Source organism: Capricornis sumatraensis, chromosome 2 (assembly GCF_032405125.1).
Source record: "Capricornis sumatraensis isolate serow.1 chromosome 2, serow.2, whole genome shotgun sequence".
In the NCBI taxonomy this organism is placed as follows: Eukaryota; Metazoa; Chordata; class Mammalia; order Artiodactyla; family Bovidae; genus Capricornis; species Capricornis sumatraensis.
The window spans coordinates 71,590,408-71,878,765 of NC_091070.1; the positions used below are offsets into that span (position 1 = coordinate 71,590,408).

The 288,358-nt window shown below is 37.0% G+C and overlaps 1 protein-coding gene and 1 pseudogene across 1 annotated transcript; both read left to right on the forward strand.

Annotated features, from left to right (window-relative positions):
• The first annotated feature begins 43,579 nt into the window (after positions 1-43,579).
• DPH6 (diphthamine biosynthesis 6) lies at positions 43,580-237,552 on the forward strand. The gene is made up of 9 exons (XM_068965283.1): positions 43,580-43,625; positions 47,002-47,096; positions 52,110-52,303; positions 151,751-151,824; positions 156,053-156,171; positions 199,946-200,007; positions 225,561-225,655; positions 235,185-235,272; positions 236,455-237,552. Exons 1-9 carry the CDS (start codon positions 43,603-43,605, stop codon positions 236,506-236,508), a joined length of 804 nt encoding a protein of 267 aa, XP_068821384.1. The 5' UTR covers positions 43,580-43,602; the 3' UTR covers positions 236,509-237,552.
• On the forward strand, positions 100,050-100,791 carry LOC138074412 (ELMO domain-containing protein 3 pseudogene; annotated as a pseudogene).
• Positions 237,553-288,358: the final 50,806 nt, after the last annotated feature.

The window sequence follows — 288,358 nt, forward strand, 5'->3', positions numbered from 1 at the left end:
TATTAAATTCTTTGCAGCCAAAGATGGAGAAGCTCTACAGAGTGAGAAAAAAAAGACCAGGAGCTGACTGTGGCACAGACCATGAACTCTTTATTGCCAAATTCAGACTTAAACTGAAGAAAGTGGGGAAAACCACTAGACCATTCAGATATGACCTAAATCAAATCCCTTAGGATTATACAGTGGAAAGGAGGAATAGCTTCAAGGGATTAGAGCTGATAGATAGAGTGCCTGAAACTATGGATGGAGGTCCATGACATTGTACAAGAGACAGTGAATAAAACAATCACCAAGACAAAGAAATGCAAAAGGGCAAAATAGTTGTCCTAGAAGGCATTACAAATAGCTGACAAAAGAAAAGATGCAAAAGGCAAAGGAGAAAAGGAAAGATATACTCATTTGAATGCAGTGGTCCAAAGAATAACAAGGAGAGAAAAGGAAGCCTTCTTCAGTGATCCATACTAAGAAATAGAGGGAAACAATAGAAAGAGAAAGACTAGAGAGAAATCTCTTCAATAAAAGTAGAGATACCAAGGGAACATTTCATGCAAAGATGGGCACAATAAAGGACAGAAATGGTATGGACCTAACAGAAGAAGAAGACATTAAGAAGAGGTGGTAACAATACACAGAAGAACTATAGAAAAAAGATCTTCATGACCTAGATGACCATGATAGTGTGATCACTCACCTAGAGTCAGACGTCCTGATAAAGTAGGCCTTAGGAAGCATCACTATGAACAATGCTAGTGAAGGTGATGGAATTACAGTTGAGCTATTTCAAATCCTAAAAGATGATGCTGTGAAAGTGCTGCACTCAATATGCCAGCAAAAAACTCAGCAGTGGCCACAGGACTAGAAAAGGTCAGTTTTCATTCCAATCTCAAAGAAAGGCAATGCCAAAGACTGTTCAAACAAAAGCACAACTGCATTCATCTCACATGCTAGAAAAGTAATGCTCAAAAATCTTCAAGCCAGGCTTCAAGAGTACGTAAAAGCATGAATTTCCAGATGTTCAAGCTTGATTTAGAAAAGGCAGAAGAACCAGAGGTCAAACTGCCGATGTCTGTTGGATAGTCAAAAAAGCAAGAGAGTTCCAGAAAAACATCTACCCTTGCTTTATTGACTATGCCAAAGCCTTTGACTGTGTGGAATACAACAAACTCTGAAAATTCTTAAAGAGATGGCAATACCAGACCTCCTGACCTGCCTCCTAAGAAATGTGTATGTAGGTCAAGAAGCAAGAACATGTAACAAGAGACCAGTTTCAAATCAGGAAAGGAGTACGTCAAGGCTGTATACTTTCACCCTGCTTATTAACTTATATGCAGAGTAAATCATGCAAAATGCTGAGCTAGATGAAGCATAAGCTGAAATCAAGATTGCTGGGAGAAATGTCAATAACCTCAGTTATGCAGATGACACCACACTTATGGCAGAATGTGAAGAAGAACTAAAAAGCCTCTTGATGAACGTGAAAGATGAGAGTGAAAAAGCTGGCTTAAAACTCAACATTCAGAAAACTAAGATCATGGCATTCAGTCCCATCACTTCATGGAAATAGATGGGGAAACAATGGAAACAGTGACAGACTTTATTTGGGGGGAGGGCTCCAAAGTCACTGCAGATAGTAACTGCAGCCATGAAATTAAAAGCCGCTTGCTCCTTGGAAGAAAAGTTATGACCAACCTAGACAGCATATTAAAAAGCCAAGCCATTACTTTGCCAACAAAGATCTGTCTAGTCAAAGCTATGGTTTTTCCAGTAGTCATGTATGGATGTGAGAGTTGGACTATAAAGAAAGCTGAGCATTGAAGAAATGATGCTTTTGAATTGTGGTATTGGAGAATACTCGAAATTCCCTTGAACTACAAAGAGATCCAACCAGTCCATCCTAAAGGACATCAGTCCTAAATATTCACTGGAAGAACTGATGTTGAAGCTGAAACTCCAATACTCTGGCACCTGCTGCAAAGAACTGACTCATTTGAAAAGACCCTTATGCTGGGGAAGATGGAGGACAGGAGGAGAAGAGGACGACAGAGAATGAGATGGTTGGATAACATGACCGACTCTATGAACATGAGTTTGAGTAAGCTCCAGGAGTTTGAGATCGACAGGGAAGCCTGCCCTGCTGCAGTTCATGAGCTTGCATATAGTTGGACACTACTGAATGGCTGAACTGAACTAAACTCAACTTTGAATTAATTTTCGAGTACACATTACAGTTCTGGCCTATTTCACCATTGCAAAGCTTTAAATTCATTATACTCCACAATCCTTGTGTTTTGATATATATTGTTTAACAAACAGTTTAAATAATATTTGGTTTCCTATTTTCTTACACATACACATCTGTTAAGCAAAGATTCTGGTCATGATGAAGTAACAAGGATATAACTTTACTGAACTGATATAATCCTAGCCAACAGCTAAGAAACTCATCTTTTTAAATAGTCTGTGTAGTCTTATCATTGTAAAGGGATAATTTTCTTTGACATATTAGAATACTGACTATAAAACACATGATTCTCCAGTATTATCATCACATCCCTAATGGTCCAGCAATATCAGCTTTAAAATCACTGGTAGAACACTCACCGTACACAGACTTCGTGCGAAGTTCTCAAAATATGAAACTAAATAATCCAAAGTCTCTGCCTTGATATCCCCAGGGTCTATTTTCTAACATGGATACCCTTGACTTTTGCATCCACAACACTTGGCTGGGTTGCTCACTTCCCCCACTTTTACTCTGTTTATTTCTTAACCAGCTAGAGCTCCCCTCAGGACAGAGCACTTGACAATTTATAATTTTTTATCCTAAGCACTGTGCATTCAGGTATTTTTTGCATAGGAGATAGTATAGTAGCTGCTCCCAGGGAGAAACTAAACAAGAGGGTATCAGAAAGTGAGGTTAAAATCACTCACCTGAAGTGGATACTTCTCTAGATTTGAATCCCTGCTCTTCTACTTCTGCGTAAACTGACTTAGGGCAGTCTCTAACCTTTAAGCCTCCCTTTTCTTATCTGAAAACAAAAATAGAATAATTACCTCTTATTTTTTAATGAGGATTAAATGATGTAATGTATGTAAAGCATTTTTCACAATATTAGCACATAGGAAGTGCTTAAAGTTTTCATTTATTGTCATTATTACTACCATTACACTAAAGGGGAAGAGAAGAGAAATAGAAATATTAGGTTACTGAGACTTTTTTAAAAGAGATGTATTCTTATGGATCTTTAGCCAGAGAAGTATCAAGTGTGAGGAAATCATTGTTTTGAGAGTTAAACAAAGGACCGGTAAAGGAAGATGAAAAAGAGGAGGAAAGACACAAAGAGCAAGGAATGTGAAGTAACGGGGCAGAATAGCTTAAATCATGGACCATGGAATTTGATGTTTCTTTTTTCAAAGTAATTTTCCTATCTTTGGCCACCTCATACGAAGAGTTGACTCACTGGAAAAGATTCTGATATTGGGAGGGATTGGGGGCAGGAGGAGAAGGGGACGACAGAGGATGAGATGGCTGCATGGCATCACTGACTCGATGGACATGGGTCTGAGTGAACTCCAGGAGTTGGTGATAGACAGGGAAGCCTGGCGTGCTGTGATTCATGGGGTTGCAAAGAGTTGGACATGACTGAGCGATTGAACTGAACTGATGTCTATAAGTTTAACAATAATAATATGCTTAAATTTGAATAAAATAAAATAATATGCTTAAAATGGAATAAAAATAGATATTGCTTGTTTTAAGAGAAAAGAAAGTGCTCAGAATTTATAGATTATGTAGAGAGATTTTCCTTGTACTAGTTCAAATGAAAATAAGATTAATAATGAATCTAAATTCAGGCCAAGCCTTCCAATTTTTGACTCCTAGAACTTATATCAATAATCTCCTCCAGTATTAGATTTGCAAGAAATCAAAAATCATTCTGTAATCTTGGAATTTGAAAACTGTATTAGTTTCCTATTTCTGCTATAATAAATTATTGTAAACCTAATTACTTCAAAAAATATGATTTCATTATGTTTCAGCTTTGGTTGTTAGAGGTCTAAAAAGGGTCTCACTGTGTTAAAATCAAGGTATGGGCAGGGCCCAGAGACCTTTGGTTGTCTCAGCTTCTAGACTCTGTATGCATTCCTTAGATGATGGTCCCCTTTCATCTTCAAAACTAGTAATGGCAGTCAAGTCTTTCTCACAGTGATTCCTCTGACAATCTTCTGCCTCTCTCTTCAGTATCATCTCTGTATGTTCTTGGATTAGATTATATTGGATCCACTGGTTAATCAAGGATAACCTTTCCCTTCAGTTCAGTTCAGTCCTCAGTCTTGTCCAACTCTTTGCAACCCCATGAATCACAGCACGCCAGGCCTCCCTGTCCATCACCAACTCCCGGAGTTCACTCAGACTCATGTCCATCGAGTCAGTGATGTCATCCAGCCATCTGATCCTCGGTCGTCCCCTTCTCCTCCTGCCCCTAATCCCTCCCAGCATCAGAGTTTTTTCCAATGAGTCAACTCTTCTCATGAGGTGGACAAAGTACTGGAGTTTCAGCTTTAGCATCATTCCTTCCAAAGAAATCCCAGGGTTGATCTCCTTCAGAATGGACTGGTTGGATGTCCTTGCAGTCCAAGGGACTCTCAAGAGTCTTCTCCAACACCACAGTTCAAAAGCATCAATTCTTTGGCACTCAGCCTTCTTCACAGTCCAACTCTCACATCCATACATGACCACAGGAAAAACCATAGCCTTGCCTAGACAGACCTTAGTCGGCAAAGTAATGTCTCTGCTTTTAAATATGCTATCTAGGTTGGTCATAACTTTTCTTCCAAGGAGTAAGCATCTTTTAATGTCATGGCTGCAGTCACCATCTGCAGTGAATTGGGAGCCCCAAAAAATAAAGTCTGACACTGTTTCCACTGTTTCCCCATCTATTTCCCATGAAGTGATGGGACCAGATACCATGATCTTTGTTTTCTGAATGTTGAGCTTTAAGCCAACTTTTTCACTCTCCTCTTTCACCTTCATCAAGAGGCTCTTTAGTTCTTCTTCACTTTCTGCCATAAGGGTGGTGTCATCTGCATATCTGAGGTTATTGATATTTCTCCCGGCAATCTTGATTCCAGCTTGTGTTTCTTCCAGTCCAGCGTTTCTCATGATGTACTCTGCACAGAAGTTAAATAAGCAGGGTGACAATATACAGCCTTGACATACTCCTTTTCCTATTTGGAACCAGTCTGTTGTTCCATGCCCAGTTCTAACTGTTGCTTCCTGACCTGTATACAGATTTCTCAAGAGGCAGGTCAGGTGGTCTGGTATTCCCATCTTTTTCAGAATTTTCCACAGTTTCTTGTGATCCACACAGTCAAAGGCTTTGGCATAGTCAATAAAGCAGAAATAGACGTTTTTCTGGAACTCTCTTGCATTTTCCATGATCCAGCAGATGTTGGCAATTTGATCTCTGGTTCCTCTGCCTTTTCTAAAACCAGCTTGAACGTCAGGGAGTTCACGGTTCACGTATTGCTGAAGCTGGGCTTGGAGAATTTTGAGCATTACTTTACTAGCATGTGAGATGAGTGCAATTGTACGGTAGTTTGAGCATTCTTTGGCATTGCCTTTTTTTGGAATTGGAATGAAAACTGACCTTTTCCAGTCCTGTGGCCACTGCTGAGTTTTCCAAATTTGCTGGCATATTGAGTGCAGCACTTTCACAGCATCATCTTTTCTAATCACACTAGGACCACAGCCTTGTCTAACTCAATGAAACCAAGCCATGCCTGCCAGGCAACCCAAGATGGGTGGGTCATGGTGGATAGGTCTGACAGAACGTGGTTCACTGGAGAAGGGAATGGCAAGCCACTTCAGAATTCTTGCCTTGAGAACCCCATGAACAGTATGAAAAGGCAATATGATAGGATACCAAAAGAGGAACTCCCCAGGTCATCAGGTGCCCAATATGATACTGGAGATCAGAGGAGAAATAACTACAGAAAGAACGAAGGGATGGAGCCAAAGCAAAAACAATACCCAGTTGTGGATGTGACTGGTGATAGAAGCAAGGTCCGATGCTGTAAAGAGCAATATTGCATAGGAACCTGGAATGTTAGGTCCATGAATCAAGACAAATTGTAAGTGGTCAAACAAGAGATGGCAAGGGTGAATGTTGACATTCCAGGAATCAGCGAACTAAAATGGACTGGAATGGGTGAATTTTACTCAGATGACCATTATATCTACTACTGCGGGCAGGAATCCCTCAAAAGAAATGGAGTAGCCATCATGGTCAACAAAAGAGTCCGAAATGCAGTACTTGGATGCAATCTCAAAAATGACAGAATGATCTCTGTTCATCTCCAAGGCAAACTTTTCCCTAGATTAAGGTAATCTGATAAGCAACTATAATCCCATCTGCAACCTTAATTCCTTTTTGCCTTGTAAGGTAACATATTCAAAGGTTTCAGGGATTGGATATGGTAATTTTTGAAGTGTCCTATTCTGGAGAAGGAAATGGCAACCCACTCCAGTATTCTTGCCTGGAGAATCCCATGGACAGAGGAATCTTGTGGGCTACATGCATGGGGTCGCAAGTGTCAGACATGACTGAGTGACTTTCACTTCATTACTATTCCGTCAGTAAAAAAAGGCTGAGGGGTGAAGAATTGATGCTTTTGATCTCTGATGTTAGAGAAGACTCTTGAGAGTCCCTTGGAACTGCAGTCAATCCTAAAGGATCAGTCCTGAATGTTCATTTTAAGGACTAATGCTGAAGCTGAAGCTCCAGTACTTTGGCCACTTGATGTGAAGAACTGATTCATTGGAAAAGACTCTGATGCTGGGGAAGATTGAAGGCAGGAGGAGAAGAGGGAAACAGAGAATGAAATGATTCAATGGCATCATCGACTCAATGGCTAAGAGTTTGAGCAAGCTCTAGGAGATGGTGAAGAACAGGAAAGCCTGGTGTGCCATAGTCCATGAGGTTGCAAAGAGTCAGACATGACTGAGCGACTAAAAAACAGCAAATTCTGCTGACCATTAAGTGTGTACTGACTGCATTCTGCTTCAGCTTTTCATTCTTACAGAAATTAAATAGAATATATCTGAATTTTAATATATATGAGCAATTAATGCCATTAATGGAGGTTATTTCTAAAGTCCAGTTAGAAACAAATTCGTCTCATTTACTAACAATTTGGGAAAACTGATTAACCTTTTTGTGCAAACAACTCATTTTAAATGAGAATCATAATATCTACCTCATATTGTTGCTGTGAGAATTAAATGAGTTAATTAAAGAATTTAGGATAACAGAATCAGCAGTCCATAAATTTAGTTGTTGCTATTATTAGTACCCAGTTTTATGATCTATAGACTCTTAAACATATATGTAGTTTTATACATTCATCAGTCATTATCAATTGATCCATGAATTTAGTTTGACCATTGACCCACCAGAATTTATTAAACATCCTTTGCAAAATGAACTGCATACTACACATAAGAATAACAAAAATACCTCACAATTATATAGCATTTACATTTTCACCTTTTTATCTTATCTGATCCTACTTAGGTTCCTACCCTTAGGAAGTTCTAGTTGCCTTAAGAAAACAAGAGATTACATACAAATTTAGCCAAACATCCCAGACATAGCACTGAAGTTTTGCAACAGTATGAATAGGCATTTGCTCAGGCTGAGAGTCATTAAGAGTAAGTCTATGGATTAATCAGCACCACACTGGGGAGTGATAGTGAACACCATCTCAGTCGAGGTTGGGCTCTTCTCTCATATAGGGCTGTGAAGACTATACTCATTAGGTTAATGAGGTCCTAACATTTCAAAAGAAAAAAAAAATATCAAAAAAGTAGGCAAAAAGGAAAACAACCTATGATGTGATGGCTGTATACCCCCATGGATTCCTCCACTAAACAGTTAAACCTACGCCACACATTTCCAGGTTCATGCTTCTTCCAAACAAGGAGAGGTAGAAAACCCAACACAAAATAATTTACACAAGATTTCTTAGGTGGTTACCTGAGAAAATTGTACAGGGCAAGCATTGGGTTTCTTTCCCCAGAGTTGGTATTTTGATATACCCTTTTGCTGTTTTGTATATTGATCACTGATTCTGATAGTCACTTCATCCTTTAGAGGATAGAGTAGGGGGAGTTCGAGTAGCATTCCTCAAGATAAAGAGAAGACTAATAAAAAATAGGTGGAATGGGAAACCCCCCAAAGAAACACTAGATGAGGGCACAAGATAAGAATTTCAGCCTGACTGTTTCATTCCTTCCACTCATCTCTTGAGTCTGGCTGCCCAGCTGAGCTTTGCTCCTAGGTGGATTTCTGGGAAGAGAAAGCCACCATTTGCTCACTTTACCCTGGGGCCACCCAGCTGCCAAATGTCAGCTGAACAGAGGTGCATCAGAGGCCTGCAGTCAAAAGGCAGCAGGATGGCCAACTGCCGTGAATTTCTGCAGGAAGTCTGGCAACTTGGCATCCTGCTGCTCTCCCCCTCCCCCAGGTTAGTTGCCGAGAACCTCCAGCATGAAAGCTGCTTATCCTACCAACTTCAGCTGCTGCCCTCCTTTCCCTATGCCACTTCAATTCCTACCTCCTTACACTCTGAAAGTAAAATGAAGTCACTCATACACCTGGCTCTACTTGTGAACCCACCTAAGCTCTAACATAACTGTTTCTTTTCCCTCTTACACACCCCCATGGGTAAAGGCAGAATTGCCACATCCCCCTTGGACCTGATTGCTAGGCAACACTCAGCCATGTGAATTTGTCACTTCTGTTTGGCACAAATTTCAATTTCACCTCCAACTGTAACACTGCTCGATATATTTTAGATGCCACTGTGGTTGGACGGCATCCCAGGAAAGATGTGAAGTGCTACTGCCAGGAATGAATGATTGGCATTGGGTAAAGCAATTCTCTGAACTCAGCCTTGGCATACCATTAATTGTTAAGTCTGTTCAGCTACCACCAACCTCTTGTCAGAATCGTGTCTATTGTAAGCCTTTGCGACAAGAGTCCAAATGGTAGAGCTCTCTCCCTCTGTAAGATCTGAAGAATTATGTTGATAATGAAGCAGTGGATTTCTCAGCTCACAACATATTACTTCTTCCTACTTTCATCTATTGGCTGCACTTTCATGTGCAAAGAAAAAATAGTTCCACGTTTGAATATTACAGAGTTAAGAGCTGCCAATTCAGGTTCTAGCCCTGAATAAAAGATTTACCTTCCCTCCTCTCTTTATCACAGCCTGCTTACTTTCATTCATGGTAACAATTAAATGCTGCTACAAGGAAACAAGTTATTAATGGGAAAAGATAAAATTAATGCTAAACATACTCTGGTGACAATAAATATATAATATTTGACATGTAAATTTTCCATACTGACATTAAATCAGAAAACATGCAACATGAAAACAATTATAATTTTTGAATAAACACATACCATCACTGGCAAGATATAATGCTATAATTCCCAAAGACTCCATCCAATGCAGTGTGCCCAATGTGTTTATATATATATGTGTATATATATATACTGAATACGTATACGTATATGTACATATACTGAATATTATTTGTCCTAATGACACATTCAATTGCCTAGCCACCTACATCCTTAAACACTACGCAACTGCTGTATTGAGTCTTAGATGCTACAGTGTGGAAAGCTTTCATTTATGACCACTGTGCTAAATAAAGTTAAAAATAGTCAATCTGTTTTGATTCCCCTTCCACTGCCTCCAGCCACCAAATTTTCAATTGATTTTTTTTTCCCCTCAAATCAAAACATCCTCAGAAAGCTTGGAAATATTTCCCTAGAATGAATCTAATTAAATAGAAGGAGTCAGTCAGTTATGAGTAAGAATAGTGTTTCAGACTTTAAGTGCAGGCCCTGATTCATCAGAAACAAAAGAAGTTTTTGTAACAGTGTGAATGAACCTTGAGGTGTGCATGTTCTTTTAAGAAAGGCCAAGGGTGCAGTTCTATTTTCTTAGCTCTGCTTTCATATTTATGTGTCTCATTTCCAGCTCATTGCTGATGCCTCAGTTGCGCTATCCATCACCACTTTTATCCTCCTTGTTCCTCAAAAAGAACATAAAATCCTTTTTTATGTGGTGGTAATATTATTGCAAATAAAAGCAAATACCAAAATCTTTATTAGTCTGCCAAAATAATAAACTATTTAATAAAAGCATGCTGTAAAAATAAGGTCATTTGCATCACTCAAGTTACTTGCAGGAAATACAGAGAATTATTGGTCAAAAAAATACAAACTGACAGCAATTACTTCTGTTGTTCATCTAACCACACTATGCAATAGGGTTAAATTTTTGTTGATATTTTGCACATTTTCTGGGTTTAAATGCTTTTAATATTACTTAAAACTGGTTGCACACTGGAAAATTTTTAAAAAATCTAACTCACAAAATATTGATTTCTTCTTTGCAAAAAAGATTTTTGGTAAGGGAAAAGGACTAAGTAGACTGGTCTCTTTTTTACATCTTTTTCACAAATGTGGAAGTTGACCTACTGATAATCTTCATATTCTAAGATTTATTGCCTAAATATTTACCATTTTAATGTCCAATATTGATTTTATTTGCTTTGGATTTGCGTCCACTGTTCAGCTGTATAGCTGTTACCTCTTTGTATTCAGCTTTTGTCATTTCTGCATGCACACCAATATAAGATATTTTATTTGGGAAGGTTAGTTTAACAGTGAAAGTTAACAATAAATATACTATTTCTAAAGAAATTCTAATGTTTGATCTTTTAGCCTATTGTATATATAAACCTATCAATTCTTACTCCCTTGCAATTTCCAACCTCAGCTGGCAGATTTGCAAATATATTATTGATATTCTTCTAACATAGCAAATTCAGTAGCAAGGTAAGAATTAAAACATAATTTGTATAGCCCTTTCATTGCCAAGAATAACTTGTATACCAAATCTTCTAGATAAAAAGCAAATATGACAATTAAACAAATATTATAAATCTTTTCAAAACTACATATTGCTTATTTATATTACTTGTTCCATGACGACATTTAAGGTCAAGAAAAGCTCTACAAACTACAGTTATTACTACTTTATGAAGCCTTTTGTCTATAGTTGTTTTCTTTGGGTCACAAATTAACCATTGTTAGTTTTATTGACATCAGGTTAATGTAAGAAAATGAGGTACAATTTCTATACAATGTAATGTTTCTGAAGGATAGATAATTCAACTAAGAAAATTTGGAATTTGAAAGAACACTTTTAGAAGCAAAGAAAACCTATTAAATTCATGTACTGTGTATTATGGCCTGAATTGTGTCCCAATTAAATTCAAATGTTGATGCCCTACTCTCCCAACCCTCATGCCTGAGAATGTGACTATATAAGAAATAGGGCCTTTAAAGAAGTGGTAAAAATTAAATGAGGTCATATGGGTGGATCCTAATCCAATCTGTCTGGTGACCTAAGAAGAAAAAATTTGGATGTATGAAGAGATACTAAGAGTATGAACTCACAGAGGGAAAATTGTAAGAAAAGGCAGCAAGAAGGCACCATTTTCAAACTAAAGAGAGGCCTCAGAAGAAACCAACCCTACCAGTCCCTAGATCTTGGACTTCTAGTTTCCATAATAGTGAGAAAATAAATGTCTATTGTTCAAGCCATTCAGTCTGTGGAAGTTTCTTATAGCAGCCCTCGACAACTAATACACTATCCTATATAAATAGAAAGTTTTAATAAAAGTCTATTTGCAACACCAAATCAAATACAATATTAGTTTTTGCCAATTCTGCTTCGCCGATGGCTCCCATGGTAAAGCGTCTGCCTGCAATGTGGGAGACTTGGGTTCGATTCCTGGGTTGGGAAGGTCCCCTGGAGAAGGAAATGACAACCCACTCCCGCACTCTTGCCTGGAAAATCCCATGGACAGAGGAGCCTGACAGGCTACAGTCCGTGGGGTCACAAAGAGTCGGACACGACTGAGCAACTTCACTTTCACTTCACCACCCAAATGCATTAAAGATATATGATGCAACTAATTCTTTTCAATTCAGGACAAAAATCCAAACTGACACCCTAAGCTCTGTGTTGTCACAAAAACGCCTGAAAATCTTGCTTCATATTTGAAATTCTTTCTGTCTCGAGTTCTTAACCTAGGGTTCATAAACCACAAAGCCTCTTGATATTTCTTACACCAGCTCTTGTGGGCTTTGCAGACATTCATTGCCATAGGAAGAAATGTATCATCTCCAAAATAAGAACCACTTAAATCTTGGGGTATTGTTTCTATTTGACTAATCAGTAGGCAATAGAGATGTTCTCTGATGGGAAAAAACCTAAGATGTGTGTTGTGTGCTTAGTCATGTCCGACTCTTGAGACCCCATAGACCGTAGTCTGCCAGGCTCCTGTGTCCATGGGATTCTCCAGGCAAGAATACTTGAGTGAGTTGCTATTTCCTTCTCCAGGGGATCTTCCTGACCTAGGAATTGAACCCGGGTCTCCTGCACTGCAGGCAGACCCTTTACCAACTGAGCTACAAAAACCTAATACTGTGTATTTTAATTAACAAGTTTAGATGGATAATCATCTACCATCAAATGAATGGTCTGGCTGGTCCACAGTGAGATGTTTAATTTAGTGAATAAATCATGTACAAATTTTGTCGGAGGACCAGAAAAAGCATTTTTTTTCTTCTGGTAACCAAACATTTTCTAAGAGAGCTCCCTGGTTTGTAGCTTTCAGGCTCATAAGTATCACTTAAACTCAGATGGTAAAGAAGCCACCTGCAATGCAGGAGACCCGGTTTCAATTCCTGGGTTGGGAAGATCCCCTGGAGAAGGGAATAGCTACCCAATCCAGTATCTTTGCCTGGATAATTCTACAGACAGAGTAGCCTACAGGGCTACAATCCATGGGAATGCAAAGAGTCGTACATGACTAAGTGACAACACAAACAAAAAATAACAGAACATCTGCAAATTTTGTGGATTCTATTTTATGCCAAGAAGAGCACTGAGATTAAATTTCTGATCTGGGCCAAATGCTGTGTCTTAGCCAGCGACATTGTGACTTATATTTTAGCAAAAATCTGTTTTTAAAGGCATAGTAGTAATATTTATTGAGTGCTTACTTTGTGCCAGCCACAACTCTAAATATTTTAAATATATTGTATAGGTTAGCAGCAGAAAAAGCAAATTATGAGATGAGTTGGTGTTTCTATTTTAAGAATGGGAAAACTGAGATACATAGAGTAAGATTAACAAACTCGCCCAAGGTTATAACTACTTCCTTAAATTATCCAGATTAAGTATCTTCATATATAAGCAAATTCCTTAAAACATCATGCCATTATTGCCCATGAAGTTACTCTAGAACATTATGCAGTTTATAGACTTGCAACTTCAATGTGTTCTTTGTATCAAAGTTATTTTCAGACAAACTTTAATTTCCTTGCTTTAGTATTCCTACTTAGAATGGTTTCCAAACAATAAACCCACTGGTCTATCATTTTGCCACCAGCAATGATAATCCTGATTTTATTTTGTGAATACCTTTCTTTCTTGTAAAGGTCACAAAGTTCAGGATAGGGTTACACAGTGAAAGAAAAAAAAAAAAAAAGCTGTTTCTGTCACTGAAGAGACAGGAGATAGATGGCAGGCTTCAGCATAGGCTCAATTTCTGTTGTTACCCAGTTCACTAATTGTTTGCTTTCATTTTAAAGTCTTCTCTGAATGTGTTTTTTAAAACTTTTTTTTTCACATCCTTGTTTTCAGTGGCCCCTTATAGGCTTACAGATGGAAATCTGTTTCCCTTATCCTTATAGGTAACTCATGTTGTTTTTCTTTGAAGCAGAGGAGGGGGTAGTGAACAAAAACAGCTCTGTCCTTTAAGATCTTTTACACATATCCCTCAACTTTTGGAGCTTTCTCTAAACCTTAGCTATGTAATAGTGTGTGGGGGAAAAGATTCTTTTTAATTTTTTTCCTGGAGTTTTAAAGAATTCATCTTAAATGAATGATAGAAAAGTTGTAGAATTTGAAGACTCAGTGAAAAGTTAAGTTTGGTCCCAAACCCAATGGCAAAGATTGTTTTTTTAGATTGGTTTCAAGTTACCCCAATCATGTTACTGTTGTGATATTAGATTACTTCCTTGTAATAGTATCAGGTTATATAATTGTCCTGGACCATTCAACTTAATGAAATAAAGTGACACTGATGGTGAGAGTTTTACACACCATACCATGTATAGAAGAATGGTTTTCAGTAGATTCTGGACTTTTAGCATCTCTTAACCAATGATACTATTCAGTTCAGTTCAGTTCAGTCGCTCAGTCATGTCTGACTCTTTGCAACCCCATGGACTGCAACACACCAGACCTCCCTGTCCATCACCAGCTCTCAGAGTTTACTCAAACTCATGTCCATTGAGTAGGTGATGCCATCCAACCATCTCATCCTCTGTCTTCCCTTTCTTCCTCCTGCCTTCAATCTTTCCCAGCATCAGGGTCTTTTCAGATGAGTCAGTTCTTCACAGCAGGTGGCCAAAGTATTAGAGTTTCAGCTTCAGCATCAGTCTTTCCAATGAATATTCAGGACTGATCTCCTTTATTATTATCTTTTTAATTTTTATTTTTACTTTATTTTACTTTACAATACTGTATTGGTTTTGCCATACATTGACATGAATCCACCACGGGTGTACATGTGTTCTAGAATGGACTGGTTGGATCTCCTTGCAGTCCAAGGGACTCTCAAGAGTCTTCTCCAATACCACAGTTCAAAAACATCGATTCTTTGGCACTCAGCTTTCTTTGTAGTCCAACTCTTAAATCTATTTGTGACTATTGGATACTATGATACTATTAGTGGTTCCTTATATTTCTCTCTATTACAAACAAATAAATAAATATACCATGATAATATTATAAATAAGAAGCAGTATCTTAATGAAATGATAAACTAAATAGCTGTAGTGATTGAATTAAATGAAACCTATAGAAAATGATTGATTTGATTTTTAAAACTATGGACAATACTAAGAGCAGATACTGAGAAAAGTAACTGTACAGTTGACAAAGTCATTAACTTTAGAAGTTAATTAATACATTGGTAGATATCCATGAAGTAATTAAAGAACTGAGACAGATATTGTACTTGTAGCTTTATTTCAGTGCAGGACAGCACTTATTTTAATATTAATAAATCTGGAGAATTATAGACATATATACACACATGAGAGAGGGGAAAAATCTAAAAGCATTGTTCTTATGACTCTAAGTTTAGGGTTATCTGTAAAGCTTTTTAATTAAAAAGTTATTGAAGAAGAAACATCTGAAACAGAATGGGGGGAGGTTCTTCAAGTGACTTAGCAGTTTGCAGTAGCATCAACTGTTGCAGTGAAAACAAAGATTTCTAATCTTAGAACTTGGCAGGTAAGTGAGTAACAGATTTTTCAATATAATGTTTTGATTTTTAAGAAATAAATGAATTTGTCACTTCTTACTTTTGCCTGTTTCACATTCAGTCACATATTTTATTACCCCCTTGGGAGGTTGATTACAAATATTTCTAGTTAAAAGAATTCTTGGTTCTCTATTAACTGAACTATTTCCTAAACCTTGCACCTCTTTGGGAATCTGTAAGTTAGCTCAAGTCTGAAAAAGTGAGTGTATCTTTGAATATGCTGAAATTAAGATATATGTAGGTTTGTGCATGTCTGTGTTTGAAATGGAAGAGAAGATGTAATTAAGAAGTCGAAGCTCTTAGTTTTAGTTTCTTTTTGAACATTATTGGTTTCTGTCACTTTATTAATATCTCTCAACATTTTTATTTTATTCATTGCAAATGTTGGGAAGAAGGTGCAGAGTTGTTTGAGATATTTTTACACCCTGCAGCACACCATCTTAGGTTTCTTTAAGTGCAATGAATGTTGTATTAATGAGGACTGTTGTCAACACCATGCCAATAAAACTGCCAATTAAGAAAAGGTACTCCTAGAGACTTTGTTTTAAAAACAAATTAGCTAGGTAGTTGGGCTATATAAAAAAACATCAAAAATAAATTTCTCACTAATAAGATGCTTTTGAGCTGACTGGATTCTACCTTTAAATTCTGCTCATCCTCATAGTCTCTACATGAGCCTTGCAAATATTTCCTTAATCACATATCCACTGGAAGTAACCAAGTGTGCCTCGTAGCAAAGATTATGAATTTCCTGTTCAAATATATGTCCCCTAAGGCTAGGACAGGTAGGGAAAATAATGAGAAAGTCAATTTTTGAAAGTTATTTACAAGGCAGCTATAACATACTTTACAGAAAGAAAACACATGGTCTCCAGAATTTGCCTTGTATTGACAGGTAAATTCTAGCCCAGAACACTAAGGCTATTTCTTACTATGGTGGCGAAATGATAGAAGCCAAAATCTCAAAGAATATGGTACCTTACCTTGACAAACTAAATTATGAAAAATACATATTTCCACAATATTACATCTTGCAGAGTTAAGTTATACAACAGTAAATGCTTTTAATTGTCTTTCCTCTATGGGTTAGAGTTCTTTATTAATTGTATATTAATATTTAGAACATAGTACAGTATGTTTTATGTCTAAAACTCTTAAATACTTTCAAACATCAGCCTAGTTGTCCTTTATTACTAACAAAAATTTAAACATCTTTCATGACACATATAGCTAGAAAAATCTTAATTGTTTAGAAATGGTATAAAAATAACCACACTTCAGGTTATGCCTATCTAGTATTGGTATGCATTTTGCCTTCATAAACTTGGTAATCCTCTGAAAAATCTCTGTTTACATTACTGTAAATTTGTTGGCATGTTTAAGTTTCTTTTTTTCTTCTCTATCAAAAGAAAAAAAAATTATTTCTTTAAAATTTCCAGTTTGCATTCAGTCAGTCAGCCAGTTCAGTCGCTCCATCATGTGTGAAATCTTTACGATCCCTTGGACTACAGCATGCCAGGCCTCCCTGTCCATCACTAGCTCCTGGAGTTTACTCAAACTCATGACATTTGAGTCAGTGATGCCATCCAGCCATCTCATCCTCTGTCATCCCCTTCTCCTCCTGCCTTCAATCTTTCCCAGCATTAGGGTCTTTTCAAATGAGTCAGTTCTTTGCATGAAGTGGCAGGTATTGGGGTTTCAACTTCAGCATCAGTCCTTCCAATGAATATTCAGGACTGATTTCTTTTAGAATGGACTAATTGGATCTCCTGCAGTCCAAGGGACTCTCAAGAGTCTTCTCCAACACCACAGCTCAAAAGCATCAATTCTTCAGTGCTTAGCTTTCCTTATACTCCAACTCTCACATCCATACATGACTTGAAAAGCCATAGCTTTGACTAGATCGACTTTTGTTGGCAAAGTAATGTCTCTGCTTTTTAATATGCTGTCTGGGTTGGTCATACTTTCCTTACAAGGAGTAAGCATCTATTAATTCCATGGCTGTGGTCACCATCTGAAGTGATTCTGGAGCCCCAAAAAATAAAGTCTGCCACTTTTTCCACTGTTTCCCCATCTATTTCCCATGAAGTGGGACCAGATGCCATGATCTTAGTTTTCTGAATGTTGAGCTTTCAGTCAACTTTTTCACTCTCTTCTTTCACTTTCATCAAGAGGCTCTTTAGTTCTTCTTCACTTTCTGCCATAAGGGTGGTGTCATCTGCATATCTGAGGTTATTGATATTTCTCCCAGCAATCTTGATTCCAGCTTGTGCTTCATCCAGCCCAGCGTTTCTCATGAGGTATTCTGTATATAAGTTAAATAAGCAGGGTAACAGTATACAGCGTTGACGTACTCCTTTTCCTATTTGGAACCAGTCTGTTGTTCCATGTCCAGTTCTAACAGTTGCTTCCTGATCTGCATACAGATTTCTCAAGAGGCAGGTCAGGCGGTCTGGTATTCCCATCTCTTTCAGAATTTTCCACAGTTTGTTTTACACACACACAAAAAAAACTGGCATAGTCAATAAAGCAGAAATAGATGTTTTTCTGGATCTCTCTTGCTTTTTTGATGATCCAACGGATGTTGGCAATTTGATCTCTGGTTCCTCTGCCTTTTCTAAAACCAGCTTGAACATCTGGAAGTTCATGGTTCACATATTGTTGAAGCCTGGCTTGGAGAATTTTGAGCATTACTTTACTAGCATGTGAGATGAGTGCAATTGGCGGTAGTTTGAGCATTCTTTGGCATTGCCTTTCTTTGGGATTGGAATGAAAATTGACCTTTTCCAGTTCTGTGGCAACTGCTGAGTTTTCCAAATTTGCTGGCATATTGAGTGCAGTACTTTCACAGCATCATCTTTCAGGATTTGAAATAGCTCAACTGGAATTCCATCACCTCCACTAGCTTTGCTCATAGTGATGCTTTCTAAGGCCCACTTGACTTCACATTCCAGGATGTCTGGCTCTAGATGAGTGATCACACCATCATGATTATCTGGGTTGTGAAGATCTTTTTTGCACAGTACTTCTGTGTATTCTTGCCCCCTCTTCTTAATATCTTCTGCTCTGTTAGGTCCATACCATTTCTATCCTTTATTGTGCCCATCTTTGCATGAAACGTTCCCTTGGTATCTCTAATTTTCTTGAAGAGATCTCTAGTCTTTCACATTCTATTGTTTTCCTCTATTTCTTTGCATTGATCACTGAGGAAGGCTTTCTTGTCTCTCCTTGCTATTCTTTGGAACTTTGCATTCAAATGGATATTATTTTACTTTTATCCTTTGCTTTTCGCTTCTCTATTTTTCACAGCTATTTGTAAGGCCTCCTCAGATAGCCATTTTGCCTTTTTTGCATTTCATTTCCTTGGGGATAGTCTTGATCCATGACTCCTGTACAATTTTACAAACTTCCATCCATAGTTCTTCAGGAACTCTATCAGATCTAGTCCCTTAAACCAACTTCTCACTTCCACTGTAAGGGATTTGATTAAGGTCATACCTGAATGGTCTAGTGGTTTTCCCTACTTTCTTCAATTTAAGTCCAAATTTGGCAATAAGGAGTTCATGATCTGAGCCACAGTCAGATTTCATTAGAGATCATTTTATTCTTTTCTCTGTTATAGTTTCAAACAAAACATAAGAAGCTTAATGTCTCTGTGTCAGTAAAGAATTTTCATATAACAATATATTTTCTAAACTAGGCTCACTCATCTACCCATTCACTCATGCCCTTAATCACCCAACAATGGTTAAATGTTTACCATGTAAGGCACTATGACTAAAAAACTAATAATACATAATGTCTTCCTTTAAGAAATGTATACTATTCAAGATTCTATTAGAGAAATAAAAGAATTTAATGAAAGAAACATTTATATATGTGTGTGCAGAATTAAAGAATCAGCAATGGATGTTGAGGTATTTCAGGGACTAGAAATTGTGGGAAGCCTAAACCATTCCCAAGCCTGAAGAGGGAAGTGGAGGAATGGCATTATCACTACTGAGTGATGTCTGGAGCTCAGACTCACTCAGGTGAGACGAATTATGAGGCAGAATAATTTAGCCACTTCCAGAAACACAGAGTGAACGCAAAAAAAAAAAGGCAGGAAAAGAAATATTTCTACTGTATTTCTGCTTCTCTTTCCTTTTTTATTCTTCTGCCTGGATTTCCCATTGGCAAAACCCAATAGAAAGCCAAAGGGTAAGAGCCTGAGTGATGCTGTCCAACTGACATCCATACCAGGGCAGAATAGGGGACAGAATGAATTGAGGGTCTGAGAAGCAGCCTCCAAGGTGGCTCCCAACAATCACCGCCTCCTGGTATTCTTTCCCTTGTGTATCTTCCCCTTGAATCAAGGCTGGACATTGTCACACACTTCTAATGAATAGAATGTGACAAGTGTTGAAAAGTCACTTCCATGATATGATTCCATTCTGGCTTCCATCATGGGCTTCCATATTGGACGTTTTCCCTTGCCCTCTCACTTCCTCATTCTATGGGAAGCCAGCTGCCCTACTGAGAGGAAAAAAAACAAAAAAACAGTCTCCAGCCCAGCAACGAATTGAGGCCCTCAGTCCAACAACCCTAAGGAATTGAATGCTGCCAATAGCCATGTGAATGACCTTAGAAGCAGATCTTTACCAGACAAGTCTTTGGATAGGCTTCAGCCCTCTGAGAGAACCTGAGTCAGAGTATCTAAATAATCCATATCTGGATTTCTGATCCACAGAAATTGGGAGCTAGTAAAAGATTGTTGTTTTAAGATGCTAGGTTTGGGGAGTAATTTTTTATGTCACAGTAGATAATCAATAGATGGGAAGAGTGGGGAGAGAGCATAACTGCCTTAGTTCACCATTTTTGCCTTATAGCATAAATTTTTGCCCCTCAATCACATGGGGAAATTCTTACCCCACACACAAAACTGACATCAGCTGTGCTATAAATATGGAGTGATTTCAGTTCATTCATGCTCCTTCCTGAAATGTAAATGATAAATGACTTCCCATCAGAACATTTTTATATTCAATAGCAGCAAACAGGGGGAAATGAAAAGAAATAAACATAAAATATAGCTACTATAATATCTGCTTTGGTAGCTGGGCATGAGATCTAAAATTAAATATATATTACTGTTTTCATATATTAATACTTTTCTGATTGAGGTTATTTACCTGGTTGGGTGAACTAAACCTTTATTTTTACAATTTAAAAATTCTTAGTGGTGACGACTTTATTGAGAGTCCACAGTTTCCCATAGACTATTCTCATGGAAGAGTAAGAAGTTCCCCAGTGAAATCCTTGAGTTTCACACATGTTTTTCTTGCCTCTATTGTATCATTTTAACCCAATTTTCACATACAATTACTTTAGGCAGTAAAGTAAGGTCTTGCTGTTGGTTCTTCAGTGGGGGAAGCCCCCAAATTGTCAAAGGATTGTCTCAGCTCTTAATTTAATGGAACAATGACTATATTTCCTGTCAAAAATTGTTCTACCTTGGAATTTAGGATTTCTAAATCTTCTGAATACTTAGATGAAATATGATATATAATACTGACAGAGGTAACTCCCACCTCCATTCTTTGTTTTCTTAATCTCTGAATTCTGGCTATAAAGAAAATGGGACTGTATATTAAACATCTAATGTTAGTTTAAGTCACATACTACGTTCTACAGCATAGAAACCTAAACTTACCAGCTGTTTCTAAGTTGATGCTTCAGCAGACAAAAAAGAAAAAAATCTATTTTTCAAATATATTCAGAAACTATGGAAATGACCACAGGAAGACGTGTTATTGAAGCCACTGTCAGATTAAATGAGGTCAAGACTTCATTCATCACTTGATCTCTATAAGCCCATACTGGCCTATGATAGTGTTTTGTCTCCTACAGACTGGCATTACCTCAGATTCACTATTAGGACTGAGGCTTTCCCTAGCCCAGTAAAAATCATTTGGTAAATGACAAGTTCATCTGGAAAAGACATGGATGCCATTTGTGGCCTTATTTCAGGCTATATTCTTCCTCAAATGGACACGGCCTGTTGCCAAATTAAAGAACTTCAGATCTGTGAATTGGCTAAAGTCTGGGAATTGGGTATGAGGCTAATTTTCACTATGACAATTTATACTGGTTTTTATTTTGTATTCGTCAAGAAACATCTTAGAAGATTGCCCACATATTTAATTGTCAGTGACCTTGTGATCAATTAGTCACTGACACACATCCATGCTGGTCAAAACACTCTGGTTACCACTCTGTAAACTGTGTTTAATATATTATTACTAATAAATTATATTATTATTCATAATAGAATTATTACTACTACTAATAAGACATTATTATTAATAAAGATACTGGAATAATGTGCCCACCTTATTTCTGACAATTTTGAGCAACCACTTGGCCCTACTACTCAGGGAGTTTATTTTCATGGCAACATCTCTCATGTCCATCATCAGCTCTTAGGGATGCCAGCACAGAGGTTTTAAAGGTTGCCGCCCTTCCTTTAACCATTGCATTCTATTATGTTTTGAATGAAGTAAGTGACCTCCATGGAAGATAAGAGTTGGGGCTTCCCAAGTGGCTCAGTGGTAAAGAAGCTGCCTGACAATTCAGGAGCTGCAGGAGGCATGAGTTTGATCCCTGGGTCAGGACGATCCTCTAGAGGAGGAAATGACAACCCACTCCAGTATTCTTGCTGAGTGGGCTATATATAGTCCATGAGGTTGCAAAGAGTTGGACATGACTGAGAAGGTGTAGACAAATTGAACATTTTTAAATCTGTTCTAATATGCTCATTTCTTTAAGCCATTAAACTTCCTTTTCTACATTATGTCAGTGTAGTTCTGAAATCTTAAACTCATTGACCACAGGCAATTGCTGAGTCCAGACTTTCATTTACCAGCAAACTGTTAGACTTACTCTCAATTTTTTCTGGCTAAAATACCAAAATCTCAGATTTTAATAGAGGCCACATTAAGCGTACAGTTAGCACATTCCAATGATTCTCAAATTTTAACATGTACCAGAATCACCTGGATGATTTGTAAAAACAGATTTCCAGACCCCATGCTCTAGAGTTTCTGATTCATTAGGTCTAGGATGGGAGTCTAGGAAATATGCATTCCTATCAGGTTCTCATGTGACACTAATGCTGGTTGGTCCAATGACCACATTTTGAGAACCACTGCCAATCAATTCTTATCATTCATTCATCTTGACCTAATCTCTTTAGTATTCAATCTAATTCATGTTTGCCAGATTCTTGTTTATATAAATTGGCAAGATGATCTCTCAGAGCAGACCTTGCAATTTTATCTCAAGGTTATGCTGGGATTTAATCTTATTAAGGTTCTGGAGGCAATAAGGTAATACTATGGTTCTAGGGCAGGAGTGTCTTGAGTAGAAAAGAAACACTTTTGAGGGGCAACTGCCCCAGCTGAAGTTATTGAAGAGTTTTTCTACAGAGAATGACTGGTTTCATCAGACAGTGGGAAAAAGCAGTTCTATTCTCAAGGCAGCGTCAAAGGAATTTGAGTTTCTAAGTTCTCAGTCTCATCTATGCCTGTCCAAATGTCCTTATTTCAAACAATAGTTTTCACTTCTTCCCAATAAGTGTCCCTACCTTAGATAAGAAATGTGCATTCTTAACGTGTATCCTAGGTTTAGAAAATCTTGCTGAAAAAATCCATATAAACCTTCTGATATTCTCTTCATGCTTTGCTTTGAGAGTTCAAATGCTAAGCTTAATTTTTTTTCTTTTTCATAAGCTTTACAACACAGAGATAGTCTATCCCACAGTCTTTTAATCATCATTGTTGCTGTAGTAATCAGATGCCACAACCATGTGTCCTTCTAATGCCTTGCCCCAGCTGATCTCTACCCAGTATCAATAACAGTGATAATCTGAGTAATTGCATATACCTGCATGCCATGAATTACATTTTCTGACTCACCTTCTTCACTTAATTTATCTGCTAAATAAACTTGTTCAAAATGATCACCTCATTTTTGCATACCAATATGAGGAGCAGAGGCTGCACTTTGCTGCAGCAGCCGTGAAGAGATACCCCATGTCCAAGGTAAGAGAAACCCAGGTAAGATGGTAAGTGTTGCAAGAGGGCATCAGAGGGCAGACACACTGAAACCATAATCACAGAAAACTAGCCAATCTGATCACATGGACCACAGCATTGTTTAACTCAATGAAACTAAGCCATGCCCTAAGACCACCCAAGACAGACGGGTCATCGGGGAGAGGTCTGAAGAAAGTGTCCACTGGAGAAGGGAATGGCAAACCACTTCAGTATTCTTGCCTTGAGAACCCCATGAACAGTATGAAAAGGCAAAATGATAGGATACTGAAGGAGGAACTCCCCGCGTTGGTAGGTGCCCAATATGCTACTGGAGATCAGGGGAGAAATAACTCCAGAAAGAATGAAGGGATGGAGCCAAAGCTAAAACAATACCCAGTTGTGGATGTGACTGGTGATAGAAGCAAGGTCCGATGCTGTAAAGAGCAATATTGCATAGGAACCTGGAATGTTAGGTCCATGAATCAAGGCAAATTGGAAGTGGTCAAACAGGAGATGGCAAGAGTGAACGTCGACATTCTAGGAATCAGCGAACTAAAATGGACTGGAACGGGTGAATTTAACTCAGATGACCATTATATCTACTACTGTGGGCAGGAATCCCTTAGAAGAAATGGAGTAGCCATCATGGTCAACAAAAAGAGTCTGAAATGCAGTACTTGGACACAATCTCAAAAACAACAGAGAATGATCTCTGTTCGTCTCCAAGGCAAACCATTCAATATCACAGTAATCCAAGTCTGTGCCCAACCAGTAATGCTGAAGAAGCTGAAGTTGAATGGTTCTATAAAGACTTACAAGACCTTTTAGAATTAACACTCAAAAAAGATGTCCTTTTCATTATAGGGAACTGGAATGCAAAGTAGGAAGTCAAGAAACACCTGGAGTAACAGGCAAATTTGGCCTTGGAGTATGGAATGAAGCAGGGCAAAGGCTAATAGAGTTTTGCCAAGAGAACACACTGGTCATAACAAACATTCTCTTCCAACAACACAAAATAAGACTCTACACATGGACATCACCAGACGGTCAAAACTGAAATCAGATTGATTACATTCTTTGCAGCCAAAGATGGAGAAGCTCTATACAGTCAACAAAAACAAGACCAGGAGCTCACTGTGGCTCAGATCATGAACCCCTTATTGCCAAATTCAGACTTAAATTGAAGAAAGTAGGGAAAACCACTAGACCATTCAGGTATGATGTAAATCAAATCCCTTATGATTATACAGTGGAAGTGAGAAATAGATTTAAGGGCCTAATTCTGACAGATAGAGTGCCTGATGAACTATGGACGAAGGTTCATGACATTGTACAGGAGACAGGGATCAAGACCAACCCCATGGAAAAGAAATGCAAACAAGCAAAATGGCTGTCTGGGGAGGCCTTACAAATAGCTGTGAAAAGAAGAGAGGCAAAAAACAACGGAGGAAAGGAAAGATATAAGCATCTGAATGCAGAGTTCCAAAGAATAGCAAGGAGAGACAAGAAAGCCTTCCTCAGCAATCAATGCAAAGAAAAAGAGGAAAACAACAAAATGGTAGAGATGTCTTCAAGAAAATTAGAGACACCAAGGGAACATTTCATGCAAAGATGGGCTCGATAAAGGACAGAAATGGTATGGACCTAACAGAAGCAGATGATATTAAGAAGAGGTGGCAAGAGTACACAGAAGAACTGTACAAAAGAGATCATGACCCAGATAATCACGATGGTGTGATCACTCACCTAGAGCCAGACATCCTGGAATGTGAAGTCAAGTGGGCCTTAAAAGCATCACTATGAACAAAACTAGTGGAGGTGATGGAATTCCAGTTGAGCTATTTCAAATCCTGAAAGATGATGCTGTGAAAGTGCTGCACTCAATATGCCAGCAAATCTGGAAAACTCAGCAGTGGCCACAGGACTGGAAAAGGCCAGTTTTCATTCCAATCCCAAAGAAAGGCAATACTAAAGAATGTTCAAACTACTGCACAATTGCACACATCTCAGACACTAGTAAAGTAATGCTCAAAATTCTGCCAGCCAGGCCTCAGCGATATGTGAACCATGAACTTCCAGATGTTCAAGCTGGTTTTATAAAAGGCAGAGGAACCAGAGATCAAATTGCCAACATCCACTGTATCATGGAAAAAGCAAGAGAGTTCCAGAAAAACATCTATTTCTGCTTTGTTGACTATGCCAAGCCTTTGACTGTGTGGATCACAACAAACTGTGGAAAATTCTGAAGGAGATGGGAATACCAGACCACCTTACCTGCCTCTTGAGAAACCTATGTGCAGGTCAAGAAGCAACAGTTAGAACTAGATATGGAACAACAGACTGGTTCCAGATAGGAAAAGGAGTACGTCAAAGCTGTGGACAGAGGAGCCTGGTAGGCTACAGTCTATGAGGTCGCAAAGAGTCGGACACGACTGAGCGACTTCACTTTCACTTTCACTTTATTAAACTTATATGCAGAGTACATCATGAGAAACGCTGGGCTGGAAGAAGCACAAGCTGGAATCAAGATTGCCAGGAGAAATAATAACCTCAGATACACAGATGACACCACTCTTATGGCAGAAAGTGAAGAGGAGCTAAAAAGCCTCTTGATGAAAGTGAAAGAGGAGAGTGAAAAAGTTGGCTTAAAGCTCAACATTCAGAAAACGAAGATCATGGTATCTGGTCCCATCACTTCATGGGAAATAGATGTGGAAACAGTGGAAACAGTGTCAGACTATTTTGGGGGGCTCCAAAATCGCTGCAGATGGTGACTGCAGCCATGAAATTAAAAGAGGCTTACTCCTTGGAAGAAAAGTTATGACCAACCTAGAGAGCATATTCAAAAGCAGAGACATTACTTTGCCAGCAAAAGTCTGTCTAGTCAAGGCCATGGTTTTTCTAATGAGGAATTGGAGGCAGGAAGAGAAGGGGACGACAGAGGATGAGATGGCTGGATGGCATCACCGATTCGATGGATATGAGTTTGAGTGAACTCTGGGAGCTGGTGATGGACAGGGAGGCCTGGCATGCTGTGATTCATGGGGTCGCAAAGAGTTCTACACGACTGAGCTACCAAACTGAACGACTGAACTGTACTGATGATCTCTTTCACAATTGCTTCCCCAATTACTTTACTTTTTAGTATCAAGAAATGCAGGGTAATCTTAGTATCCAGATTACTTTGGTTTTAAAGTCTATGTTATTCTTTCATCCATTAAAAAACCTTAAGCATTTCCTATGCACCAGGCCAACAAACAAACAGGAATTAGAAATAGAGCAACAAGGAGGTTTAAGGTTCTGTTTGCCCTTCCAAAACCAACCCTTCATCCTTTTTTGTCTTCCCTGCCAACTCAGCCCCAAGGGGCTCTTCTCTGTGAATTGTATCCACATGCTTCCTTATATTCTTCCTGTGGAATTCAGTCAGTGAGAGGCACTGGTAGGAGATGGCAAACCAGATGGAGAAGAGATCTGTGATCTCTCTTTCTTGGTGTACTATTATGATAATGACTGTATCCCTCTATCACTACAGCTCATGTCTAGTGACTGATTCCTCTCCCATCACTCCAATATCTAAAAAGATCCAATGACATCATTTCTTCCCTTGCCTCTTTAGAGATTGCTACTCATACCAACTGGCAGGTTTATCTCCTCCCTTAGGTAATTCGGTGGACTTCACATTTCAATAATCTCTAAAGTCTCAGTGACTTGTGACAACAAAGGTTTATTTCTCAATCATTCTAAGTATCCATCTTAAAACAGGTAGGGATTTTGTTTCAGGATTTACACTAGTAGAGCAATGATCACTCTGATTACCAGTCTCTTGGTAGAAGAAAAAGAGAACCAGTGAACTATGTAGTGGATCTTAAAAGTTCTTGCCAGAAATGACTTCTGTCTCCTCTGTTCATTTATTTGGCCAAAACAAATCACATGATCTTTGGATAGAGATCAGTGCTCTCTGGGCAAAGGACTTCATAGGGAAGAAAAATAGAATATTTGGTGAACAGTAATAAATACTACATCTACCAGATGGGATCTTGCCAATGGATGGGAAATTATCAATTGATGACTGAGAAGTCTTGGTAGGGTCTTAGGAAGCAAAAGTCTTTTCATAAGAGACAACGTTAAAGTTGAGTTTTTCACTTGGTCTAACAGATATAAGCAAAATGTTCCCATCTGTCCACATATTAGTATTCTGTACTAATCACATTAGAATATTTCAACTGACTGGATAATAATTATCATGCATCTTAAAAGAGAGTAGAATTAAGGACATATAAATTTCCTTTTGCCTAAGAGAAAAAAAGAATCAATGATGATTAAAAAGAAAGAAAATCCTATATCAAATCAGGTAGGCTAATTATTTGTTCTTTATTAATTTATATCTTTACCTTTTATTTAAAAAAATAGGAAGAGAATTTAGAGAACAATTCTTCTTCATTTAAAAAATTTTTAAAATATTAAATGAATTAATATCTACTGTACTTTTTCAAATAATTTCTATCTATAAAAAGTATTCATTTTTCTAAATCAGAACACATTCTCTCAAAATAACAATTATGTTAAAATTATGTTTGTATATAGATACAAATAAAAATTAAATGTGGAAAAGTTCAAATTAATATCAGTAAAGAAATACAGAATGTCTTGTTTAATTTCTAGAATTATAATACCAATTGTGTGATTAACAATTTAAAGTGTTCATTGCCTATTATTTATCAATATCCCCCATTATTTTTATTATATTCATGCTTATATAGTAAATTTTGCTTGATCAGAACTCCTACCTATATCATTTCTGTCATGTATTTTACTGTAGATAAATTAAATCACATCAAGTATTTGTTCTCCTTCCTCAGAGCTGAGTAGTTCTCAAATATCATTTATTTCTTCATGTGTGTACACATGCTCAGATACAGATATGAGATATGAAAAACAATACTAGGATCGTGTACACATATAATCCAAAATACACATTGCTAAACACAATAAAAAATTAATCTATTGGGTTCTAGAAAAAGAGCAAAGCCAATGTATGTATATAGAAATTTATGAAATGAAAAGCTCAAAGAGAAAATGACCATAATTAAAATGCTGTTCAATCAAATTCTAACATATTACTATAGTTACAATGAAAATTTTCCAAGTTCAAATTCTCTTTTTATAAACTGTTTTCCTCTCAGTTCTTCTTGCAAATTGCTCTCCTTCAGAGAAATATAGGTTTTCCACTTAAACAAACTCATTTATTTAACTATTCCTGTTGCCACTGAGTCATCGTTCAGAATTTAGTTTGTTGGATTTTTTAATTTATCTAATTACTCAGAAATACACAGCTGGACACAAAAGGTTATTCATAAGCTTTTACCAGAGCCATGAGATATTGCTATGAATGATTACAGGCTATATATGTTCCATGATGAAAGAGAAGTGACAGATGGGCATGATGTTTATGATGCTTCCAATATTTTCAAAGCTGTGGTTGATCAGTTTCAAATGATTGATTTAGGGTCTAAGGCATTTATATGTTTGGATAATAATTTAGAGAAGTGAAAATAGTTGTAACAGTGAGCCTGATGTCATCACTTTTTAAGCTCATTTTACAGCAAAATTCTTGATGAAGAGAATCAGTGGTTGAATACATATTCTCGGCATTTCTTGAGAAGTGTTTTTTTCCAATGAGATTAGAAGGAAGATTTTTTTTTTATTTTTAATGGATTATTATTAAGTTCTAGAAATTCAGAAAGTGTGAAAGTATAGGCTATTACTTTTGCAAAATTGCAGAGGTGACAGTTTTATGATTCTGAAACTTATAATGGCTTGAAAGTCAGGAAACCTGGGTTCTAGTTCCAGCTCTGTCATTATCACACTCTGTAGGCAAGCACTAATTATCTGATATATCTTTGTTTCTGTCTTTTCTTTAATAAAGTGAAAAGAAAATATTTTCTTTCTATTTCAAAGGTATATTATTAGGATACATGAAATAGGACTTGTTGAAGTATTTGGCATTTGTCAAAAGAAAGATGATCCACAAATCCTCATTATACTTATACAACACTATATATGTATTCCAGAAACATTTTCATAAATAAGAATGATGTATAGAATTATAAAGAAGGAATCTGAAAAGAAACTTCTTGAATAGGGAATATTAAAAATATCAATTTGTCACTTTAAGCAACTCTAAATTTTTTCTATGATGCAATTTTATGGACAAAATGTCTGACACTGGAGACTGAAATTAGATGTAGATGTTAGTCTTATGAGGGAAACTCAGTTGGTAAAGAATCTACCTGCAATGTGGGAGTCCCAGTTTCAATCCCTGGGTTGGGAAGATCCCCTAGAGAAGGAAATGGCAACCCACTCCAGTATTCTTGCCTGGAGAATCCTATAGACAGAGGATCCTGGCAGGCCACAGTCCATGGGGTCTCAAGAGGTGGACACAACTCAGCAACTACACCACCACTACATTAGTCTTATTTACAATATATTGAATAAGTAGCAATGAATTTCAAAAAGAATTTCACTATCCATTTCTGACCTATTGAGATATCTTGAGAATAGAATCTATGAGACTTGATTGCAGTTTGTGGAAGGATAAGGGAAGGAAATGGCAACCCCCGCCAGTGTTCTTGCTTGGAGAATCCCAGGGACGGGGGAGCCTGGTGGGCTGCCGTCTATGGGGTCGCACAGAGTCGGACCCGACTGAAGTGACTTAGCAGCAGCAAGGGAGAAGAAGAAGTTAAGAATTACCATGGAGACCAAATTGTTGGAGGGTTATGTCCTCAACTAACAACAAATTGGTAGAAGTGTGAGTTGGTGTAATGGCATAGGAGTGTGACATGTTAAGATAGTGAACTCAGTTTTGAATGTGCTGTAGATGCAGGTGTCCAGCATCCTTAAACTAGTTATATCCACTCTTACTTTAGAGTAACTTCACCTAGCCACATTAGCTAGAATTTGTTCTGGTTCTCTTAAAAAAAACTTCATTCTTTACTATGCAGTTGTTATCTATATCTAATGGTACAAAATAATGCCCTAGAAATATTTAGTAAAACAAACTCACAACAGTGAATATAGTATGCTCCCCTTAGTGAAAAATAAAAGTGATATATGTTTATACTCTCATAAACTCATTCTGGAAAGATACAGAACAGTGGGTAAAGTGTTGCCTCACAGGAAGGCATCTGGAGGACTGGAGGTCTGAGGAGGGAGAAAGACTAATTTTATTCCTTACTCTGAAATCCACATTGTCTGATATGTATACAGCCACCCTAGCTTTTTTTGGAATAGTGTTTGCATAGCCCCTGAAGTTCAGAGAATCTGCCTACAATGCAGGAGACCTGGGTTTGATTCCTGGGTTGGGAAGACCCTCTGGAGAAGGGAATGGCAACCCACTCCAGTTCTTGCCTGGAGAATCCCATGGACAGTAGAGGCTGGTGAGCTACAGTTCATGGGGCCACAAAGAATCAGACACGACTGAGCAACTAACACTACTACAGATGCATAGTAAATATTTACATCTTACTTTTACTTTTAACCTGTGGCTTCACATTCGGAGTTTCTTATGAACATGACATAGTTGGGTCTTACTTCCTTGTCTAATCTTTCTACTTGCATTTTAGATGTTTAAACATCAACATTTAATGTGATTATTGATATTATTGGATTTAAATCTAATATCTCGATATTTGTTTTCTGTATCATTTTCCCCCTTTTCTCTTTTTTTCTGCCTTCTTTTAGACTAATACAGTATTTTTATATGATTCTACCTTACCTCCTTTTTGGCTTTTTAGCTATAAATCTGTGCTTTATAATCTCTAAGTGTTTCCTTTAGGTTTTACATGTGACAGCTACTGTGACTAGCGGGTGTGTGTGTGTGTGTGTGTGTGTGTGTGAAATTGCCTGGTGACCCAGATGGTAAAAAATTTGTCTGTAATGCAGGAAACCCAGTTCAATCCCTGGATCAGGAAGATCCCCTGGAGAAGAGAATGGCAACCCTCTCCAGTATTCTTGCCTAGAGAATTCCATGGACAGAGGAGCCTGGTGGACTATAGTCCATGGGGTTGCAAAGAGTCAGACATGACTGAGTGACTAACACTCACACACATGTATGCATATGTATATATATGTAATCCTAACCTCATAAGGTAAAAGTGAATATCCGTATTTTGCAGATGAAGGAAAAACATATTGTTGAAATTATAAATAAATGTCTCAGAACAAGAATTAAAACCCAGGTTTGCCTGACTTCAAACATACATTGTAATATTAGGAAAATAATGTAATAACTTTCAACCTTGATATAATCAGAATCCCATAAAGAGACATAAACTAAAAACTGAATTGTTATTAAATTTTAAATTATTGAATATATATCTGAATATTATAAAAAGAATAGAGTCTAAACATAATGGATTGGCAGAATAGCTAATGTCAAAATAAACAGAAATCTATTACATTAAAAAAATATGGTAATGTTATTGCTCTCTCTTTAAAGTTACTACAGTAAAATACAAGGAAGAAATTAGCTATCTGCAGAAGTAAGCCTTACCCTTAAGGCAAAGTTTTAAAATATATTCTGATATTTTTGATGTGTAATGGAAATTTCCTTTCATATATTTATAAATGACTAGTGCCTAACTGAAATCAATATAGTATTTGAAAATATAACTGCCACTAAAATGGTTTTAGAGGCAATGGCAACCCCCTCCAGTACTGTTGCCTGGCAAATCCCAAGGATGGTGGAGCCCTGTACGCTGCAGTCCACGGGGTCCCTAGGAGTCGGACATGACTGAGGGACTTCACTTTAACTTTTCACTTTCATGCATTGGAGAAGGAAATGGCAACCTACTCCAGTGTTCTTGCCTGGAGAATCCCAGGGACAGGGGAGCCTGGTGGGCTGCCGTCTCTGGGGTCACACAGAGTTGGACATGACTGAAGCAACTTAGCAGCAGCAACCCCCTTATAATCCCTTGCCTCCATTTTTAACCATATAGACATTCCTAAAATATTTTTGATATAGAAATCCTAGAACTCCCATTGTTTGGGAAAAAGAATAAGAGGAAAAGGAGGCCCCACCAATGGATGAAGATATTCTGGTCTCCTTCAAAGTTTAAATCTTATGGCACTTATATCCACGCGTGCTAAGTCACTTCAGTCATGTCCGACTTGCAACCCATGGACTGCAGCCTGCCAGGCTCATAGATCTATCTATCTAGCTATCTATCCATGTATTTTGAGAAAGGGACTTAATGGGATGATACCATTTATCAGATAATAAAAACTGACTCCATCCTTACCAATAACGGTTTTGTTAATTAAGATACCAATTGCATACAATGACTATTACCAATTTTAAGTATACATTAAAATTTGTATATTAAGTGTACATTAAAATTTGATGAATTCTGGTAATTGCATATAATTGTATAACCACTTCTACTATCAAGGTGTAGAACACTTCCTTCACCCTAAAAAGTCTCCTTAAGGCCTTTTGTCCTTGATGAGCTTGTCTCATGCCTGACTCCAGGCAATACTGATACTCTTTCTACTATTGGTAGCTTTGCCTTTTCTAGCATTTCATAAAAATGGAGCTGCACAAAATGTAGTCTTTTGTGCTTGGCTTCTTTCACTTTAGCATGATTTAAAATTCACCCATGTTGCTGTGTATATTGCTGAACAGTATTCTATGGTATGAACATACCATTATTTATTTACTCATTAGGTGATGAAAATTTCGATTGCTTTATGTTATTAGCTATTTAATACTGTTATAAATATTCAAATACACATTTTACATGGATATGTATGTTTATTTCCCTGGAGTACATACAAGGAATAGAATCCCTGGATCATAAGGTAAAATGTGTCCAATTTTATAAGGTTCTGCCAAACTGTTTTACAAAGAGGATATACCATTTTTGCATTCCTACTAACAATACACTAGAGTTTTAGTTGCTCCATATCCTTGTCAACACTTAGTATTGTCAGTCTTTATTATGTTAGCTATTTTAGTGGGTATGTATTGGTATCTCATTGTGGTTGTAATTTGTTAGGCAATGTTTCAATGAAAGAGATGTATTTCCAAATTGCATTTTCCTATTGGCAATAAATCAACTGACTTACATATATTCTGATTTGTTAATAAGAAATCCAAGAATATGCTTTTTTCTATCATTTCTATAGTCTAAAATAGCTGTGTAGCTTCTATTAATTCCCTAAAATCTGATCTATACTGCATGAATGATAAAGACTCTTTGAATCTATGAAACTAAAGACTAGATCCTATACTTTTCTGTAATTTCATCAGAGTATTACCTACCTGTGAGACCTAGCCTGAAGCAGTCAGGTATCCTGCCTCCTTTCCTTCCTTCCAGTCTCCCAGTCATCCATTTTTCCAAAGATCTACTCTATTTACAAAGATGTGTGTTAATTTTAGAAAATTAAAAGATAGTAAAAATAATCCATTCAGTTTTACCACCCAAAGACTACCACCATCAACATGTTAATGAATTTTTCCAGAATTTTCTTTATGTAAAATAAAAATAGACTATGTTATTATAATGAACTATTTAACTATTTAATTAAATTCTTAAAACAACTGTGTGGTAGATCATATTTTAACCCTATCTTACAAATAACAAAACTAAAGAAAAGAAGTTTTCAGGACTTTGTCTCAAATTACAAAGCTTAGTAATTGGTAGTATTGACATTCATATTGAGGGAGTTAGTTTGATTCCAGACTGCAAGTATTAGGTTGGTACAAATGTAATGGTGGTTTTACATTGTTGAACTTTTCCGTTTGATATAGAATACATTCTTAAACAAGTGTGGTTATGTTATAAATCATTTTAATTCACATTTCTGGATTTAAGTCTTTTGGCTAATGATTACTTGCTGTTTACATTTATTTTAGACTATAGAAATGATGTTAGAAAAAAGCAAATTCAAGCATTTTTTTAAAATTTGAGTTCAAAATGGTTCATAAAGCAGCAGAGATAACTTGCAACTACTAATGAATGTATAGTGCAGTGGTGGTTCAAGAAGTCTGGCAAAAGAGACGAGAGCCTTGAAAATGAGCATAGTGGCCAGCCATCAGAAGCTGACAACAACCAACTGAGAGTTATCATTGAAGCTGATCCTCTTATAACTACATGAGAAGTTGCCGTAGAACTCGACTTCAGTCAACCATCCTATGGTCATTCAACATTTGAATCAAATTGGAAAGGCAAAAAAGCTCAACCAGTGGATGTCTCATGTGCTGACCAAAAACCAAAAAAATTGTCGATTTGAAGCATTGTCTTCTCTTATTCTATGCAAGAACAATGAACCATTTCTTGATCTGATGAAAAAGTGGATTTTATAACTACCAGTGACAACCAGCTCAGTGGTTGGACCAAGAAAAAGCTCCAAAGCATTTCCCAAAGCCAAACTTGCACCAACAAAAGGTCATGATAATACTGTTTGGTGGTCTGCTGCTGGTCTGCTTCACTACAGCTTTCTGAATCCCAGTGAAACCATTATATCTGAGAAGTATGCTCAGCAAATTGATGAGATGCACTGAAAACAGCAACACCTGCAACTAGGATTGGTCAACAAAATGTGCCTAATTCTTCTCCATGATAATGTGTGACCACATGTAGCATGACCAATGCTTCAAAAGTTGAGCAAATTGGGCTATGAAGTTTTCCCTGATCCACCATATTCACCTCACCTCTTGTCAATCCCCTACCATTTCTTCAAGCATCCTGAACAACTTTTTGCAGGGAAAACACTTCCACAACCAGCAGGAGGCAGAAAATGCTTGCCAAGAGTTCATCAAATCCCTAGGCACAGATTTTTATGCTACAGGAATAAACAAGCTTATTTCTCATTGGCAAAATATGTGTTGATTGTAACAGTTCCTGTTTTGATTAATAAAGATGTATCTAGTTTTAATGATTTAAAGTTCACAGTCCAAAACCACAATTACGTTTGTATCAACCTCTTACTTAACCATAATTCTACATTGTCTACCATATTTTTGCCTCTGTGTGTGTGTGTGTGTGTGTGTGTGTGTGTGTGTATTCTTTGTATGTTAACTATCAATTCATGGTTATATTTACACAGTAATTTTATGTAACTAATACCTAAAATTTTATCATGTTTTCTGTTATTCAATACTACAAATAACATTGCAAAGAACATTATCTGTAGTATTACCCATTTATCCCCTTAAGATAATTCCTAGTGACGGGAATGCTTAGTCAGACTCTATGCACATTAAAGATTTATTATGTAGTCCCAAATTGCCTTCCAGAATAGTTGTACTTACTTCTTCAGCAACTGAGCTTGAGACTTTCCCTTTCCCTGTATTCCTGCCAGCATTGGTCTCTATCCTCACCAGTTATTGCTTTTTCATAGTCTCTGCTAACCTGAAAGTTAACAAATAATATCACATGTTATTTTATTTCATTTGCTTGTTATTGGAGCTACATTGTTAGTCTTTTAAGATATACAAGTAATGCATATGTATTCATCAAAAGTAGTGAAATAATAGACTGATATGAAATGAAAGTAGAAGTCCCACCTCCCATTTTTCTCATCAGAAGTATCATTTTAACAGTTTAATATATAACTTTATAGAGTTTTTAATATTCACTTATATATTTATGTATATATGTTTAATTTTCTTTTGATACAAATGAAAACATCTTCTGCAACTGGCTTTTTACACTTGAAAAGATATCTTAGAGAATTTTTCATTTTCCTTTAACTGTTACACATTATTTCACCATGTGGAGGCACAATAATTTATTAAACCAGATCTGTTGATGAAATTTAGGTTAATCACACATATATATATATATATATATATGTCAATACATATATAATAAGGACATACTATATACCAGGACTGTTCAATAAGTGAATAACAAATAATAATATAAATTAACGAACAGAACAATATAATACATAATATTATATGTAAGAATATAATAATTTAAAAGTCCCTGTCCTGATGAGATTTCCATTTTTCTTCAGTGGACATTCTCATACATTTTTGCACATGTATGAGCACAAAATATCTCTGTAGCTGTGTTAATATTTCAAATTTTTATACATAAACATATAATGGACCATCAATAAATACTAATTGAGCAAAAGAATAAAGATTTTTCTCTACAGTTAAATTATAAAATTAAAAATAAGGAGATATGTTTTATTTGCTGTGCATAGTAATTACAATTTTAAAAATTAGTTTTCAACATTGAAGAAAAGAATTAACTAAAATGAAGATTTCTGCCATCTCCTGGAAAATTGGAAGGTCTGGTAACACTGGGTTCACATTTGCCCAGATAGGTACCACAAAGTAATGAGTGCCACAGTCTTCACCATTCCAAATTGTCTTATTCCAGGTTACTTCCCTCATTTATGTTACCTGTCTGGCTCCTATGGCTTCCGAATTTGCCGTTCTACTTTAGATGGCTCAGATGGTAAAGAATCCACCTGCAATGCTGGAGAGCTGGTTTTGATCCCTGGGTCTGGAAGATACCCTGGAGAAGGGAATGGCAACCCATTCCAGTATTCTTGCCTGGAGAATCCCATGGACAGAGGAGCCTGGCGGGCTACAGTCCATGAGGTCACAAAGAGTCAGACACGACTAAGTGACTATGCATAGCACAGCACAGCACATTATGGAGTAAAGAAAAAAGATATCTAAAAGAGACAAAATGACTCTCAGGCATATAATATTTAACCATGACCTAATGCAATATATTAATTCATGTAATAAAATCTGTGTCATTCAGAAAAAGGATCGGTCAGTTTGGAAGCATAGAAAAAGGAAATTCAGGAAGTGAATGATGGCAATGTCCTTCCAGACATATTTTGGAGATATATTAGCCAAAATTTCAAGCTGACCACTTCAGTGACAGGTATAATACAGTGGTTAAGAACACAGACTTTAGAGCCAGACTGGCTGGGTTTGAATCTTGGTTTTGACACTTATTATCTCTAGAACTTAAGGCAGTGCTATGGACTGAATGTTTGCATCACCCCCAAAATTCATCTGTTGAAGCTGTAATCCCTTATATGATGGTGCTTGGGGGTGGGGCCTTTTGGAGCTGACATTGAACTCTCATGAATAGAAACGTCTCTCTCCACCATGTGAGGTTATATCCACTCACAGACCAGGAACAGATCTCTCATAAGAACCTGACCATGTTGGCACTCTGATATCAGACTTCCCAGCCTCCAGAACTGAAAGAAATAGCTGTTATTTAAGTTAACTACTACCATAGTATTTTGTTAAAGCTGCTCAAACTGACTAAAACAGCCAGGTAATTTAACTTCTTTGTGCTCAGTTTTCTCATCTGAAAATGGGAAAAAAAATGTATCCTACATTATGTTTGATGCTATGTTTAAATGTCTCTATACCTAAAACACTTAGAAAAGTGCCTGGTCCATAGAAGTTATCATTATTAATATAAATGTATCAGATACTTGTGTAGGATGCCCTTCAATTTACCTTCCAAATAATCACTCACTTACTTTTTTCCTAAATCTTCACCAAGGAACCTTCTGATGAGTCCCTTTATGAAGTGACTTCACAGAGATGTACTGACTTGAGATGTAAATCCGCACATACTCTCTGAGGAGTAACTACCTATAGAGTATTGAGGTTTTGATTTGAGCATCTGACTCTTTATCAATCAGTACATCATTTAGATGTGCTGCCAAGGAAGCAGAATTCAGTGACAGCTTGCAACTTCTTATTACCAGCAACAGTGTTTGGCTATGAGAGTTTCCCCTAAGTAAACTGGCAAGGATGTGAGATTTTTTTATGCCAATTTTCCATTCACCTATTTTGTTGGCTCTGCAAACTAATCCATAATCATTTATAATAGTTTGAGATTGTAGGAAGTGAGCTCACAATGGCTTTGAATGGTAAATCTTGGGCAAGTCATTTCAATATAGTATAAAGAGTATCAATTTAGACGATACTGATATAAAATCTATTAATTTGTTGACATTGACTGGGCTGCTCCTACCTTTACACTATCCATGTAGAACATTATGCATATAGGGTTCTGGCTAAGCCAACTTTTCTTGAAGTTTTGGCAAATTGTTGTTTTAGTCACTATGTCTTACTCTTTTGCAACCCCATGGCCTGTAGCCCACCAGCTCCCTGGATTTTCCAGGCAAGAATACTGGATTGGGTGGCCATATCCTTCTCCAGGGGATCTTCCCGACCCAGGGATCGAACCCGTGTCTCCTGCATGGGCAGGTGGATGCTTTACCACTGAGCCACCTGGGAAGCCCTTTGGCAACCTGGTTATTGACAAATGGATTGTTGTTGCAATGAGAATGTCTTTCCCCTCCCAAGTACAGAGAAAGCATTTTTATGTTGGGCTTTTATCTCCTGCTTTTGGAAATAAAAAGGAGGTCAGATTGCTCTTCTTGCATCTACTATTTCTCAAGTGCCCTTAATTTAAAATAATCAATATGTCAAAACGGCATATTTGGGATTGACATGCTCTGAACTCCTTTACCTTTGTAAGGTCCACCTATTCCTCTTGTTCATTTCTACCCATCATCCAAGTCTTTTTCTTTTTCTAGAATTTATCCTATGGATTCAACTCATGGGACTCTTGCCATATGCATTACATAACTTGTTGCTTTCAAAATATGCCCTCTTGTATTGTGAATATTTGTTTTATGCATTTGTTGCATCTCTCCAACTACATTGCTAGCTCCTTAAATATCTGGCTCATTTAATAAGTGTCCACAGTCACACAACTTTAAAACTGCATTTTAGATGCTGAAATTGGTATGCAGACTACCACTGCTCTAGTCACCCATACTAAGAGCAGTAGAGTTAATGAGAACATTATGGTGGTGGTGGTTTAGTCACTAAGTTGTGGCCAATCCTTTGTGACCCCATGGACTGACTATAGCCTCCGAGGCTCCTCTGTCCATGGGATTTTTCAGGCAAAAATACTGTCCTGACCCAGGGATTGAATCAGTCTTCTGCTTGGCAGGTGAATTCTTTCCCACTGGCCACCTGGGAAGCTGAGAACATTACAGTATAATAAAATTGAATGCTTACTATATACTGGGTACAAGTTCCATATATATTTATTTATTTAATTCATAACAATTGGCATCATCCTTCATGGTTTTTTTCCTCTAACATTCCATATTTAGCTCATGTGGCTCTATTAGCTCTACCTTTAAAACAGAGCCAGAACCTTCCCACTTCTCATCCAAGTTAGTACCGTCCAGATTCCAGGCCCCATAATTTCTCTCCAGGCTTACTGCAAAATCCTCCTAATAGCTGTATTCTCAATACAGCCCAGTGTCATCCTTTTAATGTTTTAAGTCATACCTCTATTCAAAATGCTACAAAGACCACTCACTTCCTTAGTGTGAAAGACAAAGTCCTCAGTGGCCTACAAGAGCTTATGTCACTGGCAAAGCACATGAGATTCTGTAAAAAAAAAATATGAAATCTAGGTGTCCAGGTCCAATTTCTTTTGTATTTAGTTTCACTTACTATAGGGCATCTGTGTAGAGGTTTTGCCCCTAAAACATGAATTGGAGTTCTAGTGCAGAACTGCTACATTTGACACCCCAGGACTTAAGTGCTGAACAATACAATACCCTGAACAACACAATTGTGCCCCTTCCTGTCAACAAAAACCCCATAAAGCAGCCCTGCCCATGGCCTGCTGAGGAGAGTTTGTTCTTCTAGAACTCACACCTCTCCATTCTTTGACCGAAGGGTAAGGCGACCCACTCCAGTATTCTTGCCTGGGAAATCCCATGGACAGAGGAACCTGGCAGGCTACAGAACCAGGGGTCACAAAGAGTAGGACATGACTGAGCGACTAAACAACAACAACAAAGATCTGCTTTGCTTCTGAACAGAACCAGGCAGGAGGACCCTTGCTAGAGCCTAACTTGAAAGTGTTCCAGGAAGGGGGACACCTTTCAGGGTCCGAAACTGGGCTCTTGTTTAACAGTTGGAAATGAATTGTCCAAGGAGACACATGTGCTGACAAAGCAAGAGATTATATTGGGGAAGGCTGCCCGGGCAGAGAGCAGTTAGGGTAAGGGAATCCAGGAGAACTGACTGTTCCGCAGTCTCGGGTTTTATGGTGATGTGGTTAGTTTCTGGGTCATCTGTAGTCAATCATTCTGACTCAGAGTCCTTCTTGGTGGTGCACACCTTGCTCAGCCAAGATGGATATCAGCAAAAAGGATCTGGAGGTGGTCGGACATGCGGTATCTCCTTTTAACCTTTCCTGAACTCTTCCGGTTAGATATTCACCAGGATCTCCTGTTGTAAAACAACTCATGCAAATGATTACTATGGTACCTGTTCAGAGTGGGTGGTTTCAGTCAGTGTGCTTCCCCTAACAAAACGATTGATAATACGAGACAGGCTGGGACCTGATACCCTTTGCTGCAGTGCTTACACCTGAACAAACATTTCTCCAGGAACAAAATACAAAGAAACTTTAAAGGACTAAAAATAAGTGCTTGCATGAGAAGTATACAAGATACAAAAAGACCAAAAAAATTCTAACTACCACTTCTTAAGAACTGGGAGCAAACACAAGGTGTTGGGAGAAAAAGAAAGAGGGTACTGCACATGCCCCCTGCACTTAACATCACCAATGTGCATGTATGGTGGCCAAGTCATTTGCCATTTCCTACTCCAGGCAATCTTCCCGACTCAGAGATCAAACTCACATCACTTGTGTCTCCTGAACTGGCAGGAGGATTCTTTACCACTGTGCCACATGGGAAGCCCCAACACTACTAAAGGAGTGGTGTATGCATGCTAAATCGCTTCAGTTGTGTGACGTGAGACTCTCTGCAATCCTATGGACTGTAGCTCACCTGGCTCCTCTGTCCATGGGATTCTCCAGGCAAGAAAACTAGAGTGGGTTGCCATTTCCTCCTCCAGGGTATCTTCTGGACCCAGGGATCGAACCTGTCTCTCTTTATTCTTCGGTATTGGCAGGCAAGTCCTTTACCACTAGTGCCACCTAGGAAGCCCCCTAAAGGAGTGGCAAACCACCTAAGCCACCCAAACCACCCCTCCAATATGACTTCTGGACACACTACTACCCTTACCTTGTGTAAGGAACCGACTCACTCCCTGCCTCCAGGAGTGAGCAAGGGGAACTGTTACTTGTTTTCACTGTCCTGTTTGCCTGAATTTCTTGACTGACCTCTTATCAATTTCTATTGATTGGGCAAGCCAAAAACACTGGCTGGTATCAGTAATATGATGCTCCTTCCTCCATCGCTAGAAACTCCTTTCCCACTTTTCTGGGCTGCTTCAGCAACACTGGCTAGCCTTGTTTTTCCACAGACACATAATGCATCTAAAGTCTTGGCTCTAGTTTTTTCTTCTGCACACGTGTGTGTGTGCACGTGTGCGTGCATGTGTGTGTGTTAGTCAGTCGTGTCCGACTGTTTGCAACTCCATGGACCGTAGCCAGCCAAGCTTCTCTGTCCATGGAATCCTCCAGGCAAGAATACTGGAGTGGTTGCCATTGCCTTCTCCAGGGGATCTTCTCGACCCAAGGATTAAATGCAGGAGACGTGAGTCTCCTGTATTGCAGCATAGTCTCTGTGCCATCAGGGAAGCCCTTCTTCTGCCTAGAGTATAACAAGTTACACAGTTGACTTTTCTTCAAGTTGGCAACTTGTCCCTCACCTTCTTCCTGATTCTTATCAAGTTCTATTCTTTTTCACACAGCATTCCTTTTTTTTTAATATACTATGTAACTTTTTAGCTGCACATTGCCTGCTCTCCCCACCTCCACATATACTCCACAGGAGTAAAGTGGGACTTAAGCAATTTTTATTTTATTCATGGATGTATCCCAAGTATTAGGGAAAACTGACCAAAACCATCCACGATGGTTTACAGGCATGATGCCATACAGGCACCACAGTAACTTAGGTTGCTTCCTGGTAAGGAACAAGGAACTAACAAGATGGAAGAACTAGGGAAAAGTTGAGACATCATATGTCCTACCAACTTCCCAGAATCCTCTTCACTGGAATCCATATTGGCTGAGCAATGTGCATGCCACCAGGAAGGATCCTGAGTCAAGAGTGATTGGCCAGAATCTAGGAAACTAACCCCATCAACATAAGGCCTGAGATTGCAACCATGGTGGCAGAGCAGTCCTCCTGGGCTCCCTTCCCCTTCTGCTCTGCGCTCGGGCACCCCTTTCCAATAAAGTCTCTTGCTTTGTCCATACCTGTGTCTCCTCAGACAGTTCACCTACAGCGTTAGAGAAGAGCTCATTCTGGGGCCCTGGACAGGAGCCCCCTTCCTGAAACTCAAGAGCCTGAAACAGAACCAGATACCCGAAAGGCATTCAATGAATACCTGGTGAAAAAGTTTAGAAGCTAGAATGTCCTTCTGCAAGACTGCTGGTCTTGGTAATCAAGCCTTAATGGGCTTCCTAGCTTCTTTATTACAGAGTGACCAAACCTCAGGGGGCCTAGCGGTCCTGGGAATAGCTCCAGAAGGAAGTTTGAGGTATTGAGGAGATCAAACCTAAAAAACTGAAGGGTTTGGTTCTTTTAGATGGGTGGTTGAGTTAGTAAAGACCAACGTACTCTCCCTTTGTACGTCCACAGGTGTTTCGATTGGTAGCGTAAGTGACTTTGAACATTTTTCTACCCAAACAAATCCAGTGCCCCCGAGCCCAGCTCTGCGATGCGGGCCTTGACCTTCCCAGGCAGCTTCAGTGCCCTTACTTAGGTGGTTAGGCCGTGCCTAAACAGCGTTCTTTCCGGGGACGCGACATCCGTGACTCACGGACTAAGCTCCAAGTGACGCGTGCTCCGCGCCCAGGTATCCCTCTGGCCGCCGCAGCGGCGGCAGCGCCGGTTGCCTGACAGGCGACGGAGCGAACAGCCGCTTGAGGCCCCGGGCACGTCACGGCGGGGGCGGGGGCGACGGCGGCGACTTCCCAGCTCCCACCCGCGCTCGCCGCACGCACGCGCACTGCGCCCAGCATGAGGGTCGCAGCTCTGATCAGGTAACGCGGCGTCCACGCTGCCTTCCTCTTCCCTGTCAGCCTCTAGTCCTTTCCGACTGACCGGGCGGGAGCTGTCGCCGCCGCCGCCGCCGATCGGGCGGTGTCCGTGCAGGAGCCGCTCGTCGCGGGCTCGGCTGCTCCTCCTGGCCGCAGGAAGAGGCGGAGCCTTCGGGTCCCGGGTAGCGGGCTGGCACTCCTGTCTGCCCGTCGCCGCCTCTCTGGTAGTCTGGGCTCCAGACTTAGGTTCAGATTGGATTTACGTTTTAAACTACTGATGCCTGGCACTCACCGCCAGAGCGTTTAGTTAGTCTGACTTGGACCTGGTTCGGATTCTCAAAAGCTGTAATAGGCTGTGGAGTTTGAGAGGCAGTACTTGACGCCACTTAGTGCCCCCCTACCCTTTTCTCTTCGTTTTCTTCTCAGGATCCTATCTTTCTGCGGGTCCTCCGGCCCAGCCTTATTCCCTAGGTTGCTACCAGCCCCGCCCCCTCTCACAAAAGACCACCTCTCCGTCTTCTGCAACCCAGTAGTGACAGAATTGCTTCTGACGAGGATGTTCTTTACCTTGGTGTCAAGGATAGAGATGGAATTATCCTGTTTTATCCTAGATCCAGCTGCCATTGCTTTGGAGACTCATTGCGTTTAGAAAAGTGACTTTATGGTAACATACTCTACATTCCAAAAAGAGTTTGAAGTCTGTAGTAACCCATCATGTTTAGGTGTCTATGACGACCAAAGGCTGGTCAGTTTAAATGGCTCCATACTCGTTCTATGGACTGAAACAAAAGGGAACAAAGTAACAACATGCAAAAGGGAATTTAAACTGTTTGAACGTTTGTTTGATGAGAATTGGATCGATGTAGAGTGAGTTGCACGCAACCATGCAACCTGGAAGATTTCATGAAAATCTTTGTTCAGTACCTTAGGAAATTAATACTGGCTGAAAACAGTGTGACCCATTAAGAACTCTGAATATAACATCTTTTACTTCAGTGCCATTGTTAAGATACTAAGACTATAGTGCCAAAATAATTATTTTTATACAGTGAATTTCTTCTGTAAACTGAATGATTAAGCTTTCACCATTATGAATGAACTTCAGTTGATATAGATCAGTAAGAATAAAAAGCAGTCCAGGAAATGAGTAATTCACATCCACATGCAGTTTACCAAAAGTTTAACCATTCAAGTAGGACACTTAGCTACAGCCTCAGAAATGTTGGAGGGAAAGAGAGAAGAAAATTGGTATAATTTATTACACTAAATACTCTATTGTGTGCATATTTTACTTTTATAATAAGCTAATTACTTTTTAAAAGAAGCAGTGTTGGAAAATTGTTGCTAAAATGTAAGATCTGTATAAGTGTTGGAAGATATGCTATAAGTTGGAGTACAGAACATAGTATGTACATACAAATGTGAGTGCGTGCGTGCTTAGTCACTTCAGTTGTGTCTGACTCTCTGCGACCCAATGGACCATGGCCCGCCAGGCTCCTCTGTCCATGGGATTCTCCAGGCAAGAATATTGGAGTGGGTTGCCATTTCCTTCTCCAGTGGTAAAGTATGAAGTGAGTGAAGTGAAGTCGCTCAGTCGTGTCTGACTCTTTGCCACCCCATGGACTGTAACCTACCAGGCTCCTTTGTCCATGGGATTTTCAGGCAAGAGTCCTGGAGTGGGTTGCCATTTCCTTCTCCAATATAAATGTGAATGCATACATAATACATATATATATTTGTATGCACATACACTTGAATGTATTTGGATTTGAATTTAATACTGTGACTCTACTTGTAATAAGTATGTTTAGTGTGTGTATGTGGGTGCACTAAGATGAGATATGTGTGTGCATTCTAGGGAATAAGTGAAACCAAGATTCTTACGTATCTTTAGACCGTGAAGAACATTATTTTCCTAATATACAAAAGATTGAGTCATTTAATTTTACAGTTGAATGGCACCTTGAAGATTAGTTAGGCCATTCTCTAATTTTATAACAAAGCATATAAACCCAAGCACAATGAGTAACTTAGCTTAGTATTCCAGAATTGGGAACTAAAATTCTGATCTTCTGTAGAATGTCTCCCCTAACATATGTTGTGTATTTTGTGATGTTCTAAGAAGTAAGTAAGGGACTCAGCCTTTTCTAAACTTAATTTGACCTTGAAAAGCTTATGTTCTTAGAGCATTTATTGGACACTGTTGTCCCACAGGGGGCTTCCCATGTAACTCAGCTGGTAAAGAATCCACCTGCAATGCAGGAGATCCCTGTTGGATTCCTAGTTTGGAAACATCTGCTGGAGAAAGGATCATCTACCCACTCCAGTATTCTTGGGCTTCCCTGGTGGCTCAGCTGGTAAAGAATCCACCTGCAATGTGGGAGACCTGGGTTTGATCCTTGGGTTGGGAAAATCCCCTGGAGAAGGGAATGGCTACCTACAGGGCACAATTTGGGAAATACTGTTTTAAAATCATATTTTAGGTCTTAGCATATTTTAAAATAAAAGGCCAAGTTCTGATTTTGGATATATACGAAAGGAAACAGGAATAAAACAAAGGAAGAGAGACAATGATTTTTTTTAAAAGAAGAAACATGCATAGAGAGGAACAGTAGAGTATTTAACCAAAATAGTATAATGGTTGCAATTCAACTTTGTTAAAGATGAACTAACACTGGTCTTGAGTAAGTGATTTGCCTTAGGTGGATTTGGTACCAGAATTTAGAAGTTCCTGTCAATTTGTTTATTAGATTTATGACTCAAGCCTTATCCTGCCATCGTATGTGGTGATGGTTGAAAGCTGAAGTTCTTACGGTACTGATGTTTAACTTTGTCAGTGTAATTCAGCATTTCGATTTCAACCTCTACAGAATTTGAACCCGCTAAGTATGTCAAACTTTGTCATTTGACTGCATCTCAGATCTTTAATTTGATCCTTTAATTGGTGCTGGTGACCATCATTAGCATTGTCAAAGTGGGAAAGAACAGGTACTTTTTGTACTTTTTCATAATAAATTTCATCTGAGAAGTATATATAATGTGTTTAACTGGAATGTAAAATTAAATCATTTTTTATTTGCAAAACACTTTATATTTTAAAGCAAAACAGCTATCAAAAACCGAAGAGTTACCATTTTAGCATAATCTTTGTTATGATGGCATATAATTTTATAAGCCCTTGTGAGTAGCGACTTTAGATATTCAGTTTCCTTTGATCAGTTGCATATGCTGTGGAAATTACACATTCTAATGCAAAATAAGTCTCTCATATTCTGAAAAGCTGAAAAAAATAATGTGTTCTGTTTTGATGTATAATGAATCTATGTTTTATAACAGTAACCTGATATTTATTTGTCTCCTTATCTATTTATTTTTTTAGTGGTGGGAAGGACAGCTGTTATAATATGATGCAGTGCGTTGCTGCTGGGCATCAGATTGTTGCTTTAGCAAATCTAAGACCTGCTGAAAACCAAGGTAAGTGTATACATATATTGGAAAGTTCTCTAAATGACTGAAACTCCAGCCTCATAATTGCATTCTCTTGTACGCAATATGCGAACAATTAATGGGAACTCTTATATCTTTAGCACTGTTTAGATGCTACATTCGCTTTCAATTTTCACTTTCATGCATTGGAGAAGGAAATGGCAACCCACTCCAGTGTTCTTGCCTGGAGAATTATCCGGGACAGGGGAGCCTGGTGGGCTGCCGTCTCTGGGGTCGCACAGAGTCAGACACGACTGAAGTGACTTAGCAGCAGCAGCAGATGCTACATTCTGCGCTAAGTGTTTTCAATTATGTAATATTTAATCCTCCTAAGAACTCCTAGAAAGTTACTCCTAGGCAAAGATACTGAAGCTTAGAGTTTTACAATTTTGTCCAAGGTAAAATAGCTAATACAAACTTGTAGAGCTGATACTTGAATCCTCTTACTTCAGAGTGCACTGTTGTTCCATTACAACAATTTTCCAAGTGTTGTTGGCAATGCACGGGTAAATAGCATACAACTCTTTGGAGCTTGGAAAGTAAGACATAAATGAATAAATGATAATATGTAAATTTTGTTATTAAAAGCATTCAGTTTAGCCATCTTAGATGTAAACTAAATGTGTGATACTTGAGAAAGCCATTGAACAATACATTTCCACTTTTTATTCATCTATGGTAATAAGGACACCTACAAATAATCCACAGACCTGATTTTAGCTACTTTTTTCAGTTTTTCTCCAGTGAAATTTCTCCATTTAGATATTTTTTTCCATCTGTGTCCATGGTATCCAAATTTCCTCTTTTAATATGGACACCAGTCATATTTGGTGAAGGGCTCACGCTAATGACTTCATTTTAACTAATTATATCTTCAATGACTCTATTCCCAAACAAGGTAACATTTTGAGGTATTAGATGTTAGGACTTTACTCCAAGTATTTGGGAGTGACACAGTTCAACCAACAAAATCTTTTTTTTTTTTTAATTGAGATATAGTTGATATATAATACTGTATTCATTTTATGTATATAACAGTGATTTTATATATATATATAATATATAATCATTTCACTTGATTAACACAATAAGTTTACTTTACATCCATCACTACACATAATCATAATTATATATATATTTTTCCCAATCAGACTTTTAAATAAAAGAAAAATATTCATTGATTTGCTTTTCATACTCTATTATACTCATGCAACCATAGATATTAACTGTTAAAATGTAATAGAGGAAGATTAAACTTGTCTAACTCTTATTGCTTTTCTACTAAGATCTTTTTATCATTCCCTTTACTCAGCTTCTTTTAAGATTCCATGCTTTTGCTCTACTGTTATTTTAGGTTTAATTAAATGAGTATTATATGCAAAAACACTAATAATCCTGGTGTGAAGTAGGTCCCCAACAAATTTAGTTTAATCTGAGTGAGTGAGTAAAAGTGAGTGTTAGTCGCTTAGTTATGTCTGACTCTTTGCAAAACTTTGGATTGTAGCCCACCAGGTTCCTCTGTCCATGGAATTCTCCAGGCAAAAATACTGGAGTGGGTAGCCATTCTCTTCTCCAGAGGATCTTCCTGATCCAGGGATTGAACCTGGGTTGCGAGCAGATTCTTTACCCTCTGAGCTACCAGGGAAGCCAGTAAAATCTGAATCTTGCACTAGATATTTTTCTTCCTTCCTTTGTTCCTTCTTCAGTGCTGCCAGCCTATTGAATTTTTATTTTTATATCATTTTAGAGTTGTTTTCTATTTTTTTAATGCCCAAATAGATTTTTTGTAAACTTCTTGAGAGGAGAAGTCATATCTTCTTTATTCCTTTAATTGTTCCTCAGCACTTGGGAAAACTCTGTGCCCCTGATAGGTATTCACTCAAGGTTTATTGATTTATGAATGAATAATGAACTAACTAGAGTTAACCCTGCAAGGCAAGCAGTTATCTGAGTTTTCTTTCTTTCTCTGATTAAGAGCCAAGTAATGCTTGAAGTGAAGTGGGAGTATAAAGATTAGAAATATTTTATACGAGGAAGTAGAACAGGCCCTGTGAAGGTCCTGTGAAGGTCCTGTGGAGGGTCAGGTGTAAACATACACGTTAGGATTTTGTATGGGTTTCTGATGATTAATAATAATAGCATTTTCAAAGTAGTATGTTTAGAAAGGGAAGGGAAAGTGAAGTCGCTCAGTCGTGTCCGACTCCTAGCGACCCCATGGACTGCAGCCTACCAGGCTCCTCCGTCCACGGGTTTTTCCAGGCAAGAGTACTGGAGTGGGGTGCCATTGCCTTCTCTGGATGTTTAGAAAGTGACCTCCTATTTCTGACCTTAAATAATGAAGAGAAAATTATTTAAGGGTGAGTGGGAACTATACTACAATGTCTGTATTATAAAAGAAGCAGCAGAATTTCCTTGCAGGTTGTATTCTGTTACTTCAGGAAAGAATTTTCTTATCCTTTGTGGCCAGTCAGGCAAGTAAGTTTTTTAAGCTTTCTATCTTTAGAGGTGTTGGTATTTAAAAAGAAGATTGTTTATATAATACACACATGATGTAATTTCACTCCATGGAATTTTTATCTTGTCTTCAACTTTTCTACATGAATAGTTATAGTTCCCTTGTACTGAATCACTGATGTACAGATTTTGACTTACATTAGTTGAAAATATTCTGTCAGAAATTCATTTAATACACCTAACCTACTGATCATGATAACTTAGCCTAGCCTACCTTAACTCTGCTTAGAACACTTATATTAGCCTACAGTAGGGCAAAATCATCTAACACAAAGCTTCTTTTATAATAAAGTGTTGAATATCTTATGTAGTTTATTGAATTCTGTAGTGTGTGGAAGTGAAAAATAGAATGGTTCTTAAGTATATTAGTTGTTTGCTGTCTTGATCATGTGGTTGCCTGGGAGTTTTGGCTATCTACTGCTGCTGCCCAGTATCACAGAGAGAATGGATCATGTATCACTAGTCTGGGAAAAGATGACAATTCAAAATTTGAAGTACAATTTTTATTTAATGTGTATTGCTTTTGAACCACTATAAAGTTGAAAAATCCTGCTTTGAATCATCTTTATAATCTTCCTTGTGCTTAAGGTTCACTAGCAAGGTGGGTAAGATGACAGGCAAAGTATATCTTTAAATTATGCCCCTTAGTGGAAGGCTCCTCTGTCCATGGGTTTCTCCAGGCAAGAATACTGGAGGTTGCCTTTCCCTTCTCCATAGTATCATCCCAATCCAAGGATCAAACCTGGTTCTCCTGCATTGCAGGTGGATTCTTTACCAGCTGAGCCACTAGGGAAACCCTAGAATATTGTTAGAAAGAATTTAGTAGTAAATGGAATTGGAATATTATAATCTAAAAGCTTGAGGAAATCAGCTGCACTCTTATTATAATGAAAGCAAATAGATGGCTATGGGTTGGTGGATAGAGTTTAGCTAATCTTGATTTAAAATCAACAGGATGTTGGTGATTATTGAATGATTCATTGACTGGCTTTTTTTTCTCCCCCTAAACATGTAAAAGGAATCTTAATGAGGAATGACTGGTAGAGATGACTCCAGTATAAAGTTGGTTAAACTAAATCATAGCACTGAGTTTTCAGTGGGTAGTCTGGAAAAGAGTTTATCCCAATAATGGGGATAAATGTGAACTTGTCATAAAATTCACAAAGCTCTCTCTTTAAATTTGTAGTAGGAACTTTTGTGGCATGTTAATTGAGGTGCTTCAGGCAACAGTGGAGCCTTTTGGTTTTATTTGATCTCATACTATTATTGTTATCTAGCTTCCATTAATAAAAGTTACGTTGTGGTTGGGACTAAATGGAGCCTTAAAGGAAAATTGTCTTCTAGGTTTTTGAATTCAGTAAAATGTTGTAATTATTTTGCTAACATCAGGAAGTTTCTGGCTGAGAAACTGAAAGTTATTTAAATATGTTAATTCGATTGTATTAATTGTCTTTAAAGCTAATACATTTAAAGATCTAGTTTAAATTTGAGATGAAGGTAATCTAAGAGGCTTTTAGGTTACTTTGGCTATAGCTCTCCTTCCTACTGAAACCAGGGCTAAACAGATTTACAATAATAATATGAGTACATGGATAGCAATCTGTTGTGTGAGCCAAAATCTGATGGCATACTGTGGCGACTTTGATTATTGAAGGCCCTTACAGTATAATTTTTCATGCCTTTTGATGAAATGCTTTCACATTCAGTGGAAAGCCTAGATCTGCTTGGCATATATGCATACATACACAGATACACACAGATACACACATATATGTCAAACATTGTTTTGTAACTTTTTAAAAGCTTAAAAATATTTTTTAACACCTTCCTTGTCATTATTATTTACCATAGCATTTCTAGATATTGTGTTTGCAACATAAATACCCTACGAAAATGTAAGTGTTATACAGATAGATAAATTTGAGAGATAATTCATACACTCTCGCCTTGTTAGAGCATCTTAAAGCTGCTTAGCCTAGGAAGAATTGCAGTTAAAACACCTATTTAATATGGTTTATCCTCATTTTTTATATAAATTCATTTGCCCACAGAATCCTTTATTTTTTCATCCAGTACCTAATAATATCTCATGGGATTTCTATTCTGCAGAACATACTTTAGAAAATACTCTTCTTCAAAATTATATTAATAGCTGCATAGTATTATGTGAATATACTATAATTTTAATCTATTGATATTATAAAAAATGCTGTGATGACTATCTTTACAAATAATCTTTATGTATTTTCATGATTCTTTTTTCTAAAAAATAGAGTAAAGAAATCAAAAAGCCTATTCCAGTATATTTCTAAGTTCATTTGTATCACTAAAAAGGTTCAGGTGATTCATCTGTTTTGAATATTTTTGTTCTTATTGATGTTTTTGGAATCAAGTTGTATTGACTGCTCTCTAGGCAGTGAAACTCAGGTGGACTTTCAAACCCACTGTCTTTCATTCTGTTTGATTATTTCCCTTTATCTGTTGCAGAGGGGTCAGATGAACTGGATAGCTACATGTATCAGACAGTGGGTCATCATGCCATTGATTTGTATGCAGAAGCGATGGCTCTTCCCCTCTATCGCCGTACCATAAGGGGAAAGAGCATGGATACGGGACCAGTGTACACCAAATGTGAAGGTGATGAAGTTGAAGATCTCTATGACCTTTTGAAACTTGTTAAGGTATGCAGAGCGACTAATTACATTTACTGAGTTTAGTTTGTAATTTAGTAAATTATATTTACTGAATTATTTAGTAATAAATATTTTATAACTCCAAGAAGCCCAACTATTCTTTGAAAAGCTATTTTGTCTTTTCAGTTAGAAAACTGTTACTATGCCTTTATATTAAATATTGTTTAAAAATAGAATTTTTGGTATAGTTTGGCACCGATAATTGATATTTACCCAAGTTTTCCTTAGGATTTTGGAGCTGATGAATTTTCAATCATGTTTTTAGCAAATATTTTTTTGAATGTCTTGTTATATGTAGTTCTAGGCACTGGGGATAGGACAATGAACAGATAGAAAAAGTCTTGTTTTGTTGGAGCTTACTTTTCTGTAGGAGACAGGTCAGTAAGCAAACAAATAAATTATATGCGTGGTGGTGAAAAGTACTGTGAAGAAAGATGAAGCGGAGTCAAGGTGATGAAGAGTGATGGCAGTGAGTGGTCCAGAAAGACCTTGCTGCTTTGGTGAAATTTCAGTAGACCTAACGAAAGAGAGACTGAGCCTTACTTTAAGTTCGTGAAAGAGGTTTATAAATTAAATACTTAAGTTTCTGAATATAAGAGTTTGCAGCAATTGTGCATTCATTCTTAATTTCTCTGCATGGAAAATTGAGGAGAGAAAGTATGGGACTTATCTATCTACCAGGTACTATACGTAGTAAATGTTAATTAATAGATATCCTTTTATATTAAGCAGTCATCTTTTTATTCTTAATATAGTCAACTATTTTAATACAGTTCAGTACTCTTAAATATGAATTTCATCCGGTCAACTACAGGCAATTCATATAAGGTGTAGCTAGTAAAATAGAGAATTTAAACCAAATATTTCCTTGATGTCTTATTTTTTTACAAAGGAAAGAAAATTTCTGTCCCTTCTTGTACCAAGGGACATTGCATTTTATTTTCTCATTCTTTAGAGAAGTTTAGCTTTTCAGATGTTATGAACCCCTGTCATGAAAAAATTTGCTAGTCTCAAATAGCTACTTTAGTGCTGTACTTCAGATTTGATGCTGATCAAAGCCTAATATTAGCTAAGAATTTTGATTTTAAAAATATATGAAACTTCAATTCTTTTAACTTTGAAAATATCTCTTATTTTCTATATCAGTTCAGTTCAGTCTAGTTGCTCAGTGGTGTCTGACTCTTTGTGACCCCAGGGACTGCAACACGCCAGGCTTCCCTGTCCATCACTAACTCCCAAAGCTTGCTCAAACTCATGTCCATTGAGTTGGTGATGCCATCCAACCATCTCATCCTCAGTCATCCCCTTCTCCTCCTGCCTTCAATCTTTCCCAGCATCAGAATCTTTGCCAGTGAGTCCATTCTTTGTATCAGGTGGCCAAAATATTGAAGCTTCAGCTTCAGCATGTCGTTCCAAGGAATATTCAAGACTGATTTCCTTTAGGGTTAACTGGTTTGATCTCCTTGCAGTCCAGGGGACTCTTGAGTCTTCTCCAACACAGAAAATTCTTATTTTTATTTAGCCTTTAAAAAACAAAACTGAAAGGGAAAGAATGGTTCTATAATTTACTATTTAGAAAAAAAAATTGCTGTTTGAATATGGGTAGCATAAAAGGTAAATACTTTTCAAAGGAAATCGCAGGGACCTGATTTCTTCCTTTTAGGAATATACATGCTAATAACAACTATTTTGATTATCATCATGTCTAATTCTTTGTGACCCTATGGACCGTAGCCCACCAGGCTCCTCTGTCTATGCAATTTTCCAGGCAAGAATACTGGAGTGGGTTGCCATTTCCTCTTCCAAGGGATCTTCCCAACTCAGGGAAAAAACCCACGTCTCCTGTGTCTCCTGTGTTGGCAGGTGGATTTCTTACCACTGAACCAACTGGAAAGTCCTGTCAAACAACAGAGAAGGCATAAAAGAAATTTCACCTCTATCCATGTGAACCACTAAGACTTTGACAACATTCACTTTGAGGTGTGAAATATTGAGTGCAAATTCTTCATTCTCAAAATTCTTCCTCAGGGTACAAAGAAACTAGGTATTAAGTTTGTAGCATAAGCCAACATTACAAAATGGTAGGACTCAATACTACAGGTAATTAGGTTGCTTAAAAACCACTGATAACTGATAACTTTGGAGAAACTGTGATAATAACACCCTTCCGAGAAAGGGAAAGATAATAAATTACTAATCAATTTAATTAAAAATGGGCTGATTAGTAGTAATTAAGAAGAAATTTCCCTTTTGATACGTTTTGTCTTTGGAGAAATGGATGCTTTGCCATTATCTTTATAGTAACCGTCAGTTATGACATAAATTAATGTTAATGTTAAATCTTGACAACTTCTGCTTTGGAAGTTCGTACATGATAATTATAACTATAGCTGAAAGAGATGTTATCAGGTTGTCTGGGACTAAATAGTTCCTTCTTTTCCTGTGCAAAAATATTAATTTTACTATAGGATATTTTAAGGACATAAATATCAGAAATATACTGCTTTTATGGAAGAGATTGTATAACCAGGCTTTTATAGTTAAATCCATTTATGAAACACTGGTGCAAAGATTCCAATAGCGGTCTTACATATTCTAATGAATAATTGAGTAATTATGGGAAAAAACGAGTTGAGAAGAGCTATAATTCTTCAAGTTCGTCTTCCCTTGTTCCAAGAAAAAGATGGAATTGCATTTTTTTAATCCTTTGAATATTAATGAAGAATTGAAAGCATTTAGATTCATTTTCATTTTAAACATTTATTTATAACAAGTTGTAGTTTTGTGACTTTAACATGTATGTCAGACTTTTGTTGTTGTTAACTCTTTTTACCCCCAGATATTAGAGCTAATATTTGAATAGGAGATGTTTGTTTTTTTTTACAAAGAATTTAATTGACTAATTGCTTAAAAGAAGTAGGAAAGACTTGGAAGAATTTGCAGAATTAAAGATTTCCTAACTATCAACATTTTATAGAAGTCATGAAAGCTAATAGAAGTGGAATAAGCCTTTATGTCTTATGGATTGTCAGGTGATTATGACAGGTGTGTGTATATATATATATATCTCAAGCTGTTTGCAAAATATCTGGCTTTCATATAGCTAGTCTTTTATTCTTTAAAATTTCTTTAATATTAAAATATCATTTGATTCTCATCTGGGTTAGTTTGGCATATAGATAACTTGTATTATTCTCTAAAAATATAGTAATTTTCAAATTCTGGGGTGTTTTTCTTTTAAGTCACATAAAGCAGTGCAATAGTTTCTGCATGATATGTCTAAATACCATAACTCTATAAAGAATATATTTGAGGATCACTTATTCTTTCTTTCTCAACTGGAGCTGCTTCTTACTGGATCTGATATTGTCCTCTTCCTTGGTTTATTCCCTGATTTCAATGGAATCCATCAATAAGAGATTTCCTTACAGAAGTTACTTTCAAGTCCTTGCAGTTTGCAAATGTTCTTATTCTACCCTCATATTTGATTAGTATGTTCATTAAATTTAATATTTTAGGATGAAGGTCACTTTTCCTCAAATCATTAAAGGCATTGTTCCATGGTCCTCTAGCATTTTGTGATGAGAAGTTTCATGCTAGTGTGATATTTGTTCCTTTTAGCTGACTCGTGTTTCTTCTCTGTTGTCTTTTATGATTGTGTCGTTATGTTTGATGTAATGAAATGTCACAGCAGCACACTGGACGTTGAAAGTGGCTTCCCTGTATCCTTCCTACAGTTTTCTATTGAGGAGCAGCATACCTCTTTCCTTTTATCCTAATCCAGGTGAAAGCCAGTCACAGCATGGCATCCTGGCCCTAGCCATTAGGTCAGGGTTGGTTTTATTAATCTGCATTGTACCACATAGGATGAAACGTATGATGATGGACAGTTGGCAAAAGATAAGGTCTTTCTCCTGCACGGAGCAATATGTGGATATGAGACCTAAAACTGCTACTGCTTTCTTTTTTTGATAGAGAAAGAGGAGAACCTGCTGTCTAATCTGACACACAAAAAGTGGCAGAGGCAATAGAATTGCAGTGTGAGGATGGCTCTGCAAAATGCCCTTCCATTATTTGATATCTGACTCCCTTTGATCTTCTTTATTCTCTTTTGTTGGTACTGTAATTGATCATACTTTAGACCTCCCACTTTGAATTTTCATGTCTCTTGTCTCTTCTCACATATCTTCCACCTCTATTTTTTGTTGTACATTCTGTGAGGTTTCTCTTTTAAACACCCTACTTTCTTGTTGAAATTTTCTTTTTATTTTAGCAATCAGGAACTTTACTTGTTTATTGATTGTTCCTTTTTAATAACAACCTCTTTTTCCTTCTATAGATGTATTAATAACATCCTTATATCCATCTTAAAATACAGATTAGAGTCTTTAAACATTTCATTCTCTGAAATATTCGTGTGTCCTTTGGGGTCTGTTTTCTCATGTTTTCTTCTCTTTCATGTTGAAGGCTTTTCTCAAATGTCTTGGTTACTTGTTCATATCTAAGAATAAGGCAATAGGAAAGCTGAACAGATGCTATTTTTTGAGATTACAGTTTTTCCAGCTTCACACTTCATCCTTGTTATACCTGGAGCTCAGGATAGTGTGGCCTTGTTTAGCTCCTTTCTTGGCTTTCTTCTCTCCTATACAAACTGTGGGTTACAACTTCCTCTGTTGATTTATCAGTCATTGTTCCTTCTTCTGCTGGTTTCTGACTCAAGAATCTAATTGAAATCCCTACTCCGTTGATGTCTCCCCACCGGTTTTCTTTGTTTTTTTAGAGCTTATAACTTTGTTTTCATTTTAATGGAATCTCTTGATCCAGAAATCTGTGTTAATTTCATTCTAATGAAATTCATTTAATATTCTTCCCTAAGTTTCAATCTTCCTCTTCTAATCTTTAATACTTTTCTTGTTTCATGTTCTTTTTTGCATTATGGATTTTATATTGGTATTAATTATGTTAAATATGATTTTAAATTACTTAGTGGATAGTTTTAATTTAAATGCAACAATAAATGCATAATTTTCTTTTTTCAATAGAATATTTACTGTTGATAGAAAGACGTGAATAACTGATTTTTTTAAATGAATTTTAATTTAATATTTTTAAAAAACATTGATTACTACTTTACTCTTTTTTTTTTTTTATTAAATTTTAAAATCTTTAATTCTTACATGTGTTCCCAAACATGAAACCCCCTTTATATTGGTTAAAATTCTTTTGATTACAAGAAGCAGAAAGTCTTGTTCAAGCTGATTTAAATAAAAAGAGAATTTACTGATAATGACCTGAAGATAAGTTAGCTTTAAGTAGATTAGAAACAAGATAGATACAAACTATGTAATCAGAACACAAACACACACAGACACACCCATTTTTAATCTCTTGCCTTTACTTTCTGTTGATTCTATTCTCGATTTGGACCCCTGTAGTCAGAAGATGGCTTGTAATTACATCCTTTCTAGCTCATATGTGTGTGTGTGTGTGTGTGTGTGTGTGTGTGCGTGCACGCATGTGCCCACACACTCAGTCATGTACAGCTCTGGGGATCTTCCCAACCCAGGGTTTGAACCTTCATCTCTTGTGTCTCCTGCATTGGCAGATGGGTTCTTTACCACTGTGCTACCTGGGAAGTCCATACTTAGTAGGAAAAGTGGTAATCTCAAATAGCTGGAAGAAAAATACAATTATGGTTCATTGTCATTCAGTGGCTTGACTTGTATCATCCATGAACCTGTTGTTGGGAGAAGATGATTTTGTTTGATGTGACAGGTCTAGGTCCTGTACCAGTCCTGGAGCAAGAGACTGAGTCATGATTACTGAAACCACATTTACTGTGGTTCTAGGGGAAGAAGTAAAATGGACTGGAATGGGTGAATTTAACTCAGATGACCATTACATCTACTACTGCTGGCAGGAATCCCTCAGAAGAAATGGAGTAGCCATCATGGTCAACAAAAGAGTTCTAAATGCAGTACTTAGATGCAATCTCAAAAACGACAGAATGATGTCTGTTCATCTCCAAGGCAAACCATTCAATATCACAGTTATCCAAGTCTATGCCCCAACCAGTAACGCTGAGGAAGCTGAAGTTGAACAGTCTTATGAAGACCTACAAGATCTTTCAGAACTAACACCCAAAAAAGATGTCCTTTTCATTATAGGGAACTGGAATGCAAAAGTAGGAAGTCAAGAAACACCTGGAGTAACAGGCAAATTTGGCCTTGGAATGCGGAATGAAGCAGGGCAAAGACTAAAGAGTTTTGCCAAGAAAATGCACTGGTCATAGCAAACACCCTCTTCCAACAACACAAGAGAAGACTCTACACACGGACATCACCAGATGGTCAACACTGAAATCAGATTGATTATATTCTTTGCAGCCAAAGATGGAGAAGCTCTATACAGTCAACAAAAACAAGACCAGGAGCTGACTGTGGCTCAGATCATGAACTCCTTATTGCCAAATTCAGACTTAAATTGAAGAAAGTAGGGAAAACCGCTAGACCATTCAGGTATGACCTAAATCAAATCCCTTATGATTATACAGTGGAAGTGAGAAATAGATTTAAGGGTCTAGATCTGATAGATACAGTGCCTGATGAACTATGGAATGAAGTTTGTGACATTGGACAGGAGACAGGGATCAAGACCATCCCCATGGAAAAGAAATGCAAAAAAGCAAAATGGCTTTCTGGGGAGGCCTTACAAATAGCTGTGAAAAGAAGACAGGCGAAAAGCAAAGGAGAAAAGCGAAGATATAAACATCTGAATGCAGAGTTCCAAAGAATAGCAAGAAGAGATAAGAAAGCCTTCTTCAGCAATCAATGCAAAGAAATGGAGGAAAACAACAGAAAGGGAAAGACTAGAGATCTCTTCAAGAAAATTAGAGATATCAAGGGAACATTTCATGCAAAGATGGGCTCGATAAAGTACAGAAATGGTATGGATCTAACAGAAGCAGAAGATATTAAGAAGAGGTGGCAAGAATACATGGAAGAACTATACAAAAAAGATCTTCATGACCCTATAATCATGATGATGTGATCACTAATCTAGAGCCAGACATCTTGGAATGTGAAGTCAAGTGGGCCTCAGAAAGCATCACTATGAACAAAGCTAGTGGAGGTGATGGAATTCCAGTTGAGCTATTTCAAATCCTGAAAGATGATGCTGTGAAAGTACTGCACTCAATATGCCAGCAAGTTTGGAAAACTCAGCAGTGGCCACAGGACTGGAAACGGTCAGTTTTCGTTCCAATTCCAAAGAAAGGCAATGCAAAAGAATGCTCAAACTACCACACAATTGCACTCATCTCACACGCTAGTAAAGTAATGCTCAAAATTCTCCAAGCCAGACTTCAGCAATACGTGAACCGTGAATTTCCTGATGTTCAAGCTGGTTTTAGAAAAGGCAGAGGAACCAGAGATCAAATTGCCAACATCCGCTGGATCATGGAAAAAGCAAGAGAGTTCCAGAAAAACATCTATTTCTGCTTTATTGACTATGCCAAAGCCTTTGACTATGTGGATCACAATAAACTGTGGAAAATTCTGAGAGAGATGAATACCAGACCACCTAACCTGCCTCTTGAGAAATCAGTATGCAGGTCAGGAGGCAACAGTTAGAACTGGACATTGTGCAGCAGACTGGTTCCAACTAGGAAAAGGAGTACATCCAGGCTGTATATTGTCACCCTGCTTATTTAACTTCTTTTTTTTTTTTTTTTAATTTTTATTTTAAAATCTTTAATTCTTTCATGTGTTCCCAAACATGAACCCCCCTCCCACCTCCCTCCCCATAACATCTCTCTGGGTCATCCCCATGCACCAACCCCAAGCATGCTGTATCCTGCATCAGACATAGACTGGTGATTCAATTCTTACATGATAGTATACATGATAGAATGCCATTCTCCAAAATCATCCCACCCTCTCCCTCTCCCTCTGAGTCCAAAAGTCCGTTATACACAGCTGTGTCTTTTTTCCTGTCTTGCATACAGGGTCATCATTGCCATCTTTCTAAATTCCATATATATGTGTTAGTATACTGTATTGGTGTTTTTCTTTCTGGCTTACTTCACTCTGTATAATCGGCTCCAGTTTCATCCATCTCATCAGAACTGATTCAAATGAATTCTTTTTAACGGCTGAGTAATACTCCATTGTGTATATGTACCACAGCTTTCTTATCCATTCATCTGCTGATGGACATCTAGGTTGTTTCCATGTCCTGGCTATTATAAACAGTGCTGCGATGAACATTCTATGCAGAGTACATCATGAGAAACGCTGGACTGGAAGAAACACAAGCTGGAATCAAGATTGCTGGGAGAAATATCAATAACCTCAGATATGCAGATGACACCACCCTTATGGCAGAAAGTGAAGAGGAGCTAAAAAGCCTGTTGATGAAAGTGAAAGAGGAGAGTGAAAAAGCTGGCTTAAAGCTCAACATTCAGAAAATGAAGATCATGGTATCCGGTCCCATCACTTCATTGGAAATAGATGGGGAAACAGTAGAAACAGCGTCAGACTTTATTTTTGGGGGCTCCAAAATCACTGCAGATGGTGACTGCAGCCATGAAATTAAAAGACGCTTACTCCTTGGAAGAAAAGTTATGACCAACCTAGATAGTATATTCAAAAGCAGAGACATTACTTTGCCGACTAAGGTCTGTCTAGTCAAGGCTATGGTTTTTCCAGTAGTCATGTATGGATGTGAGAGTTGGACTGTGAAGAAGGCTGAGCACCAAAGAACTGATGCGTTTGAACTGTGGTGTTGGAGAAGACTCTTGAGAGTCCCTTGAACTGCAAGGAGATCCAACCAGTCCATTCTGAAGGAGATCAACCCTGGGATTTCTTTAGAAGGAATGATGCTAAAGCTGAAGCTCCAGTACTTTGGCCACCTCATGGAAAAGACTCATTGGAAAACACTCTGATGCTGGGAGGGATTGGGGGCAGGAGAAGGGGATGACCGAGGATGAGATGGCTGGATGGCATCATGGACTCGATGGACGTGAGTCTGTGTGAACTCCGGGAGTTGGTGATGGACAGGGAGGCCTGGCGTTCTGTGATTCATGGGGTCGCAAATAGTCGGACACGACTGAGCGGCTGAACTGAACTAGGGGAAGAACAGGACCCAGTGTTGGAAGGATAGATATCCAAATATAAAGGAGGCTGTTGCTGATAGGAGGCTAAACTGTGGTAGGGGGTTCAAGAATAACAAAATTCCTGAAAGTAAATAGGTTCCAATTGCTCACAAGCTTGAGAGCCATTCTTGATGGTTCTTCTTTCAGTATTTTCTTCCCTTTCTCCCCACCCCTTCTTTTTTTTGGCTTCCTCCCTCCCTCTTTCTGTTCCTTCTTAGCTTGTTTAAAAAAAAAAAAGTTGATAATTAGAGCCACAACAGTGAGCTTATACTCTAGGACCTGTATATTTAGTTGCTCATGAAAGTGAAGTCGCTCAGTCATATCTGACTCTTTGCGACTCGTGGATTCTCCAGGCAAGAATACTGGAGTGGGTTGCCATTTCCTTCTCCATAGGCATGATAAACTCAACAAGTTCAATGTTTCCTCATTATCTTTTTATGCAAATTTGCTCCCTTTTCTATATTTCCCTCTTAGTTAGAAGCATTGTTATTTATCCCATTACTTGAGTGTAACCTGGGGCTTCACTACCAGACTTCCACTTTCTCAGTTCCCTCCCATCTCAACCACAATCCTTAGATCTTTAGGACCTTTTGATATTACTTCTGTTACCTCTGAAGTTGACCGTTTGACTTCATTTTGACCATAACTAGGTTTTTTGTCTAGACTGTACAAGTCTTCTAACTGGTCCACTTGCCTTCAGTATTGCCTTGTGTACCTGCCAACCTTTGTACCACATTATTATCAGCCGATCTGTAAAAATGGGCTTCCCAATTTGTGCAGAGGTAAAGAATCTGCCTGCCAATGCAGGAGATCTAAGAGTTGTGGGTTCAATCCCTGGGGTGGAAGGAACCCCTTGGAGGAGGAGCCTGATAAGCCCTAGTCTACAGGGTTTCAAAGAGTTGGACATGACTCAGTGACTGAGCATGCATGCATGATCTGCGTTAAGTCCTTAAATACTTATGTTTAAGATAAAGTCCAAACAAATTAGCCAGGCAAAAAATACTCTTTAGGAAAAGGCCTTTGCAGTCCCACCTGTTGTCTGATCCTGCTATTCTCACACAAGCTTCTGGGTCAAGTTATATTGAACAAATTAGGTTTCCAGGAGCTGCTTTTTTGTATCTGAGATTTTTGCCTGTGCTTTTCTTTGCCTTTATCTCTTTGTTCTCCTGAACTCCTTCTTGCTTCATATCCTTCTGTGAAATAGGCTCTGATTTACATTCCTATATCTTGGCAGCTTGTCTATAACTCCACTGTACTTCTCAGTACATTACTCGGATTGTTTATATGATTGTCTCTTGCTATACTGTGAGACCCTCAAAGACAATCTCAGTGCTGTACACTTTTATATCTCTGGTGTCCAGCTTTGTTCCTGGCATATTCAGTTCAGTTGCTCAGTCATGTCCTACTCTGTGCGACCCCATGAATTGCAGTACACAAGGCCTCCCTGTCCATCACCAACTCCCAGAGTCTACTCAAACTCATGTCCATCAAGTTGGTGATGCCATCCAGCCATCTCATCCTCTGTTGTCCCCTTCTCCTTCTGCCCCCAATCCCTCCCAGCATCAGGGTCTTTTCTAATGAATCAACTCTTCACATGAGGTGGCCAAAGTACTGGAGTTTCCACTTTAGCATCAGTCCTTCCAATGAACACCCAGGACCAACTTCCTTTAGAATGGACTGGTTGGATCTCCTTGTACTCCAAAGGACTCTCAAGAGTCTTCTCCAACACTACAGTTCAAAAGCATCAGTCCTTCAGCGCTCAGCTTTCTTCACAGTCCAACTCTCACATCCATACATGACCACTGGAAAAACCATAGCCTTGACTAGACGGACCTTAGTCGGCAAAGTAATGTCTCTGCTTTTGAATATGCTATCTAGGTTGCTCATAACTTTCCTTCCAAGGAGTGTCTTTTAATTTCATGGCTCCAGTCACCGTCTACAGTGATTTTAGAGTCCCTAAAAATAAAGTCTGACACTGTTTCCACTGTTTCCCCATCTATTTCCCATGAAGTGATGGGACCAGATGCCATGATCTTCGTTTTCTGAATGTTGAGCTTTAGGCCAACTTTTTCACTCTCCTATTTCACTTTCATCAAGAGGCTTTTTAGTTCCTCTTCACTTTCTGCCATAAGGGTGGTGTCATCTGCATATCTGAGGTTATTGATATTTCTCCCAGCAATCTTGAGTCCAGCTTGTGCTTCATCCAGCCCAGCGTTTCTCATGATGTACTCTGCATATAAGTTAAATAAGCAGGGTGACAATATACAGCCTTGACATACTCCTTTTCCTATTTGGAACCAGTCTGTTGTTCCATGTCCAGTTCTAACTGTTGCTTCCTGATCTGCATATAGGTTTCTCAAGAGGCAGGTCAGGTGGTCTGGTAATCCCATCTCTTTCAGAATTTTCCACGATTTATTGTGATCCACATAGTCAAAGGCTTTGGCATAGTCAATAAAGCAGAAATAGATGTTTTTCTGGAACTCTCTTGCTTTTTCCATGATCCAGCGGATGTTGGCAGTTTGATCTCTGGTTCCTCTGCCTCTTCTAAAACCAGCCTGAACATCTGGAATTCACAGTTCACGTATTGCTGAAGCCCGGCTTGGGGAATGTTGAGCATTACTTTAGATGTCTTTTAAAGGATTGTTGAACAAATTAGTCTGAAGTGTAACAGATTATTCTTTATATAATAATTTATCTAATGCAAGGGAAGTCACAACATTGTTTAAAAATATGATGTAAAACCATTGGCAATTTTATTTTTGTTTTTCATTTAGAAGCTTAAATAGAATGGACATGATAGTGAAACTTTTCAAAACATTATATCTTATTGATATGACAGTGTCACCAAGTTTACCAGGAATAATTTCCAGCTGCAGAATATTTCATGAAAATGCTAAGCAGATACTTTTCCAGATTGATACATGTATCTTAGAAAACCTCCTTATTATGGTGGAAAATTGCTTTGTGAATCTCTTTTCACTTTGGATCTCAGGGGAAAAAAACCCTAGATCATTGGATGGCTTAAGGCAAATCCAAAGAGTTTTGAGTGGGAAGAACATAGAAGAGGCCTTAAGATTGCAGGGAGGACCCATAGTGCTAATTAAACAGGCACATAGCACTGTACACATTGCTCCTGGATCTTAAGTATTGTACAGCTTGCCTCAAGCCCTGTCAGTTCCCAAGATATGGACATTAAGCCTAGTCCCTTGGCATAAGAAATGCTTTGCTAGTATTGATTCTGGACTCCAAACAGGAAGATTTCAAATAGCACAGACCAGTGTCATTTTGACTTCCAGGTGTGTCTGTATTGAGGCTGTGCCATCTCTGGCCCTTTTGATCTTAAAGTCAAGCATGCATGAAAAAGTACCTGATGGATGATCTGTCTGGAAATAAAATGTTAGATTATATTTGTCAGTTATTACAGTGTATAAACTTATCACAGATCTACAGTCTTCATCTATAGATTTCCCTTAAAGCCTGAAAAACGTGACCTCCTCATCCTAGCAAAGCTGTCATTCTGTCTCCTCACCCTTGAACTTAGTATCAGTGATTGTATGTGTACATTACACATGCACTTACATATTCTTTATCTTTTGGCTGATTCATTGCCTCTGTAAATTCACCAATTGACTTACTTTTATGTCCTTGTTTTCCTCTCTTCTACGAACCATAGATTTCTTTTCTATCTTATCATCTACTCTATATATTTTAAAGTGTATTGGGTATGTTTGACTTGTCTCTCAAATTTCTTTCTTTTATGCTTTTCAAACTCTGATGTTTGTGTCCTATTGACTTTTTTTTTTTTACTATTTTCCTGACTATGCTACTGTTTATTTTTTAAGAAATCCTTTGTTAATGTCTACTTCTGGAGTTGTCTAAGATGCTAGTTGTATGCTTCTGTTCCACAGCCCATTATTTCATTTCTATACCTGTAGTTTACCACATCTTTGTTAATTTCTCTATTAAATAACCAAGAACACATTACAAAGATTTATAAGTGTAGATTACTGTATTCCTTTATTGTTGTCTTTACATTTTTTTGTAACATAAGACTCTGTTGGTGGTCTCACAACAAAATGATAGGTTGTGAATTGAACTTTTTATGTTGGTTTTCCCTTTTAAATAGGGAACATCTTCATTCAGCAATTTGTAGTGCCTAAACTGTAAAGTGGGGCTTCCCAGGTGTGCTAGCGGTAAAGAATCTATCAACCAATGCAGGAGATGCAAGAGACGTGGGTTTGATCCCTGGGTAAGGAAGATTCCCTGGAGTAGAAAATGGCACCCCACTTCAGTGCTCTTGCCTGGAAAATCCCACAGGCAGAGGAGCCTGGCAGGCTATAGACCATGGGACTGCAGAGAGCCAGACGCAGCTGAACAAGTGAGCACACACACATGCTACTACAAACCTCAAATTAATCATAAAATCAATGATAATGTCAATAAATATTTAGAAGGTTTTTTAATTGATAGGAAATGATTTAATAGGGTCTTGTTTTATGACATGTGAGAATCAAAATATGTGTCAATTGACCTTGACTTTTCCTGTTAACTTTAACCTATACTGATACTATTAATATTTAGAGACGTTTCTAACGTCTTTCATTTTGTCATTGTTGTTCAGTTACTAAGTCATGGCCGACTCTGCAACGCCATGGGCTGCAGCACGCCAGGTTCCCCCCATCCTTCACTATCTCCCAGAGCTTAAATTCAAGTCCATTGAGCCAGTGAGACTATCTAACCATCTCATCCTTTGCCACCCCCTTCTCCTTTTACCTTCACTCTTCAAGTCTTTAATTTTGTAAACATTAATTGAGTGCTTATAATGTACCACTATTGTAAAGTAAAGAGATGTACAAGATCCTGATAATACACAGAAACAAAAAACTAGTATAATGTAGAGTTGCCATTAGAGTGTGCCTTTAATGAGCTGTGGGGATTCAGAAAAGAAAAAAGTCTCCTGTGTTGGGAAGTCACTAGAGGCTTTCCAGGGGAAGTTACGTTTGATATTCTTAAAGAAAATGAAATCGCACAGTCGTGTCCGACTCTTTGCGACTCCATCCAGGCAAGAGAACTGGAGTGGGTTGCCATTTCCTTCTCCAGGAGATCTTCCCAACCCAGGGATCGAACCCAGGTCTCCTGTACTGCAGGCAGACGCTTTACCCTCTGAGCCACTAGGAAGCCTGTGGCTAGGATATCCACTAGGATATCCTTAGAGGTTGTTTCAATTTTGACAAAGGCAAGCATGGAATATGCCTAAGAGAATGTTGCAAATTAAGAGCTTAGTTTAGCCACAGTCATGGAAGCAGGAAATCATAAGATATATTACGGAAATAGTAGTTCAGTTTGGCTAAAACTCAATTTTAAGGAGTAGTGGGAATAAGTCTGGAAAGGTAGATTAAAGCTACCAAGAAGAGTGACTTACATTTTAGACCAAGTTCAGGCAGTGAAGAGACCCAAGGCGATATTTTCCAAACTGAATTTAGCAGTCACATTTTTTCCTTTAAGTGAAAGAACCTACAATAAGATAGAAAATATAAAAATCCATTGTACATGGTAAGGTTATTTATTATTTTGTGAAACGTGTGTGTGTATACACATGTGTGATGTGCATGCTAAGCTGTTAACATTTTATATATATATATATATATATATATATATATATGTTTCTTCCTGTTAAAAAGTTGTTGCAATTAAACAAATTTGAAAGCCACCACCTTGAAGGATTTTGCAGAAGAAATGATGTAGAAATATATGGCTGAAGGAAGCTTCAAGGGCATTAGTTTGAACCACTAATAATGTTAAGAAGTGGGATGTTGTTGTTCAGTTGCTTAGCCATGTCTGACTGTTTGAGACCCTGTGGACTGGAGATAAGGGTTCAAACTGAAAACTCAGATACTTGGTTAGCTGAAAGGTTCTGAGCACATGAGCTGGGGGAATACAAGTGAGAGAGTTGAAGAGGGGACACTGAAGAGGTGGGTGGATAAGGCTTGATGGTAGTATTGAAATAAAAGGGAACAAGGAGTCTATGTAAGGTGCCTTAGTAACTGACAGTTACATGGCTAATCTACTCAGCTTTCCCTGGGCAGTGTTGATGATCAAAGTGAATTATGGTAGCTGTCTATTACAAATACTGTGATCCTCAATTTGCAGCACCCTAACTTTGTCATCTCTTTAATCTGTATAGGATGGTATAGAAGATACTTCATATCCATCTGGGTTAATTTAATCAAGATTACCTCTTAATAAATGTTAGTCTTGTTGGTCCTTTTACATTTTCTTCATAGAGTTGTATGTAGTACACAGCAACTGAAATATTCTATCCTATTTCATGACTTTAAATAAATAATACAGTACCTACAGAGGAGTGCAATGTACAGTACTAATGCTTTTGACATAATAGTAATGTATGTAGGTGGGATTCAAATTACCATGGTCTTTCTCCAGTCTTTCACACTCCATAATGTCTCCTGGAAACTCCTGCCAGGTTAGTTTTTCTAGAGCATAGATCCAGGCACATTTTTCTCTTCATCAGAAATCTTTTCCGCTGACCCCCAGGTTCTCTGCAGTATTACTTCATCTTCTCTTTCACATTTTCCCAGTATTCCCCCACACAGAACCTATGTTTCACCTGCACTAGACTTGTCAGGACTCTTTCTTCCCCACATAGTCCTTGTCTTTCCTGCCTAGTGCTATGTATTATTCAGAAATAATTTTTCTTCTCCAATTCATTCTTTCACACGGCAGCTCCTTGATTCCTTCCTTGAAATGCCCCGCTTGAGTATACTATCTTCTTCTCTGAGACTTTCATGCAACATTGTACTTCTCTTATAGTACTTAATCTATCTTAATATCCAGAACTACTGGCTTTGTTTTGTTGTGTGTTTTGTTTCTGTAGTGGGTTTTTGTTCAAAAGTTATAATTACTTCAAGGGGCAAGGATTGTATTTTGTTCTTTTTTATTTTTTATGAAACCCTACACACTCCTTGGACTGTACAGGCATTATGTTCATCTACTCTCTGGAGTTCACTTTTTCTATCTGTAAACTTGTATATAGCTTCATTCTATCCTTTTTATTTGTTTTGAGAATAAATGAGAAAATATATGAGAGCCTCTTTAGGTTTCTAGAATAAAAGATGTTGTATAATTTAGTTTTTTTAAAACCTGCCAATTTTATGTCAGTCTCAGATTTTCTTTCGTCTTTACTCCCTAGCTTCCCAAATACTCTAGTAAAACTAAATAAAATCAATTTTTTTTTTATTGCATACAAATTTCCATTAGTATATTAAGTAGTGGCTTCAAGTTGCCATTGAGATGAGTGTAATTCCTCTTGACTTTATTAGTATGTTAATGCAGAGAAGAAAAAGAGAGGTAATCATTCAAATTGTGAAAGAGGTTTTAATGGGGGCAAATTTATATTATATATTGGATTGAATTTATTCTTCTACATTTGTTGCCTATAATTTTTGGCCCTCCAGAGTTTTTTTTAAGACTCTTTTAGTCCAGTAGTACAATGTTCCAAAGGATGTGTAGAGTTAATGTTTCCTATCCAGTTTCTTATATAGGTAAACAGAGGCATGCATTGTTTCAAAAGAAGATAAAGAAGCAACCCAAAGATCTTATTGCTAGATGCTTTTTTTTTCCATTAAAATTTGTTTTGGCATGTTCTTTTAGGGTTTAACTCTATGCTTATTTTTAAAATTGAGTCAGTGTATTTTCTATTAACTCATTTGTAAAAAGCCTCAAGCAAAAACTTTAATTGAAAGTTACATTAATGAAATTTAGAGAATTTTCAACTTTTGAGACAGTATATAAAGAATTAAGGGATTTTAAAAATGGCTCTAAAACAAGGCAGAGGCATTAAAATAGAACTGTTACGCGTACTCCTGTTTATAAGAGCAGTTATCTTTTACTGCCAGCAGAATTATCCCACCGTTGCTCATAGAATCTACAGTGCTGAACCATGTGATCATTTTGTGTACTTGCACAGAGTAGGTGCTCAATGAGCAGTTGTTTAATTAGACTTACTTTAGCTAATATTGATCCTTATATTTCTATACAAATCAGAAGTTGTTCTGTGTGCAAAATTCTTTGCTACCTATTATAAGATTGGTTCCAGGGCAATTGAAATGGTCAGTGGTCTGTTATAAAACAAGTTCCCTTGTGAATTCCTTTCTGTGTAGTAATTTTGCAAGGTTACCAGAGAGGAGGAGGAGTCATTGTCACTTGGTACATACCCCATGGCCTTCCCTTTTGAGCCTTTCACAATTTCACTCCTTTAATAATGTTTATTTGTCTCACAGTCATTTTTGTGACTTCCTTAAACCTCACACAAGTTTTACTGATTTTTACTGATCGTATAGTTTGGACTTGATCACAGGAAGCTAATAAGAGTCAGTCTAGTGGAGTTCAGTGCAGGGTAATGTGATATTTTAAGACAGGCTTTCTTAACCTAGAGGGGAGAAGTGTTTTTGAACCCTGAAATTTTTGTGAAGTTCTTTTGTGAATATAAATTTTTATAATGAGAGGTCTAAATTTTTATTATACTCCCCAAATGATCTTTTTTTAAAGTTTGAGTATTACTGTTTAAACCGTCAATTTCAGAAAGCCTTGTAGCCTAGGCTACTTGGCTACTTGTAGCCATTATTATTCAAGTTAGGAATCTATTGTCCCCTAAGCCTATAATATGCTATGTGCTATGAAGTCAGAAGGGGCTTCTATGGCTTCCAAAAAGCAAAGAGGAAAGTAGCATGGAGTTAGTGCACCTGAAAGCAGATGTGAATGTCCAGCATCTCTCAAGAAAGATATTAAGATCTCAAAGATAATAAGATCTCAAAGATAATCTGAATTTAATTCAGATGACTATTATATCTACCACTGTGGGCAAGAATCCCTTAGAAGAAATGGAGTAGCCCTAGTAGTCAACAAAAGAGTCCGAAATGCAGTATTTGGGTGCAGTCTTAAAAATGACATAATGATCTCTGTTCATTTCCAAGGCAAACCATTCAGTATCATAGTAATCCAAGTCTATGCCCCAAACACTAATGCTGAAAAAGCTGAAGTTGAATGGTTCTATGAAAACCTAAAAGACCTTCTGGAACTAACATCAAAAAGATGTTCTTTTCATCATAGGGGACTGGATTGCAAGAGTAAGAAGTCAAGAGATACCTGGAGTGACAGACAAGTTTGGCCTTGGAGTACAAAACAAAGCAGGGCAAAAGCTAGCAGAGTTTTGCCAAGAGAATGCACTGATCATAGCAAACACCCTCTTCCAACGACACAAGAGAAGACTGTACACATGGACATCACCAGATGGTCCGAAATGAGATTGCTTATATTCTTTGCAGCCAAAGATGGAGAAGATCTATACAGTCAGCAAAAAATAAGACCGGGAGCGGACTGTGGCTCAGATCATGAACTCCTTATTACCAAATTCAGACTTAAATTGAAGAAAATAGGGAAAACAACTAGACCATTCAGGTATGACCTAAATCAAATCCCTTAGGATTATAATGTGCAAGTGAGAAATAGATTCAAGGGATTAGATCTCATAGACAGAGTGCCTGAAGAACTATGGACAGAGATATATGACATTGTACAGGAGGCAGTGATCAAGACCATTCTCAAGAAAAGCAAATGCAAAAAGGCAAAATGGTTGTCTGAGGAGGCCTTATAAATAGCTGAGAAAAGAAGAGACACAAAAGGCAAAGGAAAAAGGAAAGAGGTACCCATCTGAATGCAGAGTTCCAAAGAATAGCAAGGAGAGATAAGAAAGCCTTCCTCAGTGATTAGTGCAAAGAAATAGAGGAAAACAATAGAATGGGAAAGGCTAGAGACTTCTTCAAGAAAGTTAGAGATACCAAAGCACCATTTCATGCAAAGATGGATATAATAAAGGACAGAAACAGTATGGACCTAACAAAAGCAGAAGAGATTAAGAAAAGGTAGCAGAAGAACTATACCAAAAAGATCTTCATGACCCAGATAACCACGATGGTGTGATCACTCACCTAGAACCAGACATCCTGGAATGTGAAGTCCAGTGGGCCTTAGGAAGTATTACGAACAAAGCTAGTGGAGGTGATAGAATTCAACTGAGCTATTTCAGATGCTAAAAGATGATGCTGTGAAAATGCCACACTCAATAAGCCAGCAAATTTGGAAAACTCAACAGTGGCCACAGGACTGAAAAAGGTCAGTTTTCATTCCAATCCCAAAGAAAGGCAATGCCAAAGACTGTTCAAACTATCGCAAAATTGCACTCATCTTACACACTAGCAAAATATTGCTCAAAATTCTCCAAGTAAGGCTTCAACAGTACATGAATCAAGAACTTCCAGATATTGAAGCTGGATTTAGAAAAGCCAGAGGAACCAGAGATCAAATTGCCAACATCCGTTGGATCATCAAAAAAGCGAGAGAATTCCAGAAAAAACATCTACTTCTGCTTTATTGACTATACCAAAGCCTTTGACTGTGTAGATCACAGAAAACTGTGGAAAATTCTTTAAGAGATGGAAATACCAGACCACCTTACTTGCCGCCTGAGAAATCTGTGTGCAGGTCAAGAAGCAACAGTAAGAACTGGACATGGAACAACAGACAGGTTCCAAATTGGGAAAGGAGTATGTCAAGGCCATATATTTAACTTATATATCCACCCTGCTTATATTTCACCACCCTGCTTATATTTCACCACCTGCCTATTTAACTTCTATGCACAGTACATCCTGTGAAATGCCAGGCTGGATGAAACACAAGCTGGAATCAAGATTGCCGGGAAAAATATCAAATACCTCAGATATGCAGATGACACCACCCTTATGGCAGAAAGTGAAGAGGAACTGAAGAGCTCTTGATTATCCTGAAAGAGGAGAATGAAAAGCTTAAAACTCATTATTCAAAAAACTAAAATATTGGCATCCTGTCCCATCACTTCATGGCAAATAACTGGGGAAACAATGGAAACAGTGAGAGACTTTATTTTCTCAGGCTCCAAAAATCACTGCATATGGTGACTACAGCTATGAAATTTAAAGACACTTGCTCCTTGGAAGAAAAGCTATGATAAACTTAGACAGCATGTTAAAAAGCAGAGGCATTACTTCGCCAACAAAGGTCCGTCTAGTCAAGGCTGTGGTTTTTCCAGTAGTTACATATGGATGCGAGAGTTGGACAGTAAAGAAAGCTGAGTGCCGAAGATTTCATGCTTTTGAACTGTGGCGTTGGAGAAGACTCTTGAGAGTCCCTTGGACAGCAAGGTGATCCAACCAGTTAACTCTAAAGGAAATCAGTCCTGAATATTCATTGAATGGACTAATCTTAGTTGAAGCTCCAGTACTTTGGCCACCTGGTGGGAAGAACTGACTCATTTGAAAAGACCCTCATGCTGGGAAAGACTGAAGGCAGGAGAAGAGGGGGATGACTGATAATGAGATGGTTGGATGGCAACACTGACTTAATGGACATGAGTTTGAGGAAGCTCTGGGAGTTGGTGATGGACAGGGAAGTGTGGTGTGCTGCATTCTATAGGGTCAGAGAGTCATACATGAGTGAATGACTGAACTGAACTGAAAGATAATAGAGTGAAAAACGCCATCTTATTATTTCATGTAAGAAAGGAAGATGACCAGAGAAGGACCAATAGACTTGGGTCCTGTGTGTTTTCAGGATGGTTCTTAATAGGCCTTTGGATTTTCCGTTGAAGGAGAAAAGGACAAGGATACAAATGCAGTGTTCCTGATTTCCTCAAGTACAAGTTTCTTCTTCTGAATTTCTGTTTTGGGTTTTCATTACATTATGCTTTGTTTGCACCCTTATTTGCTAATATATTATATCTTCTTTGCTAGTATATAACCTCTTGAAGGCATGACTCTGTGTTTTTCCATTTTGGATACTCTGTAATGCTCATCATGGTGCCCTGTCCATAAGAAATACACAGAATTTTTCATTATATATTTTCCCTGGGGATGCCATTGAAGATTTTTCCCATATTACATATGCAACTTTATAACAATCCAAGGGTGAAATTTCTTTCCTGATTTAGTCTTTATATCAGTTTGCCTTACTCCAACTATTAGTTTTTATTGTATGAACACTAAATCATGCAACTCATTTTAGTTTCCTCTCTGTATTGATTATTAGTGCTGAACCATGTTTATTTTTTTCAGTTATTTTTGTAATTATAATTGCTATTGTTCATGGAGGACTACCTGCCAGGCCCTGCCCTAATCTCTACACATTATATTTTATTTTTACCTCAGCCCTGTTTATTATCCCTGCTTTGCAGATAAGTCATTGAAATACAGGACAAATAACTTATCCAAGGTTATATAGCTAGAAAGTAGAACATGCACTTTTAATCTCTGTGTTCTGTTGTCTCCCAGCAATACATATGTGTTAACTCATGCAGATATTACCATATAACAGTACATATATAATACATATATAGACCAATAAGGCATGTATGAATGAACAGTGAGACAGAGTGACAGATGTGATTTGACTAAGGAGAGGAAATTTTTAAATCATGGATTAAAATGCTATATCTGTGATCTCATCTCATTTCAAAGCTTTCAGAATAGCTTTAGATTATTGCTACTCAAGTTTGGTCTAGGGGCTGGTGCTAGTCCAAGAAGTGTTTTCCATTGGTTTAAGGTCAGCTATTTATAGAAATTGGAAATAAGTATTTAGAAACTTTTATAGTTATTTGAGAGTAATTTTACATTTCTTGACCCTAATAATGATAATTTGGCCTTGTAGCTTTTAAAATTTTTTTAGTAATTCATTTTAATTGTATTTTGCAAAAGTTGTGGTCTTTGGAGGTTTGCATTTTTTTTTTTTCTTACAGTTATCTTTAACACAGTTGGAGAAGCACTGATCTTGTTGTTCAGTTGCTCAGTCATTTCTGACTCTTTGCAACCCCATGGACTGCAGCATGCCAGGCTTCGCTTCCTTGTCCTTCACTATCTTCTGGAGCTTGCTCAGACTCATGTCCACTGAGTCGATGATGCCATCCAACAATCTCACCCCCTGTCGCCCCCTTCTCTTCCTGTCTTCAATCTTTCCCAGCATCAGGGTCTTTTCCAATGTGTTGTCTCTTCTCATCACGTGGCCAAAGTATTGGCCAAAGTATTCAGTTTTAGCATCAGTCCTTTCGTGAGTATTCAAGATTGATTTCCTTTAGGATGGAGTGGTTGGATCTCCTTGCAGTTCAAGGGACTCTCAAGACTCTCTAGCACAACAGTTCAAAAGCATCAAGTTTTTAGGCTATTTGTCTGAAGAAGACAAAACATGATCTAGAGCTTGAAATTACATTCTAATCTAAGCTTGACTGCAGGTGAATTAGGAATTGGTATATTTGGCTGCTTGGTCAGTTTCTTGATCCTGTGAGAAAAGGCCTTAAATGGAATGGATTTTTTAGGGAAGGAGGACTTTTTTTTCCCCTTATACTTAGTATTATTCTCAAGAATGACACATTTTAATTTAGTCCTTGATACAAGATAGTAGCATGAGGGACATGTCTATAATTTATAGTTATAGCTTCCTTCTTTGACTTATCAAAGTAGCTAATAATGTACTTTGAAATTTTTGTGTGTTCAAATGGTTTATTGGAATAACAGAAAAGAAAAAAGATAGCTCCAAGACATTGCAGATGATGCTGTTTTGGCATAATAGCATTTACATTTACAGAAAGCAAAGATAGTTTCACTAAATTAATATTTGCAAAACCAGTTCAGTTCCTAATTTTTCTTTTTAAGTGTATTAGGAAGCCTTCTATAATATAATGTAAAATAATTACATGCTCAGTTACTAATCCTAACAGTGTCTTTTAGTGTTCATACGGTTACCATCTCCTCTTTAAAATAATATCTTTTTGGTGATCCCCTAAAGCAGCATTTGATGAGTTCTTTTCATCACCATTTTTTTGGATGTTTAAAAGTTTGCCTCCAGATAGAGAAATGGGCTGAGGATATGAACAGGCATTTTTCATAGAGAAAGAAATTGAAGTTGCCAGTGTTCAATCTCAGTAATCCCAAACTGCAGCTGTCACTTGGGTATGTGAGCGTGCTAAGTTGCTTCAGTGGTGTCAGACTCATTGTGACCCTCTGGCTGTAGCCTGCCAGCCTTCTCTTCCATGGGATTATCCCAGGACAAATGCTGAAATGGGTTGCATGCCCTCCTCTAGGGGATCTTCCCAACCCAGGGATCGAACCCGTGTCTCTTATGTCTCTTGCATTGGCAGGTGGGTTCTTTACCACTATCTCCACCTGGGAAGCCCATCATTTGGGCAGGATTAAGAAATTATATTGATTTTGAAGAAGTGAGTACTGTTATGTGCTACAGGTAGCCCTATAAGTTGGTTCAGCCTTTTTGAAGGTAATTTGGGAGAACTCATCAGAAAACAAAAAATACAGCATGTCTTTATCCAGCCCTTCCACTTTTGAGGATATATTAAGTTGACTCAAAGATTTAGAAATGACTGGCAAACTAAATTATGATTTATCCACACAATGGAATAATGTATAGATCAAAAATTAAGTTACACAAATACATTTATATGTATTATGAAGAGAAAGTGAAAGTGAAGTCGCTCAATCGTGTCCAACTCTTTGCGACCCCATGGACACCAGGCTCCTCCATCCATGGGATTTTCTAGGCAAGAGTACTGGAGTGGGTTGCCTTTTCCTTCTCCAGGGAACTTCCTGACCCAGGGATCAAACCCAGCTCTCCTGCATTGTAGACAGACGCTTTACCGTCTGAGCCACCAGGGAAGTCTATTATGAAGAGAAGGAAGTGGATTACCAAATACTCTTTTTGGTATAATTACACTTTTTAGAAGTATTTGTACAAATACATGCATAGAAAAAGATCTGAAAGATAAATTTTAAGTCTGTGGAAAGTATTAAGAGCATTTATATAATTTTTGCTCATTTGAATTTTTGATCCTTTCCTCTAATGAGCATGTATTGCTTTTGAAGCTTTTTTGTTGAAGATGTAGCCTCCATCTTAAAATGCACAGAATAGTATAGGAGTGAAGGATACCTGATAATCAACACGATGTCCCCATTCCCCAGGCCCTATTCTGAAGCTTCACCAGGAGCCTGTTTTCTTTTCTTTTACAGCTGGTTCTTGAAAGCTATGTGTGAGGTTGTTTTTTTTTCCTTCTGTGACAAATGCCTATCCTTTTCTAAACAAGAAAGCCAATGTCCCAGTTAGGTGTGTGGAGTTATTTTCATTCATTTGCAGCGCTGTTGTGTTAATACTAAATAGGCAGAGACAGCCTGACTGGTGGTGCAGGATGGTGAGCCAGCCCCCGGGCTTTTTCTGGTCAGCCAGAATCCTCTGATTGCCACGTTTTCCTAATTTCCCATTTCCAGGGCATTACTTGAATGACCTTGCTTGCTGAATATGATGCTCTGAATCTCCAAGATTTTCACATGCATTTGGAAGTGGGCAGCCAGGCGATTGTTTACAGGACTCCCAATGAACTGTGTGCTCACAGCAAGTTTGATAAACACACATTTCCTCCTTTTATCAGTGAGATTGCAGAATGTGAAGTATGAGTTTCCAGTTTTACTCATTCCCCTCAGCCCTTTTCCTGTTTAAAAACTTAGACATACTAATTGGATACTGATCTGTCCCTGTTTTTTATTTTGCTTACTGGTAGTTGACGGCTTATTCCACTACTTACCTAGGCAAGGTTTGGCAGTCCTTCAAAAATAAACTTTCCATGTATACAAGTTAAAGGAGATTCATCCCAAGGAATGTAATGTGAGCACTAATTAACAGTAATGACTGCTAATCACTTTGCTTTTTATACTCCTTTAGAAGCACTGCTATTATCCAATGTAGTTAAGTAAAATGCTTGTATATGAATCAACAATGCTGCATCCTTTTAGCAGCTATTGCTCACAATCAAGCTTTGCATAAATTCAAGTTAAACAAAATTGATTTTAATATGCTACATTTCTTTTTATAATATGAAACTAAAATATCTACCTAAATATCCTTAATACTAAAGACATTACCTGTTTTCCTTTTTTGCAATCATCTTTGTGGTAGACGGAGAGCAATATCCCAATTTTGCTCACAGTTCACGACATTTCTTAGATTTCTTTGACATTGCATGTGGCATACTCTTCATAGTCACAGCTCCACTTTGATTGTACTGAATGCATTTTATCAGATCAGTGAGAAGCCCTGGGCTTGTATTTAATTTTTCTGGTTTTATACATTTACTTCCTAGAGATTGTACAGTTTCTTAAAATTACATGGCCCATTTGTATAAACTTACTTCATAGGATTGATTAAGTGTTCAGTGTTGATTAAAAAAGGTTGTTTTATTATGTTTAGTGTATCATTAGACTATTATAGAAGCTTTCTGTTTATTTACATACACTCAGCATACCTATAAACTGCCTTGCCTCAGGAGGAGACTAAGCAAAACTCATAAATTAATAATTTAAGGGAGCAATACTCAAGTAGCATTTTGGTTAAGTTAATAAAGTTAAAGCTTTAGAGTCAGTACTGGCCACTTTAATAATGCTTTACTTCTGACTTTTATTGGCAGAAAATAACTTGTTAAATTGGAGCTTTTGAAATAAAATTAAATCTAACATACCATCTGAAGCCCCTTCCCCTCTTTTTGATTTATGGGTAGGTTGACATATTATTAAAGAATTTGTAACACTTTCACAGTTCTGCACTTTGATTTCAGAGAAAGTGCTAATCTCTCTGGAATTTTGAGAGTGACAAAATGAGCTATATACTGTTTTTCTAGGGAATTTGGAATTCTTAATTTGAAGCCTTAGTTTTATTTTATTATTATTTTTTTTTTTTTGGTTGCACTGTGCGACTTGTGGGATCTTAGTACCCCAACCAGGGATTGAACCTGGGCTCTTGGCTTTGGCAGTGAAAGCAAGGAGTCCTAACCACTGGACTGCCAGAGAATTCCAAGACCTTGGTTTTATGATGATACTTTTATTAATGTTGATTCATCTAACTTCTGATGGGATGTTGTGACCTGATGTGCATTAATGCATTTCTCATTTTACATGTTATCTGTAGTTGCCTGGTCATGATGTTTTAATTCTTACAGCTAATGTTAGTATTTCTACAGAGGTTCAGCAATTCAGGACATTATTTTTAAATTACCAAAATAAAATTATTTGATTTCCCTTTCCCTTTTATACTATTCATATTGTCAAAAATTTTAATTTTTGGTGAATAAACAAGTGGAAAAGTTTAGGTGGTAGTATAATAAGAATCTTTGTATTTTATATACTAGTCTTATTGTAATACATTGCAAACATATGTATTTAAAGAGATCTTTGGCCCTGTACTTAATTGAATTTAGTTTCAAAGAATTATAACAGGAGTGATGTGACAGGGCAGAAAATACTTGGAAGTTTAAGTGAATGTTGTCCATATGTAATTATAAGATTAGTGAATATTGTTGTATATAACCTTTCTTTTATATGCCAGAACTGTTGCATAACAGCAACAAAATTCCTATCTCTGAGTAAAAACTTGTTTTTTCTATTTTTCTTGGAGTTTTTACATATAGTAGAATTTCATTTTAAAAAGGTGAGGATTTCAATTTTTATCCTTTTGTTTGTTTGTTTTGTTTTTGCAGTGTGTTTACTTTCATGTGAGAGTGATTGATCTGTACCTATCATTTTTCCCAAAGAGGCGACAAATGGAAGTGGCCTTTTAGACAAAAGTATGCAAACAGACTGCATTATTTCTGTTGATAGAATTATGGAAGGATTGCATGAGGTGCCACATTCATTTTCCTGTTGATTGTGAGGAGGACTTTGCAGTGGGGTGCTGTTTCCATTGGATAAGGAGGTGCCATGATTAGTTACCTTTCTCATGAAAGCACTACAAAGGGAAATGCAAAATGTGTGCAATGTGGTGTTCTCAATTTGACAGTTGTTTTTGTTAAGTTTTTTGCCCCATTGAAGTCTAGCCTATTTTAGAAAAACATACATTTTGGCCTTTTCCCTTTTTTAGGCTTAGTAGATTTCCATGCATTTGACCCTTTAAAGAAATTACATATTGTAGACGTTTTTTTCGGATTCCGTTGTAGAGCTTCAAAGTTGATGCAACAGTGCCCTCTGTAGTCTTCTAGTGAACAGTAGAGAAATGTAGATGATTTAGAATATGCAGGTAAGAAGCAGGATATTTAAATTTAATTTTTGTTCAGACAGGAGACTCCTTTTTCCTAAGCAGACATTCTTGTTTTTCACTAGCGGCTTTACTTTAAACAAAGGAAACAAAAAACCATTCTGAGTTTTCATTTAGAATTATTGGCTACCTCTTGTTGTTACCCACTGGTAAATATCAAGTTTTATCAGACATTCATCAGAGTAATCTGAGATAGAAGGAATCTTACAAGCTGTACTATCTCTTCATGAAATATCTTTTTGAAGTTGAGTTCCAATAAGAGTATTTTAGAAAATAATATAGTTTCTTTCTACTCATTTCTTCTATTTAATTAGAGCCTGAGTGGGCTGCCTAGAACTTAACTTTTACTTATTCCAGAACTGGGTTACCCAGGCTTTATACATGACATTATTTAAATTCAAGTTAAAGGAGTTATACAATGACTAAATTATTTTTCATTCATTAGCATTAATTTAAATTGTAGATTTTCCTTTCTCTTTTTTGGTTACCTATTTGATCATATAAGTTGATAGCTAAATTTTTTGTTGTAAAACAACTTTACTTAAAGCTGTTAAATGATAGTAAAAGAAGGTATCATATTTAGCTGTGATTAGAAGAGAAAAATTACATGTGCAAAGTTTAACTTTTGAAAGTGTTTTAATTAAAAAAGCATGGACCCAAATCATAGCTTCTCCTATATTTACTATGTAATATTGAACACATTTCTTAACCTCTGAGCCTGCTTTCTCATCTGCCAGATGGGAGTGAAAATAGTTTATCTTTTGAGGATTTTGTAAGGGGTGAGAGATAATGTATATTAATTGGATAAGGCATTGTACGTGCTCAGATGGTAGCCATAATCCAAATATCCCAGTGTGAAGGTAAGTGGTGTTGTCTTACCTGGAGAAATTTTAATATAAATCTAGAACACATTTAATGTACTATAGATTTCTTTAAAAGTTCTGATCTCATAACTTATGATTTATGTGAATCTGAAAGTTGGCATAGTATTCCTTGGTAATGTGGACTGACAAAGTGAGATGTGCATTAACTTTCAATTCCCTGCAGACCTCATCCCCAAATTTCTTAAACAGACCATGTTTATAAACTTTAGTAGATATTTACCCACAAATCGATATTGACAACATGAGAGAGCTGATGATAAATGAAACTCAAAAAAAGGAATCTTTTATATTTTCCATTCAGTGTATCTGGGAGCATTTAGGATACTTGTCATTTACCTGTGCTCTTAGTGGTAGTCTAGAGCCCTTATTCTATTTTGTAGTAAACGGCTTTTGCTCTCTTCACCCAACTACAAAAAAGATGTGTAAAAATAGATGAAAGTGGAGCTTTTCTGGTTAAAGTGGACTTGGGGGACTAAAAACCCTCCCCTTCGAAAGAACAAAGTTTAAAAATCACTTGGTACTGTACCATAAATGTATATGTGTGTGTACACACAGACACACACACACCCTACTTTTTTGTGCAAAAAGTTTGTTATACTTTGGTTTGAATATAAAGCGCTTAATTCTTTACCTGGCACATAAAAGGTGCTCAATTAATGTATGCTGAGTAAAAAAAAATTTAGCATCAAGCCTTTTTTTTAATTGATACGTAAGATTCAAGATTTATGTATTAAAATACACAATTTTATGTAGTGACATGATATTACAGTAACTATTTCTCTGTGAACCACTTAAAATAAGCACACCTCCAGAGTAATTTATTAAAGTCAAACTGTAGTTCTTTAAAGTCAAATTGTGATAACTACAAATAATAATCATAAATGAATTTTTAAAAATTTAAAACTTGTCTTCAAAATGATTAAAAGTGGTTATATTCCCCAGTGACAGATTTAGCTAAAGATCTGGGCATTTCAAATAACCTGATTATAAACATAGTCTTTCTCAAAGAGCTACTGGATTGAATTTTCTCAACATTTTGTAAAGTGCTGTTTTTCTTATAAAGTTCTTATTTGTGCTTCATATTGATTTTGAATAACCTTAAATTTAATATTATAATAAAGCATATATTGGTTTTAGTATATAATTTAGGCTAACATTGATAACTACAAAACCATTTTTTAAAATCATTCTAAAGAAGCAACGAATGTTTAAGCCTATAGATTGAAAATGAGCAAGCTCTTAATAAACCAAATATGGTAGTTCTTTTTTAAAATGGCCAGTTGCAGTAGGAAACATGTTTAAAATTAAATTCTGGTTTACAAGACTGACAAACTGCTGTCTACCAAGAAGGAATGAGTAAGGTATTTTTTCTTTGCAATGAAAGTACCAAATTAAGAATCTGCTTAATTAAAATAATGATAAATGTAGATTACATTACTGAAGACAGTGAAATACAGCTGCTCTGTCTAGTGAGAGCCCGCATAATTTACCCAGACTGTACAAAGAAGCAATGGCGCAGCCACTGCAGACTGTTAGGAGAAATGTCCTGTTTATTCTACATACATTTCTTTTTTTAATTAAAATGTCAATGATAATTTTATAGCAGTCCTCTTAAAAAAATCCTTCTTTAAATTTCTTCAAGGTGGTAGAATGTGAGACGAGATCATTGCCATTGCTGAATGAATATTAAACCTGAGACAAAATAGCATTTTTGTTATTTTTAAATTAATTCGGTTTTCTTTATTATAAGTTGTTATTGAAGTATATGATGGATTTTTTTTTAATATGAGTCTTGTGTGAGAGGAATGTGGCCAAAATCTTAGAATATACATTTTATTTAAAGATCTTTAAGAACCTCAGCAAGATCTGAATGGTACCATAAGTACTGTTGCTTACAAAAAAGATGTGTATGTATACTGTGGAATTCTCAAGGTGGGTATATCAGGATTAGCTGGTTACTATTTCCTCTTCAGCTTCTCACTGGATTGTGATGAAGGGTAATATGTTGTGACAGTGTTTGGAGATCAAAAAGAAGTTGACAGCCCCTGTTACACTGTATGGGCTTCCCAGGTGACGCTAGCGATAAAGAACCTGCTTGCCAAAGCAGGAAACATAAGAGACACGGTTTGATCCCTAGGTTGGGAAGAACCCCTGGAGGAGGGCATGGGAACCCACTCCAATATTCTTGCCTGGAGAATCCCATGGACAGAGGAGCCTGATGGGCTATAGTCCATGGGTTAGCAAAGAGTCGGGCATGACTGAAGCAACTTACCATGCATGTACGTTACACTGTGTATTTTCCCTTTTTGCTTTAATGATGACCGGTGATATCTTCATAATTACATATATTTCAGAAAGCCAAGGTTGTGTGTAACAAGAAATGATGGGGCATGTTTTGCTCCCAAAGGCTAAGTGAGGACCTGTAGTCAGACTTTTCTGTGTTCCAGGCTCTGCCACGTGCTAGCTGTATGACCTTGGTTTAGTTAATTTTTCTACACTTTGGCTTTCACATTTGTAAAGTGGGGCTAGCAATATTACCGTCATAGGATTGTCATGAACATTAATGGGACATTAAAATGGATCATAGAGGAAACCTCAATAAATGTTAACTATTACATTATTATCATTATTATTCATCAGTAAGTAAAGTATAATGTTTCTTTTTTTTTTTTTTTTTTTGCTTTGGAGCAATAGAGCATTGCTCTTAACTAACTTAAGATCATTGTTACCTGTTGACCTTGTTCTTAGAGAAGTTAACCTTGCTGTTCTGTGTCTTTAGGTATAGTGTGGTAGAAATTCTGCTACTCTTTATTTTGTCTTTAATTGTCTTTCCTCTTTATGCGTTAGGTATGAATTGCTTTGACCTTGGTGAATATGATGTCAAAATGTATGCATTTCACTGTGTCTGTTTTTCACTTTGCTTTAGCTCGATACCACTGGAATTGACTGAATGTTTTCCAGGGTTTAGTTTTTCTAAAGAGTCTTTCATGTGCCCAGCTACTAAAAACTAATTGCCTAGACAGATTTGTAAACAGAAAACGGTCACATCACTAGAATTTGAAAACTTTATATGAGAAAACAATATGAGGAGGATTTCTTCAGATGATTTTATTCTCTTTTTTCTTTGAGCTTCAATAAAATAACTAATGCAAGAGATACAAAGATAAGAAGTCACATACTATATAACCATTATTCATAATGTTTATACATGTGAATTGTAGAACATTAATACACATTTATTTTTTCTCTTGTTTTACCAGATTTATTTCTAGTTGCTAGACATGTAGATGATTAAGGAACAGTACCTGTCTCAGGACTTGGCACTTGGAGTTTTAAAGGAAAAAGTTACTGTTCTGTATTCATCAGAATTATTATTTGTGATGAATTCTTAGCTTTTTAAAAAATACTTCATATTCTTTGTAGTGTACCTTTGTTCCATGAGTTGGCGTTCATCTTTCCTTGTCTGCCACTGTCACTTAATTTCACCTAAGAGTCCTGTGGTCTTTAAGGCTCAGTATTGCTCTAACTGGGCCTGTTTGTGGATTATACTTATGAACCTTGATTTAACTTATACTTTTGATTATAATTTAGTCATTTCTTTTTAACCGATTTAGAGTCTCTAAGTTTCCTACCTGTCCCGGTGCTCCACAATGGACAGCAGATAATGACATGTTAACAGCTTCTTCTACCACAGTACTAGTTTTGCCAAAGTCAAGGGTGATTTTATACTAAAATTAGATCTGACTTCCAATTCAGTGTATCCTGGGGTCATTAATTCAACCCTATGTACTGTTTTAAATTAGTTACTGTGGAAAGCCAGAAACTACCTCGCCCCATCATTTATGGAAGCATCATCTCATTAATTTTAGGTACTCTTCAGGGCTCTCATAGGCTAGATTCTGTCAAAGACTAGGTCATTTAAACCTTAATTTTAGGTTAATATCAAGGGCCTTGTTTTTCAGGTGAAGGTCTTGAGCGTTTATACTTATGTAGAAATTTTTTTGATCAAGCTTTGAGTAGCTTGATCCTTCCTGCTGTTGAGCATATATAATTTCTTCTCAGATTGTTACTTGTGTATATTTTAGACAATACAATGATGTATACAGGTAAAACTCATGACCTAGATAGTATATTCAAAAGCAGAGACATTACTTTGCCGACTAAGGTCCGTCTAGTCAAGGCTATGGTTTTTCCTGTGGTCATGTATGGATATGAGAGTTGGACTGTGAAGAAGGCTGAGCGCCGAAGAATTGATGCTTTTGAACTGTGGTGTTGGAGAAGACTCATGAGAGTCCCTTGGACTGCAAGGAGATCCAACCAGTCCATTCTGAAGGAGATCAACCCTGGGATTTCTTTGGAAAGAATGATGCTAAAGCTGAAACTCCAGTACTTTGGCCACCTGATGCGAAGAGTTGACTCACTGGAAAAGACTCTGATGCTGAGAGGGATTGGGGGCAGGAGGAGAAGGGGACGATAGAGGATGAGATGGCTGGATGGCATCATGGACTTGATGGACATGAGTCTGAGTGAACTCTGGGAGATGGTAATAGACAGGGAGGCCTGGCGTGCTGTGATTCATGGGGTCGCAAAGAGTTGGACATGACTGAGCGACTGAACTGAACCAAACTGAACTGAACCTTGTAGTAACCTTATCCCACCCTTACTTCTCATATCTTGCTTTTTAATCTAAATTATTACTTAATTTTCTTTGATATTTAAAATAATTGATTATTAAATTTAAAAAAAATTTAAAATATCTCTGGAGAAGGGAATGGCAATCCACTCCAGTATTCTTGCCTGGAGAATTCCCATGGACAGAGGAGCCTGGCGGGCTGCAGTCCGTGGGGTCGCAGAGTCCGATACGACTGAACGACTAATACACACATACAAAAGGATAGAAAATATCTTACTCAAGATTTAGTCATTCAGAGTCATTAATATTTTGACATATTTTCCACATCCATACATATAACGTGCATATATAATTATGCACACGTCCACTTTTTGTGGATAACTTTACAACACTTTTTTTTTAACTTAAAATATCAGGAGGATTTTTCATGTCACTAAAACCTCTTTATGAATATAATTTAATGACTACTTAACATTCCATCATGTGACTGTATAATAATTTCCATAATGATTCCCTAATTTTGTAAATTAGATTGAATCTAATTTTTACTATAAATAATAGCACTTTGATGTGGGTGCATCAATTATTGTCTACATTAAAAAATTAATTCCTTAGGATAGATTTTCAGACATAGAATTAATGGATCAAAGTACGTGATTATTTCTAAAACCATTGATATAAATTGCCTAGTTGATTTTATAAATAGCATACCTGTTTGTACATGTATTATTTATATTTGGAAATTCTGATTCTTTGTTTAATAAGTATCTGAAACCTCAACTTGGAATCCAGTCTTTACAGTTCCTGGCATTTGGTGAATACAAGCTGGGAGTAGGATCCTGCCCATCTCTTATTGCATTTTTTTTCCTTGGAGTAAAACTAGAGAGATATGTGTTAGGGCAGCTCAGTCATGAAATGCAAGACATAGGGTGAATTTTTTCCCTCTGTTATTGTGAGAAGTCAGTCTCAGTGATTTAATGGGGGTATATTCGATAGATGATCAGCTACAAAGTGAGCTGAATTTTAGTACACCGTTTACTAATAATGTGCCATGTGGATGAATACAGACACAGATATAGACATATACATTATTATTAACAGGTACAATGTAACATTAATTATAATACATTTTTTTCCCAGTAAGTTCTGTTTTCTAACCATTATGTTTTCCTGGATATCGACTGGTTTATTTGCTATTGGTATCATCAAGTTTGTCAGTATTTTCTCTCATTAAATAAATGATAAAATATTGAATTAATCATAGTAGATTAGTTTTTTAGATGTATATATATATACATATATATACATTAAAATGAAATGTAATATTTTAGGTAAACCTCACACTGCAAATTATTACTGCAGGTTTAAGCCATTACTTTATGTCTGATAGAAAATATGTTTCTCTTTCTTTTAGAACTTGTGTTATTAATTGTTCACTATTTTTATTATGTGATTAAGAACAATAAAAATTATAGTGCTACTACTTTAAATTTACTGTTTTAGTATAGAAATAGTAACAGTAACAATAGTGCGTTCATTTGTAAGAATAAAACAAAATAATGTTTATTTTATAGTACTTATTTCTGAATGATTATTTAGACTTTGGAAAAAGAATATTAAATCATCTTTTTAGTATTATAGTTACCTTGTGGTGTTGGTCTCTTTACTTTCTCAGAACTAATTCTTTTCATGTTTACTTGCATTGTTTTTAATATAGTTAGGGAATCCTGGTTTTTGTGACATATTTTGCTCTTTAATGCTAATTTATTGATGGTTTCTTGGTAGTGAGATGAAAAACATTCCCACCACCCTGTCTTGGGCATGTGTAAGAGAGAGTGTGTGGGAAAGTGGTTAAGAAGAGGGCATTGCTGCTCTTCTCCAACCTGCTGGGTTCTCACTTTGTTTCGCCTACTTTTCAGCCCTGAATATATCTACATCTACACCCTATGTATGCTCTTTCGGTTCCATTCTTTCCCTATTCTTTTTTCTCTCATTCTCATTCTCCCTTTCCTTTCTCTCTTTCTCCTCTCACATGTGTCTGTGCATGCACATCCACACATATAAGTGAATTTTCAAGTGTTAAAAGCAAAGAGTGCAGTTTCTAGATCTAATTTAATTATTTGTTTTACTTGCTTTTTCCCTGTTTTCTCTTTTATTATTTAAATTGTGGTCATCTCTAATGTTAATGTGTTTTCATGGGTATAACCTGTTCTGTTCTTTTATGTCTCTCAGTGAATAATCAATGGTGGAATGAGAAAAACTTAAACCAGAGCTTCTCAAACTACAGATAAATCATCTGGATGAATTATTAAAGATTCATGTTTTGATTCAGTTGGCCTGGGAAGAGCTTAAGATTTTCTAACAAGTGCCTGGGTGATGCCATTGCTGCTGTTGCGAGGCCACACTTAGAATTGTGAGATTTTAGACTCTGCTTATCTAATAACTGAGAGTACCATTCGTTTAGGACAGGAGTATTGAGTTTAAACGTCTGTTTCTTCAAACATTAGCTCTAAAAGCCTAGTATCTGCAAGGCTGGAGAAGTAGTTTCTTTTAAATCATAATTTGCTATATTTCTCCAATTGTTCTCTAGGCATCTGTAAAGCAGATGATTTAAAATATCCATGAGTCTTAGATCTTCTGTGATGTCCCATATACAGCTTCCCAAATTTAGTTTGCTACTTAGATTAATGATGATATGTATCAAGGTTTACTTTTAATGATTAGATTTTGTTATATCATTTCCCACTGATAGTTAAAAATTTTTCTGTTGGAAGGTTTGGGAATGAGGGCTTTAGGTAGGGAATTGGGAGCAGGCATGGAAGCTCTATTGTAAATGAGAATTAGGTTGCTGCAGATAAATGCTCTTATTCTTTTCATCCCTATGGTTATCCCTTAGGAGAATCATGGACAACTGGATTGAAATGAATTACCTGCTGAAAGTGAGAAAAATGTTCAGTACATATGCACGAGCTTTTGTTCTTATTACACTTTTTAATAAGGTGCCTTCTATTTCTATATCTTTTAAGTAAAGAGATCCACACAGTTTCCTGTACAAAAGCCAGCAGCTTCTAGCAATAAATACATTTCAGAGCTGATGAGCTGATTTTGGAAAGGAGATGGTATGGCCAAGTTTTGCATGTTGACCTATTGTTTAGAGTCCAGTAGTCAAATGTGACTACCGTCACAATGCTTGCATATTTGAAGCTGATAATTGTAGAGTATCTTGGTTTACAACAGTGTTGAGGAAAATGCTCAAATTACCTAATGTAGTTGGTTTCTGAGGCGGCAGAGCCATGTAGTCTATTGTAACTCAAAGAAAGGAGAGAAGCCTTTCCCTTGCCAATAAGCACTACCCTTGAAATTAATTGTATTTTAATTTATGACAAAAAATTTCATCCAGTATGGATTTTTTTTCAACCTTTTGCAAATATTATTTTAGAACTAGATACAACATTTATGTTACATTTTCAACCTTATTTGTCTGTGTACTTTCAATGAATATAGATTGCCCTTTCTTTAGTCAGCCTTACATTTAAAAAGCTTATGTTTTGCCATAATACAGTAGAATTATTCGCGGTAATGTTACAAGTCTCTAAACTGCATGAACATTACCCTGCTGTTTTATTGTTTTATAATGTAAAAGTAAATGCAAGCTTTAAGAAATGTGCAGTGCTGTCAGGCTCCTTCAGGATTTAAGAAAATTGCCCCAACTATTGAAGAGCTGAAAATAATCTTTTAGGTTGCAAAGAGCAGTTGTTATAATATTGCGTAGCACTTTGCTTTCTTTTTACTCTAACCATGGTGGTGATTTGAGTCAATGCTGAAGAAACTCAGATTTTATTTGGTTTCAGCAAACTGCTATTGCCTTGTAAGAATTACATATAAAACAGCATGGTTAAAAATAGGAAGAAAATAGAGAACTCATTCTTAACTCTGCATAAACCTAAACCATAAATCTGTTTCTTGTAATAGTAAAAATTTTGTGGCCCTACTTCTTGCACCAATTTGTGAATTTGATATAATATGCACAAATAGTATGTGTTAATCACAGAACTGTGAAATTATGTTACTCTGCAAGCTCTTCATAAAAATGAAACAAACATACAAACAAAATCTTAAAGCTGTACCATACAGAAAAGTTCTCATGAAGCATTTTGGATTTTTGAAATGTAGGGATGGAGATATTCCTTACGGTTTTAGCCTTTTGTCCTATCTGTTTTAAAATATTTCCATTTAAATGCAGATTTTGATTTTCCATCTGAGACTAGGTAGAAGCTATTCTATTATACTACTAAGAGAATAATCCACTTTAACACAACATTTCTCCCTAAAGGGATAGTCTTTTCTAGTCATAAGGTATTATTTTTTCTCAGAATGATATTAACATTCATGATGCTGTGATTTTATCTTGATTTGAAAGATGTTTTGTTCTGGCAGTAAAAGGGATTAGAAGAATGTCCTTTGTATCCTGTTGCTAAAAAAACAGCTTCACCTTCCTCAAGACTAGGTATTAGTAATTTTCGAAGTATTTTGGGGTAGATATATGATTTATATTTTTATAACAAAATCTTAAAGTCTGGTAGAATGGAAATTACCAGACTCATTTAGTTGAATTTTTAAACATTAGGTTGTACAAATATTTATATATTTTATAGACCACGTAGCATGTCTAAATATTTCTAAACATGTTATAACATTTTTATTTTTATTTTTTGCTTTCATTTTCTTTATGCTCTGTGAAGAAGCATTTGGAGTACATAAGAAAAGTTTTAGGGCAACTAGTTGTAGCATTCAGTGCAATAGACGTGTTGATTTTGCCTCACCTAAATTTATTAAAACTTTAAGATAAAGAGGGATTACATTAATTAATGGAATGTTTCAGACAGAAGAAGAAAGGCTCTGAAGGCCTCTCTGCTATTTGTTGGGCAAAGTCCTGGCGTGCAGTATGTAGCTATCCAAGGCTTAAAGCACATTGGGACCTTGTGTGGGATGCCAGCACCATGCCCCTAGGCGCGCTGTCATTCAGCCGCAGATTAATTAACCAGAGTCTGCAGAGCCTCATGCTTTTAGTCAGCCCATTCTTGAGGCAGAAAATGCAAGGTTTTTAAAACCTTGAACATTCCAAAAAGTTTTTATTTTCTTAACAAAATCAGTGTATAGTGACAGTTTTTCTGGGAATACTTTTGCTTATACATATATAAATATATATGTGTATATATGAACATATATGTAATTTTTGTCTCTTTGCACCAATGAGTGATTTGAATGAATTATTTTTTTTAATCTATCCAAAGTATGACATTTATGGCCCCCAATGAGAAGATTTTTCTAGTGTCACTGTACATTTTTAAAACTTAACTGATTAATGATTTATTAAGTCACATTGGGTAATGAGCTCTTCATTATGATTAAGACTTAACAGGTTTCAATAGAGTCAACCTAAAAAATACATTTATGTATCTGACTGATCACAAACAATATACATTCACATTTTCATTAAGATCATTTTTTTTATCTTCATCAAGGACATTTTCCATTCATACATGCATAGAAAGTATTTTGAAATGAACGAAGTTTTTTACACTATAGATTTTGTTTAAACAACACAGTTTTAAAAAAACTAATATCTGTATATTCACCTTTAGAAATGAGCACATTAAATTTGAAATGAGCCTCTTTTCCCTTTTCAGTTTCGCTTGTTTTATAATTATATTAAGCATTTTCAATAGCTTATGGATAAAATATTAATAACATTATTTTCTAAATATAGAGCAAGGTCTATATTGATAAGATGTTATTTTATTTGTATTGAAGTTAGGAAAGGAAAAAGTCATGTTTTCAGTTTTATTTTTTAGCAGCATACAACTCCCTCTCCAGCCCTGCAACCTTTCTTCCCTGACACTGTCAATTTTTTAGCGTTCTCACTGGAATTTATTTTGTTGTAGTAAATAAAAGACAAGTAATTATTAAACAGATTTTGCTGTTAATTCAGCGTATGATTACCCTTTGCCATAGGTACTTTTAAGGGCTTTTATCCAAAATAAAATTCATTAAAAATGCAATTAAAAAAATCTATTGTTAATGACTGCGTGAGTGACTGGCTCATAATTGGCTCATTACAATAAAAAAGCAACTGTTTAAAAATCTTGACAATGAGATAGAGTTCAGAGTGAACACTTCTTTGTAAGGCCCTATGTGAAGGTGAAGCAGAGAAGCATGCAAATCTGAGAGTCCCGCAGAACTTTCTCTTTTACACCAGTACAGTGAGTTCAGGTCATGACCTAGCATGGGCTGTCAAAGTAGGAGCCCCTCTTATTTACAGTGTCCCACAATGAAGAGTATAAACTTAGGTAATACATTCCACTTAAATGCTAGCACTCAGACTCCTCTTTGTTTCCCTTCCCCAGAAATCTTTTCAGTTGACTTAGATTACCAAGTTGTAATCAGGAAATCTTTAGTTCTGTTGGGGCTAAACTAACAAAGACAATATTGTCATACAAGCCATCATTATTACCTGCCCTTTTGTTAATTCAGGAAAGCTTGCAAATAGCTCTTTTTTAAGCTCCAAAATTTTTGTTTAAGCATTCCTAGAGATTTGTTTTTGTTCTTGTATTTTGGTGATTTAATATTTGCATTTGGTTTTTTTAAATTAATTAATTTTAATTCATTTGAGTTTTAGTCCATAAATTGCAAGTAAGATAAACATACAGACTTGGTGATGCAGGAAGGAAAGTAAACTGTACATGATAAGGTTTTTACTTAACAAATCAGTTTTGTTTCTCTTTTTGTGTCTTGGGCTTTGATATAGTATGCTTTTAACAATGAAGTTGCAATGTCAAACCAGCTGTTCTTTGTAGAGTATAAAATTTTAAAATACTGACAAGTATAAATAAGAACGATCATTAAATCTCTGTGTAGAGTTCCCTCTATAAGGAAAAAATCTTGAGTTCCAACAGTAGTTTAAAGGGCTTCTTTAATGAGCCCTGTATTTCCAAAATGCTCTTCCTGTTGGAGGCTAGAAAAACAGTAAAAGTTTTAAAGACTGCCTACTCCTGCTTTTGTTTAGTCTACAACAGCAATATTAATGTTGCTTTTGTGTTCTGGTGAGTGACTTAGGTGTAATTTTTCATTGTATGTATTAAAAGTTGAATTATTTTGAACTCTGAACTCTAGACCAGCCTATGTGTGAACATTAGTGTATAAGGAAGTCACTTCAGGATCAGAATCACTCAAGACCACTCATATTATTAAATGCCATCAGAGACTGTTGATATTAGAATGTACTATAAATTAGGAAAAAACTCTCAGTGAGATGCTCAATAGTTTTTAAAGAAATAAGACACATTAAGTCGACTTCATTGTAGCATAAGTAACTAAACTGCTCTGAATATTTCATTATTGTTCTGTTTGTACTACTTTCCATTTCTCTCATCACCTTATTTTGTAACCTTTGCATTTTTTTTTCTCTCAGTAGAATTAAAAGGAACTGCCTGCAGAGGAAACTGCTATTTAAAACATAGTGGAAATCACATTGCTTTCTGGCTGAATTTTTCTTTAAAGATCTACTTGCAACAGTTTACTCATATAAGCAAAAACTGTGCCATGAGTTTCCTCCACTTAAGGCTGAGTGAAGCAGCTTCAATCCACCTCACAACTTGTAAGCATTTGGCATGTAAACTGATGCCTCTGTGATTTATAAATGTAATTTAGTAAACCATTTAATAAATGCCATGGTGTATCATACAAGTGCCAAAATATTTTATGTTATACACGCAGGAGTTAGAGCAGCAAGAAAAACTATTGAGACTAAAACTTCAGTGTTTGTTTGGTTCATGTGGGTAGCTTATTTATAATATGATGGTCATTTATGATCAAGTTTTGTGGCTTTTAGATAGGCCTAACATTTCCGACTTCTTTTGCCTTTATGTATTTTTTATCTCTTAAAGATTGCTTGTGTAAATGGTAGAGTTCTTTGTTCACTGGCACTTCAAGAAAGAGTCTATACTTATATCACTATTTGAACAAAGATATTCTCTGTATATTGTTAGGTTTTTAGGCATTTTATAGGTAAATAGTGATTAAGATTATGATGTCTCCTATGATGTATTCATTTATATTCCTATATCCAGAGCAGATTGATTTTGAATAATAAAAAAGAGCTACATGTATTCATTTATCAAATATGTTCTGAGTGACTGCTCTGTTCTGGGTACTGGTTACAAATATCAAAAAGAGAAAGTTCCAGTTCTCTAAGAGCTCATAGTCTTTACTACTAATGACAGTACAGTGTTATATTTTGATGACAGAGGTTTAAAAAAAACCCAACAAATATTTTGGTAATATAGAAGTAAGAGAGAGAGATTAGCTTTACCTGGGGAAAGTGAAGGAGAGGCAGTTCAGAAAATACAGTAATGATTCATTGAGGGAGAATGAAGAAATTACTTCCCAAATGGTTCATTGAACATAGAGAAGGTTCTCGATGTACAACAGAAGATGTGACCAAGCATGGAAAACACATCTCAGAGTGTGATGGTTAGAGGATATATATAAGTAATTGCAGGAGCAGAAGTGAGAAGGTAATTTTGGAGCAGGTCATGAAGAGTCTCCTGTGTCTTGCTAAAGAGTTTGAAGACCCTATTCTGTAGGTGATGGAGAGTCATTGAAGGTTTGTAAGGTGAAAAGCATATTGGATAGATTTTCTATTTTGTAGCACTGTAGACAAAGCATAGGGGGAAAAGAGATGGAGGCTAGGTCTTTTGATTATATTGAAATCAAAGTATCTCAACATAAAAGGTAATGAAACTAGGGAAAAATTAAAACCGGATAGATTGATGCTAGTGATAATTAGTGTGTAACTAATAAAGTCATGTGAGTAAATATGCTTACTCAAGGGATGAAGTGTTGCATAATTGGAAAGAACCTGGGCTCTGGTACCTGGTTTCCCAGCTATCACTTACTAGCTAGATGACTTTAGGCAGGTCACTTTACCTCTTTGTGCCTCAATTTACTTTCCCATAAAATGGAGATAAATACTGCCTAGCTTATAGAGTTGTGGTGAGGATTGAATGAGTTAATGTAGTGTTAAGTATTATTATTAATATTATCCTATTATATAGAATTGAGAGTTGTTTCCCTACACGCCCCATGAAATGTTTTGATAAGAAAGAAAAATATGGCTTATCAGTAGAAGGAATGAGTTTTGTGAGATGAGAGAGATTGGGATATGTCTATAAGTTAAGAAGAAGAAGTCTATTGAGATGTTATTGAAGGCCAAGCAACTGAAAGAGATACAGGAAGATATAGGAGGGTGATGGTGTGAAGAGCACATGTTTGTAGGTTAGCTCTGGACAGAAGGATATAGATATATTTAGAAAGGAGAAATGGAATGGTAATTGACTACCTGTTGTTTGTTATTTTCCTCTGTTGTCTTGGAGGTAAGACCATTTACCTCTAGTGGATGGAGATGATGGAAGTTATTAAGGGATTTGAGGAGAATTTTAAATATTTATAATGCTCCTTTTGGAGAATGGAAAAGAGGACTGAGGATTCCCAAGCCACCCAGAGCCATGTATGGTTAGAAATCAGAAATTTGATAAGGGGACAGTTTTTAAAATTCAACTTCACTTAAATTGAGAAGAATTAGGGATATTTAGTAGGTAAGATCACGTTTTAGGAAGCAAATATCTTATTTACTTAAATCTAAGTAATGCTGCTGCTAAGTCACATCAGTTGTGTCCGACTCTGTGCGACTCCGTAGATGGCAGCCCACCAGGCTCCTCTGTCCCTGGGATTCTCCAGGCAAGAATACTGGAGTGAGTTGCCATTTCCTTCTCCAGTGCATGAAAGTGAAAAGTGAAAGTGAAGTCTCTCAGTCATGTCCGACTCTTTATGACCCCATGGACTATAGCCTACCAGGCTCCCCCGTCCATGAGATTTCCCAGGCAAGAGTACTGGAGTGGGTTGCCATTGCCTTCTCCAAAGTCTAAGTAATAAATAAGTTTAATTACGGAATATATAAATAAAGCATTCCAGAAACCATGGCAGATAGCAATTGCTAAGTAAAAAGTGAGAATGACCTTTCATGCTTCAGAGGGAAGAATGCAATATTAGTATGAATTTAAATGAATGCAGCTGCTCAAAGATTATATCCTCTCGGCAACAAACAACAGATGATGCAGTCATTTTACGATGGTCACTTAGCTATGTCAGTGATGAAAAAATCACATATCAGAAAACAATTCATAGATTCAAACGAATAGTCCTCCCACTCTAGTATTAATGATCCTAAATAGAAATAGATGCCTGGAAGGCCTTATTAAATGAATTAAAAACAAAATGAGTTATCAACATAAATTAAATAAATGTCTGCATAATAACATAGTGTTGCAGTTTTTCTGTTTTATGTATAAGTTTCTTCAAGAGTTATTCCAAATAACTTTTATTTTTTCAAATATTCCTCTTTAAATGCTATCCTAAGTTTAATTTATAAAGCAATTTTCCTATTTTTAATAATAGAGCCTAATCTTTAAAATATTGTCACTTAGTTTATATTAATTTATATTACAAAGGATGAGTAAATATCCCAATGTCAACTACTTATTGTTCTTTAACCATTGAGAAATTGACAACTTATAGTTTGGGTTCACCAATAAAAAGCAAACTGAATGGGCAATTATTTGTTGATAGAACAGTGGTTGGAAATAGTAATGTAGAGACTCTAGTGGCATTTTGGTAGCTATTTAATGCTTAATTTTTCTTTTTCTTTTCTAACTTTGAAATGAGGAAAATTTTCAAACATATATAAAATTAGAGAGAATAATATTATGAATACCCATATAGCTATCTCCCAAACTCAATAATTTTCCACTCATGGACTGTTTCATTTAAGTATACAGATTCATATGATGTCTTGGTACCAATGTATCAATAATTAGCTGTATCTTAATTATAAATATAAAAAACCATAAAGTAACATTTTAAATTGTTCAGTTTCATAAGAAGAGTTTGAAGAAATAAGTTTTTTCTCTAAATGAGCATTTTAAAGCCATTGTTTTTATCATTTTCCAGTTAGGAAAATTAAAGCATAACTTCAAGTTATCAAATGAGAGATTGAAGTAAAGAATATTCGCTGCCTAGGTGTAAGGATTGAACTGACCTTGAAAATGTTACATGCTAAACTTAAATTGGATGAGTTAAGGTCTGGCTTAAGAATGTCTTTGACCCATTGAATAGTCCTTTTTACCTTGATTAAGAAATCACAAAGAACTATTTTAAAATATAGCCACCCCTGAAAGTATATGAACAGAATTAAAACCAGCATGGCTTCCTACTTTTTCTCCATAAGATAAAGGTAAAAACTTGAGTTTCAGAAGTTTCTTAATGAAGGAAGAAAAGTATGAACAGAGTTTTACTTTAGGGTTAATTTTTCAGTAATGTATTTATTCTATGTATTAAAAAAACAACGGAACAAACAACTAGACTGACTTTTCCAGTACTCAAATCAACTCTATGGTTCCTAAAAATTTTTCTTTGTGTATAACAGAGACTGAGCCTTTGTCTTTCACCAGGAAGCTGAAAAAAAGTTGTAATGTAAACCAACTTTTCTGTTTTTTATCTTTTATGTGAAACATGATGAAAATTTCTAGGAAGCATATCACTTGCTAGAAATTAACCCATCTTAGCAGTTTAGAGAACTAATTGAGTTTTTGACTAAACTAAATACTCATGCTAATAGGAAGGCTGCTCTGGCATTAATGAGACTCACTTTGTTCAAAACAAGATAGGAGGGCATGGTTTTCAACAGAAAGTGATGTAATTTGTGAGGTCTCAGCAGATGACTAAGCTTCTAATATTTTTCCATATTTTAAGTAATTATTATGGTTGTTGTTAATTGTGTATGTATGGTCAGTTGCTCAGTCATGTCCAACTGTTTGCCATTCCATGGACTGTAGCCTGCCAGGCTCCTCTGCCCATGGAATTTTCCAGGCAAGTATACTGGAGTGGGGTGTCATTTCCTACTCCAACAGATCTTCCCGACCCAGGGGTAGAACTCACATCTCTTACATCTCCTGCTTTGACAAGTGTATTCTTTACCACCAGCACCACCTGGGAAGCCCCTTGTTGTTGACTATCATTATGGAATTAGGGTAAATATCTTTTGGAAAGAGAATGGGCAATGAGACAGGGGAAAATAATGGAAGAAATAAGTAGACAGTCTTTTGAATGAAGAAATGCATATAATACATAATCAAACTAAGCTTGTTTTAGTTAATATTAAAAATTATCATGAAAAGAAAGTACATGTTAAAATATGGTGGCTTACAGTTTATTCCTAATACAAACAAAATGCTGGACAATTTGAGTAGGCATGGTGCCTTGTCTATATTTGGGTACCCCGGTTATTTGTTAAGTGAATAGTAAATGCCAGTAAGCAAAGCAGTGGGAGTTTAGCCTTCATGTGAACAAGTATGTAGTGAAATAACCAAGACTGCCTACAGAATGATAGGTTGAATTATTATTTAAATCACGACAAGGACCCCTAGATCAATATATACTTGTTCATAAAAATAACCCTTGCACTATCATTCTCCGTGATCACTGGATTGCATTGCCAGCAAATGCAGTTCTGAGAAAGGGTAGTGAATATCAAATTAAATTGACTTGGATCATATTGAGCTCTTTGTTAGTATGCTGAAAACATTTGCAAAGTGGAGAGCATAGCCATCAGTGATCTGTTCATTGACTGTAACAATATGATTTGACTCATGGAGAGTATAAGATTCAGGACTGAGAATAGGAAGTTTCTGATCAAGGGAGAGCCCATCACTGTCTTCCTAGTTTGAGATCCATCAGCATCTTATGGAGCAGTTAAGATATTGATTATGTTGTGGCGTATGCTGATGTATACGATACATTCATTATCCTGGAAAATAGAGACTTAAAGCATATGACCGAAATGTTCCTCATATTCATGATAGGGGTGAACCTAGAAAAATATGACAATTTTAAAACTAGCTTCACCTCTTATCAGCTTAAGAAACCACATTATAGTCTGTGACCTTGTTGACATTCAGAAGACCGAATGGTTGCTTTAGCAAGCTGGTTGTTATGGGTATGTTATTGTAGGAATCTTATTCCTGCTTATATTGACACTGCTGCAGCTCTTGGCAAGTTATTTCCTGAGTTAAATGGGAAGCTCCCCAGCATGACACCTCCTCCCAGGCACACCTGCCAAATACCCAGTGGCCAGAAAGTAATGGAGCAAGAATCTGCTAGACCCACAAACTTGTGATTTCCAATGCTTCTGTGACTAGTTATTTTCTTTGATACTTGTGTGCATGCCTGCTAAGTCACTTCAGTCATGTCTGACTCTGTGTGACCCCAGGGACTCCTGAGCCATGGCATTCTCCAGGCAAGAATACTAGAGTGGGTTGCCATGTGCTCCTCCAGGGGATCTTCCCCACCCAGGGATCAAACCCACATCTCTTACATCTCCTGCATTGGCAGGCAGATTCTTTACCACTAGTGCCACCTGGGAAGTGTCACCTTTAATACCTAAGTTCAGTTATTGATAAAATTATTTTGGCTATGAAAGCCAGGCTGTTGACATTAAGACCCTGGGGTCTCTATCCTTATAGCAGATTCTTCTCTCTTAACTCTTTCCTTTCCTACTTTCCTCCTAAAACACATAGTAGAAAAATTACTATTTCATATCTACACCTTTTCCCATATTTCCATGGTCATAGAATAGGGGACAGATATTCCTATATTCTGTGTCATTCATAAAATTTGCACTAGGTCCAAATTTGGTAGTTGGAACAGAGGAGATATGCATATCAGCATAAAATGTATTTGTAACCAAAAAGATAAGTTAAGTCTCATAATCATCAGAAAAATAACTTGGGTAGGGAAAGAAAGGGAAGGGAGAGAGGAAATGAAGGATGGGGTGAGAAGGAGGAAGGGAAGAAAGGAGAGAGCATCCTGCCTTTCTATTTAATGCAAGTTCTATAAGTCCTGCCCTTAGACTATTTCTTTAGATTCTGGTCATAGTATCTTTAGAGAAAATTTGTCAAGAGCAAAGGGAATTGGAAAGGAGTATGAGAATAACAAGCTCATTATTTAGGGTTTTAGAACTGGCAAGAGACAAATTTAGGAAAACAGAAAAGTATAGAGCTTTCTCAGGGAAGAGCAAACTACTAGAACTTGCTACTCTAATTAAGAGGTACAATAGGGCTCCTGCGCGGAGGAGGCCCGGCGGGGCTGCGAGACCCGAACAGCAAAAAACTGGGAACTCCGGGACTCAGCCCGATCCCCAGGCTGGGGTCAGAGGAGGAGGAATGTGGGGCGGAAATGGTCGCCCTGGGGCGAGACAAGGCTGAGAGCTGTAGGACCGAGAGAGACTCCCGATCCCGGCAGACGGGAGACCTGGGTTGTGGTCTGCACTCTGCCGCGGACTCGCTGGATGACCGGTGATCGTGAATGCCCCCTCTTGGAGTCCTGGCGGGGCTCCAGCCATAACTGATCACTAGCAGGCATGTAAAGCTGGTCATGATTCAACACTGCTGAATTCAGTTCAAGCCCAGTAATAAAACAGCCTCACTGAGCTTGTGGTCGCCATACCTGCCAATCATCTTCCCAAGGGCTGGGACTTCAGAGTGAGTCCTCAAGGACTTCTTTGAGGACTCACAGAAACCTCCACCCTGGTGAGGGCACACAGGGACTGTTTTCTTGTTCTAAGTCTGAACGACTGCCAAGAAGGAGGGCAATGGTAGAACAGTCAAATCCCAGGCTCTCCCCATAGCTTCTAATCTCAGACCTGTTAAACTCCTTTCTGAGCCCAAGGACAAAAATCACTTGAACAAATGAGTTTGAGTCATGAATGAAAACTCTCACTCTTTCCATGAGAAAGAATTAAGAGATGGACAGGTTGAAAGTGTCTGCTGGGTCCTCTCCACCATGTGACAAGGACAGCAGTGCTCTTCTGGCTTTCAGAGGAATTGCTATCTCAGAGTTGAAGAACCACAACATCCTCCAGGCCCTGACAGCAGAGGCGAATGGCTGGGAGCCCAGTGTTATGAGTACAGAAGTCCTCCAAGCGCAAGAAGAATGGGAAGCTGTGGACAGCATCCACCCAGAGACAGGGAGCCGGGCCAGCATGGACCAGCCTGGGCGGCTCATCTCCTTCAGTGAGGCCCTACAGCATTTCCAGACAGTGGACCTCTTCTCCTTTAAGAAAAGAATCCAGCCCACCATCCAAAGGACCGGGCTCGCTGCCCTCCAGCACTACCTCTTCGGGCCTCCAAAGCTCCACCGAGGCCTCCGTGAAGAAAAGGACTTGGTCTTGACCATCGCTCAATGTGACCTGGATAGTCAAGACCCCATGCATGGCTGAGTCCTGCAGACCATCTATAAGAAGCTGACTGGCTCCAAGTTTGACTGTACCCTCCACGGAGACCACTGGGAAGATCTGGGCTTTCAGGGAACAAATCCAGCCGCAGACCTCAGAGGAGCAGGCTTCCTTGCCCTCCTGCATCTCCTGTACCTGGTAATGGACTCAAAGACTTTGCTAATGGCCTGGGAGATTCTCCGCCTGTCTCGTCATCATATCCAGCCCTGAAACCAAACACTTCTCCATGGAGCTTTTGTTCTTTCATTGGAGAATGGGATCTGAAAACCAAGATCTGAATGCTGGTGTTCCCACTGCCGTTACGATCTCCGTGCTTCTAGGCCCTCTCAGCGGCCAGAGCTTAGGAGATATGTATGTGCCACTGATTCCCTCGACTCTAATAGAAATGGTCGCCTGGGGTAAGTGGACCCGCCCAGCCGCCAGTGCACTTCACAGAGAACAGGAAGTGGGGTGTAATGCCCCTTGAGAAAGAGAAGCTGAGAATGAGTAACTGACGGTGAGACTTGCAGCATTTTCATCAGATCGCTGTGTCCCAGAGCCTGGGCAGGCCAGCCTGTGCTGCAAGAACAGGCTGCTCCAATAACCATGTTGTTGGTCATTATTACTTAATTCTCAGAACCTCAGCTTCTTCCTTTGTAACCTGAAAAAATAATTCCAACCCTATAGATTTATGCTGAGTTGGAGAAAAGTTCTATAAAGTGCTAAGCACATTAGTAACTCAAGGAGTGTTAATGATCATAGTAACTTGATTTCCATGAGTAAAAATACATTTTATATACATCTTATGGATAATATATACATATGTAATACATAATTGTGTTTTCAAAATTGTATCTGTACTTGCATGAGCGTGTACAGACACACACACAACATCATACACATATATATACAGCCATTGTACAGTAAAGTAGATCCATTTGAATCTAAAAAAAAAAAGAGGTACAATATTATGGCAATGGTTAAACAAATTATCCCATTAAAGAGATATTCTGTGCCATAGTATATCCCAGTAAATATTCCAGTAGGATATTTCAGTGCTAAAGCCTTATATATTAACACATAAAGATGCATATATTATAACAAGATAGAAAATTACACTTACTTTGACAACATCTATATAAAAACAACTATACGAATTGAGACTAAAAGTGAATATAACAAAATGGAGTAATTTCCACTGCATTAATTGGACTGCTAGATTGTAATACTAGACTTGGCATAGTGAAGAAAAAAGTTACAATGTATTAAGAAGTGTCTGTTGTTTGGAATTACATAAGAATCATTAAGGATCAGATGTTATTTACTCCCTCAGTAGGATGGCCTATTCCCATTAACAGTGAAGCATGTACTTCCCACTGGCAGCCATTTCTTAATTGTATGTCCTGGGAAGTGGGAGAATGTGGGATGGATTAAGGGGAGTGAGTAGAAAAGTTCTAAATAACTTGAGCCATATGCTCTGATAACAACATGACAGCCTGTGCAAAAATCTGTTTCTTATGGCAAAGCAAAGCTAAGTTGCTCAGTCGTGTCCAACTCTTTGCGACCCTGTGGACTGTAGCCTACCAGCCTCCTCAATCCACGGAATTTTCCAGGCAAGAATATTGGAGTGGGTTGCCATTTCCTCAGACAAGGAATAAAAGGATTCTCTAATTTTCTCCCAAGAGGTGATTTTATTTTTAAAACTGAGAGTAGGGAGGAAGGGTTGAATGAGGGATAGGGTAGAGAGAAACTAGTATTCATGTAAGCTCATGACTTTGCTGTTAAAAATGAGGGAACTCAAACAGAAAGTTTGTTTTTTTTTAAACACTTTATCATTCTAGATATGTTTGTGACAGGCCTCTCTGTGACCTTACAAACATCCAAGAGCATGGTCAGAAAGACATATGATATGGTATTGAGGGCAGGGGCTTTTTAACTTGAGAACTGAAATGAAAGTCGCTGAGTCATGTTCGACTCTTTGCAACCCCATGGACTATACAGTCCATGGAATTCTCCCCAGGCCAGAACACTGGAGTGGGTAGCCTTTCCCTTCTCCAAGGGGTCTTCCCAACCCAGGGGTCAAACCTAGGTCTCCCGTATTGCAGGTGGATTCTTTACCAGCTGAGCCACCAGGGAAGCCCCATTAATTAATTAATTTATTTATTTTAAGCCCCTCTAAACTCAGGAGAGAGAAGGCACTAACTCTTAAACTGTGAGCTTCCATGTGTTGGGTTTAAAGAGTCTTGTATCTGCTCAACCTATAGCAAGTTAAAAAGATAGTTTGCAGAATGATGAACTCATGTTGCATAGGCTTCCTTCTAGTATTGAAAAAAGAATACAGCTCTGTACCAGTCAGCAATAGGCCATTTTAACAGATGGCAAGCTTTTGGTCTGTATTCTTCCACGTGTGTGGTATTTGGTGTTTCTAAATTTTTTATTATTTTTACACTATTGGGTAATGTTAGTAGAATAGTAATTTTTTTTTAAATACCTCGTGCTTTTGAATAAATAGCTTTGGAATGACATTGGTTAATGTTAACTGAAGTTTGAAGACAGTCAGTTTTGTGTCTTGGTTTTATTATTTCTAACTATGATTTTGAGTCATCTTTTTCTCTACATCATATTGAGAATTGATTAAACTTTTCATAGATTGATAAGGTTAGTATTCTTTTTTTCCCTCCCTTCCCACCTTCCCTGCAAGAATATAGCTGCTAGGGCTGCTGCTAAGTCGCTTCAGTTGTGTCCGACTCTGTGCGACCCCATAGACAGCAGCCCACCAGGCTCCCCCGTCCCTGGGATTCTCCAGGCAGGAACACTGGAGTGGGTTGCCATTTCCTTCTCCAAAGAATATAAAGAGTGATTTAAAAAGAGGTTTTGAGGTTTTGTTTGTTTTGGTTTTACTATCAATAGTTACCCATGTTATGGAGCTCTGTTTTCTCAACTTCTGACTATGGATATAGTTATGAAAAATTTAGAAGTACCTACCCTTCCCAGTACAAGAAAATTTGCTAAATGAAAAAGGAACACATTTTAGAGCATAGAGTTGATTATACCTCAATTGGAAAACTTTGTATCTTGGTGTCAGTGATGGTTTCCAAAACGTGTAAATATTTGTAAATTCACTCCTGAGCATCAGCAAAAATAAAAACTGCTGTATAAAGGAAAAGTCACTAATATATATTTCTTGACTCCATACTATTTTATTGTCTGATTGTATCAATTTCATTTCATTCATTTATTTAACAAATATTCATTGACTACTTGCTGTGTGACAGGCCCTATGCTTACTGTTAGGAGTATAATGGTGAGTATCTGCTTAGCATCTTATAATTGATGTCTATGTTAATTACTAATTAATTACATAAGTAGTTATTAGCATCTATAGATATTAATAAAATAAACCATCTAAAACATAGAATTGGAGCTATAACAAGTTCTACAAAGGAGAAGTATAAGAGGTGGTGATAAGGAATTTAAACTGGCCAAAGGTTATGAAAGGCTTCCTTGAAGTGAAGTTTGAGTGTAAGAAATACTGAACAGTATCTGATTAAGTGCTGACAAGGAAGAGCATTTGCATTCCACATATGGGCATGAGCAAAGGTCCCTAGCAGGTAGGAGAGAAACCTGGTGAATATTATGAGTCTGAGAGAAAGGTATTACAGCTGCAGTGCTGACAGTGAATGTTGAGAGTGATGTGTGAAGAGGCTGGAATGGGTAGATTTGGGTAGCAGTTATGTGGGTGGTTTGTAAGTACTCATCAAGCTGTCCACTTTGATACACTCTTCTATATATGCATTCTACTTCAATTAAAAAGTTTGATTAAAATTTAGATTTACTTCAGTGACTATTTAAGGCTCCAAAGAATATTTTAAGGCAAACAAAAGAGCACCCTAGTAGTTCTCTTCTATCCACTGCCATTTACTACTCTCTCTTCACTAAAGGTAGCCACTACCCTGGCTTCAGTCACTATGGGTTATTTTTGTCTACTGTTAAACATGAAATAATTAGAATCACAGTATTTATGAGTTTATATCTGCCTTCTATTGATCCCTTTTATGTCTATGAGATACTTCTGTGTTTGCACAAAGCAGTAACTTGTGTACTTTTATTACAGCGTAGTAACCCAATTTATAAAAATACTATATTTATTCATTCTGCTGTGGATGGTCACTTGAGCACTTTCTAGTTTGGGACTATTACAGGAAATGCTATGACTATTTTGTATATATCTTTTTGGTGTGCTTGTAGACTCATTTCTATTAGAAATGTATATTGGAGTCAGATTGCTAGGTTATAGGGTATGCATGTGTTCAACTTTAGTAAATATTACTATATAGTTTTCCAGAATGGTTGTGACAATTTATACTCCCACCAGTAATGTATAAGAGGTCCAGTTGCTCTATGTCTTGGTCAGCACATGGCATTACCACTTTAAAAAATATTATTCATTCTGGTGACATATAATATTATGCATTATTATTTTAATTTGCATTTCTCTGCTGAGATTGAAACATTTATATGTTTTTTCTGCCCATTTTGATATTCTTTTTTGGGTAGTGCCCAGCCAAGTCTGTTCACAACTTTTCTCTCTCATATTTGATTCTCTCTCTCTCATATTAATTTAGGAGTTCTTTATGTTTTTGATATAAGTCCTTTGTCAGACAGAGGTTTTATAATACAGATATCTTTTATTCTGTGGTAGAAACATGGCTTCTACTCTGCTGCTTAAAAAATTCAGATTATCAGTTTTTCTTTTCTAATTAGATAAGGCATTTCTGTGGGCTTCTGGGGGTAGTGCTAGTGGTAAAGAACCTGCCTGCCAGTGCAGGAGATGCAAGAGATGCAGGTTTGATCCCTGGGTAGGGAAGCCCTGCTGGAGGAGGAAATGGCAACCCACTCCAGTTTTCTTGCCTGGAGAATCCTATAGACAGCGGAGCCTATGGTCCATAGGGTCGCAAAGAGTTGGACACAGCTGAAACAACTGCACATGTGCAAGGCGTCTCTGTACCTTGTTAATGGAATCTTTACCTACCCAAAAGTCAGAAAAGTATTCTCCTATACAGTCTTTTAGAAGCTATTGTTTACTTACACATTTAGATGTACACTTCAACTTGATTTGAGTATGATGTGAACTAGAAGTAAAGATTCATTTTTGTTGTTGTTCCAAATGGATATCCGTTTATCCCAGTATTGTGTTTTGAAAAGACCTCACTATACCCCATTGTCATCTTTGACACAAAGTAAGTGACCTTATATATGTGGATCTATTTCTGAATTCTCTATTCTATTGGTTCATTTGTTTCTTTTTATGTCATTAGAACACTTTTTAAATTATTGCAAATTTATACTAATTCTTATATCTGGTAGTGAAATCTCTCCAACATGTTTCCTTTCTAAAAATTATTTTGACTGTTTTTCAGCTATTTGAGATATCAAGTTGCCAGTTTCTACAAAAATAATCTGGAATTTTTAAATTTATTTATTTATTTTTGACTGTGCTGTGTCTTCATTGCTACTTGGGCTTGTCTCTAGTTTTGGTAAGTGGGGCTACTCTGTTGCTGTGCATGGGCTTCTCATTGGCGTGGCTTCTCTTGTTGCGGAGCACAGGCTTTAGGCATGTGGGCTCAGTAGTTGCAGCTCGGGGACTCTAGAGCGCAGGCTCAGTGGTTGTGACCCATAGGCTTAGTTGCCCCATGGTATGTGGGATCCTTCTGGACCAGGGATTGAACCTGTGTCCACTGCATTGGCAGATGGTTTCTTAACCACTAGACCACCAAGGGAGTCCTCTGCTGGGATTTTAATTGGGATTATATTTAATCTCTGGAGGAGAAAAATCACAACCCACTCCAGTATTCTTACCTGGGGAATTCCATGTACAGAGGAGCCTGGCGGACTACAGTCCATGGGGTCACAAAAGAATCAGACACGACTTAGCAAGTAAACAATACTGAATCTATAAATTAATTTGAAGAGAGCTGGCATCAATACTGCATTAATACTATATCAATTAATGTGAATAGTATTAATATATAGTATTAATATATTCCTCCATATATTTGAGTCTTCTTTAATTCCTCTTAATATTTTAAAGTTTTCTGTGTAGAAGTCATTTGCAGATCCTTTTAGATTTGTGTTTGAGTATTTTTGATGCTAGTGCCAATGTTTTATTAGTTTGTTAGGGCAGCCACAACAAAGTACCACAGAGTCAATGGCTTACACAATAGAAGTTTGTAGAGGCTAGAAGTCCAAGATCAAGGTGTCAATATGATTGGTGTCATTCTGAGGCTCTTTCATTAACTTACAGATGACCTTATCCCTATGTCTTCCCTGTGTCTGTGTGTATATCTGTGAGCTAATATAAGGTATAAAACACCTACTCTTCTTATAAAGACATAGTCATAGTGGAGTAAGATCCCCCTGTGTAACCTGATTTTACCATATTCTTTAAAGGATGTCCAAATACTGTCACATTCTAAGGTACTGGGGTTTAGAATTTCAATATATGAATTTTGTGGAGACACAATTCAGCCCATAACACAGGGTGTCATATTATTTGTTGTTGATTTATAGACATACAATTTTAATTTTGAATATTGACCTTGTATGTATATAGTGATTGATCTTGTTAAACTCACTTATTAATCTAATAGTGTTCTGTTAACTGTTTTGGATTTTGTACATAATTATATCACCTGAGAATAATGGCAGTTTTATTCCTGATCTGACTGAAAGCCTTTAGTATTTCATTATTAAGAAGAAACTTGCCATGGGCTTTTTGTAAACACGTTTATCAGATTACAGTAGCTTTCTTTCTGTTGCTGCTGTGTTTGTTTTTTTGCTTTGTTTCTTTTAATCATGAACTGAGTTTGAAACTCTTAGACTATATGAAATTGTTATAATGGATACAAGTTGGTTGAATTTACTGGTGGATAATTTTTGATATGAAGAACGATGGAAAAAAGAAATTTCTTGTTCAAAATATGAAGTTTTATTGAAAAAGTTAAAAATTTAACCATCTAATATTTCTAAAGATTCAGATATTTATAATCATCAGCACTTGAAAATTCTAACATGATTTTTTTTAAAATTCTCGCCAGCTAATGTTGTTATCCAGTGTATTTTCAGTTAATAATGGAAATAACTGCTCTGGTTTCTTTGCTTTGGTATTTTGGAGTTTGGTGCTCCAAAACAGTGTGTGCAAAAGTTAAATTGTGCATTGCACAAATAGCTTTCATTTTGTAGATATCTGGAAATCATTAAAAAGTATGCTATTCAGAAATAGATGGATGACAAAAAATAGTCATGATGGTAATGTTAATAATAATAGTAATTATTAGTAATACTAGCTAAAGATAGTAATAGTAATAATAAGTAAAGGTAATATTTTTTGAGCAATTACAAATTTCTTACTTTTGATCAGACACTGTTCTAAGTTATTTAACTCTCATACAACAATTTCATCCTTCCTTTTTACTATTAAGGAGACTGAGGCACAGGAAGATAAGGAACTTTCTCCAGGCCACAAAGCTACTAAATGATGGAATCATAATTTGAACCCAGGCAATTGGCTCCAAAGCTTTCTTGTGAAGTCTGTGTTATGTTAGGCTGAGATAGAAATCTTTAATTTTTAAAATAGAATCTTAAAATAGATGGGTAGGAATACATTTTAATCTCAGACTCAAAAAATACAGCAGAAGCAACAAAAATGTAATGCAAACATCTCACCTGAAATACAAGTGTTCTCTACATTATGGCTTCATTAATTGTCCCTGTATGTGTACTAAGTACATAGTTCCTCTCCCACCTGTTACTATTAAACCATTTGTCTAATTCTCTGCCTAATACTCCTCTTCCTAAACCAAATGACTTCACACATTTTATTTTGACTGCAGGTGAGAGAATGTTGGAAAATCAGCATGACTATATTATTCTTGAATAAAGAACTTAAGTTAGTGGTCTTCCTGAGGTAGGAAGTAGACCCATGTTAAGGATGACACTCAGAATCACATAAAAGTAGTTTGTACATTAGGATCTGTTTGTAAAGTTCTGTCTTATATCTAGTAAACCAAAATAGTGGAATTCATTATTCATTTCTTTCTATACCTTTGCCTGATGTTTAAGCATAGTGGTTACAAGCCCAATCTCTGGAGCATAACTGCACTAGTAGTTATATGTTCTTCAACAAATTCCTTAATCCCTCTGTACTTCAGTTTTCGTATTAGTGAAGTAAAAAATAAAGGAACATACCTTATGAAGTCATAATGAAGATTGAATAAGATAATACATGTAAATCCTTAGCAGAGAGCATGCGCTTATTTAACACCTCACTGATTGTTAGCATTGCTCTCAGCCTTGAAAATCTCAGTTAGTGGAGGCCAGGAGAGATAATGCTTAATAAGAAAAATGTTTCTGAATCTTAGGAAATCTTATTCCTATAGATTGCTATTATTGATAAAGGGGGAGGGAAATTTGGTGGATTACTGTCTACCATCCACATGGCAAACAATTTTCATTTTTTAGTTGATAAATAATATTCTCATGTCTGAATGAAAAACTTGAATAACATAATGGGTAAATTTAATTATCTTCCTTCATTGGCCTTGTGTTTGATGTTGACCATGCAGTTCAAAGGATTAATTTAAAATGCTGCTGCGAAAGTGATTATAGGACCTTGAAAGAACATATTTTAGGACATTAATGTAAGTAACAGTTTACTTTGTAGAAAAATTTTCTTTATCTACAAATTCAGTAATTTTACTTTTGACCTCACAAGGTAGTCAGCTCACTTTTGACCTCACAAGTTCGTTAGCTCACTGACTATACAAGATCATCAGCTCTTATTTACTCTGTGCCAGGCACTGTATATAATATCCATTAATCTTTTCTTCCCTAAGAGAATAGCCTTTTATCTCTCTTCACTGTTCCATTCTTTTATATATATATATGAATATACTCACATACACATATATGTATCTTTAAATTCCCAAAACAAGCTGAGATGACACAGTGTATTTAAGTAATGTGGATTGCATCAGATATCACATTCTTCCAGATATATTTTCCAAATGGAAAGATGGTTCAACATTTTCTATTATTATTTTAGATGAAATGTTCTGCAATATGTTGTTGACATTGTTCTGAAGTAAATACTGTATGTTCCAGTCTCTCAGGGACCCTCATGGAAATGAGATGCATGTCCCAGGAGGCTATCTCAGAAATGAAAAATTCTAAATAAAATGGAATAAATGAAGAGACACACAAGAATTTGTTATAAGAAAATATTCTTTTGTATAATCCTGGACCTAAAGAAAATGAAATGTTGGCACAACAGATTGCTATCATTATATGACTCTATGTGGTCACATACTCATAATGATTTGTCTTTTTTTTCCTTTTCTAGTCAAATAGACTGAAGGTATTTTGTTTTACAGTGATGGAGCATAGTTCATTTATTAACAATATTCCACAGTCACTTGATCCACTACAAATCTGTCTTTATAACTGACAATTCAGGCTGCCTTTTTTTCTGGTTTTGGGGGATATGTTTTTCTTTAAGAGAGACTAAGTGGGAGCCAAAGAAATCTCAGACTTTACTTAGCGAAGTGCAAATTAACCCAGGAATTGAGGTGCAATTGAAAAAGGGCCAGTGACCCTAGAGTAGTTTTAGACAGATACAGAGATAAATGTTCAGTCTTCTTTTAGCCTTGGGTGTTCTTTAAGTTTAGGTACCCCTTCTGCATGAAGAACATTCGCTTCAGGTCTTACAAAACAATTTTTAAATTTTTTTTTCTTGTCTAAAAGTTTATTGATTACATATTTAAACTGTTCACAATTCAAACCTTTTTCCTGTTATCAGGGCATTTACTACTTCAGAAACACCTCATGATACCCACCCTAATTCCTCTCCTAAGGAGAATCTAGAGTCTCTTTTCTGTTATTCGTGGTTACTGAGTTAATTAGGATATATTTAAATTTCCATCTGGTATTTTCTTTAATCCACACTAGGGCTTATGTATTTTCAGTTGTTTTTGTTGTTGTTCAGTTGCTCAGTCATGTCCAACTCTTTGCGACCCCATGGACTGCAGCATGTCAGGCTTCCTTGTCCTTTGCTATCTCCTGGAGTTTGCTCAAACTAATGTCCATTGGGCAGATGATGCCATCCAACCATCACATCCTCTGTTGCCCCCTTCTCCTCCTTCCCTCAATCCTTCTCAGCATCAGTGTCTTTTCTAGTGAGTTGGCTTTTTGCATTATGTAGCCATAATATTGAAACTTCAGCTTCAGCATCAGTCCATCCAGTGAATATTCAGGGTTGATTTCCTTTAGGATTGACTGATTTGATCTCCATGCTGTCCAAGGGACCCTCAAGAATCTTCTCCAGCACCTCAGTTCTTTGGTACTCAACTCTCACACCCATACATGACTACTGGAAAAACCATAGTTTTGACTATGTGGACCTTTGTTGGCAAAGTGATGTCTCTACTTTTTAATATGCTGTCTAGGTTTGTCGTAGCTTTTCTTCAAAGGAGCAAATTGTCTTTTAATTTTATAGCTACATTTTCAATAGTTTTGTCTAATTGTTTACCAAAAATAGTTTATTGCTTTTTGTTGCTTTTTAAAACTAATCATTATTAGGTTTTTAATTCAGAAAAAATATTTAAAAACATCTTACAAACCTGTACCCAGATAACTTACGCTAATATTTGAAAAAATAGTGTGTTATTAGATGAATAAAATTGTACATGAAAGTATAGAACTTGTCTCCATCCCCACAAAGCAAAACATTTAATAGATTTTATATATTGTACCAAGAAAAATTATTTTTATATTTAATGTTTTATTGTGTAAACAGAAAGGATCTTATTCTATGTACTTTATGATATGAACATAAGAAAGATATAGACCCTTGTAAAAGTTTGGTGACCAAGTTTTGGTTGTAATTCTAGTTACTATTTATTAATATGTATCATATTCTTTTTATGATATATTAGTTGGATCTTTTTTAAGCTAGAAAAAATATTAGAAACATAAGGGAACCTCATGAAACTAGAGCAAAGGATTCAAGTACTTTTAAAACTTATCTATTACTTCTGCTTCTCTTTAAGCATCCACTCTGTTTTCCCTAAAAACACAAGTTTTCTCAGATCCCCAGACTATATAGTAGACAACATGGATGCTCATGGTTTTCAAGGTTATAACTATTTTTAAGAGTCTGTCTTAGCCTGATGTTAAAATCTGTTAGTTTCAATTTCAGATTTCTGAGGAGACTATTGCCCAGCTTGGAATATCCACTTTAGACCAATTAATGATTGCCTCAGGGACCAAATCATCTTGTCAATAATAGTTGTGGTTACCACATGAGTGAAGGGTGGACATTTTCCTCAAAAAAGATGCTAGACAGACAACAAAGTATGTATCTACTGTATTCATTGAAATAACAAGGTGCGGTGATTTTATAGCTGTCTATAGCTTTTGAACTGTGGTGTTGGAGAAGACTCTTGAGAGTCCCTTGGACTGCAAGGAGATCCATCCAGTCCATTCTGAAGATCAGCCCTGGGATTTCTTTGGAAGGAATGATGCTAAAGCTGAAACTCCAGTACTTTGGCCACCTGATGCGAAGAGTTGACTCATTGGAAAAGACTCTGATGCTGGGAAGGATTGGGGGCAGGAGGAGAAGGGGACGACAGAGGATGAGATGGCTGGATGGCATCACTGACTCGATGGACGTGAGTCTTTGTGAACTCCGGGAGTTGGTGATAGACAGGGAGGCCTGGCGTGCTGCGATTCATGGGGTCGCAAAGAGTCGGACACAACTGAGTGACTGAACTGAACTGAACTGATAGCTTTCTGTTGGAGAAGGCAATGGCACCCCACTCCAGTACTCTTGCCTGGAAAATCCCATGGATGGAGGAGCCTGGTAGACTGTAGTCCATGGGGTTGCTAAGAGTCGGACATGACTGAGTGACTTCACTTTCACTTTTCACTTTCATGCATTGGGAAAGGAAATGGCAACCCACTCCAGTGTTTTTGCCTGGAGAATCCCAGGGATGGGGGAGCCTGGTGGGCTGCCATCTATGGGGTCGCACAGAGTCGGACATGACTGAAACAACTTAGTAGCATAGCTTTCTGTCCACAAAGTTGCAGTATCAGTCTTGTATTTTTAGGAAATTTAGAAAAATTCAAAGTCTCATTATTTCTGAATTAAATGTCTATGGCCCTCAAGACCAGATTTTTTAATTCCATTTGCCTGATTATAATTTCCTTTCCTCATAATTTTTATTTCTTTCATAGCCCATAGAACTTTATTTTACATAATGTATAGTTTGTTCCTTTTTGTTCCTTTCTAACTAATATTTAACTACTTTAGTGATTAGTGTTCTGCTAAACTCCAGAACCATTTGGGGAGGAATAGTGGGTACTAGGAAGGGCTCGACCCACAAGCAGAGGTCTGGGTGTGAGTTGTGAATTTCTCTCCAACTCGTCATATTATTATAATCTAAAAACTGTCAATTTCATTACAGGATAGTTGTGAGAAGGGTCAGACAAGATAATATATATGAAATTGCTTCATAAATTCAGAAATATTCTACACAAACAGTTATTAGACGTTTGATTTTGACAGAGAGAAAGAAAAGGAAATCTTGCTCTACCAACTGATCGAGACTGATGAAGACATGTGATTTGTTCTTCTAACAAGAAGACAAAAAAGAGTTGAAAAGAACAGCTGGCTACATTTATGATTTGTATAAATGAGAAATTACATTAGCTATTAAAGATTGCTTACATCTAAAAATAATCCATGCTGATCTTTGGAGCAGAGGGTAAACCATAGAATAAACTTGTCTTTGTAATGACCTGATCATGTAATGGGGTTGACAAAGGAGAGCAAGACCATTTAGTTATTTTGACATAATAACGTATCCTGATACACAGATTGTATAGTAATGATTTAAACATTATTAAGACAACACATAGCAATATAAAAAATCTTAATCCCCTTATCCAAGAATTCCTAATGCTAAACTTTTGATGTGTTTCCCATGTGCTGTTCAATCCCCAGTCTCCTCCCTGCCACCCATGGAACTTTTTGGCTCTACTACTTACTAGCTATGTGAGCTTGGACAAGTTATCTAACTCCATGTGCCTTAGTTTTTTCATCTGAAGATACAGCAATACCTACTACAAAGGACTGTTGTGAAATCTAAATTACACTAATAGATGTTAAATGTTTAGAACAGTGTCTGGTTTGGTGAAGGGCATGACAAACCACTCCATTATTCTTGGCTGGAGAACCTCATGGACAGAGGAGCCTGGTGGGCCACAGTCTATAGCGTTGCAAAGTCGGACATGACTGAAGTGATTTAGCATATATGCTGGTTGGTATTTGGTAAGTAGTCAAAAAATGTTAAATTAATCATCTTATTGTTTTTTCACTTAATGACATTTTCATTATATTGCTACTTCATAGAAACTTCTGTGCCCAGTCGCTCCCAATGGACTTTGTAGCCCGCCAGGCTCCTCTGTCCTTGGGATTTCAGGCAGGAATACTGGAGTGGGTTGTTATTTCCTCCTCCAGGATATCCTCCTAATCTAGGGATCAAACCACATATCCTGTGTCTCCTGCACTGCAGGCAGATTCTTTACCTGCTGAGCCATCAGGGTAGCCACAGAAACTTCTGAAATTTTGTTAAACATAAGAAACATTTACTTAAATTTAGTTTCTGCAAATCATACTTTCTCTTCTTGAACTTCTTATTAGGAAAAATTTCAAACATACACAAAAGTAGGAGGAATATATAACTAACCCAGTTAACCATCTCCTATTGGGTTTGGCAGCCTCAAAAGCAAGAGAGTTCCAGAAAAACATCTACTTCTGCTTTATTGACTATGCCAAAGCCTTTGACTGCGGGGATCACAATAAACTGAGGAAAATTCTGAAAGAGATGGGAATACCAGACCACCTGACCTGCCTCTTGAGAAATCTGTATGCAGGCTAGAAAGCAACAGTTAGAACTGGACATGGAACAACAGGCTGGTTCCAAATAGGAAAAGGAGTACATCAAGGCTGTATATTGTCACCTTGCTTATTTAACTTATATGCAGAGTACATCATGAGAAACGCTGGACTGGATGAAGCACAAGCTGGACTCAAGATTGCTGGGAGAAATATCAATAACCTCAGATATGCAGATGACACCACCCTTATGGCAGAAAGTGAAGAAGAACTAAAGAGCCTCTTGATGAAAGTGAAAGAGTAGAGTGAAAAAATTGGCGTAAATCTAAACATTCAGAAAACAAAGATCATGGCATCCGGTCCCATCACTTCATGGGAAATAGATGGAGAAACAGTGGGAACAGTGTCAGACTTTATTTTGGGGGGCTCCAAAATCACTGCAGATGGTGATTGCAGCCATGAAATTAATAGACACTTACTCCTTGGAAGAAAAGTTATGGGCAACCTAGATAGCATATTCAAAAGCAGAGATATTACTTTGCCGACTAAGGTCCGTCTAGTCAAGGCTATGGTTTTTCCAGTAGTCATGTATGGATGTGAAAGTTGGACTGTGAAGAAGGCTGAGCGCCGAAGAATTGATGCTTTTGAACTGTGGTGTTGGAGAAGACTCTTGAGAGTCCATTGGACTGCAAGGAGATCCAGGCAGTCCATTCTGAAGATCAACCCTGGGATTTCTTTGGAAGGAATGATGCTAAAGCTGGAACTCCAGTACTTTGGCCACCTGATGCAAAGAGTTGACTCATTGGAAAAGACTCTGATGCTGGGAGGGATTGGGGGCAGGAGGAGAAGGGGACGACCGAGGATGAGATGGCTGGATGGCTTCAATGACTTGATGGACGTGAGTGTGAGTGAACTCCGGGAGTTGGTGATGGACAGGGAGGCCTGGCGTGCTGCAACTCATGGGGTCGCAAAGCGTTGGACACGACTGAGCGACTGAACTGAAGATCATCCTCAATAATCTTTGTTTCTTGGTGTTCCTGCCCTTTTGTAAACTTCTCCTTTTGCATGCAACCTGGACCTAAAGACTTACTTTTACCAACAGAATACAGCAAAAGTGATAGGATGTTACTCCAAGAGGTTACAAAGAGACTTTGTTATTTGGTGTCCTTCCTTTCCTGCTGTCTTACTCAGTCACTCTGAGAGAAAGTTGGCTGCCATGTCTGAGCTGCCCTGTGAAGGTTACGTAGTAACAAACTGGGGGAGGCCTCTTGTTAACAGCCAGTGAGAAACTAACACCCTGAGTCCAGCAGTTCACAAAGAACTGAATTTTGCCACAATGATATAAATAAGTTTGAAAGCAGATCTTTCCCCATTTGAGTCTTCAGTTCAGTTCAGTCACTCAGTCCTATCTGACTCTTTGAAACCCCATGGACTGCAGCACGCCAGGCTTCTCTGTCCATCGCCAACTGCTGAAGCTTACTCAAACTCATGTCCAGTCTTCAGATGACATCATATCCCTGGCTGACAGAATGACCATGTCAAAATTCAGTTGGCCATAAATGTGAAGGTTTACTTCTAGACTCTTAAATTCTGTTTCATTGACCTATATGCCTATTCTTACTTCAGTACCATTATATTGATTATTTGGTTTTATAGTAAATTTAGAATGTTTAATAATCAGGTGCTGCTCTCTCTTTTGTCCTATCCACATAGGCTTACTATTGTCAGGAATGTATAGCTAGCTTGGGTCCCCTCTGTGTGTCTTACATATATGTGTGTTCAGTTCAGTTCAGTCTCTGAGTCGTGTCCGACTCTTTGTGACCCCATGAACTGCAGCATGCCAGGCCTCCCTGTCCATCACCAACTCCCACAGTCAACACAAATCCATGTCCATTGAATTGGTGATGCCATCCAACCATCTCATCCTCTGTCATCCCCTTCTCCTCCTGCCCTCAATCTTTCCCAGCATCAGGGTCTTTTCCAACGAGTCAGCTCTTCACATCAGGTGGCCAAAGTATTAGAGTTTCATCTTCAACATCAGTCCTTCCAATGAAAACCGAGGACTGATCTCCTTTAGAATGGACTGGTTGGATCTCCTTGCAGTCCAAGAGACTCACAAGAGTTTTCTCTAACACTGCAGTTGAAAAGCATCAATTCTTCTGTGCTCAGCTTTCTTTATAGTCCAACTCCCACGTCCATACATGACCACTGGAAAAACCATAGCCTTGACTAGATGGACCTTTGTTGACAAAGTGATGTCTCTGCTTTCTAATATGCTGTCTAGGTTGGTCATGACTTTCCTTCCAAGGAGTAAGCGTCTTTTAATTTCATGGCTGCAATCACCATCAGCAGTGATCTTGGAGCCCAGGAAAATAAAGTCAGCCACTGTGACCACTGTTGCCCCATCTATTTGTCATGAAGTGATGGGACCGGATGCCATGATCTTCGTTTTCTGAATGTTGAGATTTAAGCCAACTTTTTCACTCTACTCTTTCACTTTCATCAAGAGGCTCTTTAGTTCTTCTTCACTTTCTGCCATAAGGATGGTGTCATCTGCATATCTGAGGTTATTGGTATTTCTCCCAGCAATCTTGAGTCCAGCTTGTGCTTCATCCAGCCCAGCGTTTCTCATGATGTACTCTGCATATAAGTTAAATAAGCAAGGTGACAATATACAGCCTTGATGTACTCCTTTTCCTATTTGGAACCAGTCTGTTGTTCCATGTCCAGTTCTAACTGTTGCTTCCTGATCTGCATACGGGTTTCTCAAGAGCATGTCAGGTGGTCTGGTATTCCCATCTCTTTCAGAATTTTCCTCAGTTTATTGTGATCCCCACAGTCAATGGCTTTGGCATAGTCGATAAAGCAGAAGTAGATGTTTTCCTGGAACTCTTTTGCTTTTTTGATGATCCAGTGGATGTTGGCAATTTGATATTTGATATTTGATATTTTCTAAAACCAGCTTGAACATCTGGAAGTTCATGGTTCACATATTGCTTAAGCCTGACTTGGAGAATTTTGAGCATTGCTTTACTAGTGTGTGAGATGAGTGCAATTGTGTAGTAGTTTGAACATTCTTTTTTTTTAATATAAATTTATTCATTTTAATTGGATGCTAATTACAATATTATATTGGTTTTTCCATACATAAACATGAATCTGCCACGGGTGTACACGTGTTCCCCATCCTGAACACCCCTCCCACCTCCCTCCTCATACCATCCCTCTGGGTCATCCCAGTGTACCAGCCGCAAGCATCCTGTGTCATGCATTGAACCTGGACTGGCGATTAGTTTCATGAACATTCTTTGTCATTGCCTTTCTTTGGGATTGGAATGAAACTGACCTTTTCGAGTCCTGTGGCCACTGCTGAGTTTTCCAGATTTGCTGGTATATTGAGTGTAGCACTTTCACAGCATCATCTTTCAGGATTTGAAATAGCTCAACTGGAATTCCATCACCTCCACTAGCTTTTTTCATAGTGATGCTTCCTAAGGCCCACTTGACTTCACATTCCAAGATGTCTGGCTCTAGATGAGTGATCACACCATCATGATTATCTGGGTCATGAAGATCTTTTTTGTAGAGTTCTTCTGTGTATTCTTGCCACCTCTTCTTAATATCTTCTGCTTCTGTTAGGTCCATACCGTTTCTGTCCTTTATCAAGCCCATCTTTGCATGAAATGTTCCCTTGGTATCTCTAATTTTCTTGAAGAGATCTCTAGTCTTTGCCTTTCTATATGTGTAAAATTTACTAATTTGTTCTATTTTGCTTTATTTTCTGGGTCTCACTGTTAAATATCTGGCTAATCTAAAGGTCCATTGCTTAATCCAACCAGGGTTATAACCTCAGGCCGTGAGTCACTGGTCTTCTCACTTCATTTGTCAAGGAGATCACAGTTACTGAGAATGCTACTGGGTGTGGCATTTTTAGTAACAACTGACATTGAGACATTTGACAATGAGACATTTTTCCATGTCTCATTCCAAATCAAGTCAGCCTCCTCTAGCAATAAAACTGCTGTTTTTCACAGCTTCCCTGGCCTTGATATGAGAGCTGCTCCAGGCAAGAATGCCACAGACTCCCAAAGTTCAGTAGTTTTTCATGTATAACCACTTCTTAATTTAGTATATACCTTTGATCAATTTCCAGAGCCCTGAGATACTTGTTTCTGACAGTTTGTCAAGAAACTGTTTATGGACAAAATTTGCTGGTAGTAAAATCTCCATGCCTTATTTTCTCTTTTTGAAACTTTTTGTTGTTGTTTTTTTTTTCTTTTCCAAAATTTTAAACATTTAACAATATGGTAAAGTAATATAAAGTAATAAATATGCTGGTACCTAGAAGAGACTTCAACAACAATTAAACCATAACCTATCTTATTTCATGTATACACCCACTTACCTCCCTCCATTATTATTTTAAAGCAAACACCTGATATCATGTATAATTTGCAAATATTTTAACGTCTATCTCTAAGAGATAAGATTTTCTTTTTAAGTATAATTATATCCCATAACCACAGATTAAAATAATTCATAAAAATTTCTTAGCTTATTGTACATCCCAGTCAGTGTTCAAATTTTCAGTTGTTTCATAATGTCTTACATTGTTTTTTGTGTTTTGTTTAAATCAGGATCCAAGTAAGTTTTACGGATTGTAATTGGCTGGTATATCTTTTAAATCCCTTGTACATAATCTATGTTTTGCCCCTCTTTAAACTTCTTCATTGAATAAACTAGGACACTTGTCCAGTAGGGTTTACTACAGACTGACAAAAACCCCACAGTGCAGTGCAGTATATTTCTTTGTTCTAATTTCCTACCAATTCATCACTGGATCTGAAGCTTTGCTGTCTAGTTTGATAGCCATGAGATACATGCCATTGAATAAATCAACATTTTAATCAATTATAACTAGGTAAAATTTAAAAATTACTACCTCAGTGTCAGAAGGCACATTTCAGATGCTCAGTAGCCACATGTGGGTCATAGTTTCCATATTGGATGGTACAGATAGAACATTTCCATCACTGCTGAAAGCTCAATGAAAATCACTAATCTAGAAGTTTCATTAAATTCAGATTTGCATTTTTTAAGACTACTTCACAAATGATTTTATGTTCTTTCAATAGGAGGCATAACATCTAATTCTCTTTTTTATGATGTTAGCAGCTGCCAATGATTGTTTCGTAGATTTATTATTTAAAAGGAGGTTGCAAAATGGTGATATTAATGATTCTACTGTTTGTGCTTCATTTATTAGTTGGAACAGTCTATTGAAAAAAGATTTCTCTTCACCTTTATTTGCTTACTTAGCAGCTACCTAAGGCTTCCCTGGTGGCTCAGCAGTAAAGTATCCACCTACAGTACAGGGCACACAAGAGACCCAGGCTTGATCCCTGGATCAGGAAGATCCCCTCAACTAAAAAATGGCAACCTGCTCCAGTGTTCTTGCCTGGAAAATTCCATGGACAAAGGAGCCTGGTGGGCTACAGTCCATGGGGTTATAAAGAGCTGGACATGACTGTGTGACTGAGCATATATAGAAGCTACCCAGTAATATATAAGAAAGACAGGACAAATTGTTAATTATTAACTTTCTTGAAAATAATATTTTCTTAAAGATAATACCCAACCTAAATATAAGGTGATTTAATTTCTCTTGTTAAATTATTTTAATGGAATTCTCAGGTTAAATATTAACATTCTATATATAAAATATTATAATGCTTCTTTTAAACATTTTATTTAAGAATAGAAACATAAAACTACTATAGGTTTTACAGGCATTGTATGCAAAGTCCCACAGTTGTATTTGATATTTTTGTAATTGGTATTGGATAGAAACTTACATAGCTTTTAGACTCAATTTGTTGTGGTTGTTCACTGTCACCTCATCACTGCAAAGTAATTTTAGTATATTAAATTTTGGGAAACTTGTTTATATCAAATTCAGTTTTGACATGACTTAAATATAAGTCATCCTCAGGTCTGTAATGGAGGTCATCCTTATATATAGGATTTCCTGAAGGAAATGTCTACAGGCAAATGCTGTGTAAATATTTGAGCTTTACAAGTAAAGAAACCACAAAATTCATACATATTTCACTGCAAAAAGCATCTACCTAATATTAGCATTTCTTTAGCTAATATTGTTATGAAGTTTTCTAATTGACTTGAACTCATCTCAGAAGCAAAATTGGATTGTTACTATAATTTTTTAATTCAAGATTAATTTTTATTTTGTTTTCATCAAAATCAATGTGTCATATTTATATCTTACATATTTACCTCAAGTTTATATCAGTAATCACACATCCAAATAAATTTTATTATTAAAGTAATTTTTTAAAGAGTGACATTTTCACTGTTCAGGAAAATGCATTTAAAAATATAGAAGATAGTATTAAGAACAGTAATAAAAACATTATTTTAATAAATGACATTATTAAAATTGTCCTGGCAGTTACTTTTTGAGGATGGACCTAGTGTTGTAATTATAGTTCAACTAAAACTTTAGATAATTTTCTTTTCAATTAGAAGTTTTAATACTTATGAATCATTATGCTTTTTATTTAAACAAGCTGTTAAGTAATACTCTTGTGTGGATTTGAATTTGTGGAGCGTTCAGAAGGACAGTGTTGTGACCGTTAAAGTGAGGCATACAGAGGTCAGGGAGCATGCATCAAAAAACTCTGTGATATGAGAGGAGACCAAAAAGCCCTGGGGATTGCTGGAAGCTGCTAAACTAAGTCACCTCCTGGTAATTGGTTTGAATTTCATCCTGTAACCCTAAGATAATTTTTCAACTGCTCTTTGGTGAACTCCAAAATGTGTAGACATCTTGGAGAAGCTTTAACTTGGTTATAAGCAATGTTAGTCCTTGATGGATGCCCATCATCCAAGTGTTTCCTGAAAGGTATACAATGCTGCTTGTAGCAGTTAGGAAAGCAGAACCATTTCCTCTGCACTTCAGGTAATTCTTGACAAAAACAGTGATTTCAGAGGGTCTGTATTAAGCTTTTTTAATGTATTGAGAAATACAACTTTATGTTACATTGATCCTCTATCCATATGTGGGTGGTATTGGGCCTCTGATACTCTGGAGAAGGAAATGGCAACCCACTCCAGTATTCTCGCCTGGAGAATCCCAGAGATGAGAGAGCCGGGTGGGCTGCCGTCTCTGGGGTCACTAAATATCTCTCTGATACTTAGTGGCTTATATTTGTGTAGAATCAGCTCAGTTCTCATCCTGTCAATGGTCTATTTAACTGAAAAGTTGCATTTGATAAAAAGAATATGAGAATTTTGTTGATGTTGAATATATTATCTGATCATAGTAGAAGAGAAGAATAAAGATGATGGAGTATTAATTTGAAATTTTCCTAGTCAGAGGGTTTAGGACTCATGCTCTGATTTATAAATGGATTTTTCATAACGATTGCCTATTATGTCTTTTGAAGATAATTTTCCATTCTTTACAGATTTAGTTTCTTCTTGCGCTTATTACTGATATATCCGTTTATAAGATAGCCCTCTTCTCTAGTTAAAACAATCTTAATTAGGAATCTGAGACTGCTCTGAAAATCATAATATGCTCTTTCACTTTAAAGGTTTGCCATAATTGTAGGAGCTTTTAAATTCTCTTATTAATAATCAGGCCCTGATGATATGTATTATTTTAATTGGTAATATTGCAAATGACTGTTGGTTCTCATTGTTACAGGTTAAAAATTGATTTTTTCTAATCACTAAGACACTGGAGAAACCCCCCTCCTTAATTAATTTAGGATCTTGCTGTGGTTTAATATACTTTAGATTTTTTTTAAAAAATTGGTGAAATGATATCATTTTAATGAATTATGTGAATGAATGATCTGGAATTCATATACACCTTCCCTTAACCATTAAATATTTGGTCTACTTGGTGTAATTCAAGTTTCCTAAAGGAAGTATTAATAATAATAAGTACTTTTTCAATAAAATCTCTCAGAATCTAGTTTTAAGAATTCCATTTCCTGAATCCACTGCATATTTTTACTACCTTTATGTGGTTTTGTTTATATTTAAGTTTGCACACGTGTGTGTGTGTGTGTGTGTGTGTGTGTGTGTGTGTATGTGTATAGATAAAATACCCCTGGTCTTTTCTTTAAATTTTTTTTTTCTTAAAAAATTTAGAGGTAATTCGAATGTTGACTATAACATTTCTTCCCAGACAGACATTGTTACAATGGTAAGCAGTTCTGTTTACTTATAGGCTTATCAGTAACCTTTACACATAATGTGATATTGTCTGAATGTCTTATTTTGTTCAGCTTTCCCTGGCACTGATGAAGCCTAAGGCTGCTATTTCTTTCAGTTACTGATAATTTTTTATCTGATTAACTGACACATTTAGTTGAAATCAGACGCAGCCCTTAGGCTGGGCATGGATTTAATTTAAAAAGTATCAAAGGTTTGCTCTGTGTGCTATTTAATCATCATGTTTATCAGGCAAAGAAAAATTACTGGAAGGACCATAGGGAGAGGGTTATCTTAAGGAGCAGTAGCTTGGGAAATTGATAATAGCTACAAGGTAATTTACTGCTAACTTTTACATTCATTAATATAACATTTCCCGCTAATAATTACAGTGCATGTAATATACTAATTAAATTGAACACATTATCACTAATTTTCTTTTTGCTGAACCCTAAGATGGCTAGATAAGAAGTGAGAATGTGAAATTGAAGAAAACCCATGTAGTCACACACTAATTTAAACAATTGGTTAGTTGGCCAGTTAAAACATTTTGGAGATAGACAATGAAACTACTGTGGATGTTCAGAAAACTCATTTTAGGCTGTGACAAGAAAATGAAATTTCTAAATGAATGAAATCATTATGTACTGTAAGTTTATAAAATATTGCACTGGTCTAACCTGTAAAAGTAATACATTACCGGGAACTAATGCATCACTACCGTCCATGTGTATGATGGCACTACTCTAATGAATGAATATGCTGGATTGATGGAATACACTGATGGTATGGAGCTTTTGCAGTGCCTTTGTTTGTTATATAGCTCTTAACACTTCATAAAATGATTCATTTTTTACTTGGAAAAGTATTACATAATGTATAGCAAAGTACAGTAACTCCATGTTAATATTTAAGAGAAAATCTACCCCCACCTAAATATCCCTTAAAACAAAACAAAAAAACTAAAATAAGATTTAAATTTTTATGTAATTTAGACAATAAATGTTATACTTTGATATATAGTTATTGTATAATTGTAAATTTTAATCTAGCAGTAAGCCTCCAGGGTTTTTTTCCCACTTTCATTAATTATAAGCATAGGGTATAATAAAAATGAAAATAGCCTAATAGTTTCAGCTTGTATGAAAAGTAAAACCTATAGGTAAGAAGTCTTATCTTTGTAGATATAATATTGTGCTACCTCTAAATATCTTTTGTCACAAATCTCAAATGTATTTGTTTTTATTTGGTTTGGTTTGGTGTTTGAGAGTCTCATGTTGTGATTGTTTTTATAACAGAAAAGTTTAGTAGTTTCCATAGAAGGAAGATGTTATAAAAAATGAAAAGCTTTGTTGACTCTAAATCTGCATAGTCTTTTGCTACCTATATTTCCTAGATTATTTTTCTTAACACTTGATGTTAACTATTCTATAGTGAATACTCTGAAGGATAAATAATGCATTAGGATTTCTCTATAATATACATTGTTACTAGTAAGTGGAACTCAGTCTAAAGTCAGTCTCTCTTGTATCTAGTCAATCACAGGACCTTGTTTTAAAGAGGTTTCACCTCTAAATAATACCATAGGAAAGAACTTGACGACTTTATAATTACAGAGTTTTGTTTATTTTTATTTTATGTTGGGATATGGTTAATTTACAGTGTTTTGTTGGTTTCAAGTTTACAGCAGAGTGATTGTTATGCATGTACATATATCCATTCTTTTTCAGATCTTTTCCCATATAAGTTATTATAGAATATAGAATAGAGTTCCCTGTGCTATACAGTACGCCCTTGTTCATTATCTATTTTATATATAGTATTGTGCATATATTAATTTCAAACTCCTAATTTATCCCTCCCTCCACATCTCACTTTTGATAACCATAAATTTGTTTTCAAAGTCTGTGAAGTCTGTCTCTGTTCTGTGAGTAAGTTTATTTGCATCATTTTAGATTCCACATATAAGTGATATCATATGATATTTGTCTTTCTCTGACTTACTTCACTTAGTATGATAATTTCTAGGTCTATCCATGTTGCTGCAGATGCCACTATTTCAATCTTTTTATGGCTGAGTAGTATACCATTATATATATTTGCCTCACCTTTTTTTTTCATTCATCTGTCAATGGACATTTAGTCTGCCTCCATGTCTTGGATATTGAAAATAGTGCTTCATTGAACAATGAGATGCATTTATCTTTTTGAATTATGGTTTTCTGTTTAATAAATGCTCAGGAGTAGGATTCTTGGGTCCTGTGGTATTGGGTTGGGCAAAAAGTTTGCTAGTGTTTTTCTGTAAGATGTTAGAGCTTGTTAAAGCTAAACAAGCCTTTTGGGCAACACAGTAGTTCTGGTTTTAGTTTTTTTAAGAAAAAACTTCATACTTCCTTCATATTGTTCTCTGCAGTGGTTGTGCTAATTTATATTCCTACCAACAGTGTAGGAGGGTTCCCTTTTCTCCACCTCCAGCATTTATTTTTGGTAGACTTCTTGATGATTTGCATTTCCCTAATAATTAGCCATGTTGAGCATCTTTTTATGTTCCTCTTAGCCATTTCTATGACTTCTTTGGAGAAATGTCTGTTTAGGTTTCCTGCCCAGTTTTTGATTTTTTTTTTTTTTAAATTGAGCTGCATGAGCTGTTTGTATATTTTGGAGATTAATTCCTTGTTGACGATTTCCTTTGCAAATATTTTCTCCCATCCTGTGAGTTGTCTTTTCATTTTGTTTATAATTTCCTTTCTTGTGCAAAAGCTTTTAAGTGTAGTTAGGTCTCATTTGTTTATTTTTATTGTCATTACTCTAGGAGGTAGATCCAAAAAGCTATTGGTGTGATTTATTTCAAAACATGTTCTGCCAGTTTCCCTCTAAGAGTTTTATAGTATCTGGTCTTACCTTTAGGTCGTTAACCCATTTTGAGCTTACTTTTGCGTATGGTATTAGAAAATATTCTAATTTCGCTCTTTACATGTTGCTGCCCAGTTTTCTCAACAACGCTTCTTGAATACAATCTTTGCTTCATTATATATTCTTGAGTCCTTTGTCGTAGATTAATTGACCAAAGGTATGTGGACTTATTTCTGGGCTTTCTAGCCTATTTCATTGATCTGTATTTGTTTTTGTTCCAGTGCAATGCTATTTTGATGACTGTAACTTTTAGTGTAGCTTGAAGTCAGGATACCTGGTTCTTTTAGGTCCATTTTTCTTTCTTAGGATTGCTTTGCCTATTTGGGATCTTTGGGGTTTTGTAAAAATCTTTACATTTTCCAAACTTCTTCATTTAATTCTGTAAAAAGTGCCATTGGTAATTTGATAGAGATTGAATGGAATCTGTATATTGCCTTGGGTAGTATAGTCTTTTTGACAGTATTGAGTGTTCCAATGCAAGAACATAGTATATCTTTCCATCTGTGTGTGTAATCTTTGATTTCTTTCCTGAGCATCTTGTGGTATTCAGAGTACAAGTTTTGTGCCTGTTTATGTAAGTTTATTCCTACATGTTTTATTCTTTTTAATGTGATAGTGAATGGATTTGTTTCCTTTAACTCAATTTTTCTTCTGTATCTTGAATATAGTGTTCAATTCAATTCAGTCACTCTGATGTGTCCAAATCCTTGTGACAACATAGACTGCAGCGTGCCAGGCATCCCTGTCCATCGCCAGTGCCCAAGTTCTGCTCACACTCATGTCCATCAAGTTGGTGATGCCATCCAACCATCTCATCCTCTGTGGTCCCCTTCTCCTCCTGCCTCCAATCTTTCCCAGCATCAGGGTTTTTTCCAGTGAATCAGTTCTTCGCATCAGGTGGCCAAAGTAGTGGAGGTTCAGCTTCAGCATCAGTCCTTCCAATGAATATTTAGGACTGATTTCCTTTAGGATTGACTGGTTTGATCTCTTTGCAGTCCAAGGGACTCTCAAGAGTTCTCCAATACCACAGTTCAAAAGCATCAGTTCTTCGATGCTCAGCTTTCTTTATAGTCCAACTTTCAATATCTAAACATAACTACTTGAAAAACCATAGGTTTGACTAGATGGACCTTTGTTGGCAAAATAATGTCTCTGCTTTTTGTTTTTATTTATTTATTTTATTTTTATTTTACTTTATTTTACTTAACAATTCTGTATTGGTTTTGCCATGCATCAACATGAATCTGCCATGGGTGTACATGAGTTCCCAATCCTGAAGCCCCCTCCCACCTCCCTCCCCATACCATCTCTCTGGGTCATCCCAGTGCACCAGCCCCAAGCATCCTGTATCCTGCATCGAACCTAAACTGGCAATTCATTTCTTACATGATATTATACGTGTTTCAGTGCCATTCTCCCAAATCATCCCACCTTCTCCCTCTCCCACAGAGTCCAAAAGTCTGTTATATAAATCTGTGTCTCTTTTGCTGTCTCACATACAGGGTTATTGTTACCATCTTTATAAATTCCATATATATATGTATTAGTATACTGTATTGGTGTTTTTCTTTCTGGCTTACTTCACTCTGTATAATCAGCTCCAGTTTCATCCACCTCATTAGAACTGATTCAAATGTATTCTCTTTAATGGCTGAGTAATACTCCATTGTGTATATGTACCACAGCTATTTGGTCATGCTTTTCTTCCAAGAAGCAAGCATCTTTTAATTTCATGGCTGCAGTCACCATCTGCAGTGATTTTGGAGCCCCCCAAAAAAAGTCTCTCACTGTTGCCATTGTTTCCCCATCTATTTGCCATGAAGAGATGGGACCAGATACCATGATCTTAGTTTTTTTAATGTTGAGTTTTAAGCTAGTTTTTCACTCTCCTCTTTCACCTTCATCAAGATGCTCTTCAGTTCCTCTTCACTTTCTGTCATAAGGGCGGTGTCATCTGCATATCTGAGGTTATTGATATTTCTCCCACAAATCTTGTTTCCAGCTTGTGCTTCATCCAGTCTGGCATTTCTCATGATGTACTCTGCATATAAGTTAAATAAATAAACAGGGTGACAATATATAGCCTTGATGTTCTCGTTTCCCAATTTGGAACCAGTTTGTTATTCTATGTCCATTTCTAACTGTTGCTTCTTGACAGGAAAACTGGTTTTGTAGGAGGCAGGTCAGGTGGTCTGGTATTCCCTTCTCTTTCAGAATTTTCCACAGTTTGTTGTGATCCACAACAAAGTCAAAGGCTTTGGCGCATTCAGTAAAGCAAAAGTAGGTGTTTTTCTGGAACTCTGTAGCTTTTTCTATGATCTAACACTTGTTGGAAGTTTGATCTCTGTTTCCTCTACCTTTTCTAAATCCAGCTTGAATATCTGGAAGTCCTCAATTCACATACTATTGAAGTCTGACTTGGAGAATTTTGAGCATTACTTTGCTAGCATGTGAAATGAGTGCAGTTGTGCAGAAGTTTGAACATTCTTTGGCATTACATTTCTTTGGGATTGGAATTCCAACTGACCTTTTCCATTCCTATGGCCACTGCTGAGTTTTCCAAATTTGCAGGCATATTGAATGGAGCACTTTCACAGTATCATCTTTTAGGGTTTAAAATAGCTCAGCTGGAATTCCAACACTTCCACTAGCTTTAATGCTATTACCTAATATCTTCTGCTTCTGTTAGGTCTGCACTTTTTCTGTCCTTTATTGTGCCTGTCTTTGCATGAAATATTCCCTTGGTACTGCTAATTCTCTTGAAGAGATCTCTAGTCTTTCTGTTGTTTTCCTCTATTTCTTTGCATCGTTCACTTAGGAAGGCTTTCTTATCTCTCCTTGCTATTCTTTGGAACTCTGCATTCAGATGGGTATATCTTTCCTATTCTCCTTTGCCTTTTATTTCTCTTTTCTCAGCTATTTTAAGGCCTTCTTAGACAACCATTTTTGCCTTTTTGCATTTCTTTTTCTTGAGGATGATTTTTATCACAGCCTCCTATACAATGCTACGAACCTTTGTCCATAGTTCTTCAGGCACTCTATCAGATCTAATCCCCTGAATCTATTTGTCACTTCTGCTATATAATCATAAGGGATTTTCTTTGGGTCATATGTGAATGGTCTAGTTGTTTTCCCCACTTTTCTTCAATTTAAGTCTGAATTTGGCAATAAGGAGCTCATGATCTGAGCCGCAGTCAGCTCCCGGTCTTGTTTTTGCTGGCTGTATAGAGCTTCTCCATCTTCAGCTGCAAAGAGTATAATCAATCTGATTTTGGTATTGACCATTTGGTTATGTCTGTGTGTAGTGTTGTCTCATGTTGTTGGAAGAGGGTGTTTGCTATGACCAGTGTGTTCTCATGGCAAAACTCTGTTAGCCTTTGTCCTGCTTCATTTTGTACTCCAACACCAAACTTGTCTGTTACTCCAGATATCTCTTAACTTCCTACTTTTGCATTCTGGTCCCCTATGGTGAAAAGGACATCTTTTTTGGTATTGGTTCTAGAAGGTCTTTTAGGTCTTCATAGAACCATTCAACTTCAGCTTCTTCAGCATTAGTGTTTGGGGTATAGATGGATTAATGTGATATTGAATGGTTTGCCTTGGATATGAACAGAGCTCATTCTGTCATTTTTGAATTTGGTCTCTTTTGTTGACTATGAGGGCTACTCCATCTCTCCTAAGGGATTCTTGCCCACAGTAGTAGATATACAGCATCTGAATTAAATTGCCCATACTGGTCCATTTTAGTTCACTGATTCCTAAAATATCAGTGTTCACTCTTACCATCTCCTGTTTGACCACTTGCAGTTTACCTTGATTCATGAACCTAACATTCCAGGTTTCTATGCAATATTGTTGTTTACAGCATTGGACTTTACTTTCACCACCAGACACATCCACAACTGAGTATGTTTCTGCTTTGGCTCAGCCTCTTCATTCGTTCTGGAGCTGTTGCTCTATTCTTCTCCAGTAGAATACTGGGCACCCACCAACTTAGGGAGTTCATCTTTCAGTGTCATATCTTTTTGCCTTTTCATGCTGTTGTAAGCCTTCAGTTGTCTTAAATCTCAATAACCTCTGTAGCCACTTGCAGTAATGTTTTACTGCTTTGTTTTATAAAAATTTTTATTTTGTTCTTTTCATTTATTGTTTTGTATTATTAATTCTCTATTCATATATCTTTTTCTCCAGCTACAATAAGCTTCTTGAGGGCAGATATTGTGGCTTACTTTGCTTTTTAATATTCTTTCCTTTCTATTTTTTGTTCTTGCTGTAATTTATTATTATTCTGCTCCACTACTCTTACCCCTCTTCTTGACTATCTTTTTTATCTGGTATGTATTAATTTCAGGTTACTCTGATGTTTTTACTCCAGAAATCAACATGATAAAAATGTTGACATGTGTACAACTGGCAAAATAATGAAATGCTTCAAAGCAACATTAAATGTGTTTTTCACCAAATGCATTAAAAAAGTTTGCTTTTCTGTAAATAATATCAGAATATCAAAGACTTGATGTAAGAAGTATATAATTCAACTTAATATGTTTTCAATAGCACTGCAGTCTCCTTAATTGTAATTGGATGTCATCTTTGTCAATACTTTGTCTGGAAAGACCTCGGTAAGTTTGGAATACTGGTTCTGATTAAGTTCCAGATTTATGATTTCTGAGGGCCTTCAAACAGAAGGTTCAGAGAAACCAAATAAATGATGTCTATAGCTTCTGAATCCACTGCTGATCTTTGGATTTATTTCCAAATCTGTCCTATAACTGGTACCCTGAAAATAGAAAATCACACCAGCAGTCTCTTGGATGTATGTATGGAAAGAACACTTATAAAAGACCATCTCTGTGTTTTAACTCTCACTCTCATCCTATCTTCATTCTATGCAATATTTAATGTTTGACAGCTGGTACCAGGATAATAAGAAGGGGGGAAAGTGGAAGCAGTGACAGATTTTACTCTCTTGTGCTTCAGAATCACTGCAGATGGTGACTGCAACCATGAAATTAAAAGAGGCCTGCTCCTTGGAAGGAAAGCTATGACAAACCTGAACAGCATATTCAAAAGCAGAGACGCCACTTTGCTGACAAAGGTCTGTATAGTGAAAGTTATGCTTTTTCCAGTAGTCATATATGGATATGAGAGTTGAACAATAAAGAAGCCTGAGCACTGAAGAACTGATGCTTTTGAATTGTGCTGGAGACGAGTCTTTGAGAGTCCCTTAGACTACAAGGAGATCAAACCAGTCAATCCTAAAGGAAGTCAATCCTGAATATTCATTGGAAGGTGTTGGAGATTACAAGTGAAATGACACAAAACAAGACACACACACACAAGAGACAGACGATACACACACAAGAGACAGACGATACACACACTCCGGCTGGAGGAACAGAACTGCGCAAACTATTTGCGCTTTATTATTATAAAGCCCCCCTAGGCAGAATTCCAGACTGCATGAATAAGCCTTTTCAGTACAGTGCAGGTGCATACGTTATCGTACTGCAAGAGGGAATGAAATTCCGGCCTACTGCAGAGTCTGTCCAGAGCCCTTATCACAAGAAGGAAATGTTCCCTCGTTTGCAAAGGACCATTAGTCTCAAGGTTGTGTCCGTCTCCTTGGCAGAACATCTTGTTTGTAAGCAGCACATCTCCACTTTCCCTATTGTGGCCGCATTAGCCCTTCAGGAAGGACTAATGCTGAAGTTGAAGTTTCTTTGGCCACCTCTTTTTCTGAAGAGCCAACTCATCAGAAAAGACCCTTATTCTGGGAAAAATTGATGGCAGCAGAAGAGAAGAGGGCAGCAGAGGATGAGATGGTTGGATGGCATCACTGACTCAATGGACATGAATCTGAGTAAACTCCAAGAGATGGTGAAGGACAGGGAAGCCTGGTGTGCTACAGTTCATGGGGTCACAAAGAGTCAGATACAACTTACTGACTGAACAACCACCACCACCACCTCCAGGATAATATACTTTACTTAGTCCTATGTTGCAGTAATTTATTATCCAGTTGCGGGGATGAAACTGAAAGGAGAGAGAATGGTGCTAGAAGTTTAATTTTCTTTTTTTCAGTTTTCCCAATTTGAGTAGGTAGTATGAGGGGCAGTATTCTAATTCCTCTCTTCATAGGACTGGGCCTTTTATGTCCCGACTCTTGATATCAAAGATCTTCTGAATGAACTTTTCATGCATGTGTTACTTCCCAGTGCAGTTATGGGGGTAATATTCTTTAATTAGAGAATGCTACCTTATTTGAATGCAAAGTAGGAAGTCAAGAAACACCTGGAGTAACAGGCAAATATGGCCTTGGAATACAGAAAGAAGCAGGGCAAGGCTAATAGAGTTTTGCCAAGAGAACGCACTGGTCATAGCAAACACCCTCTTCCAACAAGACAAGAAAAGACTCAACACATGAACATCACCAGATGGTCAACACTGAAATCATTGATTATATTCTTTGCAGCCAAAGATGGAGAAGCTCTGTACAGTCAGCAAAAACAAGACTGGGCACTGACTGTGGCTCAGATCATGAACTCCTTATTGCCAAATTCAGACTTAAATTGAAGAAAGTAGGGAAAACCACTAGACCATTCAGGTAAAACCTAAATCAAATTCCTTATGATTATAAACTCAAAATGGGAAATAGATTTAAGGGACTAGATCTGATAGACAGAGTGCCTGATGAACTATGAACGGAGGTTTGTGACATTGTACAGGAGACAGGGATCAAGACCATCCCCCCAGAAAAAGAAATACAAACAAGCAAAATGGCTTTCTGGGGAGGCCTTACAAATAGCTGTGAAAAGAAGAGAAGTGAAAAACAAAGGAGAAAAGGAAAGATATACCTATTTGAGTGCAGAGTTCCAAAGAATAGAAAGGAGAGATAAGAAAGCCTCCCTTAGTAATTAGTGAAAAGAAATAGAGGAGAACAATAGAATGGGAAAGACTAGAGATCTCTTCAAGAAAATGATATATACCAAGTGAACATTTCATGCAAAGATGGGCTCAATAAAGGATAGAAATGGTAGGGACCTAACAGGAGCAGAAGATTTTTCAGAAGAGGTGGCAAGAATATACAGAAAACTGTACAAAAAAGATCTTCATGACCCAGATGATCACGATGGTGTGAACCCTAACCTAGAGCCAGACATCCTGGAATGTGAAGTCAAGTGGGCCTTAGGGAGGATCACAACAAACAAAGCTAGTGGAGGTGATGGAATTCCGTTTGAGCTATTTCAAATCCTGAAGATAATGCTGTACAAGTGCTGCACTCCATATTCTAGCAAATCTGGAAAACTCAGCAGTGGTCACAGGACTGGAAAAGGTCAGTTTTCATTCCAGTCCCTAAGAAAGGCAATGCCAAACAATGCTCAAACTACCACACAATTGAACTCATCTTACATGCTAGTAAAGTAATGCTCAGAATTCTCCAAGACAGGTTTCAACAATACGTGAACCATGAACTTCCAGATGTTCAAGCTGGATTTAGAAAAGGCAAAGGAACAAGAGATCAAATTGCCAACATCCGCTGGATCATCAAAAAAGCAAAAGAGTTCCAGAAAAACATCTGCTTTATTGAACATGCCAAAGCCTTTGACTGTGTGGATCACAACAAATAGTGGAAAATTCTTGAAGAGATGGGAATGCCAGACCACCTGACCTGCCTCTTGAGAAACCTGTAGGCAGGCCAGGAACCAACAGTTAGAACTGGACATGGAGCAACATACTGATTCCAAATAAGAAAAGGAGTACGTCAAAGCTGTATATTGTCACTGTGCTTATTTAACTTATATGCAGAGTACATCATGAAAAACACTGGGCTGGATGAAGCACAAGCTGGAATCAATATCAATATCAATAACCTCAGATATGCAGATGACACCACCCTTATGGCAGAAAGCAAAGAAGAACTAAAGAGCCTCTTAATGAAAGTGAAAGAGGAGAGTGAAAAAGTTGGCTTAAAGCTCAACATTCAGAAAACTAAGATCATGATATCCAGTCCCATCAGTTCAGTTCAGTACAGTTCACTCAGTCATGTTCGACTCTTTGCTACTGCATGAACAGCAGCATGCCAGGCCTCCCTGTCACCACCAACTCCCAGAGTTTACCCAAACTCATGTCCACTGAGTCAGTGATGCCATCCAACCATCTCATCCTCTGTCATCCCTTCTCCTCCTGCCCTCAGTCTTTCCCAGCATCAGGGTCTTTTCCAATGAGTCAGCTCTTCACATCAGGTGGCCAGATTTTTGGAGTTTCAGCTTCAACATCAGTCCTTCCAATGAACACCCAGGACTGATCTCCTTTAGAATGGACTGGTTGGATCTTCTTGCTGTCCAAGGGACTCTCAAGTCTTCAACACCACAGTTGAAAAGCATTAATTCTTCAGTGCTCAGCTTTCTTTATAGTCTCTCACATCCATACATGACCACTGGAAAAACCATAGCCTTGACTAGATGGACATTTGCTGGCAAAGTAATGTCTCTGGTTTAATATGCTGTCTAGGTTAGTCATAACTTTCCTTCCAAGGAGTAAGCATCTTTTAATTTCATGGCTACAATCAGCATCTGCAGTGATTTTGGCACTTCATGGCAAATAGATAGGGAAACAGTGGCAGACTTTATTCTTTTGGGCTCCATAATCACTGCAGATGGTAACTGTAGCCATGTAATTAAAAGACACTTACTCCTTGGAAAGAAAGTTAGACAGCACGTTAGGCCTAGACAACCTAGACAGCATATTACAAAGCAGAGATGACTTTGCCAACAGATGTCCATCTAGTCAAGGCTATTGTTTTTCCAGTAGTCATGTATGGATGTGAGAGTTGTACTATAAGGAAAGCTGAGCGCTGAAGAATTGATGCTTTTGAACTGTGGTGTTGGAGAAGACTCTTGAGAGTCCCTGGACTGCAAGGTGATCCAACCAGTCCATCCTAAAGGAGATCAGTCCTGAGTGTTCATTGGAAGGACTGATGCTGAAGCTGAAACTCCAGTGCTTTGGTCACCTGATGCAAAGAGCTGACTCATTGGAAAAGATCCTGATGCTGGGAAAGATTGAGGGCAGGAGGAGAAGGGACGACAAAGGATGAGATGGTTGGATGGCATCACTGACTCAATGGACATGAGTTTGGGTAAACTCCAGGCATTGGTGATGGACAGGGAGGCCTGGCGGGCTGCAGTCCATGGTGTCACAAAGAGTCAGACACGACTGAGCGACTGAACTAAACTGAACCTTATTGATGATTAATACTAAACATTAGAAAGTCTTTATTTATTTGACATTTACATTTACATAGTATTCCAGTATGGTTTGAGAAAAACAGTTTGGCTGGTGGTCAGTATTCTTTTTCCTCAGGGATGCTAAATGAATGACTAAAATACTATCTACCAAGAAAAATTGGCAAATAAATCTGTGTTTTAACTTAATTATCCTAACCATGTGCATGCAGACTATTAGCAGGTTAACTTTTTAAAAAATCTGAAAACTGCTTTGAAACTTTAATGTTATGTCTGTTGGTGCTTTCTTTATTTTGAGTTTATCAGGGCCAAAGAAGAGTTAAGAATGTAACTGGTCCTTCTATTTGCTTTTCCTTTGTGTAATTCCATATGTTTATGTGGCAACAGTCTGCTAGAGTCTTAAACCTAGTGACTGTATAGTTGTAACAGCACTTCAGGCAATAATATGTAGATCAAGGCTAATTGGAATTTTTCCCTTGAATTTTTCTCTCTTAAAGAGAGGGGAAAAAATTAAATTGGTTTGGAAATCAGTTTCCTGCCAAATTTGCTAAGGGCAAAAAGATTCAGAGGATTTCGCTGTTGAAGTTGCCATTAATTTTATTTATTTATTGAATAGGCAGTGTATTCACCTGGTTCAAAATTCAAAATGTTCAAGGGTCCTCTAATTTGTAGACAATTGGAGAAAAAGTTGTAAGCACCTGGAGACCCACTGCTTTAGATTGGCATCTGAAGGAGTTGTGAGAATAGTCTTGTAAGACTGAGCGCTTAACCTGTAGGGTGCTGTTTACAGGCAGGCAGGGTCAGAGTTGAGTTAAGTTGTAGGACATTAGCAGATGTTGCAGAATTACTTGATGTGGGACAACCTTTTCCTGACATTTGTAGGCAAAAGTGTTGTGAGTGGCAGTAGTGTAGAGTAAAGGAGAAACCCAAACTACGGATAATAACTGCTTTCTGCAATTTCTGGTTCCTGAGTTCTCTCAGTGTTCTGTAGGCTTCTCCGTTCTGTAACCAATGTAATTAATTCCCAGCCCTATCACTTCATGGCAAATGGATGGGGGAAAAGTAGAAACAGGGACAGATTTTCTTTTCTTAGTCTCCAAAATCACTGTGGACAGTGACTGCAGCCACAAAATTAAAAGACACTCGCTCCTTGGAAGGTAATCTATGACAAAGCTAGACAGAGTATTAAAAAGAAGAGACATCACTTTGCTGTCAAAATTCTGTGTAGTCAAGCTGTGATTTTTTCAGTAGTCATGTATGGATATGAGAGTTGGACCATAAAAAAGGCTGAGCACTGAAAAATTCATGCTTTTGAATTGTTGTGCTGGAGAAGACTCTTTGAGAGTTCCTTGGATGGCAAGGAGATCCAAGCAGTCAATCCTAAAGGAAATCATTCCTACATATTCATTAGAAAGACTGATGCTGAAGCTGGAGCTCTAATACTTTGGCCACCTGATGTGAAGAGCTGACTCACTGGAAAAGACCCTGATGCTGGAAAAGATTGAGGGCAGGAGGAGAAGGGAAGCAATAGAGGATGAGATGGTTGCATAGCATCACTGACTCAATGGACATGAATTTAGCAAACTCTGGGAGATAGTGAAGGATAGGGAAGCCTGGTGTGCTGCAGTCCTTGGGGTCACAAAAGTTCAGACATGACTTTGCAACTAAATGACAACTTTTCTTTAAATTCTTAGAGTGGTTTCTTTCTTTTTTTCTCCCTCTAGTTGTACTTTGACTGGTACAGTCATCAAAGTGATAATATTATAAAGTGTAACTTTAATGTTGCTAAATAAATTGCTCATCCTTTCACTTTTATCATTGTAGTATCTATAGTAATGACTGAATTCTTCTTATGTGCTTTTTTGGTAAGTTAATGTAAAACACAGTACTGGGTACCTGTGAATGTCAACAGAACCAGATAGAGTTTTTTGTTATTTTATCTATATATTAGCATATATGTAAAATGTATTTTATAAATGTATAAATAGTATTTGTAATGTGACTCAAGAAGTGTATAAAGTAAGAGTTAGAAAGAGTTGAAAGGCAGTAGAAATCACCTCTGATCAGAGGGATCAGACAAAGTTTCATGGGTTGTGAAGAATGAGTAGGATTTCATTTAATGGAGATTGTGGTCAGAGGATTGGTAGACAATGACAAATGGAAAGAGTAAGATAGGAAACTAGTACGTTCAGTCTAAATAGAAGATAATTACATAAAGGATTTATGTAAATAAGTCTGGATTAGAGAGAGAAATGAATTTGGCCAGTAGGGAAATGTGAAGGGACTGCTTTTGGGAACATAAATCTGCTAGTTGATCAGCTAGAGGGAGAAGAAATTACAGGTGGAGAGAGCAAGGACCATTCCATTGATATTATTCTAAGGAGAGCTGAGAAGATCTGAACTAGCAGTACTGTAGTGAAATGCCTAAGTTAGAAATATTTTTAAAGTTTTTCTTCTGAGAGTACAATTTGAGATAAAAGTAAGAAATTTTCTCTCATTTTCTTTTACTTTTTGGAGGACAACTGTGCCTTTAGATTATGAAGCTACCTACATTTTCTTTTTTTGTAATTTAAATTTATTTATTTTAATTGGAGGCTAATTACTTTCTGCCACACATCAACATGAATCTGCCACGGGCATGCATGTGTTCCCCATCCTGAACCCACCTCCCTCCCCATACCATCCCTCCGGGTCATCCCAGTGCACCAGCCCCAAGCATCCTGTATCAAACCTGGACTGGCGGTCTGTTTCTTATATGATATTATACATGTTTCAATGCCATTCCCCCAAATCATCCCACCCTCTCCCTCTCCCACAGAGTCCAAAAGATACATGCATTTTCTTATGGTCATTCTTGACCTGGATAATGTTTCCGTATGTTAGTAGAAGTAAGACTGAACTCAGACATGTAATTTTTTTCATGGTGGTGCCACCACTATATTTTATGATCATGCAATACTAAACATTATGCATTCCTCCTTAATCCCACATTCTCTCCTAGCAATTGTACCATCTCTCTACAAGAGATCTTTTTGGAATATTTATTGATGTTTATTTTCTTCCGCATTGCACTTTCTCATATGCTGCTTCCGTTGTTTTCTCATCAACACCAGTATATTAAAACGTTCTTCTTTAGTTGTCAATGACAACTAAATCCTTGTTTTATTGATTTTCACTTCAGTCTTTCCTTTCTTTGACCTCTTTCAGTTCAGTTCAATTCAGTCTCTCAGTCATGTCTTACTCTTTTTTTTTTTTTCAAATCCAAAGGAAGTGAAATCATTATCTCTGAGATATATCTGTACTCTCATGTTCATTACAGTTTCATTCAGAATAACAAAGGTATGGAAACAACCTAAGTATTGTTGGTTGTTGTTCAGTCACTCAGTCGTGTCTGACTCTTTGCAACCCCATGGATTGCAGCACGCCAGGTTTCCCTGTCCTTCACCATCTCCCAGAGTTTGCTGAAACTCATGTCCATTGAGCCAGTGATACTATCCAACCATCTCCTCCTCTGTCATCTCCCTGTTCTCTTGACTTCAGTCTTTGCCAGCATCAGGGTCTTTTCCACTGAGTCAGTTTTTCGCATCAGGAGGCCAAAGGATTGGAGTTTTAGCTTCAACAAAAGTCCTTCCAGTGAATATTCAGGACTGATTTCCTTTAGGACTGACTGGTTTGATCTCCTTTTTGTCGAAGAGACTCTCAAGAGTCTTCTCCAACACCACAGTTCAAAAGTATCAATTCTTTGGCATTCAGCTTTATTTATGGTCCAGCTCTCACATCCATACATGATTACTGGAAAAACCATAGCTTTGAGTATATGGGCCTTTGTTCGCAAAGTAATGTCTCTGCTTGTTAATATGCTATCTAGGTTTGTCATAGCTTTTCTTCCAAGGAGCAAGTATCTTTTAATTTCATGGCCTTAGTCAACATCTGCAGTCATTTTGGAGCCCAATAAAATAAAACTCTGTCACTGTTTCCATTGTTTCCCCATCTATTTGCCATGAAGTGATGGGCCCAGATGTCATGATCTTCGTTTTTTGAATGTTGAGTTTTAAGCCAGCTCTTTCACTCTTCTCTTTCACTTTCATCATGAGGCTCTTTAGTTCTTCTTTGCTTTCTGTCATAAGGGTGGTGTCATCTGCATATCTGAGGTTATTGATATTTCTCCCAGCCATGTTGATTCCAGCTTGTGCTTCATCTAGTCCGTCATTTCACATGATGTACTCTACATAAAAGTTAAATAAGCAAGGTGACAATATACAGCCTTGGCATACTCCTTTCCCAATTTGATCTCTTTAGGAGCTAGTAAACTTTTCTTCTTTGACCATGGCTTCTGTGATTTCCTTCTGTCTTAGTTTTCCATCTGTTTTTCTGTCCTTAGTTGTCTTTTAAGATCTTTCTTTACCCACTTTATAAATGTTATGTTTCCTTATGGCTTCATTTTTCACCCTCTTTTAGTCTACACTACCATTTGACCTCATATCATCTCTTCTTCTGGCTTCAGTTACCACTGATGTACACATTTATATCACCCAATTATATATTCTTTGAGCTCCATACTCGAATGTCTGCTGAAAAGGTCTCATTCATTGACCAAAGACACATAAAGCTTGATGTCCAAAATAGTACACATTATCAGTTCAGTTCAGTCGCTCAGTCGTGTCCGACTCTTTGCAACCCCATGAATCGCAGTATGCCAGGCTTCCCTGTCCATCACCAACTCCTGGAGTTCACTCAGACTCATGTCCATCGAGTCAGTGATGCCATCCAGCCATCTCATCCTCCGTCGTCCCCTTCTCCTGCCCCCAATCCCTCCCAGCATCAGAGTCTTTTCCAATGAGTCAACTCTTTGCATCAGGTGGCCAAAGTACTGGAGTTTCAGCTTTAGCATCATTCCTTCCAAAGAAATCCCAGAGCTGATCTTCAGAATGGACTGGTTGGATCTCCTTGCAGTCCAAGGGACTCTCAAGAGTCTTCTCCAACACCACAGTTCAAAAGCATCAATTCTTCGGCACTCAGCTTTCTTCACAGTCCAACTGTCACATCTATACATGACCACTGGAAAAACCATAGCCTTGACTAGACGGACCTTTGTTGGCAATGTAATGTTCACATCATATTCCTCCTCAAATTTGCGTATTTCTTATAAAAGTAATGCCATTGCTCTCCATCAAGTGACCAAGCCAAAATATTGAGAGCTTTCTGGATTTTTTTCTCAGCCACATGCCACCAAACTGTTAATCTTTTCTTATATCACAAATAAGTCTTTTCATTATCATCATCATAAACACTGCCTTACTTTAGATTTCAATCATTTCTTATGTAGATTTCTTTAGGGTTCCCTCAGTAGTTATTTTGCTTCTGTACACTTTTCCAATCAATATTCCTACCTAGTCATTTAAAAATGTAAAGCCAGTTGTGCAAAGGTGCTAAGTACTTAGCATTTGGCACTCAATTGGCAAGATTAATATTGTTAAAATGACCATACTTCTCAAAGCAATTTATAGATTCAGTGCAGCCCTATCAAAATTCCAGTGGTGTTTTTTGTAGAAGTAGGAAAAAAAATCCTAAAATTTGTATGGAACCACAAAAATTTCCCAAATAGCCAAAGCAATCTTGAGAAAGAACAAAGATGGAATCAAACTATATTGCAAAATACTAGTAATCAAAACAATATGGTGTTGGCATAAAACAGACACACAGATTAATAGAACAGAATAGAAAACTCAGAAATAAATTTGTGCATATATCGACAATTAATTTTTGGCAAAAGAGTCAAGAATGTACAATGGGCAAAGAATAGTGTCTTCAATAAATGGCAGTGAGAACTAGTTAGCCACATGCAACAGGATGAAACTGGACCCCTGTGTTACACCATACATTAAAATCAACTCAAAACGTATTGAAGACTTGAATGTAAGATTTGAAACTGGTTAAATTCCTAGACAAAAACATAGGTGATAAACTCCTAGACACTCATCTTAGCAATGATTTTTTTGAACTTGACACAAAAAGCAAAGACCACAAAAGCAAAAGTATACACATGGGTCTCCATAAACTAAAAAGGTCTGTTCAACCTCAGAAATCATTAACAAAGTAAAAAGACATTCTATGAAATGGGAAAAAATATATGCAAACTAAAGGGGTTAATATCTGAAGTATACAAGGAACTCAAACAACTTAATACTGGCCCCTCCTCAAAAAAAAATTAAAACTAAAAGAAAAGAAAAAAGAAAAAAAAAAAAACCAGTAACCCAATTTAAAAAATAGGCAAAAGACCTGAAGAGACATTTTCCAAGAAGACATGAATGGCCAGCCATATGTGAAAAGTTGCTCAAAATCACTAATTATCAGGGAAATACAAACCAAAATCACTATGAAATATCAATTCACACCTGTTAGGATTATTCATTATCAAAAAGATAAGAAATGCGAGAAAGGATACGGAGAATATGGAAACTTGTACAGTGTTGATGGTCTTGTACGTTGAACAGCCACTATGAAAAGCAATATGGAAGTATCTCAAAAAATTAAATATAGAACTGTCATAAGATCCAGCAGTTCTGCTTCCAGGTATAAATCCAAAGGAAGTGAAATCATTATCTCTGAAAGATATCTGTATTCTCAAGTTCATTGCAGTTTTATTCAGAATAACTAAGGTATGGAAACAACCTAAGTATTGTTGATTGTTGTTCAGTCAATTCAGTCGTGTCCTACTCTGCAACCCCATGGACTGCAGCACGCCAGGCTTCCCTCTCCTTCACCAACTTCTCCTCTGTCATCCCCTTCTCCTCCTGCTTTCAGTCTTTCCCAGCATCAGGGTCTTTTCCACTGAGTCAGTTTTTCGCATCAGGTGGCCAAAGTAGTGGAGCTTAAGCTTCAGCATCAGTCCTTCCAGTGAATTCAGGGTTGATTTCCTTTAGGATTGACTGGTTTTATTTCCTTGCAGTCCAAGGGACTCTCAAGAGTCTTCTCCAACAACACAATTCAAAAGCATCTGTTCTTCGGTGCTCAGCCTTCTTTATGGTCCAACTCTCACATACATCTGTAGGTGACTGCTGGAGAAACCATAGCTTTGACTATATGGACCTTGTCAGCAAAGTAATGTCTCTGCTTTTTAATATGCTGTCTAGGTCATATGGATCTTTATGTTGAACATTTTAAACATCTTAAAATTTTGCCTGTTAATTATTCTTCAATGAAGCTGGAGTAATTTAAAACATAAAATACAATAATCCCCATTTATATAAGTTGCATTTTAAACATTATCTCTAATCAAAGAAAGTTTTCTTAGGAGCTTAGAAAATGAGTTTAGAAAGCAGCTTTTAAACAGGGTAAACACTTGCTACCAAACTGATTTGTTTAGAAATGAATAATTCTTGATTGTTTCTTTATTCTTCCCACAAAGAGTAACAGCTTAATCCTTTATTCATGTTGTTGTTATTAAAGAGTTTCACAGAAGTCCTCAAAATGTCACCTTCTTAGCAGGATGAATATTCTTGGAAACCCAAGGAGGGAAGAATTGTTCCAGAGTTCAGTTTTATTTCAGGTTGAATTTGGCCTAGGTTGACTAGCAATGTATGAATTTGTACATTGAGGTTGGAAGACACTCCAGGTAGTAAATGACAGATGTATTCCAAACTAGGAGTGTCATACTGTTACAACTAAGATGCAAACTCATAAGTAAAAGAAATCACTTTGGTTTTAAAATGGAAGTAAATGACAAATGATTATGATAATCTACAGTTTCTTTGTCAAATGATTTGCTTGACAACTTTTTCCCTGTTTAATTGAGAAAGCTCACAAAGGGAGCTAATAATGTTACAAATTAGTGACCTAGTACTCCGTCATGAGCTTACTGTTTAATGGCAGAACTCCAGATGGTGATCATTTTCCATTTTGGAAATGGTTTATATTGATGATACTAAGAAAAACAATAATAAGTCGAACAAAAATTTTAGTCAGATGCCTGAATATATCTCTTGGCAATTCTCAGTGTCACTTTCAGAATTATTTCATGTAAAAGAGTATTCATTTCTGTGGCTATTTTTCTTAACCTGGACTTGTGTAATTCTCTGAAGTGAAGAATTAAAAGTTTAAGGAAAAATCATCTAGTGCTTTACTGGCCACATAAATTTCTTGTTTCATTATCCAGTCCCCAGAATATCATTGGCATTCACAAATGTTTCTTATTTAATAATGTCACGTTGCCAGAAGTCCAAATATCACCACTCAGAGCTATAATGCAAGTGTTCTTCTTTAATGAATGGTTCATATTAAAAATGTTAGAATGCCTTTCAGATGAAAAACATTTTAAATTCAACAGATCATTTTTTTCTCAACAGGCAGGAACTCATTAACAGAATAGTACTGGTAACTGAAGCATTTTTCAAAGAAAATAATATCCCCAGTAAATGCAAGCTGCATATCTTCTCGTCTTTGGAATAAATAGGCCTAGTTTTCATTTGTAAAACGGGACAGCTTGTTTTCATCACATTGCACATTTTAAACATCTTACAATTTTATTTGTCAATTATATCTCAATAAAGCTAGAGCTGTTTAAAAAACATAAAAAATAATAATCCTCATTTATAGAAGTTGCATTTTAAAAGTTGGTTGAAAAATTTATGTTGTTGGCTTTGTGAATCAACTTCTCAGTATGAAGATAAATGAATATTGAGTGAATAAATCTAATTTGGGTCTAAATTTCTACCTTTAAACCCCCCTTCTAAACTTGTAATTTTCACTGCTACCATATGACTGAGGGTATGCTGTCTTCATCCCAGTCTCTGAATTGGTACCTTTTAACTGTTGCCTGGTAGAGCTTTGCATGTAAATGAGGACACACTCGGTACATTTCATAGTAAAAGTCGATTTCTGTCCTTGTGTGTCTGTGTTCCTGATGCCTTAGGGTCTTGATTTTAAAAGACACAGATAAGGCTTAGTAGTTAATAAGACTTTGGGACTAGGTTATACATGGACAAGTCTAATAATTTTATACAGCCCCAGCCTGATACAAAACCTTGGACCAGGCCTGAACTGGGCCCATATAAGCTACATGGAGCCCTCAGGGCAGCTTTTCACCCAGCAGAGGACTCTTACTTTCCGGAGAACCAGGCCCAAGACAAAAGCAGTAAGCATCCCAGGAGTTACAGAACAAAGGTGCCAGGTTGGCACAAGACCCACTTCTGTGGCCCTAACAGATTGACATGTTCTTTTTTTTTTTTTATGATTATTGATTACTGTTTGCTATAGAAGATTTGACCACACAATCAAATACCAAATGGAGATAAATAGTTATATGTCGATTTGTTAGCTGATAAATTATACACATTCCTTTTTATAACCAGGTTTGTTTCTTTGAAGAAAAAAATTTGGTGGATTTTGTACACAAATCCTATTTGAAGGAGGAAGACAGTAGAAGCTGTTATCTGTTTTCTTATGATCAGAAAGGGCAAAGAATCAACATTTCTGACTGTTGCATGTTTGGAATATAATTTTTTTTAGAGGATAATTGCTTTACAATATTATGTTGGTTTCTGCCATACGTCAACTTGAATCAGCCACAGGTATACATATGTCCCCTCCCTTTTGAATCCCCCTCCAATCTCCCACCCCTCTAAGGTTGTCACAAAGCACTAGATTGAGCTTCCTGTGTCACACAGAAAATTCCCACTTGCTATCTATTTAAAATATAGTTTTGTATATGTTTCCATACTTTCCATCAATTTGTCCCACCCTCTCCTTCCCTCATTGTGTCTACAAGTCTGTTCTCTATATCTGCATCTCAATTGTTCTCCTGAAAATAGGTTCATCAGTACTTCTTTCTAGATTCCATATGCATGCATTAATATACAATATTTGTCTTTCTCTTTCTAACTTACTTCACTCTGTATAATAGGCTCTAGATTCATCCACCTCATAAGGACTGATTCAAATGCATTCTTTTTTATAGCTAAATAATATTCCACTCTATATATATACCACAATTTCTGTATCCATTCATCTGTTGATGGGCATCTAGGTTGCTTCCATGTCCTAGCTATTGTAAAAAGTACTGCAACGAACATTGAGATGCATGCATCTATTTCAATTACATTTTTTTAAAGTATTTTCTAATCTCATCTGCCAAGAAAGATTCTTTCCTTTGTGTTCCATTATACTCTGTATGAATTTATGTCACTTATTTTACTTAATTTCTCAGTGTGTCCATTCTCCTGCATCCCTCACCACTAGATTTTAATTGCTTAAGGTTAACCTCTGTGCTTTTTTCAAATGTGTTTCAGCCTTCCTGGTGTAGGACCTGTCACACAATAAGCCTTTATAAATTGCTGCATAATAAACACATGAATAATTTTGTCTGCCAGCTTACCAGCTCATAGGATGAGTACATATATGCATATATGGGTTTTAATAAATTTTCCCCTAATTGAAAAGGTAAATACATTGTAAAAATGTTTGAGGAAATAAAGTTAGAAATAAAATAGCAAAAATGAATTACTGTTCAGAATTAAGCATTATCACAATTTGTTCTATTTCTGGTCTCCAGAATTTAAAAATATATTCTGAGAAGCACATCTGACCCTCTGTAATCAGACATTGGATTCTTAAACAAGAGTATTGATATATTGATATATTTATCCTTTCTGAACATACAAGTTAGGTGTACAAATAATAATAATGAAGCTATGTTTTGTACCAGTTTATGTGTATGTGTCTGTTTTTGCAGATGACCTCTCTATTGTACCCTTCCCTGTTGGCTCAGAGAGTAAAGAATCTGCCTTTAATGTGGGAGACTTGGGTTCAATCCCTGGGTCAGGAAGATCCCCTGGAGAAGCAAATGGCAACCTGCTCCAGTATTCTTGCCTGGAGAATCACATGGACAGAGGAGCTTGGTGGGCTATAGTCCATGGGGTCACAAAGAATCTGGACATGACTGAGCAACTAATATTTTTACTCTCTCTGTTGTTACAATTGGTGAGGTAGGTCAGATAGCTGCCTGGACTGGCTCCCCAGCAGTCTTGCAGTTGTGCTTCATATTGACAAAATTGTGGAAAACAGTGATCTAAGCAACAAATAAGCTTGTGATGTCTGCTTGGCTAATCTAGTCATTGTATTTATAACTATTACATGACATGTACATTGTTTTATTAAGGTATTCTCTCTTTAGAGAGAATGTGTGTATGTTATATCTAAATGCTCCACCATTTTATGTAAGAGACTTGAATGTCCTAGGATTTTGGTATCCACAGTGGGGTCCTGGAATCAATCCTCCTCACATACCAAGGAACAGCTGTACTCTGGTACTCAAGAGAGTTTAAAGAAAGATGGAGGTGCTATCAGCATGTAGGAGAACTTGAGGCCACAGAAACAAACAAGAACCTCAAGAAGCAGAGCACAGAGTGAGAAGAGGACTCAGTATATGACCCTGAGGGTGCAATGACTTGTAGGAAGAACACACACATTGTTAATTTACCAACTTTTTCCCCAAATTATATGAGTCACAGATTAGGACCTGAGCTTAGCTCTGTATTTTCTACAGAGTAGATTGACTATCTGCTAGATTTTTACCTTTTAAAGATCTATTTTGCCTTTCTTCAAAATTAGTAGTATGTTCTGAATGATAAGGATTCAGCAAAAGTCTTATTTAATCTTTGGATTATTCAAGGCTCACTAGGTTTGAAAAGTTTCTAACTGGACTGTAGAGTTGGTTGTCAAGGGTTGTGTATTAGTCAGGATTCTCCAGAGAAACAGGACCAATAGAATATATAAAGATATTTGGAAAGAGATTTGTTTTGAAGGATTAGTTCATCTGATTATGGAAGCTGAGAAGTCCCATGCTCTGCCACTGGCAGGCTGGGAGCCTAAAAAACTAGTGATATAGTTCCAATCCAAACCCAAAAGCCTGAGAACAAGGGGACCAGTGTTGGAAATCTCAGTCTGAGTCCAAAAGCCCTAGAAGCAGGAACACTGATGTCTGAGGACAGGTGGATGTCCCAGCTCAAGCAAATAAATATGCCGTTCCTCTACTTTTTTGTTCTGTTCAGGCCCTCAAGAGATTGGACGATGCTCACCTGCATAGGTTAGGGCTATCTTCCTTACCCAGTCTACCATTTCAAAATCTTTTCCAGAAACATCCTCACAGAAATGATGTTTTATCAGCAATCTAGGTACTCCTTAGCCTAGTCATATTGACACATAAAACTATTACAAGTTGGGGAAACTTTGTTAAAAAGTAATAATGAGCAAGAGATTAAAGCCCAGAAATGAAGGGCTTTGTTTGTCAAGTTAGGCCTTTATCTAGTTGTAGTAGTAAACAGTTGGAGAAGGCGATGGCACCCCACTCCAGTACTCCTGCCTAGAAAATCCCATGGACGGAGGAGCCTGGTAGGCAGTCCATGGGGTCGCGGAGGGTTGGACATGACTGAGCGACTTCACTTTCACATTTCACTGTCCTGCATTGGAGAAGGAAATGGCAACCCACTCCAGTGTTCTTGCCTGGAGAATCCCAGGGATGAGGGAGCCTGATAGGCTGCCGTCTATGGGGTCACACAGAGTCGGACACGACTGAAGTGACTTAACAGCAACAACAGCAACAGTAGTAAACAGTAGTGGTGGTAGTTAGTAGTAGTAATAGTAGATGTAGTAACTGAAATAGTTATAGAATAATATTAGTAATAATAAAGAAGATTTATAGTAACAGAAGACATTATTTACTAAGTGCTTACTAGATGCTTGTCACTGTTATTTTTCTGTATTATTTTACTCAGTGTTCATAATAATCCTAGAAAACAGAGCTATAATTAACTTCACTATATAGATAAGGAAACTAAGACACAGGGAAATTATATAACTTGTTCAAAATCACAGAGCTAAATAGGTAATAGGATTGAATTTCTAATAGGTAGTAGTAATGATTGTTGAAAAAAATATGTAACATAATTTCTATCTAGGTAGGCTTAGTATTGAAGAATAGCCAAATTTAGCTGGGTATATAATTTTAGAACTGATTAGTTTAATATTACGAAATAGAAAATGAGAGATAGAAACAGAAGAGAATCCCAGAGACTTCATGTAGACTAAAAGGAATTAAATAATTATTTGGGGGTTATGGTGAATAATAAATGAGAATTATAGAACATTAACCCATTTTAAATAGATAACAAATGTCAATTATTAGTTTAAAGTAGCTTGACTTAGTGTGCAAAGAAAAACTTCAGTGACTGGTATTTGTTTTCATGATCTACTGAGAAATACACACAGACACATACATATATATAATATTTAAGACCTTATACTTTCTTTTGACAGAACTTCAGATAAACAATATAGGGTATAAAAATATAACTGAAATTTTGATCTCGTTGATAACATCACTCACTACTCTATGATCTGTGCCATATTTGCATGTAACGAGAAACACTTCATTTTGCCTTTTTTCTACTAATACAATGACTTTTATAAAAATAAAGTGGCTAGGAAGGTTGGAGAAAGGTTACAAGCAAATGTTCTCACAAAGTTGCTGAAATAAGAAAACAAAGGGAATAGCTCTTTTCCTGGAGAATCTATTTATTTCGAAGAAATTTGGGAAGATATTTCTCTATCATTTGAGAGTAGAAATTTTAAATTTGCTTTAATCTTCAAAGACATGAGAGATTCCTGTTGTTCATTTTTGTTTTTTATTATGGTATCGTTATAGGACTTTCAAGGTTATTTTAGAATATCTCAAAGTATTACATTTATTTTTATGTGAAACGCTATTGTACTTTGTAGATTTACAAGTTTGGAAAGACCAGAGTGTTAATAAAGAAGTCATCTCTCTGAAGTAGTTTCTTTTGTACTCCATATGTCTAGGATGACTTTTCTTTTATGCCTATTCAGAGAATTTCTATTCAGTTTATTATTAGTAACTAGTCACTTTCTTCATATCTGTTTTCTAGATAACTGTTCCCTAATTTATACCTGTGTTGTGTATAATTCTTCCCTTAGTGTATTATTTTATACTTCTTTTCATTAAATCTCATCCTGGGCCTGTCCTTCCAAATCCCTGTGTTGTCCCTGTCCATCTAGGTACTTGATTGATTTTCTTTTCTTTTTAATCCATTCTAGCTTTCATCTGCAAACTAGATCATATTTGAAATTACATTTTTAATGGGTATGCTAGATAGGTTAGCACTCATCCCTGGGGGTTACTGCTGAATATAGTGTTGGGTTTTCTGACGTGTAACTCTGTTAACAAGAATTCATTGTGTCCTTCTCATCAGAGATGTCTTTATCCTCTATCATCAATACTTCCTGGATATTCCTCTGCCAGTCATTTTTTTTTTAAGATACAGATTAAAATCATTGTATTCCTTCATCTACTTATACTATTGCCTATGATTATACAGTGGAATCCCTTACAGTTATACAGTGGAAGTGATATATAGATTCAAGGGATTAAATCTGATACACAGAGTGCCTGATGAATTATGGACGGAGGTTCATGACATTGTACAGGAGGCATTGATAAAGACCATCCCTGAGAAAAAGAAATGCAAAAAGGCAAACTGTTTGCTGAGTAGGTCTTACAAATAGCTGTAAAAAGAAGAGAAGTGAAACGCAAAGGAGAAAAGGAAAGATATACCCATTTGAATGCAGATTTCCAAATAATAGCAAGGAGAGATAAGAACACCTTCCTCAATGATCCATGCAAAGAAATACAGGAAAACAATAGAAAGGGAAAGACTAGAGTTCTCTTCAAGAAAACTAGAGATACCAAGGGAACATTTCATGTAAAGATGGGTACAATAAAGGACAGAAGTGGCATGGAACTAACAGAAGCAGAAGATATTAAGAAGAGGTGGCAAGAATAGACAGAAGAGCTATGCAAAATAGATCTTCATGACCCAGATAATCATGATGGTGTGATCACTCACCTAGAACAAGTCAAGTGAGCCTTAGGAAGCATCACTATGAACAAAGCTAGTGGAGGTGATGGAATTCCAGCTGAACTATTTCAAATCCTGAAAGATGATGCTGTGAAAGCACTGCATTCAATATGCCAGCAGATTGGGAAAACTCAGCAGTGGCCACAAGACTGGAAAAGGTCAGTTTTCATTCCAATCCCAAAGAAAGGCAATGCCAAAGAATGCTCAAACTACCTCACAGTTGCACTCTTCTCACATCCTAGCAAAGTAATGCTCAAAATTCTCCAAGGCAGGCTTCAACAGTATGTGAACTGTGAACTTCCAGATGTTGAAGCTGGATTTAGAAAAGGCAGAGGAACCAGAGATCAAATTGCCAACATCCATTGGATCATCAAAAAAGCAAGAGAGTTCCAGAAAAACATGTACTTCTGCTTTATTGACCATGCCAAAGCCTTTGACTGCGTGGATGACAACAAACTGTGGAAAATTCTTCAAGAGACAAGAATACCAGACCACCTGACCTGCCTCCTGAGAAACTTGTATGTAGGTCAAGAAGCAATAGTTAAAACTGGACATGGAACAATGGACTGGTTCCAAATCAGGAAAGGAGTACGTCAAGGCTGTATATTGTCACCCTGCTTATTTAACTTATATGCAGAGTATGTCATGAGAAATGCTGGGCTGGATGAAACACAAGCTGGAAACCAGATTTTGGGGAGAAATATCAAAAACCTCAGATATGCAGATGACACCACCCTTATGGCAGAAAGCAAAGAAGAACTAAAGAGCCTCTTGATGAAAGTGAAAGAAGAGAGTGAAAAAGCTGGCTTAAAACTCAACTTTCAGAAAACTAAGATCAAGGTATTCGGTCCCATCACTTCATGGCAAATAGATGGGGAAACAATGGTAACAGTGAGGGACTTTATTTTGGGAATTCCAAAATCACTGCAGATGGTGACTGCAGCCATGAAATTAAGACACTTGCTCATTGGAAGGAAAGTTATGACCAACCTAGACAGCATATTAAAAAGCAGGGACATTACTCAGCCAACAAAGATCTGTCTAGTCAAAGCTGTGGTTTTTCCACTGGTCATGTATGGATGTGAGAATTGGACTGTGAAGAAAGCTGAACCCCAAAGAATTGATGCTTTTGAACTGTGGTGTTGGAGAAGACTCTTGAGAGTTGCATGGACAACAAGGAGATCCAACCAGTCCATTCTAAAGGAGATCAGTCCTGAATATTCATTGGAAGGACTGATGCTGAAGCTGAAACTCCAATAGTTTGGCTACCTGCTGTGAAAAACTGACTCATTTGAAAAGACCCTGATGCTGGGAAAGATTGAAGGCAGGAGGAGAAAGGGACGACAGAGGATGAGACGGTTGGATGGTATCACTGACTTGATGCACATGAGTTTGAGTAAACTCTGGAAGTTGGTGATAGACAGGAAGGCCTGGCATGCTGCAGTCCATGGGGTCGCAAAGAGTCAAACGCTACTGAACGACTGAACTGAACCACTGGTTCAATTTTTAAAGTTACTTAATCTGGGAAAACTTCCTTAAATAGAAAAAATTTCCTTAAATAGAAATTTCTTAGAAACTTCTGTCAAACATCAGTGAATCTTTAAAGGGATATCAAGTCAGAAAACATTTTGGAAGTGCTGCCTTTATCTTCTCCTCTGAAAATGGCCTCTAGTAATTGGGGTTATTGGTAAAAAGAATAATTATTTCTCCCCAGAACTGAGAGGGTGAGTTAAACATATATATTTTTAATATACTTTTTTCCCCTGAACATAGATTGTATTTTCAGTAAATTATCCTATTTCAAGGTGGTTTTCTAAATGAAACAACTCATTTATAATTTTCAGAACATGATACAGAGCCACATGCTTATTTATTTTTTTAAACATGTTTTGCTTTATTTTCAGGAGAAAGAAGAAGTAGAGGGAATATCAGTAGGTGCTATACTCTCTGACTATCAGCGTGTTCGAGTAGAAAACGTGTAAGAGAACATTAATTTGTTTTATATTTTTTAAATGTAAATTAAGAATGTGAATTAATGAAAAATAAATAATTGTACCCAAATAATAAATAAATATAGCATTCTACATGTCCCATGGACAGAGGAGCCTGGTGGGCTATAGACCATGGGATCGCAGAGTCAGACACGACTTAGTGACTGAACCACCACCACTGCCACGTGTCCCATAAAACTAAATGTATTGCCCTAAGTAACAAAAGTTGTAGTTTTACTTTTTTTTCTATCCTTATATCTATGCATGAGAAAACTTATCTACTTACCATAAGGAAAAATTATAATAAAAATTGAAGCAAAAGTTTTTTTGAAGTATTAGTCTCAAATTTCCCTTATTTGAAATAGTATAACTTTTTAATATTTTTAACTCATTATCATTTGTAATAAAAATCAGGAGCAAATAGAAATAGTATAGTAATATTTTAAAGGAAAAATATATTAAGAAATATCTTCTTTGGTCCTTCAAACTCAGTTCTTAGAAAAGAATATTCATGAGGTTGAAATACTTCTATAAAAACCCATTCAACTTTAAAGGAATCATTAGATTGTTACTCCTCCCATCTCCCCCACCTCCCATGTGAGATAGTAATGTGTATTTTGAAAATATTTTCCTTGTGTTCTGTCTGCCTGCATTTGAGAACAGCTGACTTATAGATGGATTGCGTATTCCTTAGCCAAATGTTAAAAATATTATTCTCATCTAGTTTTAAGTGATATTCTCTGAGAATATTTTGTGTAAAAATCTTTGCTTTTGAATAAATTCAAACATACGTGATTTAATGGGTAGCCAAACTGTAGGTAGGACTGACATCTATTTATGAAAGCTTTAAGGAGACAATAAAAATGTGTTCCTGTTGGGAAGCCGCTTTATATCTACATGAGAGAGGGGCCCATTGGCTACTCAAAAGTGGAGGCAAACTGTTTCTCAAAATGCAGTCTCAGGTACACTTCAACAAATAGTTTAACCATATTATATACCATAAAGCACATCTGTTCATTCCCGGGTTTCAGCACCAAAAAAAAAAAAGCACATCTGCAGTATTTTTTTTAATCTTCCCTGGTGGCTCAAATGGTAAAGCATCTGCCTACAATTTGGGAGACCCAGGTTTGATCCCAGGGTTGGGAAGGTCCTCTGGAAAAGGAAATGGCAACCCACTCTAGTACTCTTCCCTGGAAAATCCCATGGACAGAGGAGCGTGGTAGGCTACAGTCCATGGGGTCGCAAAGAGTCGGACACAACTGAGTGACTTAACTTTCTTTATTGGGAGCCATGGGTCTACAAACTCAGTTTTGAATTAGCCACTCTCCAATTTGCAATTTCTTCATATTTTTGAGATATAATTAATTGAATAGATGTCACAAGCTTAAATACAGTAGTGATTTACAGAGGAAACTTATTTCAACCATGATATTTTACACTGGTAAAGAATTTAAATAGGTAAAGAAATACGTTGTTGTTTAGTCGCTAGTGAAGTGAAGTTGCGCAGTCGTGTCTGACTTTGTGTGACCCCACGGACTGTAGCCTACTAGGCTCCTCATGACCAACTGTTTTGCATCCCCATGAGCTGTAGCTCACCAGTCTCCTCTGTCCATGGGATTCTCCAGGGAAGAATACTGGAGTGGGTTGCCAATACCTTCTCCAGGGCATCTTCCCCACCCAGGGATCGAACCTGAATCTCCTGCATTGTCAGGCAGATTCTTTACCACTGCACCACCAGGGAAGACCCCAAAGAAATATGACTTACTTAAGTCTAAAAATACTCAAAAGATCAGGGATGCCAAAGAAACAACCAAGAATTTTCCAGTAAGTCCAGGAAAGAATAAAATTTTCTTCAAAAAAAACAACCAAAAAATGTTTACCTCAAAAATGTGGAGAGAAAAATTTGGTTAGTAGACATTAAATATTGGTGATAGGACAGCAAAAACTCTAATGCTTGTGTTACGTGTGTAGTTACAGTTTTGTTATTTTATGTTTATTAACTGCCTCAGCATTGTCTCAACATTGATTTAGATGCTCAGGACATTTTACAAAAGAAAATTATATAAAACTGTCTCAACATTAAGGAACATCTTGATTTCTTTGAAAGTCAAGGTATATGTGCAAGAAAAAAAATGGTATTAATATTTCTTAAGACCATGTATGAGTAAATGGCCACATGTATGGTACATTTAATAAGTATTGGAATTTTCTGCAAGACAGAGCGTTCCATGTATGCTGGAGTAGTCATCCCGGAAGCCTTACTGACATTAGGGATAGTGGAGCTAAGAGCTATATTTTTTACCTGAAATTTGAGCTCAGCCACTTACAGTGTGACTTGAGTGAATCACTTGTCTCTACTGTTTATTGAATACCTATTTTATCCAAGCATTTTACAACATTTTTATCTGTATTACTTTTAATTAAGTTAATCTATATTAATTTTAATTAACTAATCCTCCCTGATATCTAACTAAAGGCATGAAGCAAGTGAGGAAGGTCGGGAACATGGCAAGTATGTTAGACAAGAGTGAGCAGGCAGGGTAGGGGACAGCTTTGAGTGTAGTGGGAGGTGAGGTATGAGAGCCAACTGGGGTGGGGTCCCTGCAGAGCTTATTTACTAGGAGCGACAAGGGAGGGTTTAGAGCAGAGGAATCCCACGATCCATTTATGTTTTAAAAGGATCACACCGACTATTATATTGAAAATTATTTTAAAAGGGCGAGAATGGAAACTTCTCTGGCAGTCCAGTGGTTAAGACTCTGCTATAAAGTAATTAGCCTCCAATTAAAATAAATAAATTTATATTAAAAAATAAAAATAAAAATTCTCTGCCAAATAGAGTAAAAAAAAAAAAAAACACAGACTCTGCTTCCACTGCAGGTGTGTGGGTTCAGTCCCTGGTCGGGGAACTAGGATCCTGTATGCTGAAAGATAGTGGCTCCAACCAGCATGTTACCAGTGGTACTGGTGAGGAGTGATTGTATTCTGCATTGTGGTAGATTAGATGCAGAATGTGAAGAAAAGAGGAATAAAAGCTGACTTCACTTTCTAATATTGTAATCTTCTCAAGAACTTTGGAAAGAAATATTTTTGTCCCTATATATGAACTAGAAAACTAAAGCTTAGCTCTGACTTGTTAAAGTCATACAGCTAGTGAGTTTAGGAGGAGGTTTCAAACTCAGATTTGTCTGGACTCCAAAATCCGAATTCTTCTAGCACCATAATGTAAAATTTGTAGTACAATACTTGCAGCATATTAAGTGCTCAGTGTATGCACATTTTGTTATTACTGTTTTCTTTCTTTTCACTCAGATGTGAATTTTTTTTTTCTGTCATTATAGTTATGCTTATTCTTGATTCTTTCTGCTTGTTTTTATTAAAGTATCTTTTCACCTTTTTTATTTTGAAGTATACTTGATTTACAACATTATGTTATTTTCAAATATATAGCAAAGTATATATAGCAAAGTATAACAAAGTGTATAGCAAAGTATGTATAGCAAAGTTTCAGTATATAGCAAAGTCATATATTTTTTCCAGATTATTTTCCATTATAGGTTATTATAAAATATTGAATATAGTTCCAGTTCCCTGTACTACACAGTAAACCCTTGTTGTTTGTCTATTTTATATATATAATAGATAATTTTTATCTGTTAACTCTCATACTTCTAATTTATCTCTACCCACTCAGAGTCAAATTCTTTAAAAAAAAGTTTCAAAGTCAGATAAGCGTAGTTCATATAACCATAGATATTATAAATTTAATCAGTATATGATTATTTATTAAGATATGATTATCTCTTATTAGGATATAAATTTATCCTAATTAATATGATTATTTCATTAGGATAAATTTATTTGCCTATTTTGCATAGCTTTGTAATTTTGACTCCTAAGGAAGTTCTAAAAACAAGAATAATCATCTGTTAGCATTTGGAAGCTTTTTTGCATAGATTTCTAAACTTAGAGTCTTACTAAAATTAATATTTCTAATATGCCTGGAGATTTCATTTTTATCTGTTTAGGCATAGCTTGTGGATATGAAACATGTTTATGTTATATACATAAACTTCATTATGCAAAACATGCTTTTTAAAGTATTTTATATGCTAAAATCCTTGAGAGAAGCAGTATGTTTAAAATCAAAGTAATTGCTATGGATCTAAATATAGAACATTAAGATGTTATGTGTTTTTTTTAATTATTTTATAGGTGTAAAAGGCTTAATCTCCAGCCTTTAGCTTACCTTTGGCAGAGAAACCAGGAAGATTTGCTCCAAGAGATGATATCATCTAACATTCAAGCAATCATCATCAAAGTAGCAGCTCTAGGTATGTAGCCAGACTTTCAAGGGAGCTGTCTGTTACCACTCAGATAATCTGAGTTCACTAATAAACAGTTACAACTGACAAGGAAGATTGATTTAGAATATAAAAACGTGGAGTTATAAGCTAAAGGAATTGAGTAAGGGTAAGTTTTAGAATGGGCTTTTGATTACTTACCAAAGTGATTAATAGTGAGTCTTTTTTCTTTTTTGGCTTTCTTTTTTGTCCCTAAATATATAACTGCCTCTAAACTGGCATTAAATTGTAGTCCTTCAATTTAAGTTCCTTTTATAAGATACGGAATTCAGATTCATAGGGAACAAAAAGTATAGATTGGTTATTTTTTTAAGCTTTTTAAAATCTATATTTGGCACAACACATGATATTTTTATCTTTTTTTTTAACACACCTTGAATAATGCTAAGTATCAATAGAATGATTGACTCTCTGGTATCAGAAATATGCTGGGTAGTGGATTTTTGTTGAGGACAATGAGAAATTCACTTTTGAGACAGTGTCATTTGATCGGTTAGCATAGACACAACAGGCAGGTGGTAATCTGATTCAAATATGGATATTACATGTGAACACATTTAATTTGTTGTTTTGAGTTTTTATAATTATATTCATTTTCAAGAAACCATGGGGTTTGAGCCCAATTCATTTATTTCATGAGCCTATTACAGTAAATGCCCTGGAGCCTCAGGGTTCTCAAAGCCTAAATCATGTACCTCATTTGATAGTGTATACCTTGCTGATCTCTGAAATAACAAGGTCTCAAGCTGTGGAAGATGTTGCAAATAAATTCACATTTTAAACAGCGTTAAAAGGAAGATTCCATAGTATTTCTTCTTGGTAAACACCAAGCTACTCTCTTCTTGTAGAAATCAAGGTGTTATCTTTAGAGGAAAGCCTTATTTAGAGAACATGCAGTTGATCTCCTTAGCTGTTAAAAAGAAAAAATGAGATGGTTTTGTGTTCTTATTTTTGAGAAAATGCTGCTAAGCAACTCTTATGATCGAAATTCTCACTACAGATATATTTGCCTTGAGTTTCCCTATGAATGTACACAGAGTATGCTCTCACTTTCTTTGTTGCTCACTTGCAGATTTTCTAAGATTGCATAGTTCCATATTGAAGTTCATGTGACACTTCGCTGGACAGTACATATTCTGCCCCTAATAGTGCTAGAAAATGGAATAGATTATAACCCTGAGAGAACCTGACCTGTTAGAAAAACAGAGCTATAGACTATGACCTTACTGTGACTGATATTACTTTTCATTTGTGTGTGTGTATGTGTGTGTGCCTCATTGTAAAGGTTGGAGATGGTGATTAACGGTATTAAACTTCTGGGTAAAGTATAAAACCAAGTTGATTTGTCCCTGACATTCCAATGACAAAAGTATAGATCTGATTTTAACATTTATAGCACATAGTTTCTATTGATTGCCTATAGGTGTACATAGACAAAAATTATTCTCGAGAACACTATTAAAGAAAGATTTGCTGAGTGGCACAGTCCTTCTAAAGATACAGATATAAATGACGCGATGTAGGTGTTCAGGCTTCCCCCCACCCCCACAACACACACACACTTTAATTTTAAGAAAAAATTTTAAGCAAAAGAATGGGACAATAGGACCTTTCCAGGTGGAGAAGGTGTCAGCAAAGTTTTGTGGCCCTAAAATTATGGACTAGTCTTATATGAGGGTTGGCTCTATGTGGATGTATAGAAACATATTTCCAATAATTGTGTTACATAACTTCAGTGTCTTACAGGTGTGAGTGAACTCATGAAATTTTCATATTAATGAATTAGTATTTATTGACGTTTCTGGTTTTTAGACTTATTTAAACACTATTTCCATATTGGATTTCAGAACAGTCCTGCCATTTAGAAATATTTATTTTTAATTGTATAAGTATTACATGAAAACATTCTTGCAATATATGGTAAATTTTCACAATACAGAAAAATTTGTTGTATTTTCTATCAACTCTTCTCTTGCCAGTCATTCCCTTTCCCAGAGATAACACGGGAGTGATGCTGATCATCTTTTTTCGGTGTGTGTATATATAATATTGGGACTTCCCTGGTAGCTCAAATGGTAAGGAATGTGCCTACAATGTGGGAGACCCAGTTCGATCGCTGGGACAGGGAGATCCCCTGGAGAAAGGAACGGCAACCCACTCCAGTACTCTTGCTTGGAGAGTTCTATGGACAGAGGAGCCTGGCAGGCTATAGTCTATAGGGTTGCAAAGAGTCAGACACAACTGAGCGACTAACATACACACACATATATGGAGCATATTCTGTATGATTCAACCATATAAAATTCAAGAATAGAAAAAAATGCATCTGCAGTGTTAAGAATCTGGAAAACTGTTATCTCCAGGAGGGCAAGTATTGACTAGGGAGATACTGGCAATGATCTAAATCCGGATTTGAGTTTTGATTACATAAATATGTCTAATTTTTAAAAATTCACTAAGTTGAACACAGATCCATTGGCGTAAATGATGATATGTGAGTAGGTCATGAAAACCTTACTCTTGAGAAGTGAAGAAACTATTCAGGGGGAAGTAACAGATCTTCCAACTTAGTTACCTTGCATAGGGCCTCATAGTTAAAAAAAAAACAAAAAACTTCCAAGCCATCCAAAAGAAAGGAGACATAAAGGAGGGAAATGAAAAGATAGGAGAAAAGATACGTATCTCCGAATATACAAAATTAACAGAGATGTATCTGGAGAACCCCCACCCCACATTTTGAAATTAACCAACATACTTCTATTAACCTACTAACCAAAGAAGAAAGTATTTGAGAGTTGTGAGATACAAGTAAGCTCCTATTATATTATTCCATTTATGTGACATTTTAAAAATAGAAAATTATAGACACATGGTAAGTAACTGGATGCCAGATGCTGGGAGTTAGAGAAAGGACTGACTGCAGAGTGGGAAAATGACAGCGTCCAACTTTTCTCATTAACTTTTTTAGAGTGGTGGAAATATTCTGTGTAATTATGTTGATGCTTGCATGCCTGTATATATCTCCTGAAATTTAAAATTGGCGTATTTTATTTAAAGCCAATTTTAAAAATGAAAACAAACATGGCAGTGAATAAAATTTCCCAAAGCCAAGAACTGGAATATTAACTGGCAAGTAGACTATATTGGACCTTTACCAAAAGCCCCAAGAGGCTGCAAATGAGTGTTAACTGGGGTGATACCTGTTTAACCCTGAGCCGGATTTAACTTAGGCAATATTGGGAAGTATGGTTAAAGTTTGGAGCAGCCAATTCCCCATCCTTTGGCCCACTTCAGTATAATCTGACCATTGTATACATTTTACTGCTATAAATACACAGAAATGGACAAGAAATGTCTCACAGGTATGCTACATTTGTTAACATCCGTAGAGCAGCGATATAATTGAAGACTGAAACGGGAAATTGATGCACTAGTTAATTAAAATGGCCAGAAAGGAAAAAGGGATTTAATGATTAGCTTAATTAAATTATTTTATGCTAACATTGACTATGGTAGCAAGCAATGCCAAGATTCTACTGGGAATGCGTCTGGGATTGGAAGGTAAGAATGAGGTGATGGGGAATGATTTAAGTATACAACTATCTATTTTTCCCATTTTACAAGGTTTTTGTTTTGTTTTGTTTTGTTTTGCCTGATCTCTTGGTCCCAGGCCTGAGCTTAAAGTTACACGCACCAAAAGAAAGTTATCAGTGCAGAAAACGCAATATTAATACTACTAAATTTGACATTGCCTATCCTTAAAGACTCTTGGGAATATGTCACAGCTTCACCCACGGAGGTAAATTAAGGCCTATGTCTAAACACAGGGCCATGTGTCCTGTGATTCTTTATCTGTCAAAATCTGTAATATCAGCCTTGGAGTGAGTCCAAGGAGAAGTGTTAACAAGGCTGCTGTTCTTACGGCCCTCGTGGTTTTATAATACATATACTGAGCCAGAAAGGCCAATCACAGGGGAAAGGGTATGGGTCAAAACAGGTTGTAAATGGAAATGAAGGGTATCAGAGGAGATGGGAAAGCACTTATAAGTAGATTACAATTCTAGCAGAGTGCAGTCATGTGACCTGCCAGCCCCTCTGAGCTAGAGAATAACGCACTTAAGGCATCCCTCTCAGATCTAATACTGACTACTTATGTTGAGAGGAAACTCTGGACCTCTTTCCTACAGAGAATGGAAGTTGCTGATATATGAGCTCTATCTGAAGATTTTACCTGGGCAATCTGAAGCAACAGAATGACAGAGTTCCAGTTGATGGTTCAGTATAGCAGTAGTTTATTTACTATAGTTACACTCAGTTATTGATTTATTGTCTATTGTTACCATTCCAATCATTTTTCTGATGATAATTACTAATGAATTATGTAGGTGAAAAACAGTAGAGCTTTTTCATTCTTTGTGGGCATAAAACAGAACAGTATGTTGCTAAGACACCTACCTAGGTGTAATGGAAAACAGATTTTTACCGCCTGTCATAGCTTGATCTTAAGAGAAGGAAGCATCAACCCACTCCAACATTCTTGCCTGGAGAACTCCATAGACAGAGATGCCTGGCGGGCCACAGTCCACGGGAGTCACAAAGAGTCAGACATGATTGAAACCCTAATACTATAGCCTGATCTAGTCCTTCAAATACAGAATATGTGAATGTAATGGACTTCATTTAAATCACTGCAGAATCACCACAGTGTCAACCCCAAAATCACTGCATATGATGACTGCAGCCATGAAATAAAAAGACGCTTGCTCCTTGGAAGAAAAGCTATGACAAATCTAGACAGCATATTGAAAAGCAGAGACACTACTTTGCCAACAAAGGTCCATCTAGTCAAAGCTGTGGTTTTTCCAGGATTCATATATGGATGCGAGAGTTGGACCATAAAGAAAGCTGAGACCGGAAGAATTGATGCTTTTGAACTATGGCATTGAAAAAGACTCTTGAGAGTCCTAGGACTGCAAGGAGATCCAACCAGTCCATCCTAAAGGAAATCAGTCCTGAATATTCAATGGAGAGACTGATGCTGAAGCTAAAGCTCCAGTACTTTGGCCACCTGATGGGAAGAACTGACTCATTGGAAAAGACCCTGAAGCTGGGAAAGATTGAAGGCAGGAGGAAAAGGGGACAATAGAGGATGTGATGGTTGGATGGCATCACTGACTCAATGGACATGAGTCTGAGCAATCTCCAGGAGTTGGTGATGGACAGGAATGCCTGGCGTGCTACAGTCCATGGGGGTCACAAAGATTGGACACGAATGAGCGACTGAACTGGACTAAATGGACTTCATTTAAGGAAATTGGAATATTGCTCTTGAGGGAGATGAACTTACTAGAGATACAATGAATTGATATTACTGATAACACTTCTCTGGAGTTATATGAAGTACATTTATGGAAAACCTGTGATGGCCAGGCAGAGCTGTGTTTGGCATAATATGCTAATTGATAATCTCATGAGATTCACATTTTGTGTACAAGCCATTTTTCTAAACTATACAAATGTCACTGAAGTACCATGGTAATAACACACATTGTGGCTTGATTACTATTTCCTCTACTGTGCTAGATGTTCTGTGTGGATTTTTGATCCGGACTTTTCGGTTCTATATCAGACCAAAATACATAATATTCCTGAAAGCTTATCATGATGAAAAGAACTTGCTAGTCCAATTATAGACACTAGAGGGAGCTCTTTTCCAGGAGACTGACTACATCTAGAAATGGCCCTGGAGGGACAACAGAGCTCTAAATAACTGAACTAATAGAGTATTTACTTTCATGGAACATTGTGTCAGTCAACAGTATTGGAAGAAGGCCTAAATACTTACCCAGAGGAGACTATGGAATATTCTAATCATTATGGAAGTTGCTATGTTTAAAGATCAACAATCAGGAGTATCAGAAACCAAGCTAAAGATGCCAGTTAGCATACTACCATTAGCAGAGATTATGGTAGGACATTACTGAACATGTGACCTTTATGCTTGTTTTCTAATGGACCAAGTACCACAGATATAAGTGAGATCTGTCTTTTCATGGTGCATTGGTGGAGTTTGGACAGATGAAGGAATAACAACACTATGTTGACTGAAGAGAGCATGTTGCACGATGACATTGGGGAACCAATGGCTGTTAAAACCTATACTGTGATATCTGCGATACAGGTAAATCCTCAAACCAGATGGAATCCACAGTTTAATTGGACAGTAATATCTCTGGTCACAGCACCCTGGTCACAGTAAAAGTGAATGTATGCAAAAGAAAGTTGATTTTGATGGGCAAGATATGAAGAATGGTGCTGTAATTCTAATTGACTCTGTATGCCCTCCTGTGCCAGAGCATAATCAGTATGACAGTGAAGGACATGGAGAGTTGTTCTGATGGTCCTTGACCTCTGCTTGATTTGCTGTGTTGTTTGTTTACTTCTGTTCTTTAACTTATCAGTAAAGATAGGTGCTGGATAAGGTCTCAGGTTTGTTTGAATCTGACTTAACAATCCAGTCTTTTGGTTTAATTCAATTTCTCATTCATTTTGTACCATATTATATAAGTAGGGTTGTAGAGAAAATGCATTTATGCTTCTGCACAATTAGGGCTTTCTGAGCAAATTTTGCAGCAACTTGGGACCTCAGTTAAAAGCAAGCATTAGAATTTAATGTATGATGGAATAGACAGAGAGGACTCCAGAGAGACTTACTTCTCTGGAGGTCTGTGTTTACATTTCAAGGGTGGAGGGACGAGACCTGGACCTTGGAGACATCTGGGTTTTAAAACTGGAGACACTAGTTTTATTCCTCCCCAGAGAGATTTTTTTTTTACATTACAAAATGAAGACACAAGTCTTTGCTTTTACTTTTCCAAAGAATCTCTCAGAAGGAGAGGGGAAACAACTGTCCCCTTTTTCCTAAGTAAATATGCAGTTTTATACCTTACCTACAGAGGATGCAACTACTTAAAATATTGAATCTCATTCTCATCTTGCTTCTGGGTAAAGAGCTGGCACCAAGAAGAACCAGAATGATATTATCTACTTATTGTGTGTATGAGTATCATCTGTTCTGCTTCCAAGAAACTCATGTTGACTTTCAGCATGTTAATAAATACAGATATTAAAATTTTAGCAATGTGTGAAACAGTTTCAGAATCACGATGCTAATACCCCCACCATCACTGTAATTGTTGAAAACAGTTAAAAATAATTTTTTTATGTGCTGTCCTGAATTTCGCTTCTTATCTCTTAAAAGTTCTATATCTGCTTTGTCTGAGCATGTAACTATTATATATTGTACACTATTTATAACAGTTTTACAGAAATATAATTAATATTCCATGCAGTTCACCCATTTAAAGTGTACAGTTATTAGTATATTCACAGTATATTCCCATCTTTATGTCTTTATATATTTGCTATTCTGCACATTTCCTATGAATGGAGTCCTACAGTATGTTGTCTTTCATGACTGGCTTCTTTCATCTGAAATAGTGTTTTCAAGGTTTATGTATATTATAGCCTGGATCAGTATTTGATGTCTTTTTATTGCCATGTAACACTCCATAATGAATTGTCCCTTTCTTTATTGCTTGATTCAGTTTGCTTATACTCTGTTTAGGAATTTTGCATGCATGTTGAAAAGAAAGATATAATCTTCTTTCCTAGTAATGACATATACGGGTAATAAGGTTACCCTGGCCTCATAAAACTTAGAAGTGTTTCCTCTTTTTCTGTTGTCTGAGAGATTCTCAGTAAGATTGGTGAGTCAATAAGTAATGTCTTAATTTTTCTTCTTATCCATTTTCATTTTATCCATTTGATGTTAACTATTTCTCATGATATTTTTTTAAAAATTTCTATCTTTTGCTCTGTGGGATGTTTAATGTTTCATGTTGTTCTAAGAGGGATTCATTAGCTTTAATTATAATTAGCTTTAATCTTTTCATAATCATTTTTCAGCTTATAATTTTTAAAGTATTAATACAAAAAATGCAATAAAAACTTTTCAGTCCTTCCTAATAAATATAAGGAATTTAAGGGACTGGCCCATAGGCAGGCCAGAAACAGTCCTATTTGGGATTCTTATATCCCAATGATACAAAGGATTGACCTTGATTCAAAATGGCTTGCTGTATTTTCTTCAGTAATATGTTTAACATGATGGGCCTTATATGTTCTATTTTATAAGCTGAAAATAAAGATGAATAGAGAAAAAGTATTATTAGAATATAGCATGCTCATTTGTTTACATATTGTCTGTGGATACTTTCTTGTTACAATGTAAGAGTTGAGTAATTGCAAAAGAGACTGTATGGCCTACAAAACCCAAAATGTTTACTGTTTGGCTTGTAGAATATGTTCACCAATTCCAGTCTAGAGAGACCTGATAGGATTTCACTCTATTTAGACAATTTTATTGGTAACTAGGTATCTTTGAGGGGATTTGAGACTCAGAATCCTGCCTAGAAAGCATTCTCCTGGGAGAATGCTACTGATTCTTTGTGTTGAAAAGTTATCTTCATTCAATTCTTATTTCTTCTAATTTAAAGGAACTTGAATCCTTTGCCTGTATGTGTTTGATATACATCCTTTACTTTTTCCAGCAACATTTCTCCCCCAGTTTCTACTCCTTGAAGTTTGAACACACATATTATTGTTACTATATATATATAGTTATTATACACACACACACATCGGGGCTTTCCTGGTGGCTCAGACAGTAAAGAATCTGCCTGCAATGTATATATATGTTGTTGTTGTCCAGTCACAAAGCTGTGTCTGACTCTTTGTGACCCCATCAACTACAACACGCCAGGCTTCCCTGTCCTTTACTATCTCCCAGAGGAGTTTGCTCAAACTCATGTCCATTGAGTCAGTGATGCCCTCTAACTATCTCATCCTCTGTCACCTCCCTTCTCTTGCCCCCAGTGTTTTCTAGAATCAACATTTGCTTTTCATGATCTGATTGATAGAACTTCTTTGACACAATTACATATCTGACTGGGTTTTGGTTCTTGGCACCAGTTATTTTGTGTTACAACTTCCCTTCTCTTAACTGTTTTTTTTTTTTTCCTTCTTAATTTGTTCTGGTGAAATACGTCTTCAATATCTATTCAGGAATTGTATGTATTTCAAAAAATTTTTTGCTTGAGCTCAGGTTGTCTTTCTTTTGCTTTAACATATGAAAGTCAACACATGTTTATGGATAATTTGAATTTTCTCCTTTTGTAAGTAACTTGCTTGCTTGCTTGTTTGTTTTTTATATATTTCCTCTACTGTTTTATTTTCCTCTTATGCAAAAAGAGAGACTTAGATGTTGTATAATTGTGCTGCAACATAAATCCAATCCACCTCTCTATCTCCACCTCTAAAAAATCACTGGAAGTTTTCCATGCAGCAGATGGAATATAGGCAAGACAATTAAGCCTGTGGTTTTCAGTGGAGCTAGGAGATGTGTTTTTCTTTTTTGACAGGTTCAGAAAAGTCAGTGTCTAAATTGTGGTTGAATCTTGGGACTTTTTGACTGCCTGTATTATACTTTTAACCTCACATTTTTACCTGCTTTGTTAAAGATATTTCAGGTATTTCAGATGAGATATAGTTATGATTTGGGATACTAGAGTAGCATCAATTAGAATAGTGTCAACTAGAATAACAATTTCAAAATAACAATGTTTTTAAGTGACTCAAATGGTTTAATTTGAAAGGTAATAGATGATTTCATAATTGACTTACACCAGTTTTTCTGGAAGAAAATGTTTGTATTAAGCAATTAAAAACATAATTATACTGATTATTGCACAAAGCCCATCTTTATAAGGTCTTAAGGAGCAAATGCTATACTACAAATAGTTTTAGATAGTGATTAGATTGAAAATGACTGATTTTATTTCATTTTATTTTTGGGGGTACTGGATACAGAAAGATTTTATAAGAATAAATTTGTCACCTGCCTTAGGCAGGAGTAATTAGATGTAAGCAAATTTAATGGAGTCTGTGTGCTCTGGGGCCATTCAGCTGTGCTTCAATAATTGCAACTTTTTTTTTTTCAACATTTTGTTTAGCATATCGGTGGCAAAAATGTTAAAGTATAGGTTGTCCATTTATCTTTTAGGTAAATAACTTTATGTACTTTATAAGCAAAGAAGCAATGAATGCATTAACAAGTAGTAGACTGCAGTCAGAAATGAATGTTGCTGATGGTATGCAGTTATTCTATTTCCCTAATTCAGTAGCATTAACATGACTTAAGACTACTTCCATCCTTTGTTGTCCTTCATTCTGTTTACTGTCACTAAAAACATTCAAGGTTTACTTAAACAATATATATTTGAACAAGTAAATATTATATTTTGATACTTCCCTTTTTAATTCAGTCTTTACAAATTGAAAAGGTTTAATGTTTTTCCAAGACACAGATCCACAATAACAAGTTATTTTTTCCTCTTTTTTCCCCACAAAATGTAAGTTTATCTCTTCTGTACAAAATCTCCTGGAATCTAGCTCCTGCTAATCACTGTTCTGATTTTGCCACTCCTCACTCATAAAAACTACACACCAATGCTCAGTTAAAATAGCACTACTAAAATGTTATTCATATCAGGGATAGGTTTTTTTTCATTACAGAAATCCTTACAATATTGAATTCCATTGATATTTAAAACGTGATTTAACTTACAGTTTTTCAAAGACATCTTTTGTATAAAGAACCAGAGTATGAGTATGTAAGAATGTATGTCTGTAAGTAAAGATAAAACAAATGACTTAATAATTAATTCATGTTTATTAAACAAACCTCATAGGAAGTTGATAATACGTTAGTATCAACAAGTAGGAAGGCCCATGTTGATATATCACATCATTCTTTCTCTATCCTGGTCTTTCATTCTTTTAAACAATTATTTGAATGAGCACTTGCGTGGTATGCTATTAAATTTGCGACACTGAGGTTCTTGGGATCACTAATACTTTGAATGATAGAATCAGAATACTGACTCGCAGAATTGGCTGGAACTAGAGACTAACTCTGACCAGGTGAAATGTAATGGAGGTAAATATACAGAGTTCTGATTTTTAATCCCTAAAACCAACTTCAAAACATAGAATGGGTGCGATATTGCTTAACACTAGGACTTGAGAGAAAAATCTTTGAGGTTTTGATTTTACACTTACATGTGTACATTGCAAGTACAAAGTAGGTGCTGAAGCAACTGAGGAAATATGAGGGGTTGCATTAACAAACAGGATAAATGTTTGTATCTTCAGACTAGGCAAAATGTATTCCTTTGATGGGATAAATAAAACTGAAAATAAAACCAGTGATGGATTAGCAGCAGATATCTCTAGAAAGTGTTAAAAATGAAAAAATTAAAAATTTTGTTTTGTGTTTCTTATATTTCCTTTAAGCAATGGAAATTGCTTTTTTAAACCGGAGGAAAGATTGGAGTCAGATGGGACACAGAAACACCTATAATTCAGTGAGTGGCGAGTGACCAGAACATTGAAGGGACAAGAAATGGTGCTGTAGGAGGACCATTTAGTTCAGTTCAGTCACTCAGTCGTTTCCAACTCTTTGCGACCCCATGGTCTGCAGCATGCCAGCCTTCCCCATCCATCACCAACTCCTGGAGCTTTCTCAAACTCACGTCCATTGAGTCAGTGATGCCATCCAACCATCTCGTCCTCTGTCATTCCCTTCTCCTCCAGCCTTCAATCTTTTCCAGCATCAGGGTCTTTTCAAATGAGTCAGTTATAGTCCAACTCTTGCATCCATATACGACTACTGGAAAGACCATAGCTTTGACTTCATGGACCTTTGTTGGCTGAGTAATGTCCCTGCTTTTTAATATGCTGTCTAGGTTGGTCATAGCTTTTCTTCCAAGGAGCAAGTGTCATTTAATTTCATGGCTGCAGTCACCATCTGCAGTGATTTTGGACCCCCCCAAAATAAACTCTCACTGTTTCCATTGTTTCCCCATCTATTTGCCATGAAGTGATGGGACCGGATACCATGATCTTAGTTTTCTGAATGTTGGATTTTAAGCCGGCTTCTTCATTCTCCTCTTTCACTTTCATCAAGAGGCTCTTTAGTTCCTCTTTGGTTTCTGCCATAAGGGTGGTATCATCTGCATATCTGAGGTTATTGTTATTTCTCCCAGCAATCTTGATTCCAGCTTGTACTTCATGCAGCCTGGCATTTCACATGATGTACTCTGCATATAAGTTAAATAAGCAGGGTGTCAATATACAGCCTTAATGTACTCCTTTCCCAATTTGGAATCATTCTGTTCCATCTACAGTTCTAACTGTTGCTTCTTGACCTGCATACAGATTCCTCAGGAGACAGCTAAGATGGTCTGTTATTCTCATCTCTTGAAGAATTTTCCACAGCTTGTTGTGATCCACACAGTCAAAGGCTTTGGCGTCGTCAATAAAGCAGAAATAGATGTTTTTCTGGGACTCTTTTGCTTTTGTGAGGACTATTTAAAGGAGCCATATATTTAGGCTGAAGTGAAGGCAGCAGGTTACTGGGCCAAGGAGAATGGCATTTTTTATAGCAGTCCATAGTATTTGAGGGCTTCCCTGGTGGCTCAGATGGTAAAGCATCTGTCTGCAATGCTGGAGACCCAGGTTTGATCCCTGGGTTGGGAAGATCCCCTGGAGAAGGAAATGGCAACCCACTCCAGTACTCTTGCCTGGAAAATCCCATGAACAGAGGAGCCTGGTAGGCTACAGTCCATGAGGTCACAAAGAGTTGGACACAACTGAACGACTTTACTTATAGTATTTGCAAGTCTGCTGATACTTTCTGTGGCTTCAGAGAACAATTCTAAGAGAAAGTGGAAGCTGTATAGTGAAGCAAATCTTGGTTTGGTATCAGAACTTTTTGACATTTGGAGCTCTCAAATAGTGGCATTAGGAGGTTGCCATAGGCCCTTGTGTGACTTTCTTCAAGCTTCTACTGCATGCCCTTGCTCTTTCTTATGTAAACCTGTCCCCTCATGCAGAAACAGCAGTAATCTGAGGTTGTAGAACTGAGCTGACTAAGGTTGCTTCAGGGAGGAAATTCCATCCTTCCCCAAAGACTTATGGCTCAATTCATGAAGGGTAGAGGTTTGCCCCCATTAGGTAACTTTAGAACAACATGCCACTTGCTCTGAGGGCAGTTCTATAGTGAGAATTTTGGAAATGGATTGATTAAAGGCGAATATGTATTCTACTGGAATAAGCATATATAGTGTGCAAAGATGGCCACTGTGAAGGTGACAGCCCTCCTTTAAATACATAAAAATCAGTCTCATTATGACTTCTTAGTTTTCATTACAATCTGAAGCTTACATGGAACATGATGAGAAATTTAAACTAGTTATGGCTTTCAGATTCCACTCGTTAGGTAAAAATTTTGTAACCTGCTTATTTTACCCTTGCCTGTTGTTCTCTTACTATATGTTTGTTTGTTTTTCTTGATTTGGAAGGACATTTCCCTATGGGCTTCCCTGGTAGCTCAAGGTAAAGAATCTGCCTGCAGTGCAGGAGACCCTAGTTTGATTCCTGAGTCTAGAAGATCCCCTGGAGAAGGGATAGTCTATCCACTCCAGTATTCTTGGGCTTCCCTGGTGGCTCAGATGGTAAAGAATCCAACTGCTATGCAGAAGACCTGGGTTTGATCCCTAGGTCAGGAAGATCCCCTGGAGGAGGGCATGGCAAGGCACTCGAGTAGTCCTGCCTAGAAAATCCCATGGACAGAGAAGCCTGGTGGGCTACAGTCCATAGGATCGCAGAGTCGGACACGACTAAGCATCTAGGCATGTACACATGTCCTTCCCTACTGTTACTCCACATCTTGTCTATAGTGAAATTATTACTTGTTTTTCAAACCAAACGTGATCTATATGTGTCTGGAAGAGGTAACACAGTGTTAGGGAAGAAAAGAGAAATTGTCCCTGAAACTTTGTTTTCATTACTTAGCAAGTTTTACAATTAATGACTGAAGTTTCTCTTGTGGCCTCTCTTCCCAAAGACTGTGCTTATTTATTTTTCCCAGTAGTCTCATGTGACCTTGTTAAAAGCTTCATGTAATTCCCAAATAAATTACATTTACTGGTTTACTTCTATCTAGTATTTTATTGACATTTCCAGATAAGTTTAATAGGATGGAGAGAAACAGTGTTCTCTTTATAGACTCAGTGGGTGATTTGACCTTAGCAGGTTAACCTTATCCTGGTTGAAGGAAGCTATTCTTAATTAGACTCTATCAGTTTCTCCATTATCACCAAGAGAGACACTGGTCTGTACTTCTATAAATTGTAATTTGATTGTTTTTATTTCTTACAGAAAAACAACCATATTAGAAAAATAGCAGTATTTGAAAACAGTTGTGATTTTCTGAATACATTGCATATTCTCATCTGTAGTGGGGCCATTTCACACTTTATTTCCTTCAGAAACTCTCAGTTGAATACCATCTGGCTGTGGTGATTTATTACTGTGGAATTTCTCAAGTTGCTCTATTATTTCTTCCTAGGAGATTGCTCTCTGCTACTACCCCTCTGATTTTCTCAGAAAGTGCCCTTGGAATAGTCGTTTCCCCACTATGCTGTGCAGCAAAGGTCAATGTCAAATAAAACTGAATTTCTCTGCTGCTTCTTATCCTCTTACTTGCCCTTATTGCAAGTCCTCACTGATGGGGAGAAACTCAGCAGTTAGTCCAGCCACTCATGTTGGCTACTTCATCTTCATGTTGTCATTTTTTTGTCCTTTTAATTTTCAAATTCTTTTTTTCCCCAACAATATATTTTTGGTATTTAGCTCAGAACAAAAAACACAAATGTGAAAAAAATATTCTAAATACTTTCAATGTATTCATAAGTGACTCTATGAAATTATTTCCAGGTTTTTAAAAACTATCCATAGATTTCCCTTTGACCTTTCAAATAATGGGCACACTATATATCTCTTATTGTTACTGTCCTTTTATGTCTTCCAAGCAGCCTGGATAATTTTTAACTCCGTTACTTTCCTCTCAGAAAGCTGCTAACCATTTCTTCTCTTCAAGTTTTGAACATATTCATTTTAAAATTTCACTCATTAGGTTAACATTAAGAGATTCACATACTAATTAGAAAATAAGTTGTAATTGTGCAAATGTCCCAGTTGCTGAATTTTTCTTCTACACATACTCACCTACAGTAATTTCCTCTATGATGCATTAATCTGCTTTTTCTAACTGCCCAAATAAGCCAAGATAAGGTGTATTAATTATTGCTTCTACACATTGCACTCTTCTGTCATTTATCTGGATAATAATGGACATAATTAAAATCATTCACAAGCAATAGTCTTCCTAGAAAATAATGCTAAACGGTGAAGGTTAAAAGCAGATTCCACTATTCTTTCATATTCTGTGGTTAGCCTAACATTTTTTACACCTGAACTTTGTTCAAATAATTATTTTGTTTAAAAAAGGTTACTTAATGTGCATTCAAGCTTAGTTAATTGCTAATGGAAATATATTTTTACCTTTACACAAAGTACTTTAGCATAGAATTTCTAGCTCAAGTATTGAAACATCAGAAGTTGAAACTTTTAATATCTCCCAAATGTGTTATCAGTCACGTAAACTCCGGGAATTGGTGATGGACAGGGAAGCCTGGCGTGCTGCGGTCCATGGGGTTGCAAAGAGTAGGACGCGACTGAGCCACTGAACTGAACTGAACTGAACTGAACTGAACTGCATGATGTAGTGGTTTTCCCTGCTTTCAACTTAAGTCTGAATTTGGCAATAAGGATTTCATGACCTGAGCCACAGTCAGCTCCCGGTCTTGTTTTTGCTGACTGTATATAGCTTCTCCATCTTTGGCTGTAAAGAATATAATCAGTCTGAAATTGGTGTGGACAATATGCTGATGTCCATGTGTAGAGTCTTCTCTTGTGTTGTTGGAAGAGAGTATTTGCTATGACCAGTGCATTCTCTTGGCAAAATTCTGTTAGTCTTTGCCCTGCTTCATTTTGTACTCCAAGACAAACTTGCTTGTTACTCCAGATATCTCTTGAATTCCTACTTTTGCATTCCAGTCCCCTATGGTGAAAAGGACGTCTTTTTTGAGTGTTAGTTCTAGCAGGTCTTGTACATCATCATAAAACCATTCAACTTCAGCTTCTTCTGCATTAGTGTTGGGGCATAGACTTGGATTACTGTGATATTGAATGGTTTGCCTTGGAAACGAACAGAGATCATTCTGTCATTTCAGAGATTGTACCCAAGTACTACATTTTGGACTCTTTTGTTGACTGTGAGGGCTACTCCATTTTTTCTAAGGGATTCTTGCCCACAGTAGTAGATATAATGGTCATCTGAATTAAATTTGGCCATTCCAGTCCATTTTAGTTCACTAATTCCTGTAACATTGATGTTCACTCTTTTCATCTCCTGTTTGACCACTTCTAATTTACCTTGGCTCATGGACATAACATTCCAGGTTCCTATGCAATATGGTTCTTTACAGCCTCAGACTTTACTTTCATCACTAGTCACATCCACAACTGGGAGCTGTTTTCGCTTTGACTTCGTCTTTTCATTCTTTCTGGAGTTATTTTTCCACTCTTCTCGAGTAGCATATTGGGCACCCACCGACCTGAGGAGTTCATCTTTCAGTGTCATATCTTTTTGCCTTTATACAATTCTTGGGTTCTGAAGGCAAAACTACTGAAGTGGTTTGCCATTCCCTTCTCCAGTGGATCACGTTTTGTTAGAACTCTCCACCATGACCTATCTGTCGGGTGGCGCTGTGCAGCATGGCTCATAATTTCATCAAGTTAGACAAGACTGATCCTTGTGATCTGTTTGATTAGTTTTTTGTGATTGTGGTTTTCATTCTGTCTGCCCTCTTATGGATAAGGATAAGAGGCTTGTGGAAGCTTCCTGAAGGGAGAGGTTGACTGTGGGGGAATCTGGGTCTTATTTTGATAGGCGGGGCCAGCAAATCTTTAATCCAGTTTTCAATTGATGGGCGGGGCAGTGTTCCCTCCCTGTTGTTTGTCCTAACTATGGTAGGGGTAATGGTGGCAATGGTAATGGTGACCTCTTTCAAAAGAACTTATGCCTGCACTGTTGTATTCAGTGCTCCTGACCCCATCTCAGGCCAGTGTTGACCCATGCCTCTGCCTGAGGCTCCTGGACACTCACAGGCAAGTCTGGCTCAGTCTCTTGTGGGGACACTGTTCCTTTTTCCTGTATCCTGGTGCGCACAAGGTTTTTCATTGTGCCCTCCAAGAATATGTTTCCCCAGTTCTGTGGAAGTTCTGTAATCAAATTCCACTGGCTTCCAAAGTCAAATTTCCTGAGGGTTCTCAGTCCCTTTGCCGGATCCCCAGCTTGGGAAATCTGTTGTGGGTCCTAGAACTTTCTTAACAGTGTGAGAATTTCTTTGGTGTAATTGTTCTGCAGTTTGTGGGTCATCTGCTTGGCGGCTCTATGGTGGGGCTAATGGCAACCTCCTCCAAGAAAGAGGGCTTAGGCCACATACCACAAGTCCCACGTCTGCTGCACCCAGAGCCCCTGTCCCTGTGGCAGGCCACTGCTGACCCGTGCCTCTGCAGGAGTCACTCAGACACTCAAAGTCAGGTCTGGCTCAGTCTCTGTGGAATATCTGGGTCCTGGCACACACAAGGTTTTGTTTGAACCACCTGAGCATCTCTGGCGGGTTGTGCTGGGGCCTCTCCTTTGTCTGTGGATGTGAGTTTGTTTTGGTTTTTTTTTTTTGGTGGGATCCAACATTTTCCTGTCGATGGTTGTTCAGTAGCAGGTTGCAGTTTTGGGGTTCTCTCAGGAGAAGATGAGTGCACGTCCTTCTGCTCCGCCATGTTGTGTGTATCCTGCAAATGTGTTGTAAATACCATTTGAAATTGAAAGAAAAGAAAATCAAGGCTTAAATATCAGATTTTGAGTATATGCAATAGAATGTTTCCTTAAGGTTCAAATACAAATACTACTAGTCCTCATCTCTGAATAGAGTGCTTTTTGCTCAGTCTGTAAAGGGAAGTAGCAGATTACAACAGCAGAGGAGTGCTGGCTAAGGCAGCACATATATAACAGCAGGGGAAATAAATGCTGATTTTGTTCATTTTATGGCTGAAAAGCCAATCTTTTCTTCACCAGGTAGGGCATGCTGGTCTAAAAATGTTACTCATATGCCTGTTTGGTTCTAGTATGGATATAGTCTTTGGATTTTTGAAAACATTAAGATTCTGTTTATCCCAAGCTTCTCTGTATGTATACGTATATGTGTGTCTGTATAGCCTTCCAAGAAGTATGTACTGTATTATAATTCTAGAACCTGTCTTTCTGTCTTCAACTCTACAATTCCCTTTATTCTTTAAAATATACAAAACATAATATTCACAAATAAATCTTATTTTAATGTGTATTATTATAAAACTTGTCCCTCTGTAGTAACCTTTATGACTATGTCAGTCAGTTTACACTAGAACAACTTTCGTGTTAATATGTAACAATTAACTGAAAATTCCTCCTGGAAAGATAAGTCTTTGAGTCTGCTTCTGTTTTTCTATTTAGTAGTAAGACTATTTAATAACTGTATTGTCTAAGCAGATATTTGTGTATAGGAATATTTTAATATCATTCTATATCTGCAGTGGTTGGAAAGTGAAACTTTTCCATCTCAGATATGGGCCCAATGTTTATGTATTAAAACTGCTTGGAACAAGAATATGTTATAATGTTTGTTGGGCTTTGGCCTCTGACAAATTTTCTTTCAGAAGGATACTATTGTATTGGTTGGTATCTCAAACGTATGTAGGTAAATATTTAGAAATGTTTATGAATCAGAGACTGTAAATTTACATAAAAACCAGGTGAGATTTGCATCTCACAGTGTAAGATCCAAGGTATGAACAATAATCAGGGTTCTCTGGAGTCACCTGTACTCTCTTTATAGCAAGTTATTCTTTCACTGGAAATGTCTTAGGACAGATTTTCTTCTGAATTTGATTCCAACTTCATTCAAGCAAACAAATTTAGTTTAAATTTTGGGCAATTTTAGGGCTGATATTTTCCTCTTCCTTTATTCTGTGATCTTTTAAGTGGAGTTTGGAATGGAGAGGACATGTATTAGTCAGGATTCTCCAGAGAAACAAAACCACCATGATATAAAAATAGGTGTATTATGAGGTGCTGGCTCACATAATTATGGAGGCTGTGAAGTCCCACAGCCTACTGTCTGTAAATTGGAGATCCAGGAAAGCCAGTAGTATAACTCAGTTCAGGTTCAAAGGCTTCAGAACTGGAGGAGCCAATAATGTTCATTCCAGTCTGAAAGCAGGAGAAGAGGAGATGAATGTCCCAGTTCAAGCAGTGAGGCAATAAAAAAGGGGTCAATTCCTCTTTCCTCTGCCCCTTACTCTATTTAGGCCTTCAACAGATTGAGTATTGCTCACCCATGTTAGAGAGGGCAATTTACTGAGACCACTGATTCAAATGCCAGTGTCATCCACAGACACACTGAGAGAAAATGTTTCATCTGGGCACCCTATGGTCAACTCAGGTTAACATGTAAAATTAACCATCACAGGAAGAAAAAGAATTGAATGCCAGTGCTCATATAACCATCTTGCCCAGAAGTACAAATAAAGGATTTTAAAATGAAAATGATCAGATAAAATCTGTATTTTGAACAGTTCTCTGACTGCTGTGGCCATCAAAGTTTGATATTCCTCCAAGCTCTTAACTATATTTTATCTTCTCACTTTACAAATTCTCCTTGAGTGATTTCATCTCATGGCATCTGTTTCTGTATTAGTATCCTCAGCCCAGACTTCTGTCTAGGCTCTCACCCCATTTTCCTAATTGATAATTGAATACCTCATCTTGGTTGATTCCCTGAAACCTCAAACTCATGTCTAAAATTGAATTTCCCCTTTATCTTACTTCCCAAATGGTCTTGTGTTCTGTTTGGCGACACCATGTTTTACTTTGACAAGTAAGAAACCTGTGAATTATCTTTGCCTTTTCTTTTGCGTGTGTGTGTGTGTTATTGAGTAAAATGCAATTGTTTAAAATTTTAATTGGAAGCTAATTACTTTACAATATTGTAGTGGTTTTTGCCATACATTGACATGAATCAACCATGGGTGTACATGTGTTCCCCATGCTGAACCCCCCTCCTTACCTCCCTCTCCATCCCATCCTCAGGGTCATCCCAGTGCACCAGATCTGAGCACCCTGTCTCATGCATCGAACCTGGACTAGTGATCTGTTTCACATATGATAAAATACATGTTTCAGTGCTATTCTCTCAAATCATCCCACCCTCACCTTCTCCCACAGAATCCAAAAGACTGTTCTATACATTTGTGTCTCTTTTGCTGTCTCAGATATACGATCATTGTTACCATCTTTTTAAATTCCATGTATATGCGTTAGTATACTGTATTGGTGTTTTTCTGTCTGACTTACTTCATTCTGTATAATAGGCTGCAGTTTAATCCACCTCATTAGAACTGATTCAAATGCATTCTTTTTAATAGCTGAGTAATATTCCATTGTGTATATATACCACAGTTTTCTTATCCATTCGTCTGCCGATGGATGTCTAGGTTGTTTCCGTGTCCTGGCTATTGTAAACAGTGCTGCAATGAACATTGGGGTACACGTGTCTCTTTCAATTCTGGTTTCCTCAGTGTGTATGCCCAGCAGTGGGATTGCTGGGTCATATGGCAGTTCTATTTCCAGTTTTTTAAGGAATCTCCACACTCTTCTCCATAGTGGCTGTACTAGTTTGCATTCCTACCAAGTGTAAGAGGGTTCCCTTTTCTCCACACCCTCTCCAGCATTTATTGTTTGTAGACTTTTTGATAGCAGCCATTGTGACCTGCGTGAGATGGTACCTCATTGTGGTTTTGATTTGCATTTCTCTGATAATGAGTGATGTTGAGCGTCTTTTCATGTGTTTGTTAGCCATGTGTTTGTATGTCTTCTCTGGAGAAATGTCTGTTTAGTTCTTTGGCCCATTTTTTTATTGGGTCACTTATTTTTCTGGAAATGAGCTTCAGGAGTTGCTTGTATATTTTTGAGATTAATTCTTTGTCAGTTGCTTCATTTGCTGTTATTTTCTCCCATTCTGAAGGCTGTCTTTTCACCTTGCTTATAGTCTCCTTCATTGTGCAAAAGCTTTTAAGTTTAATTAGGTCCCATTTGTTTATTTTTGCTTTTGTTTCCATTACTCTGGGAAGTGGGTCATAGAGGATCCTGCTGTGATTCAAGTCAGAGAGTGTTTTGCCTATGTTTTCCTCTAGAAGTTTTATAGTTTCTGGCCTGACATCTATATCTTTAATCCACTTTGAGTTTATTTCTCTGTATGATGTTAGAAAGTGTTCTAGTTTCATTCTTTTACAAGGGGTTGACCAGTCTTCCCAGCACCACTTGTTAAAGAGATTCTCTTTTCCCCATTGGATATTCTTGCCTCCTTTGTCAAAGATAAGATGTCCATAGGTGCATAGATTTATCCCTGGGCTTTCTACTTTGTTCCATTGATCTATGTTTCTGTCTTTGTGCCAGTACCATACTGTCTTGATGACTGTAGCTTTGTAGTAGAGCCTGAAGTCAGGCAGGTTAATTCCTCCAGTTCCCTACTTCTTTCTCAAGATTGCTTTGGCTATTCGAGGTTTTTTCTTTTTCCATACAAATTGTGAAATTATTTATTCTAGTTGTGTGAAAAATACTATTGGTAGCTTGATAGAGATTGCATTGAAAATATAGATTGCTTTGAGTAGTATACTCATTTTCACTATATTGATTCTTCCAATCCATGTACATGGCATATTTCTCCACCTATTTGTGTCATCTTTGATTTCTTTCATCGGTATTTTATAGTTTTCTATATGTAGGTTTTTTGTTTCTTTAGGTAGATTTATTCCTAAATATTTTATTCTTTTTGTTGCAGTGGTGAATGGAATTGTTTCCTTAATTTCTGTTTCTGTTTTCTCATTGTTAGTGTGTAGGAATGCAAGGGATTTCTCTGTGTTAATTTTATATCCTGCAACTTTACTATATTCATTGATTAGCTCTAGTAATTTTCTGGTGGAGTCTTTAGGGTTTTCTATGTAGAGGATCATGTCATCTGCAAACAGTGAGAGTTTTACTTCTTTTCCAATCTGGATTCCTTTTATTTCTTTTTCTGCTGTGATTGCTGTGGCCAAAACTTCCAAAACTATAGTAGTGGTGAGTAGTGGTGAGAGTGGGCGTCCTTGTCTTGTTCCTGACTTTAGGGGAAATGCTTTCAATTTTTCACCATTGAGGATAATGTTTGCTGTGGATTTGTCATATATAGCTTTTATTATGTTGAGATATGTTCCTTCTATGCCTGCTTTCTGGAGAGTTTTTATCATAAATGGATGTTGAATTTTGTCAAAGGCTTTCTCTGCATCTATTGAGATAATCATTTGGCTTTTATCCTTCAGTTTGTTAATGTGCTGTCTAACTTTGTTGATTTACAAATATTAAAGAATCCTTGCATCCCTGGGATAAAGTCCACTTGGTCATGATGTATGATTTTTTTTAATATGTTACTAGATTCTGTTTGCTAGAATTTTGTGAAGGATTTTTGCATCTAAGTTCATCAGTGATGTTGGCCCGTAGTTTTCTTCTTTTGTGGCATCTTTGTCTGGTTTTGGTATTAGGGTGATGGTGGCCTCATAGAATGAGTTTGGAAGTTTACCTTCCTCTGCAATTTTCTGGAAGAGTTTGAGGAGGATAGGTGTTAGCTCTTCTCGAAATTTTTGGTAGAATTTAGCTGTGAAGCCATCTGGTCCTTGGATTTTGTTTGCTGGAATATTTCTGGTTACAGTTTCGATTTCCATGCTTGTGATGGGTCTGTTAAGATTTTCCATTTCTTCCTGGTTCAGTTTTGGAAAGTTATACTTCTCTAGGAATTTGTCCATTTCTTCCAAGTTGTCCATTTTATTGGCATATAGTTGCTGATAGTAGTCTCTTATGAGCCTTTGTATTTCTGTGTTGTCTGTTGTGATTTCTCCATTTTCATTTCTAATTTTGTTGATTTGATTCTTCTCCCTTTGTTTCTTGATGAGTCTGGCTAGTGGTTTGACTATTTTATTTATCTTCTCAAAGAACCAGCTTTTAGCTTTGTTGATTTTTGCTATGGTCTCTTTTTTCTCTTTTGCATTTATTTCTGCCCTAATTTTTATGATTTCTCTCCTTCTACTAACCATGAGGTTCTTCATTTCTTCCTTTTCTACTTGCTTTAGGTGTAGATTTAGGTTGTTTGACTTTTTTCTTGTTTCTTGAGGTAAGCCTGTATTACTATCAACCTTCCTCTTAGCACTGCCCTTACTGTGTCCCATAGGATTTGGGTTGTTGTATTTTCACTTTCATTCCTTTATGCATACTTTGATTTCTTTTTTGATTTCTTTTGTGATTTGTTGGTTATTCAGAAGTGTGTTGTTTAGCCTCCATATGTTTGTATTTTTAATATTTTTTTTCCTGTAGTTGACATCTAATCTTACTGCATTTTGATCAGAAAAGATGCTTGCAATGATTTCATTTTTTTTTTAATTTACCAAGGCTAGATTTATGGCCCAGAATGTGATCTATCCTGGAGAAGCTCTTGTGTACATTTGAGAATAAGGTGAAATTAATTGTTTTAGGGTGAAATGTCCTGTAGATATCAATTAGGTTTAACTGATCCATTGTATCATTTAAAGTTTGTGTTTCCTTGCTAATTTTCTGTTTAGTTGATGTATCCAAAGGTATGAGTGGGATAGTAAAGTCTCCCACTATTATTGTGTTACTGTTAATTTCCCTAGGAGAAGGCAACGGCAACCCACTCCAGTACTCTTGCCTGGAAAATCCCATGGATGGAGAAGCCTGGTAGGCTGCACTCCATGGGGTCACGAAGTCGGACATGACTGAGCTACTTCACTTTCACTTTTCACTTTCATGCATTGGAGAAGGAAATGGCAACCCATTCCAGTGTTCTTGCCTGGAGAATCCCAGGGACAGGGGAGCCTGGTGGGCTGCCGTCTGTGGGGTCACACAGAGTCGGACACGACTGAAGTGACTTAGCAGTAGCAGCAGCAGCAGTTAATTTCCTTTTTCATACTTGTTAGCATTTGCTTTACATATTGCAGTGCTCCTATGTTGGGTGCATATATATTTATAATTGTTATATCTTCTTCTTGGATTGATCCTTTGATCGTTATAGAGTGTCCTTCTCTGTCTCTTTTCATGGCCTTTATTTCAAAGTCTATTTTATCTGATATGACTATTGCTACTCCTGCTTTCATTTGGTCTCAATTTGCATGAAATATCTTTTTCCAGCCCTTCACTTTCAGTCTGTATGTGTCCCTAGGTTTGATGTGGGTCTCTTGTAGAGAGCATATATAGTGGTCTTGTTTTTGTATTCATTCAGCCAGTCTTTGTCTTTTGGTTGGAGCATTCAACCCATTTACATTTAATGTAATTACTGATAAGTATGATCCCATTGCCATTTTCTTTGTTGTTTTGGGTTCAAGTTTATGCACATTTTCTGTGTTTCATGTCTAGAGAAGATCATTTAGCATTTCTTGAAGAGCTGGTTTGGTGGTACTGAATTCTCTAAGCTTTTGCTTGTCTGTAAAGCATTTGATTTCTCCTTCATATTTGAAGGAGATTCTTGTTGGGTACAGTAATCTGGGTTGTAGGTTTTTCTCTTTTATCACTTTAAGTATGTCCTGCCATTCCCATCTAGTCTGAAGGGTTTCTATTGAAGGATCAGCTGTTAGTCTGATGGGAATCCCCTGTGTGTTATTTGTTGTTTTTCCCTTGATGCTTTTAATATATGTTCTTTGTGTTTGATCTTTGTTAATTTGATTAATATGTCTCTTTGGGTGTTTCATCTTGGATTTATCCTGTTTGGTACTCTCTGGATTTCTTTGACTTGGGTGACTATTTCCTTCCCCATTTTAGGGAAGTTTTCAACTATTATCTCCTCAAGTATTTTCTCATGGCCTTTCTTTTTGTCTTCTGCTTCTGGGACTCCTATGATTCAAATATTGGGGCATTTGACATAGTCCCAGAGGTCTCTGAGGTTATCCTCATTTCTTTCAATTATTTTTTTCTTTGTTTCTCTCTGCTTCATTTATTTCTACCATTCTATCTTCTACATCACTAATCCCATCTTCTGCCTCAGTTGGTTGGTTCCCTCCAGAGTGCTTTTGATCTCAGTTATTGCATTATTCATTATTGATTGACTCTTTTTTATTTCTTTTAGGTTCTTGTTAAACTTTTCTTGCATCTTCTCAATCCTTGTCTCCAGACTATTTATCTGTAACTCCATTTTGTTTTCAAGATTTTGGATTATTTTCACTATCATTATTCTGAATTCTTTTTCAGGTAGACTCTCTGTCTCCTCCTCTTTTGTTTGGTTTGATGGGCATTTATCATGTTCCTTTACCTGCTGCATATTTCTCTGCCTTTTCATCTTGTTTAGGTTGCTGTGTTTGGGTGGCCTTTCTGTATGCTGGCAGTTTGTGGTTCCTTTTTATTGTGGAGGTTCTTCCCTGTGGGTGGGGTTGGACAAGTGGCTTGTAAAGGTTTCCTGGTTAGGGAAGCTTGCATTGGTGTTCTGGTGGGTGGAACTGGATCTCTTCTCTCTGAAGTGCAATGAAGTGTCCAGTAGTGAGTTTTGAGGTGTCTCTGGGTTTAGTGTAACTTTTGGCCACCTATATTTTTGTGCTCAGGGTTATGTCCCCACTTTGTTGAAGAATTAGCTTAGTATGTCTTGCTCTGAAACTTGCTGGCTCTTGGATGGAGCTTGGTTTCAGTGTAGGTATGGAGGCTTTTGGATGAGCTCTTATCGATATATGTTTCCTGAAGTAAAGAATTCTTTGGTGTGCTCAGGTTTTGGACTTAAGCCTCCTGCCTCTTGTTTTCAATCTTATTCTTACAGTAGTCTCAAGACTTCGCCATCCATACAGGCCCAATGATAAAACATTTAGGTTAATGGAGAAAAGATCCTCCATAATGAGGATACTCAGAAAGGTTCACTGAGTTACATGAAGAAGAGAAGAGGGAGGGGGGAGATAGAGGTGACCAGGAGAAGAAGAGGGGGGATCAAAAGGGGAAAGAGCAATCTAGCCAGTAATCAAATCCCTGTATGCTATCCACAGCCTGGAACACCCAGAGAGGTTCACAGAGTTACATAGAGAAGAGAAGAGAAGAGAAGAGGGAGGAAGGAGATCGAGGTGACAAGAAGGAGAAGGGGGGGAGTCAAAAGAAGAGCGACAGATCTAGCCAGTAATCAGTCCCCTAAGTGTTCTCCACAGCCTGAAATACCCAGAGAGATTCACAGAGTTGGGTAGACAAGAGAAGGGGGAGGTAGGAGACAGAGGTGACCTAGGGGAGAAAAGGAGAGTCATAAGAGGGAAAGGGCAATCAAGCAGTAGTCACACTCCTAAGTAAAAATGGGTACTGAGGATTGGATTCTTAAAGGTACAAAATTGATAACAAATACCAAAAAGCAAAGATTAAAAATCTAGAGTAGAGGTTAGACTCTCAAAAATACAATATTTTTTTTAAAAATCACAAAATTTATAAAAAATATATATGAAGTTTGCTTTAAAAATAGGGTTCTTTTTTTGGCAAGGTAATAGTAGCTTATGAAAATGAAAGGAGTAATATAGGACTTAAATTTTTTTAATTAAAAATTTAAAAAATTTCTTTAATAATAGTAAAATATGTCTAGGAATTTCTCTGGAGCTGTTGTGGGCAGCGTGGGTTCAGCTCAGTTTCAGATAGTTCCTTGTTCCAGCTTATACTTCTCAAGATCTATAGGCCCCTTCCCATGTCAGTCAGTTCAGTTCAGTCGCTCAGTCGTGTCTGACTCTTTGTGACCTCATGAATCGCAGCACACCAGGCCTCCCTGTTCATCACCAACTCCTGGAGTTTACTCAAACTCATGTCCATCGAGTCGGTGATGCCATCCAGCCATCTCATCCTCTGTCATCCCCTTCTCCTCCTGCCTCCAATCCTTCCCAGCATCAGAGTGTTTTCCAGTGAGTCAACTCTTCACATGAGGTGGCCAAAGTATTGGAGTTTCAGCTTCAGCATCAGTCCTTCCAGTGAACACCCAGGACTGATCTCCTTTAGAATGGACTGGTTGGATCTCCTTGCAGTCCAAATGTAGTCGGTGCTAATTACAGGTTTTAACCTGTTGCACCTGTCACTTCCAAAGCGGTTCCCTCTATTTATTTTGGCTTTTTATGTTCGCAAGTCTCTTCAGTGTCTAATTCCTGCCCTGACACAAGGGGGTGAAGGTGGTCATTTCTTTCAGCTCACTTGTTCAGTCATGCTGTGAGGAGGGAGGAACAATGCCAACAAATATCACTGGCATGTGTGGGGAGTGCTGCAGTATCTCGGCCACACTGGGTTTGCCCCCACTCACAGCATGTGTGCTTTCCCAGTCTACACTGCTCAAGCTCCAGGTTGCTCTGCAGGGAACTGTCTAAAGTGGGCCTTGGATTGTCTGCGCTTCCCAGGTCTAAGCCACTCAGGTTCAGGTTCTCGGGTACTCGACAAAGGCACAGACTCGTTTGGGCTTGAGTTTTGTGCCCTTCCCAGGTCCGAGCAGCTCAGGCGACCAGGTGCTTAGTGGGCACACACTCCCCAGGTGCAGTGCGTCTCATCACCTCTCCCGTCCCAGCGCTCAGTTTCCTCGGTGCACAGTGGGAGCGCCATCTCAGGTGTGCCATGTGTCTCTTCTCGGGAGCTGATCTCTGGCTGCAACCCTCCCAGTGGATGTCAACCGTCCAGGATCCCAGGAAGACTTGGTTAACAACTGGGAGCCTGCAGACAGTTTGGTAGAGGATGCCATCTCTGGGGCCAAGATTGCCCTTTTCCGGCTCTGGCTGCCACCCGCCTGCCTCCCAGTCCTCAACCTGTCTCCTCAGGTATTGGCTCAGTCCTTTGTTCTGTGAGCGAGCCCTGCGGTGCCTTAGGTTAGGGTTTTCCATGGGAAATTTCTTTCTTTTTTTCCTCTCTCTCTGAGTTTGGGTTGCTATCTCACATTAGCACCCTCAGATTGCCCTCAGGGCATTCAGGCCCAGTCCTTACCCTAAGCAACGCAGCCCATGCCTCCCTATTCAGCCCCTGCTTGCTGGTGTCAGACGCAAGCATCTGGGCTACTTCTCTGCTGGGAGTTGCCATTAGGCACATAATCCGTGGGTTTTATTTATTTATTTTTCTTCCTGGTTATGTTGCCCTCTGAGATTCCAAAACTCCCCACAGATCCGCCAGTGAGAGGGTTTCCTGGTGTTTGGAAACTTACCCTCTTTTACGACTCCCAACTGGGATGGGTCCATCCCTAACTCTTTTGTCTCTCTTTTTATCTTTTATATTTGTCCTACCTCCTTTTGAAAACAATGGGCTGCCTTTCTGGGTGCCTGGTGTCCTCTGCCAGCATTTAGAAGTTGTTTGTGGTATTTGCTCAACATTCAAGTGTTCTTTAGATGAATTTGTGGGGGAGAAATTGATCTCCCCGTCCTATTCCTCCGCCATCTTAGGACCACCCCTATCGTTGCCTTTTCTTTTTCCTGTATTGTTCACCAGACCCAATTCATCAGCAAGTAATATGTATCCTGCCTAGTATATGTTGCTCTCAAATCTGTTCTCTTCCTTCCATACCTTTTGCTTTTGTCTGTTAGATCCTGCCTCACTAATTATTGCAGCAGTTCCTTTATTTGCCTTCTTACTGTCAGTCTTGTTTCCTGTCAATGAATTTGACTGAAGCTAGAGTGATCTTTCTAAAGGTTAAATTGGATCATGCCACCATCCTCGGCTTAGAATTCTTCTGTCTTCTCTCTGACTTTACATTCAAGTATAAACTCTTTAAAGTTAAACACAAAGATCCATAGGATTTGACTTTTGTCTGCTTTTTCAACTTCAACTTTCACGCCTTTAAACAATCTCTACTCATTGTCAGGCTTCTTTCACTTTCTACTCTTTATTATTTCAAAAACTAATATGAAAAATTAGGAAGATATGTATGTTGAATATCTTAAATATTTTTAATAAGTATCTCAAATCCTCACTTTAAAAATTTCTTTAATTTGTACTTCTTTCACTTTTTATTCATTTTTTACATATTAAAACTTTATAGTATTTTAAAAATAGACAAAGAACCATTTAGGCTATCATCAGCAAATATTGATTATCATTAACTACATAATTATATTTAACATGATTTTTTGATCATTCATTTCATGGGTTCTATGGATCTCAAAAGTGAATCCATAAAGTATCTTAGTCTCCTTTATGTTATGTTATATAAGTAACTTTATGTTATATAACTTTATATAAGTAACTTTATGTTATATAACTTATATAACATAAGTCTCCTTATATTGAAGTAAGCTACCAGTTCATAGATTTCAGAAAGAAGTTACATGTTGAGATGAATCCTGACATACCCTCTAAGACAGCTAAGCTTTTAGTAATCTAATTGTAGAAATGGAAAATCTGGAAATTGAAATGAGATCCTTCTCCAAATAGTCAACTTTCAAAACATGTGAGCTAATTTTTCTTTAGAGATAATAGTCTTATTTGTTCTTTTTGACATGAATATAGTGATTTCATTAAATTCTCAATTGTAGGATAATGGTATGCTCAATTGAAGTCTGGGAACAAAAAAATTGGTGGTGATTGTGGTTTAGTCACTAAGTTGTGTCTGACTTTTGAGATCTCGTGAGCTGTAGCCCACCAGGCTCCTCTGTCCGTGAGATTTTCCAGGCAAGAATACTGGAGTAGTCTGCCATTTCCTCCTCCAGGGGGTCTTCCCGACCTTGGGACCAGACCTGTCCTCTCCTGCATTGCAGGCAGATTCTTTACCCCTGAGACACTAGAGAAGCCCTAACAAAAACATTAGAGCTTTTTATATGAAATCCACTTATTCTGATACCCAGAGAGCCTGGTAAAAATAGGAAGAGATTAATAGGGATGTGTGTGTGTGTGTGTTTAACTTTTGAAGATACATGGGATGTTCCATTTCTGCCTGCAATGAAATTTATCAAGAATTATAGTCAGACTAAAAATTGCTCTCAGAGTGATTATACCTTTTCTAATATCACCTACTGATTTTACAGTAAATGTCTAGGCTACAAAAGTTGAGATGAGAACACAATTCATTTTACTTGACTCTGTTAAAAATAGCATTATCAAACATTTTGTAATGTTTCTCTCATATATTGGGCTGTCTCAAAGAAATAAACCTCCACTTGCTCTCATGACAGTAGACAATAAATTGACTGATATAATTCAGTTGAGAAGTTGAAAAATGCATTGAAAATAATGGGGCATAACATTGTAGGGTTAACATTTATTCATAGATGATGCAATTAAATAAAACAGGCATTAACTTCAAGGTCAGTCAGTAAAGTAATAAAATTGAATATTTTAATTGAATTGTAATTGCTTCCCATTGATACATGCAAGTAAAGTAAAATAGATGTCAGCTCTGCAAATTATGGCTCTTCCTCCTAATTAATTTCTTAATTCTGCATGGAGTTATCTAGTGCCTAGGTCTTGTTGTGGGTTTATTCATCCACCCAGCTTCCATCAAGGAATGTCTATAATACATGATTAAATGCTTAGGTGTCAGGATTTATGGTAATTTTTTTTATACTTTGGAAAAAATTTTGTTAATAACTTTAACTTATTAATGTATTTATTAATTTATTAATATTGGGCTTCCCTGATAGCTCTGTTGGTAAAGAATCCGCCTGCAATGCAGGAGACCCCAGTTTGATTCCTGGGTTGGGAAGATCCCCTGGAGAAGGGAAAGGCTACTCACTCCAGTATTCTGGCCTAGAGAATTCCATGGACTGTATAGTCCTTGGGATTACAAAGAATTGGACATGACTGAATGAATTTCATTTTCACTTTTGTTATTAATATTTTTTGATGTTTGCATTTATATAAATGTTATTAGTATCTCGATTATAAAGGTTTTCATAAGGGAACTAGAAACACTGAAACACATTCCACAACTGACTGATTCAGGAGATAAATTGAACAGACTGTTAGGGTTTTGGTGAAGCACAGTTTATGTCCTTTCATGACCCAGCCTTCACTAGAGAAGAGACACCTAAATTGAATGAATCTGAAAAAGAAACATTTTTTTCAAAAACTAGGATAAATTGAAGCTTTTAGATAAAGTTGAATTGCATTGAAAAAGCCCATGAACCACTGTGGCTTTTTCATAGGCTTTTCACAGTCCCTCAAAGGTTTCTAACATTGTATAAAATAAAATGGGAATGATGACATTACAAAGATTAGGATAGAGATTTCAAATTATACTGAAATTGTATTGGGTCTAGATACTAGCATTTATTCAAAGTAAGAGAAGATTATGACTTTGGACTGGCTACACTTACCAGTTAAATGCCTACTGCTTAAAAATTGAAAATAGAATGAATGTATAAGATGGATCTTAAAATTACTGAGGTATTGTTATATATTCATATATTCTAAAATGGTTCTATATAGTGAGTCATTTGAGAGCAAATATAATGGTGTATTAGCATCTTTCTTTAGCTGAGCTTAGAAATATAAATGAATTCTTGTTGATAAAACAAATAAATTAAACTAAGAAGTTATTTATTTTTTAAGCTTTGTGTTAAATGTTAACTCAAACATTGACTTTATTATTTAAAATATTTCTCGCTAAAGTACTTAAATCATAAATCCAGTGATAAATGTATTTTATTGATACTAATATGACCCTGCCCTTCCATTCTCACTTATGAAGGATCTTAAATGTCAGAATTCTCTGTGCATATCATCTAGTTAGAAAATACCAAAACCAAAATACATGAGATAAAAATTAACATCTTTGAGCTTCATAATTATAGATAAGCTAACAGGTTTGTTTTTTATGTTGAAGTGATCTGTCTCTCCAGATCCTTGTTTTAAAATTATCTTAATAACTGTCTTCTTCCATTTAGAGAAATTAAATATCATAAAGATTGTACATACAATGCTAAGATGTTTCTAAATGAAGAAACTTGTGAAAAAATGTGTAAGAAAATTAAATATTCATTTATTATATTTATAAAAATAAGTTACAAAGAGTTTTCATTTGCATATAGTTTAGTATTTATGGAAACATCAGTGTTTTAGGCAGTAAAAAATTTCTTGAGAAAAGTTCCATATCTAAGTATATTCCAGGGTAGTATGAATAATCTTCCTACCACATCCCTGACTAGCATCATCCCACGTGTGATGGTATACCAGTTTAGAAGAGATCTCAGAGATGAGGGTGTCTTTAGGCCATTGATTTCTCAAGGTCAGGAGCTTGAATTGCTAGGGATCTCTGGATCTAATCCAAGAAAATATTTTATAAAAACAATTTGAAGTATATGTCTTATGATAAGGATCATGAGATCCCCAGTAATTTGTCACTTTATAATGAACAGAAAAATGAAAGGAAAGACAGATTGCACTTGGGCTGAGTAACCAGCATCAGAAGAAAAGGACTTGAGTAGACATTACCAACCACAGTAACAAATGTGTATTATATATAGTGTTAATTTAAAGTAGAAAGATTAATTGAGATAAATATGTACACTGTTGTGTGAAATCTAGACAAGCTATTTCATTATTAAAACTTAGATCTTTTTGGAAATGAAATTTAGCCTATTTAAATAGTATCATCTCATGAGATATAATAAAAATTGCTAAATTATTTGGTAGGCCAAGGATGCCTACCAAAGTCACCAGACATAATCTCTGATATATTTACGATGTGTCAAAATTGCTTGTTTCTCAGGTCCCATGTTTCCTTGGGATTACATGTCCATTGGAATAATCTACTGATGTGTGTATGTGAAGTGTCAATACTAATTGGTCTGCCCTGTGTGAAATATCTAAATCATCAGACTGTGGCTGAAAATAACACCTACCATCCTCACCAAACATGATGTAGACCCTATTGCCAAAATATAAAGACTTACACATGCAGCGTATTTCATTATTAGCTCTGGAAAAAATGTACTGCTTTTATTTTAGCTATTTTTCCTAGTGAAATGATATGTAATGTGTTTCAGAAAAATATTTGAAAATCTTCCTTAAAGCTTTAAAGTTTTTTTTTTTTAATTAGAAGCTAATTACTTTACAATATTGTGGTGATTTTTGCCCTATATTCACATGAATCAGCCATGGGTGTACATTAGTTCCCCATCCTGAACCTCCCTCCCACCTCTCTCCCCATCCCATCCCTCAGGGTCATCCCAGTGCACCAGCCCTGAGCACACTGCCTCATGCATTGAACCTGGACTGGCGATCTGTTTCACATATGATAATATACATGTTTCAATGCTATTCTCTCAAATCAGCGCACCCTCGCCTTCTCCCAGAGTCCAACAGTCTGTTGTTTACATCTGTGTCTCTTTTGCTGTCTCGCATATAGGGTCATCGTTACCATCTTTCTAAATTCCATATATATGCATTAATATACTGTATTGATGTTTTTCTTTGTGATTTATTTCGCTCTGTGTAATAGGCTCCGGTTTTATCCACCTCATTAAAACTGATTCAAATGCATTCTTTTTAATAGCTGAGTAGTATTCCACTGTGTATATGTACCACAGCTTTCTTATTCATTCATCTGCCAATGGACATCTAGGTTGCTTCCATGTCCTGGCTATTGTAAACAGTGCTGTGATGAACATTGGGGTACACGTGTCTCTTTCAATTCTGGTTTCCTCAGTGTGTATGCCCAGCAGTGGGATTGCTGGGTCATATGGCAGTTCTATTTCCAGTTTTTTAAGGAATCTCCACACTCTTCTCCATAGTGGCTGTACTAGTTTGCATTCCCACCAACAGTATAAGAGGGTTCCCTTTTCTCCACACCCTCTCCAGCATTTATTGTTTGTAGACTTTTTGATAGCAGCCATTGTGACCTGCGTGAGATGGTACCTCATTGTGGTTTTGATTTGCATTTCTCTGATAATGAGTGATGTTGAGCATCTTTTCATGTGTTTGTTAGCCACCCTGTGGGTGGTATTGAACAAGTGGCTTGTCAAGTTTTCCTGGTTAGGGAAGCTCACGTCGGTGTTCTGGTAGGTGGAGCTGGATTTCTTCTCTCTGGAGTAGAATGAAGTGTCCAGTAGTGAGTTTTAAGGTGTCTCTGGGTTTGATGTGACTTTTGGCCACCTGTATTTTTGTGCTCAGGATTATGTTCCTGCTTTGTTGGAGAATTAGCTTAGTATGTCTTGCTCTGAAACTTGTTGACTCTTGGGTGGAACTTGGTTTCAGTGTAGGTATGGAGGCTTTTGGTTGAGCTTTTGTCAATTGATGGTCCCTGAATTCAGGAGTTTTCTGGTGTTCTCAAGTTTTAGATTTAGGCCTCCTGCCTCCAGCTTTCAGTCTTATTCTTATAGTAGCCTCAAGACTTCTCCATCGATACAGCTCCAATGATAAAACATCTAGGTTAATGGTGAAGAGATTCTCCACACTGAGGGACACCCAGAGAGGTTCACAGAGTTACGTGAAGAAGAGAAGAGGGAGGGGGGAGATAGAGGTGACCAGGAGGAGAAGCGGGGGAATCAAAAGGGGAGAGACCAGTCTAGCCAGTAATCAATTCCCTATTTGTGTACACAGTCTGGAACACTCAGAGAGGTTCACGGAGTTCCACAGAGAAGAGGAAGGAAGGAGATAGAGGTGACCAGGAGGAGAGGAGGGGCAGTCAAAAGGAGAGAGACTAATCTAGCCTGTGATCAGTCCCCTCAGTTTTCTCCACAGCCCAGAAAACCCAGAGAGATTCTCAGAGTTAAGTAGAGAAGAGAAGGGGGAGGGAGGAGATAGAGGGGGGCTGGAGGAGGAAAAAGGAGTGTCAAAAGGGGAGAGAGCAATCAAGCCAGTAATCACACTCCTAAGTTAAAATAAGTACTGATTTTGGTTTCGTCAAGTACAGAATTGATAACAAATACCAAAAAGCAAAGGTTAAAAATCTAGAATAGATGTTAGACTCTCAAAAATACAGTATTAAAAAAGCAAAACAAAATCGTGAAAGTCATATAAAAAAATATGAAATTTGCCTTAAAAATAGGGCCTTTTTTTAAGGTAATAGGTTTAAAAATGAAAATTAAGGGAGTAATAACATAAAATAAAATTTTTTTAATTTTAAAATGATAATAAAATATGTCTAGGAATTTCTCTGGTGCTGTTGTGGGCAGTGTGTGGCAGTTCAGTTTCACATAGTTCCTTGTTCCACCTTATACTTCTTCTCAAGGTCTATAGGTCCCTTCCAGTGTAGCCAGTGCTAACTACAGGGTTTTAATCTGTTGCACCTGTCACTTCCAAAGCTGTTCCCTCTTCTTTGTTTATTTTGGCTTCCTCTGTTTGCAAATCTCTTCAGTATCTAACTTCCACCCTGACACAAGGGGGCGAAGGTGCTCATTCGTTTAGGCTCACTTGTTCAGTTGTGCTGCGGGAAGGGAGGAACACTGGAAACAAATATCACTGGCATGTGTGGGAAGTGCTCACAGTGCCTGGGCCACACTGGGTTTGCCTCCCACTCACGGCCTGTGTGCTTTTCCGGTCTACACTGTTCAGGCTCCAGGTTGCTCTGCCGGGGAAGTGGGCCCTGAGTTGCATGCACTTACCAGATCTACGCCACTCAGATTCAGGTTCTCGGGTACTGCACAAGGGCACAGACTCAGTTGGGCCTGCATTTTGTGCCCTTCCCAGGCCCGAGCAGCTCAGGCGATCAGAAGCTTGGCGAGTGGTACTCTTCCCAGCTGGGCGGTAAGTCTTATCACCTTGTCCAGGTCCCAGCTGCTCAGTGTCCTGGGTGCACAGTGGGAACACTGTCTCAGGTGTGCCGTTGTCTCTTCTGAGGCACTCATCTCTGGCTGCGACCTTCCTGACAGATGTCAACCGTCCGGGTTCCCAGGAAGACTTGGTTAGCAACTGGGAACCTGCTCACAGTTTGCTAGGGGATGCTGTCTCTGGGGCTGAGTTTGCCCCTTTCCTTCAGGCTCTGACTGTCACCAGCCTGCCTCCCTGTCTCCAGCAGGGGATCAGCTGGTCCACAGCTGGCTAACTCTCCTCTGGTATTCGCTCAGTCCTTTGTTCTGTGAGTGGCCTGGCAGTGCTTTAGGTTAGAGCTTTTTGCAGGAAAGTTCTCTCTCTCTTCTTTTTTTTTTTTTTTTCCCCTCTCTGGCTATCCCACAGTTTGGGTTACTATTTCATGTTAGCTCCCTCAGATTGCCCTCATGGCATTCAGGCCCGGTCCTTACCCTAAGCAGTACAGCCAGTGCCTCCCTGTTCAGCCCCAGCTTTCTGGTGGCTGATGCGAGTGTCTAGGCTACTTCTCTGCTGGGAGTTGCAGTTAGGCACTTAATCTGTGGGTTTTATTCATTTATTTTTTCCTCCTGGTTATGTTGCCCTCTGAGATTCCAAAACTCCCCACAGACCCGCCGATGAGAGGGTTTCCTTGTGTTTGGAAACTTCTTTTTTAAGACTCCCTCCCCAGGATGGATCTCTGTCCCTAACTCTTTTGTCTCTCTTTTTATCTGTCGTTTTTTGTCCTACCTCCTTTTGAAGACAATGGCTGCCTTTCTGGGTGCCTGGTATCCTCCGCGAGTGTTCAGAAGTTGTTTTGTGGTATTTGCTCAGCGTCCAAATGATCTTTCGATGAATTTGTGGGGGGGAAAGTGGTCTCCCCATCCTATTCCTCCACCATATTAGGACTGCCCCCCAAAGCTTTAAAGTTTTATTTATTCTAATTGTTTCAGCTCCATGGAATTTTCAGTGCTTATCCTAGGAATAAATAAATTGAAAATATTTCTCTGAATATATAAAAATCTTGAAATAATCAACTAATTTTTACCATGGTATGCTTCTATGATGAATATGGGTTCATCTGGAAAAAATGTTCTCAGTGTGACTTATGTTTACATATTTTACTGACTCTCTTATCTAAAGGCAAGCCAAATCACTTTACCGGTATGTCATGGAATACAGCCATCTTTGAAATGAGATATAACAGATATTTCTCTAATAGTCCAGACCTGGGGCCTGATGATTTTGCAGTGAATTTAAAGATTGCAAGGAAAATGGGAAGACTCTGGATTTGATCTTTCAATGCCCACCTATATAAAGCCATGTGCTCTTAAAATACTTTTCATGTGTCTTAGATAGGCGTTTATTTACTCCCAGATCCTTATTAAGAACACAAAACATAAATTCATAGATTCAGTCATGAGAGACTGAAAGCATTATAAACATCACTGTGAATTAGGAATGAATAGAATACAAAATAGTTCAGAACTGAAGTTGTGGGGCTGTACTACCAAGGGTCGGGAAATAGGCAAAAGTAATTGGACAATTATAGCCCTCTATGAGGGAGAACCTGAAAAAGATAAAAATAAAGCATCCACTAAAAAAAAACAATCAGAAAACTAAATACTCAAAACTGCATGATGTGAAAAGAGACGATTAGAAATTTCGGCAATGAAATATGGTCATTTAAAAAACAAAATATTCAGTGGGCAGAATAAACTGTAGATGAACCAAGTCAAAGAGAGAATGGGTGAAGCAGAAAAAAATAATTCACCCAGAAGGCAATTCCTAGGTCAGAAAGATCCCCTGGAAAAGGGAATGGATAGCCACTCCAGTATTCTGCCTAGAAAGTTCCATGGACAGAGGACCCTGGAGGGCTGCAGTCTATGGAGATCGCAAAGAGCTGGACCTGACTGAGTGACTAACACTTTCCTGTGGTTTTGAATGTGTGTTAAAAATTACCAGTGATTACTGAAAGAGTAGGAATCTAGTATACAGCTTTCTAATCAGCCAAGAAAACAAACAAAACACTGTTTTGATCTTTTTTGTTTGTTTATTTTTTGGTATCAGGCAGAAAGTGGCAAAGGAAAAATGATATATAAAGTTTAATATAACAAGAAGTCCACAATAAGGTGACAGAAACAGGTCCAGAAAAAAAAATGTAGAATATAAAAAATATAAAATATTTAAGCTCAATTCTGTGAACTTGTATTTATAAGATAGAATAAAATTTTTCAAACCCTGGTTATGTATAAATCAGAAAAATATTAACAAAAGAAAGCTGATATTATAATGTTGATAAATAGAATGTATGATAAAAGTCATATGTGGAGATGAAAAGCTCACCACTTCTTGATAAAGGAATAATACTCTCAAAAGTTTTAGATATTATGAATTTGTATGTGACAGCTTATTTCTCAAGCATATAAAACAAAACTGACAGAATTATAACAAACTATTAAAACCAAAATCGTACTGAGAGGTTATACCACCCCTTTATTTGAAATAATAGTTCATGTAAATAAAATATTAGTAAGGTCATAGAAGATTTGAACAGCAGAATTAACAAGGTCACAATTTTGTGTGTTTAAGTATAAAATCTTATTTTGCAAAACGAAGATCATGGCATCCAGTCCCATCACTTCATGGCAAATAGATGGGAAAACAATGGAAACAGTGAGAGACTTTATTTGGGGGGGCTCCAAATCACTGCAGATGGTGACTGCAGCCATGAAATTAGGAGACACTTGCTCCTTGGGAAAAAAGCTATGACCAACCTAGAGAGCATATTAAAAAATAGAGACTTTGCCAACAAAGGTCCGTCTAGTCAAAGCTATGGTTTTTCCAGTAGTCATGTATGGATGTGAGAGTTGGACTATAAACAAAGCTGAGTGCAGAAGAATGGATGCTTTTGAACTGTGGTGTTGGAGAAGACCCTTGAGAGTCCCTTGGACAACAAGGAGATCCAACCAGTCCATCCTAAAGGAAATCAGTCCTGAATATTCATTGGAAGGACTGATGCTGAAGCTGAAGAACTGACTCATTGGAAAAGACTCTGATTCTGGGAAAGACAGAAGGCAGGAGAAGAGGATGACAGAGGATGAGATGGTTGGATGGTATCACCGACTCGATGAACATAAGTTTCAGCAAGCTCCCGAGAGTTAGTGATGGACAGGGAAGCCTGGCATGCTGCAGTCCACAGGGTCACAAAGAGTTGGACACGACTGAATGACTGAACTAAACTTGCTCTCTACAGATCCACTTTCCAAGCACAGATGGGGCATGTATAATATTTAATAATCTAAAAGTCATGAAGGAACTTTACCAAATTTTGAAGAATTATAGTATAAAGATATAGTCTTGACCATATGCAGTCAAATTAGAAAGAAAAAAGTAGTAGAAGTAAACAAACATGTTTGATACAAGAATAATCTTAAATAACAATAAAAATGACAAAATATTGACACTGAATGACAACAAATGTGCCACTTTCAAATCTTTTGGGATGCAGCTAAATTGTTATTTAAAATCTTTCTATGTAAAAAATAAGAAATATGTAAATATAAATGAATCAAGTGTTCAAATCAAGAATCTAGAATAAACTACAGAACAAATATAAATAGAAGCAAGGAAGTAATAAAAGTATGAGTAAAGTTTATGAAATTAAAATTGGAGAAAATATTAAAAACAGCAAAAAACTTGCACCTTCATGAAACTCCCCAAATTGCCAAATATGTGACAAAATCTATCTAAAGTAAAAGACCAATCACCAATAAAGTCTTCTACCCTATGTGAATTCATGAAATAAATAGCTTTTGTTTAGAGATGTTTCAGTATTATTAAGAAAAGATGATGAGTAGTCTATTAGAAAAATGGTCAAATATGAAGAGTCATTTCACAGTAAAAAATAAAAATTATAAATCTGGCTGCAAATTTCTGAAACACATGTTCCACTGTAATCATACAAGAGTTGCTGTTCAGTCGCCAGTTAGTATCCAACTCTTTGCAACCGCATGGACTGTAGCATGCCAGGCTTCCCTGTCCCTCATCATCTCCTGGAGTTTGCCCAAATCATGTCCATTGCATCAATGATGCCATCCAACGAACTCATCCTGTTACCCTTTTTTCCTCCTGCCTTCAGTTTTCCCCAGCATCAGGGTCTTTTCCAATAAGTCCCCTGTTCACATCAGGTGGCCAAAGTATTGGAGCTTCAGCTTCAGCATCAGTACTTCCTATAAGTATTCAGGGTTGATCTCCTTTAGGATTGACTGGTTTCATCTCCTTGCTGTTCAGGGGACTCTCTGGAGTCTTCTCCAGCACTACAGTTTGAAAGCATCAATTCTTCGGCACTCTGCCTTTTTTATGGGCTTCCCTTGTGGCTCAGACGGTAAAGCGTCTGCCCGCAATGCGGGAGACCCAGGTTCATTTCCTGGGTCGGGAAGATCCCCTGGAGAAGGAAATGGCAATCCACTCCAGCACTCTTGCCTGAAAAATGCCATGGACGGAGGAGCCTGATATGCTACAGTCCATGGGGTCGCAAAGAGTCAGACACGACTGAGTGACTTCACTTCACTTCACTTCACTTCACTCACATCTGTACATGACTACTGGAAAGACCATAGCCTTGACTATATGGACCTTTGTCAGCAAAGTGATATCTTTGCTTTTTAACACACTGTCTAGGTTTGTCATAGCTTTCCTGCCAAGAACCAATCGTCTTCTGTTTTCATGGCTGTGGTCACCAGCCACAGTGATTTTAGAGCCCAAGAAGAAATCTATCACTGCTTCCAGCTTTTCTCCTTCTATTTGCTGTGAACTATGGGTATCCAAAATCACTGCAGATGGTGATTGCAGCCATGAAATTAAAATACCTTTACTCCTTGGAAGGAAAGTTATGACCAACCTAGACAGCATATTAAAAAGCAGAGAGATTACTTTGCCAACGAAGGTCCGTCTAGTCAAGGCTATGGTTTTTCCACTAGTCATGTATGGATGTGAGAGTTGGACTCTAAAGAAAGCTGAGCGCTGAAGAATTGATGCTTTTGAACTGTGATGTTGGAGAAGACTCTTGAGAGTCCCTTGGACAGCAAGGAGATCCAACCAGTCCATTCTAAAGGAGATCAGTCCTGTATGTTCATTGGAAGGACTGATGTTGAGGCTGAAACTCCGATACTTTGGCCACCTTATGCGAAGAGCTGACTCATTTGATAAAACCCTGATGCTGGGAAAAATTGAGGGCAGGAGGAGAAGGGGACAACAGAGGATGAGATGGTTGAATGATATCACTGACTCAGTGGACATGGGTTTGGGTAGACTCCGGCAGTTGGTGATGGACAGGGAGACCTGGCGTGCTATGGTTCATGGGGTTGGCAAGAGTCAGACACGACTAAGCGACTGAACTGAACTGATAGAGATGCTGTGTTTGGCAGAGGTAGGAAAAGGATTCCATAAACAATACTTTACCCATAAATAAGAGATAAAATTATAACACTCTAGCTATGATAACTGAAAGTAAATTCTACATAAGTTGAATATCTCAATGTGAATACAAAGTTTTAAAACATCAAAAGGAAAATATAAAAGACTCACATTATTTCCTTGGGGAAGGAAAGAATTTATTACAAAGAAAGGAAAAACATTTTTAAGTAACAATTCTTTTGACTACTATAAGGTTAAAGTTTTTATGTTTATCAAAAGACCTTCCCCCAATAAAAAAGTGTAATAACAAGCCACTGGTTAGAAAAATGTTTACTGTGCCCATATGATGAAGGATTAGCATTCAGAATATATCAAGAACAATGAATCATCAAATAAAAGGGAAAACAACATTTAAAAAACCAAATGATTTTAATAAGCAGTTCACGGAAGTGAAAACCTGAATGAATGGGCAATGAAATATGGAAAAGTCCTTATTTTTAATAGTAATCATAAGTTAAAAATTAATACAAGTATGCAAAACATTTTTTATGTCTGTGTATATCAGATTGGCAAAGATGAAAAATCTGATATTAAACTGTTTTCATATTATGGGAACTAGGGATATATTTCCTTGATGGTAAAAGTACAAAGTAACAATACTTCTTTGGAGAGCAATTTGGCAATATATAGTAGACTTGAAGATTACATATATAGGTATAAATATATATATATAAAATAGCAATTATAGTTTTTCTACACTATCATGGTAATTTTACATATATGCATATTTAATGCAGCATAGAAAGTTCTTCCTAGTAGAAAAACAAACATTAGAAATAAGGCATTGCCCAGCTGTCCACCTACTGGAAAATGGGTATGTAAATTCCATAATGAAATAGAACAGTAAAGATGGATGGACCAGAGCCACAGTAATCAATATAAATAAATCTTTCATTAACAAAGGGAACTGGAAAAAAACAAAAGTTATCATTCATGTTAAAATTTGATATACATGAACAATATCAAATATTGTTTTGGATATGTACACTTGTAATAAAATTATAAAAGCATAGTTGGGAAATACTCGATAAGAGTGGTTATTCATGTTGAAAGACTAAGGAAAATAGATTAATTAGGGGTAGAAATACTATGAAATTCTATTATGGTGTTTATTTCTTGAAGTTGTGGAGGAAATATGGCAAGATATTAATGTTTATTAAATCTGAGTGATGATTACATATGTGTTTGTCTCAAATTATTTCATTTACTTATTCATTTTAAACTTTGAAAAGTGTTCTACATGAATAGAGACTAGAATAAGTCAGTGATTACTTCATCAATGTGTTTAGCCAGCCAACTGAAATTTTGCTTTTAGTGAATACACCGCAATAAGGGTGCCATGAAGGGAGTTGACTTAATTTACCTAGTGCTACTAATTTGAGTTGTTTGCTTTGGCTTTACCTTGTAAGAATCCTCAATCTTTATCTGACTTCCCTTTTATTATCCTGTATGTGATTATAACAAATATCATGTTACCAAAACAGGTATCCAACTAGAAGCAGAAAATTGTTACTCAGTTTGTATACTCAATAAGCTAAATGGTTTAAACCAATAAAAATGTAAAAATAGCATATTTAAATAAGCTTAAGTTACTACAAATACTGTGGATGTAAATATCTAAAATAAGTTCTTTCATTTCATAGCTGAATTGTGGCATATGATTTTTTTCCCCTGAAAGATGAATTTTGGAATGTGGGAAGAGTTCATGTTGTCCACAGTAGTCAACCTATACCCCATCACTCACATAAATTCTGCTATTATCAGTTGGAACACTTTCATCAGAGATTATACATATGCTACTGGTACTGTAATGATTTTTCAGAGTTTCTTTTTTTCTTAGAAAACAGTGTCACACAAGTGGTCATTAAAATAAGCTATCATTTAATTTGGTGATATTTCTGTTCATATGTTATTAAGTGAATTAATTATATAGGCTTACAGTCTACCACTCTCTTGTTTTCTACTTTTATTCTCCAAGTAAGTTTGAAATTTATACAAAATAGGTGTGTCAGAAAAATTCTCACTGTTGTCTCCATGAGTAAAAACAAATTATAATAATTAAAATGCCTTGGATTTAAATTTCATATCTTTGAAATGATAGTTTTTTCCTATCCTAATTATAGTTCCTCAAAAATGAAAAATGAATTGAAACAATACATCTAGTAGTTGATGAAGTGCAATTAAAATGAATTGGAATGAAGCTTATTTTTCAGGAGCAAGAAAAGCAGTTACCCAAGGGGAATAGAAAAATAAATACTAGCAAAGTAAATTTTACTTTAGGATCAGCGCAATTTAAAATATATATACACTAGTTTCCTAGGCAAAGAGGAACCAAGGGAATGGAAATGTGTTTTTATACCTCTGGTTTAATAGTTATGTAAAAAAATATTTGACTTTTCTTGGCAGGTTTAGATCCAGAGAAGCATCTTGGAAAAACCTTGGATCAAATGGAGCCCTATCTCTTAGAGGTAAGAATTTAGAGTATTTCTCAAAATACAGGCATCTAAAGGAGGAAAATAAACAATGCCATGATATGCTGGTTATACAATCAATTTTTAGAAATTCTCAGATACATTGATGATACTACTTTGTGAAAAAATTAAACTTCTGATGGGTATAAAAGCGTTTAAAATTAATTACAAAAGTTATGACTACTTTGTTGAGCTCACTAAAAGAATAAAGTAAGCTATATTAAAAAGGAAATTGTTTGTCAAAAAGTTTACTTTTATTTTCCCTGGTAACTCAGACAGTGAAGAATCTGCCTGCAATGCAAGAGACCTGGGTTTAACCCCTGGGCCAGGAAGATCTCCTGGAGAAGGGAATGGCAGCCCACTCCATTAGTCTTGCCTAGAAAATTCCATGGACAGAAGAGCCTGGCAGGCTGCAGTCCATTGCAGCCTGAAAAGAGTTGGACACGACTGAGCAACTGACACTTTCACTTTCAAAGTACAGTCCCTGATGGTCTCCATGATCAGGTGCATTTCCATCAGAAATGGAAGGGAAAATTTCCTTTAGAGATTATCTAATCTAGCCTCTTTTCTTTTACCAATTAGGAAGTTAACTTGCTGAGAAGGAAACAAATTATCCGAAGGCTTCAGGTTACAACTGTTTATCATTGTCAAAGTCTAAATGTATTTTAAATATTAAAGAAAGATCTTGTTATTTTTACTCTATTAACTGTATTATATTTTATTAGGATTAGGGGTCAAATGTTAGGATTAGTATGGCAATTCTGAATTAATGAGAATAGTGTAACTTGGATTTTTGAAATTTTACAGTTACAAAAAATGAAAAAGAAAATCACCCTACTTCTGTGAAAGAAGTAAACTCCTCTATTAAGTTACCATTTTTCCCTCCCATGTTCTTCATCAAATTGTCTCTGAACACTGTTAATGCCAGTACTGTAATATGAACTGTTAGCAGTTATACCCGTCAGTAACTATATGTGTTTCACATTTTTCTTTCAGATATTTGATGATTTTATGGCTTATCAATATGTACCAAATGCTTAGAAATCCCTTAAATGCTCATTTCTTGTTTTATTAAGCATTATGCTTGTACTTAGTCACTGAATTGTGTCTGACTCTTTACAACCCCATGGACTGTAGCCCACCAGGCTCCTCTGTCCATTGGATTTTCCAGGCAAGAATACTGGAGTGGGTTTCCATGTCCTCCTCCAGGGAATCTTCCCACCCAGGGATCAAACCCAGGTCTCTCGCATTGCAGGCAAATTCTTGACTGTCTGAGCCACCAGGAAAGCCCAAGAATACTAGGGTGGGTAGCCTATCCCTTCTCCAGGGGATCTTCCTGACCCAGGAATTAGCCACGCTCTCCTGCATTACAGGTAGATTCTTTACCCAGCTGAGCTACCATGGAAGCCCACCAGGGAAGCCCCTGATTAAGCATTATTAAGCATTATTAAGCATCTAACATGTGCTAGGAAACTCAGTTCAGTTCAGTCACTCAGTCGTGTCTGACTCTTTGTGACAGAGCACGCCAGGCCTCCCTGTCCATCACCAACTCCTGGAGTTTACCCAAACTCATGTCCATTGAGTTGGTGATGCCATCCAACCATCTCATCCTTTGTCATCCCCTTCTCCTCCTGCCTTCAACCTTTCCCAGCATCAGGGTCTTTTACAATGAGTGACGTAAATAGTAAAAGATTTGGAAATGAGCTAGGAAAAGATTTGAAGATGAGCTAGGAAAATAGTAAAAGATTAAAATTGAAATGATTGTATAATTGTGACAAACTATTTTGATTTCTAGATAGTTTGATATCATTTATGATGGACATGGTTACTTTCCATGCCCCTCTGATAGGACTGTTTTCACAGTAATTTGTTCTATGCCCAGCATATCTATGTTCATATCCATTCACTACCATCGGACAATTTTGCTTCTACAAAAGCAGTGTAAATAAATAATGTGATTAAGCTTATGAGGGTGAAAGAAAGGGAACTTCAGAGATAGGAGACTGGAATTTTGTCAAAAGATACTTCTAAAACTTGAAGTTGTGAGGTCAGCTCTCAAGCATGTGTAGATTATTTTTAGAAAAGGCAGGTAAAGCTTTAGAATTACCATGATGTTGATTGTGAATTAACCTGTGTGTTACCATAAGATGTTTAAACACAGAAATTATTTTATTCTACTTCAGCAAGTTCCTCACAAGACCTGACAGTCTTACATTTCACTATAAAAATTCTCTACCCATTCTCCATAATGACCATTTTATTCCCTCTCTGCTCCTCAAGTTTCAAATCCCTTCATATTTTACTGTCAATGTACAAATGGTAGCAAAGTGCTGAATGAATAAAAGCACCATTGAAATAAATAAAAAATACAGGAACATGAAATAATAATACATTTGCAAGGACATAGACAAAAGATACACATGGAATACTTTTAAATATTTTCCTGTGATAAATAAAAGGGGATAAGGAATAGAGATAAATGGGAATTTTTGTTTTTTTATTTATTGAAGTAAAGTTGATGTGCAGTATTATGTTACAGATGTACAATATAGTGATTCAGTTTTTAAAAGTTATACTCCATTTACAGTTATTCTAAATAATATTGACTATATTTCTTGTACTTTATCCCATAGCTTATTTTATATGATAGTTTGTAGCTCTTAATTCTCCACCACTATGTTGCCCATCCCCCATTCCTTTTCTCATTGATAAATAAATGGAAAATTTTAAAATAACAACATAAGGGACTTCTCTGGGGTCCAGTGGCTAAGACTGCACACCCAGTGCAGGGGCCCAGGTTCAGTCCCTGGTCAGGTAATTAAGTTCCTGCATGCCATACCGAAGATCAAAATTCTGTGTGCCGCAACCAAGACCTGGCACAGCCAAACAAATAAGTAAATAAATATTTTTAATAAGACATAAGAATACCTGACTGTTATTGTAGATTTGCAATATGATAAAGTACAAGGTAGCAAAAAAAAGCATAGTTCTTCTGCCCCATGATGCATGTTGCTAATGTGTTGGTGTATTCCCTTATTTTTATTTCCTGAGCTTTTGTTGTACGCTCAAGTTCATATCATTAAATATTTGTACATATTGTATTTGCACGATTTGGTTCAACTATATATATAGTTTATCTCCTTTTTTTCTCATAATATTATGATGTGTTTCAGTTCAGTTCAGTTCAGTCACTCAGTCGTGTCTGACTCTTTGCCAGCCCCATGAATCGCAGCACGCCAGGCCTCCCTGTCCATCACCAACTCCCGGAGTTCACTCAGACTCAGGTCCATCGAGTCAGTGATGCCATCCAGCCATCTCATCCTCTGTCATCCCCTTCTCCTCCTGCCCCCAGTCCCTCCCAGCATCAGAGCCTTTTCCAATGAGTCAACTCTTCTCATGAGGTGGCCAAAGTACTGGAGTTTCAGCTTTAGCATCATTCCTTCCAAAAAAATCCCAGGGCTGATCTCCTTCAGAATGGACTGGTTGGATCTCCTTGCAGTCCAGGGAACTCTCAAGAGTCTTCTATGATGTGTTTACTTTCCCACAAAACTAAATCTATTTGAAAATACAATGGCTATGTAGATTCTATCATATTCATATTCTACATATGAATATATTCTTGTTGGGAATATTGTTGTCTCTATTTGATTAGTACAAAAGTAATTACAGTTATGCATTGTTGAACTTTTCCATTTGATTGGAATACTCCTTAACTGTGATTATATTATACATCATTTTTGTGCATGTCTTACTTTATGTTTTTTTGCTAATGACTTATTACTTGATGTTTATTTTATATTTACTTTAGACTATAACTTTGATGTTAGACAAAAAGCAAATATAAGCAATTTTTTAAATTCAAGTTCAAAATGGGTCATAAAGCAGGGAGGCAACTCTCAATATCAATGCATTTGGCCCAGGAACTGCTAATGACCATACACAGTAATGGTGGTTCAAAAAGTTTTGCAAAGGAGATGAGAGCCTTGAGGATGAGGAGCATAGTGGCTGGCCATCAGAAATTGACAACTACCAATTGAAAGGAGTCATCAAAGCTAATCCTCTTACAACGACAGGATAAATTGCCGAAGAACTCAGCGTCAACCATTCTAAGGTCATTTGGTATTTGAAGCAAACTGGAAAAGTGAAAAAGCTCATTAAGTGGGTTCCTCATGAGCTGGACACAAATCAAAAAATTGTTGTTTTGAAGAGTCATCTTCTCTTATACCACGCAATAGCAATGAACCGTTTCTCAATTGGATCGTGACATGCGACAAAGAGCAGATTTTATACAACAAATGACAATGACCACCTCAGTGCTTGGACCAAGAAAAAGCTCCAAAGCACTTCCCAAAGCCAAACTTGCACCAAAACAAGGTCATGGTCACTGTTTGGTGATCTGCTGCCCATCTGATCCACTACAGCTTTCTGAATCCTGGCAAAACCATTACATCTCAGAAGTATGCTCAACAGATCCAATGAGATGCACTGAAAAAAACAGCAATGCCTGCAGCTAGCATTGGTCAACAGAATGGGCCTAATTCATCTCCACAACAATGCCTGACCACATGTCACACAACCAATGCTTCAAAAGTTGGAACAAATTGGGCTAAGAAGTTTTGCCTCATCCGCCATATTCATTTGACTGCTCACCAACCAGCTACCACTTCTTCAAGCATCTCCACCACTTTTTGTAGGGAAAATGCTTCCATAACCAGCAGGAGGCAGAAAATGCTTTCCAAGAGTTTATCAAACCCCAAAGCATGGCTTTTTATGCTACAGGAATAAACAAACTTATACCTCATTACCAAAAATGTGTTGATTGTACTCGTTTCTATTTTAATTAATAAAGATGTGTTTGAGTCTAGTTATAATGATTTAAAATTCATAGTCTGAAACCACAGTTACTTTTTCAATAACCTAAGTTATTAAAAAGTTATTTCTTTTTAAATTATTATAAATACTATTCTGATTATTATCTTTCCTAGTAAATTTTTGTGTATATTTTTCATTATTACTTTCTTTAGACAAATTCCTAGAAATTATAATTTCTGTATCAAAAAATAAAACATCAAAGCTTATACATTTATTACTCTAAATTAACTATGAAATCATTTTAGCCGTTGCTCCTTAAATTTCTGCAAGTTCCTAAAATTATTATCTGATACATGAACAATGGATTAAAAAATTATTTTATCTTTTGTGCTTCTTTCCCCCAGGATTATTTTCTCATTGTTCAAAAAAGAAGTTGAATTTTAATATAAAATTACATCAAATTTTAAAAGCTTTGGACTGCTCTTTAAATGTTTTTGAAGAATATTCCTATTTTTGTGATATTTTACAATGTTTGTTGAACTCAATCTTTCAAATGATTCTTCATACTTTGCTATGTAAACAACCCTCTGAGTCTTTCTTGCCTCTTACTTATTTCATCATCTCACTTTCATGTCTTATGGTTGATTTTTACCTCTATGTCTTTGTATTACTTAATGATTTCCCTCAAATTTAGTACTATTTATTGATTTCTCACTCTAGATTATGCAGATTTAGCTATCTTTCTCCCTTTGTCTCCATCAAATATGTGTACCCTTTTCCTCATTCCATCTTCCCACATAATACTGCAGTTCTGGTTGTACGAACAGTCAGTGTTTAAATTACAATAACTATAAAAACTCAAAACACAGCCTCGTTAGGTAGTAAACTCTGGTAGTAAACCTTTCCTGTGTTGTTATTCAGTCTCCCAGTCATGTCCGATTCTTTGTGACCCCCTGGACTGCAACACGTCAGGCTTCCCTGTCCCTTACCATCTCCTGGAGTTTGCCCGTGTTCATGTCCATTGCATGGGTGATGCCATCCAGCCATCTCATCCTCTGATACCCTGTTCTCCTTCTGCCCTCAGTTTTTCCCAGCATCAGAGACTTTTCCAGTGAGTCGACTGTTTGCATCAGGTGACCAAACTACTTACTGGAACTTCAGCTTCAGCATCAGTACTTCCAAAGAGTATTCAGGGTTGATTTCCTTTAAGATTGACTGCTTTGATCTCCTTCCTGTCCAAGGGACTCTCAGAAGTCTTCTGCAGCACCACAGTTTGAAGGCATCAGTTCTTTGGAGTTCTGTCTTCTTTACAGTCCAGTTCTTACAACCATACATGACCACTGGAGGGACCAAAGCCTTGACTATATGGACCATTGTCAGCAGAGTAATGTCTCTGCTCTTCAACACACTGTCTGTGTTTGTCATAGCTTTCCTGCCAAGAACCAATTGTCTTCTGTTTTCATGGCTGCAGTCATCCACAGTGATTTTAGAGCCCAAGAAGAGGAAATCACTGCTTCCACCTTTACCCTTCTATTTGCCATGAAGTGCTGGGGCTGGATGCCGTGATCTAATTTTTTTAATGTTTAGTTTTAAGCCAGCTTTTTTACTCTCTTCCTTCACCTTCATCAAGAGGTTCTTTAGTTCCTCTTCACTCTCTGCCATTAGAGTGGTATCATCTGCATATCGAGGTTGTTAATATTTCTCCTACCTATCTTGATTCCAGTTTGTAACTTATCTAGTCCAGCATTTCTCATGATGTTCTCAGTGTATAGATTAAACAAACAGGGTGACAGCAGACAGCCCTGCCGTACTCCTTTCTCAATCCTGAACCAATCAGCTGGTCGATACAAGGTTCTTAACTGTTGCCTCTTGATCCTGTGTTTTCATGTGAATTATAGTTGTCTTGCTTTATTCATTTATTCAGTATTCTATGTACTAATCACTAATTCAGTGCTTTACTCATTGACAGTTTCTTAGTCTCTTAGCCAGATGTTCAGACATACTAAATAGTTTTTCACTTTCCTCTCCCTGAAGTCTTTTCCAGGGCCTTATCACCTGATGTATATAATCTGGGTCAGTTTCATTCTATGCCTGTTACAAGGCTATCATCCATCATCTTCTCATAATCCAAGAGACCCTTTCACCTTTCTTCTTTGTTAGATCCCTTGTTTCCTGGATCCAGTGTCTTTCTTTATCTTTGTTTCCATCTCATTTGTGTGAAGCTTGTTCTTTTTAAGGAAGAGTCCACAGGACTCTTTGAGACAGTATGCATATCTGTAAATGTCTTCATTCTTTTCTTTCATTTGATTGGTTCTTTAGCAAGTCATAAATTCTGTTTTAGGAATATTTTCCCTTCCAGATCTTGATAGTATTGCTTCATTCCCTTGCAGCTTGGTATGCTGTTGAGAAGCCCAAAGTCATTCTGATTCCTGACTATTTCTATGCAACCTTATTTATTTCTCTCTCCATCTCCTCTGTGTAAGAGTATGTAAGATACTTCTTTTGCGCGAAGAATTATAAAGTCATATGTGCTGTGTCTTAGGCATGAATGTTTTTATACATTGTGCTGAGACAGGTGGAGTTTTCAGCTTGAAAATTTCAGTTCTGGGCAATTTTCTTGAATTATTTCACTGGTGTTTACTACTCTTTATTTCTTTTTGTGGTTCAGTCACTCAGTCATGCCCAACTTTTTATGACCGCATGGACTGCAGCATGCCTAGGCTTCTCTGTCCTTCACCATCTCCTGGAGTTTGCTCAAATTCATGTCCATTGAACCCATGATGCCATCCAACCATCTAGTCCTCAGTCTTCTCTGTCTCCTCCTGTCTTCTATTTTTCCCAGCATCAGGGTCTTTTCCAATGAGTCAGCTCTTCACATCAGGTGGCCAAAGTATTATAGCTTCAGCATCAGTCCTTCCAATGAATATTCAGGGTTGATTTCCTTTAGGATTGACTGGTTTGATCTCCTTGCAGTTCAAGGGACTCTCAAGAGTCTTCTCCAACACCACAGTTCAAAAGCATCAATTCTTTGGCACTCAGCCTTCTTCATGGTCCAACTCTCACATCTGTACATGACTACTGGAAAAACCATAGCTTTGACTATATAGACCTCTGTGGACAAAGTAATGTCTCTGCTTTTTAATACTGTCTAGCTTTGTCATCACTTTTCTTCCAAGGAGCAAACATCTTTTAATTTCATGCCTGTGGTCACCATCTGCAGTGATTTTGGAACTCAAGAAAATAAAGTCTGCCACTGCTTCCATTGTTTCCCTACCTAGTTGCCATGAAGTGATGGGACCGGATGTCATGATCTTAGTTTTCTGAATGTTGAATTTTAAGCCAGTTTTTTCACTCTCCTCTTTCACCTTCATCAAGAAGTTCTTTAGTTATTCTTCATAGTCTGCAAAGAGGGTAGTATCATCTGTATATCTGAGGTTGTTGATATAACCTGTTGACTCCCTGCAGTCTTAACTCCAGCTTGTGCTTCATCTAGCCCAGCATTTCGCATGATGTACTCTGCATATAAGTTAAATAAGCAGGGTGACAATATACACCCTCAACGTACTCCTTTCCCAATTTTGAACCAGTCCCAATTTTGCATCTTTGGATTCTTATTATTTAGATGTTCCTTGAACTACTAACTTTTCTCTTAATTTTCACCTACATCACTTTACTCTTTCTGGGAGAATTTCACAATTTTACACTTAAACTTCTAGTTAAATTTTTTCATATCCTATTTTTAATTTCTAAAAGCACATTTTGTTTTTTTTAATCTGTAATGCTTTATCCTTAAATAATTTTTCTTCTCTCCTTCATAGTCAGTCTTTTCCTTTGTTTATTTTGATCTCTATCTTTCATCTTATAGATGTTTCTGCTAATCTTTGGTGTTCTACTCGTGTTTAAAAGTGGAGACCTAAAAGTTTTATTGCAAGCACTAAGTGTGTGGATGGAGCTGTGTGACCTTGAGTTTCACTGGAAGGGAGTATATATGGGTCATTTAATCTGAACTGGTTATATTCCAAAGAAAATGATTCTCCAGCCTCCTCTTAACGTGAAGACATGCTGCAGGTTTTTGCTGTTGTTGTTGTTGGAGTTGACAAGGAAAATGGCTAGAGGTCTTAGAATCTTGTGTGCATACATTAACTGAATCCCTCTATTTTGTTATAGTACCTCTGTCCTCAGCTGTGTCTTGTTTCTCCCAGGTTAGTTCATTTGTTTTCCCTTTGCAGAGAATAAACCTTCAATGTTCTGACAGGGTCAAGTAGAAGTGGTTGTCAGCCTATAGGGAAAGGATCTAGGGAATCTGACTGCTTGTTAAACAGACTGCCAATCTATCCCTCTTATTTTGGTGTCCTTTTCACATTTTCCCTTTACTTCCAGAAGTAACTGGTGCCATCAATCCCTTACTTTATTGCTTTAGAGTAAAGAGTTAATTTCCTGTATAAATTGGATCAGTCCTTTGCATGCTCCCCTGTTGGCTTAGGTTCCAGTGTTCTTGATTCTGTTGCTTTGTGCTCTGATTTTCTCCATCTTTTTTTGAATTTACGCCTTTTTATGAAATACCCTCCATGGAAGTTTTAGAAGGGGGTGGGAGTAGGTGCATGGATTCAAATCACTATCTTTACCAGCAATGGTTACTCTTTAATCAAGATATTTATTAAGATCTTCCAAGTAAAGGTTGTTTTGCTAAATGGAAGATGAAATCATATTATATAAAAATGGTAAATATGTGGATCTGGTTGCTTTTTCCAGAACTATTCACATAGAATTGGGAAATCTGACTTATAGTCTTGAGTCAAAGGTAAGCAGATATGTATTGACTAAGGAGTATACTGCTTAGCTGGCTGCTATAAGAGCTAAAGCAGGATACTTGTAATGCTAACTTCAAGCTTAAAGCTCTATTTCAAGTTCTCTTTTATATGAGTTAACTTGTCTTCCTTATGAGTTTGACAAAAGAACAATTTACAGTCCCAGCTACCTATCACTTAACAACGCAAAAGACAAAGAATTTCACTAAAGTTGATTTGATGTTGTGAGTGACAGATGGAACTTTAAGCCTTATTCCCTACACTGCTAAACTTATGGAAAAGAAAACCTATAACTGACCTTGAAAGTTAAGAGGAAGGTAGAATATCCTTGAGAGGAAATTTTAGATTTTGAATATAACAGAGTTGGAAGGATATGTGGAGCTTTATAGCTGAGATGTTCAGTGACTCTTACAACTTACAAGAAGTATTAAAATGTTCAGACACTAAGTTATGTCCGACTCTGTGACCCCATGAACTGCAGCATACTAGGCTTCCCTGTCCTTCACTGTCTCCTAGAGTTTGCTCTAACTCATGTTCATTGTGTCAGTGAGGCCATAGTCTAGGTTTAAGAGGGAGAGGACATATGTATACCTATGACTGATTCATGTTGATGTATGGCAGAAACTAACAGAATATTTTAAAGCAATTATCCTCCAATTAAAAATATAATGAACATTGTTAAATTAAAAAACATACTCTAAGATAGTATAAAATATGTACCAATGAATTTCAAAGAAAACATTGTATGTTGTTGAGAGAATTCTGAATAAATTGAGAGGTAAATTGATAGCCATACTGGACTTTAAGAATGGGGATAGAACTTTTGACTGGCTGGCTTGTTTGGCGTATATCTTAAGTACTTGGAGAGGAAACTGAGAAAGAATTTAGAAGCCATATTGTGAGAAATTTTGAATACTGAATTGAGGATTTAATTATCTAAGCAGTGAGCAACCGAAGGTTTTAGAGGAAGGGAGGAAAATTCTGAAAGGTGTACTTTAAGGAATTTGACTCAGCAGTAGAGCCCATTAATATTTGCAGTTAAAGAGAAGAAATGAAGGTCCTCCATAGTTAGTGGCTGTTCCAATATATTATCATGAACATGTTCCTCACATCTCATTGAGTGTGTATTGTAAAATAAGTAAAAAAGTTATTTTTTGCATTAAACTTAGAGTCTTATGGGGAGAGATCCTAATAATTTGGATCAGATAAGGCCCAGTTGGTATTTACTATAAGTATAATTGGAAGCTAAAAATGGAAGATGACCATCTGACCTGGAATAGTTGAAAGCAATGTCATGAGAGTCTTAGAACTTAAATTGGTCTAAAGGATGGATGAAACTTATACTTTGTTGTTCAGTCTCCCAGTCATCTCGAACTCTTTGTACCCCATGGACTGCAGCACACCAGGTCTCCCTGTCCTTCAGTATCTCATGGAGCTTTCTCAAACTCATGTTCATTGAGTCGATGATGCCATCCAAATATTTCATCCTCTGTTGCCCCCTTCTCCTGCCCTCAATCTTTCCCAGCATCAGGGTCTTTACCACTGAGTCGGCTTTTTGCATCGGGTGGTGCCAAAGTGGAGCTTCAGCTTCAGCATCAGTCCTTCCAATGAATATTGGAAGGGTTGATTTCCTTGAGGATTGACTGGTTTCATCTCCTTGCTGTCCATGGGACTTTCAAGAGTCTTCTCCAACACAATTCAAAAGCATCAATTCTTTGGCACTCAGCCTTCTTTATCATCCAACTCTCACATCCATTAATGATGACTTGAAAAACCATAACTTTGACTATATGGACTTTTGTGGGCAAAGTGATGTCTCTTTTTACTACACTGTCTAGGTTTGACATCGCTTTTCTTTCAAGAAGCAAATGTCTTTTAATTTCATGGCTGCAGTCACCATCTGCAGTGATTTTGGAGCCCAAGAAAATAGTCTGCCACAATAGTTTCCATTGTTTCCTGGCTCAGAGAATTTTGAGCATTAACTTGTTACGATGTGAAATGAGGGCAATTGTGCTGTAGTTGGAACATTCTTTGGCATCGCCCTTCTTTGTAATTGGAATGATCACTGACCTTTTCCAGTCTGTGGCCACTGCTGAGTTTTCCAGATTTTCTGGCATATTGAGTGCAGCACTTTCACAGCATTATCTTTCAGGATTTGAAATAGCTCCACTGGAATTCCATCACTTCCACTAGCTTTGTTCGTAGTGATGCTTCCTAAGGCCCACTTGACTTCACACTCCAGGATGTCTGACTCTAGGTGAGTGATCACACTATCATGGTTTTCTGGATCATTAAGACCTTTTATGTATTGGTGGTGGCAACAAAGTGAATCAATCTGTAGATTCCTAGGCAAGACATGCAAGGACAATAAGGAATTTTATTTAAATGAAACTAACAGCTTATGTTGATAGATTAATAAGAAACAGGTGAGGTAGGAATTTAGGCCCCAGTCATTAAGGGCCTTGAGAGATGGACCAAGTGATTTGGGGTGAGAAATAAGATATGGAAGGCTCATCAACAGGGATGTTTATTATTAAAACATATCTCAGGAAATTTAGTGTGGTGGCAGTATTCCTGGATTGGGAGAGAAGAAATTGGAAATCAAAAAGTGTCTAAGATGCTCTTATTGAAACAGGTCTGAGGGCTTAAAGCATGAAACCTATGACAGTAGGGATAGAGACACAGAACAAAACAAAGATTCCGATGGAAGAATGAAAAAGAAGTTAGCACCAAATGGCCAGAAGCTGGAAAAGGAAGAATCAAAGATTAATCCACACACAAATAATTGGGGAATTAAGAAGCATACATGTTTGCAGAGAACAGGATTGATAAGATTGGTCTTAAATATACTGAGTTTTAAATTATAAACCAGAAGCATGTGTTTTTAAAACTATGAGGTTGGCACACAATTGAGGTGTTCAGGCTAAAGACTAAGGTTTATTACTATGAGTGAGGACACAACTTTATGAGTTTGTTTAGTTCTAAGCTACATATCCTTTGCAAATCAGTTTAGTTTTTGTCTCTGGAAAAGGAAAAAATAATTAGTAACCATTTCATCGAGTATCCATTGTGTGCTGTGTAATATATTAGACCTTTTCTTCACATGGCTTTGTTACTGAAAACAGCACTCCTGTGAGGTAGGTACTGTTGTCGTCTCCATTGTACAGATCAGTAATTTGAGGCTCTGAGAGTTTGCATGACCTTAGACTGCATAGCTACAAAGTGACAGAGCTATGGATTGAATGAAGGATGATGTGAACCGAGAACAATTTGCCTCCAGAGTTACTGCTTTTAACCAATATATTACACAATCCTGCTTTCACTGCGCCTCACTACAATATGTGCTTTACCTACTCTTATAGTTAAGCTGTGTATTATAGCTCTGACCTAAATACTTTTTATGCATTATGTTATTTAATTATCTAACAAGCCTGTGAGGTTGCTGCTATTAATTTTTACATTTTAAAAATGAGGGATCACTTAGGTGAGTTACTTTTCCAAAGTCACAGAACTAGGAAGTTTCAGAACTGGAATTTATGCTTTAAATCTATCTGATTTCAGAGCCTGTGCTCTTTTTTATTCTTAAAAGTCATTTTGAAGATTAAATAAGATAATTTTATCATTTTCTTAACTTCAACGCATAAAGCAAATTTTCTTTAGTTAGTAGTGACAGTATTCATCAGTACTGACTAATCATCAGTTCGTCAGTTGAACAGTTTGCAGTAACAGAATAACATAAAGGTGATTAGCTGAACCCATGGACTGCATAAGCTATCAGGAGGAATAAATGGATAAAGAAGAATATAGCATAGAGAGAATCATGAAGGATATTTATAATTTGGGAGCAGCAGGAAGGAAAGGAGTTGGAAAAGCCTAGCAGTAGCTTAGAAAACACAGTAACATAGAAGCCTCAGGAAAATAATCACAAAGATTTGAGACATCAGTCGTATGACATGATACATAAAATTTGAAAAAAAAAGTCATTAGACAGTGTCCCAGCCCATTGCTGTTTGTACTGAAATACCAGTAAACAGAACCACCATCCATCCAGTTTCCCAATGCAGAAAGCTGCAAATTTGTCTTAATTTAAAAAAAAAAAAAAAACTTTCCTCACTTCTCCATTCACTTATTTCAGCCTACTAAATCTCTCTCAACCTATCTGTCCTCTCCACTCCATCCTCAGTGCTCCTTCCCCGTTTCAGGAAATCTTTACCTCCTGCCAGGATTCCTCCAGTGACCTCTCAGTTCTTTCTGCTGCTTGACTCACTGCCCTCCAGCCTTTTCTCCATATGCAGCCAGAATGATGTTTCTAAAAGACAAATGAGATCAGGTCAATTCTCTGTTTAAAACATCCCCATGGGTTTTCATTGACCTGAGGATAATAACTCAGTATGGCTTATAAAGCTCTATAACATCTGTCCTCTTTCTAGGTTTTTAGCCTCATCTCTCCACTATTACTCATCTAGTTATGCTTCAGCTATGGAAGAAACACAAGCTGGAATCAAGATTTCTGGGAGAAATATCAATAACCTCAAACACCACCCTTATGGCAGAAAGTGAAGAGGAACTAAAAAGCCTCTTGATGAAAGTGAAAGAGGAGAGTGAAAAAGTTGACTTAAAGCTCAACATTCAGAAAACGAAGATCATGGCATCTGGTCCCATCACTTCATGGCAAATAGATGGGGAAACAGAGTCAGACTTTATTTTTTGGGCTCCAAAATCACTGCAGATGGTGACTGCAGCCATGAAATAAACTAGTACAGCCACTACGGAGAACAGTGTAGAGATTCCTTTAAAAAACTGGAAATAGAACTGCCTTATGACCCACCAATCCCACTGCTGGGCAAACACACCGAGGAAACCTGAACTGAAAGACACGTGTACCCCAGTGTTCATCGCAGCCCTGTTTATAATAGCCAGGACATGGAAGCAACCTAGATACCCATAAGCAGACAAATGGATAAGAAAGCTGTGGTACATATACACAATGGAGTATTACTCAGCCATTAAAAAGAATACATTTGAATCAGTTCTAATGAGGTGGATGAAACTGGTGCCAATTATACAGAGTGAAGTAAGCCAGAAAGAAAAACACCAATATAGTATACTAACACATATATATGGAATTTAGAAAGATGTTAACAATAACCCTGTATGTGAGACAGCAAAAGAGACACAGATGTATTGGACAGTCTTTTGGACTCTGTGGGAGAGGGAGAGGGTGGGATGATTTGGGAGAATGGCATTGAAACATGTATAATATCATATAAAAAATGAATCACCAGTCTAGGTTCGATGCAGGATACAGGATGCTTGGGGCTGGTGCACTGGGATGACCCAGAGAGATGGTATGGGGAGGGAGGTGGGAGGGGGGTTCAGGATTGGGAACATGTGTACACCCATGGTGGATTCATGTTGATGTATGGCAAAGCCAATACAGTATTGTAAAGTAAAAAAAATAATAATAAAATAAAATTTAAAAAAATAAATAAAAGACGCTTACTCCTTGGAAGGAAAGTTATGACCAACCTAGATAGCATATTGAAAAGCAGAGATTACTTTGCCAATGAAGGTCCATCTAGTCAAGGCTATGGTGTTTCCAGTGGTCATGTATGGATGCAAGAGTTGGACTGTGAAGAAACCTGAGCACCGAAGAAGATGCTTTTGAACTGTGGTGTTGGAGAAGACTCTTGAGAGTCCCTTGGACTGCAAGGAGATCCAACCAGTCCATTCTAAAGGAGATCAGCCCTGGGTGTTCTTTGGAAGGAATGATGCTAAAGCTGAAACTCCAGTACTTTGGCCACCTCATTCAAAGAGTTGACTCATTGGAAAAGACTGATGCTGGGAGGGATTGAGAGCAGGAGGAAAAGGGGATGACAGAGAATGAGATGGCTGGATGACATCACCAACTCAATGGATGTGAGTTTGAGTGAACTCCGGGAGTTGGTGATGGACAGGAAGGCCTGGCATGCTGCGATTCATGGGCTCACAGAGTCGGACACGACTGAGCAACTGAACTGAACTGAGCTGATGCCAAAATTAAAAAGATTCTTGGAAGGAAACCTGTGACAAACCTAAACAGCATGTTAAACAGTAGAGATAGCACTTTGCCAACAAAGGTCCATATAGTCAAAGCTATGATTTTTCCAGTAGTCGTGTACCGATGTGAGAATTGAACCATAAAGAAGGCTGAGTACTGAAGCTTTTGAATGGTGGTTCTCAAGAAGACTCTTGAGAATCCCTTGGACTGAAAGGAGATCAAACCAGTCAATCCTAAAGGAAATTCACCCTGAATATGCATTGGAAGGTCACTCACTGGAAAAGACTCTGATGCTGGGAAAGATTGAAGGCAAAGGGAGAAGCAGGTTGCAGAGAATGGGATGGTTAGACAGCATGACTGACTCAGTGGACATAAGTTTGAGTAAACTCCAAGAGACTGTGGAGGACAGAGGAGCCAGGTGTGCTACAGTCCACTGGGTCACGGAAAATCAGACACAACTTAGCAACTGAACTACAAATGCCAAACTTATTTCTGTTTCTAGTACCCGTCATGTACTCTGGGACTTAACACATGCTCTTCCTTTTGGAACAGTTTTTATCTCTCCTGCCTTTTCCCTCTCTCCCTTCCCATCCCCTTCCCCCTCTCCCTCCCTCTTTCTCTTTTCATCTCTCCCTCCAGACTTTCCTGGTTAATTTATCCTTTAGATTCTTTGAGAAGCCTTTTGAGGTCCTTCCGGTTAGATCCCATGCTTTGTAGTCCCACTGCATTTCATGCATTCACCAAACCCACCCCTACCCTTTATTGTAACTGCTTGTTTGACTTTCCTCCTGTACCTGCAGACAGTAAGCTGTTTTATGCAAAATTAAAGTCTGTTCCTATTGTTATTCCCAGCACTTAAGACAATGCCAAACCTACAGTAGACATTCAATAAATACTTCTTCAATAACTGCTATGAATGAATATATGCAGGGTGAAATTATTTTATATGTTAAATACATCATTTATATAAGAAATTATGGTGACTCCTATAAACATCATGGTTTTATCTAGGTGGTAGGAGGGATGAAGGAAGTGCAGTTTCATTTGGCCCTTCTTTTATTTTTTCCAGTTTTAAGTTTACTAACAGCAAATGAGACAGGTTTAAAAGAAGAAATATTTTGATTTAGTAAGAAATTCTCACAACTATGATCATTACAATCTTTTACAGGGATAGAAAATTAAACAGGGAAATCATGATGCCCCATTACCTTTTCAGTTCAGTAATCAGTAGAGTTCAAATGGCGTTATTATGAATATGAATGTTTATGTGAATAAATGTACCAGAAAAAAATAGAATCATATAAGTAATTTCCTTTACATTTACGCTAGGAATTCACTTTTTAAATGCTCAGTCTCCAAGGCATTCTTATAAGTCATGAAATGACCCAAGTCAGCCACATCTGTTCAAAATGTGTTTTAGAAAGTTTATCTTAACAATAGTCAGTTGAAAAATTTATGTTCACCTTCCCCAAAAATTTTATCCAAAAGAGAGCATAGCATAATTTAGATGTATATGAAGCAAAGAGCATGCTTTTATACAATGAAAATTATATTGTGACACAAGTAAAAACTGATCTTATTGCTTCTGGTCTTTTCAGCTGGTCAAAATCCTTTTGAAATTTTATTTTATTGATTTTATTAGCTTTATTTATTTGCATTTATATGAAGGATGAGACCACTTGACTAATGTCAGACAAAGTAGCAGGTATATTAAGTTTATAAAATAGTCATCTGATTTGAATCTTTTTCTGTATAGCATTCCCCAAATGGGCAAAAATAGTAATATTCTTGATTCAGTGGGTTAGATGAGAAAAGTATTGACTACCTTGTATAAATTTTATTTAGTTTTAGAGTTCCAAAAACAGAAAATGTTGATCTGATTTTGTCCTATTTCCAAGGGCATAACAAAAGCAATCAGTAACTCTCTCCTCCCTTTTACTTGATAATTCTGTTTGGTGGTGGCTTCCTTTCTGTGAGTACAAGGCCAATTAGACTCTTTTCTGGAAGTATGCAGGATGTCTGGACCATGGAGAAGAGTCCAGAAGAGTCCAGAAGAGTCTGGTCTTTGAGTACCATGTGCTACACACACTACTGGGAGAGAACTATGGGTTTCAGAGGGTTTAAGAAATTTAGAAACTTATAGTCTCATGACAAACACTGAAATTCATAGTGATGCAATACAGAAATATGTCACAAGGCAGCACAGGACAACTCCACAGGCAATAATAGTGATTTCTGTAAGTAGACCGGAAGGAAGCTGCATGTTACGGTTTATGTTTATTACTTTTATTTCAGTTTTTAAGATTTAGTCTTCAGGTTTTTTTTCAGCCAGTCAGGATTCTTTTGAATCTTCATTTCATTTTCCTATTGTATTAGCTTTATGTCTTAGTATTCTTGTGAAGGGTGGGATCAAATGGCTGAAGTCTTTTGACTCTCAGTTTATAGAGCTTGATTTTTATTGAGTAGGCAATGGTCAACACCATAAGTTTTTGAGTGGATGAATGCCATCTCTTATATTGTTAAGGAAAGTTAGTGTATTGATAACATGTAGGTAGATGAGAGGGATGAAAATAAAGCAGGGAGACAAGAGATTACTGTAATAGTTCAAGCCCAAAATGATTAGGAAGGGTGTTAGAAAGGAAGAGAGTGTTTACTTTGTCTCATTCACTGCCACATGCCTTATGTATAGAATAGGATTTAGCACGTAATAAGTCCTGAGTGAATATTTGTTGATTCAATAAATGAATTCAAGAAAAATTTTAAATGTAGGCTGTGTGGCAGAAGGAAAAGGAGTTAAACTCAAATCCAGTATTTCAAGCTTGATTAAACTATTATAGAAATTGAGCAGGTAAAGAAGATTTTGAGGAAAAATCAAGAACTATGTTTTATTTAAAACAAGAATTCAGATTAGTCACTTAGTTGTGTGCAACTCTTTGTGACCACATGGACTGCAGCACGCCAGGCCTCCCTGTCCATCACCAACTCCCGGAGTTTACCCAAACGATTGTCCATTGAGTCGGTGATGCCATCCAACCATCTCATCCTCTGTTATCCCCTTCTCCTCATGCCTTCAATCTTTCCCAGCATCAGGGTCTTTTCAAATGACTCAGTTCGTCGCATCAGGTGGCCAAAGTATTGGAGTCTCAGCTTCAAAATCAGTCTTTCCAATGGACATTCAGGACTGATCTCCTTTAGGATGGACTGGTTAGATCTCCTTCCAGTCCAAGGGACTTTCAAGAGTCTTCAACACCATAGTTCAAAAGCGTCAATTCTTCAGCACTCAGCTTTCTTTATAATCCAACTCTCACATCCATACATGACTACTAGAAAAACCATAGCCTTGACTAGATGGACCTTTGTTGGCAAAGTAATGTCTCTACTTTTTAATATGCTCTCAGGGTTGGTCATAACTTTCCTTCCAAGAAGTGAGCATCTTTTAATTCATAGCTGAAGTCACCATCTACAGTGATTTTGGAGCCCAAAAAAATAAAGTCTGCCATTGTTACCACTGTTTCACCATCTGTTTGCCATGAACTGATGGGACCGGATGCCATGATCTCAGTTTTCTGAATGTTGAGCTCTAAGCCAGCTTTTTCACTCTCCTCTTTCACTTTTATCAAGAGGCTCATTAATTCTTCTTCACTTTCTGCCATAATGGTGGTGTCATCTGCATATCTAAGGTTATTGATATTTCTCCCAGCTATCTTGATTCCAGCTTATGCTTCCACCAGCCCAGCATTTCTCATGACGTACTCTGCATATAAGTTAAATAAGTAGGGTGACAATATACAGCCGTGATGTACTCCTTTTCCTGTTTGGAACCAGTTCCATGTCCAGTTCTAACTGTTGCTTCCTGACCTGCATACAGATTTCTCAAGAGGCAGGCCAGGTGGTCTGGTATTCCCATCTCTTTCAGAATGTGCCACAGTTTATTGTGATCCACACAGTCAAAGGCTTTGGCATAGTCAATAAAGCAGGAATAGATGTTTTTTCTGGAACTCTCTTGGTTTTTTGATGATCTAATGGATGTTGGCAATTTGATCTTTGTTCCTCTGCTTTTTCTAAAACCAGCTTCAACATCTGGAAGTTCACGGTTCACATACTCTTGAAGCCTGGCTTGGAGAATTTTGAGCATTACTTTACTAGTGTGTGACATGAGTGTAATTGTGTGGTAGTTTGAACATTCTTTGGCATTGCCTTTCCTAAGGATTGGAATGAAAACTGACCTTTTCTAGTCCTGTGGCCACTGCTGAGTTTTCCAAATTTGTTGGCATATTGAATGCAGCACTTTCACAGCATCATCTTCCAGGATTTGAAATAGCTCAGCTGGAATTCCATCACCTCCACTAGCTTTTTTTGTTGTGATGCTTTCTAAGGCCCACTTGACTTCACATTTCAGGATGTTTGGCTCTAGGTGAGTGATCACACCATCATGATCATCTGGGTCGTGAAGATCTTTTTTGTACAGTTCTTCTGTGTATTCTTGCCACCCCTTCTTAATATCTTTTGCTCCTTAGATCCATACCATTTCTGTCCTTTATTGAGCCCATCTTTACATGAAATGTTCTCTTCATGTCTCTAATTTTCTTGCAGAGATCTCTAGTCTTTCCCATCAATGCTCCCAAGTAAAACACTCAATAAGTATTTGGAGTTGTGGGGGAAGGAGATACATGGGAGAGAGTTTAATGACTAAGCTTTTCACTTGGAGAGCTGTTTTGCAATAGAGATGATAGATATAATAGGAGTCATGATCCTCAAAGAAGGTATATATACATAAAGAGCAGAAGGTCCAAGGGAAGAGCAGATTAATAGAGAAAGGATAACATATGTCAGCTACTTTCTGTGCACTAGGCATTGGATTAAAAGCTTTATATGTATTATATCTTTTAATAGAGCATCCACCTGAGGGCAGGCTTTCCCTAAACAAATGGAAATTCAGAAAACAAGTAATTCATCCCAGGTCCCCTGCCCAATAATTGTTGGAATTAGAATATGAACCTAAAGATATTTCCCCCTAGTTTTCTAATTCTGCTCAAATTAATCTCTGTTCATAAATTTTGTCTATCTTTTCCAGTAAATCTCTAATATATAATTATCAGTTCAGTTCAGTCGCTCAGTCGTGTCCGACTCTTTGCAATCCCATGAATCGCAGCACGCCAGGCCTCCCTGTCCATCACCATCTCCCAGAGTTCACTCAAACTCAAGTCCATCGAGTCAGTGATGCCATCCAGCCATCTCATCCTCTGTCGTCCCCTTTTCCTCCTGCCCCCAATCCCTCCCAGCATCAAAGTCTTTTCCAATGAGTCAACTCTTCGCATGAGGTGGCCAAAGTACTGGAGTTTCAGCTTTAGCATCATTCCTTCCAAAGAACACCCAGGGCTGATCTTTAGAATGGACTGGTTGGATCTCCTTGCAGTCCAAGGGACTCTCAAGAGTCTTCTCCAACACCGCAGTTCAAAAGCATCAATTCTTCGGCACTCAGGTTTCTTCACAGTCCAACTCTTGCATCCATACATGACCACTGGAAAAACCATAGCCTTGACTAGACAGACCTTTGTTGGCAAAGTAATGTCTCTGCTTTTGAATATGCTATCTAGGTTGGTCATAACTTTTCTTCCAAGCAGTAAGCGTCTTTTAATTTCATGGCTGCAATCACCATCTGCATTTATGATTTTGGAGCCCCAAAACATAAAGTCTGACACTGTTTCCCCATCTATTTCCCATGAAGTGATGGGATCAGATGTCATGATCTTCGTTTTCTGAATGTTGAGCTTTAAGCCAACTTTTTCACTCTCTTTTTTATGTTAAAGTCCTTGTCTGTTGGGTTAAGTATTTGATTAATGTGTGGGTCTGTTTCTATTTTGTTTGTTTTTCTCCTGATTATAGTCACATTTTTCACTTTTTATCTCTTAATTTGTTTTATATATTTTATGGTAGATAATGAATAAATAAGAACAACAGAGACTGAAGTAAATGTTTACTCCAGAAAAGTCACACCACTTCCTCTCTGTGACAGCTAGTCTGAGGTGTTTATTCTTTTTAGTCTATTTTCCAGTTGAGGTGAGTCTGGTTTGATTTTTGTTTCATTTCAGTTTGCTACTTGTTTGAAATGTTTTGAAAGCAGGATAAAGATTCTCCGTTTATCAGGGCATGTGATCTATTCTCCAATGAGTCTAGAGATCTCTTCCTCTTCCTCCTACCCTGTCCCCATGTTTTAAAGTCCTACACCACTGTTTTGTGCCTTTTCAGGGCCTTACTACTCTCAGCCTTTCTCTGCCCTCTCTCTGGCTTTCCAAGTCTTGGCTGAAATCTCTCTATCTTCCTGCCCTGTAACCACCCCTTGTTACCTTGAAAGTTCAATAGCAAAGACTTACTGGGCAGGTGTTCTCAAAGGGATCTCTGTCTCTCCCCTCTCCTACCCTGGAGAGGGGCAGTTTTCTGAAGGTAGCCACTCTGTGCACTTAGTTAAGACTCTGAAAAAGAATTGGCAGGCTATACATACTCCCTGGGCTCTTCAGGACTCTTAATAATCCAGCACAGAGGTCCACAAGAGTTTGGCTTTCCACATACACTGATAGACACCCCACATCCATGAAGCTTTGCTTCTACTCTGTCTGTTCCCCCATTAGGAAAGTGGCCATGAATCTTCACTCATCTCAGAAAAGCTTACCCTGATCTGCTATTAGTTCATCCAGATGCCTTTGAATTCTCAGATCTCTGTATGTAAAACACAATTCTCAGATCTCTGTAGCTGATCTGGCATATTTTTGGTGTTATGGTGACAACAATTGTCTGCTTCCACTTTTTATATACTAACTGATACTATTTAATAAATGTCTTAATCCTTTATATCATACTTTAGGGGGAAAAAAGCAACTTGAAAAACACTTTTTTTATTTTTCAATATAGTTTGCTATCTTATTCATTTAAATTATGGAAAGAATCATGATAATTCAGTAAGGAACTAAACCTTAGGAAAACCTATCCAGTATTTTCAATTACAATGATATTGACAGAGAAACTATCAAAGTGAACTGCAGAAACTGTATTTAGAATGAGGAGGTGGTGGCCTACACTAATACTAATTCTGATTTGGAACCCAGACACAGACCTGAGATACATTAGAATAAAGTTGCTACTTTCTATGAGTAATGTAGATATGAGCAACACTTGCTTACATGTTTTAGAAAAGCAGATTGAACGTCTCATACCACAAATATGTCTCTGGATTCTCCACTTACCTTAACTGACCCCTGTTTTAAAAAATCAAATCACACATGCATGCTAGGTTGCTTCAGTCATGTACATTTCTTTACAGCCCCTTGGACTGTAACCCTCCAGACTCCTCCATACATGGGATTCTTCAAGTAAGAATACTGGAGTGGGCTGCCATGCCCTCCTCCAAGGGATTTTCCCAATCTAGGGATCGAATGTATTGGCAGGCAGGTGCTTTATCACTAGCACCACCTGGGAAGCCCAATCAAATGTACACATCATGCTTTTGTGCTACCAGATTGTTGATTTCTAACATAGTGCTATGCCTTAGCTAAAGATTACTTAAAGAAAGTGGCTAGCTTAGGCTTTGCTTCTTGAGGAGGTTCTCTCAGGACATCAAAGGGCCTTGGAACTGGCCAAACGTAAGGCAAAAAAGATGGAATTTTTCTGAATACTTATGTCTACTAGAGCTTTAAGCTAATAGAGTTTAGAGGGTCTGCAAAAGACATCATAAGGATTCATAGGCTACTTTGTGGTTCATCAGCCATAAAATGCACTGCACTCTTAGAATCTGGAACCCATGGATTCTGGAATTCTGAAATCTGTCTTGTGTAAAATCTTTCTTGACTTGGAATCTGTGTCCCTGCTGGCCAATGAGTGGTAGAGGGGGAAGAAATTGCACATATTATTTACAGAATCAACATCACTGTTTCATCATACTGTGGTATTGAAATATAGGGTGTAATATATTTAGTAAGCTTCCAGAGACAAGGACATTGTTTGTTTACTCCTGGAACTTTTTCATCTAACAAAGCCTGCCCAATAATCACTATTCAGTAAATGTTTGTGGAAGAACTGACTGGATGAATATTATGGAAATATTTTATGTGAATTGAAAATATCACTGGATACATCCAAATTTTAGATTTCCTAGTGCTGGTTGGCTTAATATAGCAGCTTACATTATTTTTACTTAGGGACTAACAGAATTACTTCAGTAGGATAACAGCTATGCCAACATTAATTTTAAAAAATCCAATTATGCTTTTGTGGTAGATTATAGAAATTTTGCAAAGCTTCAATTATACATTTTCTAAAAAAAGAAGTCTGTGGTTATTAAGATATATTCCCACATAAACAAGTCTGACCATAAAGGTGAGAGTAGAAGCTTCCCTTGGCAGAAAGTCACTGGAATGAGAAGACCAATGAAGGGAGATGAGAAGGGGTCAGGCACTAGCTGACAGAACAAGGAAACGCCCTTGAAATCCATACCCCATGATTATTCCTACATTTTTACTGCAAAGCAGATATTAATTTAATTTGGTTTACTACTGTAATCTATTCCTGTTATCTGCTCTCATAATGGCCATCTGCCATAATTCTGCCTTGCCAGTTCTCTACTTCATGACCCACCACGGTGAAAATTTATCTACTACGTTTTTGCAAGTTCATATACTAAATGCCATCTCATTTTCTTTCCCTCACTTTTCTTGCTGTTTTGCTTTATAGGTCATTCACATTACCACTGATCCTTAGAGGGAATAGAATTTTCATAGATCCATCCTTTCAATCCCTAAGGGCACATAGTCAATAGATGAAATGTAATGGAGTTGGAATGGTAGTACAACTATAAAAATAACCAAATAAATAAATGTATAATATTTATGCAGGTAAAACTGAAAACTCAGGCCACAGTCCCAGCACTGGCAGTATCAGAGAACATCAGTGGAGTCACTCTTCCTTTGGGCTATGAGGATTTGGGGCTAGGAGAGGTTGTAAGCAGGAAAAGCTATAAAATTCAGAATGAAGGAGCTAGAATCATAGTGATAAAGCCTCCATGAAAGACCAGAAAGATTCTGTTGCACAGCCAGTGAGAGTGCTCCCCAGCTCTGATTCCATTCTTGTACCAGCCCAATAAGAGAGGATTTTACTCTCAGTATCAGGATCATTTAAATAACAACTTGTATTTGATGCAAAGCATGGGGTTGGGGTGGGGAGTGGTTATTTCTTTGCATTTTTTTTTTTTTAATTTCAGGTTTAATCAGACAAACATTATAAGCTATTCCAACCTTTCTTGGAGTTAGACCCTCCCAGGGCTTGTTTGAAGCATTAGAACTTTATTAGATCTTGATATTCTTAGAACTTTACTACTAATAATAGCCTTAACCATAATAACCATGTTTATGACTTCCTTTCGTTCATAAGCCCAAGGAAAGGCCTTAGATTACATTCTCTGTGTTGTCTGAGAAATTTTCTAAGCGCATTTTTTTCCCTTCCACATATAGGTCAAAGGGCAGGGAAAGCACAATTTGCCTGCATATATTCTCATTTAGTACAAAATGACTTAGTATCCTTCCTCCGTTTGAAGCTAAAGCTAGTGTCAAACTTTATAGTAATCTTTAAGCTTTTTCATTATACATAAAAATGTTGGTCTAATATATCTTTTATAAGGATTGGGGGATTATTTAAAATGCTATGCTTTATGATAACATTCTTCAAATGGTTTTTAACAGTTTTTAAACAGAAATATACAATTATTTTCCTATAGCTCACGATCTATTTTGGAATTAAAATTTCCAACATGGACATTTTTTTAGGACAAAATAAGTTAAGGGAACATTTTTGTTGTCTAAGTTTTAAGTTTCCTGTTTCTTTCTCTTTTTTTCTATTTTCAGCTTTCTAAGAAATATGGAGTCCATGTTTGTGGAGAAGGTGGAGAATATGAAACATTCACTTTGGATTGCCCTCTATTTAAGAAGAAAATAATTGTGTAAGATATGATTTCAGCATTTTCTTCCCCTTCCTCAAATTTAAGTGATGGAAGCAACTTAACTTTAAGCTGGAGGCAACTTTTGTTGGGAGAAATAGAACATGTCCTCCAAGTTCACAAACACTCAATTTGTGTAATACCAGTGAAGTCGTCTGAATACCTAAATCAATACCTGACAAGACGAGGCCTTCATAGAAGCCTATAAACTTTTTAGACATTGCACTTTCGTTTACTTGCTGATTATGGCCTGCAGTAAAACTGGTACCTACACACTGACACTTTTATCCTTTCATGAAGTGTGAATTGCCTGTATTATTTATCTTTCATTACAGCTACATTTGATAAACTGCCACATCAGTAGCCTGTGGGTTCCATTAACTCTGTCCTCTTTTTCCTTTTTCTTGGCTTTAATAACTTAGAATGGTTATACTAAACAGTTCTCTTCAATTATTTGGGGTTATTTTTACATATAAACTTCTTAAAAATGAATTCTGTTTATGGTGAGTAGTGTGATTTCTTTGCCATAAATTGTTAAAAATTTGTGTAGTAAAAGACAGGGACTTTCTTCAGTTCATTACATCATTACCCTTACTCTTAATTTATGTCACTCTTTTCATATGCTAAGAGAGCATTTTATTTGCTTTTCCTAAGCCCTTTAGCTTCTTGAAAAGGTTGTCAGAATTATGCTTGATTTCAGAAACCTCATCTGCTAAAAGATTAGAATCTTGGATCGAATGAACAGGTTCAATGTTTTCAACACTGAAAGGTATTTCTTTGTACATACTAATAATGAAGGAAGGAGTGTTCTAAGAAGTAAAGACAACTCGAGGTGAATTTTCTAAAAAAAATACCTTTATCTTCAGAAACACGGCCAAGACCTCAACCTTTGCAATATTTGCCCATTCTTTCTTTTCTTGTTTCTTCTAACTTCTTTCCATTAATAATCATCAGAATAACAATTCATTTGGCAAATATGTAACTATTACCTATTATGCCTGAAACATTCTACTGGGCACCATGGATGTTGGACATAGTTCCTGTCTCCAAAATGATGGGAGGAAGACACATCTGCATAGAATTTGACACAAAATGGTAGAGAATAAGAGTCACAAGAAAAATTTCATACATAGGAGGTATTTCTCCTGACTTCAGTGATTACAAAACAATTCATAATTGAATTGTGCATTAGGTATTGCTTCTATGAAAAAATACTGTTTTGTTATTCAAGAAGAGCATTTCCATGCTAGGGTGAAATTACAGTATAATGGGAAACTTGCAGTATACTTACTTATTAATATGGGACTAACAAAATTAGGAGAAAAATAAAAAGCACAGAGAAAAAAAGGCCAAAGAAGAATATTCTTCCTATTTATTTGACAACTTGAGGTCCTAGGGCAACTAGAAGTCTTTATGGACAACCTAGAATTATAAGAAATGTACTGCTTTATATTACATAACCAGAGGGTTTGTTTATCATAGTAAACTTTAGACCTGCAAAATGAATCTTTCTTCTTATCGTTTTGTAGATAAGGAAACTTCAACCTAACTGAGACAATGGCACGATGGGAGTTAGTCATGATGTTGAAGAGAGGGAAGTCGGGGGAGGTGTCTTAGAACCCTCTAGTGCCAAAATGAGCTGTTCAGTTGAACTGGGTAATCATTTGTTGAGGAAAATTATGTGGGTGGAACTCTGCAGGCTGCTGCCCTGCTCTGTAAGAGTTTTTTGAGAATGGAGGGGCTAATCAGCAATACTGTAATGTGTACCCCTTAAGAATAGAGGAAGATGTGCTGAGGATATTTCTTTCTTATCAACTAATCACTAATCTAAATCTGATGCTTAAGCAAATTCTTTGCTTTGTTTTCTTCATATGTTCTGCCTCACCTCAGCTTCACAGCTTTCTTATTTAAATTCTTTTCTCTAGATTGCTTTCCCATTTATCCCTACTTTGCTAAATCCTTCCATTTTTAAAAACTTTGGTAGTTATTGCCCCCAGTGCCTATTTTCATAACTGAACTCTCAGAACATACAGTGAAAGTGAAGTCGCTCAGTCGTGTCCAACTCTTTGTGACCCCATGGACTGTAACCTATCAGCCTCCTCTGTCCATGGGATTTTCCAGGCAATAGCACTGGAGTGGATTGCCATTTCCTTCTCCAGTGGATCTTCCCAACCCAGGGATCAAACCCAGGTCTCCCACATTGTAGACAGATGCTTTACCGTCTGAGCCACCAGGGAAGTCCCCAGAACATACAGTAGACACTACTATAACCTGTTATATACTGTAACTTAAGTATAACTTAAGAAAGAAATGCATAAAAGTGAAATAGTATATATAAAAATAAACAAGTGAATTAATTCAATGATATTCAACATTTATTAGTGTCTACTGTATGTTCTAATAAATGTTGAATATCATTGAATTAATTTCACTTGTTTATTTTTATATATACTATTTCACTTTTATGCATTTCTTTCTTAAGTTATACTTAAGTTATAGTATATAACAGGTTATAGTAGTTGAATGGAAAAAGAATATCACCCACTATATACAAAATCTTTCCTTTACTTTAAAATAGAAAATTTCCTTACCATACCTATCTGATAAGCACTGAATGTGATGATATGGGTGAACAAGCATTGAACATTCTAAAACCATTATGTAAATTATTTCACTTAGAGATAGTTGTCCTTGTGATAAAATTAAAAGGTAAGTTTAGACCAGGTAACTACTTGTTAACAACTGACTATTAATCATCATGGATTCTGTAAATTGAACTTTATTTGGGAGACAAATTTATGCTATTTCCTATTCTATTTGATATAGTAGTGATCTTCCACAATTAGCATACAACTAGTTGATTATTAGGAGTCCCCTTTTAAATTTCTGATTCAAAATTTTATTTTTAAAAAGGAGATTACATCTAACAGGAGAAAAATATAAAGTTTTTCATGTAAAATTGTTTGATTATAATTGGTGATTTAAAAAAAAAACACAGATTAACTCTCTTGTATAATGAAGTAATTTAGACAAATGGGGTGGTTCTAGAAGTTTAGACTTCCCTTGTGGCTCAGCTGGTTAAGAATCCACTTGCAATTTGGGAGAGCTGGGTTCGATCCCTGGGTTGGGAAGATCCCCTGGAGAAGGGAGAGGCTACCCACTCCAGTGTCCCTGATCTGGAGAATTCCATGGTCTGTATAGTCCATGGGGTCGCAAACAGTTGGACATGACTGAGTGGCTTTCACTTTCACTTGCTAGAAGTTTATTATGAGATATATTAACATTTAAAAATCTTGTAGGAAAGACTAGTATACCAGTCTTGGCCTGGAAGTAATTTAGAAAAAATTTTACTAGACCATTTTACAATATATGTTTCACATCAATTACGATGTGCCTACCCACCTCTAGATACAAATTTTTAGATCAGAAAATAGTTTTTTCCTGAAGAGCCTTGATACAAAGAATTATGGCTTGAAGATAGAAGATAATTGTGGGTCATAAAATAATAAACCTATTTTCCTATTGTTTCTTACTTTGAAAAATGTATGTATGTATATTGAAAGTAAGAATTGAAACGCAAGAAATATAGCCAATATTTTGGGGAAAAAAAGTAAAAACTAAAGTCTCAGTACTGCATTAATGAAAGTGATAATTTTCTTCTTGCTATTGATGAACACATCTTTAATGTCAGTATTTGATCCAACCCCACATTTCCATTTGAACTAACAATATTAATATACTACTACTAGACAGTTGCTACGTATGGGATGGGTGGATGGATAGAAGAAACAGTGGGAAGGAAGGAGGGATGAAAAGAACTAAATTCGATGGTTAAAACACTATGCACTCATTTTCCCCACTCACTCCTGGTTTCTACCTATTCAAGTCAAGACATAACTCAGCCCAGAGCATCCTAATATCACATTTAGCAATGGGGATGAATCAAGAACTTTCCTTATCTACTTTCTCATGTCTCTTCTATATCACTTGGGAAATTAAAATATATGAACTAATTTTCCTTGTATTTAAATTTATATAATTATTTTTATTATGCTAGAGGTGCTATATGATGTCATTGGTATATATATGTGACTATGTTCATCTATACATATATAAGTAATATGCATGTATGAAAATGTATATATTCAGGTAAAGATAGGTATTTGAAAAATCTGTGTGGATTTTTGATAGTAAATATGTTTAACGAAGTTAAACTATAGAGTAATTTTTTTATTCAACAAATGAGTGAATACCTGGCAATATATTCTTCTCTGAGCCAGAGGTGAAGGAAGTATGGAGGAACAGACAGACAAAGATGAACAAAACGTGGTCCCTCATTGAGAATGAAGACAAGCACGGAAACACATAATTCTAATATAGCAGATGTATTATGAAGGGGCTGTTGGGTTGCAAAGATCCCTTGGAGGAGGAAATGGCAACCTATTCCAGTATTCTTGCCTGGAAAATCCCATGGACAGAAGAGCCTGGTGGGCTACAGTCCATGGGATCACAAAGAGTCGGACACGACAGAGCAACTGAATGTGTGTGTGCGCACACACACACACAAATGCATGACCAAAGCACAGAAAGCAGAGAACTAGCACTGTGTGAGGATGTCAGGCAAGGCTTCACAGAAATGTGAGGATAAGTGTGAGTTCATGGGGGATAGCTATGTGTGGTTGTGTTTTCGAGGGGAAGTAGGAACCAAGATCATGGCTGAATCTCAAGAGAAAGTATCAGTTTTTTGAAGTGAGAGGGTAGGGCCTGATCTCATTCCTTGAGAGGGAGTCTGCTTCAGATGAGAGAGACTCAGACCTGACTCAGGTAGCTGCCCTTTTGAAGTGGTAACTGGGGATAAGCCTAATGCAGCAGATTGAAAGGGAATGTCAGATCCAGCTGTTTGCTACAGAGAAATCTCCATTCTGTAAGAGGTCGAGGCTGCACTGATTACTTGTATCAGTAGGGACAGAGGAGGAGGGTAGCCAACTGAAAAGCATTTTTGCTGTACTTCAGTTGTTCTTAATTTGGGGGGTTTCTCTGAGGGTACTCCAGCAGATCCTGTTCTGGGTTTCAGAAGCTGACAGAAACCAGAGACCCTTGAAAGTTGAGTTTCAACTGACAGTTTATGAAAGAAAAGAAGAGCAGTAGTGGCATTATGCTCTTTGAAGCTACAGGTTATTTATTTGATATCTATTATCTATTTTCCAGTTGATTCTGGCTTTGTATAAGAGAATGAAATTATATTAGTCAATTGTGGATTTAAGAGAATCCATAGAAATCATATTCCTCTTCATTTAGTTCTGTTATATAGTATAGTTAGAATGCTATGTATTTTCTCTGGAAAATGGTCTTGATTCAAATGTGATAATTGTATCAATTAAGTGAGTCATATGCTGCCAACCTTCTGTTTCTAGTGGGGATAACTGGCATGAGAAGGGAGGGCCCGAAACCCTTTCTACTGACACAACATTGGTTTGAGTTAGTCATAGTTTTGGTGTATCCATTGTCAAGTATATCAAAACCAAGCTCCTACATCAGGCATAATCCAGGCTCAGGGTCAGTTTCCAAAGCTGGAAATGGTAACCCCGAGAGATTGAAATTTAACGTAAAAATGAGATCATACACAGGAGTAAGAATTTGAATCTATTGATGAGCCAAGACACGACAGAATGATATCTGTTCATTTCCAAGGCACACCATTCAGTATCACAATAATCCAAGTCTGAAGCTGAAGTTGAATGGACCTACAAGAACTTCTAGATCTAATACCAAAAAAGATGTCATTTTCATTATAAGAAAATGGAATGCAAAAGTAGGAAGTCAAGAAATACCTGGAGTACAGGCAAATTTGGCCTTGCAGTACAAAATGAAGCAGGGAAAAGGCTAATAGTGTTTCGCCAAGAGAACACACTGGTCATAGCAAACACCCTCTACCAACAACACAAGAGACGACTCTACACATGGGCATCACCAGATGGTCAATACCAAAATCAAATTGATTATGTTCTTTGCAGTCAAAGATGGAGAAGTTCTATACAGTCAGCAAAACCAAGACTGGGAGCTGACTGTGTCACAGACCATGAACTACTTATTGCCAAATTTAGACTTAAATTGAAGAAAGTAGGGAAAACCACTAGACCATTCAGGTATGACCTAAATCAAATCCCTTACAATTATACAGTGGAAGTGACAAATAGATTCAAGGGATTAGATCTTATAGACAGAGTGCCTGAAGAATTATGGATGGAAGTTACTGACATTGTACAGGAGGCAGGGATCAAGACCATCCCCAAGGAAAAGAAATGCAAAAAGGCAAAATGGTTGTTGAGGAGGCCTTACAAATAGCTGTGAATAGAAGAGAGGTGAAAGGCAAAGGAGAAAAGATAAAACCATTTGAATGCAGAGTTCCAAAGAATACCAAAGAGAGCTAAGGAAGCTTTCCTCAAGGATCAATGCAAAGAAATAGAGGGGAAAAAAAACAAATGGAAAGGCCTAGAGATCTCTTCAAGAAATTAGAGATATCAGGGAAACATTTCATGCAAAGATGGGCTTAATAAAGGACAGAAATGGTATGCACCCAACCAAACCAGAAGATATTAAGAAGAGATGGCAAGAATACACAGAAGAACTATACAAAAAAGATCTTCATGACCCAAGAAGCACAATTGTGTGATCACCAGCATAGCGCAGACATTCTGGAATGTGAAGTCAAGTGGGCCTTAGAAAGCATCACAACAAACAAAGCTAGTGGAGGTGATGGAGTTCCAGTTGAGCTATTTCAAATCCTAAAAGATGATGCTGTGAAAGTGTTGAACTCAACATGTCAGCAAATTTGAAAACTCAGCAGTAGCCATAGGACTGGAAAAGTCAGTTTTCATTCCAATCCCAAAGAAAGACAATGCCAAAGAATGCTCAAACTACCACATACTTGAACTCATCTCACACGCTAGTAAAGTAATGCTCAAAATTCTCCAAGCCAGGCTTCAACAGTACGTGATTCGTGAACTTCCAGATGTAGAAGCTGGTTTTAGAAACGGCAGAGGAACCAGAGATCCAATTGCCGACATCTGCTGGATCATGGAAAAAGCAAGAGAGTTCCAGAAAAACATCTATTACTGCTTTATTGACTATGCCAAAGCTTTTGATTGTGTGGATGACAACAAACTCTGGAAAATTCTTTAAGAGATGGGAAGACCAGACCACTTGATCCGCCTCTTGAGAAATCTGTATGCAGGTCAGGAAGCAACAGTTAGAACTGAACGTGGACCAACTGACTGGTTCCAATAGGTTAAGGCATATGTCAAGGCTGTATATTGTCTCCGTGCTTATTTAGCTTATATGCAAGATACATCATGAGAAACGTTGGGCTGGAAGAAGCACAAGCTGGAATCAAGATTGCCGGGAGAAATATCAGTAACCTCAGATATGCAAATGTCACCACATTCATGTCAGAAAGAGAAGAAGAACTAAAGAGCCTCATGATGAAAGTGAAAGAGGAGAGTGAAAAAGCTGGCTTAAAGCTCAACATTCAGAAAACTAAGATCATGACATCTGGTCCTATCACTTCATGGCAAATAGATGAGGAAACAGTAGAAAGAGTGAGACTTTATTTTGGGGACTCCAAAATCACTGCAGATGGTGACTGCAGCCATGAAATTAAAAGACACTTGCTCCTTGAAAGAAAAGTTATGACCAACCTAGACAGCATATTAAAAAGCAGGGACATTACTTCGCCAACAAAGGTCCATCTAGTCAAAGCTATGGTTTTTCCAGTGGTCATGTATTGATGTGAGAGTTGTACTATAAAGAAAGCTGAGCACTGAAGAATTGATGCTTTTGAACTGTGATGATGGAGAAGACTCTTGAGGGTCCCTTGGACAACAAGGAGATCCAACCAGTCCATCCTAAAGGAAATCAATCCTAAATATTCATTGGAAGGAATGATGCTGAAGCTGAAACTCCAATACTTTGGCTACCTGATGCGAAGAACTGACTTACTGGGAAAAACCCTGATGTTAAGAAAGATTGAAGGCAGGAGAAGAATGGGACGATAGAGGATGAGGTGAATAGATGGCATCACCACCTCAATGAACATGAGTTTGAGTAAACTCTGGGAGTTGGTGATGGATAAGGAGGCCTGGCGTGCTGCAGTCCATGGGGTCTATAAGAGTCGGACACGACTGAGCAACTGAACTGATGAGGCAAGACAGACAAGTATGAAGTAAATAAGAAGGACAACTTAACTAAGGTTAACAAGGCAGAGAGGCAAGTGGTAAAAAGCAAGAGGTCTCCTCTTTACTTTCTTTTTCTCCTCCTCTTGTTCATTATACAGGGAGGCATCTTTTGGTTTAGGTAGTCTGTGAAGACAGGTTATTTCTTTCCTGATCACAACTCTTTAATGATTTTATTTCTATTGTAACGTGTTACTTTTCTTTTAATGTCATAGAAACCCATTTTATGTAATTGTTAAAGCGCTAACAAGATTCATATTTGATACAAAAGGTTCATGAATGGTATGATCAGACTGCTTTTCCTCTCTCTCTGATTTTCATGTGAAAAGTAAACAGATTTTGCCCATGAAAACTTAATATACTGGATCCTAGTATTTTGAGATTTCTTCTATTGTCACTAAATAACTTTTGTTTACAAACACTGATTCAAAATTATTTTATATAAATGGAAAAGATGAAAAGTAAGAATCTATTTTGCTGAACCACAATGGTTAAAATGCTGACAATGTACTAGTATGAACACTGCAACTAGTTCCTGAGGCTTTAAAAAGAGATGAGCAATTTCTGCTTTTAGAATTTCAATTAAAATGCAAAAACAATTTCTTAATAAACAACAATAAAAATAATTAGCTATTAGAACTTCACACATAATCTTATTTATTTACATGTGCTTTACAGGGTATCTTTGATAAAAGTTGATTTAATTTACGTGTATCCAAATGGTGCCAGCAAGCAGTTCATCCTATCTTACCTGAATGTGGTAATTGCTATGTCAGACAGTCAATTTTAATAGCAATGATATTACAGTGTGAAGAGTTCATCTAGCGCTTAAAACCATCACCAGTACAGCTTTTGTGAAGGATAATTGAGATTTTGTGTGAAACACTGAATGAATTACCTCTTGAAAATGAAAAGAATAATGAAGATAAAGCCCTATTGTTTAATGGTTAGCCCATACCAACCAAGTTTGTGGAAATGAAATTGAATAGAGCCTTCAAGTTGTAAAACTGTTCAGAGAGCTTTGAGTGAACCTGAAAGTTGAACTGTGTGTCCTCATAAAGATGAAAACCTTCTTTACTTACTCTTGAAAGTTTAGTTTCCTCCATCTTTTCCCCAATTAAATGTTTAATTATTAAAAGTAGATGTTAATCACTAAGTGTGAAGTAAATATGTATACAGTAGTATTCCAGTAGAAATAAATGAGGATTTTTGGTCTTTTCTAGTCACTAGTAGGAGTTAGTTTGCCACAAGACAGATTTTGCATAGTATATAAACTAATTAGAATTTTTATTTTATTTCAGAGATTCATCAGAAGTAGTCACACATTCAGCTGATGCATTTGCACCTGTGGCTTACCTACGCTTTTTAGAATTGCACTTGGAGGACAAGGCAAGTAATCTAAAATTTGCAGTGATTTAAAGTGAAAATTGGGATATGTGCATTGTCTCTATATATGTAATTCTATAACAACAAATGAAAGGTAAAAAATGATTTTTTTCAGATCCTCAGTCAATAACTAAGAATTTTTCAAATGTTTATGATTCTGAGAGCTCTATATGATATAAAAGACATTACATTTCTAAAGAGTTTGTAGTTCATCTGAAAAGGGAATCATATATACATTAATCAAGGAGAAGACAGGACAATGTATAACCAAATATTAAATCATCTAGTAAATTAAGAGTTAGGTTGTTGAGCATTTGCTATAGGGGAAGGGTTCGAGGATAAATTAAATACTCATACAAAATTTAAGAGGAGAATGAGAAATTAAAGCTGTTCCAAAAATAAACAAGAGAACAGAAGTACAAATAAAAGATGGAAAAAAAGGAAAAAATATGATAGTTTTATTTTAAATATATTGTCAAGATACAGCAGAAAGTTTATTTTTAAATGTTTTATAAAGTAGTTACAGTCTAGATTAGACCCTTTGATTAAAAGTTCTGCTCCTTAAGACATAAAGGATTGGGAAAAGGCTTCTGTATCTTTCGTGTTCTATCACCAACTCTTGATGCAAACCCAGAGTTTTAAATATATAATAGATAATCTGAGGAATCAAGAGATTCAATGATTGACAAAAGAAGGAGAAAAATGGGAACCCCAGAAATCTCTTAGTCAGCAGGAGTTTCCAAAAGTAGAGAATGATATTTACTGTCATTTCTCCAGAAAAATTAGGATAGACAGGGTTGAAAATAGATCATTGAATTGGGCTGGAGGGAGGCTATTTCAGTGATCTTTTACCCAAAAGCTGGTATCCCTGGAGACAATGAAGCTAAACTATCCAGACTTCTTTCAGATCCGCTGAAAGAAGCTTCTTATTTCTAGGTCTCTGCTATTTTTGCTGCCATGTACATACACACAAAAATCAAAACCACCAAATTCTGGTTTAGATACACTGGCCAATGTACATATATACGTTCAGCTCTACCTAAATAGCTCATTATTCACTGTTTGGCTATTTCCTTAGTCTTCACTGACCATTTGCCCTCTTTGGGAAAACAATGTTACTTCTTTGAGGTACAGTACTCATTGACACTGAATAAATATGGTGTGTTTCTTTTGTTTTTTTTTCAGGTGTCCCCAGTACCTGACAACTGCAGAACATCTAATTATATACATAACTCTTGAAAAACATTTTTGTTACTAACCTGCTATTTCTATTTAATTTTTAAAATTAAATAGCATTGTCCTAATTATTTTGTGCCACTTTTTCTCATTACCCTTTTTTTTAATTCTTAGAAATATTTACTTGATCAGAAATTAATAGAACCATTGATTGGCTAACACATCCTGTGCATCATCTCTGGTAGATTTTTCTTTTCCCTTTTACTTCATCTGCAGTCCTCATTTCTTAACATTTCTTTGCCTTTATCACCCTGATTTATTATCTTTTTCTTGTTCCTGCTATCATCTCAGACAATGATATCATGATGCAAAGGCATTTGAAAATGAAGATGAAAAGGCAATCACTATATTTAGTTAATCACATTTACTGGGTGTTATCATTTTTGTTTTGAATATATTCATTGCTTCAACATTACTGGACAATCAGGAAGAATACCATTAGCTCTTATTGATTATTTTATAACTGATTAAAAACATGCAGTTTTTCAGCATTACCTATGTTGACTTCAGGCTATTTTTTGAATTCACAGAAAAATTGAGCAGAAGGCACAGAGAATCCCCACACATGCACAGTGCCCCCCAATTATCAACATCCCCCACCACAACAGTGCATTTGTTACAATCAAGGGATTTGCACTGACACATCATTATCACCCAAAGTCCATAGACAATTCACTCAGTATTGCACGTTCTATGGATGACATGTATCCAACATTATACATGTCATACTGAGTATGTCCACTGCCCTAAAATATCCTCTGTGCCCCACCTTTCATCACGTACTTCCTCCATCCCCTGGCAACCACTGATCTTTTCAATTATCTCCATAGTTTTGCTTTTTCCAGAAGGTCATAGAGTTAGAATAATACAGTATGTTGCCATTTTTAGATTGGCTTCTATCCCTTAGTAATATACATTTAAGGTTTCTGTGTGTCTTTTCATAAGTTTTTAAATGCTTAATAGTATTCTATTGTCTGGACATACCATGATTTATTTATACATTCACCTACTTAAGAACATCTTGGTTGCTTCCAAGTTTTCGCAATTGTGAATAAAGCTGCTATAAAACAGTCATGTGCAAGTTTTTGTATGGACATAACTTTTCAACTCTTCGGGGTAAATGCCAAGGAATATGATTGCTGGATTATATGCTAAAAGTATATTTAATTTCACAAGAAGCCATCCAACTGTCTTCCAAAGTGTCTGTACCATTTTGCATTCTCACCAGCAGTGAATGAGATTCACTATTCTCTATTCCTAGTCCCTCTGTTCACTATTTGCATTCCTCTGCATCCTTGTCAGCTTTTGATATTGTCACTGTTTGGGGCTTTTGTCATTTTAATAGGTATGTAATAGTATCTCATTGCTGTTTTAATTTGGATTTCCCTGATAACATGTGATGTGGAACATCTTTTCATATATTTTATTTGCTGTCTCTATATTATATTTGGTGAGATGTCTGCTTGGATCTTCTGCCCATTTTTTATTTGAACTCTGTTTTCTTATTATTGAGATTTAAGAATTTTCTGTATGTTTTGGAAAGCTGATAGTTCTTTATCAGCTATATCTTTTTCAAATATTTTCTTGCAATCTATGGCTTGTCTTCTCATTCTTTGCCAGTAACTTTGCCAAAGCAGAAGTTTTAAATTTTAATGAAGCCCGGGTTATTAATTATTTCTTTCATAAATTATGTCTTTGGTATTATATCTAAAAGTCACCACCAAACCCCAGATCATCTAGATTTTCTCCTATTTTATCTTCTGTGATTTTTATACTTTTGCATTTTACATTTGGGTCTGTTATTCATTTTGACTTAGTTTTTGTAAAGGGATATAAGGTTTGGGTCTGGATTCATTTTTTATGTGTGGATATCTGGTGGTTCTGGCATCATCTGTTGAAAAGACTGTATTTTCCCCATTATATTTCCTTGCTCCTTTGTCAAAGATCAGTTGACTATATTTGTGTAGACCTATTTCTCAGCTCTCTATCTGTTCCATTGATTTGTCTATTCTTTTGCCAATACCACAATGTCTTAATTACTATAACTTTGTAGTGTATCTTAAAGTCAGATAATGTCAGACTGTGACTTTGTTCTTCTCCTTCAATATTGTATTGACTATTCTAGGCCTTTTAAGTTTCCCTTTAAGCATTAGAGTCCATTTTTTATATCTACAAAATAACTTGGTAAGATTTTGAATGGAATAACATTGAATCTATAGATCAAGTTGGAAAGAACTGACATGTTAATAGGATTGAATCTTACTACCCATGACCTTGGGGTATCTGTTTATTTTATTCTTCTTTGATTTCTTTCATCAGAGTTTTATGTATATATGTATATATGCTTGAATATCCTTTTTATTTTCATCATTCTAACTTAATATGTTAAATATTGCCTCCTTAACTTTTTTTTTTTGCAAATGACAGATATCGAGGTAGCATTCTTAGTGTGAATCAGGAAAGAAAGAAGTAAGAGTTCCTTTTCCAGAAATTGTATTGTATATCAATGGCTTGAGTAAAGCACTGGCCAAGTCACCAGCTCTACCCCTGAGCTCACTCAAGTAGTAGAGAAAGGGATTATATAGAACAAAAATAAAGTGTCATTAACAAAGGAAAGATGATTAAATGCTGGAGGGCAAAAATGACAGCTATGGGACTTCCCTGGCAATCCAATGTTTAAGACTCTGTGCTTCAAATGCAGGGAATGCAGGTTTGATCCCTAGTCATTAGACGATCCCACATGTCACACAGCATGGCCAAAAAAAAAATGACAGATACACTTCCACATGTTTTATCAAAATCACATTGTCATTTCAAACTCATATTAACAAATTAATTAACACTCTACCCCAATAATAGTGAGACTGTGAATGTATACCTTGAATACCACTCTGAAAATCTGTATCTGTTCCCAAAATGTCTTTAGTTTCTATACACTTTGTAACATATTTGCAGTCTAGCTTTGTCAGTTGCTTTGATGAATTGCTGTTAGTCTTTTTCTGAGATTTTTTTTCTTTCTTTTCTTTTTTTTAAATTTTTATTTTAACTTTATTTTACTTTGCAATACTGTATTGGTTTTGCCATACATTGACATGAATCTGCCATGGGTGTACATGAGTTCCCAAACATGAACCCCCCTCCCACCTCCCACCCCATATCATCTCTCTGGATCATCCCCGTGCACCAGCCCCAAGCATCCTGTATCCTGCATGGAACATTTTTATCTTGTCCTACTAGTTTACTTTTGACCTCTATATAGATAATTCTCAAGGCACTCTCTTTCTGGTCTTTATACTAATATCTGTTTTTCCTCCTTAACTCTACCTCTGAATTTCTGACTGGCTGCTGGACATGACTGCCAAAAAGGATCAAGCTCATTATGTACCAACTTTCAACTCATTTTCCCCTGCAAGTGCACTGTTCCTTTTTGTTATTTAGCACTACTGTTTTCCACCTAGTAACTCAGGCACACAAAAAAGTGAATCATCTATCAGAGCTATCTCTCCTTTACCATAAACTTTCAGTTGATTATCTAATTCCTTGTAAACTAGTTTTAATGTCACAAACACTATTCCATCTCCATGCCCTTCTCACCAGTTAAAGTTGTATCTTGCTCAAACTCTTGGACAAGATAAAACTTAAGTGAATTCATTGCTTTTATTCTCCCCGCATTCTACTCCACTGCCACGTTAGGTTTTTCTTTCTAGTTTTCGTTTCTCTACACAAACATCCATAATGGTGCTCCATTGTTTTCTTAATAAATAAGATGCTTAGCCATGAACTGAGGGCCTCCTCACATGTTGCCATAACATTTTTTTTCAGTCTTGTTCCAAGGACTCTCCCACATGTACCTTTGCTCTAGTAATACAGAACCATTGAATAAATGTCCTACCAGGCCTTCTGGTTCCTCCTCCCTTGCCGTTGATTATTCTACTTTACCTATCTTACTTGCTTCTTCCCTTTCTTTAAATGTGTACACCTTGTCCATCATATAAGCCTGACATAGACTAAACCATACCAGATAAACTGCCCTAACACTTTGTTTTGTCCTTTCTTGTGATAATTAACTTAAGCAGCTTATGAGAAACAGGCTTACTGTTTCTCAGTTCAGTTCAGTTCAGTCACGGAGTCCTGTCCCACTCTTTGTGACCCCATGAGGAGCAGCATGCCAGGCCTCCCTGTCCATCACCAACTCCCAGAGTTCACTCAAACTCACGTCCATCAAGTCAGTGATGCCATCCAGCCATCTCATCCTCGATCGTCCCCTTTTCCTCCTGCCCCAATCCTTCCCAGCATCAGAGTCTTTTCCAATGAGTCAACTCTTCGCATGAGGTGGCCAAAGTACTGGAGTTTCAGCTTTAGCATCATTCCTTCCAAAGAAATCTCAGGGCTGATCTTCTTCAGAATGGACTGGTTGGATCTCCTTGCAGTCCAAGGGACTCTCAAGAGTCTTCTCCAACACCACAGTTCAAAAACATCATTTCTTCGACGCTCAGCTTTCTTCACAGTCCAACACTCACATCCATACATGACTTCTAGAAAAACCATAGCCTTGACTAGACAGACCTTTGTTGGCAAAGTAATGTCTCTGCTTTTGAATATGCTATCTAGGTTGGTCATAACTTTTCTTCCAAGGAGTAAGCATCTTTTAATTTCATGGCTGCAATCACCATCTGCAGTGATTTTGGAGCCCCCAAAAATAAAGTCTGACACTGTTTCCACTGTTTCCCCAACTATTTCCCATGAAGTGATGGGACTGGATGCCATGATCTTTGTTTTCTGAATGTTGAGCTTTAAGCCAACTTTTTCACTCTCCACTTTCACTTTCATCAAGAGGCTTTTTAGTTCCTCTTCAGTTTCTGCCATAACAGTGGTGTCATCTGCATATCTGAGGTTATTGATATTTCTCCCACAATCTTGATTCCAGCTTGTGCTTCATCCAGCCCAGCATTTCTTATGATGTACTCTGCATGTAAGTTAAATAAGCAGGGTGACAATATACAGCCTTGACGTACTCCTTTTCCTATTTGGAGCCAGTCTGTTGGTCCATGTCCAGTTCTAACTGCTGCTTCCTGACCTGCATATAGGTTTCTCAACAGGCAGGTCAGGTGGCCTGGTATTCCCATCTCTTCCAGAATTTTCCACAGTTTATTGTGATCCACACAGTCAAAGATTTGGCATAGTCAATATAGCAGAAACAGATGTTTTTCTGGAACTCTCTTGCTTTTTCCATGATCCAGCAGATGTTGGCAATTTGATCTCTGGTTCCTCTGCCTTTTCTAAAACTAGCTTGAACATCAGGGAGTTTGCGGTTCACGTATTGCTGAAGCCTGGCTTGGAGAATTTTGAGCATTACTTTACTAGCGTGTGAAATGAGTGCAATTGTGCAGTAGTTTGAGCATTCTTTGGCATTGCCTTTCTTTGGGATTGGAATGAAAACTGACCTTTTCCAGTCCTGTGGCCACTGCTGAGTTTTCAAAATTTGCTGGCATATTGAGTGCAGCACTTTCACAGCATCATCTTTCAGGATTTGAAATAGCTCAACTGGAATTCCATCACCTCCACTAGCTTTGTTCGTAGTGATGCTTCCTAAGGCCCACTTGACTTCACATTCCAGGATGTCTGGCTCTGGGTAAGTGATCACACCATCGTGATTATCTGGTTCGTGAAGAGCTTTATTATACTTCTGTGTATTCTTGCCACCTCTTCTTAATATCATCTGCTTCTGTTAGGTCCATACCATTTCTGTCCTTTATCGAGCCCATCTTTGCATGAAATGTTCCCTTGGTATCTCTTCATTTTCTTGAAGAGATCTCGACCATTCTGTTGTTTTCCTCTGTTTCTTTGCATTGATCACTGAGGAAGGCTTTCTTACCTCTCCTTGCTATTCTTTGGAACTCTGCATTCGGATGCTCATATCTTTCCTTTTCTCCTTTGCTTTTCATTTCACTTCTTTTCACAGCTATTTGTAAGGCCTCCCCAGACAGCCATTTTGCATTTTTGCATTTCTTTTCCATGGGGATAGTCTTGATCCCTGTCTCCTGTCAATGTCACTAACCTCATTCCATAGTATTTCACGCACTCTATCAGATCTAGTCCCTTAAATCTATTTCTCACTTCCACTATATAATCCTAAGGGATTTGATTTAGGTCATACCTGTATGGTCTAGTGGTTTTCCCTACTTTCTTCAATTTAAGTCTGAATTTGGCAATAAGGAGTTCATGATCCGAGCCACAGTCAGGTCCCAATCTTGTTTTTGCTGACTGTATAGAGCTTCTCTATCTTTGGCTGCAAAGAATATAATCAATCTGATTTCGGTGTTGACCATCTGGTTATGTCCATGTATTGAGTAATCTCTTGTGTTGATGGAAGAGGGTGTTTGCTATGACCAGTGCATTCTCTTGGCAAAATTCTATTAGCCTTTGCCTTGCTTCATCCGTACTCCAAGGCCAAATTTGCCTGTTACTCCAGGTGTTTCTTAACTTACTACTTTTGCATTCCAGTCCCCTATAATGAAAAGGACATCTTTTTTAGGTGTTAGTTCTAAAAGGTCTTGGAGGTCTTCATAGAACCGTTCAACTTCAGCTTCTTCAGCATTACTATTTGGGGCATAGACTTGGATTACCGTGATATTGAATGGTTTGCCTTGGAAACGAACAGAGATCATTCTGTCATTTTTGAGATTGCATCCAAGTACTGCATTTCAGACTCTTTTGTTGACTGTGATGGCTACTCCATTTCTTCTAAGGGATACCTGCCTGCAGTAGTCATCTGAGTTAGTTCTCTGATTCCTAGAATGTTGACGTTCACTCTTGCTATCTCCTGTTTGACCACTTCCAATTTGCCTTGATTCATGGACCTGAAATTCCAGGTTCCTATGCAATATTGCTCTTTACAACATCGGACCTTGCTTCTATCACCAGTCACATCCACAACTGGGTTGTTTTGTTTTGTTTTTTTTTTGTTTTTTTTTTTGCTTTAGCTCCATCCCTTCATTCTTTCTGGAGTTATTTCTCCACTGATCTCCAGTAGCATATTGGGCACCTACTGACCTGGGGAGTTCCTCTTTCAGTATCCTATCATTTTGCCTTTTCATACTGTTCACGGGGTTCTCAAGGCAAGAATACTGAAGTGGTTTGCCATTCCGTTCTCCAGTGGACCACATTCTGTCAGACCTCTCTACCTTGCCCGCTCATCTTGGGTGGCCCCACAGGGCATGGCTTAGTTTCATTGAGTTAGACAAGGCTGTGGTCCTAGTTTTCTGTGATTGACTAATTTTCTGTGATTATGGTTTCAGTGTGTCTGCCCTCTGATGCCCTCTCTCAGCACCTACCGTCTTACTTGGGTTTCTCTTACCTTGGACGTGAGGTATCTCTTACTGTTTATACTAGGATGAAAATTTCCTAAGGACTCTTCTTTTTTCATCTCATAGCTCCTACAACAGCAGTTAGTTCTGCAGTAAGAATTTTTAACTGTTATTTTCATACTTCATTTTTTTTCTTCTTGTAGGGTTTTATAAATATGCTTCCATTTCAGGCTTCATACTGTTTAATGAAAGTCACTTTCTTGTTTATTTTTCTTCTATCTTGTTGTTAGATAAAATACTCCAAGCAAACTGGAACATAGAATACAACCTTTAGAGAGGTTGTTAGTATGAAATTTAAGTTATTGCTAAGATTTTCACCTTATATATAATGATCCTTTAACTTTTTTATTGAATAATCTATTTAAATGTTACCTTTGAATTAAATATTAAATTATTTATGTGAGTATAAAAATTATATCAACTAAACATGGGATCCTAAACAAAATAAGTGAATAATGGAAAGCTCCAGGTTAAAAGTGAAGAAATATATTAAAATTTCTTTTAGGGCTCTGACTTTATTGCTTATGGCAAACTTGATGCTAAAATACACCATACATCACTACCGTGACAGGCTTGAGAAAATGAAAAATACAAAGCTTTACATAAATCAACCAAAAGATCATATTAAAATGCATAACCTTTAACAGAAGAATCAAGACTTTTAACTATTCAGAAGCTCTTTCTTCCTTACATAGTTGTTTTAGATTTTTCAAACAGTTTTATGAGAAATATTTCAAATTAATGGTTGGCAAAGCCATTGCATTTATAAAGAGGGCAAGGTTCACAGAAATTTAGCCCCAATTTTACTAAGGTACCCTACTATCACTTAGCACTTAATTTTGGTTTTTTGTTGAAATAATTCATGGGACAATTATATATTTTATATAATTGTAATAGCCCTCCTTACGGAGGGACAAAAGAAGGAGAAAGATAAAAATATGACTTCTATTCATCAACATTTGGTTCAGCACAGCTTTCCTGTCCAACCCCACCCTTTCCCCATCTTTGCCCTGAAGCTAATGAGCAGAAAACTGATCTGGTGAGAGACAGCAAGGCAGTTAACAGGTTTTAAAACCTTATTCTATAAACCTTACTGATACAGCTTGGGATTCAGATAAATTTTGGCTTTAGGTACTCCTGTGCTAATGCTGCCATAAATGATCCTTGGAAGAGATTAATAAATCAAGCATTATATTCACCCAAATTTAGAGAGCTACTTAATGCATTTCTGCCCCTAATGCATATATTTCAGTACTACCAACAATTTATCACTGTATCGGGAAGTCATGAATCAAACTGGACAGTAGAAGAGTTTTTGAATCCACATCTTGATAGACTTAATCAGTTTGGGGGAGGATCATAAAAATAACCAATCAAATGATTTCCTTCCCTCTTTCAAATTCTAAGTGACTTTTTTCCCTTAATATTTACTTAGTTGTTATGCTCTTCTATGTAGCTTTTTGTTCTTGGTGTTGTTTTGAAAAATAAAGTTTTTAATTAGTATTGTCATTAAATTTCACTCTGGTAGTTTCTCATTAAAAAGATGGCATACTACTTATTCATTTAACATTTATTTAGTGCTTACATTTAAATGCTCGCACTGTTCATTCAATGAGGAAACAATAGTGAATTGGACAACCAAAAATTATTTCTTTCATGGAGCCCTTATTCTATGGAATGAGACAGATTAATCAAATATGTAAAAAAGAGGGGATGGGGAAATGTTGCCTCACTGCCCATAGAGATGAAGACTGGAGTTTATGGAATAAACATGATCTGAGAATCTGAGGCTGCTCTTGTGACATTTTTAAACCCAGATTTAGGGTAACAAGACTAATTCTTTTGGTCATATAGCAGATGGTAGTGATAAACTATGAGTGGTTGGATTTGGGTAGGCAAAGGCTAAGAGTCTTGCCAGAAGGCTATAGATGCAGCCAAAGAGTGTTTCAGTGAATTGGAAGTCAAAAGAAAATATTCAGAATGAAGCATGAAGAGAAACAAAGATAAAAAATACACATTAGAGGTTGAGTGGGTTTCCCTGGTGGCTCAGACAGTAAAGAATCAGCCAGCAATGAGAGAGACCTGGGTTGGGAAGATCCCCGGGTTGGGAAGAACCCCTGGAGGAGGGCATGGTGACTCACTCCAGTATTCTTGCCTGGAGAATCCCCATAGACAGAGGATCCTGGCGGGCTACAGTCCATGGGGTCTCAAAGAGTCAGACATGACTGAGCAACTAAGCACACACAGAAGTTGAGAAATAAAAACAGTGAAAAGGTCTAAAATATATATAATTAAGGTGTCAGGAGATGTATAATGAGAAAAAATGCAATAATTGAGAAGGTAATAGTTGTGAACTTTACAAAATTAATTAGACACACTAAGGTAGAGATTCAACAAATCTCATGAGCCACAAATGAAATAAAAGGAGATCCACATTTAAGTTTTTGTTCTTATCTAGTCACTAAACGCTGGACTGGAAGAAACACAAGCTAGAATCAAGATTGCCGGGAGAAATATCCATAACCTCAGATATGCAGATGACACCACCCTTATGGAAGAAAGTGAAGAGGAACTAAAAAGCCTCTTGATGAAAGTGAAAGAGGAGAGTGAAAAAGTTGGCCTAAAGTTCAACATTCAGAAAACGAAGATCATGGCATCCGGTCCCATCACTTCATGGGAAATAGATGGGGAAACAGTAGAAACAGTGTCAGACTTTATTTTGGGGGGCTCCAAAATCACTGCAGATGGTGATTGCAGCCATGAAATTAAAAGACACTTATTCCTTGGAAGGAAAGCTATGACCAACCTAGATAGCATATTCAAAAGCAGAGACATTACTTTGCCGACTAAGGTCTGTCTAGTCAAGGCTATGGTTTTTCCTGTGGTCATGTATGGATGTGAGAGTTGGACTGTGAAGAAGCCTGAGTGCCGAAGAATTGATGCTTTTGAACTGTGGTGCTGGAGAAGACTCTTGAGAGTCCCTTGGACTGCAAGGAGATCCAACCAGTCCATTCTGAAGGAGATCAGCCCTGGGATTTCTTTGGAAGGAATGATGCTAAAGCTGAAACTCTAGTACTTTGGCCACCTCATGTGAAGAGTTAACTCATTGGAAAAGAGTTTGATGCTGGGAGGGATTGGAGGCAGGAGGAGAAGGGGATGACAGAGGATGAGATGGCTGGATGGCATCACTGAGTCAATGGATGTGAGTCTGAGTGAACTCTGGGAGTTGGTGATGGACAGGGAGGCCTGATGTGCTAAGATTCATGGGGTTGCAAAGAGTCGGACACGACTGAGCAACTGAACTGAACTGAAGTAATGTCTGACTGTTGGTGACCCCATGGACTGCAGCATGTCAGCCTTCCCTGTCCTTCACTATGTCCCAGAGTTTGCTCAAATGCATTGAGTTGGTGATGCTGTCTAACCATCTCATCCTCTGCTGCCCTCTTCTCCTTTTGCCCTCAGTCTTTCCCAGCATTGGGGTCTTTTCCAATGACTCCACTCTTCACATTAGGTGGCCAAAGTATTGGAGCTTCAGCTTCAGCATCAGTCTTTCCGTAAATATTCAGAGTTGATTTCCTTAGGTATGTGATGATAAAACTGCTGAAAAAAAGTCAAAGAAAAAAATTAGAAATAGTCAAAATACATTTTTTTAAAAGGCCACATTCAAAGTAACAACTGTTAGAATGAAACCTAACTTTCAAACAAACAAACAAAAAATGGAATCCGAAACAATGGAGCTCTACCCTTTGCATCGCTAAATGAAAATAACTCTCATTGTAAAATATGTAGCCAGCAAAAATATCCTTCAAAAATTAAAGTGGAGTTACTTTCAGAATGTTAGTAATGCATTTGTCAAAACTCGTTGATAGTACACTTATAGTTTGTCAATTTCACTGTGATTTTTCTCCACAAGAAATATTTAACAAGTATTTAACTCTATTTAATAACATTTATGTTAAAACTTTAACATACTTTATTATGCTTTGGTATGTCTGCTAGTAATAATTTTTCTGAATTTTGTAAAATTTCTTCACTTTATGTTTATTTTACTACAGTATTTTATTAAGGAAAATTTTAAACATACAGAAACGTCAAAAAGGAGAAATAAAACACCTTCCCAGTTAAAGAAAAACAGAGAATTCTAGACTTGTCTTCCCTACGTATATTCCTGAAAGGAGTTCTTCGAGTTGAAAAATAAGATATTAGACAGCAACACTAAAGCACTTGAAAATGTAAAACTCCCTGATACAAGTAAATATATAGACATACACAGAGTTTTGTAATACTGTGATGGTGGTATGTAAATTACTTATAATTCTGTCATAGAATGTTACAAATAATATCATGAAAGTATAACTATAAAGCTATGTAAGAGGATACAGAATATACAAAATATAATTTGTGACATCAATAATATAAAGTAGGACAGAGAAGCATAAAGGTGTACAATTATATATGTGATTAATGTTAAGTTTTTATTAGTTTAAAATAGATTATTATAGATGTTTGATGCAATGTAATACCACAAAGAAAATGCCTATAGAGGATACGCAGAAGAAAATGAGAAAGGAATCAAAGTGTGTCACCAAAAAAAAACAATACAGAGGACAACTGCAAAAGAGAAAGGAGTATCAAAATAACTAGAAGACTAGAAGATATAAACAAGATGATAACACTAAATTCTTCTCTACCAGTAAGTGCTTTAAATTTAAATAGACTAAACTCCCAATCAAAAGACAGGGGAGGGATGCACACTGGGAGATCAAGATGGTGGAGTCAGAGAATCTGGAGCTCAACTCTTCTTATAAACACACCAAAATTATATCTACATGGGGAACAACTCAGAAAATCAAAAGACATAGTGTGGTCGAATGTATTAAAACATTAACAACAGTATGCCCTTTACAAGAGACACACTTTAGATTATAAGGTTATTCATAGGCTGAATGTAGAAGTTTCAATAAAGCCATTCCATGAAAATGATAACCAAAAGAGAGCAAGAGTGTCCATACTTTGATTAGATGAATATATTTTAAGTCAAAAACTGTCACAAGAAACAAAGAAAGACATTATATAATGATAAAAGAGTCAGTTCACCATGAAGGTATGAAACTATAAATCTGTATCCACCTAAGAACAGAGCATCCAAATATATGAAACAAACATTGACAGAATTGAATCGAGAAATAGATCATAACACAATAATGGTAGGGATTTCAGTATCTCACTTTCAGTAGTGTGAAAATCAGTCAGATCAAAGATCAGTAAGGAAACAGAGGACTTGACCAACACTGTAGAATAATTGGATCTAATAGACATTAAAGTAACACTTCACCCAACGACAACAAAATACACATTCTTCTCAAATGTACTAAGAACATTCTCCAAGATAGATCACTTGTTGGGCCACAAAACACTTCCTAACAAATTTAGGATGGAAATCATACAAATTATCTTTTCAAACCAGAATGGAATGAAACTTGAGATCAAAAACAGAGAAAACTGAAAAATTCACAAATATGTTGAAATTAAACAGTACACTGTTAAACAATAAATGGGCCAAAATAAATCACAAGAGAAATTAGAAAATATCTTGAGACAAAAGAGAGTGAAAGCAGAATGTACCAAAATTTATAGACTGCAACGAAAGCAGTACCAAGAGGGAAGTTTATAGTGGTAAACATACACAATAAAAACAGAGTGATGTCAGCATCATGGTGGAGTGAGACACCCTCTTTTGTCACTCCCCTCTAATCTGCAACCAGTAAAGTATCCAACTCGGCAAAGATGGCTCTGCCAAACAGACCAGAACATGAGAATTTCACACATCTGTACATTTAAAGGTGGGTGGGCTCAAGCACATAGGGAAGGCAAAATCAAGGAAAAGCAAGAACGGTGCCTGTGATCCTAATCCCTGCTGCAACAGCTGAACCTACAGCCCTAGGGAACCCAAAAGCAAGAGAGTTTGCTTTTTCATGGGGTTGCAAAGAGTCGGACACGACTGAGGGACTGAACTGATTAACTAACTCACTGTTTAAGAGGCTGTTTGAGAAGCTCTTTAGTTCTTCTCTTTCTGCCATTAGGGTGGTGTCATATGCATATCTGAGGTTATTGATATTTCACGTGGCAATCTTGATTCCAGCTTGTGCTTCATCCAGCCCAGTGTTTCTCATGATGTACTCTGCATATAAGTTAAATATGCAGGGTGACAATATGCAGCTTTGACGTATGCCTTAACCTATTTGGAACCAGTCTGTTGTTCTTCCATGTTCAGTTCTAACTGTTGCTTCCTGGCCTACATACAGATTTCTCAAGAGATGGGTCAAGAGGTCGGGTATTCCCATCTCTTGAAGAATTTTCCACAGTTTAGTGTGATCCACACAGTCAAAGGCTTTGGCATAGTCAATAAAGCAGAAATAGATGTTTTTCTGGAACTCTCTTGCTTTTTCCATGATCCAGTGGCTGTTGGCAATTTGATCTCTGGTTCCTCTGCCTTTTCTAAAACCAACTTGAACATCAGGGAGTTCATGGTTCACGTATTGCTGAAGTCTGGCTTGGAGAATTTTGAGCATTACTTTACTAGCATGTGAGATGAGTACAATTGTGCGGTAATGTGAGCATTCTTTGGCATTGCCTTTCTTAGGGATTGGAATGAAAACTGACCTTTTCCAGTCCTGTAGCCACTGCTGAGTTTTCCAAATTTGCTGGCATTTTGAGTGCAGCACTTTCACAGCATTATCTTTCAGGATTTGAAATAGCTCAACTGGAATTCCATCACTTCCACTAGCTTTGTTCGTAGTGATGCTTCCTAAGGCCCACTTGACTTCACATTCCAAGATATCTGGCTCTAGGTGAGTGATCACACCATCATGATTATCTGGGTTTTAAAGACCTTTATTGTACAGTTCTTTTGTGTATTCTTGCCACCTCTTCTACCTCTTCTTAATATCTTCTGCTTCTGTTATATCCATATCATTTCTGTCCTTTATTGAGCCCATCTTTGCATGAAATATTCCCTTGGTATCTCTCATTTTCTTGAAGAGATCTCTAGTCTTTCCCATTCTATTGTTTCCCTCTATTTCTTTACACTGATCACTGAGGAAAGTTTTCTTATCTCTCCTTCCTATTCTTTGGAAATCTGCATTCAAATGGGTATATTTTTCCTTTTCTCCTTTGCTTTTCACTTCACTTCTTTTCACAGCTATTTGTAAGGCCTCCTTATTGCCAAATTCACTTAAATTGAAGAAAGTAGGGAAAACCATTAGATCATTCAGGTATGACCTAAATCAAATCCCTCGTGATTATACAGTGGAAGTGAAAAATAGATTTAAGGGACTAGATCTAATAGCGTGCCTAATGAACTACGGTTGGAGGTTCATTACATTGTGCAGGAGACAGGAATCAAGACGCTCCCCTAGAAAAAGAAATGCAAAAAAACAAAATGGCTGTCTGAAGAGGCCAGTACGTGTGGTCACAGGTAACTGGGCAAGAGTGGTCCAGGGCCTGTGACCCTATCTCTCTAGCTGTAGAAGCTCCCACGACTTTGGCCCTCCTGCCCCACTGCCACCACACCTTCAGCAATGGCATCCAAAAATTCAACAACTCCAGGCATAGCAGACGCACCCAAAACCCTAGTCCTCCTCATCTGCTATAGCAGTGGAGCTCCCCAGCACGGGAGTAGCACCTGTCATCCTGGTGCCCCAGAGGTTGACAGCACCACCAGCAGCAGCAAAGCACCAACAAGTAGTGACAAAGGGCACTGGGTGACACCTCTGAATGATGGAGGCAATAGAGGGTGGAAAGTGCCATCTCTACAATATTATATATAGGCATATATATGTCTATAATATATAACCAGAGGCTGTTCAAGGAAGAATAACCAACAACGTGTGCTATAGCGCCACCTACTGAAAAATAAAAGAAAGGCCTTTAATGGCTAATCTTGAATTATTTATTGTAAAAAGAAAAAAAAGTTTTACCTAAAGAAAATTATTCACTGCTTCAAATGAGGAACAAATCATCAAGCATCATAAAGAATCACAATAACACTGTATCACAAAAATAAAGTAATACTTCTCCAGAAACCAAATGTAAAGAAAGTCATGGAATATTACTCAAAGACAGAAATCTAGAAAAGATACAAGTAGAAGAAGAAAGACAATTAAGATCTAAGAAAAATGAAGAAATTCTACATGGCCTATCTGACTCTTTTAGGAAGGGAACATAAAGCAATAAGTGAGTATTCCAGAAGAAGAAAAGGAGAAGGGAGAAGAGAGTGTTTGTTTTTGTTTTTTAATAACTGAGAAATTCCCAAACCTGGAGAAGGAACTGGATATACACTCCCATGAAGCCAAGAGAACACCCAATTACCTCAACACAAAAAGATCTCCAAGATACATTAAATTAAATTGTCAAAGTCAATAAGAAAGAATTTTAAAGGCAGCCTGGTAAAAAAAAATGGTTGGTAAGTTCCAAAGGAACCCCCATAAAGTTAGCAGATATGTCATCAGAAACTATACACTGGGAGGGAATGGAACAGCTCTCTAAAAAGACTGAAAAATAAAAACTGGTCAACCAGGAATGCTCTATCCTGCAGTTATAATTAAAATATGAAGGAGAAATACAGTCTTTCCCAAATAAAAGCCAAGAGAGTTCATCAACACTAGATCTGCCTTACAGAAAAAATAAATACTGAAAAATAAAAACTGGTCAACCAGGAATGCTCTATCCTGCAGTTATAATTCAAATATGAAGGAGAAATACAGTCTTTCCCAAATAAAAGCCAAGAGAGTTCATCAACACTAGATCTGCCTTACAGGAAATGTTGAAAGAACAACATTTGTATCAGAAACAAACAACTCTTGTATCAGAAACAAAATGACAAATATACACAAAACTTTGAGTAAAGAATCAGAAAATTGTAACTCTTAATTAAGAATAGATTTGTAAACACTTAGTATAACATAAAAGTTAAAGGAGAAACAAGCAGTAAAAATAATTATAACTACTTCAATTTAGTAACAAATCCACAACATAAAAAGAATAATTTGAGGCAATAAGAACATAAAAGAGATAGAAAAAAAGGACTTTTATAGGCAAATAAAGATGAGATACTATCAGGAAAATGACTTTTATTTATGATTATAATGTTTTATACAAACCACATGATAACCATAAAACATAGATCTAGAGCAGAGTTGGTTCTTCACATCAGGTGGCCAAAGTAAAGAGTGAAGTGAAGTGAAGTGAAGTTGCTCAGTCGTGTCCGACTCTTTGCGACCCCATGGACTGTTGCCTACCAGGCTCCATCCATGAGATTTTCCAGGCAAGAATACTGTAGTGGTTATCAAAGGGGAAGATATTGAGAGAGAAGGTGAAATGGGTCAAAGAGTTCGACTGTATGGTGAGGGATGGAAACTAAATTTTTGGTGGTATTTACAGAAGTAAAAATACAATGTACACATGAAACTTACATAATGTTATAAACTAGTGATGACTCAAAAAAATTATTTTAGATGACTGGGGAAAAAAACAGAAGGATCTCAAATCAACAACCTAACTTTACACCTCAAAGAACTAGAAAAAAAAAAACACACTAAACCCAACGTTAACCTTAGGAAGGAAATAATAAATAAATGTTAAATAAAAAATGTTAAAACAGAAAAAAAAAAAAAACAGGAAAATGTTAGAAAAGAACAGCAAAACTAAGAGTTGGTTATTTGAAAAAGATCAATAAAATTGACAACTCTTTAGCTGGACTAAGAAAAATAGAAGACTCAAAAATAAAAAGTAATAGAGATTATGTTGCAACTAGTATCCTAGAAATAAAGAATAATAAAGACTATTATAAAAAAAATTATATGCCCCAAGTTGTATAACCACAAGTTATGGATAAATTTCTAGAAATCATACAACCTGTCAGGATTGAATCATGAAGAAATTTAAAGTCTAAGCATACCTGTAACAATAAAGAGATTGAATCAGTAATCAAAAACTTCCCAACAAAGAAAAGCATAGGACCAGATGGCATCACTGAAGATTTATACCAAACATTTAAAAAATTAACAATTTTTCTCAAACTCTTACCACAAAAGTGAAAATGAGGGAACATTTCCAAGCTCATTTTATGAAGCCAGCAATACCCTGGCAAAGATACTCCAAGAAAAAAAAAAAAAATCAGGCAAAGATATTTCAAGAAAAGGAAACTGTCATCCAATACACCTGATGAATGTTGATGCAAAAATCCTCAACAAGCTACAACCAAACTGAACTCAATAATACATTTTAACAATTCTACACCATGACCAAATGGGGTTCATGGGATGCAGAGTTGGCTCAGCATATGAAACTCCATCCATATAACATACCACATTAAGAGAATGAAAGACAAAAACCACGTGATTGTCTCAATTGATGCAGAAAAAACATTTAACAAAATTCAACAGCTTTTCATGACGAAGGCACTCAACAAACTAGGAAGAGAAGGAAATTACCTCAATATGATGAAGCCCATAGGTGAAAACCTACAGCTATCTTTATACTCAGTGATAAAAAACTTAAAGCTTTCCCCCCAAAGATTAGGAAAAAGGCAAGAGTGCCTTCTCACTGCTTCTATTCAACATGGTTCTAGAAGTCCTGATCAGAGCAGTTAGTCAAGAAGAAGAAGTAAAGGCATCCAGATCAGAAAGGAGGAAGTAAAATTTTCTCAGTTGCTAGGTAACATGGTCTTATATGCAGAAAACCCTAAGGATTCTACAAAAATATTGTTAGAATTAATGCACAAGTTCAATAAAATGTCAGTATACAAATCAACATACAAAACACTGCTGTAGCAATTTTGTATGCCAACAATAAAAAATCTGAAATGGAAATTAAGAAATCAGTCCCATCTACAGTAGCCTCAAAAAAAAAAAAAAACTTAGAAGCAATTTTAAAAAGTAGATGGTAAACTACAAAACATTGCTGAAAAAAAAATAAAAGATACAAATAAATGAGAAGACAGCTCATGTTCATTGGTTAGAAGACTTAGTATTGTTAAGTTATCCATACTGTTCAGAGCAATCCACAGATTCAGTGCAATTCCTATCAAAATCCAAATGGCACTGGATTTTCAGAAATAAAAAATATTATTCATATGGAATCTTAAAGAACTCCAATAGTCAAAGCAGTCTTGAGAATGCTGAACAATGCTAGAGGCATTACACTTCCTGGTTTCAAAACATATTGCAAAACTACAGTAATTGAAACATTATGGTGAGGGCATAGAAACAGACATGTAAGTCAATGGAACTGAATAGATCATCCAGAAGGGGACCTTCATGTACATGGTCAAATGACCTTCAACAAGAATGCCAAGGCTACTCAATACGCAAGGCTACTCATGCTATTTTCATGGTGCTAGGAAAACTGGATCTGTACATGCCAAAGAATAAATTTAGACCCTTACCTTTTGCCATGTACAAAAATTAACTCAAAATGGATTAAATGCCAAAACATAAGGCCTGAAACTGTAAAAGTCCTAGAAATAAATATAGGGGGAAAACTTTATGACATTGCATCTGGCAGTGATTTCTTGGATGTCATACCAAAAGCATAGGCAGTAAAAGCAAGAAGATGAAACAAATAGGACATCAAACTTTAAAACTTCTGCACAGCAATGGAATCAGTCAATAAAATGCATACAAAATAGGGGAAAATATTTGCCAATCATCCTAGTATGCAGAATATATAAAAACACCTACAGCTTAACAAAACAACAAGAATAATCCAGTTAAAATATGGGCAAAGGAATTGAATAGACATCTCTCCAACATCTACAAATGGCAGACAGATGAAAAAAAATTCTCATCATCACTATTATTAAGGGTGTGGAAAAAAAAAAAACTACAACGTGATACCAATTCACAAAAACATTAGGATAGCCTCTATCAAAAAAAAAGAAAAAAAATATCAAGTGTTGGTGAAGATGCAAAGAAATTATAATCTTTGTGTACTCTACTGGGAATGTAAAATGGTGCAGCAGTTATGTAAAAAAGTGTGGAGTTTCCTCAAAATATGAAAAACAGAACTACCATATGACCCAGCAATCCTCCCTTTGGATATATATCCAAAATAATTGAAAGCAGGATCTTAAAGAGTTCACACTCCTGCATTCATTGCAGCATGATTTGCAGTAACTGAGATGTGGAAACAACCTAAATGTTCATTGACAGATGAACAGATAACAAAAATTGGTGTATACATATGATAGAATTTTATTCAGCCTTACAAAAGAAGGAAACTCTATCATATGCAGTAACATGGATGAGCCTTGAGGACATTATACTACATGAAATAAGCTAGTCACAAGAAGATAATTGCTGTATGATTCCACTTACATGAGCTATCTAAAGTACACAAACTTACAGAAACAAAACATAGGATATTGGTTGTCAGGGACTGGGGGTAGGGAAGGAAAGAGACGATGTCTAATGGGTGCAGTTTCAATTTTACCAGGAGAAAATGTTCTAGAGATTTGTTGTATAACAATGTGCATATATTTAACACTACTATACTACATGTTTAAAAATGGTTAAGGTTGTAAAATTTATGTTACTTGTCTTTAATAAAAGATAGATTTGTGTGTGTGTGTGTGTGTGTGTGTGTGTGCACATGCTCAGTGGTGTCCAAATCTTTGCAACCCCATGGACTGTAACCCACCAGGCTCCTCTGTGGATGGAATTTTACAGGCAAGAATAATGGAGTGGGTTGCCATTTCCCACTCTAAAAGATAGCTAGAAAATAATCATTTATGTGGAACTTAAACAAATCTCTAAATAACTCATGGCACAAAGAATAAACCCCAAGTGAAATTAGCAATGTTTTGAACAAATTGCTGGTGAAAAATTAAGGACAGGATAAGGGTACCTAGAATCACCACTTCTATTCAGTCCATGCATAAATTTTACATATCTACACTCATAGGTACAATTGCACTTTTAGCTGTGTTTAAGATGGGTTAAACAACGTTCAATTAAATCTAAAGTAATCAATTAAGATAAATTTGAAACATCAAGTCTGTTTTCTTACTAAATAGCTTTCTTTTTTAGAGGCTTATGATTACTACTGATGTTAAAGAGAACAGAATTATATATTCCAATAATGTACTTCTTATTTTATTTATGATTTATAACATGGTCCACATACAGGAAAATATTGTACAATGTGTTATATAATATTTAATTGCTTCTTTTTCTTCATTCAATTTATATCACTTTATTTGCCTAAATAAGTAACTATCTAATGAGAGAAAGTAAAATCTTTGGGGATTTTAGCATCTTTTTAACTTCCCTTTAAACCTCTCCTGAGTTATGTTTCCTAAAAGAATGAGTACTAGTAATGGAGTCCCCTGAGAACTTTCAAACATATAGCTTTGACTTCGCTGGAGACTTTCTTTCCTTATTCAGGTTAAGTATTTATGTGTATTTTGAATTTCCAGTTTAGAATTTTGACCCAACCCTAATTATAAGCTAAGGTTCAGTTCCATTGCATATAATGGGACTTTCAGCCTGGTACAAATATTTTTCTAAAGAGAGAGAACATTTCCTAATGGATTTAAGATTGGCAATTTACATGTCCTCTTTGAGCTTACTGCATGTGCTTCTTCCAGTCCTTCCTTCCAGTCAGTTTCTCTTTATCATCAGTAGTAATCATAAGCTTCTAAAAAAGAAAGCTATTTAGTAAGAAAGCAGACTTGATATTTCAAACTTATCTTAATTGATTACTTTAGATTTAAGTAAAAGTTGTTTAACCCACCTTAAACACAGCTAACTATTAATAAACAGGAAAAGTAATGAATGCCTTATCCAGAAAAACACTAGGTTAATCACTTTAGTCCTGTTACTATTAAATGAAGGACCTTCTGTATGCAAAACTTTCTGCCTCCCCTCTTTTCTTTTCTTAGTAAAAATCATATTTTCCACATGAGAAACAAATGTTGCTAGAGATTTTTTTTTAATATCACATTTCGTAATTTTAGAAATAGGTTACATAGTTATTGCTTTGGCATATTTTTACAGTTCTCCTACTGGACTAGGTGATAAACTTGATGAGAATGGAGATCATTTCTCACCTTTTGACTGCTCATATAACAGCACATATAACATCATGGAGCCTAGCATTTATTAGGCACTCAATAAATATTTATTAAATTGAAGTAAATTAGCCAACTTCTTTAATTTGTCAAAGGAAGAATGATTGATTTAAAGTAGTCCAGGGAGTGAAAAGGTCCTGGTCTGGGCTGCTGGGATGCTCATTCTTCAGAGTCGACTGGAATCAGTTCAAAGACAAATCAAGAAAGAGGGTCATCTTGAGGCTGGTAGCAGGCTTCAGGCAACTCTCACCTCATCCAATATGTTTGCAAAGATGAACTGAGATTAAGACAGGCATCAAGGTACAGGTGGTTTAACTTCAAGACAATGGGACCCTTCTCCCTAGTTTAATGACCAGAACATTGATTCGTATTTGCCTTGGCTGAGTCTTAGAGAAATCCAAACTAATAGTGGCTAAACTGCATAGATCAAGCCCTGAGCCTTTGGAGTGAGACCATTGACTCCAAAACCTTAGAGTACCAGAGAACTGACCTTAGGGAGTATCAAATAGTGAAAACTCACACAAAAGAAACCACTTGAACACAAGACCCAGCATCACCCAACCACCAGTAAGTAGCACCCTGTGCAGGATGCCTCTTCTAAACAACAAACAAAACAAAAATATAGAACCAGTCATCAGCAGACAGGATTACCACCTTGCCCATTGGGGGAAAAACAAACAAACCAACAAGCAAAAATTCAGCACAGATCTTGCCCTATATGAAGCTTACGGAAACAAGTGGACAAACCTTCAGTTCAGTTCAGTCGCTCAGTCGTGTCGGACTCTGCAACCCCATGAATGACAGCACACCAGGGCTCCCTGTCCATCACCAACTCCCAGAGTTCACTCAGACTCACATCCATTGAGTCAGTGATGCCATCCAGCCGTCTCATCCTCTGTTGTCCCCTTCTCCTCCTGCCCCCAATCCTTCCCAGCATCAGAGTCTTTTCCAATGAGTCAACTCTTTGCATGAGGTGGCCAAAGTATTGGAGTTTCAGCTTTAGCATCATTCCTTCCAAAAACACCCAGGGCTGATCTCCTTCAGAATGGACTGGTTGGATCTCCTTGCAGTCCAAGGGACTCTCAAGAGTCTTCTCCAACACCACAGTTCAAAAGCATCAATTCTTCGGCTCTCATCCTTCTTCACAGTCCAACTCTCACATCCATACATGACTACTGGAAAAACCATAGCCTTCACTAGACAGACCTTTCCTGGCAAAGTAATGTCTCTGCTTTTCAAGATGCTATCTAGGTTGGTCATAACTTTTCTTCCAAGGAGTAAGTGTCTTTTAATTTCATGGCTATAGTCACCATCTACAGTGATTTTGGAGCCCCCCAAAATAAAGTCTGACACTGTTTCCCCATCTATTTCCCATGATCTTCGTTTTCAAAATGTTGAGCTTTAAGCCAACTTTTTCACTCTCCTCTTTCACTTTCATCAAGAGGCTTTTTAGTTCCTCTTCACTTTCTTCCATAAGGGTGGTGTCATCTGCATATCTGAGGTTATTGATATTTCTCCCGGCAATCCTGATTCTAGCTTGTGTTTCTTCCAGTCCAGCGTTTCTCATGATGTACTCTGCATATAAGTTAAATAAGCAGGGTGACAATATACAGCCTTGACGAACCAGTCTGTTGTTCCATGTCCAGTTCTAACTGCTGCTTCCTGACCTGCATACAGATTTCTCAAGAGGCAGGTCAAGTGGTCTGGTATTCCCATCTCTTTCAGAATTTTCCACAGTTTATTGCGATCCACACAGTCAAAGGCTTTGGCATAGTCAATAAAGCAGAAATAGATGTTTTTCTGGAACTCTCTTGCTTTTTCCATGAACCAGAAGATGTTGGCAATTTGATCTCTGGTTCCTCTGCCTTTTCTAAAACCAGCTTGAACATCAGGAAGTTCATGGTTCATGTATTGCTGAACCCTGGCTTGGAGAATTTTGAGCATTACTTTACTAGCATGTGAGATGAGTGCAATTGTGCGGTAGCTTGAGCATTCTTTGGCATTGCCTTTCTTTGGGATTGGAATGAAAACTGACCTTTTCCAGTCCTGTGGCCACTGCTGAGTTTTCCAAATTTGCTGGCATATTGAGTGCAGCACTTTCACAGCATCATCTTCCAGGATTTGAAATAGCTCCACTGGAATTCCATCACCTCCACTAACTTTGTTCGTAGTGATGCTAAGGCCCACTTGACTTCAAATTCCAGGTAGTCTGGCTCTAGATGAGTGATCACACCATTGTGATTATCCAGGTCGTGAAGATCTTAGGAGGGCAGAAACAGAAAGGAAGAAAGAATTCAACTTTGAAGCCTGGGAAAAGGATACCTCAAACACAATAAGTTTAAAAAAAATAGTGAAAAGGCAGAGAAATACTACACAAATGAAGGAACAAACTAGAAACACAGAAGTCCAAATAAATAAAAAAGAAATAGGCATATTACCTGGAAAAGAATTCAGAATAAGGATAATAGAGATGATCAAAATCTTTGAAAACAAAATTGTGAAAATGCAAGAATCAATCAACAAAGACCTAGAAGAATGTAAGAATAAACATACAGAGACAAACAACACAATGACTGAAATTAAAAATACTCTAGAAGGAATCAATAGCAGAATATCTGAGGCATAAGAATGAATCAGTGAGCTGGAAGATAAAATGGTGGAAATAACTTCTGAAGAGGAGAATAAAGTAAAAAGAATGAAAAGGACTGAGGATATCTCAGAGACCTCTGGGACAATATCAAATGCACCAACATTCAAATTATAGGGGTTCCAGAAGAAATGGCAATAGGAACATATATACTGACAATTACTTTAAATGTAAATGGATTAAATGCTCCAACCAAAAGACACAGACTGGCTGAATGGATACAAAAATGACCCACATATATGCTGTCTACAAGAAACCCACTTCAGACCTAAAGACACATATAGACTGAAAGTGAGAAGATGGAAAAATACATTCCATGCAAATGGGAAGCAAAAAAAAGCTGGAGTAGCAATCCTCATATCAGACAAAATAGACCTTAAAATAAAGAAGATATCAAGAGATAAGGAAGGACACTACATTATGATCAAGGGATCAACCCAAGAGGAAGACATAACGATTATAAATATCTATACACCCAATGCAGGAGCACCTCAATACATAAGACAAACACTAACAGACACAAAAGGAGAATTGACAGTAACACAATAATAGTAGGAGACTTTAACACCCCACTCACACCAATGGACAAATCAGCAAAACAAAATTAATAAAGAAACACAAGCCTTAAATGATACATTAGATGAGATGGATCTCATTGATATCTGCAGGACATTCCATCCAAATGCAGAAGAATACACCTCCTTCTCAAGTGCACATGGAACATTCTCCAGGATAGACCACATCTTGGGTCACAAATCAAACCTCAGTAAATTAAGAAAATTGAAATCATATCAAGCATCTTCTCTGACCACAATGCTATGAGACTACATATCAAGAAAAAAACTGTAAGGAACACAAACACATGGAGATTAAACAACACATTTCTAAATGACCAACAGGTTCCTGAAGAAATCAAAAGGGAAAATTAAAAATTTCTAGAAACAAATGACAATGAAAACACGACAACTCAAAACCTATGGGATGCAGCTAAAACAGTTCTAAGAGGGACGTTTACAGCAATACAATCCTACCTTAAAGTAGTCCAGGGCCTTACCTATTCATTGCTACTGTAAATAAAGTAGTTGTTGGAACATGAGGTGGTATATAATAGAAAATGAGACAGCACTGTAACTGGAAAGACATCCTGTACTTTTGTTTGGGGCCATAGAAGTAACATTATCCCATTTCAGTTTGTGTGCATGTACAAATAAAAATTACAGTGATTATTCACAGAAAAAAGTGAACATTGGAGATAATCCATTAAGGTATTAAATTTTAAGGTCAAAATCCTTCTGTATTGCTTAATGGAGATTCTAAATTAAATAACAATGGATATTTAATTTTGCTTGATAATTCATATGAAAACAGCATTCAATTAATTACCAAATATATTTTTAAAATTAAGACAAATAGACGGATTGGATATCGATTTTGCTTTAACCATTTATTGTACTATATGTTGGGCTTCCCTGGTAGCTCATCTGTTAAAGAATCCACCTGTCATGCTGGAGACCCCGGTTCGATTCCTAGGTTGGGAAGATCCGCTGGAGAAGGGATAGATATTAAGATATCTCACATTTTATTGTATTTCATCAAATTTTGTTGGGAACACTGACCAAAAAAATCAATGATATTAAGGAATTAATTTTTTTTAGGTGTGATAATTTTATGTGGTTCTATTCATAAAAAACTAGTGGCTTACCAACTGAAATATGCACAGATGAAATGTTAAGATATTTGAGATTTCCTTCAATAGTATCACAGTGAGGATAAGTGGATAAAAGTATAAGTGAAGTTTTATAGGAAAAGCGTCAACATTTTTCCTCACATTTGTATTATGAAAACCCATATAATGAGAACACTGTTTTGATATGAAAACTCAGTTTTGAAAACTGCTTGGAAGGCACTTTTTAAAACTGGGGAGTATGCTTTTTTATATTATGATATACAAATTTACCCTCAAGATACATTTTATGTATGTCCCCCCTATTTTAACCAAACTAGAAATTCAGTGTATACCGTGTCACCAATATCTACTGTTTTCCATTTTCAGATATTGTATTTTCCTATTAATGGGTAAAATTCTTGCTTTTCCTTTCAGTTTTTTCTTGAGTAAATATAAACTGCATGTATCTATCCAATTTCATCCTTTTTTTAGTTTCCTGATTCATCATTTCTTATGCTCACTCATCTTTATTCTTAGCGTTTGACATCCTCAGACAAGCTGTTATGGGTAACTGCTTGTGTGAGGTGAACTGTAATGAGAAAGAAGACCAAAATGAAAACTCCACCTCTCATCTGGAAGTCATTACTCAGAGTCTCTTTTTCTCCTTTATTGCTTTGTAGTATAATTGTGTATGAATTCACACATAATTACAAACTTTCTGTTATGACTTTTACCTCCTAATTTTTGCAGATTATTAACAATACATAGCAATAATAATCAGCGATGTTACTGAGCAGTTTTCGAGATGGGCATATTTCTGAGGGTTTCATATGTATTATATGATTTAATTCTAAAGTACCAGTTATGAATATATAACTAAGTATTGTCATTGTCACCATTTTGCACAGCTGGTGAGTTGAAAAGTGAGAATTCAAACACAGGCAGCTGACCCCAAGGCATGAGCAATTTTAATCACTATGATATATGACCTTTAAAAATGTACAATTAAGACAATGTATTTGTTCATGATGCTAAAACAGCTAGTTGAAAAATGTGAAATTAATCCAAACTAGCTTGTTCTTTACTGAGATAAAAAAGAATAAAACTGACCAAATTACATTTTTTCCATTTAAATAATTTTGTAGTATAGAAACAATATGAAAATTAGTTGTCATAATATCTATTTCTGTGATGCTTTTTCTTTCTTTTGACATCATTGGCTTCTTTTTCTTTAAACCTCAGATTTATGCTTTTGCCTAAATCTGTTTAGTTTAAACATGAATTTCTTCTGAAAGTACACACACACACTCACACACCAAAAAAGGTTATTTGGAAAGGAAATTGTACTGGTTATATGAACACATAAATTATTTTTATAAATTAAGTTGCCTTCAGATTTTTTAAATTAGGAACAATGATATATTTTAGAATGAAAAACTTCAGACTTATGAAGAGTCTTCCTAATCTTCATCTTGTGAGCTGATTCAGAGTAATGTAGTGATAGCTTTTGTAGGTGACCTGGCATCTGAGGCACAGGGTTTTGGTGCCATTGTCACATCCTGTGGAACACTGTCAAACAGCTCTGGGCACACTGACAATGTTCTACCAAAACTCGGGCTGTTCGGGCTGTGCATTTCTCCATCCTTCTGCCTCAGGGCTTTCTCTGAAGCCAGGGGAGTTTACTCAGCCCTTGTGCCAAGGAAGCTTGGAAGAGTGAGGAAGATATTGCCACTTGCAGCAATATGCAACTAATGAAAGACAAGATATTGTGAATAAATACACCAGCCTGATAAGCTTCCCTGATGACTCGGTGGTAAAGAATCCACTTGCAATGCAGGAGATGCAGGAGTCATGGGTTCAATCCCTTAGGAAGATCCACAGGAGGAGGAAATGGCAACCCACTCCAATATTCTTCTCTGGAAAAGCCCATAGAGGAGCCCTGGCAGGCTAGAGTCCATGGGCTCACAAAGAGTCAGACACAGCTGAGTGACAGAGCACACACACACACACCAGTCTGATTAGCCTTCAAATGAGCAGTTCTGAGCCACATTCTACAGACTAGTAGAATTGATCCTTGGTTGTTCAGATCGTTAACCCACTCAATCGCATTGTTGGCGTCTCCTTTCCTCTCTTGCTCCCCATTCCTTCTCAGTCAACTTCTTGGGATTTGCCTCCCAAATAAGTTACCTACATCCAAGTTCTTATTTTAGACTCTTTCATGGGATAGATTGAAGGCAGGAGGAGAAGGAGCGACAGAGGATAAGATGGTTGGATGGTATCACTGACTCAAAGAACATGAGTTTGAACAAACTCTGGGAGATGGTGAAGGACAGAAAAGCCTGGTGTGCTACAGCCCGTCGGGTCGCAAAGAGTCAGACCCGACTGAGCGACCAAACAACAACAAACATCAGTGTGACAGGGGAAAAAAGTAAAATCTGTGGATGTGAATTATCTCGGAAATGTATTCTAAAGCTCTATGCAAATAACCGTGGCTTCTTTCTACAGTCTAAGGTGCACGTGTGTATGTATGCCGAGTGTGTTGTCTGCTTCCTAAAGTGCTTTTGTTAACACCATAATTTTAAATTAAGTTTTTCAGAAAGCTGTTCCTGCCGTACATTTTGGCATCTAAGATTAGGTCAGTGGCCGTAAATCTCATTTATGTACTTAATGCAAAGGAGATAGTGCTGTCTTGGGAATCGCGTGAGCCAGATTCGTTACTTTGCCCCTCTTGTAAGATATTGACATATAAAACAAAATGCTCCCATTTTGTTGTGCATCTTTCTTCATTTAAAACTTTAAATAAAGAATGTTTATGCAAGGTTCTTTTTCATTCATAAAAATGGAAATCACTCTTAGTGACTGCATGAGTAGGCTTGTATTCTTGTTCACGAATTCGCATGATAGATCACCCCATAAAATCTTTACATTTGGCTTGTGCAGCTGAGTTCATGACTGAATACGAATGATAAAGAAGCTTTAGCATTTTGTGGAAAGAAAAGAAATCATGCCTTCTAGTTGGCCCTTAGCTAGCTTTTAACTGCCTGGAAACCAGCTAGAAATGTATAATCAAACTTGCCATTAACGGCACAATGTTTTGTGTAAATCTTTAGGTCATAATCTGTAAATTAATACAAAGGGATTCTTTAAAATTTGTTTGGTTTTCATTATACCCACATGGAAATCTGCCAATCCAAACATCTATATATCTTTATTTTTTTCACCTTTCTATCCATCAGAAATTAAAATAGAAATGATGGATTGTGTCACTGGCTGGTCCAGCAGCCTATTTCTTTCAATGCATTGGGGTGTGTTTACGGTTTGAGCTATATTATTTTCAATTTCTGGCGAAATAGTCAGTTTTTGATCCTGGGTAGAAAATGTCAGTGCTCACATTTCCTGTGGGGTTTTGGCCTTTTTGTTAAAAGGTAGGAGAAAGCTAAATGAATTATGATGCTGTCATCTGAAGAAACCACAGTGTAATTCTTTGCCAAATTTTAGCAAAAACAGAGCTGATCATCTGCTCGTAGAAGCCCTTCCTTGAACCCTACCAGCAGTTCACTCAAGCTGCTGCCTGTTCTCTTTCATACTGTGAGATTGTAGCCTACAGAAGTCCTTTTAACCTTTCCTTGCAAAGTTAATTGATTTAATAACCCCCAAGAAAGATAAATTTTGCCAGAGGAATTTAGGAATCTAAATTTAGGAATTTAAAATTTTGCAAGTGAACTTAAGTAATATTTTAAGACTGAGTTTCTTCTTAATATAAATAGTTTTTGGAGAATGCATATGTCTTGTATTAATTTTTTTTCAAAGCTGACACTCTTCCCATCCTTCACAAATCTATTTCCTAGATTTTAAACAATAGCAAATATTACCAGATCACATTTGTGTGTTACAGTCTTTAAAATCATATATTCTCAGTGTGAATATAGCTAATGAATATTATAATCATCTGATACTGTAGTTTGCCATGCATTCTTAAGTGTTCCTCAATAACCTTTAATTTATACATTCTAGTGTATTTTACTGACCCCAAAAGGAAATATCCTTGCTTTGCTTGTTGGCATTTTTTGTCCTACCCATTTGAAATAACTAATAGGAAAGAAATCTCAATATTAAAGATTATGATCTATGAGGATTCTTTTATTTAATTTTAGCAATTATTTTATAACACAGTTTCTAATTATTTTTTCATTGAAGTATAGTTGATTTACAACATTTTGTTAATTAGTGATCTACAGCAAGGTGATTCAGTCATACATATATATACATTCTTTTATAAATTTTTATTGGAGTATAGTTCATTAACAGTGTTGTGTTAGTTTTTGCTGTGCAACAAAGTAAATCAGTTATACATAGACATACATCAACCGGTTTTTATTAGCTTCTTCTCTCACATAGGTCATTACAGAATATTGAGTAGAGTTCCTTGTGCTATACAGTGGGTACCTATTAATTTATTATATATATGTAGTGTATTAGTTTATTTTATAGGCAGTAGTGTTTTATATATAGTAGTATGTCAATCTCAGTCTTCCAATTTATCCCTCATCACTCCTTATTCCCTGGTAACCATAAGTTTGTTTTCTACATCTGTAACTTTATTTCATTTGTACCCTTTTTTTAGATTCTATATATAAGTGATATCATGTGATATTTGTCTTTGGCTTCTAAGTTTGATTAGATCCCATTTGTTTATTTTTGTTTTTATGTCTATTGCCTTGGGAAACTGATCTAAGGAAATATTGGAACAATTTATATAGAGAATGTTTTCTCTATGCTCTCTTCTAGGAGTTTTATAGTGTCGTATCTTATGTTTAAGTCTTGAAGCAATTTTGAGTTTATTTTTGTGTATGGTGAGAGAGTGATTTCTAAATCATTCCACTTGCTGAAGAGACTGTCGTTTTCCAATTGCATATTCTTGCATCTTTTGTCAAAGATTAATTGACCATGAGCATGTCTCTTTATTTCCGGGCTCTGTATTCTGTTCCATTGATCCATATGTCTTATTCTTGTGCCGGCATCATGCTGTTTTGATTACTGTAGCTTTGTAGTATTGTCTGAAGTCAGAAGAGGGTTGTGCCTCCTGCTTTGTTCTTTTTATTCAGGATTACTTTGGCCATTTTAGTTCTTTTATGTTTCCATATGAATTTCAGGGTCATTTGTTCTAGTTCTATAAAAAATGTCATGGGATAATTTCATAATGATCACATTATATTTGTAGATGGCTTTGGATAATATGGCCATCAAATGATATTAGTTGATTTGTATTTCTTGATAACTAATTTTAATTTTAAGTCTTTGTTTCCTCATCACCTTTTTCATTTATCACCTTTTCTTCTTTTGGTTAGCCCCATCCTTGGATTTTTTTCTTTCCATAACATATATTCAGCAAACATTTTTTAGTGCCCAGCTGAGTACAGTGCTACATGCTGGGTTTACTACAGAGAATCAAATAGATTTATTTTCTGTACTCACAGATTTTAGAGTCTAGTGGAAATAATACCCATAATTATGCAAAAAAGATAAGGGAGAAAGAGATGCATACACCTCACCTAGATTGTTCTCCAAGTATCTAGGAAGTTACCAGTCTCCCAAGTGGTGTTAGTGGTAAAGAACCTGCCAATGCAGGAGACATAAAAAACACAGGTTCAGTCCCTGAGTTGGGAAGATCCCCTGGAGGAGAGCATGACAAACCGCTACAGTCCATATGATCTCAAACTTAGCACACATGCACAAAGAGTTACCAGGTGAAGAAAGGAGAAAGAAGGTGAAAAATGTTGCCTGTCAGACGCAATAAATAGTATTTTGAGACCTAGAAGCAAGAGATTATGATGCCAAAGAGGACCTGAAAACAGTGGCAGAGAAAGGAGGCAGAAAAAAATGCCTGTCTTGTCTATTTTTGTATTGGGTTATTTGCCTTTTTTGTTGATTTAGAAGAGTTCTTTATACATCCTATATATGACACCTTTGTCAAAAAGGGCTTCCCTGGTGGCTCAATGATAAAGAATCAGCCTGCCAAGGCAGGAGGTGCAAGAGACTTGGGTTCAATCCTTGGTTAGGAAGATCCCCAAGAGAAGGAAATGGCAACCCACTCCAGTATTCTTGCCTAGGACATCCCATGGACAGAGGAGCCTGCCAGGCTACAGTCCATGGTGAAGCAAAGAATCAGGCACAACTTAGCAACTGATTGCAAAACCTTCTCCTGTTCTGTAGCTTACCTTTTCACTCTCTTAATGCTGTGTTTCTTTCATACAGAGAATTTGTTAATTAGTATAATGCAATTTACCATGTTTTCCTTTATAATTAATGCTTTTTGGTGTCCTATTGAAGAGAACATTTCCAAGTCCAATAGCATGAAGAAATGTTCGTTTTCTTCTAGAAGCTTTCTTGCTTACATTTCATATTTATATCTAATATCTACAACCCCTTCAAGAAATGATTTTTGTATATGGAGTAAGGAAAAAGTTGGCTTAAAGCTCAACATTCAGAAAACTAAGATCATGGCATCTGGTCCCATCATTTCATGGGAAACAGATGGGGAAACAGTGGAAACAGTATCAGACTTTATTTTCTTGGGCTCCCAAATCTCTGCAGATGGTGACTGCAGCCATGAAATTAAAAGACACTTACTCCTTGGAATGAAAGTTATGACTAACCTAGATAGCATATTAAAAAGCAGAGACATTACTTTGCCAACAAAGGTCTGTCTAGTCAAGGCTATGGCTTTTCCAGTGGTCATGTGTGGATGTGAGAGTTGGACTGTGAAGAAAGCTGAGTGCTGAAGAATTGATGCTTTTGAACTGTGGTGTTGGAGAAGACTCTTGGGAATCCCTTGGACTGCAAGGAGATCCAACCAGTCCATTCTGAAGGAGATCAGCCCTGGGTGTTCTTTGGAAAGAATGATGCTAAAGCTGAAACTCCAGTACTTTGGCCACCTCATGCGAAGAGTTGACTCATTGGAAAAGACTCTGATGCTGAGAGGGATTAGGGGCAGGAAGAGAAGGGGATGACAGAGGATGAGATGGCTAGATGGTATCACTGACTCAATGGACATGAGTTTGAGTGAACTCTGGGAATTGGTGATGGACAGGGAGGCCTGGCATGCTGCGATTCATGGGGTCACAAAGAGTCGGACACAACTGAGCAACTCAACTGAACTGAACTGAAGGTTCAGATTCATAAATTCATAATATTTCCATAAAAATATATGATTGGACCATCACTATTGTTTGAAAGAACAATTCTTTCTGCATTGCTCTGTAACATTACCTTTCTCATAAACTAAGTATTTATATAATTGTGTCCCTGCTTCCAAATTCTTTGTTTTATTCTGATGATTGGTCTATCTTTTTCTGCTGCTGCTGCTGCTAAGTCACGTCAGTCGTGTCTGACTCTGTGTGACCACATAGACAGCAGCCCACCAGGCTCTGCTGTCCCTGGGATGCTCCAGGCAAGAACACTGGAGTGGGTTGCCATTTCACTCCAATGCATGAAAGTGAAAAGTAAAAGTGAAGTTGCTCAGTCATAGTCCCACACAATCTGAACTATAGTAGCTTTTAAGTACTATATCAATGTCTTGATACCCATTAGAAAAAATTTTCCAGATTTCATCTTTGAAATTGTCTCTATTAGCTCTTCTTAGTCCTTTGCATTTTCTTGAAAATTTTAGAATGAGTGTTTCAGCTTCATTCAAAAATAATACTAGAATTTAGATCAGGAATACACTAAACATAGAAGCTAGTTAGAGGAGAGTTGAGCGTTCTGAAGTACTGAGACTTTTAATTAATGAACAAGGTATGTATCTCATATTGAGAGTTTTTCATCACATATAATTTATGTTAGAACTTCAACAATATATAAAATATGTAGCATGAAATGTATCAACCAAAGGTAGAGGCAGTGGTAAACTGGGAAGAATAGGCTTTGGCTGGCTGACTAGTTATTTAATTACAGATAGTGCCTGGTGGGCTGCCCTATGGGGTCGCACAGAGTCAGACACGACTGAAGCGACGCAGCAGCAGCAGCAGCAGTAGAATAATTCCATTAGTCCCTTGCTGCCAAAGCAACCAAATCTGCCATCTAATTCTAGGCCAAAGCCACACGTATGTGAATCTAATTCTGATGGAGAGATTCTCAGAGGGGAATTTGATGCCAGAGATTGTCCTCCAAAGAGGAGTGATTACATCCAAAAGATAAGTGACCTACATGAACTGGCCTAGGGATATGGTTAGAGCTCATATAATCAGAACCTATACTCAGAACCATGAAAGAAGAGATTGTCACTTGGACTGAGGACATATTTGCAGTGAAAAACAATGAAGAGACTATATACTTATCCGTAAATAAACTGATAACCAATAATCACCAAAAATTTAAAGAAAACCAACCCAAGCATGACATTCAACAAAAATCATTTAAAGGAATTACAAAAAAAAGAACAAACCCAAAGTCAGCAGAAGGAAGGAAATAGTAAAGATCAGAAGAGAAGTAAATAAAATAGAGGACAAACCAAACAAAAATAGTAGAAAAGATCAATGAAATCAACAGCTAGTGTTTTGAAAAGATATAAAACATTGATAAGCCTTTAGCAAGCCATCAAGAAAAAAAAAGTCTCAAAATGAGAAATGAAAAGGGAGAAGTTACAACTGATATCACAGAAGTACAATCATAATCATAGGAGAATACTGCAAAAAGTTATACACCAACAAATTGGACAACCTAGAAAAAATGGATAAATCCCTGTAAACATACGGTACACACAAACATTCAATACTAAATCAGGAAGAAATAGCTAATATGGACAGACCAATTACTAGTATTAAAATTGAATAAGTACTTTAAAAATTCCCAACAAACAAGTCTAGGACTGAATAACTTCACAAGTATATTCTACCAAATATTTAAAAAAGAGTTAATACCTATCCTTCTCAAATTATTCCAAAAAATTAAAGAGGAAGGAACACTCCCAAATTCATGCTAGAAGGCCAGCATTACCCTGATACCAAAACCAAAGATATTAGAGAAGAAAAAATTAGAGGCCAATATTCCTGATGAACATAGAGGCAAAAATCCCCCACTAAATATTAGCAAACCTAATTCAGCAATACATAAAAAGTATTATATACCATGACCAAGTGGAATTTATTCCAGGGATACAAGGATGTTTCAGCCTACATAGATCAATCAATGTGATACACCACATTAAGAAAACAAAGGATAAAAATCACATGATTATTACAATAGATACACAAAAAAATTATTTGACAAAATTCAACATCCATTCATGACAAAAACACTTCAACAAAGTTAGCATAAAGGGAACATATTCATGATAATAAAGCCCATTTATGACAAACTCACAGCTAACATTCTCAGTGTTGAAAATCTGACCCCTTTCCTTTCAAATCAGGAACAAGAATGCCTACTCTTGCCATTTATATTAAAAAATTAAAAATAGTACGACCATATGACCCACAAATATTCAGTCTTAGGTATATATCTGAAGAAGACAAAAACACAAATTTGAAAGGACATATGAACCTCATGTTAATAGCAGTATTATTTACAATAGGCAAGACAAGGGAGCAACTTGTGTTCAACAGCAGATGAATGAATAAAGAAGATGTGAGATATATATACATATGTGTGTGTGTTTATCTATCTATATCTACATCTGTATCTATATGGGGCTTCCCATGTGGTGCTAAAGGAAAAGAACCTGCCTACCAATGCAGGAGATGTAAGAGATGTGGGTTCAATCCCTGGGTCCAGAAGAGCCCCTGGAGGAGGGCATGGAAACCTGCTCCAGTATTCTGGAGCATCCCATGGACAGAAGAGCCTGGCGCACTACAGTCTATGGCGTTACAAAGAGTTGGACACAACTGAAGTGACTGAACTGAACTGAACTGAAGTGACTTAACAGCAGTGTCTATATAAATGGAATATTATTTGGCCATAAGAAAGAATGAAATTTTGCCAGTTATAACAATGTGGATGGACCTGGAAGGTAATATGTTTAGTGAAATGTTAGAGGAAAAAAAACCTATATGTTTTCACTGATATGTGGAGTCTAAAGAATAAAATGAATGAATAAAACAAAACAGACTCACAGATACAGAGAACAAACTAGTCACTACCAGTGAGAAGAGGGATTGGATTGGGAAAAGATAGGGGAAGGGGATTAAGACAAAGAAACTACTAGGTGTAAAATAAGACACAAGGATGTAATGTACAACACCAGGAATATAGCCAATATTTATAACAACTTTATATGGTGTATAATCTATAAAAAATATTGAATCACTTCGTTGTAAACCTGAAACTGTTATAATATTGTAACTCAATTATACTTAAATTAAAAAATTAAAAATACTGGTTTGGAATGAATAGTAAAAAGAACAGGTTTCCAGGTGACCCAGTGGTAAAGAACCTGCCGGCCGGTGCAGGAGTCGCAGGAGACATGGATTTGATCCCTGGTCTGGGAAGATCCCCTGGAAAAGGGAATGGCTACCTACTCCAGTATTCTTACCTGGAGAATCCCATGGATGGGGGAGCCTGGCGGGCTGCAGTCCATAGGATTACAAAGAGTTAGACAGGACTGAGCATGCACCCACATAAACATCAGACGCATGCACGCAAACATCAGCTTAGGGAACTGGAAGCTTAACGTGAGACATTTTTACATGATCCAGTGCAAAATCACAAAGGGATGAAAAAGTATAGGAGTTTGTTATTTTTGGTACACTTTATTTCTTTTTTTAAGGTTTACAGGTTCCTCAGCTTCATGTGATTACATGTATATCTTTAATCTTTGGGAGATAAGACACAGGAATGTTTGAGATCATAAAGGAAATTGTTGGAAACCTTTGAGAATAACAAAAGGCACAGTGAGAAGAAATGGTTTTGTATTCAACTAACTGATGCACATATCTTTATTATAGTCTTCATCCTATTTTTTTTATTTTTTGGATTTAAGGAAAAGTGAGGGATCTATATATTCTTCCCATTCCCCTTACTCCTATAAATTCCTATGTGTTGATCTTTGGAAGATGACATGACCTTATACAATACACTCATATCTCTGCTGATTAACATGTTCCAACATTCTTTATTAAGGCTTCCCAGGTGGTGCTAGTGGTAAATATTATGCCTGCCAGTGCAGGAGATGCAAGAGACATGTGTTCAATCCCTAGGTAGGGAAAATCCCATGGAGTAGGGAACGGCAACTCACTCCAGTATTCTTACCTTGGAAATCCCATGGAATGAGGAGCCTGGTTGGCTAAATTCATGGATTGAAAAAGAGTCAGACATGACTTAGCAACTAAACAACAACAGCAACAATCCCCATTTTACAGATGATAAGACTACGGTACCTAGAAGTTATCCAGGCCAAGTTATACAAGTAGTCAGTTGGTAGGATACACATCAGCAAATGGCCTTTATGCTTCTGCTTTTAGCCTCTATTCTGTATGGCCTCATACTAAGTGAGTGATATACCTATATTTTAATTCTGTTGCTGAAGGATTAAGTAAATGTATAGGTACTTTTCTCAAGCTACTGCTGCTGCTAAGTCACTTCAGTCGTGTCCGACTCTGTGCGACCCCACAGACAGCGGCCCACCAGGCTCCCCCGTCCCTGGGATTCTCCAGGCAAGAACACTGGAGTAGGTTGCCATTTCCTTCTCCAATGCATGAAAGTGAAAAGTGAAAGTGAAGTCACTCAGTCATGTCCGACCCTCAGCGACCCCATGGACTGCAGCCTACCAGGCTCCTCCCTCCATGGAATTTTCCAGGCAAGAGTATTGGAGTGGGGTGCCATTGCCTTCTCCATTTCTCAAGCTACTTAGCTTTAAAATTTTTAGTGAGAAATTTAAGAGTAGACATTTGTCATAGGTTATAAAATAAATTACTTTTAGTGGAATTCTAATAACAATGGTTTCTCAGTGCTGAAGCAAAACAAATATTGGATAGATTCTGGAGATGCATTTTATTTTTAATTAGTGATTGTGGAAATAATTTCTCACTGTTGTTAAAGCGATTCAGTAGTAGAATCACTTTAAAACATTAATTCTTACCTATAAATAAATTCACCTTAGACAAACAATACATAAAAATGAAGTGATACTGCTTAAGGTGAACAATAGGCTTTAATTAAAGTGTCTAAATGTAGTAGTAACTAAAAAGGTAAGCTGGCAACTGCACCGTTTTGGAAAGCTATTGACTTTGGGAACAAAGTGATGCTGACAAAGTCACCTTTGCTGTTCAGATTTGGAAGTTTGATAGCAACCTATGCTCATTCTGTAAACAAAAATATCCCAAGAAAGAAATAAAACAAAATAGTTTCCTCTCTTTCCCCAAGTGACACATTTTCTTGGCTTTTTTCCCACAAATATGTTCATGTTAGCACAATCAAAAAATCTTTCAATCCAGACATAAAACCAAAATTCTCTGTAACAACGCTGATTTTAAGGTGTTTATAAGAAAATAACATGTCTAAAGTACATCACCCTTAAATAGAATGTCTTTTAAATGTTATCTTCAGAAATTGACATACTGATTTTTTTAAATCCAATTTAATTGCTTTTTGTCTGCAGTATAAAAGGAGGGAAAGTGTAAAATTCTTCTCAAACTCATCTAGAATCAGGGTTCTCATTATTTTTTCTTTATTCTTTCACTATGTTTAAATAACAATACCTGAGTGAAAATTTTAAAATTCAGTGAAAATTAAGATTTTTTAAACATATTGATAAATTCATTCCAAAAATTATTTGGATTCCTACAAGCAAATATATTTAACCTGAGATTAACATGGCATTCAGAGGCATATATTATAATGAACTATAGTAATATAGTTCAAAACACAAGAATAAGTTAATAATCTGATAATTTCCTATCAGTCAACGATGTGTTCCAGATATATAACAAAAAGTTTGGAAAATACAGGAGGAAAAATGAGATGTGGAAGAAAAATCTGGGAGGTCCTACTTTCAAATAAACAAAACAGAAATAGATGGTAAAAAAGATTTGTTTTTTCCTTTGTGGCATTTTATTTATTTTTTAATTGAAGAATGATTGCTTTATGGAATTTGTTGTTTCTGCCAAACATCATCAACATGAATTGGTCATAGGTCACTAAAGAGTCAGACACAACTAAAGGGACTTAGCACGCACACACAAAAATAGAGGTATTCAGAAAAAACTCCCACCCAAAATGACTCTTGGATGCTATCAGGGTTACATTCTTCCACTCTAAGGAAAAAGAGAAATGCAGTAATACATGGCAGTGAGAGAAAATACTAAATAATAACGAAATGTCAGTGAAAGAAAATGGCAATGAGGTGAAATATAACCAAAACGTATATAACCAGAAGATGGTGGCAGGGCAAAGTGGGAAGCAAGAAATAAATGTGTCTGTTTAGAATCTCCTCAGGATTAATGAAATGATATTGAGAGGATCTCTGTTAGGATAGCTATAAAACTGTTTTTTTCCTTAATTACTATTGAAGTGTTAACGTAGCCAAAAAGAGGACAATTCAAATATACAAATTAATTAATTTTCATAAAGTGATCACAACTGTGTAACTGCTGCCCAGATCAAAAAGTTTAACATTATAAAGAGTGTAGAAATCCTCCCCACAGCCTGTGTCCTCAGTAACTATTTCTTCTCCCTTTTGTAACAGAAAACAGCATTCTCACAAAGAATACCACAGATAATTGTTTTTTAAATGCAATAAAACATTTATTATCTACTCTTATGTATTCTGTTTGTGCCTGGCTTCTTTCACTTTATTTCACTCAACATTATGGCTGTACAATTCACCTCTCAGTCAGTTCAGTCCCTCAGTCATGCCATGGACTGCAGCACGCCAGGCTTTCCTGTCCATCACCAACTCCCAGAGCTTGCTCAAACTCACGTCCATCAAATCAGTGATGCCATCCAACCATCTCATCCTCTGTCGTCCCCTTCTCCTCCTGCATTCAGTCTTTCCCAGCATCAGGGTCTTTTCCAATGAGTCAGCTCTTTGCATCAGGTGGCCAAAGTATTGGAGCTTCAACTTTAGCATCAGTCCTTCCAATGTATATTCCTTTAGAATTTCCTTTAGGATTGACTGGTTTCTTTGCAGCCCTAGGGACCCTCAAGAGTCTTCTCCAACACTACAGTTCAAAAGCATCAATTCTTCGGCACTAGGCTTTCTTTATGGTTCAACTCTCACATCCATACATGACTACTGGAAAAACCATAGCTTTGACTAGACAGACCTTTGTTCGCAAAATAATGTTTCTGCTTTTTTAATATGCTGTCTAGGTTTGTCATAGTTTTTCTTCCAAGGAGTAAATGTCTTTTAATTTCATGGCTGTGGTCACCATCTGCAGTGATTTTGGAGCTCAAGAATATGAAGTTTGTCACTGTTGGCATTGTTTCCCCATCTAGTTGCCATGGAGTCATGGGACTACATGCCATGATCTTATTTTTTTGAATGTTGAGTTTTAAGGCAGCTTTTTCACTCTCCTCTTTCACTTTCATGAAGAGGCTCTTTAGTTCCTCTTGATGAAAGTGAAAGTGGAGAGTTCTAGTTCATCCATATTGTTGTAGAAATTGTCAGGGATTTACTTTCCTTTTTCCTTTTTTTTTTTTTAAGGTATTCTATTGTATGTATGTACTGTAATATATTCTATGATAGCTATTTAGGTATGTTATGGTTTTACAAATAATACTGTGAATATTCTGCTACACATCTTTGGTTCATATATCTATGCACCTTATTGAGTAGAATTGCTGATTTTTTTAAACTGGTTAAAATAATTTACACTTCCACTAGCAGTGTATTAGAGTTCCCATTTGTTCCATAGCCTCACCAACACTTTGTATTGGCAATCTTCTAAATATTTGCCTTCCTAGTGAGTATATAATGGTATCTCATTGTATTTTTCATCTGTAGGTCTCCGATCATGTTTTCTAGCCATGTGATTATCTTCTTTCATAAAGTGTACATTTAAGTCTCTTATACATTCTCTTATAGGATAATCTGTCACTATTTTTAATTAATAAGAATTCCTTTCTCCATTTTAGAAATAAGTTGTGTCAGATGAGTGTTACAGCACCATCTTCTGTACTGTGGCTTCCCATTTTACTTTCTTAATGATGTCTTTTGATGACAACTCACTCCTTTTCTTATCTTTTAAGGTTAATGCTATTTGTGTCTCATTTAAGAAAAAGCTTTCCTTTCTCAAGAACATGAAGACCATGTGGTCTTCTAAAGGCTGTATTTTATGTTTCTTATAACAAACATGGACTATGATCACCCACCTAGAGCCAGAATCCTGGAAGGTGAAGTCAAATGGGCCTTAGAAAGCATCACTATGAAAAAAGCTAGTGGAGGTGATGGAATTCCAGTGGAGCTATTTCAAATCCTGAAAGATGATGCTGTGAAAGTGCCGTACTCAATAAGCCAGCAAACTTGGAAAACTCAGCAGTGGCCACAGGACTGGAAAAGGTCAGTTTTCATTCCAATCCCTAAGAAAGGCAATGCCAAAGAATGCTCAAACTACTGCACAATTGCACTCATCTCACATGCTACTAAAGTAATGATCAAAATTCTCCAAGCAGGCTTCAGCAATATGTGAACCGTGAACTTCCAGATGTTCAGGCTGGTTTTGAAAGGGCAGAGGAGCCAGAGATCCAATTGCCAACATCCGCTGGATCACTGAAAAAGCAAGAGAGTTCCAGAAAACATCTATTTCTGCTTTATTGACTATGCCAAAGCCTTTGACTGTATGGATCACATTAACTGTGGAAAATTCTGAAAGAGATGGGAATACCAGACCACCTGGTCTGCCTCTTGAGGAATCTCTGTGCGGATCAGGAAGCAACAGTGAGAACTGGACATGGAACAACAGACTGGTTCCAAATAGGAAAAGGAGTGCATCAAGGCTGTATATTGTCACCCTGCTTATTTAACTTCCATGCAGAGTACATCATGAGAAATGCTGGGCTGGATGAAGCACAAACTGGAATCAAGATTGCCAGGAGAAATAACAATAACCTCAGATATGCAGATGACACCACCCTTATGGCAGAAACTGAAGAGGAGCTAAAGAGCCTCTTAGTGAAAGTGAGAGTGAAGATGAAAGTGCAAGTGAAGATGAAAGTGAAAGAGGAGAGTGAAAAAGCTGGCTTAAAGCTAAACATTGAGAAAACAAAGATCATGGCATCTGGTCCCATCATTTCTTAGCAAATAGATGGGAAAACACTAGAACCAGTGGCAGACTTTATTTCTGGGGACTCAAAAATCACTGCAGATGGTCACTGCAGCCATGAAATTAAAAGACGCTTACTCTTTGGAAGGAGAGTTATGACCAACCTAGAGAGCATAATAAAAAGCAGAGACATTACTTTGCCAACAAAGGTCCATCTAGTCAAGGCTACAGTTTTTCCAGTAGTCATGTATGGATATAAGAGCTGAACTATAAAGAAAGCTGAGCACTGAAGAATTGATTCTTTTGAACTGTGGTGTTGCAGAAGACTCTTGAGAGTCCCTTGGACTGCAAGGAGATCCAACCAGTCCATCCTAAAGGAGATCAGTCCTGGGTGTTCATTGGAGACTGATGCTGAAGCTGAAACTCCAATACTTTGGCCACCTGATGCGAAGAGCTTACTCATTTGAAATGACCCTGATGCTGGGAAAGATTGAAGGCAGGAGGAGCAGGGGAAGACAGAGGATGAGATGTTTGGATGGCATCACCGACTCAATGGACATGATTCTGGGTAAACTCCGGGAGTTGGTGATGGACACAGAGGCCTGGTGTGCTGCAGTCCTTTGGGTCGCAAAGAGTCAGACATGACTGAGCAACTGAACTGAACTGATGAACATTTTGTTAAATTACTATTCAAAAAATTTGAACCAATGTATATGGATACTACAGGTTATTATTAGTCTTTTATTTTTATCTATATGGCAAATATGGTATAGGTTTTTATTGTTATTGAAACTTTTGAGATACTCAAGACATAAAAAATTAGCCAAAATTATCGTATTAAAAAACACATTCAAATATCCATAACCCAGGTTTCTTTTAGTATAGGCTAGTTGAAATAATCTTCTAAATGCAAGAGACTGAGTACTTTCAGAGTCTTAGCCAATCGTCTCTTGTTCAGTTATCACATTAGTGTGATAACAAATTCTAATAAAGTTACTGGTAAGGTAATTTTCACAAGTGGCTGTCTCAAATCATTTTGAGAGTAAGAGTTTTACATGTGCATAAATAAAATTTTCTTATGAATTAATTTCTAAGATGAAAATTATATTTCTTTGTGGAAATCCCTCAGTTTAAAAGTCTTTGGTTTAAAATGCCATGAACCTAGATAGTCCAGTACAATAATGGGATGGATAATCTCCAAAGAATTAGAAAGCAATGGAATATCTTGATGGTTCCAAAATAACTTCCCTTGGCACACTTACCCACTATAGGCTTGCTCAGAGAAAAAGAGATTAGCCACAATAACAGAAGACCTTCAACTTCTAGGAAATATGTGTAATAGTGGTGCTGTCAGCTCATCTGTTATCTATCACTTCTACAGTTTGGGAGTAGCTGTGCATAAGTAGGACACCTAGTTTTCCCCGCATGGCAATGCAAAGACATCAAAGCAGCTCCTTTCCAAGGGTTATTAGTAGGCATGCAAACCAGCCTGGTGCAGACAATAGAGCAGGAAACCCTTATAACCTGCACATCTTCCTCAAGGAATGACTTTGGATTCAGTTCAGTTCAGTCACTCATTCGTGTCCGACTATTTGTGACCCCATGAATCACAGCTCGCCAGGCCTCCCTATCCATCACCAACTCCCGGAGTTCACTCAGACTCACATCCATCGAGTCCGTGATCCCATCCAGCCATCTCATCCTCTGTCGTCCCCTTCTCCTCCTGCCCGCAATCCCTCCCAGCATCAGAGTCTTTTCCGATGAGTCAACTCTTCACATGAGGTGGCCAAAGTACTGGAGTTTCAGCTTTAGCATCAGTCCTTCCAAAGAAATCCCAGGGCTGATCTCCTTCAGAATGGACTGGTTGGATCTCTTTACAGTCCAAGGGACTCTCAAGAGTCTTCTCCAACACCACAGTTCAAAAGCAGCAATTCTTCAGTGCTCAGCCTTCTTCACAGTCCAACTCTCACATCCATACATGACCACAGGAAAACCATAGCCTTGACTAGATGGACTTTAGTCGGCAAAGTAATGTCTCTGCTTTTGAATATGCTCTCTAGGTTAGTCATACCTTTTCTTCCAAGGAGTAAGCATCTTTTAATTTCATGGCTGCAATCACCATATGCAGTGATTTTGGAGCCCCCCAAAATAAAGTCTGACACTGTTTCCACTGTTTCCCCATCTATTTCCCATGAAGTGATGGGACCGGATGCCATGATCTTCATTTTCAAAATGTTGAGCTTTAAGCCAACTGTTTCACTCTCCGCTTTCACTTTCATCAAGAGGCTTTTTAGTTCCTCTTCACTTTCTGCCGTAACGGTGGTGTCATCTGCATATCTGAGGTTATTGATACTTCTCCCAGCAATCTTGATTCCAGCTTGTGTATCTTCCAGTCCAGCGTTACTCATGATGTACTCTGCATATAAGTTAAATAAGCAGGGTGACAATATACAGCCTTGACACACTCTTTTCCCTATTTGGAACCAGTCTGTTGTGCAATGTCCAGTTCTAACTGTTGCTTCCTGACCTGCATACAGATTTCTCAAGAGGCAGGTCAAGTGGTCTGGTATTCCCATCTTTTGAAGAATTTTCCACAGTTTATTGTGATCCACACAGTCAAAGGCTTTGGCATAGTCAGTAAAGCAGAAATAGATGTTTTTCTGGAACTCTCTTGCTTTTTCCATGATACAGCGGATGTTGGCAATTTGATCTCTGGTTCCTCTGCCTTTTCTAAAACCAGCTTGAACATCAGGAAGTTCATGGTTCACATATTGTTGAAGCCTGGCTTGGAGAATTTTGAGCATTACTTTACTAGCATGTGAGATGAGTGCAATTGTGCGGTAGTTTGAGCATTCTTTGGCATTGCCTTTCTTAGGGATTGGAATGAAAACTGACCTTTTCCAGTCCTGTGGCCACTGCTGGCATTTTGAGTGCAGCACTTTCACAGCATCATAGTTTAGGATTTGAAATAGCTCCACTGGAATTCCATCACCTCCACTAGCTTTTTTCATAGTGATGCTTTCTAAGGCCCATTTAACTTCACATTCCAGGATGTCCTGCTCTAGATGAGTGATCACACCATCGTGATTATCCAGGTCGTGAAGATCTTTTTTGTACAGTTCTTCTGTGTATTCTTGCCACCTCTTCTTAATATCTTCTGCTTCTGTTAGGTCCATACCATTTCTGTCCTTTATTGAGCCCATCTTTGCATGAACTGTTCCCTTGGTATCTCTAATTTTCTTGAAGAGATCTCTAGTCTTTCCCATTCTGTTGTTTTCCTCTATTTCTTTGCATTGATCGCTGAAGAAGGCTTTCTTATCCTCTTGCTATTCTTTGGAACTCTGCATTCCCCTTATGATTATACAGTGGAAGTGAGAAATAGATTTAAGGGCCTAGATCTGATAGATAGAGTGCCTGATGAACTATGGAATGAGGTTCATGACATTGTACAGGAGACAGGGATCAAGACCATCCCCATGGAAAAGAAATGCAAAAAAGCAAAATGGCTGTCTGGGGAGGCCTTACAAATAGCTGCGAAAAGAAGAGAAGTGAAAAGCAAAGGAGAAAAGGATTAGGAACCCCAAATCCCAACATAGACACATTTTACATAACATGAGTTCCAAGTCAAAGTCTCTCGGCAGCTATCAGACACTATCTAAACCAAAGATGTGAGTAAGAGAAGTTTCAAATTCTCTTTGTTACTTCTAAACTAAGAGAAGTTATAGAAGGATTCCAACATGGAAACTCTAAATCTTTTGCCTATTATTGGTATCCTCTGTCTCCTAGGTATAAATGCTGTTGAGTGTCATATTTATCCAAGGATCACGAAACAGAAAACAATGGGAAAAGCTCATCTGGGCCGAATCTCTACTCTTCTGTAGAATTTTACTAGACCTCAGAAAAATTGCAGTCTATTTTTCTTTGAAGGCAAAAAGAGAATGGAGCAGCAGAGGATGAGATGGTTAAAGAGCATCACTGACTCTATGGACATGAATTTGAGCAAACTCTGGGAGACAGTTGAGAACAGAGGAGCCTGATGAGCTACAGTCCATGGTATTGCAAAGAGCTGGACACAACTTAATGACTCAACAACAACAATAACAAATTTTTCTTTGAAATGTATAAAAAGTGAAAACAGTCAAATGTTTCATAATTCTTGAAGCAAGAAATTCCTTAAAAAAATGGGATTTTTTTTGGGGGGGAGCGGATTTTGATACTAAATCTTTACTATTTGCTTAGGAATTTTCCTTTACCTTTTTTTAAAATCTTTGGCTCACTTTTAAGTATTAATTTGCATGTCAATATGTAACACTTCAGAATAATTTAAATTCATTTTCTTAGTACTTCAAGAAAGAACATATCCAGTGAATGTTGAATAAGTGATTTAGTGGTCCACAGAGGGGAAGAAATGGATGTAGCATCTCAAGAATGGCTGCTGGCATGCAATGCAAATTATTTATTGTATTTGACTTAACTTTTCAGTGTATATGAATGAAATAATATTAATTTCAAAAGTGGCTTAAGATCTTCATATGAAGCTCTTTGATGGTTATTTCAATTTCTGTTTTCTTCTATTCAAAATATATAATATATTAAAAAAAAACCGACTTCTTTTATCTGCTTTATTGATGACTAGCTGCTCAGTTTTCTCCTAAGCATTCTTTGCCTAAATTTTTCTGTTTTACCTGGAATACTCTTAGAGAGAGGTAATTTCCCCCAAGTTCCTTATTAATTAAGTCCCATAAATCCAATGATCATCCCAGGATTCTGTTCACCTCAAGAATTTTACTGCCCTTTTCCATTTTATTAGTAATTCTCAGCCTCATCAGATATGATTCTGGCTTCTGACTTCTTTGTCTTGTTAAATCTTCTTAGTTTCTTGGTTCAGTGAAGATTCATCTCCTTTCTAGAGCTTTGGAGAAAGTAAGGAATAATAATATATGAAAACAATCAAGAATCCTTGAGCATATAGTATTAATGTTTTAGTATTTACAACTTATCTTCTACAGTGGATCTAACTAGGAAGTGTACAAATCTCAAATCTAGTGTAGAGGACATTATCAGCAATGTCAGAGGTAAGAAATTAGATCAATTTGTTTTAACTAAAATTTGGATAATTGTTTATTTCCTTATTCTGTCTATTGTTTGCTAAGAAAAAGGTATTAAAATCATTGATATCACCAATGGTAATACTCTTGGAAGTATTAATTCTGAAATTAAAACTGATAGTTTTTTTAACATAACATTTTAAAGTATATTCACTGATTTAATCTTATTTACATGAAATTTGTACAGAAAAAATCTTGATAAGTTGAAGATGCTTTATTTCTTAAAACCTAAAGTTTAAAGTCATTTCATTTTTTTTTAATAAAAGGCCAAGTTATAATAGCTTTAATGACCATTACTGTAGAGATCAATAAGTTAAGGCCTACAAACCAAAGCCAGCTTGCTGCCATATTGATACTACCTACCAATGAACATTTGCCACCATACTGATGCCAGAGAATACTAACTTTGAAACTTTATTAAGTGAAATATTATCCCAAAAGAAAAAAAAAAAAGAGAACTTTATTCTTCCCATTAGTAGATATGTATTTTTAATGTTCTCAATTATTATTGTGTTTTGAATTTTGTTAATAAAGCAATTTGTTATATTTTCTATAATTTGTTATATTCCATATGATATTCTTAATTTTGCCTCTTGGTCTGCAAAGCCTAAAATATTTACTCTTTACCTTTACAGAAAAAGTTTGCTAATCTCTGCATTATACCATCACCAAATGCTACAATCACACTAAACCATTATCAAGAATATAAATATTATAAATGGAATATACTTTGTATAAAATCTACTCAAGATATCACTAATAATTTTCTTAGAAGAGTTATAATTTTCCTAAATTTATAGATGTATCTTTCCTTCTTCAGATACTATTAAATCTAAGAGATCAGAAGTGAGAGATATTATTTTAGTCCATCTCTATCTGAAAAACATGTAAGATCTCTCAATTATTAGCTCAACATATATGACCACCTTCAAGCACTGTCTGCCTGCAAGTTATATAACTATTACTTTTACATGAAGGGACAGTTTCCTGAATGCCTGATGCCAGGCACTTCTATGGTTATCTCCTTTAATCCTCACTCAAGGTTCATGCCCTGCTATCCCTGACTCTGAAAGCTGTTTTTTATCATGCTGTCTCCCATTGGTATAGCGGTTGTGTTGTTTTTCAAATTTCTGTGGTTTTCATGTTTTCTAGCATGGATTATTATTGTAAGTTTCTTTTTCCCCCCTCTGTTAACCATTTCTTACCACTTCTTAACAATTGTCAGTAATTCACAAATGGAGGTACACACTCATGGTAAGGCTTAAGAAATAAAGGGATTCTGAGATATAAGAACAGAAAAAGTAACATTGGAAAGTGGCATCAGCAGTGAGGTAAAGAATGAATCTTAGTGGAACTAGGATAATCTTACTTCCTCAGCTCAACTCTATACCTTCAGCTTATGGTCATTTCCAAATAGTCTAATTTGGCCCTGTTTTTCTTACTCATAAAGAAAATGGTTTCAGACACAGTCTTAAACAACCAAATATCAAATGTTTTGTTGTTGTTTTGCCGACACAAGACTAATCAGGAAAATTTACTAATATTTAATTATCTTTTCCAGTTTTTGTTAAATATTTAACTTTCAAATTCAAAGATGAAAAAAATAAGAATAGTTTTGATTGTACAATGGAAAATGCTTCCAGGAAATTACAGTATTTTGACAGAGAAGTTAACTTTTATAGGAAGTTTTCTATAAATGGATATTGAATTTTGATGCAGAATACAACATATACTAGGGACATATATTTTAAAAAAGAAAGAAAGTTAAAAGACATTTTCCATGACAAGCTTAGAGGTAAAAAGTATTTTTTCTATAAAACAACCCAAGTTGCATCAGAAGTAAATAAATAGAAGATAATTTACTGATAAGAAAATACTTGAATACTTAATAGGTATGGAATAAAGGAATAGAGTATTGTGACAGTGACCTGGGAAATTTGTACTTTCTGCAGGATCTCTGCCTTGCTTTTGGCCCATTCCAGGTAGCCACAGTGAGCAGCATCAAGCCATGAGCAGGCTGACTCATCTGCCCCCAGAACCACTAAAGTACAGTGACCCAATGTATGACCAAGCTTTTTTCCTCTTAGGCAGATGAGATTAACAATGTTCCTCTGATTTGCTACACTTAAGGGCTTAAGCACTTGACATCTATCAGCCATTCCATCAGGGAGGCAAACTAAGATTACAGTTTCCCATTCAGAAATCATTGGCTTTGAAACCCAATGTTATTTCTGCTTTGCTTCTCAGCTAACTGGTTAGATCCACCTTTCAATTCATATTGTTTCCAACCCTGTTTTCTTGGGTTTTGTCCTGTTTTTTTTTTGTTTGTTTGTTTGTTTGTTTGTTTTAATCTGTTCCTTCAAAGTTCTGATTAATTTCAAGGAATTAAAAAAAAATTGACACTCCAACAGATTGCCCTCCATATTGTAGAAATCTCCCCCACTCTATGACTCCCTTTAGACTAAGACTGAATTATCCAAGAGGTAGAAAGAGGACCGCATTCAAGCAGGATCATGGAATCCTAAGGAAGATAGCTTCAGTGAGAGTCAGGGTTCAGTAGTAGTATTCACTACTGCAGATGAAGACTAAGAAAACAGATTTAATTTATGAAGTCCTCAGCACTGTTTTCAATTCTTTTCCTCCTATTTCTGATCAATTTCCATGCTTCTTTCCTATCTTTGCCATTAGTATCACCCTTGAAAGAATCACCAATGCCCTACTACCTTCAGACTTAATTTTAATAGAAGCAGGACAAGGACCACAGTAGAGTAACATATTGGAACCCCGAGGAGGGCTTCCTCAAGAGAGTGTTTGGCAATGTTTATTTCTCTTTGGGCTTAAGAGTTAATGAGAGGGCTATGAAGGATAGGAGGGAGGTGAAACAGAAGAGATAATTTTTATTTTTTTAATATAAATTTATTTATTTTAATTGGAGGTTAGTTGAAGTAAGCCAGGAACAGATAATTTTTAGAACAGTTCAGTTCAGTCGCTCAGTCATGTACAACTCTTTGCAACCCCATAGACTGCAGCTCTCCAGGCTTTCCTGTCCATAATCAACTCCTAGAGCTTGCTCAAACTCATGTCCGTTGAGTTGGTGATGCATCCAACCATCTCATCCTCTGTTGTCCCCTTTTCCTTCTGCCTTCAATCTTTCCCAACAGCAGGGTCTTTTCCAATGAGTCAGTATTTCTCATCAGGTGGCCAAAAATATTGGGGCTTCAGCTTCAGCATCAGTCCTTCTAATGAAGCTGAAGGACTTAGAATAGGGAAATTTAAATTTAAGAGAAAAGAAGAGCCCACAGGAGAAAGATTGGAGATACAAAAAAAGGAAGGAGTAAGGAAGGGATGGGTTACACTTCTTATGCTGAAGCAAGATTGTGAAAGCAGAGTCTGGATGAATTTACTAAAATATTAACAGACACTCAGAATTAAGATAAATAGCTCCCATTTGAGTAAACTAGGAAGTGCTATCAGATTACATTTGTTTAATTGCTCAGAAAATTCAAGTGAATTGACATAGAAATGTTTTTATATACTGGTTCAAGGATGACTAACATTCTGACAGCTTTTTTTCTTTCCACCCTACCAAAATTTCATTGAAATGACATAAGAAATGTAAAATAGTAATAAGTTCATAGAAACTTTTAAAAGCAAGTAAGGGTGCCATCAGAAATGCAAATTTCTGGAAAACTTAAAGCAAATAGGATAATAGATATGAAGCATATCCCAGCACAAAGGAGCCTGTACCTCCATAGAGATGGAAAATATCTTCCAGAACAAAAGGAGCCTCTAAATAAGCCCAAAATTAAAGGCTTCAGGGAACTGAAAATAGGTTGTGTCTGGTTGGCCATGATGGTAGAACAATTGCACCAGTGTCCTGCCTTCACTGCAACTAATTCTACTGTGAACAGGAGAAAGCCACAAATTTGGAAATCCAAATATGATGTGGGAGAGTCCCAAAAGAGATTTTGATGAGATAGTGTCTCCCCTGATTAATAGGCCCCCAAACAAGAAAGTGCACCCCATGTAAAAGATATGCAGTGTACACAAAACAGCCTGACAGTGCGGCCAGCAGCATGTAATCACTGTCAATCTCAGAACCAGGTGAAGGTTGTCACTTGATACATTCCAGGAGACAGTTCTTGGTAATCAAGATCCTTCCTTGTAAATATAAATAGATAACCAAAAACCAAACATTCAAGAATAGCCAACCCAAGCAAAAAGAGGCATCAGATTCAACAATAAAACAATGCAGCCTTTGTGGGAACAAAGTTAACTGGGAAACAAATAAAACTTCACAATTATTTTATTTAATATATTTAGTGACCTTCAGGTAGACAACAGCATTTTTTTAAAAAAGCTGCTGTGAAAATGAAATGATTAGTGATTTTTTTTTAAATTACTCAGGCTAAATAGTAGACATAATAGCTAAAGATCAGCTTAGTGAAGAAGAGTGAATGAACTAATTCTTATATAATCCCAGGCAAAATGGCAAAGAGGTGAAAAGTATAAGAATTTATTGTACATAATGTCCTTCCTGATCCCTTTTTGGATTTGCAAGTTCTCAACTCTGTTGCAATTCTTTCTTAATCTTTTTTCCCCGATTTTGTTTTATACCTTCCAGAAATTTCTTCTTATTCTTCTATGCTAGTAGCACTCCTCTAACTTTAAAACATTGCTAAAGATATATTTTTAGATTTATATTTCTACCATCACTTACATAGAATTTGGAGAGAGA

What these genes read in the sequence shown, in the direction of transcription:
- DPH6 (XM_068965283.1), top strand. Translation starts at nt 43,603, where the DNA reads ATGAGGGTCGCAGCTCTGATCAG. An exon ending in ACCTTTTGAAACTTGTTAAG is followed by an intron (nt 52,304 to 151,750) that starts GTATGCAGAGCG and finishes CTTTATTTTCAG; the next exon opens with GAGAAAGAAGAAGTAGAGGG. An exon ending in CATCAAAGTAGCAGCTCTAG is followed by an intron (nt 156,172 to 199,945) that starts GTATGTAGCCAG and finishes TTTTCTTGGCAG; the next exon opens with GTTTAGATCCAGAGAAGCAT.